The 244,968-nt window shown below is 40.4% G+C and overlaps 3 protein-coding genes across 5 annotated transcripts; 1 reads left to right on the top strand and 2 right to left on the bottom strand.

Annotated features, from left to right (window-relative positions):
- Nucleotides 1-25,070: 25,070 nt before the first annotated feature.
- LOC140464018 (lysosomal alpha-glucosidase-like) lies at nucleotides 25,071-88,237 on the bottom strand. 2 transcript variants are annotated; one of them, XM_072558622.1, is made up of 20 exons: nucleotides 87,797-88,237; nucleotides 85,416-86,078; nucleotides 83,045-83,190; nucleotides 78,705-78,870; nucleotides 64,084-64,180; nucleotides 62,084-62,203; nucleotides 59,951-60,069; nucleotides 56,565-56,696; nucleotides 54,968-55,078; nucleotides 47,840-47,953; nucleotides 45,847-45,931; nucleotides 44,919-45,036; nucleotides 43,643-43,776; nucleotides 40,450-40,601; nucleotides 37,761-37,909; nucleotides 34,362-34,503; nucleotides 33,772-33,870; nucleotides 28,654-28,818; nucleotides 27,678-27,830; nucleotides 25,071-27,131 (listed from the first exon to the last, which is right to left on the bottom strand). In XM_072558622.1, exons 2-20 carry the CDS (start codon nucleotides 86,031-86,033, stop codon nucleotides 27,069-27,071), a joined length of 2,883 nt encoding a protein of 960 aa, XP_072414723.1. In that variant the 5' UTR covers nucleotides 86,034-86,078; nucleotides 87,797-88,237; the 3' UTR covers nucleotides 25,071-27,068. The 2 variants fall into 2 exon arrangements, with proteins under 2 accessions (XP_072414723.1, XP_072414722.1); XM_072558621.1 differs by having other exon boundaries at nucleotides 87,791-88,236.
- Nucleotides 88,238-89,636: 1,399 nt separating this feature from the next.
- On the bottom strand, nucleotides 89,637-139,699 carry LOC140464019 (lysosomal alpha-glucosidase-like). The gene is made up of 20 exons (XM_072558623.1): nucleotides 139,238-139,699; nucleotides 131,515-132,171; nucleotides 130,194-130,339; nucleotides 127,303-127,468; nucleotides 122,361-122,457; nucleotides 121,754-121,873; nucleotides 121,461-121,579; nucleotides 119,297-119,428; nucleotides 115,899-116,009; nucleotides 115,029-115,142; nucleotides 114,269-114,353; nucleotides 113,963-114,080; nucleotides 112,496-112,629; nucleotides 104,805-104,956; nucleotides 103,318-103,466; nucleotides 98,843-98,984; nucleotides 98,361-98,459; nucleotides 91,488-91,652; nucleotides 90,683-90,835; nucleotides 89,637-90,483 (listed from the first exon to the last, which is right to left on the bottom strand). The coding sequence occupies exons 2-20, from the start codon at nucleotides 132,109-132,111 to the stop codon at nucleotides 90,421-90,423; spliced, it is 2,862 nt and encodes a 953-aa protein (XP_072414724.1). The 5' UTR covers nucleotides 132,112-132,171; nucleotides 139,238-139,699; the 3' UTR covers nucleotides 89,637-90,420.
- ccdc40 (coiled-coil domain 40 molecular ruler complex subunit) lies at nucleotides 139,642-235,005 on the top strand. 2 transcript variants are annotated; one of them, XM_072558613.1, is made up of 24 exons: nucleotides 139,642-139,878; nucleotides 143,079-143,142; nucleotides 145,159-145,269; nucleotides 152,241-152,318; nucleotides 153,632-153,730; nucleotides 158,624-158,701; nucleotides 160,886-160,987; nucleotides 164,323-164,458; nucleotides 175,394-175,500; nucleotides 180,417-180,500; nucleotides 181,044-181,263; nucleotides 189,948-190,105; nucleotides 199,983-200,105; nucleotides 200,723-200,844; nucleotides 201,922-202,165; nucleotides 205,156-205,338; nucleotides 207,136-207,381; nucleotides 211,617-211,830; nucleotides 215,720-215,889; nucleotides 217,089-217,180; nucleotides 219,537-219,657; nucleotides 226,646-226,834; nucleotides 228,286-228,444; nucleotides 234,417-235,005. In XM_072558613.1, exons 1-24 carry the CDS (start codon nucleotides 139,793-139,795, stop codon nucleotides 234,666-234,668), a joined length of 3,438 nt encoding a protein of 1,145 aa, XP_072414714.1. In that variant the 5' UTR covers nucleotides 139,642-139,792; the 3' UTR covers nucleotides 234,669-235,005. The 2 variants fall into 2 exon arrangements, with proteins under 2 accessions (XP_072414714.1, XP_072414715.1); XM_072558614.1 differs by lacking the exon at nucleotides 153,632-153,730.
- Nucleotides 235,006-244,968: the final 9,963 nt, after the last annotated feature.

Below are 244,968 nucleotides of genomic sequence, written 5' to 3'. Positions count from 1 at the left end.
TGAAAATACCTTTTAAAAATATTTTGCTTGGTTTCTAAGATACATTAGCAGAACCCATAATGCTATTTTTGAAAGAGGAAGTGAAAGAATCTAAAACTTTACTGGATGGAATTTCCCAGTCGATTGACAAAACTATTTTATTAAATAGCATGATCATAATCTTCGTGCAAAAGAGTTCTGCTGTAACTTAAACCCAGTGAGCCAATAGGACTTGTGAAGAAACATTTCACTGAGGCAATAGACTTGACAGCCAGTAATCTACTTTCCTAATCAGTTATCACAAGCCATTTTTCAACAAGGTTGTAATAAAACAAGGAACTGCAGCCGCTGGAGAATTGAAAGTTCAGAAATTGGTGGAGAAACATAGCAGCTTCTGTGGAGATAAAACAGTTAACAATTCAAGTCCAGTCACAAGAATTAGCTCTCTTTTCTCTCCACAGATACTGCCAGACCTGCTGAGATTCTCCTGAAATTTCTGTTTCTGTGTTTTTTTAACAAGATTATCTGGTTACTGAGTAAAACGTTCTTTAAATAACATTTAATTGGTGCTCTACAGAAACAATTTTACAGCAAGTATGTGGTTTTTGTGATGGAGGGAATATGGCATCAGAGGCTTAACTCAATATCCAGTAGGTCTGTGGATTTGAGAACAGTCTGCTTCAGTGTGAAGCAGTAGAAACACTGGTGACCTTTCTGTGAAGCACCTTAGAATATTAGTAATGCCATAGCTTCAAGGTGTCTTTTGCATGTTTCTAAGCAGTTGATGAACAAATTCAAGACGATACAGACAATGGGCAATAGACAATAGGTGCAGGAGTAGGCCATTCTGCCCTTCGAGCCTGCACCACCATTCAATATGATCATGGCTGATCATCCTTAATCAGTATCCTGTTCCTGCCTTATCTCCATAACCCTTGATTCCACTATCCTTGCGAGCTCTATCCAACTCTTTCTTAAATGAATCCAGAGACTGGGCCTCTACTGCCCTCTGGGGCAGAGCATACCACACAGCCATCACTCTCTGGGTGAAGATGTTTCTCCTCATCTCTGTCCTAAATGGTCTACCCCGTATTTTTAAGCTGTGTCCTCTGGTTCGGCACTCACCCATCAGTGGAAACATGTTTCCTGCCTCCAGAGTGTTCAATCCTTTAATAATCTTATATGTCTCAATCAGATCCCCTCTCAGTCTTCTAAACTCAAGGGTATACAAGCCCAGTCACTCCAGTCTTTCTGCGTAAAGTAGTCCCGCCATTCCAGGAATTCACCTCGTGAACCTACGCTGCACTCCCTTAATAGCCAGAATGTCTTTCCTCAAATTTGGAGACCAGAACTGCACACAATACCCCAGGTGTGGTCTCACCAGGGCCCTGTACAGCTGCAGAAGAACCTCTTTGCTTCTATACTCAAACCCTCTTGTTATGAAGGCCAGCATGCTATTAGCCTTCTTCACTACCTGCTGTACCTGCATGCTTACCTTCATTGACTGGTGTACAAGAACACCCAGATCTCTTTGTACTGCCCCTTTACATAAATTGATTCCATTTAGGTAGTAATCTGCCCTCCTGTTCTTGCCACCAAAGTGGATAACCATACGTTTATCCACATTAAACTGCATCTGCCATGCATCTGACCACTCACCTAACCTGTCCAGGTCACCCTGTAATCTCCTAACATCCTCCTCACATTTCACCCTGCCACCCAGCTTAGTATCATCCGCAAATTTGCTAATGTTATTACTAATACCATCTTCTATATCATTAATATATATTGTAAAAAGCTGCGGTCCCAACACTGATCTCTGCGGTACCCCACTGGTCACTGCCTGCCATTCCGAAATGGAGCCATTTATCACTACTCTTTGCTTCCTGTCAGCCAATCAACTTTCAATCCAAGTTAATACTTTGCCCCCAGTACCATGCGCTCTAATTTTGCTCACTAACCTCCTATGTGGGACTTTGAGGCTTTCTGAAAGTCCAGGTACACTACATCTACTGGATCTCCCTCATCCATCTTCAGAGTTACATCCTCAAAAACTTCCAGAAGATTAGTCAAGCATGATTTCCCCTTCATAAGTCCATGCTGACTCTGACCTATCCTGTTACTACTATCCAGATGTGTCATAATTTCGTCCTTTATAATAGACTCCAGCATCTTTCCCACCACTGAGGTCAGACTAACTGGTCTATAATTTCCTGCTTTCTCTCTCCCACCTTTCTTAAAAAGTGGTACAACATTAGCTACCCTCCAATCCACAGGAACTGATCCCAAATCTATCGAACTCTGGAAAATAATCACCAATGCATCCACGATTTCTCGATCCACCTCCTTCAGTACACTGGGATGTAGAGTAGAGTGATATGCTCTTCCTATGTAGTCATGAGTGGGATTCCTCAGGAAACCTTAAATCAAATCAAATCAACAAAACTTCCCTGAGGAGGTCACCCGTAAGCGAGCAAAGGGAACTGTGGGATCAAATGAGTAGAAGGGAGTTTCCATGTTACTGATAATTATGTCTGTAGGAAGTGTCTTTGGATGTGAATCATATCACATCGCATGGATCGGTTGGAGCAGCAGTTAGAGGCAATAAGGCATTTACAAAAGCTAGGAGGTGTGATGGATGGCAGTTATAGGAATGGAGAAAAGCTGCAGAATCAGTCAAGTCGATGAGTTAACTCCAGGAAAGGTAGGAGGGGTAGGCAGGTAGTGCAGGAGTCTTCTATAGCTATCCCCATTTCAAATAAGTATACTGTTTTGGAAAATGTAGGGGGTGATAGACCCTCAGGGGAATGTAGCACAAACAACCAAGTTTCTGATATCAAGACTGGCTCTAAAGTAATGAGGAATATGTCAGGTTCCAAATGATCGATTGTGTTAGCGGACTTTCTAGTCAGAGGCACAGACAAACATTTCTGCAGCCAGCAGTTAAACATCAGAATGGTGTGTTGCCTCCCTGGTGCCAGGATAAAGGATATCTGAAAGAGGGTGCAGAATGTTCTCATAGGGAAGAGGGACCAGCAGGAGATCATTTTACACACTGGAACTAATGACATGAGAAGGGAAAAAGATGAGATTCAGAAGGGAAAATATATAAAGTTAGATAGGAATTTAAAAAGGAGGTCCTCGAGGGTAGTAATATCTGGATTACTCCTGGTGCTATGAGCTAGTGAGGGTAGGAATAGGAGGATAGAGCAGATGAATGCATAGCTGAGGAACTGGTGTATGGGAGAAGGATTCACATTTTTGGATCATTGGAATCTCTTCTGGAGTAAAAGTGACCTGTACATGAAAAACAGATTGCGCCTGAATTGGAAAGAGACTAATATACTGGCAGGGAGATTTGCTAGAACTGTTCGGGAGGTTTTAAGCTCATAAATTTGAGCGGTGGTGGGGGGGGGGTAGAGTGGGGGTGCAGGGAAATAGTGAGGAAAGAGGTCAATCTGAGACTGGTACAGTTGGGAAAAGGTGTGAGTCAAACAAGCAGGGACAAGACAGACAACACGGTAGGACTGATAAATTAAACTGCCCAACAGGGAATACAGATGAACTCAGGGCATAGTTAAGAACATGGGACTGGGATATCATAGGAATTACAGAAACATGGCTCAGGGATGGATAGGACTAGCAGCTTAATGTTCCAGGATCCAAATGATATAGGAAGGATAGAAAGGAGTGTGTATGTGCATGTGTGTGTGTGTGTGTGTGTGTGTGGTGTGTGTGTGTCAGTGGGGGGAGGGGTGGGGGGGTGAGAAGGGGGCGGCGATATTCCCGGAGGATATTCCTGGAAATACATCCAGGAAGTTATTTGACTGGAACTGAGAAATGAGAAAGGGATGATTGCCTTGTTGGGATTGCATTTAGACCCCCTAATAGACAGCCAGAAATTGAGAAACAAATTTGCAACGATATTTCAGTAATCTGTAAGAATAATAGGGTGGTTTTTGACAGGGATTTTAACTTGCCAAACATACACTGAAACTGCCATAGTGTTAAGGGCTTTGATGGAGATGAATTTAAGTGTGTACAAGAAAAGTTGCTGATTTAGTTTGTGGATGTACTTACTAGTGAAGATACAAAACCTGACCTACTCTTCGTGAATAAGGCAGGGCAGGTTTTGAGGTGTCAGTGGGGGAGCACTTTGGGGACAGCGACCATATTCTACTAATTTTAAAATAGTGATGGAAAGTATAGACCGGATCTAAAGATGAAAGTTCTAAATTGGAGGAAGGCTAATTTTGACAGTATTAGGCGAGAACTTTCAAAAGCTGACTGGGGGTAGATGTTTGCAGGACAGCTGGAAAATGAGAACCTACAGAAATGAGATAACGAGAGTCCAGAGACAGGATGTTTCTGTTAGGGTGAAAGGAAAGGCTGGTAGGTATAGGGAAATTGAGGTTTTGGTTCAGAAAATGAAGGAAGCATATGTCATGTATAGACAGTAGAGATTGAGAGAATACTTAGAAGAATATAAAGGCAGTAGGAGTATACTAAGGAGGGAAATCAGGAGGGCAAAAAGGGGACATGAGATAGCTTTGGCAAATAGGGCTAATGAGAATCCAAAGGGATTTTACAAATACATTAATGATGCAAGGGTGACGAGGGAGAGAATAGGGCCCCGCGAAGATCAGCAAGGCAGCCCATGTGTGGAGCTGCAGGAGATGGGGGGGACACTAAACGGGGGAGAAGGGTATGGAAGATATATAATAGGGGGAAATAGATGGTTACATCTTGAAAAATGTCCATATAACAGAGGAGGAGGTGCAGGATATCTTGAACCGCATAAAAGTGGAGAAATCCCCAGGACTTGCTTAGGTGTGCCCTAGAGTTTTGTGGGAAACTAGGGAAGTGATTGCTGGGCCCCTTGCTAAGATATTTATATCATCAACAATCACAGGTGAGGCGCTGGAAGACTGGAGTTGGCTAACGTGGTGCCACTGGTTAAGAAGCGTGGTAAGGAAAAGCTAGGGAATTATAGACTAGCGAGCCTGACATGGTGGTGGGAAAATCGTTGGAGAATATTCTGAGGGACAGGATTTACATGTATTTGGAAAGGCAAGGACTAATTAGAGATACTCAGCATGGCTTTGTGCATGGGAAATCATGTCTCACAAGCTTGATTGCATTTTTTGAAGAAGTAACAAACAGGATTGATGAGGACAGAGTGGTAGATGTGATCTATATCGACTTCAATAAGGTGTACGACAAGGTTCCTCATGGGAGACTAGTTTGCAAGCTAAGATCTCATGGAATACAGGGAGAACAAGCCATTTGGATACAGAACTGGATTGAAGGTAGAAGACAGAGGTTGGTGGTGGAGGGTTGCTTTTCAGACTGGAGACCTGTGACCAATAGAGTCCTGAAAAACGTGTTGCTGGAAAAGTGCAGCAGGTTAGGCAGCATCAAAGGAGCAGGAGAATCGATGTTTCGGGCATAAGCCCTTCTTCAGGAATGAGGAGGGTGTGCCAAGCAGGCTAAGCTAAAAGGTAGGGAGGTGGGACTTGGGGAGGGGCGTTGGAAGTGCGATAAGTGGAAGGAGGTTAAGGTGAGGGTGATAGGCCAGAGAGGGGGTGGGGGTGGAGAGGTCGGGAAGAAGATTGCAGGTCAAGAAGGCAGTGCTGAGTCCGAGGGTTGGAACTGAGATAAGGTGGGGGAAGGGGAAATGAGAAAGATGGAGAAATCTGCATTCATCCCTTGTGGTTGGAGGGTTACTAGGCGGAAGATGAGGCACTCTCCCTCCAAGCGTCATGTTGCCATGGTCTGGCGATGGAGGAGGCCAAGGACCTGCATGTCCTTGCTGGAGTGGGAGGGGGAGTTAAAGTGTTCAACCACAGGGCGGTTGGGTTGGTTTGTGCGGGTGTCCCAGAGGTGTTCTCTGAAACGTTCCGCAAGTAGGCGGCCTGTCTCCCCAGTGTATAGGAGGCCACATCGGGTGCAGCGGATGCAGTAAATGGTGTGTGTGGAGGTACAGGTGAATTTGTGATGGATATGGAAGGATCCATTGGGGCCTTGGAGGGAAGTGAAGGGGGAGGTGTGGGCGCAAGTTTTGCATTTCTTGCGGTTGCAGGGGAAGGTGCCGGGAGTGGAGGTTGGGTTGGTGGGGGGTGTGGACCTGACGAGGGAGTCGTGGAGGGAGTAGTCTTTTTGGAATGCTGATAGGGGAGGGGAGGGAAATATATCCTTGGTGGTGGGGTCTGTTTGGAGGTGGTGGAAATGACGGAGGATGATACGATATATCTGGAGGTTGGTGAGGTGGTAGGTGAGGACCAGTGGGGTTCTGTCCTGGTGGCGATTGGAGGGGCGGGGTTCAAGGGCAGAGGAGCGGGAAGTGTAGGAGAAGCGGTGGAGATCAATAGAGTGCCACAAAGATCAGTGTTGGGTCCACTGCTTTTTGTCATTTATATAAATGATTTGGATGTGAACACAAGAGGTATACTTAGTAAGTTTGCAGATGACACCAAAATTGGAGGTGTAGTGAACAGCGAAGAAGGTTTCCTCGGACTACAATGGGATCTTGATCAGATGGGCCAATTGGTTGAGGAGTGGCAGATGAAGTTTAATTTAGATAAATGTGAGGTGCTGCATTTTGGAAAAGCAAATCAGAGCAGGACTTAGACACTTAATGATAAAGTCCTGGGGAGTGTTGCTGAACAAAGAGACCTGGAGTGCAGGTTCATAGTTCCTTGAAAGTAGAGTTGTTGGTAGATAGGATAGTGAAGGCAGTGTTTGGAATGCTTTCCTTTATTGGTCAGAGTATTGAGTACAGGATGGGGTAATCATGTTGCGGCTGTACAGAACATTGGGTAGGCCACTTTTGGAATATTGCATACAATTCTGGTCTCCTTCCTATTGGAAGGGTTCAGAAAAGATTTACAAGGATGGTGCCAGGATTGGAAGATTTGACCTGTAGGGAGAGGCTGAATAGGCTGGGTCTGTTTACCCTGGAGCATCTGAGGCTGAGGGGTATAGAGGTTTGCAAAATTATGAGGAGCATGGATAGGATAAATAGACAATGTCTTTTCCCTGGGTGGGGGAATCTGGCATAGAGGGCATAGGTTTAGGGTGAGAGGGGCAACATATATAAGGGACAGCTTTTTCAAACACAGGGTGGTGCATGTATGGAATGAGCTGCCAAAGGAAGTGGTGGAGGCTGGTAAAATTACAGTATTTAAAAGGCATCTGAATGGGTATATGAATAAGAAGGGTTTAGAGGGATATGGGCCAAGTGCTAGCAAATGTGACTAGAGTGGATTGGGATATCTGGTCGACATGGACGAGTTGGACTAAAGGGCCTGTTTCCGTGCTGTCCATCTCTCTGACTCTATGACTCTAAGCTCGCCTATGAGCAGCAGAGTTTTAAATCAGCTTACATGTATGGAGAGTGCAAGGTAGCTGGAAGGCATACCTGGTGGAAACTAAAGGATCACAGTTTTCAGAGGCAGAAGAGTGGAGGTGGACAAAGCTTTTGAAGAGCAGAGAGTATGAGGTTGGTAACATAACTGTCGGGGGAAACCACCCGAAGAAAATGTGCTGACGTTGGTTCTGTGCAGCATTCTTGACCTGCGGCACTAAGAGTCTTGAGTGTTTTTCAGACATTTGCTCGGAATTTGGAAGAGACCATTTTTTGGGTTCCACCCATGCAGGGAACCTATTCTGCACACAACTGGTGCAGGTTGCACCAAATATTGCGCCTCAAATATAATTGTCACTCAACTGACACTGCAGAAGAAGGGGCAAGAGGTAAAAGTAAGAATTTCAAGCTGCTGCTCACACAAAGATAAGTGGCCTTTGGTCAGGTTATGTGGAATCACAGATATTGGTGAGGGTGGCAAGAAAGAGAGAAACTTAGAAAATAGGAAGGGGGTCAACCATTTGTCCTTTGTGCCTCTTCTACCATTCAGTGCAATCATGGCTGATGATCTAACTCAGTATCCTGCCCATACCTCTCCCTCTTACCCTTTGATCCCTTTAGCCATAAGAACTATACTCTACTCTTTTTTTAAAAACATACAATGTTTTGGTGTCAATTGTTTTCTTAATAACTTCAGTGGTTTCAAATGAATGTGAGCACTGAAGACTGAAGGAGATGCTGAAAGCCTGAGTTGATGTAGATGGAATGGGTGAAGGCTCCAGTTTAGTCCAGAAAGACAAGTTGGACTGAACGTACAGTGTCTTTGCTATTTATTTTGGAAGCAGTTTCAGAAGATCCGAGAAACAAAATCAATCTTTCGACCTCACGACAGTCACAGTAACCAGACGTGTTATGATTGTTATAGAAAACTGGTTAATTTCAGAATGTTACCTTGTACTTCAATTTAGCAATAATGTTGAAATTTCCAGGATTTCAACATTTTTTTTCTGTTTCTCAGCTCACAGAAACAATAGATAACTTTTCTGATCAAGTGTCACTGGATTCGAAAGTTTAACTCTACTTTCTCCCCACAGATGCTGTCAGACGTGCAGCAATTTCTATTTGTATTTCAAATAACTTTTATTTATATTTTCGGAAAATAAACTCCAACATTCTCCTCAAAAGGTTCACTCCAGATGGTTCATCAATACCAGCTACACAATTGTGCTAGTTATCATAATACATTACAGATAACAAAGAGGATTTTAAAAATGCAAATGTGTTAATTTGCAAAACTCTATAAATTGATGCATTAAAATGGTTACTCAGCAACTGTCTCAAAATTCAAGATACAATCAATTTACATCCCAAGTTGCTTATCCTTCTCTTTAACCTTGTTATGGTTAAGGTTACCTGAAGCTTTCAATTTTAATCAAAAACAAACTTTTGACATTTTATTTGCATTACTTGAATCACCTTTCGTACAGAATATAGGAGGTATTATAATGAAAATAAGTCAATCGATGAGATTTCTTCATAGCACTGATGTTTACAAGAGTAGAGAATATTAAACAAAAAGATTCCTTTGGGCGAGTCATTGATGTGTGTGACAGAATGTAACTGAGATTATTGAATCCCTGACATTTTTCTGTTTTCAACTACATTTACCAGTATTTTCTCATTTAATGCTTCAATCATGAGTGCCCCAGTGCTAGCTAGTAATAAAATATAAAGAAAAACTGAAAGAGCTGCGGATGCTGTAAGTCAGAAAGAAAAACAGAAGTTGTTGGAAAAACTCAGCAAGTCTGGCAGCAGCTGTGAAGAGAACTTCTGAGGAAGGGTCACTGGACCCAAATCATTAACTCTGATTTCTCTTCACAGATGTTGCCAGAGCTGCTGAGCTTTTCCAGCAACTTCTGGTTTTGTGTGTACAAAAAAATTCTAAAGCTTTTACAGGTGCTGAAAACACAAAAGATGTCATCCGTCTCTCAAAAGTCAGCAAGCATTTTCCTGGCAATGCTCACACTTAATGCAGAAATATTTTAGACAACAATCCTTTGTTGTTATTTAAAATCATGGTTTAAAGATCAGTGCATATGTTATTATGGTAGAAATAAAACGATTGAAGACAACGCCAACTTGTCTGAAAAGGTAACAATCAAACCTGAGCACTAAAAGTAGATCCTTTTCTTGTCACAACATTAACAATTTAACATATAGGTTATACAAAAGCACTGATATATCATAAAAGCCTTCAGAAAGAAAAAGGGTGATTCTTTGATAACTGGGTCAAACCACCTGATTTTTCTAGCCTGCCCTTGAATACTAGACAGTTGGGATTTACAAATGAAATTCAAATGCTTAACCAGTTTCAAACCAATTACAATGATATTTATCATTTTTTTATTTCTCAGTGTGAACTTTGAATGCTTTCATCTTCACCAATTTCTTGAGAAAGTGCTTTGGACTAAGATGCACTCTGCCAACATAACAAAAAATGATGAATTTTCAAACAGAAATTGTTGATTTGAAGCATACTAGAACATTCAGGACGTGAAAGGATCTGCATAAATACATAAGTGAAAATTCTTCTTCTTCCCCCACCCAAGTGACTCAAACCTATGCTTAGGCATAACCAATTGGACTCAATCTGGATTAAAGGATACCTGTAATTTATAACAATTTTGCAAGATCCTTGTGCATTAAATCTAACATCTTCCTTTAATTTGGAATTGTTGTCAAAAGAACATACTGGAATGCAAGAAAATAGTGAATTCTAAACCCTGGTCTTATTCAAGGCTAACTAGAAATATTTAAAATCAAATACAATTCACAGCGTCTCAGTTGAACCACCCCACAATTAGATAAAGATGCAAATGCAAAAAAAACACCATGATATTTGATTAAAACAATGAATAATTTTACTGAATAAAATTGCATATACATTACTGTTTAAATGGGGCAGCATGGTGACTAGCTCTCTGCCACAGCACACAAAGGTTTGATTGGCTGTGTGGAGTTTGCACGTTCCTCCCTTGTCTGTCTGAGTTTCAGCCAGGTACTCCGCTTTTCTCTCACAGTCCAAAGATGTGCAGGTTAGGTGGACTGGCTATGCTAAACAGGCCAGGGATGTGCAGGCTAGGTGGGTTAGCTATTGTAAATGGGGGGTTACTAGGCTCAAAGGATTGGGGACAACTCATTCCAAGGCCCATTCACCGATCATTCCCTGTACTCACAGGTCAACACTAGCTTCCTGCTAAGTAATGCCTTAGATTTAAAACACAGGCACAGTACTTCAAATCCAGCATCCATGGGATGAAGGCTGTGCCAGATTTTGGCTTACTCAGTTCAGGATGGGGGGCAGTTCGGATCAAGGTTAAGGTTTGCTTGGAACATGGGATACAGTGGCACATGAAGTGGGTGACTAGTCGAAAGTTACATTCGAATTAGGAGTAGAAGGAGGCTGTTCAATCTGTCAAGCCTGCTCTGCCATTCAATAAAGTCATGGCTGACATACTTGTGGTTTCAAATTCCTCATTCCCATCTATCCCCAATATTCCTTTGCCTATTATGCCTTTGCCATAAAGATATTCAATGATCCCACCTTCACCCTCTTCTGAGGCAGAGAATTCCAAAGTCATCCAATTGTTAGAGAGAAAATTGCCTTTCATCTCCCTCTTGGCTACCATCTTCTTTGGTAAAGACAAATGCAAAGTATTCATTTCATACTTTGGCCATGCTCTTTGTTTCCATGAATAAATCTGCTTTGTGGCCCCCTATGAGCCCCACTACTCCCTTTATCACCATTTACTATTTATACATTAAGACAACTTTGGAGTTTTTTTCATGTGAGCTGCTGGTCTCTTTACTTCTCTTTGCTTTCTCATCATCCCTCTGAACATTTCTCATTCAGTCTGGTTCTCAATTGTATTTGCTATCTTGAATATTTGTCAGGAATGTGCACCCTATGGAAATATCTTTAAGAACTCATTTCACTTCATTTCATTTCATTCAGGTCAATATTGGTCAACCACATATTGGTCAACTAGAGATTTGAACCCCATCCCAAAATTGGAAGAGCTATTTAAACACACTGCTTTTTCTGAACCATTATTCTCAGGCTTGAAGCTAGAACATCTAAAATTCAATAAAAATAATAGGTTTATGCAAATATCCAGTCCGCTATCATACTCCCAGCCTTCACATTTATGACAGTTTTTACAATTAAACAACTTCTATCTGCACACTTAACTGCTTAAATAACCCAATGCGGCATTTATATTCTCCTATCAGCGAAAGCACTATTGTATCTTCTTAGAGAATGCATATTATTATAGGTTTTCCTTCATAAATAATAATAGTCCACAGCATTGAAATCAGTTATTAATTTTTGGAACTTTATTGACATGAGTGAACATATGCTCAGCAGCATTTGTGCCTCTCAGCTTGTTCTTGCAAACCCAGGTTGCTACTGAAGAGTGTCACAAAAATTGCATTGAACCAGCATAGAGTGTTTGTGGTTATGGTTTGTGACAGGAAGTGGGAGCAATTTGAGACTGTGCTTTCGTGCAAAACTAAAGTGAACCATCAGTTAAGCGCAGCATTAGCACTTCTGCCTGAAGCAGAGGATTGTGGTTCATGCTTTACTATAGATTTTAACACATTATCCAAAATAATGCTTCAGTGTTCACTGACTCTTCTATTGTTGGAAGCACTATCTTTCAGATATAATAGCAAACCAAAGCTCCATTTCCCTTAAGAATATGTAAAAATTCTCAAACATTTCATCATTCCTCAACTGTCACAGCCAAAGCAGATTAGTTGGTCATTCATCTCATTGACTGTGTGACCTTACTGTGTGTAGGTAGCCTGTATGCAAACCATTTACAACTGTGCTTCCCAAACATATCCCAACCGTAACTTCATTTCAGGACTTGAAAACTGGTGTGATCAATCCACACCTGTAGTACTATGCACAGAACTAGTCACTGTACTTATGGAAAAATGTTAATGTGTTGGAAGCAGTTAAAAGAAGGTTAATGTCTGGAATGAGCAGATTGCTAAATGAGGAGGGGTTGGACAAGCTTAGCCTGTCTTCTTTGGAGTTGAGAAGAGTCAGGGGTGACGTAATAAAACATAAGATCTAGAGTGGACTTGGCCAAACAAATGTGAAAAGAATATTTCTCTTCTGGAAGAATCTAGAACTGGTGGGGTGATATAGTTAAGAATAAGGGGGCACCATTTAAGGAAGATGAAGAAAAATAATTCTTGCAGAGGGCTGAAAATCTTTGGAATTCTCTTCCTCAAATGGTAGTGAATGCAGAATCTTTAAATATTTTTAAGGGAGAGATGGATAGATTCTTGATTCAAAAGTATGACAGATTATAGGGGGTATGCAGGAGTGTAGATTTGATGCTTAAATCAGATCAGCCACAATCTAATTGAATAATTGAGCAGGTTCAAAGGGTCAAGTGGCCTATCCTTCCTCATTCACATATTTGCATGGCTCCACAGCAAGTAGTGGGGAGGAGGAAGAGGACGAGGAGACTATTTGGAGCAGAGAAGAGGTGGGCTGGCAATTGCTGTCCTGAGTTCATAACCCCATAGTTTCAGTTTCTCTCCTCTTTGGGATCCCAACAACCACCGCCACCCCAACACACACACATACACACACTTTTGGAGCCCTAGCTTTCAGTGATTGCCTGGAATAAAAACAATGATTACACTTCAAATGTAACAATGCATGGCTATATTATGTTGTCATCAAGATCTGAATGGTACCAGATAATTGCAAACTTTTGAAAAGTGGCATTATATCTACAAACAAAGGAGTATGAATAGCGTCGTGAAAATAGGAATTGAAGTACATAAAATTGCAATTGTTTATTAGTCAAGTACCATGATATCAACTTCATGTAATAAACAATAGAAACATGGAAAATAGGAGTAGTGGGCTATTTGGCCCTTTGAGCTTGCTCTGCCATTTAACATGATGATGGCTCATCCAATTAACACATTGACCTGCTTCTCCCTTCTCTTCTTTCCTGTTGTTTCCTTTAGACTATGGCAGACTTAATTACATCTAATCTGAATGATAAGACAGATGGTTCTAAAGGTAAGAAATAGGAACTGGGTAACAGTTTACATATCCATCAATAAGTATCGATACTTCTCAAGATTTAGGTGGAAACTTGCTACAAAACGCCATGTACATATGTTTAATTAGATAAATTACTGATGATTTGTGTAGAAAATAATAATTTTAAAAAGTATTTTATCCTATTTAAGCAACTGGACAATGAAAGCATGAAAAGGACAAGAACTTGCTTCAGAAAATGAAAAATAATATTTTTCCTGTAGGATTATACCTCTAATCATTTCTCAAGGTTATGCTACTTGATATATTCTTGGCTGTCTCTCAAAAGGAGGTCAAATATTATTCAGAAAATGGCAGCATCACGATAACACATTAAGTAAACATTGTGTTGAAAATATTGCTGGAATTGCTTACACCTTAGCAGTATTTGCATATATCAAAACTGCATAAAACCAAAGGTAGTGGAAGAAAAACATAAAACTTGTATACAGCAAGGAATTTGCAAAGCATTGGATTTGGCTGTACATCTTGCTGACATTTCTATTGCTATGGTTTCACAGTGATTCTGTTGCTAGGAAACAGGACGAAAGCTCTTCCATTTTAAACTTCCTAAGGCAGCTCTACAGGATATTAATATGAGTAGGAGATATTAAATTTGTTCAGTAATTACTATAAAGATGTCAAATTATTACATAATGATTGAAGGAAGTGATTCACAGTTAATAGGAACAGAGGTGAATGCAAAATATCACAGGATATGCAAAATTCATAGATGTAACATATGTCGTAATTTCCAGCCACAAAAATGTATTTCATTACTTCTTAGTTCCTAAACTGGTTATTCTTTTTTAAAAAGAAGTAAATAATACATGTCTTAAATACAGCAGAAATGACAACTTGTAGTAACCAAGGTTTCTCAGTCACTTCTTGCTCTCAATGTGCACCTTCCATTTCCAGCTCTGCATCTCCTGTTGCCAGTTTCAAGCTGCTTTGAGAATTATCTCAATGACAAATCATTGTTTCCTAGCCATATTCACTTGTGTAAGTGAAATGATTTTACGAACCTCTCTTAACCTAATTCCAAAAATCTTTGCTAATTGCTATGCGATACATGAGTAATTCCCAATTACTTTCCCCTACTGTGTTGCCATATCAAATCCAGGATAATTTCAAAGCTCAAAAGAAATCACAAAATAATGAAACCTTCAGTCTGCATGATTATACATCAAACATCGCCATCATTAACGGATCAAAACATTAAAAGGTTAGACATTTAACTTAGACTTTTTTTTAGCGAAGATACAAGTAGAATTATAGGAGTTTTAAAAAGTTTCAATTCTTTTTAAAATGTGTTCACAAAAATTATGGTTTGAATACCTATTCAACAAGCAGAAGAAATGGCATGAATTATCAGATGCAGAAAGTTTCAATCTCAATTCATCACAGAGCCTGACCCACAACACACATTCTTACCAGGCATTGGTGTAAAGCATAACAGATATTTCGGACCAATTTTTAACAATTGCTATTTTACAGCAACAGGTCCACTCTTTCCACATGAAGATATGAAAGATACTACCGACTTGTGCTACGTTGGTCATGGTTAAAAAACAGGTACAGGAAGCAGGAACTATTTGTTAGTTATTAGACTTTGGGATGCAATGGTCTGCTCAAAGATATGTTCTGTGACATGATATTCCATGTTCCAACAACTCCAATTAAAGAAATTTCTAAACCTCTTTCCTTGCTCTGTTATAAATGTGTTCAATGATGCCACAGCCAGAAGAAATATTTTTTACACACCATCCCATTTAAACAATAAGATTTAAAACTTGTGTTAATTTTTTTTGTTGCAGTGGAAATAACTTCAGTATCTCATAAATACAGTTTCACATTCCTGACATCACTCTATTGAATCAATTACTGTCTGCTGCCTTAGCCTTTTTCCATGGTTAATACAAACATAATTTAGTTATTACTTTCTCCTTTTCCTTCTTCATTCTACTTGCATCATCTTTTCTCTTTTGGACTCAGCTGCGTTAGGGGGTGATTGCAAAGAATTGGTTAGACAACCTTTCTGTTAGCTCCATTCTTGCTATTTTGTATTGGCACTCAGTGCCAAATAGGTATACTGTCATTTGACATATATTCGTCAGCAGGACATTCAACTCTTCAGGATCAAAGGATATCTCCACTAAACAATTGCAAACAATTAGTCATAACAACTTTCCCTTTAGCATAAATCTACAGCCCTTTAAATGTCAGCATCTCTGATGATTTTAAAAATATTCTTTCATGAGATGTAGTCATTTTTGGCAAGGTCAGAATTTGTTGCCCATTCCTATGTGCCCTTGAACTGAATGGCTTGCTAGATTATTTTAAAAGACAGTTTAAAAAATATCAACCATTCTACTCTTCACTTTGACTTGACAACGTGAGGTTGGCAGACATTTTCCCTTAAGGAAACTAGTGAGTCAGATGGATTTTTATGGGTTAGGCCTTGGCTCCCATCACTGATATCAGCTTTATATTCTAGATTTATAAATCAATTTTTGTTTTTGAAAATATATACTACTCATAAAATTTGTGAAAAAATTGTAAGAGCATTTCAACTTGAATTTCTCAATTTGCAGTGATATTCAAGTTGCGCCCATACAGAATGTTCTACCCAATATGATGCAACGGAAGTACTATTTACAAAATACATTCCATATCATGTATAAAGCTTGAGAGCAAAAACAATTCTAATTAGAAATTGAAGAAAATACAATAAATGATCTCAATGCATTATGTTTAGCTTTGAGGTGCTTCAATACATTTCCCATACTCTTGATTTACAATGCGTATTCTTAGTAAAGCATAGTGCCTAAGAGGCTCTACAGTTTCCAGCTCCTCAGTAGACTGTGGCTGAAAAATATTAGCCAGTAAACTTACCTCATTGTGTTTCTGATGTGACTGTCCTAAGCTTTACTCAATCCCTCAATAGTAGTCTTCAATATTGGAATATACCAAGCTGTAACACTCAGTCAAGGATAACTTTTTACACTGGAAGAATAGTAAGTTTAAAGACAACTGAAGAGAGTCTTTCATTAAGCTGATAGTTCCTCCAGGCACAGTTGACTTTTGAGTCTGAATTCCCTAGGAATTGCCAATAGAGCACAAAGTCCTGTGTCACATACCAGTTCAGGATGAATTTCATCAATAAACATTGCCACTCTCTCCTGATCTTCTTTGGACATGCAAATTCTACAAAGAGGTGGAAAGCACTCTTCCCTAATAGAGCTACTTTGAGGGCAACTTGTAGAGAGGATGAGACTGTACATGTAGAAAGAAACTGTTGGGAAGAGTCTTTCTCACCATGAGCCAAGCTATACCTTGCTGCTTGATTGCAATTTCTAGTGATGAAGCATTCTGCCAAATGACTCATTTCTTCCTCCATGAGGACATTATATGCTGACCACTGCTTGACAAACATGCAGTCAAAAATGTTTCTCTGTGTAAATATCTCCACAAAAGACAGGTCAAACTATTTGGACCATTCTGTGGTAATGTGGCCAGATCTATCCTTTGCAACACCAAGGACAAGTAGAACTTCAACATGTAGTGACACTTGGTGTTTGTCGATATTTTTAGTCAACCTGGTCAGACATGTTATAACTGTCTCTGGAGCAGGCGGGACCTGAACCCAGATTGCACAAAGTTCAGCAATATTCTGACTCCTCTAATATGGAAATAGTCCATGTCTAAATTCAGCAACACCTGGGCTGAGAAGTGGCAAATAAATTTGTGCCACACAAGTGCCAGACAATGACTACAGAGAATCTAACTATTGCCCCTTGACATTCAATATATTACCAACACTGAATCCCCTGCCATTTATATTCTGGCAGCTACCGTTGACCAGCTACTGAACTAGACTAGCCATTTCAATACTGTGTCAAGATTAGAGTGGTGCTGGAAAAGTACAGCAGGTCAGGCAGCATCCGAGGAGCAGGAAAATCGACGTTTTGGGCAAAAGGAATGAGGAATACTTTGATCTCCAGCATCAACAGTACCCACTTCTGCCATATAAATACTGTGGCATAGCTACAGATAAAGCCAGAGGCTAGAATCTTGCAGTGAGTAATTCACACCCCAACTCCCTAAAGCCTGTCTATCGTACAAGACTCAAGTCAGGAGAGTGATGGAATACTCTCCACTTGCTTGGATGAGTGCAGCTCCAACACTCAAGTAGCTTGATGCCATCTCAGACAAAACAGTCCAGTTGATTGGCACTACATCCACAAACATCCACTCCTTCCAACATAGACACTCAGTACCAGCAATGTACCATCTGTAAAATGCATTGCAGAAATTCAAAGCTCCTGAGAGAGTACTTTTCAAGCTCATGCTCATTGCCATCTAGGTGTACAAGAGTAGAACCTGCATGTTCCCCTCTAAGCCACTCACCTTACTGACTCGGAAAAATATTGTCATTTCTTCAGTGTCAATGGATCAAATACCTGGAACTCTCTATCTAACAGCATTTTGGATCTACCGACACCAAATGGACTTCAGCAGTTCAAGAGGCAACTCATGACCACCAGGGGAACTGGGGATACGCAATAAATGCTGGTCCAGGTAGCAATGACCATACTCCATGGATGAATAAAAACTTTATGGGTCAGATGTAGGGACACTATCTCTGAACCACAAAGGTCCTTACTTGGTGTTTGTGCACTGACAGCCCGCATATAACTCGCTGCAGCTATACACAAAGGCACCCTGCAGTGATCATACATTTTATTCCCCCTTACCTAGAGATTTCTGCATCATGTTACTGCAAACACTGTCCATTTTTGACCTTCAGATCAAATGGAAGATTGCTCAGTTCATTGCCATGTACATGAATGAAGAATGAGCCAGGCCTCACTTTCTCACTGACCTGTGTCATGTGCAGCAACACCTGATGACCAAGCTCTTACCTGCAGTGAAAAGGGAGTGTTACTCAGTTTTTGTTTGACCGTGGATTTATGCTCCTCTAGTATATGCCTTTGTCCGTCTTAACCATATCCCCAGCATCTTCAGGCCATTTGACTTGGCTGTGATTGCCCCAAAAAAAATGGCTCCATTTTCTTGCTTCCATTTACCTTGGCTCCTGTGGTCAGTTTGAATTGGTTGCAGATACTGATTAGTCTGCACACTAATAGTCTGCATACGATGATGAAGTTGTTCATATGCAAAAAGGTTTTGACCTGAGTGCCTCCACTACCTGGCATAGTCATCCCTCAAATGTATGCATCTTTCCTAATGGACTTAGTAAAATGTTCTATACAGTGCACAATGAGGATACCAGAGAAAGGGCAGTCCTGCTGATTCCAGAGTTGATCTGAAAGCTCTGATTTTTTGTTTAATTGAAAATTGACAGTTGTATCCAATTGTAGATTCCTTCCCCAAAACCCTTTTCAAGAACACATCCAGCAGGTGGGTGTATAATATTATTCAAGGTCTTCTGGTCAGGTTCATGAGGTAGTTGTCCACCCCTCCTTATCCCACACATTGTCAACCACACCTCTGAGCAACACCAGCTTCTGAAGCTCTTCTTGCTGAAGTAGTACAAGTCTGGTCAGATCAGTTTCTCTAGAGCAGACTTGACTTGATTGGCAATGACCTTGACAGAATTTTGCAGATTTTCTTTCCAAGAGTACACTTAATTAATAAAATTTGTAAAACATAATCACATTTCAACTTGAACTTTACAGGATTTGCAATAATATTCAACTTGCCCAAATACAGCATGTGCAACTCTATACAACGGTAACAGTTTCAATATTTTACAAAATACATTCCAGGTCATGTAAACAGCCTCACGGAAAAACATTTCCATTTAGAAATTACAGAACATGCGATAGATATCAAACTTTTCTCTATATGACATGATCCAAACTGAGATCCCTCAATACATTTTATTGAGAGTCTTGAATTACAATGTATATTCTTTAAGGGTCACAGTTCAAAGCATATGAGTTTCTACCCCTCAATGTACTGTTGCATGCACATCTCAGACAGTGACCTTTCCCCACTGAGCCTCTGTAGTGGCTGCCCCAAGCTTCAATGTGTCCCTTGGAATGTAGAACTGGATGTTAGAATGTGCCAATCTGCAACACCTGATTGAGGACAACTCCTTGCAATGAAAGGTCAGCAAACTTTGGGCAAACTATTTTGAAATTAATTCAATTTAAATTCAACTAGCTGCCATGTGGGATTTGAAATCAGGCAACTGGAGCACCAGCCTAGGACTCTGGAGTACTAGCCCATTTACAGGTATTGCTGAAATGACAATGTTTTTCACATGATAAAAACTTATTCAAATTATGTGTGATAGATCCATTGTAAAATCCAGCATGGTCCATCCTCTGAGAGATTGATGTCTGATCAACACATTTTTACCAGTGTTGGAAAACCAAGGTAAGAATACCAACGAGTTATTAAATTAGATTCCCTACAGTGTGGAAAAAGGCCCAACAAGTCCACACCGACCCTCCGAAGAGCAACCCACCCAGACCCATTTCCCTTTGAATAATGCACCTAACACTGTGGGCAATATAACATGGCCAATTTACTTAGCCTGCACGTCTTTGTGAATGTGGGAGGAAACCGGAGCACCCGAAGGAAACCCACGCAGACACGGGGAGAATGTGCAAACCCCACACAGACAGTTGCCCGAGGCTGGAATTGAACATGGGACCCTGCTGCTGTGAGGCTAACCACTGCACCACCGTGCCGCCCCACGATTATGAAACACATGAAATCATTGGTATGCCAAATAGTAATTTATCGACGCTGCATCAAAACTTGAAATTATGCAGAATTGCATTTGAATGTTCAATCACAATAAAATCATAATATTGCAAACTTTCTCTTTTTTTATGTTCGTAAAATATAGATCTCCTTAAGCATTGCATTGAGTGACTCAGGACAGTTTAATTCAATGTAAACAAATTAGATGAGAAAACAATTTCACTTTATAAAATGGGGGGGAGTAGTGATACTTGCAGGCTCAAATGTAATGACTACAGAAAGTGATGCAATGTTTCGCCACCGTACTGCAAATAGTTTAATCTTCATTATCTAAACCGTAAATGTACAAATGTCATCTCTAAAGCTCTGTCTCTCCCCTCTTGAACTTAAGCCCATCTGAAATTTCTGCTAGACTGTTTTGAGTTATTTGAAATCCGAATTGTCCCATCTTTCCTTCCTGTCACACTTGCAAATTCCCACAGTCCTCTCTCATTCCAGTGAGAAACTCTCATTTTGATTCAAATCAAACCTACCACTTTTCAGGGAAATTATTACAGATTCTCTTCCATCCATCCTTGTCAGACTTGGACTTTTCACACTTTACCATATAATCTGCTAATCAGAAAACAATGGTTAAATTCATTGATCCCAAACTCTGCACAGAAGCAGTGCTTTAAAAGCAGTGCAGTTTGGAGATAAAGTTACTGCGTACTTAAATTAATTCCCTGGCTTGCATTCTGACAGTGCAGCTTTCTGCTGGGAGCATAGAATCAGGGATATTACTTACACTGCTCTCCACTCGAATATCATGTTAGCTTTATTAAATTACTATCTATCACAAAGCTATTTTTGCTGACACCACACTTTCCACTCCACTCTCCAAAAGCTCCTTCAAACAATGTCAAAGAAATTCCTACCTGATTGCTACTGTTTTGCCTCCATGTCACCTTGAACTGCATTCCGCAGTGCTCTCTTGCACTACTCATTTCTGGTTCCTTTCCCATCCTTCTAATGAAGCTATTTCTTTTCAGGCTACTTCTTTTCATGTCGGCGTCCATTTTCATCCTTGTTCCCTTCACTTTATGACTACATGCTGCCCATCAGCAATATTGTCCATTAGTACATTTGGGAATTTTAACCTGATGACACCTCTGTACCTTTCTGCTCCTGAGGTTAAATCTGGAGATGATGTCGCCTGCCCTGGATATTGGACGCCTCCTAGCAGAGCGCTTTAGGGAACATCTTCGGGACACCCGCACCAATCAATCACACCACCCTGTGGCCCAACATTTCAACTCCCCCTCCCACTCTGCCGAGGACATGGAGGTCCTGGGCCTACTTCACCGCCACTCCCTCACCACCAGACGCTTGGAGGAAGAATGCCTCATCTTCTGCCTCGGAACACTTCAACCCTAGGGCATCAATGTGGACTTCAACAGTTTCCTCAATTCCCCTTCCCCCACCTCACCCTAGTTCCAAACTTCCAGCTCAGCACTGTCCCTATGACTTGTCCTACCTGCCTATCTTCTTTTCCACCTGTCCACTCCACCCTCTCCTCTCTGACCTATCACCTTCATCCCCTCCCCCACTCACCTATTGTACTCTATGCTACTTTCTCCCCACCCCCACCCTCCTCTAGCTTATCTCTCCACGCTTCAGGCTCTCTGCCTTTATTCCTGATGAAGGGCTTTTGCCCAAAACGTCAATTTTACTGCTCCTCGGATGCTGCCTGAACTGCTGTGCTCTTCCAGCCCCACTAATCCAGAATCTGGTTTCCAGCATTTGCAGTCATTGTTTTTACCTACGTTTAAACTTCCTCTAGTTCAACACAAGTCAAAGCCCTTCTTCTCAATTTTAACGTTTTTGTGGCTCTTAGGTTCTGAGTCCATCGATTTCTCCTGCTCCTTGCTTTGGATGAATCCATTTATTAGCACATTTAGTTCCATGTCAAATTGTTTTCTGTCAAATGGGTCTCAGCCAAAACTCTGCTTTTCCATCTTAATATATTTTCACTATCATTGATGATGATCCATACTTCATGCTTGGTAATGTTTCTTCTTCATCTCAATTCACTTTAGACTTTCGTGTAAAGGCGTGCAAACAACTTCGCCTCGCTTGACTGGCTCTTAATACTCAGGGAAATGAATTTCAAAGTCACTATCCTTACTTGAGTATTGAGGGCACAGGTTAAGGTGTCAATTAGAGCTGACACATTTGGATCTCTGCTTTAGCATTAGTTGAAGACGATTAACATAAAAACTGGAAAATTCTTCAAAAACCCAGATCACATGGAAATGGTCTTTCTAAATCTCCCTGTGTTAATCATAAGATTTTTATTTTCTCTATTCTTATGAATGCTTATCAGCTTTTATACGTGATCTTATCAGTAAAAGAGGAAAGTGTCAGAACTTGTAGTTTGGATAGATTAACCATGATCTTTTAAGTGTATCACTGAATTGCAAATAGCCTGAGAGGGGAGCTAAAAGCTGACTTTGATATTGTTACTTCTGTGCAAGGCAGGTACAGTCAAAACTGAAAAGATCCCAAGTGAACCAGATAACCTGACTGTAAAGAGTTTGATTGACTCAACGTTCCAGAAGCTAATGCCTGCATATCAGAAGGATGAAAGGATACAAATCCAAACACTCCACTAACTCACTTGCAGGATGCAGGACAGAATTAATTTAAGAATGTGGTAACTTTACCTCCAGTCTGTAATCCTTCCAAGTCTGCTTCTATGCAGAGTTTGGGATCAATACGTGTGCAAAGTCCAAGGCTATGCAAACTTATTAAATGCTGTTAACTGATCTGGTTACTGCTGTTAATAACATCCTGCAGTGATAGCATTAGCTCTGATTCACAGCAATGCACTGAGTGCCTGAGCAAGCTTTACTGTTTATTTAGGGAGGAAAATAGTTGCTCAACCTCTACATAACACCCATTAGACTCAAAATGTAATCAATGGTTATGTACCCAACTTGCAATCCATAACCAAAAAAATACACTAGCATGACTTGTGCCCTGGTGTCCTCCTTGATGATGTGACAAGAACCATATCATTTACTCTGCCTCAGATGTAATGTAATCCTAGGCTATCAATTCTGCTTGAAATTTGCAAAATTGCTCCTTTGCAAAACAAAAAAAAATTCAAGAAAAACTTTTGGTTTCAAAATCTTGATTATTTCATAACAGACCTCTATTAAGGAAGGATTAACAGCAACAACTTGTATTTATGTATCAGTGTAAATGGAAGGTGGTTTGCAGGATGGTAAAAAATTTAAATTTGACACGAGCTTAACCAGGTACCGGGGTAATAGCTGGAAGGTGATGGTGTGAATTAGAACTTGAGCAGAAAAATTTTAGATTACCTAATGTTCACAAGAGTAAAATATGAAGTCTGGTCAGCACTTTATTCCTGATGAAGGGCTTTTGCCCGAAACGTTGATTTCGCTGCTCGTTGGATGCTGCCTGAACTGCTGTGCTCTTCCAGCACCACTAATCCAATGCTGTATTACAATAGTCAGGTTCAGAGGTGACAAAGGCGTAAGGTGAAATTAACAGTCTTAGTAATGATACAAAGTTTCCAACAGTCTGGTTCAGCCAACACCATCGTCAGGGAGAAGGCTGGAGCAACTGGATAGGGGATTGAATACAAGGCTACAACTTTCCTGATAATTAAGTCGATCTGAGCCGACAGTGGGAATCGGTTTAGCTCAGTTGGCTGGATTGCTGATTTACAGAACAGTGTGATGCCAACAGCATGGGTTTGAGGTTACCATGAAGGGCTCTCCTTCTCAACCTCTTCCATCATCTGAGGTCTGGTGGCCCTCGGTTAAATTACCGCCAGTTGCTCTTCCGTCTACTGGGAGATCGGCCTGGTCTGGTAAGACTATGGCGGCACAACAACATTGATCCGATAGTGAGGGAGTTTAAGGTGTGGTTGTGAGGTAGGGCTAGGTACTGTCAGCATAATTTGAAAACTAATACCATGCTTTTGAATGATGCTACAAAGAGACATGTAAATGAAAAATGACAGGGAACCAAGAACAGATCCTCAAAAGGAATACTAGTGAGAATGTTTTCAGAGCAGGAACCTAAGCCATTACTGATAACGTTCTGCCCACAACCAGAAAGAACATGGCCAGAGGAGTAGGGATCAAATTATCTAGATGATGATGCAGATGTTTTGGAAGAGGTTGGTGCAGTCAACAGTATCAAAGGCTGCAGAGAGGTCAGAGGGAGTTAGGAACAATAGACAGATGTAAATTAGGGCGAGCCAGTCAACCGGTTGGTAAGGAAAGATAGCAGAATTTCACAATGACTGATTTGTGAAGTTTTCTAAAAGAATGAATGGAGACAGCACGATATTTAAAATTTATTTTAAAATATATACAAAAAATTGAATTTGTGCAATTTTGAACACATCCACAGTTACATTTTTTTATTTTTATAGAATGTTAAGAACTCACGAATAAAACTCAAGCATTGTTAATTTTTAAATAGGCACTTATGGCAAAAAGGCAAAAGTGAGGATTGCAGATGCCGGAAATCAGGGTCTAGATTAGAGTGGTGCTGGAAAAGCACAGCAGGTCAGGTAGCATCTGAGGAGCAGGAAAATCGGCGTTTCAGGCAAAAGCCCTTCATCAGGAATCAGCCCTGATGAAGGACTTTTGCCCGAAACACTGATTTCCCACTCCTCGGATGCTGCCTGACCTGCTGTGCTTTTCCAGCACCACTCTAATCTATACTAATGGCAAAAAGTATAGATGATTTTGTTGGGCTGTTAAGAATTGAACAGCTTCCATATAAGTTCTTTAAATGTGAAATACTTCACGCCCAACAACATCATATGGGTTAAACAGTTTATTACTTACACATTAATACTAGTTTGCAATGCACCATGGAACTTCTTTCTGCTGACATGGATCAGAACCTCGATCAGGAAGCAGTTCTCTGCTATAAACAGATCACTATTCTTTTCAAACCAGGATGTTGATAAAGTGGTTTCAAAAATTAATACAAGTTTCCTATTTCCTCTGTAACCTGTAAAATGCAGTGAATGATGTTAAGTTGCAGATAGCATCCTGACCTGACAGAACTTGTCAAATTCTATCTTCCCTCCAAACGATTCCAAAATAAACACAAACATAATAGCCATAAATGTACTAACATATTCCTATGTGAATCAGTAAATGCATGCATTCAACTTCCAAAAAGGTAATAATTCAGTAGCAGTGCATAATGCAATAAAGATTCTTCTTTCACTCAGAACTGAAGCAATTGGTTAGATCTACTGTCAAATCGCGTCTTGAGCATACAGTCATTCAGCTTGTTGCATCTGTTGAATTTCTTAAATAACTACCAATTCGTCCTATGAAATATTTCTCTTTCAAGCAGGTATCCGATTCCTTCTTGAAACTTAATAGTGAAATTGCTTCCACTCTCCTCTCAGGCAATGCACTGCAGGTCATAATTGGCAAGTAAAATAATTTTGATTTCCTTTTGAGGATCTGTTCTTGGCTCCCTGTCATTTTTCATTTACATGTCTCTTTGTAGCATCATTCAAAAGCATGGTATTAGTTTTCAAATTATGCTGACAGTACCTAGCTCTACCTCACGACCACACCTTAAACCCCCTCACTATCGGATCAATGTTGTTGTGTCGCCATAGTCTTACCAGACCATAGGGGCCGATCTCCCAGTAGACGGAAGAGCAACTGGCGGTAATTTAACCGAGGGCCACCAGACCTCAGATGATGGAAGAGGTTGAGAAGGAGAGCCCTTCAAACCCATGCTGTTGGCATCACACTGTTCTGTAAACCAGCAATCCAGCCAACTGAGATAAACCGATTCCCTCTGTCAGCTCAGATCGACTTAATTATCAGGAAAGTTGTAGCCTTGTATTCAATCCCCTATCCAGTTGCTCCAGCCTTCTCCCTGGCGATGGTGTTGCTTTTGTTTAGCTAACCATGATGATACAGTGACTTTGTCTCATCAGCAATAATTTTTCAATGAATAACTTCCAAAATGAATTTTCACTTCTATAAACAAGCCATTCCTGTCTCCTAGAAATTTTCCAAATTACCTCAAATAACACTGAAGAGTGATTCTTGTTATGTAGTAAGATTATAGGTTATTACAGGATAATTAAATAACCTAAAAAAATCAAGTTAGCATACAACTACTTTGCATAGTTACAACTAAAGAAGCACATTTTAATAAATAACTTCACTAAAAATCTGACCAAAATCATCCGCAAGTAAAACTGCCACAAATCTCCCTGCTTTTTGAAAATTAGAATCAATTGAATATGATTGACCAAGTCAGTTCAAATCCTTTGCATAATTATGCACCTGCAGTATCACGGAGGTCCAAGAATTAAGAAAAGCTCAATAAATATAGCTGCTAGAAATGCTGTAACATTAAAAAATCTTTTGATTGTATAAGAGACAACAGTGAAAACAGCTGTGGTGCAAGATGGATCAATGAGTCTGTTGGAGACAGTTAGCAGATTAGGCCTTTCCACATTTTTGTAATACTTCAAAGCACCTTATGATTGTCACAGTTCTTCAAAGAGGAACACTAGCCTCCAAACCCCTTGCCCATCCCACAATTCCATCCATCCAAAATATTCAGAACAGGTTTAATCAGGATTTTGTTCTGCTATAAACAGATCACTATTTTCTCTTTATCATTAACAATTGCATTTCAAATGATATACAGCATTTTTTGTTAAATTAACAACTAGAATCCATATCCCTTCTTTCACCTCCTTTACCACAATTTTATGAGCATAATTATTCTGTTCTGAAGACGTTCTCAATAGCAGTTTTTCCATCTCTTTATTCAGGTCCATGTAATTGTAAATGGTTCTCCCAACAGAATAGACAGATTCCACAATGTCAGCACCTGAATGAACAAGGAAAATCAGATACCAGAAATGAATAGACTATAACAGCGGGTCAGTGTAATCTGGCCTACTATAGGTAATTTGAAAAAATCTTTGCTGTCGATAGTACCTGATAAACTATGAAAGTTCAATTCAACTCCCTTCAATAGTCAGTTAAGACAGCAAAGCAGACAAATCATATAGTCAATGTAGATCTCAAATTTGCCCTCTTTTAGCCAAGGTAACATCGTAGTTGGGACAATGTAGGGCTGCACCCAAAGTTAGAAAATTTAAACTGATCAGGAGTTTCCGTTAAGGTCATTATCCAGAGATCCCTGTGTACAATGAAGTAAAGCTCAACAGTGATTCTCCAAGGAGCATACAGTCTGCCAAAATTCTCTGTCTTAGGTAATGCATTAAGATGGGAATTTGAGCAGTATACTATGAAAGTTCACAACACATCAGCAGGGAGAACAGGCAAGTTAATAGTTGAAATCTGAAAGTACACTTGACTTGTGTTTATCAAGATGTTTCAAATGCCATTTAGATGGAGCCCACATCCTCACCTTTGTGTCTGTTCTGTAGGAGAAGTCCGTGATCCAGAATCCATTAATAGAAACTTTCCGTGGGGGAGATGGAATTCCAAAGACATAGATGCTGCTCAGTTTCAACCCGTCAATCTGGCTGTTCAAATGGATTATTTCACTGAACAGTATATTCTAAAGGGAGTGGGAAAGGAGAAGAGACGATGGAAAGAATCAGAGCTGATGTAGTTACCACATGCAAATTAGATGCCCTCATAACTTTGTCAACTTCTTTAGCGATGGCAGCATATAAGCAGTCGCAACCCACTGAAAAGGTTGCAAATACTGCAACACTCCTTCTTTAGAAAAATGTTGCACGACAATTACAACCATCTCTTACACTTTTGCATTAAAAAATCCAAAATGGATTTAAAATTTCCAGAGAATAGATGTTTAATTACATGTTAGGATCTGGGAAATCTGTATGGATTAGCTGTAACTTGGGAGTTTTACATTCATTTGAAGTAAACTTCCTTCTTAAGATTCCCTATGGAAGTTCCTATCACAAATGTTCCCCTTTTAGCTGAAGGGCTGGGCAATAGTAATTTTGAACTTTCTGGCTACTGTTGATATTTTATATTCATGAGGCAGTCTGCAGTGCTACTATTACGGTTTGTTCATTTACTTCTGATGAAAGGGCATCAGATCTGAAAAGTTTACTGTTCCTTTTTCCACAGATGCTGTCAGATCTGATATTTCCAGCATTTCCAATTTTATATTAGATTTCTAACATGCACAACATTTTGTTTGGTAATAGTTCAGGCTCCTTTTGTACTGGTTTACCCAGGTTCCATGTGCCTTACAGTAGTAACTCAATCTTTCTTCTCTAGGACTTTAAAATTTCATGTACAAACAAAGAATTAGAACCTTGCTGATTCAGAAGATGGATGAATTTCAGTCTTACAATCTACGCAAACAAATGGCTAATAATGAACTGATTGAAATCAGCCACACTTACATTTTTTGCCAAGAAGATAATTTCTGTATAATCACCATTTTCATAACTCAGCAGGCGATCACCATCATCCCAGAAGAGTTCTCCTCTAGCAATTCCCTGGTCAGAGAGTGCCACCATCAGACCAAAAGGGTTGCCACGAGAGACAGCAGTGGTTGTGTTGGGTTCCTTGATAGAATACAGATTGAAAAAAAGCACTCACTTGGATATAGCACACATATGAATTAAGAAAACACATTTATACTTAGTTGTCACTTCTGAACGTTCTGTTAAACTGTTAATGACAAGAATGAAGTTATGATAAAGTTGTTGTCAGGATCAAGGAAAAATCTCACCAAGGAAAGCATGGAAAATGTCTTTGCCTCTTCTTGGCTAGGTGGATGAGTTGAAGGAAAGTGAGCACTTTTTTCCTTTTTAGGTTTCCACATGAACCTCAATTATGAGCGACATGTTGGAAAGCTTTTAAAAGGGCTGTTACTCGCAGCAACTGGATCTTACCATTAATGCTGCTCTCATTGAATCCTAATGCACAATACAAATAAATACTTTGAGAGCAATGTGCTTACACAGCAGATTGCTTATGAATCCTGGTCAGAAGCAGTGCATTTAGAAAATAACAGTTCTGAGAAGAACATGCATTGGCTCTGTTACATTCCTGGATGACAAAGGAAATAAATTGAACAAAACAAAACCAAAATTCAAGTTTATGACAAATGACAGGCAAAAAGTGCAGTAGAAACACAGACAGTAAAGAGTCTGGGGAAAAATTGAAAAGAATATATAAAAGACCCTTTTCCTTTCAGTTGCCAAGGGCAAATGATGTCTGGTTAATCTGACTGAATTATTTAGTTAATTAACAGCAGTGTTAATACAGTGCACTAAATGTTGCACATGTAAACTGCATAAGGCATTTGATAAAATACTCCATAAAAAACGTGCCTGTGAAGCAGCTGTACCTAATGAGTTTTGAGAAGATTTGTACCTCAGGTTGAGATTCTACATGTAAGTTTGCTCGCTGAGCTGGAAGATTCGTTTTGTCACCATACTAGCTAACATCATTAGCGAGTCTCTGGTGAAGCACTGGTGTTAAGACCCCCTTTCTATTTGTGTGGTTATGTTTCCTTTGGGTTAATGATATCATCTCCTGTGATGATGTCATTTCCGGTTCTTTTTCTCAGAGGGTGGTAAATGGGGGCCAAGTCGATGTGTTTGCTAATAGAGTTCTAGTTGGAATGCCATGCTGCTAGGAATTCTCGTGCGTACCTCTGTTTGGCTTGTCCTAGGATGAATGTGTTGCCCCAGTCAAAGTGGTGTTCTTCCTCATCAGTATGTAAGGATACTAGTGAGTTTAGGTCATGTCGTTTTGTGGCTAGTTGAAGTTCATGTATCCTGGTGGCTAGTTTTCTGCCTGTTTGTCCAACGTAGTGTTTGCTACAGTTCTTGCAAGGTATTTTGTAAATGATGTTCATTTTGCTTGTTGTCTGTGTAGGGTCTTTCAAGATCATTAGCTGCTGTTTTAGTGTGGCGGGTTTGTGGGCTACCATGATGCCAGAGGTCTGAGTAGTCTGGCAGTCATTTCTGAGATGTCTTTGATGTAGGGGAGAGTAGCTAGAGTTTCTGGATGCGTTTTGTCTGCTTGTTTGGGTTTGTTGCTGAGAAATCAGCAGACTGTGTTCATTGGGTCTGAAAATGTGTTGCTGGAAAAGCGCAGCAGGTCAGGCAGCATCCAAGGAACACAGCATTTTCCAGCAACACATTTTCAGCTCTGATCTCCAGCATCTGCAGTCCTCACTTTCTCCTCCTGTGTTCATTGGGTACCCGTTCTTTTTGAATACACTGTATAGGTGATTTTCCTCTGCTCTTCGTAGTTCCTCTGTGGTGGCTCGTTGAAATAATGTCCTAATGCAACTTTGTTTATGGATGTTGCCTTAATTGCTTCTGTAATTAAGTATTTGGTCCATATGTTTTGTTTTCCTGTAGATGCTAGTTTGAAGTTCCCCTTCAGATGAGGAAGGACATCACTTTGACTGGGACAACACATCCATCTTAGGACAAACCAAACAGAAACACACATGAGAATTCCTAGAAGCATGGTAGTTCAATCAGAACTCTATCACCACAGGAGATGACATCACCAACCCAAGGAAACCTAAACACAAACAAAGAAGACGCAGAAAGTGTTTCACTGGAGGCTCACTTATAATGTTATCTAGTATGGTGAGAAAACATCTGAAAACGAACCTTCCAGCTCAGCGAGCAAACTTATATCCAGTTGCACCTAATATTAGAGGGATATTAGGAGTGAAATTGTTTTAAGGGACAGCAGTCACAGTAGTAGTGAACTGATGCTTCCCTGACTAAATAACATGCAATATGAGGTTCTCCAGTGAGTTATTTTAGGACTATTGCTTTTCTAACCTTATAAATGCATCACACTTGGGTTTAAGCAGCACAATTTTGAAAATTATGGATAATACAGATCTTGGTATCAAAATAATTAAGATTAATCATAATAGCAGACTTGAGAATATAGAATAGTGAAAAAGGCAGCCAATTTAATGCATTTAGGTAAAGATGGAGTTTGGAAGAAACAAAATGGAGTGGCATCATAATCTAATGATAACATTTTGAAAGGGAGGGTTTCAAGAGCAGAGAAAACACAAGTTTTATAAAGGTGGCAGAACAAGGCAAGGCAGTTAAGAAATCATATGGGATACTTATCTTTGTGAAAAGGGGCAGATGGAATAAAGTCAAAAAAAGCAGTACTAAGACTCACAGTTCTCTGTATAGGAGTGGACTGGAACAGTGTATAATTCTGGGCACTATTCTTCAGGTAGAATACCAAAAAGACTCATATTTCAAAATTAGAAAATATTGTGACAGAGCAAATTGGGAGAAACTGTTTCCTTTAGCCAGTAAATTAGCAGGAATAGGGGATAAATGCTGGCCTTTTATGTTGCCCAATTGTTCACTAAATGTGGGTAACACTGGTGGAGTCAGCATTTATTGTCCATTCCCAATTGCCCTGGAGAAAGGAAAAAAGGGAAATGGTAAAAAAAATACAAGTTGCAAATTTCAAATGATTAGGGAAAAACTAGATGAAAAATCAGTTCAAAGGTTTTCATTCAGTGAGTTTAAGTTCTGGAAAGCACTACCTGAAAAAAGGGTAGAAAACTCAGAATCCATTGGAATATTTAACACAACTGGACACATAAATGAAGAGGAGTAATTAGCAGGGCTTGAGAGAATAAGCTGGCTGTGGGACAAAATTTGTCAGCTCATTCAAGTGGCTAACACAGGTGTGACATGTCAAAGTTGTCTTGTGCAGTAGGATTCTATTATTGCCTAGCAGCCGCAACAAAAGCAGATATCAAATGTTCTGAACCTGTGAACTGGATATTCTCTCCTCTCTCCCAACACGGCTTTGTGCATGGGAAATCATGTCTCACAAAGTTGATTGAGTTTTTTGAAGAAGTAACAAAGAAGATTGAGGAGGGCAGAGGAGTAGATGTGATCTATATGAACTTCAGTAAGGCGTTCGACAAGGTTCCCCATAGGAGACAGATTAGCAAGGTTAGATCTCATGGAATACAGGGAGAACTAGCCATTTGGATAAGGACTGGCTGAAAGGTAGAAGACAGAGGGTGGTAGTAGAGGGTTGTTTTTAAGACTGGAGGCCTGTGACCAGTGGTGTGCCATAAGGATCGGTGCTGGGTCCTCTACTTTTTGTCATATACCTAAATGATTTGGATGCGAGCATAAGAGGTATAGTTAGTAAGTTTGAAGATGACACCAAAATTGGAGGTGTAGTGGACAGCAAAGAGGGTTACCTCAGATTACAACAGGATCTGGACCAGATGGGCCAATGGGCTGAGAAGTGGCAGATGGAGTTTAATTCAGATAAATGCAAGGTGCTGCATTTTGGGAAAGCAAATCTTAGCAGGACTTATACACTTAATGGTAAGGTCCTAGGGATGTTGCTGAACAAATAGACCTTGGAGTTCAGGTTCATAGCTCCTTGAAAGTGGAGTCGCAGGTAGATAGGATAGTGAAGAAGGTGTTTGGTATGCTTTTCTTTATTGGTCAGAGTATTGAATACAGGAGTCGGGAGGTCATGTTGAGGCTGTACAGGACATTGGTTAGGCCACTGTTGGAATATTGCATGCAATTCTGGTCTCCTTCCTATCGGAAAGATGTTGTGAAACTTGAAAGGGTTCAGAAAAGATTTACAAGGATGTTGCCAGGGTTGGAGGAGTTGAGTGGTTGAACAGGCTGGGCTGTTTTCCCTGGACCGTCGGAGGCTGAGGGGTGACCTTATAGAGGTTTACAAAATAATGAGGGGCATGGATAGGGTAAATAGACAAAATCCTTTCCCTGGGGTCGGGGAGTCCAGAACTAGAGGGCATAGGTTTAGGGTGAGAGGGGAAAGATATAAAAGAGACCTAAGGGGCAACATTTTCATGCAGAGGGTGGTACCTGTATGGAATGAACTGCCAGAGGATTTGGTGGAGGCTGGTACAATTGCAACATTAAAGAGGCATTTGGATGGGTATATGAAGGGTTTGGAGGGATACGGGCTGGGTGCTGGTAGGTGGGTTGGGATATCTGGTCAGCATGGACAGGTTGGACCGACGGGTTTGTTTCCATGCTGTACATCTCTATGACTCTATGACCCCTAATTTTAACCAGTTGAATTTTCAGCTGGCCACTATTACACAAAAGAACTTTTCATTTCTGATAACAGAAATAAATCGATAATTTGTATACATGCAATTCTTTCTCTATTGGTGCCAGTTTATTTAATTTGTTCCACAATGTAAATTTGATGGATTGTTACAGGAAGCCACATCATGCAGTAGATATGTATTGTTCTCAGATCAGATGGATATGACAGTGTCACAATATCTCATGACAAAACATGTCTCTGCCTTGTGGAGAAATTATAACAGTCGAATGTTTTTCAATATACACCTTCAATTCAAAATAACTCAAGGGTAAAATTCAACAGTCAGCAGGAAAGCAAAAGGAAAATTGAACAGGACGTCATTTGGGTAGCTAATCTGCTTTGCACTCCCCACATGTTAAATTTCACCTCCTTTGAAGTTACTTACATATACTCACCTGCATAGGCACAATGCAGCCTCCTCGTACATGAACATTTATTGTATCCAAGGGCGCCTCTAGTGTAACATACTGACCCTTACTACGAATTGAAGAACCCTACATGTCGAAAATATACAAGATTAGAGGGAGTGCTAAAATTATGACAAATTTACAGCTTTACACACATACACACTATACATTGGAAATAATTGTTGTGTTTAGTGATGAACGATACTATTTTTCACAGTGGCGTGGATATTTATCTGGACCGTTCATGGAATTGAAAACTCTCATCACAGATGCTCTTTTCAACTGTTCTATGCTTCACAAGACCAACACTGCATTAAAGCCTCTTTCTGCCTCTCCTCAGATTCCAGAAAAGCAAAACAATTTGCATAAAAGTTATATTGCCACAGTGATTGTTCAGCACACAAACTAAACTAGAGCAAGGTATAAAATGAGACCACTACACAATCCTATACAGTCTGAATTGAACTGAATCTTAGATAAAACAGTGGCACAAATAAAGTTGCACTGAGCACAGCTGTTGTACACAAATCCAAAACTACAGTCATTACAAGATCAAGTTGGAATAATGTAAAACTTACATTGTATAGATTGTACCATGTTGCTGCAGGAAAATAGCCAGCTACTTCCACGGTTTTAGGCTTCAATACTGGTGTGATAAGAAGTGCCTCACCCCACATGAACTGACGATCAATGCTTAATGTGTTTGGATCTTGTGGAAATCTAAAGCCCAAAAGAGGCAGCATTTATTTATCTGTTACAACTCCAATACAACTGACAGAAAAGACCTGATAAACTATATGCATGTTTTATTCTTTAATATACCAAGATGGATGTTTTAATATCTGACAGAAACAAATGTGATGGGGTAATACTATCACTGTTACGTTTACAAACATTTCGATGACTCTTTGGCAATTGTTTCCTCAAGTACATCAACAATCCATTGCTGAGTTCCTAAACTCAGTTTTCTTGCAAAGGGTGAGGTCAAAGACCAGATGCTTATCCATAAGAAAAAGGGGATGGAGAAGTGGGAAAAATATGAATAATTGCAATCTAATTCTTGGTTAGCTCACCCAAGTGGCTCACAGCAACACCATAGAAAACAAAAGTAGGCCATTCAGCCCATCAAGCCTACTCTGTTTTTCAAAATGATCATGGCTGATTTTCTATATCAGCTCTGCATGTCCACTCTGAAACCATATCCTTCAACAACTTTCATCTCTAAAAAGCTAACATTTATTCAGTGACTTGGCCTCCACAGCCTTCTGTGGCAGAGAATTCCACAGGCTCACCACCCACCGTGGAGAAAATTTCCACTATCTCACTCCAAACAGTCCGAGACCATGACCCTTGGCTTAGGGCAGGATGAGTGACAAATGCTGATTTTAATCAGTGAAATCTACATCTCGTTACAAATTATTGAAAGCAGGCCATCCACCTACCCTATTATTTACATGAGTAAAATATACTGAATTACAATGACAGTCTGTTTGCAGTTGAACCAAAGATTATAGGAACAGCAGGAACACCATTTAGCACCTGAAACCTGTTCCAACATTCAGTTAGAACATAACTGAGTGGAAGACTTCATGCCATTTGAGACACCTTCATACCTGAAAAAAAAATCTATCAATTGATCTTGAAAATTTTGGCTTTATCCTTTTAGAGAAGAACATTTTAGATATCTATTATTAGGTATATTCCTAAGTAACCCAGTTTTAATTTTAAGATTATGTCCTCCTGGTCTAGATTTCTTTACTGGAAAAATGTTTTCTTTATCTCGTCCACAAACTTCTTTCTCATTCTTAATATCTTAATTAGATCACTCTCCAATTTTTTATAAATAGCACAAGCCAAATTCTATGTGATATGTCCTCGAACATGTACCCTTTAAGATCAGGCTTCATTGTTTATATCTTCACCCATGCTGAGTATAGCTTTTGAGGACCTGTTGTCATCATGACTTACTGAGACAGCATGCTGAAAATCAACAACTGCTATTCCTGGAGTTGTACACAAGATTCCCCAATTTACTTGATTTTCAGACCCAAACTGATAGAAAGTGCAGACTGGATTTAATATTTTAGAATTACTATTTATTGCAAGTAATTAGACTCTAGCTACAGGCAAATAATTATACATCACTGGAATATACTACAAATTAAAACATTAATCCCCTGACAAACTCTCCTTCTCTGTGCTTGCTCACACTCTCTCTCTCTCTCTCTCTCTCTCACACATACACACACACACGAAAACTGGGAGGCAGTTGTAGTTCTAAGTCACAGTTGCTGAAATGATTGTTACGATGGTTAGAATGTTGTTTTTCAGTTACCCTTCTTTGGATGCTTCCACTGATTTGCAAAAGCTATGAGGTGGCTGGTGAACTTATAAAATACCTCTGATTTATGAATAGAGTCTCAACTTACAACAGCTACTGGAGGAAAGATGAATTGGCTTTCTTCAGTTTAAAATGGGTTTTGACTGCAGAAAGTAGAGAGATAGCTCCTGTCCTGGAGATCAAAAAATTGATGCCTAGCCCTAAGCTGTTCAGTCACCTGAGAACCAATCACATGGTTACTGGCAGACAAATGGCATGTATCATTGACAACTAATCACTTGTCCACAAACCAATCAACTTCTTGTTACCACCCAGCTACAATGTAGATGATCCCTTGGCTCCAACTTTTCTGGAACCAGTTCAGTTATTGCTTGTTCAAATGGCTGTTTACACAATGCTGGCTTTGAATGTTCAGGTTATTAGTGTTTCAGCAATCCTTAAAAACATCGATTTTATACCATTCTCTCATTTCAGCCCTCATTTTAAAAAACACAAAAAAAATTGACAGTCTTTACACAGTCCATGGTGATTGGTGTCTGATCAAGAGTCTGTACCAGTGAAACACAACCTCATCTTCTTTAAAACCTAATCCTTTGAGAAATGGCCAACAATCTATTCAGCTATCAGGTTATGCTCTTGCATTCATGTCATGATGCACATGCATGGATACCAAAACCTCTTGGATACTCATCTCTTCCACTGAGAATATACAACTCCAATTTGTCAGTCTCTGATCCAAAATGAATAAATACTCACTTCTTTGCATCAAATTCCATCTGCCATAATTTTGCCCACTCCCTTCATCTCTTTACCTTTAAAATCTAACATAATATTTATGAAGTACCTTATTGCAATTGTCATGAGGTCAGCCAGGTAGACCTCATAAAATATGAGTTTCCTGATTGGGGCTTTTAATCTGGAACAATCAGGGAGCCCTGGCTGACGGGTATAAATAAGACTGCCAGAGGTTCTGTTCACTCAAGAGCTGACTCTGAGGGAGCAGGATCAGTGTCAAGGACCCTCCACATGCAAATAAAGGGTGACTTAGTGATGGGGTACTGGCCTCTGCTGAGTTATTTCACATCCTAATTTAATACCATCTGCAAACTTGGATATGAAATTCTACTCTGTCAAAGTCAATGGCATATATAATGAAAAATTAGACTCTGAGAATAATTGCTTATCAGCGATCAAACCTATCATTTGTATCCTCAGAAACCTACCTCCCAATCAGTTATCAACACAAGGCACGAGGTCCCTAAAGATTCCTTGCCCCCTCACCTGTTGTTAATCTCTTGTGCAGATTGCAATGTGATTAGTCAGATGAAACCTGGGTGATCAGAACTGGACAAAAGTTATCTTGGTAATAATCTTGAGCCAATTAAGGGATAAGGATGTGAAAACTTAAATTTGACTTTGCTTCACAGGTAACCCAAACAGCAAAACAAACTAAAGTTATGATCACCTAAAGTTTAATAGCGCTAAACATTTTGAGTTTCAATTTAAATGTAACTCGATTTCCTGAAATAAAAATCTTAGGCACAAATAAAAAGAAAACAAAGCTAGTTTTGATCTTCCTCAGGTGAGATTACTATTTTCAAATCTCATTTCAAACAGCGCTAAAAAGGTAACATACTCAAAAGACAGTGGCCGAACCACCATTTCTCCGGCAGAGTGTGCTTTATGGAAAAGCGTATACAGGAAAGGCAGCAGCATGTATCTATTGAAGAGGGCTTTCCGCATTGCTGATTGTGCTGATTCACTGAAGACATATGGTTCCTGGGGCTGCAAAACAAAGTAAAGGTCTCCCATTATAAATGGTGATCAAATTAAATGATACATTTATAACTATGTCAAACATGGAAACATAGGAAATGAGCAACTTTGGGCCTTACATCTCAATATCCAGTCACCGATTGCCATGCAGTGGGGCATCCATGTGCAGCTTGTCTGAGAACAGACTTCAATGTACATGTTCCATAGTGCATCAGCAAAACTCAGGCAAATCCTTAAAGTCCGCCAGGAGAGCAAGTTAATTGAGATGTTTTCCTTATGTCAATATGCAATTCCTGCCTGCCTTATTGGACACATTCAATCCTGAGAAGCTAACACTGCCATGAATTATCTAGACAGTAGATTCTGATCAGGAAACCAAAGTGTTTCCTTCTTAGGACCTCAATTTGCTCCATATTTTTCTTTAGATGGCGTAGCAAGTTAAGAAACATCAATCCTAGCAACATGTCAAACAAGATACATTTTAAAGGCAGAATGCTTATGCAAAATTTAGATGCAAGCACCAACTCTTTTTGTCCCATGCATCCTGGGCTCCTGCTACAACATACATTCATGTAGTCCCAAAGTGTCTCACAGAAGTATTACAAAATAAAACCTGAGCAAGTTACACAAGGTGATATTAGGGCAGTTAACTCCAAGCTTAGCCAAGGATGTGGATTTTAAGGAGTACTTTAAAAAAGAGAAAAGAAAAGTTGAGAGGCAGGGAGGTTCAAGGAGGGAATTATGGGGCTTAATACCTTAAAGGATATCCAGCAATGATGCAACAATTAAAATCAGGGTTCACTGAAAGTCAGAATTAACTGAATCAAGGTAGCATGAAGGTGGGAGAAACATGATCAGAGATGGGTGACAATATGGAGGAAATGGAAAATCAGAATTTGAAAATCAAGACATTGCTTGGCTGAAAATCTACTTGAGAGAGCAGAAGGATTATGAGTGAAAGAAACTTGGCACATGTAAGGATGCAGATGACGCCAAGTTTATGGTGAACACAATTTTGGAAACAGCCAGAAATGTTTTCAAAAGTCTAGACCATCACTAACAAAGGCAATGAGCTGAGGTGTGGCGTATTTTTTTCATATTTTTTTAGTGGACATCTGGAACTTGCTTTTCTAAAAGAATCATGGCAAATTTAAAATTCAAATCAACAGATTTTTGTTAGAATATGAAGACTTAGGAAGCAAAATAATGTAATAAAAGTCTTAACTTCTACAAATCAGCCATAAGCAAACTGTATGTTCGAACAGGCTTCAGGTGCCAAATGTTATTGTCCTGGCAATAACATCTGGTGATGTGAGTGCCAGAACCCGGCAGTCTGAGGAATGGCAGAAAACCCATTCTAGGATTAAATGTGGCAAGTCTGTCAAGGGTCTGATCTCTCTCAGACAGTTGCTAGGGAGAGGGATGAAGTCAGTAGCTAGAGGAGGGACACTAGAGATACAATGGAGGTGGTTGGAGACAATCAAAAACAACAAGCCATCAAGGACAAGGAGACTCATCTTTACCTCAAAGAGAAAGAATCCAAATTTGTACAGCAAGCTTTGAAATAAGCAAACTCTCCAGTCATGATGTTGTATTGACTGAAGCAAGGAAATTTCCTGGATATGTACAGCACTTTATTAAGAATATTGCAATAACAAGAGCTTCTCAAACCTCAAACAGTGTTAGTTCGTCGTTCGCATAGACAACGTTTGAATTCCATGCCATGATTTTTGGCCACAGAAGGAGTGTGCATATTGAGGCCAAATGGTCGATTATCACCCTGTAAAATCATTTCCAATAAGTCTGATGGCCTGCACTAAGGATGGAAGAGTTTCCTGGTGAGATATCCTTCAAAAGATAGTGACAAACTGCTGAAGTACTTTGCCAATAAGCATGGACCATTCCAGTGGCAATCTATGTTCTAACCCGAAGAAGAAGAAGAAGAAGAAAAGAGACAATGTGCTCTTAACAGGTTAGAAATGGAATGGATGCATCTTCTTTTGGAAGAACATATAACTCGGTATCACTGACCAAAAGTAAAAAGGTTGTCCATGAAAACAGAAATGGAAGAATTCTTTCCACACAATCATTTGTCTACGGAATGCTCTTCACAAAAAGTAGCAGAAGCAGAGTATTTTGAATATTTTTCAAAGCAGAATTGGTAGATTATTGATATATAAGAGAAGAAAAGTTATCAGAGGTGAGCAGAAATATGGACTAATCAGATCAGCCATGATTTTACTAAATGGCAGAGCAGGCTCAAAGGGCTGACTAGCCCACTCCTGCTCCAATATTGGATGTTCGCTGTTGTTTACTGTTTTCATGCAAAATGATTAGAGGTTAACAAACATTAAAAATTGAAAGATAATAAATGGTAAGCTTTTGCATCTCAGGTAACAGTCTGAAATTCTTTTCAGATATTCTATTAACAAACAGTAATATAACAAATGAATCTTTCAAAGACATCTATGCATTCTATGCCTTGAAATAATTAACCAGAATTGGACTCTAAGCCAGCTTTAATGTTCATTGTACACTCAAGGACTAACCGGCTGATGCAGGGCATTGTGATTCCGCATAAATGGGTAGAATGATCCAAGTTGCATCCAACGCACACAGAGTTCTTCAGTGGTGGGCAAACCAAAACCACAGATATCCGCTCCAACAAGAGGAACCCCAAACATGTTAAACAGCATTATTGCTGGAAAGCACACAAAACAGTTTTATATTTTCACCTTTTCACAATTAATATCTGACATCCTAACTATATAACAGATTGCCAAAGCAGAACAATCTAAGAAAGCTTTGTTCTGTATTGCCATCATACTAACAACATGTAAACTTGTACGTAATCACATGGAGGTTTATATTTTTAGTTCTTGCAAGTGGAGATATGATAAGGCAGAGAAATTGAAGAAAAGAAGAAGTATCATTTGGCACTCCTGTCATGCTTTTTCATGTAGTTGACATACAGTAGATCAAGCAGTGGCTGTGAGCAGCTGCACACTTCAGTCAGACAGGAAGCTGCTTGATTCACAGATTCTAATTAAAACATCCACATGGAAATAAGCAAAAGAGATCAAAATTATGACTATAGAAAGACACATCCTATATTTGACTAAATACTTCCTTCATGGGATTCATTTAACCTGTGTTGAAAAGACTTGTTTCGATCTGTCAGTTGATTGAGAGATGCGCAGCTCACAGAAGTTTAAGTGTTACTATGTTTCATAATGTACAAATCAGAAAGACATATTTAAAATCTTACTGTTTAACATTGAAAAAGGAGAACTATTTCAAGGATGATGGAGGGATTTTTCAATAAGAAAGTTAAGTTCCTAGGAGTGATAACCAACAATCTGCCCTGGACCTCCCACATAGATGCGATGGTCAAGAAGGCACAACAATGCCTCTTCTTCCTCAGGCAGCTTAGGAAATTCTGCATGGCCATAAGGACCCTTACCAACCTTTACAGATGTACCATGGAAAGCATTGTATCCAGGTGCAAAACAGCCTGGTGCGGTAACTGCTCTGTCCAGGACAGTAAAAAATTACAGAAAGTTGTGTGCACAGCTCAGACCATTATAGAAGCTAACCTCCCATCATGTAATACATCTCACTACCACTGAAAGGCTGCCAATATCAAAGATCCCTCCCACCCTGATAATGGTCTCTTCCAACCTCTTCCACCAAGTGGAAGATTCAGAAGCTTGAACAAGCATCAACAATTTCACAAACAATTTCTTCCCTGTTGTCATCAGATTGCTGAATGGACCTCTCCAACTTTAACTAATGTTGATCTTGTTTTGTGCACTCCTGTGCAGCCCTAACGTTACATGCCTCGATGCATCTAAGCGCCCTATGATGTATTTGCTTTTGTTTGCTATGATCTGCCTGTATTGCTTGCAAAACAAAACTTTTCACTGTACTTAATATTTATGACTACAATAAATCAAATGTAACTCTATCACTTCTCTTTTACAGAAAAAAATTGATTGATGAATCATATAATACCATAATGGTATTAATTAGAATCTGAATGAGAAGTATTTCACTCATCTTTCAAGGTTGCTCTATCATTCAATATGATCACAGCTAATCTCCTTCTTCACTTCCTCACATTATGCCAATGTCCTTTGATTTTCTTAGAATCCAAAAATCTACTAGTCTTGAAAATGCTCAATACTTTGACATCCATAGATATAAAGGGGAGAAATTTTCAAAGATTCGCAATCCTTTGAGCACAATATTCTGGATCTAGAAATTATACAGGACTTTGGTAAGACTTCTTAATTCCAATTCCTTTGTCATAAAGGTTAACAAAAAACAATTGTTTAATTGCTGTATTTTAATTTTCATTACTCATTAGCAAGGTACCCAAGTTTCTTTCAGTACCAACATTTTCCAATCACAATTAAAAACTATTCTGTTTTTGAATGTGATCTAACAAAACAATAACATCATGCTTCTTCTCTAAAATGAATTGGCAAAGTTCCAACCCACTCACTTAGCTTGTCGTTATTCCCTTTCAGCTTCTTTGCCTCTCTGCACTCATCCCTATCAGTTACATAGATTGTTTATAGCAGAGATCCAAACACCTCTTGCAGACTTACAGCCTGTCGAACTAAAAATAATCAGTTCACCCTTATTGGTTCTCATCTGCTCAATCCATGTTCCTGAGTCTTTTTTTTGTGTAAAAACCAAAATAATTATTGAAAAATCAGATACACTCCATTCACATATTCCTCTTCATCAACCATGCTAGTTATCTATTCAAAAAAAATTCTCCAGATCTAAAAAACAATTTTTATTCCTTAAATTGTGACATCTCAGGACAATCATGTTGTAATTTTCTTAAGTTACCACTACACAGGGTCCTTGATCGTAGACTGGAGCTTGTCTTTTCTACTGATGCCAAACCAACTGGTCTACAAATCTCCATTTCCTCCCTCCCTCCATTTTTTTCTTAAAAGTAGTACTGTTGTTACTTTATAATTTGTGTGACCTTTCTAATGCTAAGTATTTCAGGAAAATTAAAACTAATGCTCCCACGATTTCTGCATTCACCTCTTAATGCCAGGGGGACAATTTCAGGTTTGTGGTATTAGTTGCCTTTAATTCCATTAATTTCTCAATAACTATTCCTTTACTGATACTGATTTATTTAAGCTTATTTTCACTAGACCCCTGCTTCCCCACTGTTCTGCAATGTTTCTTGTATCTATCTTTGTTTGTCACAAAACATTTGTTTAATGACTCTGCCATGTCATTATTCTACTTTATCTTGTCAAAAATGACAATATAATCTATATTTAAGATTCTGATCGAGTAACAAATATTAACCAGAATATTGAGGATAATTCCCATTCTTCTTTGAATTGGTAGCAAGGGATCTTTTATATCCATTAGAAAGTACAGATGGGATCATGCTTTATCCAGTCCAAAAGATGGCATCTCTGACAATGTGGCACTCCGTCAGTATTGCACTTGAGCCTTGATTTTTTTTATGTTCAACTTTGGAAGTAGAATTTAAATCCAAAACCTTTTGATGAAAAAGCAATTTGCTACCAAATGAATCTTGGCCAATGCTTGTAAAACAGCTATTAGGATGTGAAAATTTCATCTAACAGTTATTCATTTCGAAAAGGACAACTCCATAAATAACACCAAAGTTTTGAAAACATCTATGGAAAGTACGGACAATGTTTCAGGATGATGCCAAAAACTGGTTTGTTTCCATACCTGGGATAGTATAATACATGTCACTCCAAGTACTTTCAATGTCCCCAGTCCAGTGTCCAGCATAGCGACCATGACTTGGGAAAGTGGACCGTGATATCACAAATGGACGTTTTCCTATCACCTTGATCAGAGCACTTGACATAAGGAAGAAGCCAATGTTAAATAAACAGTGACTTAAAACATGCGTCAACTGACCACTGCCAATTTACACCCCATTTCTTTCAATGGATAGTTACTTGAAAATAAAATTGTTCTTGCACTTTCCTCTTCAATAATGCAGTAAAATCATTTTAAAAGTTTCACAAGCCAGTTCATTGACAGACTTTGAATATTGGTAGGCGACACGTAATACCCCAGGGGTTGTGACTGACACTGCTCTGCGTACTTGGGAATCAGAGTCAGCCCACTGAGTCTGCACCACTAAAAAAAACACCACCTGACTATTCTAATTTCATTTCCAGCATTTGGCCCAAAGCTTTATGCCTTGGCATCTAAATATTTCTTAAATGTTACAAGGTTTTCTGTCTCTATAGGCAATGAGTTCCAGTTTCCCACCACACTCTCGATAAAAACATATTTTCTGACATCCCCTCTAAACCTCAGCTCAGTTGGCTGGATACTTGGTTTGTATGCAGAATTATGCCAAAAGGTTCAATTCTTGTACTGGCTGAGCTCACCATGAAATCTTTGCTTTTTCACTCTTCCCCAAGACTTGATTCTCAGGTTAAACTCAGCACCAGTGGTCTCTCTTTCAGGAATGTACTCCCTATGGCCCTCTGGGACTAGGATGACTTTCACTTCATATCACCTTGCTTAAAAAAATCTATTTAGGCTCTTGTTTCTATTAGCCCAGATGTTTTTGTTTTTCCCCCTTGTAGGGCCTTAACTTCTATTTGGAGCATTGTACTTTAGTATGTATTCATGTGGCAAACTGGAAGCAGGCAGGAAATGTTCTAGAATTACTAGGCACCAGGATCAGAGGTGAAAGACATAATATTTAATGATTCATGGTGCTGTGTACACAGTGGGTCTCTTGAGGGGAGTAGGAGCAGGCCTTTTGCAGTGGATAATGTTAAAACATACATCTGGAAAGCTCAAAGAATAGCCATTTGTTCATGAAACTGCAGAACAAACCAGCCAGCATAATGGAACTCATTCCAAAGTACTTTTGAAAAACTAAAAAGTATTCTGCACAGCGTTCATAAAATTTTGCTGCACAGAGCACTGCACCCATACCTAATAAAATTAAAACATTGTTGTTTCAATTGTCACTTACTCATGGGAAGCAATGGCCTCAGTCAACCCATATAGGTTGTGGAGGTTATAATGTGATGATAAATGCTGTTGTCCAGACATACACACAGTCCGGGACCTCAGATATCCCCCAGTCACACCTGGAACAGACAAGCAGACATTTTTTGTAACAATTTGATACTGTTCTTTGCTGTATGAATCAGAGATGAAGCAAAATATTGCACAAATCACAAGCCACCATGTATACAAAAAACAAAAAAAAACTTTAAAACACTATAAAGAAATTGGGAGGTCATGTTGCAGCTGTACAGGACATTGGTTAGGCCTCTGTTGGAAAACTGCATGCAGTTCTGGTCTCCTTCCTATCGGAAAGATGTTGTGAAGCTTGAAAGAGTTCAGAAAAGATTTAGAAAGATGTTGTCAGGGTTGGAGGATTTGAGCTATAGGGAGAGGGAGAAAAGGCTGGGGCTGTTTTCCCTGGAGCATCAAAGGCTGAGAGGTGACCTCTTAGAGGTTTATAAAATCATGAGGGGCATGGATATGATAAATAGACAAAGCCTTTACCCTGGGGTGGGGGAGTTCAGAACTACAAGACATAGATTTAGGGTGGGAGGGGAAAGATATAAAAGGGACCTAAGGGGCACCTTTTTCACTCAGAGGGTGGTGAGTGTATGGAATGAGTTGCCAGAGGAAGTGGTGGAGGCTGGTACAATTGCAATATTTAAAAGGCATCTGGATGGGTATATGAATGGGAAGAGTTTAGAGGGATATGGGCCAAGTGCTGGCAAATGGAACTCGATTAGGTTGGGACATCTGGTCGGCATGGATGAGCTAGACTGAAGGGTCTGTTTCTGTGCTGTATATCTGTATGACTCTATAAATGACAAAAAGGTTTCGAATGAGGAGGCTGAAACACAAATCTTGCTTTTGGTATTAAAGTTATCTTTTACCTGGTACATAAGGAGGATATTCTAAACTGTTGTTTGGACAACCATTTATTGCTCCAGTAACAAAGTTGGATGGTTCATTCATATCCTGTGAAACAAACAACTTAATTTTTATTTAATACTAGCTTAAAAGAAAGCTTCATTGCTTCATTCAGCAAATCTTTGTCTTGAACATTTCATTTACTTTCCTTTCGAAGTTTAAACTTCACTACAATTTGTGCACTACACAAACTGCTTGTTCTGACAGTATTCAAAAAGTGCTGATTTTCTCAATTGAATATACAAATCAATCAGTTCAACAAACTATTATTCATTGTTTTTCACCATCCGTTCAGACTCAGCTGTGCTGAGATGAAAACAGCTGGAATGACCTTGTAGGAAGGACAGCATTCAAGGTAGAACTGTGGCAAAAGCTGTGTCATTTTACATACAAAACCATGACTTTTCTGAAAGAAAAAAAGATGTTCTGATTTGCAAAAAGGTACCATTCAACATCAATAACAAATTTCTTTGTGACTGTACAGGCAGTGGGACAGAGTCTGGTTAACTGACATACGGGACTGGTTGCATATCCACAGTTTTTCAGAAACACTCATCCATTTTTACTTTCCTGTATTTAAGCAGTTGGGCTCAATAATTTAAGTCATTTCCTAAATTAACTTTTTCCGTTAACCAGTAAGTTGCATTAAGTACTCTAATAAAACAGAAAATTGTTTTGCTGTCGAGAAGCTGATTACTGCCAAATTTAAAAAAAGACATTGTTGAAACCTTCCATCCAAGTGTTGTTCCATGGTCAGCAAACTAGTAAATAAGGCTGAACCACTTGCTCACCATGCAAACCTTATGCTGAAATAGGACACAAAGCCACTCTGCTGGATATCAGCTACCCCAATCAGAACATATCTCACTGAATATTTTACAAACTCAGAAAATCAAGAGTGCTATTTACCACAAACAGGATGCTACAATTGAGTTAAAAGATGTTCTGCCTACCACAAACATCAGTAAATATCAGCGCTAATGTGGTGCCAAGTATTAGGTCATATGCCCTAAACATTTGCGGATTGTATCACAAAGCAAATCCATTTGGATTTCTGCAACAAACGTTCTAACCATACCCAACCAGCTTGCACTTGCAAAACAAACAGGCCAACACCCTGTCCAAAGTCAACTTGCCTGGTTTAATATTTAAAACCTGGAGTTAACCGTGAATCAGCATTAATGGGTGCATGCTTCATGCAACTGCCTCTACCAAAGTCCATGGTCAAATGATCAGTATTCTCCTCTCGTGCAGTATCATTTTTCTTCCTAAATATTGAGATTCTTGTAAATCATCTTGATCAGTGGAAGATACAAAGCTTCAACAAAAACATTTTTTCAGAATTACTCAAATACAAAACTAATGCTAGAACTACTGAATTATCGAATATTTTGAAGAATGCAATGCTAAATGAAGAATGTATTTTGGATGAGGTTACAAGGCTTTGAATTACATACACACTACCTCTAGGTGGTGCAGAGAGGAATGGCAAGTCAATGAGCCATATCTAACACTTGAAAAATTTAGTTGAGGCAACTCTCAAATGTTTTATTTACACCTCCTTTGGGATGAAAATGATGAAATTCTTTCATTATGAGCTCCATTTCCACTTATCACAGTTGTTGATTTTTTAAACCTCATATCAGAAACCTCCAAATTCCAAATTAAGTTTGATCTGCTGAAGCACAATTTTGCAAAGCAAACACAAATGCTATACAAACAAAAATATTTCCAATTTTCAATTATTATTCAATTACTTGTTAAATGAACACCAAAATTCATTAGTGCCACTTGTGCATGGACAGGGGAAAGCAAAACCCTTGGATGCACTTGTAGCATACACTCCAGAATTATACAGTAGCTATCCAATATACATCAAGGTCATTTACCTTCCACTGCTTTACCAATTCAATTCACTGGAAGACAGAATTTTTGAATTTTCATTTGCATACTTACAATCCACAACCCATCAAAGGACACTTTATTATGAAACTCCTTAAGATTTTCATACCACCAGTCATGAGTCTCTGGGTTTGTAAAATCTGGGAAAGCAGTTGGGCCAGGCCAAACCTATACAAAACAGACCAGAACACAATTTAAATCTGCTTGGTGGGACTGGGTGGTAAAAGTTCAAATCCTGTCAGTTACAATGAGCAATGAGTTTGGAAAATCTTGTGTTCTGCATGTTGTGGTGACTGATTTCAATGCAGTGCTATTTATAATTTTATTAAGAAACAGCACAAGGATAGTCTGAAAATTTCTGAACAAAATGTTTTTTTTTATAATGTATTTTTATTAAGAAAAAATAGAGTTTTAAATATTACAACAAATACAAAACAATGCAATTCAAAAATAGTACAAAACTAAACCTAAATAATAAAAAAGATTCCCCACCCACCCTCCTATACGAATGTATAAACATATATAGTGAAGTATAAAATTAAACAAAAACCTAAACTAGCTATTTAACTAAATAAATAAATACTTAACAACAAACAAATAAATAGCAATAACTCAGCCCAGCCAAACAAAACACTCATACATTCACAGTTCCTTCTCCCTGGATATTGGACTCATAAAACACAATCGTTATGGCTATATAAAAGCCTTAGTTAATGTGGCAGATATATCTGCGTCCAGGTATTTCAAAAAGGGTTGCCATGTCTTGTAAAAATTCTCAGTTTTGTGGTGTACCATATTTGTGAGAAAATCCAGGAGAATATGCTCCATAACAATCTTCTACCAACCCAACAGGCTTGGGGTTTTTTCGGATATCCAACCTAGCAAGATATTCTTCTGTGCACAGAACATAAGAATATTGAAAAGTTTTTTCTTATGCACGTCTGCAGGAAATACAATTGGTAGGCCCAAAAGGAGAGAAATAGTGTTCTTCTCCATCCCTACACCTAAAATCCTCTCCATTGCACCCACCACAGCGCTCCAATATGTTTGAAGCCTGTCACAAGACCAAAGACAATGGGTAAGAATACCCGTTGCACTTGGGACATGCTGAAGATACCCCTGGTTTAAATTTTGACAAACGGTCTGGGGCTAAGTGGACCATGTGGAGAATCTTCAACTGTAAAGCATGAGTCCTATTGCAAATTGATATCTTCCTTGCATTCTCCCAAATATCCTCCCATGCTTCTGAAGAAACTTCAACACCCAGCTCTCTTTCCCACAGCTTGCAGAGTCGATCAGACTCATCTGAGATGGCACCCCCCAATTGGTGATATAGAGTACTGACAGAGAGTGTACTCTTAGCCCTTAGTACCCCTCTTTCTATGTCAGATTTGTAGGGATCAGTCAAAAATGTGGTCTTTTTTTGAATAAAATCCCTAACTTGAAAAAAGCGAAAGAGGTCTCTATTAGGTAACTCGTCCTTCCGTACTAACTGATCAAAGGACATCAATACATCTCCCTCAAATAAATCACCCATGCAAGATATACCCCTAGCTGCCCAACGTTTAAGTCCTGAATCTATCATACCCGGTTGAAAACCCGGCATACTCACTAAAGGTGTAAACAAAGATGTTTTGCCAATATTACCTTCCCTCTGCTGAATTGTCCCCCATGCTTTAACAGTATTGATGACTACTGGGTTATGGCAATATTCCCTAACTGTCCTCACCTTGTCCAAAAACAGCAAACTGGTAAGGGGGCACCTTGCCTGGGAAGCTTCGATATCTAGCCATATTGAAAGAGGGTCCCCACAAACCCAATCACTCACGTAGGTCAAAGGCGAGCTTAATTGGTCATTTTTAATGTCTGGAATGTCTACTCCCCCCAATCTGTGAGGCAACTGCAGTTTGGCTAATTTAATGAGGGGCCGTTTACGGTGCCAGATAAAGGAGCTGAACCAACCGTTCAATCTCCTGAGTGTTTGTTTATTTAAAATCAGGGGGAGCATCCGTATAGGGTATAGCAAATGAGGAAGAATATTCATCTTAATAAGCGCTATCCAACTCAACCATGAGACTGGAAGTGCCTCCCTTCTTTGGAGATCTTGTTTAATTTTTTCAAATAATTGAGTAAAATTGGCTTTGAACAGCCAATCCAGAACTGGTGTAATGAATATGCCCAAATACACAAAACCCCCTGTGACCACCTAAATGGGAATTTATAGTCACTCTCAAGAGCCAACTCTTTCGTAAGACCATTCATAGACATAGCCTCTGATTTAGCAAAATTAATCTTATACCCTGAAAAAGCGCCAAACGCGTGAATGCATTGTATCAGGCAAGGCACAGAAACTGCTGGATTTGTCAAGAAAATTAGAACATCGCCTGCATACAGCGAGATCTTATGTAATTTTGACCCCACTTCTAGAGCTGATATATTGAGATCCCCACGAATGGCCTCTGCCAACGATTCAATCACCAACATAAAAAGAAATGGTGAAAGGGGACAGCCCTGCCGGCTGCCCCTAGAAATATTAAAATTGCTTGATCGTACACCGTTGGTAATGATCGCCGCGAGAGGTACACTGTAGAGAACCTTGACCCATCTTATGAAAACTTCGCCCAGACCAAACCGGTCTAGAGTATAGAAAAGGTACAGCCACTCAACTCGGTCAAATGCTTGCTCTGCATCTAAGGAAATCACCAATCCCTGTATTGACTGCTGTTGGCATACAGGAAATATGTTAAGCAGCCTCCTAACATTATTGGAGGATCTGCGACCCTTTATGAAGCCCGTCTGATCCTCTTTAATAATAGAGGGTAACACAGTTTCCAACCTTAATGCGAGAGCCTTAGAGAGGATCTTAAAGTCCACATTTAAGAGCGAGATTGGCCTATACGAAGCACAGTCTCCCGGATCCTTCCCTTTTTTAAGGATAAGTGGAATATTGGCCTCTCTCAGAGATGGCGGGAGACAATCATGACTGTATGAATCATTAAACATATGCACCATCGGGCCTGACAATATACTTATAAATTCCTTATAGAATTCACTGGGAAGTCTGTCAAGACCGGGTGCCTTTCCACTCTGAAGCCGCTTCACAGCTTCCTGCACTTCTTGCTCTGATAATGGGGCATTGAGAAAGGACTGTTGTTCAGGAGTCACACTTGGGAACTTCAGATCTCTAAAAAAGGATTCCATTTTGGCCTGCCCCTCCTCACAATTCTCAGACTGATATAACTTAGAGTAGAATCTCTGGAATGCCACATTAATCTTTTTAGAATCACATGTTAGGTTCCCAGACCCTTTCCTAATCGCTGTAATGGTTTGTGGGGCACTTCTCTTTCTGGCAAGGTATGCTAAGTATTTTCCTGACTTGTCACCATGCTCGTATAACCTTTGCTTTGCAAAAGCCAGCTCCTTCTTTGCCGTCTGCGTAAGCATGGAATTTAGTGCAGACCGCAGTGACATAATCCTCTGTAGTTTGACCAACGAGGGTCTGTCAAAATAGGTCTTTTCGGCTGCCTTCAACCGTGCTTCAAGGAGATGTTGCTGCTCACCCTTCTGCCACTTCCTACTGGTGAAATATGAAATAACTAACCCCCTGGCATAAGCTTTGGCAGTTTCCCAAAGAACAGATGAGCTATCAACCGAGCCTATGTTGATGTCTAGAAATGCCTGAAATTCCCTAGAGAAATACTTCACAAACTTACTGTCCATGAGAATAAAGGGGTCCATTCGCCAGTACCTTGAATCCACTGTAACATCCTTAATCTTAACCATGAGGTACACCGGAGCATGATCAGAGATGGCAATATTACCAATCACACAGGATGCCACCAGATCCAGGGTTACCGCAGGGGTCAGTAAAAAATCAATCCTCGTGTGACATCTATGCGGATTGGAGAAAAACATGAAATCCATACCTGTAGGGTGGAGACACCTCCAGAAGTCCACCAACCCTAATTCCCCACACAAACCCAATAACTGTTTAGTTTGTGCAGAGGGTATCGAGGGACCATTAGGCAACCTGTCTACTGTGGGGTCCATGAGGCAGTTAAAATCTCCCCCTATAATGATGTGCCAAGACTTGAGACTTATCAGTTTAGAAAAAGCATTTACCAAGAATTTAACAGGATGAGCTGTGGGACAATAAACATTTAAAATACCATATTCTTCCCCATTTATCAAGGGCTTTAAGAATTACAAACCTCCCGTATGTGGCTTTAACACATTCCAACAATTTAAATGAGAGATTTTTCCTAACCAATATAGTCACTCCACTACTTCTGGTATTAAACGATGAAAAATAAACTCGGTCAAAGCCATTCTGCTGTAATTTCAGATGCTCCTTATCATCCAAATGCATCTCGTGTAACAAAGCAATATCCACCTTCTCTTTTCTAAGACTCAAGAGTACCTTCTTCCTCTTAATTGGTGAGTGACTTCCCTTGATTCCAGGTACACCATTTAATCAAATCATTAGCCATAATCTTCTGCAATTACATTTAAATTCTAGAGAGGAGGAACCCGAACCACAAATTGCTGAGCCTTAGTGTCGCATGGTCTACCAAATATAAAAACTACATAAACTAAAACCACTACATTTAACAAACATACAAAATTATTAAAAATAAAAACCAACAAAAACCAGAAAACAAACCAACATATAAAGCGCCAACAGCATTGAGTAGGGGAACTCACCCCCTGCCCGGAGGGGGCAACTACCCATCCCAAACTGCCCATAAATAGGCATCTAACCATCTCAATCACTTTCACTTCTCCCAGCTAGACCCGCATCGCAAGCACAAGCTAAAAAGAATAAACACCCCATAGAATATCAATATGAATAAAAAAAATTCTTTTATTAAAGAAAGGGGTAATAAATACCCCACCCATCCTTTGGTATGTCCTAATTTAGAAATTTAAAATGTACATCTTAACCACCGCCAGACATAGTTTGAACCAAATCATTATCAATAGAGGAAAACAAAAGGGGGAAAAACAAAGGTCCAACTGGATTTCGCCCATTTCTTTTACAGAATGATAAACGCATACCCAAGCAACAATATTTATACATACTACAATTCTTTAAATTAGGTTAGTTTGTCCACAAAGTCTCTTGCCTTTTCCGATGTGTCAAAGAGATGCATGGATCTATCTAAGGTGATCCGGAGCACTGCCGGATATCTCAGGGAGAACTGAATCCCAAGCTCCTTCAGTCTTCTCTTGACACCATCATACGATTTTCGTTTCTGGATCACTGCCGCTGAAAAGTCATGAAAAAAACATGGTCTTAGACCCCTCATAAATTAGGGCCTTTGGATCCTTCCCCTGGAGTCTGGAAGCCTCTGTTACTCTCTCCTCATCCCGGTGATAATGGAACCGCACCAGGGAAGGACGAGGGCATTGACCCAGACCCGACCTCCACGCTGTGACCCAGTGAGCCCTCTCTATCTTCAATCCTCTCATGCCAGTCTTCAAGTCAAGGAATTTCGGAAGCCAATCTTCAACAAATTCCGCAGGCCGCTCACCTTCCTTACCCTCAGGCAGACCGATGATCCGAATGTTTTTTCTCCTGCCCCTGTTTTCAAGATCATCCACTTGGTCACACAAATTACAAACCTGCGTCTTCAGGGTTTGGATCTCAATCTTGAATGAACTGGCATCAGCTTCCACCACTGTGACCCTGTGCTTCACCTCATCTGTCCTCTTCTCCAGGTCTCCCAGCTTCTGCACATGCTTCTGTAGCATAAGAGAGACTGGAGCCAGTTTCTCTTCAATCTGTTTCCCCAGCATCTCGTGAGATTTCGAGAGCTGGTTCACAAGGTCCTGGAGAGTAATTGGCTCCGAGGCTGCTGCAGGCTGAGCTGCAGGCCCAGCCTCAGATGCTCCTCCTCCCTTTTTAGGCATTTCTGGACAGCTGAAAATACAGGTAAGTCAATTTTTAAATGTTTCTTGGGGCTCCACAATCTTTCCAATGCCCCAAGAAATCCTGATGACCTGATGACAAATCCTGACTTTGGTAGAATAATGCTTCTGCCACTTGCAACTGGGTTGGGTGGGTTAAAGAACCATCCTGCTCCTGCTGCGATGCGAAGCTCTGCAGTGTGATCTACTCAGATCGCCACCATCTTAGATCCCCCACAAAATGGGCAGCACGGTGGCACAGTGGTTAGCACTGCTGCCTCACAGCGCCAGAGACCCGGGTTTATTTCCTGCCTCAGGCGACTGACTGTGTGGAGTTTGCACATTCTCCATGTGTCTGCGTGGGTTTCCTCTGGGTGCTCCGGTTTCCTCCCACAGTCCAAAAATGTACAGGTTTGGTGTACTGGCCATGCTAAATTGCCCTTAGTATTAGGTGCAGGGGTAAACGTAGGGGAATGAGTCTGGGTGGGTGTGCTTCAGCGCATCGGTGTGGACTTATTGGGCCGAAGGGCCTGTTTCTACACTAAGTAATCTAATCTAAATAAAAATGTTATATTAAAACGTTGTGTTCAACTGAGACTGTGGCTGAGGCATATATCTGTGACAGCACTAGGGAGGTTTACGGTGCATCAGACCTTTTGACATTGATGTTAGCAATACCCACTTTTCCTTTTCTTCCAAATGAAATTAAACTTTAGGCTTCTTATTCCTGACCCCTCATTCCAGATGGTCACAATGTCTCATTCTCTAACTTGGTTCCACTTGACATTTTTCTGCAACTCCGATACTTGTTCGGGCGTCCCCTTACGGTTTAAGTAGGATAAGGTTTTAAGGCATGCATCTCCAACTCATCTTTTGTGGTGGCTATTGCACAAAAGTATCTCACTGATTAACTAGTGAGATTAACATTCTAATCTAGCTTTGCAATAAACTGACTACACAATCACAACCATTGGCATCTAATGAAATTATACTTACCAGCATGTGCAAGAATTGCATTAGCAGAATTTGACAATAACAGTTCTGATGCATGAAAAGAAGAGTTTCTTGAAACTGATTCATTAACTGATGTGAGTTTGCCATTGATACCTACAGAACCCTTAAATCTTGAATATTTTGACCCTTAAAAGTTTAACCACTTTTTTGATTTCTTCACATAGCAATACTTTGGTAGAATAATGCTTCTGCCACTTGCAACTTAGAAAGTGAAAAAAATTGAATGCAAAATCAAAAGCTCCTTGTTGCTGCACTGACCTTTCCAATCAATGGTTGGCCAGTTTCATTTTTAATGAAAACACCTCTCTTCACACCGTCATCATATGGCTTGTATGACCCTGCTGCCTGGGTACTGCTGATTCCTGGATCCTACAGTGGAAAGCAAAAAGTGAGCGTTAAGTAGTCTTAAAGGAGACACCCACCGCAGATGTTCAATCCAAAAGAAGGTGACAATTAAATAACATTACAAGCTGAACATGTGTTGACACTGGACAAAATCAAGATGGCCTGCCATTTAGCTGTAAAATGTGTCAATATAACATCTCTTGGTTTACACAGCAAGGTTGCCATTTAGTAAACTTACTCACAATGAATTATACTCCAACAAAAGTTAATATAAACAAGAGCAAATATATTGCGCATTGAGGGAAAAAGGAGTCTAATAGTGTCACCACAAAATGCAACCTGCATTCTACTCTGAAAAATGCTGCAAAATACCCATTTGAAAAATTTACAATTTTCAAAATGATTTCCTACCTGTCATACTTTGTGTGCATAAATCTCACATCCTGCATTTACCAGATACTGACAGCTCGCAACACGAAGGTCAAGAAACCATAAGGCAGTTCTTGTCTTTACTGAAGAATCAACATCAGTTTACACTCCAAATACCCTATCCTCATTCATATCGTTAATAGAAGATATTCAAAATAGAAAACGTTAAACTAAATTTTCTCTTTGTAAAATTCAAAAATTCTAATGGAATTCTTCTGTACAAAATGCAGCAGTGCATGCACATTTCAGAACACTATCATAGCTTGGACAGAAACTCATCCTTTTGCCAAGGAGAAGGCAAAGCTGTTCAGGTCGATTCAGAACTATTCTCCTTTTTGCCTGTCTTTTGCTGGTTCTTGGAACTTCGTAATGCTAATAAATTTCATAAAACCTTTATATATCACATGCTTTGTCCACTATAGTCCATTTTCCACACTAGCTTTTTGTAAATATGGATAATTTACCCAATTCCACAAGAAATATACATTAACTAGAATGGAATGTCCTAATCCTTCCAATAAGTGCAGATAAACTTCATTAGATTAGATTAGATTCCCTATAGTGCGGAAACAGGCCCTTCGACCCAACCAGCCCACAATGACCCTCCGAAGAGTAACCCACCCAGACCCATTTCCAACTGACTAATGCACCTAGCACTATGGGCAATTTAGCATGGCCAATTCACCTGACCTGCACATCTTTGGACTGTGGGAGGAAACCCAAGCAGACACAGGGAGAATGAGCAAACTCCTCACAGACAGTCACCCGAGGTTGGAGTCGAACCTGGGACCCTGGTGCTGTGTGGCAGCAGTGCTAACCACTGAGCCACTGTGCCGCCCGAATCATGTAAATCAATCCACCCCCACCTCATAACCTCATTCCATAGGGAAATCCTTAATAACTACAGCTGAAGAACCAATTTTGGAAATTTGGGAAAGGAAAGACTAACCTTGAAATAAATTTAATACATATACTTACTCTAAAACACTGACCTTCAGCAAATATGAAAATTCTCATTCTTAATACTAAATAAAATCAATAGTTGAAATACTTGAATCTTGGATAATTTGTTTCTTCTCACCACAATCATGACGTACTTCAACCCCTTTTGGTGGAACTCATTTACCATCTGTGGGTAGTCCCCATAGTGCTCTAAGTTATAAGTAAAGTCCTTTCTTTTATCCATATAATCAATGTCATTCCACTGTACATCCTGCAGGAGAAAGGTAAATCATTAGCAAAAAAATGAACAGTTCTGTATCTGGTTGATAACCAGTAATGCAGAAGGGTGCATTGTAAGTATTTTTAAACTGCCTTCTGTTTACGATTATGCACTACCCATTCTTGCATATTTATAGTAACCAAGAGGACAGTCATCCAAGCATATATCTCTGCCACCTCATACTAACAACATTATTATGTATTGCACAGCAATTACGTACTTCTTCCTTGAAACTATCCCCCGTTCTGGTTGATGTTCTAATTAAAAAGATTAAATAATATTTTTAGGAAGAGCTTCTACCTCATGGAGGAGGTTTCAAGCTAATTGACAATGAACTAATTTTGGAAAACTCTGCTCACATGTGACATTTGTAACAAATTAACCATAACAGCTGAGACAGTCCACACATTCTAAATCAATAACCCACACATTATAGAAGTGCTTCCCAATGTTAATGGATCCTGAAAAACAAATGACCCCAGAATTCAGATCCATATACTTATCAAAAACTAATCAGTTCTTCTAGGGCTGTGAACTATAGTTGGCTGAAATCTAGCCATTAGTTTTTCAGATATATTGCTTTGAAACATGCTAACAAACTGGGACAAAACCTTACCTCAGTCAACTTTCAGTGACGGTGAGAAATAAATTTCTAAATTGTATGCAGCTTTCTGGAAAATGTGATATTTGCAGCTTCTAAACCATTTCTTCTACCTGAAGCAAAGATCATGGAGAATTTGCACATCATGACTTCAACAAGTTCACTACTTTTGTCATGACTAAAACTCCTGGGATGTGTACACTGCTCAGTCTTGATAAAAATTTGCCAAACTGAACTACTAAAAGCAATCCATTTACTTTGCAGAATTCCCTCTGGACAAATTCCGATCATAAATTGACACGCCCTGCTTAAATTATGCTGGAGATATTGTTGCTAAGGTGAGGTTTTATTTACTATGATTTAAAACGCCTATTTTAATTCAAGGTTAAATGGGGCATGTGATGTCCTTTGAGTCTTGCCTGATGATAAGTCAATGTGACCCTGGTTGCCATGGGAATTGGAGCCCAGATAAAACTCTAATGAAATTCTCAAATACCAGCTTTCACCTGATCATAACAATAGACACATCTGCCCTTGAATCGTAGAAACTTAGACTAAGGCAGTCAGACTTGCAAACGAGTAGAAGATACTGGAAAGCTACTAATGTGAAAGTAGAATATATTCTCCTTTAGAACCTCTGCAAGATCATTTGCAGAGATCAAGAAGTTGCCCAATGGTGCCTAATGTCCAATTGGATATATTCATAAGGATGAGCAAAGGAACTTTTAAAAGAACTATGGAAAATTTGCTCCAGTATAGCAGGGAGAGACAACCAGTTGAAATGCTGGGAAGGATTTGGCAGTTTAGAAACAAAACTACAGTTCTGCTGGGAATGTGATGAAATGTATAAACATGGTGTGAGGTTACACCATGTGGATGAAAAAGCGATATGGAATGCCTGTTCTGTAACTTGGAATATTACTAAGAAGTGTTTAATCAACGCTGATTATAGTTTATTTCAATAAAAGTCTAATATTAAAGCAATCCACAGCAAGCTTTCAAGCTGGTCACTGAGAATTCAAATCTGTTTTTTTAAAAAAATCAATCACTACAGGGAACGTAACTACTTGAAACCCAAATTGGCAAGAAACAGTCTTGTAAAACCGAACCACAGAGTACTAGAAGGCTTTGCAGAACTTGCCCAACCAGTACCATTGTAACCACCTGGTACGGTAGCTGGACTAGAATCAGAAAATTTCTCTCGTCACTCTTTTCAAGTCTTGCTGATCAACCAGACTGGTTGTTTGATCATCAACAGTGCCCTGAAACATTGAACTTAACTGACACAAGAACAGATTATTAAGTCTACCTCTGAGGATTGAGTAAACTCCAATCTTACATTGGTCATTTGTGTCATCCTGCAGAAACCCCACACCAAGATGATACACCCAACTTGGTCCACTGAGTACAAGAATAACCATTACTTTATCATTTGTTTGACAATGTCTGTTCGAATCCTTACTAAACAAATGGAAGTCATTAGTACCTTCTTACAAGTAGCCCTGTGAGGAGTAGTACTATTGATAAAATAAAAATGTTTATATCATCGTCATCTGGAGCTCTATCTACAGCATGAAAATACAGCTGATTGTATTATGAATGTACTATGGTGGTTCTGTTAGTCAGAGATGCAAAGCACCACTAAAACAACTCAAGTGGAACCCAAATCAATGAAATCAAGATGATATTAGCATATTCCCCATACAGTACAAGCAGTAAACACTAACTCTGCCCAATAGATTTTGAACAGATCTTGGAAGTCAAGGTACGAGACACTATGGGACACCTACAGCAGAATTACGTTTAACCACAATTTGCAACCTCATGGCCCTAATAATCAAGATGATCAACTCAGCTTCAATGAAACGTTGTGACTGTAGTGAGAGAATAAAGATAATAATAAATATTATTAAGTTCCAATCAATCTGAGACAACTTCAGTAATCACCAGTTCAGCTTCAACCGTATTACCATGTCTGATTTTGAGGCCCAAACTTCAGTAGGGATGTCAATGCCTTCAAGATAATGTAGAGATTTGTCATTATGGAAGCAGAGATTAAGGACTTTTATTTGAGAGAGGCAGTGAGACTTTTGTCCTTACAGAGAAATTTAATGGGACAATAAAGAGAAATGACCGAAATGATTATGTGTTGATCGAGTATAAACCATTCCCGACTGCAGGAAACAATTTCAATCAGAGGCATAAATTTAAGATAGTTGGAAAAATGTCTGGGAATAAGAAGACTTTTTTCTTTATTCAGCATGTTGCCAAAATCAGGAATGGATGCTGCCTGAAGAAAGTGGTGGAAGCTATAGTAATGACCTACAGATAGGGAACTGCATATATACAGTATTTGCAAAGGGGAAAGGGATAGAGAGAAATAGCTAGGGAGTGAGACTTTTTGGATAACTCTCCTGGAGTCTGTAAATTAAAAATGGGCCAAAGGGCTTTTTGTCTTATATAATTCCATAAAAATCTGAATTATTGAATATTTCAATACAACAGGAAATCTTATCAGACAATTTTGATGTTCTGTGCTTTAGATCCTCCAGCAGTTCTGTACTGTATCTTTCAGAAGAATGTTTCATTGGCAAAACTAGATTAGTTTCCACACAGAAATATCTCTTTACCTTTGTATACCTACCTGAGGCATATTGGCTTTGCTCATGTTTGCCACAACTTGTCGGGTGACGTTGGTGCTGAAGTAACCATACTGACATAGATGAAATCCCAGACTCCAGTATGGAGGCATTATAGGATAACCTGCAGGTCATAAAAATGTATATTAAGGTGCTCTTCCAAGTAGCACTAGCAAAGAAATGGCATTATATATCACTTTCCATGACATCTTGCAGTCAATTAAATACTTTAAGTGTTTAAGTTACCATTTTAATAATGAAAGTGTGGCAACCAATTTGTGCACAACAGCAATGTGATAAGACCTCAAGATCTTAAGGTATAGGAGCTGTTCAATCCACTGAGACTGCTTCACCATTTGACCATGGCTGAGACAAACTACTTTTATTCATGTTTATTGAGAGATAAATATTGGGCAAGACACACTGGAGTACTCAGCTGCCCTCCTTTGAGATATTGCCAAGGGATCTTTTACATCCAGCCCAGAACAGACAGAACCTCAGCTTAATACCTCATTCAAAATATGAATGCATCTGCATCAGAACTTTATTTCAATGAGCTAACACACACTGCAGCAAAGAGGAACTACGCAGAGCAGAGGAAAATCACCTATACCATGTATTCAAAAAGAAAGGGTATGCAATGAATACAGTACACCAACTTCTCAGTAACAAACTCAAGCAAGCAGACAAAACACGTCCAGAAACTCTAGCCACTCTCCCCTATATCAAAGACTCGGAAATGACTGCCAGACTACTCAGACCCCTTGGCATCATGGTAGCCCACAAACCCACCAACACACTAAAACAGCAGCTAATGAACTTGGAAGACCCTATATGGACAATAAACAAAACTAATGTCATTTACAAAATACCGTGCAAGAACTGTAACAAATACGACATTGGACAAACAGGCAGAAAACTAGCCACCAGGATACATGAACATCAACTAGCCAGCAGGAATAGAAAGCAGGAATCATGCACAGTGCTTCGCCTGAGGCCCACTGAAGATGTTACCTAGTAGGGTTATGGAATGTCTGGAAATGAACCTCCCAGCTCAGCAAGCAAACCTGCATCCAGAACCTCAACCTGAGGTACAAATCTTCTCAAAACTAGCTAAGACATATGAAATATGTAGAGCAAAGGGAAATGACATAAAAATAGAAGTTGACATTGATTTCTGTTCTAGGACATAAGTTAGATAAAGGAGAGCCAGTGGACATGATCTGTTTGGATTCCAGACGTCCTTTGACAAGTTGGTGCACAGGAGGCTGCAAGTGAGATAACAGCCATCGTGTTCAGGGCAAGGTACTGGCAATGACTAGAGGATTGGCTGACTGGCAGAAAGCAAAGTGTGGGATAAAGGGTTTTTTTTCAACATGGCAGCTGGTCACCGGTGGAGCTCAGCAGGGGTCCGTGTTGAAACTACTCAGAGGAGCTGAGTGTCTAAGATAAGTGAGGGAGAGAGTGACATGACATGAGTGCAGAATGTAGACAGGACAATAGGGTAGGTCAGGTTACGGCAGGGGTTGGATGGTCAGATGTCTAGTGTCCAAGATTGAGAGACTGGTCAAATATTTGGGGTTGGGACAAGTACATTTTCAGTGTGAGAGGTTAACATGGAGTTAGAGAAAGTTTTAGCTTTCCTAACTTTTCCTGGCTAACTACCAAGGTAAATAAGTCAAAACCCTCTATAGTCTCAGATTCAGGGACTTTTTCCAGAAGATTACAATACACAAAGCAAGTTCCTACTTCCCAGGGAATACTATACTTTCAATGCGCCTGAGGGTTCTTAATGCACATCCTTCTGTCTATGCCCTGAGACTGGATATGTGAAGATAGGAAAATCTGCGCTTTGGTTTTTATCAACTATGAGTTAATCCATTTCAAAAAACAGAATTTGCTTAATAATTTTCTAACAGCACAAAATGGGTGGATATGAGTAAGGCTATTTCCCTGAATTATTGATTTAACAAAAAAATCAAATCTTGTACTCAGCCAGGAACCATTTTTCAATCATGAAACAAAAACATGAACATTTGCGCAGAATAAATGAAAGATTAAAAGGCAAGAATGATTCTGCTGGGTATTAATTCTAGGTCTTTCTGAAGTGTAAATAGTAAGTGGTGGTTTAATCTTACCAATAACATCCATGTACTGCCTTATCACTGTTTTTGGATCTGGACCCAAGAACACATAAAAATCAAAGATTCCTCCAATTGTTCTCCAGGTCAGGGCAGGGGCTGGCTGAAGTAATACATCTGGATGAAACAAACATGCAATTTTCTTAACAGCATATACACAAACAACAGCATCACATGGATTGTGTAAATGGGTTGCCATGTTACCAATTCTATCAAACCGTGCAATTACATAACTGTACATGGGAAGGGTTTATGATTAACACACAATCCTGATCTAGCAGAGTTGAAAGAAATGGCAGTATCATCCTAAAATAAACACAGAAAAACAATTTTGAATATTTCTTGTAAAATCCTATACACAGACCAGGGTGAGGTTCCTGAATGATTCCAGATTGGATATCTCAAATCATTCAGCTCCTAGATAAGGAGGGATGAACTAGCTCCCCTTCTTTATTCACCCACCCTCTTGGTTGGTCACAATAATGTCGACTTAAAAAAGAATCCCTTCATTTGGAGAAGCGTCTCTTCCAGACCCAAATTAACATGTTTTAAAAGGAGCCAATTTAAACAGGCTTTCATGAATTAAAACAGTGAGTCTGTTGATTACTAAACATGAGAAGAATAAGCAATACAATACCAACACACACATTAGAAATAGAGGCGAAGCCAGAAAAAATCCTTTTCTTTAAAAAGAAGTGTATGGATCAGTGTGAATGTTTTGAAGAGTGGATTGTTGAACATTGGAGTGGAGATTAACAGCACTGGCATGGAAACTACTGGCTGAAAATGTCAAATGTTTTAGTTTTGAAAGTTGCTGTTGCTCTGATTCTTTTCAACAGTGACTGAATTCTAGCATTCATGGTGAGAGTGCCCTTTTGTTGTCCTGTTTTCTTTTGCCTCGCCTGCTAGCTGGCTGGCTGCAGGACCTCAAAGTGAGAGAAATACTTTTACTGGCAGTAAAGGGGTGACCAGCAGACGTTCTTCAGTGTGACTTGCATGGCACAAGAATGCTCAAACCCAGGCTAGTGTGCCTGGGTATCTTAGTCCACTGGTACACGAGAACCTTCTGTCCCACTAGCACATTCCAAATAGAGTTGAAACTAGCTTTTTAAATCCTGTCTTTCTGCATTTTTCAAATGGAATAGAAACAAAATGTACTTGCAGTTTGGAACATAATCCACAAGACATCGTCAGCCCTTGTTATCTTTCTGGTCACAAGAGATCACAATCTGTTTAGACTTGCCTCTTCCCACTTTGAAGAGCTGTTGGTTGAAGATCCCTTGGGGTAGCTCAGTGGTTAGCACTGTGGCCTCATAGCACCAGGGACTCTGATTCGAATCCATCCTCGGGCGACTGTCTGTGTGGACTTTGCAAGTTTTTCCCGTGTCTGTGTGGGCTTCCTCTGGGTGCTCCAAGTTCTTCCCACAGTCTAAAGATGTGCAGGTTAGGTGGATTGTCCATGCTGAACTTCTCAGTGTCCAGGGTGGCAATAGAAAATGCAGGGTTACAGGGACAGGGTAGAGAGGTGGTATTTGTGGGATGCTGTGCAGAGGGTCAGTGTGGACTCAAATGGACTGAGTGGCCTACTTCCACATTGTAGGGATTCTTTAAGTGAAACTTTGAGGATTTCTCTCTCAGACAGCTACTAACTTTACATTCACAGCTACTTTGTTTCAAATACATATTTTGAAATTACCAGTTAAAATGTATATATTATTTCAGGTCTCTGACTCATATTGTGACAATAGAAAAATGACAAATATTCTATATTTGTAAATTGGCCACTTACAGCCAAAGTTTTGGATAAAGCAGACAGGCAAAACAGCCAAGTGAGAGAGACCACAAACAAACCAAAATAAACATATAAAACATGGAGAAAATGCTTACTTGCATTGCAGGTCATCATCTGATCAATGTGATTTAACATTTAACAGCTCCAACAGATCTTGAACTTTACTCAGAATTCTATTACATATTCAAGCAAGTTAATTTCTTACCCTTGGCATTACTGTTGAACAGGAAAACACCATGAGCTTTTCCATCGTCTTCCATCACCAAGTAGAAAGGATGTGAGCCATATAAATTGGCATGTGGCTGTAACAAATAAGTCAGTACCAGTCAAAGTACATGAATTATATTATTGAGTTTGTAAATTATTCTTTACTTTTTATTTTAAAAACTGAGGGAAACTTCAAGGCATCCTTTTGCATGTATTCTCCCTGCTTCTTTGGAGTAGACTAGTTGGGCTTTGCTCAGAAAACAACTAGAGCATCACTCATATCTCTGGCAATTTTAGAATATTAGAAATGATAGTAAAAGTTTCTTTCAATACATAAGAAACAAACGACAGGCAAAAGTAGATATTGGGCTACTTCAAACTGATGCTGGAAGCCTAGTGATGGGAGATGAGGAAATAGCAGGAGAACTTAATAAGTACTTTGCGTCAGTCTTCACACTGGAAGACATGGATAATATCCCAACAATTAATGGGAGTCAGGGGGCGGAGTTGAGTATGGTTGCCATTACAAAAGAGAAAGTGCTAGAAAAGCTAAAAGGTCTTAAAATTGATAAATCTCCTGGCCCCAATGGGTTACATCCTAGAGTTCTGAGGGAGGTGGCTGAGGAAATAGCGGAGGCGTTGGTTGAGATCTTTCAAAAGTCACTGAAGTCAGGGAAAGTCTCGGATGATTGGAAGATCACTGTTGTAGCCCCCTTGTTCAAGAAAGGCTCAAGACAAAAGATGGAAAATTATAGGCCAATTAGCCTAACCTCGGTTGTTGGTAAAATTCTAGAATCCATCGTTAAGGATGAGGCTTCTAAATTCTCGGAAGAGCAGGGTCGGATTAGAACAAGTCAACATGGAGTTAGTAAGGGGAGGTTGTGCCTGACAAACCTGTTGGAATTCTTTGAAGAGGTGACAAGTAGGTTAGACCAGGGAAACCCAGTGGATGTGGTCTATCTAGACTTCCAAAAGGCCTTTGATAAGGTGCCACACGGGAGGCTGCTGAGCAAGGTGAGGGCCCATGGTGTTCGAGGTGAGCTACTGGTATGGATTGAGGATTGGCTGTCTGACAGAAGGCAGAGAGTTGGGATAAAAGGTTCTTTTTCGGAATGGCAGCCGGTGACAAGCGGTGTCCCACTTCAGTGTTGGGGCTGCAGCTGTTCACGTTATATATTAATGATCTGGATGAAGGGACTGAGGGCATTCTAGCGAAGTTTGCCAATGATACAAAGTTAGGTGGACAGGCAGGTAGTACTGAGGAAGTGGGGAGGCTGCAGAAGGATCTAGACAGTTTGGGTGTGTGGTCCAGGAAATGGCTGATGGAATTCAATGTGAGAAATGCGAGGTTTTGCACTTTGGAAAAAAGAATACAAGCATGGACTACTTTCTAAATGGTGAGAAAATTCGTAAAGCCAAAGTACAAAAGGATCTGGGAGTGCTAGTCGAGGATTCTCTAAAGGTAAACATGCAGGTTGAGTCCGTGATTAAGAAGCGAATGCAATGTTATCATTTATCTCAAGAGGGTTGGAATATAAAAGCACCATTGTGCTACTGAGACTTTATAAAGCTCTGGTTAGGCCCCATTTGGAATACTGTGTCCAATTTTGGTCCCCACACCTCAGGAAGGACATACTGGCACTGGAGCGTGTCCAGCGGAGATTCACACGGATGATCCCTGGAATGGTAGGTCTAACATATGAGGAACGGCTGAGGATCCTGGGATTGTATTCATTGGAGTTTAGAAGATTAAGGGGAGACTTAATAGAGACGTACAAGATAATACATGGCTTGGAAAGGGTGGACGCTAGGAAATTGTTTCCGTTAGTCGAGGAGACTAGGACGCGTGGACACAGCCTTAGAATTAGAGGGGGTAAATTCAGAACAGAAATGCGGAGACATTTCTTCAGCCAGAGAGTGGTGGGCCTGTGGAATTCATTGCCGCAGAGTGCAGTAGAGGCCGGGACGCTAAATGTCTTCAAGGCAGAGATTGATAAATTCTTGATGTCACAAAGAATTAAGGGCTACGGGGAGAATGCGGGTAAGTGGAGTTGAAATGCCCATCAGCCATGATTGAATGGCGGAGTGGACTCAATGGGCCAAATGGCCTTACTTCCACTCCTTTGACTCATGGTCTTATAGAAATTGATTTGCACCAGTCAATTCAGGGAAGAGGCCATCATCACTGAGATCATTTCATTCATCACCTGATGTTCACACATAAATTTCTAGTGGAGTGACATCAATGATCAGAAACATGAACACAATTTGATTTCATTCTGAAGTGGGAGATGACACGGGGCAGGGTGACACTAGGCACATGGACACACAAGATGGCCACTGAGCCATAAGTTGGCCACTTGACACATAAGATGGCTGCTGGACCACAATATGGAGAGAGACAGCAGATCAAACACAGACACTGTCCGGGGCCACCAGAATGCCAGCACAATGCACTCACAACCGAGTTAATTAATTTAAGGCAGACGGGGGAGAGAATACACGAGTTGCATATACTACACGCTGAAGTGTGTGGGTGCAGCCAACACCTTTGATAGAAATGTTAACAGGCTGGTACGGACTCAATACAGAGTGATAGTAGCTAGGGCTACAGTAATTGTCCTTCTCAGGAATAGTGATTAACACCCATTACTATAGCAATGGACTTCCTGTGCAGACATTGAAACTGACAATGTCTGTGCTGAATCTGACAACAACTGCACTGAAAATAACAAAGGCTGTCCTGGAATTGACAATGACTGCATCAAAACTATTAATGATTCTGCAAAGTTTACAATAAACTAACCATATTACAGAGATAATAACCTCATCACTGACCTATATCACAAAATGTATAAAAGTATCTTGACATGTGCTCTGGGTTGAGAGAGGACTCACAGCTTGACCACTGTGCTGTTGGTGTTTTTTCTCTCCCTGGAGCTCCAGTATTTCCTTGTACAATAAACTCTGACATTGAACCCCGACTCTGACTCCGAGGCGGGTGATTTTCCCCACAACAACTGGCGCTGCGAGCAGGGTTTGCATGTGACTTGGTCGAAGGCCATGATTGGGGGGGCTGGGGTAAGAACCAATTTGTACCTGCAAACAGGAAGAGTCAGACTGGGCTAAAGACAGTTGAAAAGGTATACCGATTGTAATGTCTAACTTGCTACAGTACTGAGTTAAAAAAAAATTAAATGCATGTCTGTGGAGAGTAAGTGTTAACTATATTAACTGTTGTAAGGACCTGTTGCTTGTGCTGAAACAGCCAGAGGACAAGGTAGCGCCTGTCTCAAAAACCCTTCCCTAAACCAGTTGTTAAAAGGGGTAGCTCTCCCACGTGAAGGTTGGGATTTGAAGTAGGAATTGAGGTGCCAAGTGCACTAGGAGTTGTGAAGCACAAGTGGCAAAGTCAGGTAACATTGGACTCTGTAGGGGCGGACAACGCAGAGTCCAGTTAGAATTTAAGGTAAAAGTTGGGTGCTGTTTGTACTTGTAATTTCCAATGTGGTGAGGAAGAGGAGCTGATCACTCTGTCCAAGAGCCAAACCTCAGTGCAGCGCACGTTACCAAAATGGGAAGCATGGACACTGAGTGTCTGTAATACCCTGTCAGTCCGTAGTAGAACAATAGAGCTTGAATAGTGGCTGTGGCTGGGAGGGTAAAGAATCCCACCGGTAGAGAGCACACCGGGCTAGAAGTAGGTTTCTGGGCCAATGGGGAGATGTTGGGTCAGTAGAGGTGGCTGGGAGGGTAGAGGAATTCCGGTAGACAGCACGCCCTTTTGAGCCAGCATTCCCAGCCAACCAGTAGGTACTGACTAGTAATGGTGGCTGGGTGGGTAGAGACGGCCCACCAGTAGAGCACATCTTGCTAGGAGGCCATTACGGCCATATGGACGGTACCAGGACAGTATTATTGGCCAGGGGATAGAGGAATCCCCACTGGTTAGGATCACTTTACTGTTGTGGATATCGGGGGGTACACAATATGCTAAATGGCAGATCAAAGTTTTAAGGGGGATACTGCAGGTTCCCTTATTGAGAAATATAAGGCAGACAGACAAGAGTTGTCAGAGCAAATGAAGAAAAGTGGTTGGGATCCATCCTAGACATTAACACAACAGACTAGATAGATAAACAGAAACTGAATAAAACGTTAGGGTTGGTGTTAGTTTACCAATTAGCAGGCCTATTTGAACAAGTGAGTGCCTCCACGAGTCGGTGGAGAAAGGACCAGGAACAAGTTAAAGAGCTGGAGGACAGAAAACAAGAGTTAGAGCAGAGAACAATGTAAAATACTGCAGCCACTGCAACGGAACAGGACATAAAAAGCAGTGTGTTAAGAAAAGCATGGGGCACCCCCAAACACCACCCGGAACACCACGGAAACGCAGGAGTCCCGAGGTCAGCAGAGATGACAACCAGCTGCCCCATTGGTGAGGGTAAGGGAGAGGGGAGAATATACGTGCCTGCAGTAATAGGAGGGAGGAAATGTGAAATGTCAGTAGGCACAGGAGCGGCTGCATCCATCACAAACTTACCCCTACCCCACGCAAGTAAAATGATTCACTTAAAATAATTCAATGGGGTAGGAGGGCATAAAACATCAACTTACCCAAGCGAAACTGCCCTTGTGGAAATAAACAATATATATATCCCCATGAAATTCAATGTACGCCAAAGTAGCGAGGGCATCATAATGGGCAATGATCTCGTGAGAGAATATAATGTTCTAATTGATTGTGCAAAAGGTAAATTGATTTGGCCCAGACAAGACGGTCGAAAGAGTGAGATGGGGAACCTTACAAGTCACCTTGAAACTATTAAAAGTGGCTACAGCCACCAGTAGGGACTGGAATCTTGAAAAAGGGGGAATTTGAAGCCACCTGCGCCTCCATCCTTGGAGCATGGGCAGAAACAAAGTTATTACAGGTCTCGTTAACATAAACCCGATAAGGGTTCCCAGACCGGAGCATAAGCCCCACCGACAATACCCAATAAAACCCGAAACAGAAAAAGCAGTTGTGGAGATAGTGCAAGGACAAGTGAGACAGGGAATCCCGAAAGCAACCAGAAGTACAACTTACTCCCCGATGTGGCCAGTAATAAGGTCTGACGGGAGCTACAGGTTCACCATTGATTACATAGGACTAAATAAGGTCACTCCCAAACTGCACCCCATTGCAGCAGTCCCCTCCACCATTCTAAATGGCTTGGCCCCGAACACAAGATTTTTACTGTTTTAGACATAGCCAGCAGATTCTGGTCTAACCTGTTACACCCTGAGTCCCAGAATAAATTCGCTTTTACTGTAAGGAACAGGCAGTACATGTGGACTCGCCTGTCATAAGGGTTCCACAACAGCCCCACTATTTTTCACAGGGTGATGAGCGACATTCTGAAGACAGTAGATTTACCAGAAGGTAAATCCCTTACTCCCAGACCCTCACGAATGGAGGCAGCACTGCCCTCTAATATGTAGATGATACCCTAATTGCCTCAGAGGCAGAGTCAGGACACCAGGAAGCTTTATGTCTGGTATTACAGGAATTGGCAACCGCAGGGTTAAAAGTAAGCCCCACAAAGGTACAAATCAGCAAAACACAAGTCTTATACCCGGGACACCTTATATCCCAGGGACTCAAAGAAATACCCAATGACTGCAAGAAGACAATCCAACAGATGCCATGACCTGCCATTCTCAGGGCAGTCAGGAAGGTCTTTGGGCTATTCAGCTACAGTCGGAACTTTATACCCGAGTTCGCAAAATTGGCTGAACCGATCCACACTAAACACACCCAGTTGAGATGTTGAACACAAGGAAACTGAGGGCCGACTTCAATATGAGAAGGGCAAAGTGGGAGGCAGTTCTTTTACCCCAAAGTCAGTCTGTGGTAATAAAGAAGAAGAAGAAGAAGAAGAAGAAGAAGAAGAAAGTTTACAATTCAGGAACAGGCTCTTCGGCCCTCCAAGCTTAAGCCAATCCAAATGTACTGTCTAAACCTGTTGGTCAATTCCTAAGCATTTCTATCCCTCTGCTCCCCACCTACTCATGCATCTGTCCAGACGCATCTTAAATGAATCTACCACCTCTGCTGGCAACGCGTTCCAACCGCCCACCACCTTCTGTGTGAAGTACTTGCTGCGTGTATCCCCCTTAAACTTCACCCTGGGAAAAAGCTTGTCTCTATCCAGCCTGTCTATACTCTTCATGATTTTGTAAACCTCAATCAGGTCCCCCCTCAATCTCCTTTTTTCTAGTGAAAATAAACCTAACCTACTCACCCTCTCTTCATAGCTAGCACCTTCCAAACCAGGCAACATCCTCATAAATCTTCTCTGCACCCTCTCCAAAGCATCCACATGCTTTTAGTAATGTGGCGACCAGAACTGTACACAGTATTCTAAATACTGCCGAACCAATGTCTTGTACAATTTTAACATGACCTGCCAGCTCTTATATTCAATACTTTGTCCAATGAAGGCAAGCATACTATTATGCCTTCTTGACCACTCTATCCACCTGTGCAGGGTACAATGGACCTGCACTCCAGATCTCTCTGCCCATCAACTTTTCCCAAGACTCTTCCATTCATTGTATAATTCGCCCTAGAATTAGTCTTGCATAAATGCATCACCTTACATTTGTCTAGATTGAAAGCCATCTGCCATTTTTCTGCCCAACTCTCCAGTCTATCTATATCCTCCTGTATTCTCTGACAGTCCCTTATGCTTTCTGCTCCTCCACCAATCTTTGTGTCATCTGCAAACTTGCTGATCATACCAACAGTGACCTCTTCTAGATCATTTATGTATATCACAAACAACAGTGGCCCCAATACTGACCCCTGTGGAACACCACTGGTCACCTTTCTCCATTTCGAGAAACTCCCGTCAACTACCACTCTCTGTCTCCTGTTGCTCAACCAGTTCTTTATCCACCTAGCTAGCACACCCTGCATTCCATGTGACTTCACTAACAGGGTAACAGTTAGGGATACGAGTGAAAACCCAGCTGAGGGAATTCTGAAAAAGGGGAACTGCACAACTGTGGGGTATAGATGGAGATGAAGACGGGGGAGAGTAAAGGATACCCCGCTAGACACAACTGAGGAGACCCTCTTCGTGGACAAGTCATGAAAATATGTAGCAGGGTTGCTCCAAACAGGATGGGTTCTGGTAAATGATAAATTGAAACAGTTATGTCCAGAAGGATGAATGGAAGTCAGTCTGCACAGGTAGCAGAATTGGTAGCACGCAACAAAGCACTGGAATTAGCAAAAGGAAAAATCGTGAACATATACACAGACAATCACTATGCCTTCGGTATAGTCCATGAGTACATGGTGGCAAGAGGTGGTTAAGGGTTCACCACCACGCGGGGGGGGGGGGGGGGGGAAGCCCCTATCAGAAACCAATTAAGAATTCAGGAACTGTTGCATGCCAGTGAACAGTCAAAAGAGGCTGCAGTAATAAAAATAAAAGCCCATCAAAAGGAGCCAGCAAAAGAGAGTCCAGGTTGGCTAAAATTCAAAGGAAACCAGGCAGCAGCCTGAGCAGCTCAGGAAGCCATAGAACAAGAAGCCATTGACAAGGCAGCAATAGCCACTATTGAATTACCAAAAGATGCTATCCAAATTCAGCAGCTACAGGAGGACACCTCACAGGAACAGAGACCAATGGAGACTGTAGGGAGTATTCACAGGGGAGGATGGTGTCTCGAGTCGAGCAGACAAGGTGGTAGCACCAGCATGTATACAGGGCACATTGCTTGAACCACACCACGGGCTGTCCCATACAGGGAGAGAGGCCATGATAGCAAGCCTAGGGAGAGAAGTGGATGGGAAGAGACATGGCCAAGTACTGCTGCAGATGCATGGTTTGTACACAACACAACCCAGGGAGACCCATAAAAGTTAAAACAGGACACCAGCGCAGAGCTAGGGGACCCCGGGAACACCTTCACATAGATTTTACATGGCCACTATCACCTTCCCGTGGGAAAACGTACTGCCTGGTCATCATAGATCAATTCACCCGGTGGGTAGAAGCATTCCTGACCAAAAGCTGCACTGTGACCACTGTAGCCAGAATATTAGTGGAGGAGGTAATCCCGAGGTGGGGTGGGGGAGGGGGGGGTACCCCTCCAGATCAACTCCAACCAAGGGACATATTTTACATGAAGATTGTCTGCCAATTACTCGGCATTAAACAAAAATTTCTCATTCCCTATCACCCGCAGAGCTCAGGGACGATAGAGAGAATGGATAGAACGCTTAAAAATACTTTAGCTAAGGCTATGCAAACCTCAGGCAGAACATGGGCTGAAGTGCTGCCAGCCATACCAATGAAATTAAGAGCAACTGGGCTAAAACCATGTGAATTAATGACTGAGCAAGCAATGCAACTGCCAGAGACAATAATCACAGGTGGCACCGATGTGGATCCACTAAAAGACAAAATTCATCATTAAAATTAAGCACCCAATTGAAAGGGATGCGGAAATCTGTAATTGACAAACAGGACAAAAAGGACAAGTCAGGGGAACTCAAAATCTTCCCTGAGGTACCAGCAGCAGGAAGCCGCGTCCTTGTGCAAGCACTGCCCGACAGACCAGGCTCTGCCACAAAATGGAATGGGCCATATGACATGGTAATAAGTGGGGACACCTGCGCCTGCATAGATATGAAAGGAAAAGGCACATGGAAGCACTGGACCCAACTAAGACCGTTTAAAGACTCTGGTGACTGAACTAATGTCATTGACCATTCCCCAGGTATAGACAGAAATGGCGGACAAAAGGGTCATCCCGGGAGGCAGTACCAAAAACACAACAGAACAAACCACAGAGAAGCACGACTGCACCTCCTGACAAAAACAAAGACTTTGACTGATAACTTTATTTAACTGCAAAATGTATATACCTGTATGTATTTCACTGTGTTTAAGTGTCACGACTGTCAGGAGCATGTCAAGATTTGAAGATGACCTCTTCTATAAAACCCACCTAAGTTTACATGGAAACCGAATTGCCTGCTACCCACCGGTGCGATCATTAGAATCCTATTTGTGGCCACCCCGGTGTGGACCCCTCATGACCAGTATATATACCTCGGGGGCGCCGTGTAAGGGGCAGATAGAGAAATACAAGCAGGGACTCCAGGGTAGGTGTGCGCAACTGGGCATGACCAATGGCCCATGGGGCTGGGTCCCCCAGCCTAGGGAGGGGAAGACCCATTTAAAACCCATTTAATTTCACAGGGCAGGAATGGGGATGCGTTTATGTCCTGGTTCCCAAAAATGACTCATGCATCCAGAGACAGTGCACTTGTTGGCACTGTACAGTCATCAGGGAACAGTTTACCTGCACCTGCAGTGAGCAGGCGTGCTTGAATGCGACTGCAGGCAGACAAATCATATGTGGGCAGTGCAACGGCACCCACGTCAGCTCCACCACATGGACATGCCCGTTTGATACTTATCAGCTGGGGGGGGGGGGGGGGTGGAGGAGGGGGGGGAGGTGCACCCGGGAGATCAGGGCCGACATGGATGGACAGACAGAAGGATAAGACAACGTATGTTATCGAGCAGCAGTTTTTCTATTTAAGTGCACTTATGCGACAGACACTCCAGACCTCCCAAACCTATTTGCAGTCGAGACAATTGCACCCGTCACTGTACCACGCCCCAGCGGGGGACATGTTTGGTGAAGGATACCAGCTCCATCAGTCAGGAGTTCTGTGCTGACTGGCAGATCCCCACCACTTTGAGATCATCATTAGGATATGGATTCTTGGGATCTCTATATTTGGGGGAAGGGAGCGGGCATAGCAAGGGGTCGTCAGTGCTAAAAACCGAAATTACCTTGTGTGTGGCCTGACTATCTTAGGCAATAATACCTCAAAAGCTCTGGAAGCAATTAATACAGAGTTGGCTGAACTCAGACTCTACGCACAGCAGACACGTGGTGGATTATCAATTCGCACAGCAAGGGGGAGTTTGTACAATATTGGTGACAAATTGTATCATCCACTCTATTGATGCCTCCTGTAACATTACAGAAGCCATCAAGCCACCTGAGACTAGCTTGATAATTTGCGACAGGGAGCCACAATTACAGACAGCTGGCTAAATTGGTTGATAGGTAAATCTTGGGGACCCTATTTGGCACACGGGATAGTTCTTCTCATTGTACTCATGCTGGTATTCTGTGTGGGCGTCGGGTGTTTAAAGCTCTGCTGTAAGGCGCTATCGATGAGAACTGTACCAGCAGCAAGTGTCACCATGGAAAAGCCCCCAATGAAATTAGCACTCCATGATATCCCTCAGGAGGAGCGCTCCTAGAGATGACCTACCTCTATATGTAAATTGGGTGATCTGCGGGAGTTCTCCGAAGTTGCCTCCTTGAGCACAAAGTGGGGAGTGAAGTTGGAGATGGCACGGGGCAGAGTGACACTAGGTACATGGACACACAAGATGACTGCTGAGCGATAAGCTGGCCACTTCACACACAAGATGGCCATCAGACCACAATATGGAGAGACAGAGCAGAGCAAACACAGACACTGTCTGGGGCAACCAGAATACCAGCACAATGCACTCACAACCTAGTTGATTAGTTTAAGGAGGGTGGGGGACAGAATATGGCTCACCGAAGTGTCTGGGTCTACACTTTGATAGAAATGCTAACAGTCTGATAGGGGCTCAATACTGAGTGATAATAGCCAGGGCTACAGTAATTGTCCTTCTCAGGAAGAGTTATTAGCGCTCATTACTATAGCAATGGACTTCTGCACAGACATTGAAACTGACAATGTCTGCACTGAAACTGACAACAACCACACTGAAATTAACACAGGCTGCGCTGGAACTGACAATGACTGCACCGAAATTATTCGCGATTCTGCAAAATTTACAATAAACAAACCATGTTTCAGAGATAATAACCTCATCACTGACCTATTATACCATAAAATGTATAAAAGTATCTTGACATGTGCTCTGGGTTGAGATCATCATTGGGATATGGATTCTTGGGATCTCTATATTTGGGGGAAGGGAGCGGGCATAGCAGGGGTATTTCCTTGTACAATAAACTCTGTCATTGAACCCCGCCTCTGACTCTGAGGCTGGTAATTTTCCCCACAACAATTCCAACCATTTATTTTCAGATTAAAATCAGTTAGGACACAGAGCTGTTATGCACTGGCAACTCCAGCATTCTCTTTAGTATAAGTTTTTTTTGCTAATACCAGTAAGAAATTTGACATGCCACTTCCAAATACTGATAATTGGGATTTGCGGTAAACCTTACTGAAACATTGGAAAGGAATGATTTCTACTTATTAAATGTAGTAGCTGAGATCCTAAGGAATTGTTTAAAAATAGCTTCAAGCAAAGAGCAGTATGTTTCTATTGTGGCATAGAGCAATGGTACTTTTTTTGTTTTTGTAATGGTGTAGACAGTGAACTCCTGCTCCAAGAATTATCAAACAGTTAGGCAACACATGTTCCACATGCTGAGCATGAATAAAAGGGAGATATAAAGAGGGTAGGTGGAAAAAAGACTGAAACAATTCCTCTTTTAGCAAGCAGATTCAGAGCACAATAATGCAAGACTAGGGAAAATCAATAAATTTATAATTATTCCAAATGAATTCCTGTTTCAAGGAGGCTCTTAAACATGGAGAGAGATGTTGGAAGTTGGAGAATGTGAGAGGAAATCAAGAGTGCAGGATCATGATGGTGAAAAGCTCTTTCATGACTAACAGAGACTAAGGTATGGGAGAAATGCATGGTATGCCACTATTACAAGAGCAGTAAGCTTAAAATTGCTGAGGCAGAATGTATCATGTCCGTACAGATATTTTGAAATAATTAATTTGAGGAGACATGAAGTCAATGGACACCATTAAAAGGTTAATAGATAATAAGGACTTGGAATGGAATAATGTGCAGACTCTTTAAATAGTTGGAAATTAAGCAGGGCGACACTTGAGGAGTGATGGAGTGGGGTGTGAATGGGAGATAGAGCAGAAAAATGGGAGAGGGAATACTGAAGTAGTTCAGCCTGATATGCAGCAAGGTATGAATCAGTGTTTCAACGTCTGTACTGATGGGAGAAATGAAGATTTACATTAGGTGAAGCCTGATCCAAGCCTGGTTGGTAAAGGAAGAGAATTGGGATTGGGGCTGGTACATCAAAAGTGATCAGCATTGCAGAAACAGCAAGGAGTTGCCATATCAGCAAAATCTGACAAAGAAAGGATATTCATCCAATGTTTTACAGGATGGAATTGGATTAAGTCCAAAGGAAGTCAGATCTATGACAAGTCCAACCTTCACCCTACAGGACTAACATTCCACAACTGAGTTAAGCTGTCATGCCTTAACTTCACTTGACTTGTCCTCACCTTGGTAAATATGACAACTAAATGACAAACTCCACTGATAAAATCTAACTCATACTGAACACTGTTCACCTAAATTACTGAATTTCTAAGTGAATCTAATTCACGACTCAATTGGTCTACATCCCATTGCCTTCTGATGGTGCATCGCTTACTGTTTTTTTTAAAATCCAATCTCAGAGTGTCTGAAGGAGGCTCACGGCACAGTGGTAGTATATCCCTACTTCTCGACCAGGAGGCCTAGTTCTAGTCACAGCTACTTCAGAGTTGTATAATTAAAAACACTTGAACAGGTAATTTAGAAAATATTTAGAGTACCTGAAAAAAGCTCCAGGATCTTGAAACAACAGTGAAAGAACTGCAAGTCAGCATTTTGTTGGGCTTGGAGTGGATCCTACAGATAGTGGTGTTCCCATGTATCTGCTGCCCTTGACTTAATAAGTGGTAGAGACTGGGCTATGGAAAGTGCTGCCAGAGCAACTGCATTGCATCTTATAGATGGTACACAAAGTGGCAATGGTGTGTTGGTTGTAAATATTCAAGATGATGGGGTGGGATGCTAATCAAGTAGGCTTTGTTCTGAATGGAGGCAAGCTTCAAATGTTGATGGAGCTGTTGATGGTAAGTGCAGAGTATTCTGCTACATTCCTGACTTGTGCTTTGCAGATGGCAGCCAAGTACTATGCATGAGCAGCTGGGGGGTGGGGGTGTTGGTCATGCCCCTGTGATCTGCTCTGTACCTGCTGTACTAATGTGACTGGTCCTGTCCAGTTCCAGATCAATGGTAACTCCCAGGATTTAGACAGTGGGGGGAATTCAGTGATGACAATGATATTGAATGTCGAGCAGCAATTGTTAGATTCTCCCTTGTTGGAGATGGTCATTGCCTGGCATAAATACTACTTCATATGACACAATCTTTAAACAAGGCACAAATATTTAATTTGATTTTAGCCAACTAAATGCCTTGACTAATCATATTCGTTGACCAAACTGCTATATTTTCTGAAGATATCTTGCTTGGAATCAATACTAATATTTGGCCTCAATTGCTTTAGTATCTGTGTGAATTATATACAACAGCTTAATTACTAAGAAAAGGAATACACTTGTATATTCAGAGCAACTGTACAAAGTACATACTTCTTGTTCACAATGGAATGTAACAACTGGGACTGAAAGGAAATAACAGATGAACACTTGATTCAATGTATGTAACTAGTTAAAAATGTGAGGTGATGCAAGATGACTCTTGTACCAAGTCAGTTGAGGGGGTAATATGGACCATCTCTTAAGGGATGTGGAAATCAGAATTAAGGTAAAAGATGAAAGCCCAGTCACCATTAGCCCACTTTTGTCATTACTGTGTTGTAATTCTTTTATGACACTTTAATTGAACATTATTGGTTAAAGAAAGGTATTGATTGTGTTGGGAAAATTTAAGGAATCAGATGCATTGTGGGATAAAGAAACTTCCATGCTGTCTTCACAGCTTTTGTCAAACATATAAAATATCTTGTTTAATATATTCTAGTTGACTCATGCACACTTGCTGTTCATACCTTGTTAAGAGGAACCAACCGTTAAGTATTGAGAATTTAGAACCTAGCTATTTTGACTTTAAAAACAGTTCTATACCCAGGAAACCTTTAAATGTACAGAACGCAGGGTAAAATTGCAAGGCTATAAAGAACAATCAAATTCTTAACCTAAATATCTTCAGTTATCACATACAGCCACTAGATATTTAGCGCTTAATTCCCAATTTGTTCAATAGCAAAAATGCAATGAACATGACTCCTCACGGCAGCGAAAATGTTCCTCTTTGTATGTGGATGAACTTGTACAAAACAATTATAAATGCTACACGGTGAAAATGCGAGACCAAGTGCATTAACAGACTACTTTGAGTCAGCCGTAGGCAGCGCACTGGCTATGTTTTCCCTTTTTCACATTGTTAATATGAAATAGTCTAGAATGTAATTTTCTGTGGCATATCGAACACCAGTAGAAAACAATGAAAGAAAGAACTCCAAGAATGTATTCAAGTCTACTCCTTTGTGATAGGATTTTTTATAACTTATAGCACTTTACAGAATTCTATGTTGGAAGACTGACATCTTGGAAGTGGTTTGCTGCCCACTTCTTGGGCCAGGATTGGCACACTGAAAGCCTCAATAATGAGAAAGAAAAGAAAACTAACTTACATGAGGTCCTTGATCTCTGTTCCAGTGTGTTAGTCGATTCCAGTTGAGATTGAGAATCAAATTTGTCATGTGCTCTCCCAGACCCGAGATGTACTTTGAGGCCAGGGAGGTGGTGATCTGCAGAAACTGATCAGCATAAAACAATGGCCCCACTGTTGTGTTCAGGCTGTTAAAAAATGCAGAATAAAATTAGTGAAAAATGGTAAATAAACAAAATACAGCTCATGAGTATGTTATCCAGAAATGTTTTTATACAAAGTTTCATGTGTCTGTGTTCCAATTATTACGCATATATATAAAACAATGAAAATAACTCAGTTTATACTGCTAAAGTGTTACATTTTTGCACATCTCTGTTTTTGATAATGTTGTAAATATAGATAGATGATCTCAGGTTAAACATGCACCTCAAGGACTCTAAGGACTTTTTAAAAAAAGTGTATATTATAGTCATAGAGATGTACAGCATGGAAACAGACTCTTGTCCAACCCGTCCATGCCAACCAGATATCCCAACCCAATCTAGTCCCACCTGCCAGCACCTGGCCCATATCCCTCCAAACCCTTCCTATTCATATACCCATCCAAATGCCTTTTAAATGGTGCAATTGTACTAGCCTCCACCACTTCCTCTGGCAGCTCATTCCATACACATACTACATGATCAGGTCCAGTGGGGGAGCACTTCGGGACAGCGACCATAATTCTATTAGTTTTAAAATAGTGATGGAAAAGGTTAGCCCAGATCTAAAAGTTGAAGTTCTAAATTGGAGGAAGACCAATTTTGAAGGTATTACACATACTACACTCTGCGTGAAAAACTTGCCCCTTAGGTCTCTTATATAGCTTTCTCCTCTCACCCTAAACCTATGCCCTCTAGTTCGGGTCTCACCCACCCCAGGGAAAAGACTTTGTCTATTTATTTATTCTTGCCCCTCATAGTTTTATAAACCTCTATAAAGGTCACCGCTCAACGTCCGCGCTCCAGGGAAAACCACCCCAGCCTATTCAGCTTCTCCCTATAGCTCAAATCCTCCAGCCCTGGCAACATCCTTGTAAATCTTTTCTGAACCCTCACAACATCTTTCCAATAGGAAGAAGACGCAATATTTCAACAGTGGCATAACCAATGTCCTGTACAGCCACAACATGACCTCCCAACTCCTGTACTCAATACTCTGACCAATAAAGGAAAGCATACCAAACGCCTTCTTCACTATCCTATCGACATGCGAATCCATTTTCAAGGAGCTATGAACCCGCTCTCCAAGGTCTCGTTGTTCAGCAACACTCCCTAGGACCTTATCATGACATGTATAAGTCCTACTAAGATTTGCTTTTCCAAAATACAGCACTTCACATTTATCTAGATTAAACTCCATCTGCCACTTCTCACCCATTGGTCCATCTGGTCAAGATCCTGTTGTAATCGGATGTAACCTTCTACGCTGTCCACTACACCTCCAATTTTGGTGTCATCAGCAAACTTACATCCGGGGATAGTCATCAGCAAACAGTGACGACTATCCCTAATCATCCTTGCCTTTCTAAATACATGTATGTCCTGTCCCTCAGGGTTCCCTCCAACAACTTGCCCACCACCAACGTCAGACTCACAGGTCAAAGTTCCCTGGCTTGTCCTTATCACCTTTCTTAAACAGTGGCACCACGTTAGCCAAACTCCAATCTTTTGACACCTCACCTGTGACTATTGATGATCCAAACATCTCAGTAAGAGGCCCTGCAATCACTTCCCTAGCTTCCCGCAGAGCTCTAGGGTACACCTGATCAGGTCCAGTGGGGGAGCAGTTCGGGACAGCGACCATAATTCTATTAGTTTTTAAATAGTGATGGAAAAGGTTAGCCCAGATCTAAAAGTTGAAGTTATAAATTGGAGGAAGGCCAATTTTGATGGTATTAGGCAAGAACTTTCAAAAATTGATTGGGCGCTGATGTTTGCATGTAAAGGGACGGTTGGAAAATGGGAAGCCTACAGAAATGAGATCACAAGAGTCCAGAGAAAGTATATTCCTGTTAGGGTGAAAGGAAAGGCTGGTAGGTATAGGAAATGTTGGATGACTAAAGAAATTGAGGGTTTGGTTAAGAAAAAGAAGGAAACATATGTCAGGCATAGACAGGATACACCAAGTGAATCCTTAGAAGAGTATAAAGACAGTAGGAGTATACTTAAGAGAGAAATTAGGAGGGCAAAAAGGGGACATGAGATAACTTTGGCATATAGAGTTAATGAGAATCTAAAGGGTTTTTACAAATACATTAATGACAAAAGGGTAACTAGGGAGAGAATAGGGCCTCTCACAGATCAGAACGATGGCCTTTGAGGGGAGCCACAGAGATGGGACAGATACTAATTGATTATTTTGCATCACTATTTACTGTGGAAAAGGACATGGAAGATATAGAATGTCTTGAAAAAAATTACAGAGGAAGAAGTGTTCGGTGTCTTGAAACACATAAAAGTGGGTAAATCCCCAGGACCTGATCAGGTTTGCCCTAGAACTCTGTGGGAAGCTAGGGAAGTGATTGCTGGGCCTCTTGCTGAGATATTTGTAGCATCAATAGTCACAGGCGAGGTGCTGATAGACTGCAGGTTGGCTAACGAGGTGCCACTGTTTTAGAAAGGTGATAAGAACAAGCCAGGTAACTATAGACCAGTGAGCCTGATGTCAGTGTTAGGCAAGTTGTTGGAGGTAATCCTGAGGGACAGGATGTGCATGTATTTGGAAAGGCAAGGACCAATTGGGGGTAGTCAACATGGCTTTGTGCGTGGGAAATCATGTTTCACAAACTTGATTGAGTTTTTTGAAGAAGTATCAAAGAGGATTGATGAGGGCAGAGCAGTAGTTATAATCTATATGGACTTCACTAAGGCGTTTGACATGGTTCCCCATGGGAGACTGGTTAGCAAGGTTAGATCTCATGGAATACAGGGAGAACTAGCTCAAGGGTAGAAGACAGAGGGTGGTGGTGAAGGGTTGTCTTTCAGACTGGACGCCTGTGACCAGTAATGTGCCACAAGGATCGGTGCTGGGTCTACTACTTTTTGTCATTTATATAAATGATTTGGATGTGAGCATAAGAGGTGTAGTTAGTACGTTTGCTGATGACACCAAAATTGGAGGTGTAGTGGACAGTGAAGAAGATCACCTTAGATTACAACGGGATCCTGATCAGATGGGCCAATGGGCTGAGAAGTGACAGATGGAGTTTAATCTAGATAAATGTAAGGTGCTGCATTTTGGGAAAGCAAATCTTAGCAGGACTTACACACTTAATGGTAAGATCCTAAGGAGTGTTGCTGAACAGAGACCTTGGAGTGCAGGTTCATAGTTCCTTGAAAGTAGAGTCGCAGGTAGATAGGATAGTGAAGATATGCTTTCCTTTATTGGTCAGAGTATTGAGTACAGGAGTTGGGAGGTCATGTTATGGCTGTACAGGACATTGGTTTCAGCCATTGTTGGAATATTGTGTGCAATTCTGGTCTCCTTCCCATCAGAAAGATGTTGTGAAACTTGAAAGGGTTCAGGAAAGATTTACAAGGATGTTGCCAGGGTTGGAGGAGTTGAGCTATAGGGAGAGGTTGAAGAGGCTGGGCTGTTTTCCCTGGAGCGTCGGAGACTGAGGTGTGACCTTATAGAGATTTATAAAATCATGAGGGGCATGGATAGGATAAATAGACAAAGTCTCTTCCTTGCAGGAGTCCAGAACGAGAGGGCATAGGTTTAGGATGAGAGGGGAAAGATATAAAAGAGACCTAAGGGGCAACTTTTTCACTCAGAGGGTGGTGTGTGTATGGAATGAGCTGCCAAAGAAAGTGGTGGTGGCTAGTACAATTGCAACATTTAAAAGGCATCTGGATGGGTATGTGAATAAGAAGGGTTTCGAAGGATATGGGACAGGTGCTGGCAGGTGGGGCTAGATTGGGTTGGGATATCTGGTCAGCAGGGATGAATTGGACCGAAGGGTCTGCTTCACGTCTCTATGATTCTACCAAGAAATCACCAATGACATTAACGTTAGTGGAACTCAACAAAATGCTAACTGCAATTCCAAAGGTGTAACGTAGCTCTGCTTCTAGTCAAATTGCTCCAATGCAGTTAGAACACTTGCATGTACAGTCCATATATTACTCATAGAATCGACTAAGCAATAGAAGGACTCATCAATAATGCTTGGAACACTTACCATTAACTGGCTCCCCCTAAGCTTCAGTTCTGCCAGGACCACATAGCTCCAAACCTTCTACACTTTTTGATTTAAATTTAAATTTCATAAATGAAGATTCTATAAAAATAAATACTAATGCTAATTACACTTACAGAACCAGACCATTTGATTTCCTTTGTACAATGATGCCAAAAGGTCTAGATGAAAATCTAACAGTATAGAGTTGAGTTGGAGCTTTCTCAGTGACGTTAGGAACATCAATAGGAACCTCGTACTGTTTATGTCTTGGATCCTTAAGCTGCAGGCCAAAAACATAAGGTTTACTTAAGAGAGAAAGTTAACTTCCAAATGTATTTTACTCTAAGCATAACTGATGTTATTATTGACCTTGTATTTCTTTGTTACCAATACATCAGGGTGTTTTAACCAATGATGTAAAATTTTACAATTCAGTCAGTCTTGGAAAATATGATAGCTGATGGATCAGATTTATTATTAATGTCAAAATTTAAAAGTACTGTAAGCTTTCTTTTCCAACGCTAATGATTAGGAGACATCCAACCATTTACAAGGAACAGCTTACATTTATAATCAAAAAAACCATTCAATTCAAAATAAATCATCCTTAATTATTTCACAGGAGCTTATAAAATCAAGTAGAACATGGATCCAGAAAACAAAATTCATCTCCATATATTTTTATTTAGAGATCAATTAGCCTCAGATGACCAGAGGCTTAGTCAAAAGGATAGGTTTTAAGAAGTGGGCCAAAGGAAGAAAGTGAGGTAAACGGGTAGACGGGCAAAGGGAGGCTATTCCAAAGTTGATATATTGGCATCGGAAACTACTACCATCAATAGTAGGGTAATTAAAATCATAGATTCACAAGAGCCCAGAATTAGAAGAGCATAGATTTCTCTCAGGTTGTAAAATTACATTACAGGAAGGGAAGGTCACATTGGATTCAAACACAAGAATGAGAATTTTAAATTCTAGTGGCGTAGTGGTTCAATGGTTAGCACTGCTGTCTCACAGGGCCAGGGACCCAGGCTTGATTCCACCTGCGGGCTACTGTCTGTGTTGAGTTTGCATATTCTCCCCTTGTCTGTGAGGGTCCTCTCTAGGTGCATCAGTTTCCTCCCACAGTCCAAAAGTGTGCAGGTTTGGTGGACTGGCAATGCTAAATTGGCCATAGTGTTCATGGATGTGTAGGTTGGGTGGATTAGCCATAGGAAACACAATGTTCTTGGGTAGGGGCTGGGTCTCAGCAGCAAGCTATCGGGGGGTGGGTGGATCTGGTGTGGACTTGATTGGCCAAATGGTCTGTCTCCATAACTGCAGGGACTGTATGAAAATCAAGACTTTATTTGGCCAAGAGCAGTGTTGGTCAATGAGTACAGGGTGATAAGAAATGTAACCTGGCACAATTTAAGAAGCTAACATTGGAGTTTTGGTTAACCTTAAGTTTAGAGGGTAGAAAATGGGAGACCAGACATTTACATGCACTCCTACATAAAGGTTGCAGAAAAGGAGTAAAGATAGGTGGTAATAGACAGTTTTAGTGATTGCACAAAAATAACGAGTTTTGAGAAGATTTGTAGCTCAGGTCGATAGGTGTGCTTGTTAAGTTAGAAGGTTTGTTTTCAGATGTTTCACCACCATACTAGGTAACATCTTCAGTGAGCCTCTGAATGAAGCATTGATGGTGTAACCCACTTTCTATTCCTATGTTTGGGTTTCCTTGGGTTGATAATGTCATTTCCTGTGGTGACGTCATTTCCTGTGTTTTTTCTAGGAATTCTCATGCATGTCTCTGTTTGGCTTGTCCTTAATGGATTTGTTGACACAGTTGAAGTGGTGTCCTTCCTCATATGTATGTAAGGATACGAGTGAGAGTGGGTCATGTTGTTTTGTAGCTAGTTTTCTGCCTGTTTGTCCAATGTAGTATAGAGATACTCACGAGAATTCTTAGAAGCATGGCATTCCAACCGGAACTCTATCAACAAACACATTGACTTGGATCCCATTTACCACCCACTGAGAAAAAGATTTATCCATTAACTCACATTCCTTGCCTTTGATGAATAACATGTTTGTAAAAGGACAAATACAGGTCCAAAGTAAGCAATAAGTTTACAATGTTTAAGAAACAAACAGTCACTGATAAAATGTGCTCCTTTTGAGTGTATGACACCTGGTCAATTTTAACCTTAGGCTCTTCAAGTACAGCATGGAAAGTTACTACCAGAAACATGGGTGATTCACAAGTTTGAAAACTCTTATAATTGGGGATGACACCCAATAAAGAGAAACGCTGAAATTTGTTCTGAGTTCAAACAAAATATAAACCCATTTTATTTATATTACTTTACTAGACTTTAGCTGTGAAGGTTAAATATGTTCAACAGTACTTCCAATTTAATTGAGAATTTAGAGATTATTAATGGCCGTATCAGCACTTATCACACTGTTTGGAGCTTCCATTATGATCCCAAAATTAGCTTTTCAATTACCATTACTTACAGTAAAATGAAGTCTGCCAGATGTCTCATACATTACATTCAACTGAAGTGTCATTATGTCATTTGGGAACAGTGTCATCTCACTGCGGCTCAGTGAGGCTGTGTAGCCAGTACTTGTTGGGGAAAGGTAATCCATGTGGTAAGAAGGATAGTTTGATGGCAAGAAACAGGGTGGAGAACCAGCTTTGGCTGATGAATTCCAACAGCAGCCACGACTCTGACATTTCGTCATGTTAATCGCTTCATTGAAAGCACAATCAAACCTACTATTCGGATCAATATCACACTGGGAGTCACTGTGATGACTGTAATTGAACGGCAGCTGGTTCAGTATTTCTGAAGTCTCTGTTCTGTTTTTATCATGTGGGTATTGCCACAATAAATCTAGTTTAGACATCCTCATTTTAATATGCCGAGAAATCACTTGAGACTCTAGAGTAAAATAACTATGGTATGTAATTACAACAACTAAAATGACACTAAGAAGGATTGCTCCATTTTTAATAACATTAGTTGCAGGCATTCTTGGCTTTGTCACAGTTGGAAATCCTGCTAGCACCTTTCCTTCATTTCCTGAAGCAAGAGCACATTTTTCTGCTTTGTAATGTTGTGGGAACATGATGACAAGGCAGTTGATCTTGAAGTTGTGGTTCACTTTGTCCACCTAAAGGACAGAGTAGAAATGTTTAAAATAAAAAGTTAGTGTTCAAAACAGGGAACAATGTCATCTCATACTACAACTTAATGTTGATAAACAAGATACTTCACAATGGAATGGAATGTTCACAGAATGAAGTTGATGATTTTGGTAGGTCATGATTTCTTTGGGAGCTTAAATCTAAAAGTAAATTAAGTAAAGGGAAAATATGTCTAGGGATGCTGAAACAAAGAGCAATGCAAGTTATTAAACCCAAATTTCTAGAAATCATTCCTAAGAAAACAAAATATGAAATTTATGGAGTATTGTTAACTTTATATAGAACTTAAGTGAAATTACACTTTGGAGAACAGACTTGAACATAGTGGTCCCGAATACTAAAGTGATTATTAAAGTATAGGAGAGTTGTTCAAAAGATTTCCAAGGATATTACCAAAATTAAGATGATGCAGTGATCAGGAAATATGCAAGCTGCAGCTTATTTCCCTACAGAATCTTCAAATTTAAGGATGTGAAAAATCACTATTACTTGTGGGCCTATCCAAAATAATAGGACATAAACAGAAGATAACCACTAACCAAATAAATTTCAGAAAAATACCAAAAACAGTAGAATGCATAACTCACTATCACCCAAAATGGATTAAAAGTAAGTTTACTATCTACATGAAGAGAAACATGGGGTAGCCTAAAAAAGTGAAATGAGTGAGAAGTAGAGTTCACAGATAAGCCAAATGGCCTCCTTTTGCGATGTGGATTTCAGGCAAGTGTGGTCAACATCCTTCAGATAAACTATATACTACATCATTTTGAACAGATCACTGACTTTGTATTAAAGTTTCTGGAATCCACAACTCAACTTTACTTTGGACATCTAATCACCACTTCCTCAATCAGTTTCAGTAACGTCAGCTTTGTTGCATACTTACTTCTGGATTAAGAAATCTGGCTTCAGTTTAGCCCTGACTTGAGCATATAATGCAGGTTGACACTTCAATGAAAAATTGAAGGAATGCTACATTGTTTTACATGGTATATTTTGTTTAGATTCTAAATTAGAGGTAACCTCTGCTTGCTTAAATACCATGTTAAAGATAACATACTGCTAGTGAAGTAGATTCCCTAGTGTTATCAATGTTTATTTGACAATAAACACTATAAGGGAAAACCTTAATCCATTGTTTACCAATTTTGTGTTTGTGTGGGATCTTGCAATACATAAAACTACTGCATTAGCCTCCGATTAGTCATATTGAAAATTAGGCTACGCCATTCTGACGAAGGAAACAAAAACTTAGATTTACGTAGCATTAGTCTGAAATATTGTTTTAATACATTTGTATTTATCTATATCATCCTTACATTGTGTTCGCTCTAGGCAGTGTAGCCACTGGAACTTTCTATTCCAAAATCAAGTCAAATAACATTCTTAAAGTCTACGCAAGGTTCACGCACAATAAAATGCCCATTTGGTGATCTATCACCATCAATGCCCCAGCACGACGTTACAAAATCAACTTTAAAAGACATATACTGAAAAGAATTGCAAAGTCAGCAAGTACGTTGCCCAATGTCACTGCCTCCGTTTATACAGAATGTCAAAGACAAACTTCTGCTAATGATACCGGAGTGCACCTTTGAACGCTGACAGTTCCAGTGCTGTAAATGTCATTGAAATTAAAATCTAACAACGTGAAACAACAAATTAAAGTGCTTACTCTCACACTAAATGTTGAGGTAGTTGTTGGTAAATAGGACTAAAAATAGTAGCGAAAGGCTGTGTGAGGTGTGCCGAATTGTGAAACAGGCTGGAGGGCCTGAAAGACTTCCTCCTGTTGTTCTCCGCAGTCCCGGTCCCACTGTATTTGACACCAGGTTACACCAACAGGTTTACGTGAAACCACAAACTTTCGAAGCGCTGCTCCTTCATCGGGTACTTGAGGCCGCGATGGAAAGTGGAAAAGGCTGGAAACACCGATCCGAGGAGTTGGATTCAGTCACACTCCAATCTTCTACCACATTGTAAGTGACGACCAGAACCAGCTCACAGTTCACTGCCGTGTGTCTACCTCAGATAACCTCCTGACCCGAGAAGCAGAAATGAACAAACCGCCGGTGAGCCGAGTCACATGACAGCTCCGGCTTCACCCACTGGGCCGGTCCACATCTACAACGGTCACGGGGAGGGGTGTCTGTTCCTTACCTTCTCACCCTTGACGACCCAACCTCCACACACAAACACCCCCTCTCCCAAAGCATGGTACAGTCCGACAACGCACTGGGACAGCGGCCGGGTTGTTGTAATCGTCTCTTAGCAACAGAGAACATGGCGGACGGAGAGAGGTAACTTCATCACTTCCCTCATCTATTCTTAATACTTCAATGTTCACATTTTTTTATAATGTCTGTTCTTCTTTATATTACTGGGACTTCACTGCTGACGAAATCGGAAACTTCTGAACCGTTAATCAATATTTTCATTAAAACATTTCCAGACCCATCAAAACGACTACTTCATTCGAAAAATAAACTGCGTTTGAGGTTTTAATTTGGAAAAAAAACGCGGGGATATATAAATGTGCTGTCCATAATGACAGATGATTAATCCGCAATACCAGTTTTATATTCAGACACTAATCAAAAACTATCCCAAAAATACTTTACACAATAATAGGCATTGCAGTCTCTCGGAGCCCAGAAGAGGAGATTGACCTGTTGGAAAGTGGGAGGAATCGTTGTTATGTGCAGTGAAGATGTGTAATTGGAGTGAAATTACCAAAGGTGCAGCTATCTGTTATGGTTCTGTTCGTCGAGCTGGGAATTTGTGTTGCAGACGTTTCATCCCCTGTCTAGGTAACATCCTGAAGCTTCACAAGGAGGCTCCCAAGCACTTAGGATGTCACCTAGACAGGGGACGAAACGTCTGCAACACAAATTCCCAGCTCGGTGAACAGAACCACAACAACAAGCACCCGAGCTACAAATCTTCTCACAAACTTTGTGCAGCTATCTGCAAACTGATGCCGAAAGGGATGAATGATGAATGAAGGAAGAGGCTAATATGGAAAAGGAGTACAATGGCTGAGCAGCCAGCCCCATAAAAGTAAAAAGGTGAATCTTCAATCACTGTGCCCTTGGAATTATTTGCAAAGGGGCATATTTAGACTGCAATGGGAAAAGGCAAAGTAACTCCAAAAGAAAGAATAAGGGCTGCCTGGGATTTCCCCATGCTGAAGACAATGAAATTCTGCTGCTAATGAATTTTTTGCTTTTGACAAACCTTTGTAAAGTTGATGTAGGAATTTAAGAGTGCCTATGACAGCTGTACTAACAGCTTTAACAGCATCGTATAACCATTCAAACTGGTTGAGATGCCATGGCAGGCTGATCAGACAGAAATCAAATAGCCAGTTACTTTTCAGTTGTATTTCACAGTTTGTACCAAAGGAAAACACACACACACAGTATCCCACCATATCCCACAATTCTGCAGAATTTTGCAATAAATTGTGTCTTATGATCCTGCTCCACAGCTACCTGATAAAGGAGCAGCACTCCGAAAGGTCAATTCTACAGAGGCATTTTTTATTAAAAATAGACCACAACCTTTCAGCCATCCTGGAACACTTCCATAGTAAAATACCAAGACTGTTTCAGTGCAGTTGCATAAAATGCATAATTTTTAAATTGTTGCAATCTGACCATCTCTCAATCAAACAGGTCTCTTGCATTAACCAACTCTTATGAAGCTAGGTGAGAGCTTCTGCTTTTCTATTAAAAATTTGCAATTTCCACATAAAAGGGCAATTTGGAAAACACAATGCTGTTTCAATATAAAATACTGATTAGTTCAAATGACATTTTGAGGACTAAGAAAAATAACTTCATTCTTCATTTCCTGGTTACCCGCAATCCACCATGGACCCCCTTTCTGCGACTATGAATTCTGTCAGGAATAAAGTTTGTACCATAAACAGAGTGTATTAACAGAGAGGTCCCAAAAACTACAACAATGCTTCCAAACTCCTCTGTGACAGAGTACAATGTTCTTCAATTTCCTCTGAAGCTTTGTTTAATGCCATGAATGCCACAAAGAGGGAGATATCTCAAGTATAGATTCCTTTCTCCCATTTGAACCCGCCCCATATTAAATTGCAATTGGCACCATGTCCAAACACAATAAATCTTTGTTTCCTTAATTAAAGTTCAAATGACAGGCAGTAATTTTGTCCAACTATGAAACACAATCCATAAATATTCCTTTTAACGATTGTCAGTCGTATCATTGGTTTATGATTGTCTGTTCTGTTGTGGTAGGTTTCTTGATAGGTGCAGGTTCTGCTTCACTTCAGACCCAAGTAATTGTGAACTGTTCTTTTAATAGAATAGACAGATTCTGCAAATTTAACACCTGAAAAAGGAAAAAGGAAAATCAAATATAGGAAATGCACATAACTACCAAATATATTTATCTATATTTGCTTGAATATATTAAATACTTTACATTATGAACTTGAAAAACTTCCTTCAGTTAAAACAATCAAATTTGAAATTATGACTTGTCTATCAACTGTCTTAAAATGCTATCTAGACAGAGCCTATGCTCTTACCTTTGTGTCTGTTCTGTAAGAGAAGTCAGACATCCAGAATCCATTAACAGAAACTTTCTGTGGGGCTGATGGAACTCCAAACACCATGACACTATCCAATTTAAGGCCGTCTATCTGGCTATTCAAATGGATTATTTCACTGAACAGCACATTCTAAGTGTGTGTGGAAATGGAAGAGGGCGTGGAAAGAAGACAACAATTAATAAACTGCCACACAAAGGTCAGTATACTTCAATCTCACACTGAGTGTATAAATAGAGAGTGTATTAAAATCTAGAAGTATGTAGACAAAAACACAGATTTTGGACAATTTTAACCTTCATTAAAAAGTCCCAAATTAGTTTAAATACATTGATCAAAAAGGAAATTTGCTGAATTCTGTTTAATTACAAGTTAGGATCAAGAAAATGTATAAAATGTATAATGTTGCTTTTGTTGTTTTGTATTTATTTAAACCTAGTTTCCTCTTTAGGATTTCCTAAAGAATTACTCATCGGTTGAGGAACTTAATTGCAAATCATGTAGGTTTTTTGCTATTGTTAATATTCTTTTATAATTATGAGGTGCAGCATTATATCAGTTCTATTTGCCACGTTATAGGTGGGTTACACTGAGATAACTAACTACCTTCGTTATGCAGTTAGAGTTTCACGTGTAAAGAAAGAATCAGAAATTCTTTGACTCTTTGACAAATTATCAGAAAGTCAGACTGTCATTTTGTTGTCATAGCTAGAGTGCAGATGTGTTTCAAGGCAGGATTCTATACAATCAATATTCTAAGTATTTAAAAATGAGCCACACTTACATTTTTTGCCAGAAAGATAATTTCTGTATAATCACCATTTTCATAACTCAGCAGACTATCACCATCATCCCAGAAGAGTTCTCCTCTAGCAATTCCTTGATCAGAAAGTGCCACAATCAGACCAAATGGGTTCCTACGAGAGGCAGCAGTAGTGGTGTTGGGTTCCTTGATTGAAAATAAATTCAAATATCATTACTTGGGTAACCATAATTATCCAAAACAAAGGAAATACATCAGTATTAGTTTTTGCTTATGAAAGTACTTTATACTGCACATTTAATGACAAGAATGAAGTAGTAATGAAGCAGCTGTCAGAACCACAGAACACCAGGGTCATGGATAGTAATGCAAACTAAAACATGGTCTGTTACGTTATCGCAGAGTTAGAGAGGCATGTTTGACAGCAGCATTTGATGAACAATTGAGTCTAAAATGAGGGTGCTGCTCACTTGGAATCATAATATGCGACATATAATTATATTCAACTCTGTTTTGGTGGCTGCCAAATTCTGGATCAGAAGAACTAAATTCCACACCTATAGTGTGAAAGCAGACCATTTAGCCCATCAAGTCAACACTGATCCTCCAAAGAGCATCCCATCAGATCAAACCCTCCTATCCCTGTAACGCTGCATTTCCCAAAGCTGATCCACCTAACCTGCACATCTTTGGACCGTTTGATTCTTTTGCAACTTGTCATAAGTGAATTGTCTAACACCGTATCAAATGCCTTTTGGAAGTCAGTGTACACCACATCAACAGCCTTTCATTCATCAATCCTCTTCAAAAAACTCCAGCAAGTTAGACATGACTTTTGCTTTAGCAAATCCTCGCTGTACCTTCCAAAACAATTCATGGGAATAATAATAATTACCTAAATATTGTTTCTGGAATTTTCCCAGCAAAGATAAACTGACTTATCTGTATATTGCTGGGAAAATTGTTACAACATTTTTTGAAAAGGGAATAAATGTTTTTAATTCTCCAACACTACTCCTGAATCCAGGGAAGGTCGAAAAATAATTGGTCAGCGACACTGCAATTTCCAATCAATGTACATGGATGCATCTCATCTGGCCCTTATTAACTTAGGTATTAGATAAACTGTTAGTACTCTAAATTGAAACCCTTCTGGTGACTGAGTTTCCTCCTCTGTCACGATGGCCTTGGTAGTATTTATTTTTTTAGCCAATGACAAATGACAGGTACTCATTTAACACCTCAGCCGTCTCTCATGTAAATGTGTAAATCCCATTTTTGGTATTGAAACAGCCCTACTCTTCCATTTACTGTGCTTTTACTATTGCTGTGATTATGGAAGATTTTTGATTGCCTTTCATATTAACTGCTAGTCTTCTCTCATAAACCCGCTTTGCTTCTTTATCTCCATTTTGGCCCCCAAGTGGTCATTTTTTCCTGACAACCTATTCACTGTTAAGAAGGTACCAATAAGAGATATTTAAATTTCATTTTATATTACCTGCCAATCTAGTTTTTGTATTGTACAAGGTAGCACACTTTTAAGTGGTTCCCAATAGAAAAAAAAATGTTGTATAATAAAACACAGTTTCTGCCTGACAAAGCCAAAGGAAAAGCTGAAATACTATAGCAATGTGCATTCCTAGCTGAAATAACTTGCAAAATACAAAGAAAACTTCAGTGAAGAAAGCAACTTGCTTGCAGAGAAATCTGTAAAGAAAGTTACAGAACAGGTGAAGTACAATATTGTACCAGTACAAGTACAATAGAAAGATCTTTTAAACAAAAAATTACTTGTACAATTAAAAGTGGGGCTTTGGATAGTGTTGCAAAACAGAGACCAAGGAGTTCAGGTACGTAGATAGGATGATTAAGGCAGCATTTAGCATGCTTGCCTTCATTGCTCATTTGAGTTTAGGAATTGGGGCTTTATATTAAGGTTATCAATGGCATTGATGAGGCCTCTTTGGGAGTCCTGTATCCAGTTCTGCTCACCCTGTTATAGGAAAGATATTAACCTGAGAGTTCAGAAAAGATTTACCAGGATATTGCTGAAGATGGAAGGTTTGAATTATAAAGGAGGGGCTGGGACTTTTTTCACTGGAGTGTATGAGGTTGAGAGGTGATATTATGGCGGTTCATAAATCATGAGGGATATAGATAAGGTAAATGGCAGGTTTCTTTTCTCTAGGATAGGGGATTTCAAAACAAGGGGACATATCTTTAGGGTGAGAGGAGAAAGATTTAAACATAAATTATGGAACCCATTCTTTTTTCAAACAGAGTGGTGTGTGTGTGGAATGAACTTCCAGAGGAAGAGATGAATGTGTGTACAGTCACAACGTTTGAGAGATATTTGGATAAGTACATGAATAGGAAATGTTTGGAGGGATATGGGCCAAGCACAAGCGTGGGATTAGTTTAATTTGGGATTGTGGTTGGCACTGACTGATTGGAGCGAAGGTTGGACGGTTTCCGTGCTGTATGACTCCATAACCTGTATTAGAGGAAATACAATCAGGAAAGAAATTTAAGCTTAAAAATAAAATCTTAGCATCTGAGGAGAGAACTATTTAAAAAAAAATTTGAAACGAATTGCAGATCACAAACAATGGAACCAACTTTTGCAGCAGGGAGGACCAGGGGCTTCGGGAAGGTAAGTCAATCCTTTAATAACTTATCTCGGGCATAGGTGGACTGCACGCTGAGTGGGAGCGGCCACCTTCTGGGGAAGGTGGGACCTGTACGTGAAGGATGGGTTGCATTTAAACTGGAGAGGCATCAATGTCCTGGATGGGAGATTTGCCAGAGCACTTTGGGAGGGTTTAAACTACTTTGTCAGGAGGATGGGAACCAGAGCTACAGATCAGAGGAGAGGATAGTTGTTGAATGGGCATAAATAGAATGCAGAGAGTCTGTCAGGAAAGATACACAGTTGATAGGGCAAAGGGATGGGTTCAAGTGTGTCTGTTTCAATGCAAGGAATGTCAGGAATAAGAGGAACTTCGAACATGGAGCATAACTTGGAACTATGATGTTGTGGCCAGAACTGAGACAGGGGCAGGAATGGTTGCTGGATGATCCAGGGTTTAGATCTTTTAAAAAGAACAAGCAGCGGGGTAAGGGGGTTGTAGCATTGTTAATTAAAGAGTGCATCACAGCTGCAAAAAAAAAAAGGAGATTGTTGAGAAGGGTTTGTCTACTGAGTCAGTATGGGTGGAAGTCTGTAACAGGAAAAGGAAGGATGAGTCACTTTATTGGGTGTTTTCTGTAGACCGCCCCCCCCCCCCCCCCCCCCCCCAAAATAGCAGAAGAGTGATTGAAGAACAGATTAGACAGCAGATCTAGCAAAGGTGCAGATGTGACAGAGTTGTTGTTATGGGTGACTTCAACTGCCCCGATAATGATTGGAACCTCCTTAATGCAGATGGTCTGGGTGGAGCCAATTTTATCAGGTGTATCCAGGAAGGATTCCTGACTCACTATGTAGATGGGTCAACTATTGGGTTGGCCATATTGGCTTTGGTGCTCGGCAACAAGCCAGACCAGGTGTCAGATCACTTGGTGAGACAGCATTTCGGTGACAGTGACCACAACTGCCTCATCTTTACCATAGCCATGGAGAGGGATAGGAACAGACAGTATGGGAAGGAATTTAATTAAGGGAGGGAAAATTATACTGCTATTAGACAGGAGTTGTGGAGTATAAATTGGGAACAATTGTTCTACAGGAAATGCACAACAGAAATGTGGATGCTGTTCAAGGAGCACTTGTTGCAAGTGTTGGATAACTTTGTCCCACTGAGACAGGCAAGGAATGGTAAGGTGATGGAGCCTTGGATGACAAGAGAAAAAGAGCTCTCGTCAAGAGGAAGAAGGAAGCTTACTTAAGATTGAGGAAGCAAGGATCTGGCACAACTTTAGAGGATTACAGGGTAGCTAGGAAAGAACTCAAATGGACTGAGGAGAGCTAGGAGGGGACAAAAAAAAAAAAGGCCTTGATTGGGAAGGATTAGGGAAAACCCAAAAAAGTGTTCTACATTTACATGAGGAATAAGAGAATGATAAGAGAGGGTAGGGCCGATCGGTGATAGTGGAGGGAATTTGTGCCTGGAGTCTCAAGAGGTAGGGGATAATTTTGGCTCAATTGGTTCGCGTGTTTAGCTATTAACCGAAAGGTTGGTGGTTCGAACCCACCCCGGGACACTCGTATGTTGCTTAGGGACGGCACGGTAGCACAGTGGTTAGCACTGCTGCCTAACAGTGCCAGAGACCCGGGTTCAATTCCCGCCTCAGGTGACTGTGTGGAGTTTGCACATCGTCCCTGTGTCTGCGTGGGTTTCCTCCGGGTGCTCCGGTTTCCTCCCACAGTCCAAAAATGTGCAGGTTAGGTGAATTGGCCATGCTAAATTGCCCATAGTGTTAGGTGAAGGGGTAAACGTAGGGGAATGGGTCTGGGTGGGTTGCACTTAGGCGAGTCGGTGTGGACTTGTTGGGCTGAAGGGCCTGTTTGAACACTAAGTAATCTAATATAATCTAAATGAGTTTTTTGCTCCAGTGTTCACTAGACTGTGACTATATTGATGGTGAAAAACTGTGACCCAGGTTAACAGCTTGAACAAATTAATATTAATCTCCGTGGACGTGCTGGAAATTCTGGGAAGCACCAAGATGTACAAGTTCCCCAGAGCCAGACCAGATATATCCAAGGTTACTACAGGAAGCGAGAAATGAGATTGCTGCACTTCTGGCGATGATTTTTGCATCCTCACACTCCATGTGAGTAGTACTGGATGATTGGAGAGAGGCGAATGTTGTTCCTCTGTTCAAGAAAGGGAATAGTGAAATCCCTGGGAATTACAGACCAGTCAGTCTTCGGTCTGTGGTAAGCAAGGTACTGGAAAGAATTCTGAGAGATGGGATTTATGACAACTTGGATAAACATAGTTTGATTAAAGATAGTCAGCATGGCTTTATGAGGAGCAGGTCATGCCTCACAAGCCTTGAGTGCTTTGAGGATATGATGAGACAAGTCGATGAAGGTTGATATATATAGATTTACAGGCTGGGGCTATTTTCCCTGGAGCTGAGGGGTGACCCAATAGAGCTTTACAAAATTATGAGGGGCATAGATAGGATAAATAGAAAAGTCTTTTCCCTGGGGTCAGGAAGTCCAGAACTAGAGGGCATAGGTTTAGGGTGAGAGGGGAAAGATATAAAAGAGACCCAACGGGCAACTTTTTCACGCAGAGGTTGGTACATGTATGGAATGAGCTGCCAGAAGATGTGGTGGAGGCTGGTACAATTGCAACATTTAAGAGGCATCTGGATGGGTATATGAATAGGAAGGGTTTGGAGGGATACGGGCCGGGTGCTGGCAGGTGGGACTAGATCGGGTTGGGATATCTGGTCGGCATGGAGGGGTTGGACCGAAGGGTTTGTTTCCATGCTGTACATCTCTATGACTCTGACTCCTGTAAGGCATTCGATAAGATTCCCCACCGTAGGCTCAGAAAGTTAGGAGGTATGGGATACAAGGAAATTTGGCTGTCTTGATACAGAATTGGCTGATTAAAAGAAGTCAGCAAGTGGTAGTGGTTGGAAAGTATTCCGCCTGAAGGTCAGTGACCAGTGGTGTCCCACAGGGGTCTGTCCTTGGGCCTCTGCTCTTTGTAGTTTTTATAAATGCCATGGATGAAGTGGAAGGGTGAGTTAGTAAGTTTGCCGATGACGCAAAGATCGGTGGTGTTGTAGGCTACCACAAGATATTGACAGGATGCAGAGCTGCGCTGAGCAGTGGCAGATGGTGTTCAACCTGGACAAATGCAAAGTGATTCATTTTGGAAGGTCAAATTTGAATGCTGAATACGGGGTTAAAGACAGGATTCTTGGCAGTGTGGAGGAACAGCAGGATCTTGGGGTCCATGTACATAGATCCCTCAAAGTTTCCATCAGGGTTGATAGGGTTGTTAAGGCATCGTAAGGTGTTTTAGCTCTCATTAATGGGGGTGGGGAAGTGAGTTTAAGAGCCGTGAGGTTTTTCTGCGGCTCTATACAACCCTGGTTAGAGTACTTGTGTAATATTGTGTTCAGTTCTGGTCACCTCATTATGGGAAGGATGTAGATGCTTTAGAGGGGGTGTAGAAGAGATTGACCAGGGTGCTGCCTGGATTGGAGGGCTTGTCTTACGAAGAGAGGTTGAGTGAGCTAGGGCTTTTCACACTGGAGAGAAGGAAGAGAGGTGACTTGACACAGGTGTACAAGATTAGGGGAGAGGCATAGATAGAGTTGATAGCCGGACACTTTTCCCCAGGTCAGAAATTGCTGTTATGAGGGATCAAACTTTTAAAAGGTGAGTGGAGGAAGGTATAGGGGAGATGCAGAGATAGGTTCTTTGCACAGAGTTTTGGGTGCGTGGAATGCACTGCCAGCAGTGGTAGTAGAGTCAGAGACATGAGGAATATTTAAGCAACTGCTGAACAAGCACATGGACAGCAGTAAATAGAAGATTGTGTAGGTTAGGTTGATCTTTGATTAAGATAACCATGGGCCGAAGGGTTGTATTATGCTGTACTGTTCTGTTTCTATATTCTAACTCGAGCCGTTCAATCACAGGCCTCATTAACGATGCAATTTAATCAGTGAGGCGAGACATGACCAGGAAACAAGACAAGACATGTTAAAACAAAAAAATGGCACTTCAAATGAAGCAAGACAAAAAAAGGTGAAAAAGGGAGCTTTTGAAAAAGGATTCCCTCTTCTGTTACACCAAAATTAAATATCAGCAGGCAAGAAACCTGGGAATGGAAATCAGGTTGATTGTTTAAGAAGCATCTGAGCTCTTATCACTCACTTTGTACCATTCATCTCCATTGAAGTCATATATACCCTTACCTGTGTAGGTAAAATGCAGCCTCCTCGTATATGGACATTAATAGTATCTAATGGCGCCTGCAGTATTATGTACTGACCTTTGCTATGGATAACAGAACCCTAAAAAAGGTTAAAATAAGATCACAGGAAGATATATTAAAATAAAAGGTAAATTGTACATGTACAACCAAATACTACATTTAACTAAATAACTAGTTTGATTTTAGCTGAATCAATGTGATTCACAGATTTGAATAAAGTAGATATTTTGTGTGGTGTTTCCCAACCTAGCCTTCAGGTAGTAAGTGCTGAGCACATAAACTAAACTAACAAAAAAAATGTGCAAGGCAATTGTACAAGCATTTTGGTCTAATTTGAATACTGTGTCAGATCAGAGAATGGCACAAATGTAGGTTCCAGTAAGCCCATGGATTTAGTACTATATACAATCCAAAATGGCATTGGATGCAACATCATAGTCAAGAATGCAACATAACACTTACATCATACAGATTGTACCATGTTGTTGGAGGAAAGTAGCCGGACACTTCCAATGCTTTAGGTTCCAATACTGGAGTGATGAGGAGTGTCTCACCCCACATGAACTGACGATCAATGCTTGGAGTGTTTGGATCTTGAGGAAATCTAAAGCAAAGGACAGCATATTGGTATATGGATTAACTCCAACACAAGAGATCTGACAAAACTACTTGGATTATTTTTCTTAAAGATGTCCTAAAGCAGACATCATAATTGCTCCTGACAAGAAACCACCCAATGATAACAACAGTGAAGGACATCCTTATAAACATTTGAGAAATCGCTGGGAAATGGGGTCTCAAAAATTTCAGTATTTCACTGGTGAAATATCAAACACAATTTTACTGCTCGGAGGTGAATTTGAACAACTGGTCCTCTTTAAATAAGGAACTGTCTACAAAAATAAGCCCACAGTTACTCCAAACATCTGGCTCAGATCACAATTAGATTCAAGATCATTTTGTCCTTTTGACATCTCACTTGGTATATGCATGTTGCATGTAGACTATATTGAATTATAATTTCGAATACAAGGTGCTTAAAATAGTATACACTTTCAGGGCCCAGCAAAAATAATTACTGTTTGCAACTGGGTCAATGATCATAGCAACATTCAGCACTTACAGCCTGCCATTCAACTTGATTAAGGTTAATTCACAGATCAACTCATTTTACGTGTCTTTATTTCAAATTATTTAATACATTTAGCCAAAAAAATATATATTTATCATGCTCAAAAGTTTCCTTGAACTCAGTTATCAGTCTTTTTGGGGAAGTTCCACATTCCTCCTATTCATTCCATGGAAAATGTGTTAACAGATTTCATTCCTAGAAAGTCTAATTTTAAAATAGGTCTTAAATAGTCTCAAATCCTCCACTGAAAAAAAAAGTTTCCTTTTATCTAATTGATCAAAACTCTATTATAAAACCGCTCTGTTAGACCATCCTTAAACTATTTCAAAGAAAGAAAGTACAAGCCAAGTTTCTGTAGTTTCTCCTTAACACTTCAGACCTGTTATTGTTCTGACAAATCCACACTGTACCCCTTCCAAAATCAATCTTTTTCCTGTGGTTTGCACCCCAATAGAAAACTTAATACTTCAAATCATGTTTGACCAATGCTTTGTGCAACAACAGCATGATTTAATGCTATTTGTAATTCTGTCCCCTTAGGGGAAAAAAGGCCAACAAACAAAAAAAAAGTTAGCTTTTGCAATAGTTTAAGTGAGCTACATGCATATCCAAATTCCTTTGTGGTTTCTTGTTGCCTACCATCAATATTTATCAATTCATTATTTACAAATCCAAAGCAAGCAAGTTAATGCTTTCACACATGGAACGGTGTGTCGTGCACCTTCCTTTTCTAGTTTATCACACTACTTACTGTTTCCTTATAATTTATCATCATCTACAGACTTGCATTTAAATGTCTATTCCTCTAAGCGAGATAACATTGCTGATAAAGGACTGAAGCTTCAACAATATCACTCAACACATCCTGAAACCTAATCCATATACCCACCTTTACTCAATATTCTGAGTACTGTTTCATGAAAATTCATCAACATCTCAATTTAAAATGAATATTTCTTGCATAAATTGCATTTTGAAGAGCTTTTCCAAAGTTCATTCATGTAATGTGTTCAGTGGTTAGGCCAACATTTATTGTCCCCATATAACTGCCATTGAAGGTATCGTTCGCTGCGGTCCATGTGGTGTAGGTACACCCAAAATGTTATTAGGAAGTTCCAAGATTTTGCCACAGTGTCAGCAAAGGTGATATAGTGCAAAGAGTCAGGGTGGTGTGTGCCATGGAGAGGAATTTGCAGATGGTTATTTCCTTGTTGCTGCCCTTTTCCTTACTATTAGTGATAGAGGTCACAGGTTTGGAAGAAACTGTGTGGGGAGTCTTGTAGACAATAGATACTACTGACATTGTGAATGTGGTTGAGGTAGTGAATGCTCAAACCGTTGGATAGGGTGCTCATTCAAGCAGTGTAGTGTTATTGATAGTGTTGAACTTCTTGGAATGTTGTCAGAGGACTACAGCAGCAGAGATGTGCTGGGATTGAACATAGAACATAGAACATAGAACAATACAGCACAGAACAGGCCCTTCGGCCCACGATGTTGTGCCGAACTTCTATCCTAGATTAAGCACCCATCCATGTACCTATCCAAATGCCGCTTAAAGGTCGCCAATGAATCTGACTCTACCACTCCCACGGGCAGCGCATTCCATGCCCCCACCACTCTCTGGGTGAAGAACCCACCCCTGACATCTCCCCTATACCATCCACCCTTCACCTTAAATTTATGTCCCCTTGTAACACTCTGTTGTACCCGGGGAAAAAGTTTCTGACTGTCTACTCTATCTATTCCTCTGATCATCTTATAAACCTCTATCAAGTCACCCCTCATCCTTCGCCGTTCCAACGAGAAAAGGCCGAGAACTCTCAACCTATCCTCGTATGACCTACTCTCCATTCCAGGCAACATCCTGGTAAATCTTCTCTGCACCCTCTCCAAAGCTTCCACATCTTTCCTAAAGTGAGGCGACCAGAACTGCACACAGTACTCCAAATGTGGCCTAACCAAAGTCCTGAAATGACCAATCTCCCATACTACAACCACTTTGTGCTTGGTATGACTGTAACCAGGAGATATTTCCCTTTGATTTCCATTGACTCCAGTTTTGCTGTGGTTTCTTGATGCCAATCTCATTCAAATGCTGCCTTTATGGCAAGGGAAGTCACCTGCTCTTCCCTTCAAGTTCAGCTTTTCTATCCCATGCTTCGTGTAACCAGGATCGGAGTCGGCCCGAAGATTCAAACTAAGTAGATTATTGTTGAGTAAATGTTGCTTGAGAAACTTCTTCACCCAGAGAGTGGTGGCTGTGTGGAATGCTCTGCCCCAGAGGGCAGTAGAGGCTCAGTCTCTGGATTCATTTAAGAGTTGGATAGAGCTCTCAAGGATAGTAGAATCAGGGGTTATGGACATAAGGCAGGAACAGGATACTTATTAAGGATGATCAGCCATGATCATATTGAATGGTGGTGCAGGCTCGAAGGGCAGAATGGCCTTCTCCTGCACCTATTGTCTAGATAATCTTTTGCTGATTGAGTGTAGACTTAAGGGGTACTAACTGTCAGGTTGGATTTATTCTGCTTTTTGCCAAGTAGATGCCAGTGGTGCAGCTGTACTAGAACAGCTTGGCTAGGAGCATGACAAGTTCTGGAGCACATGGCTTCAGTATTATTGCTGGAATGTTGTCAAGGCCCACTGCCTTCCTAGTATCTGGTGCCTTCAGTTTTTGATAAGACATGGGGTGAAGCAACTTGATTAAAGATTGGCATCTTTGGTGCTGAGGACCGCGGGAGCTGATGGTGGTGCTTAACAGCCAATCTAGTTATTCTCGGCATACAAAGTACATACAGTTATGCATTAACATAATTTTTTGAACACCTTTCTTTCAACACATCTGGCTTAACATGCTTTCAAATACTTCAACATTTTATCTTTTGTACTGATGTGCTTGACTCCTATCAGAAGGGATGGGAATATTTGAGAAGCTTCCTCTTCCAGTGAGTGGTTCACTTGTCACCAACCTTTCTGACTAGATGTGGTAGGGCTGCAGAGTCTCGATTTGATCCAGTGGTGTGGGATCATTTAGTTCTGTCTCATGCTTCCTTGCACTGCTTGACTTGCATGTTGTGTTGTAGCTTGAATATTCTGACATCTCAATTTTACATAGGTCTTTTGCTGTTTTTTTTGTATGCCCTCAGATACTTCATATTGAGCCAAGATTGATCCTCTAGTACAGTGATAATGATAGAATAGGGGCTATGCCACACCATAACGTTACAGATTGTGGTTGAATAAGTTCTACGTGCTTTTGTTTCACACGTATTTCCCAGTTTCACTCTTGAATGGTCTGCTTCCAAAATGCAGACAATACCTCTTTGCCCAAGATTCTCTAGACAGTTAGTTACTCTTTACTTATTCCTCCATTATCTTAAACTTTTAATTAAAATCACTGAATGTGCCGAAAAGAAATACAATGCTAGTTTATGTAATCTTTGAGTAATTTGTATTTTGGAGTCTGGACATCACCTTGGTAAATCATTGCTCCAAATATTCCATAGCTTTCCTTAAATGCAGTTTCCGACTTGCTTACAGTACTTTTGGTGTATTCTAAGCAAGTCCTTTATTCCAACTGTCTTCTACCTCCCATTCATTACTGACATGAATCATGATCACTTCTGGTTCCACGTGTTCTCGTTTTGGATTAAAATCATACTGAACTAAAATTAATCCATAGGCAAAACAAGATTTGAATTAGTGTCAATTCAGCTTTCTGTACAGCTATTAATTACCAATCTCACTCAGGAAGATTTCTTTTTTTAAAATACATAGAAATTGAAAAAAGGCAACTAACTCAAATGACAATGGCCGGACAACCATTTCTCCAGCTGAGTGAGCTTTGTGAAAAAGTGTGTAGAGGAAAGGCAACAACATGTATCGCAAGAAGAGAGCTTTTCGCATTGCTGATTGTGCGGACTCACTGAAGACGTATGGCTCCTGAGACTGGAAAACAAAATCAAATTCATTTTACAATTGGTATTCACATCCAGAGGTAAAACGTCCATTTACATGAGAAACCGTTTTATAGAGATTGTGAAATGAATGAGACTAATATTAGGTCTCAACCTTCGAAACTATTGAACGAATGAGGATGCAGAAGCAGATCACAGAAATGAGCTACAAGATCAGATCAAGGCATCACCAGCAGCTGACTTTGGACAAATCCTCAAACATACCTGAGTGTGAGGATGGCCTGGAACTAATTTTTGCTTACATTAATATTCAAGTCTCGAAGTCAATTTATATCCAATTTCAAATATTGACTATCTCTGACGAGATGCTGCCAGATCTACTTAGGTGGGAAAAAGTGAGCCTCGTTCCCAATGAGGGGCTTATGCCCGAAACGTCAATTCTTCTGCTCCTCGGATGCTGCCTGACATGCTGTGCTTTTCTGGCACCACAATTTCGACTCAGATCTACTTAGTGTTTTTAGCTTTATAAGTGCTTTTGCTTTCATTCTTTTGGAAGCCTTTTTTTGAAATAGCAGAGCACGCTTCCTGCACCCTAATCTTAAAACCTTAGATGCTAATTTTTTTTAATATAAAAGGGCAACATCCAAAAGATCTCAGACTGAGCTTCAGTAGAATTTTCACTCCTTTCCCTCATGGTGTCTTTCCCATTGTATACAGTAAGCCTTTCAAGAAAGTCAATCAATCAAATGCTTTGTTTTAATGAGGCATATAATCCCTGACCAGTGCAAGATTTGTTCTAATGGTGTTTGCTATGTGAATGGGTGCTCGTCTACTCCCTGTTTTCAATTGTATCCAGTCTCTATTTCTGATCTCAATCATGGTCTTATGCCTCCCACCTACTTCCCGAACACAGCCACGCACCAGTTTCTCAGACAAATGTTCCTCTTTCAAATCCAGATTCAGACTGGAACTGAAGCTCCAATATTGTGGAAGGGAGAGTCCAAATGGTTCCGAAATGCTGGACTTTTAGAAGTTATTCCTTAAAAAAAATTTCCTTTCAAAGTTGCTCTTCTCCCAAACCCTCCTTCAGAGAGTTCAGCTTCTTACCAAACATTGTTAAAAACTAAAAGAATGACACAGGGTAAACTTTGCTTTGGAATTAATATCCTTTTCCATTTAGAAATGGTATAGGTAACTCTGAAAGTTTTTTTCACAGGATCTATAACTGGATAGAATTCTAATGATTAATCTTTTAATTTCACACTGCATTCGAAAAAGGTATTCTACATACACACACCCTTTTAAAATAACTAAAATTGGTAATTCAATAAGTCAATGTCAGTTACTTAATGGTCTCTAAAGGACTAACCGGTTGTTTCCAGTCATTGTGATTCCGCATAAAGGGGTAGAATGATCCAAGTTGCGTCCAGCGCACACAGAGTTCTTCAGTGGTGGTCCAATGAAAACCACAGACATCTGCTCCAACAAGGGGGACTCCAAACATGTTAAACAGCATTATTGCTGTGAAATACACAAAATAATGCAGAGTTTTATCTTTGTTATTTTACAATTCAAAGCTACTAATTAATGATTATTCTACTGAAAATTTATTAAAAAGGTTTTAATTCTTTTGTTGCTTGCATACACCATACTCTCAAATTTACATTATGCTTAAACCAGAATTTATCTTTATATACAGCCAGAGAGAGTCATACTGTATGGAAGTTAGAGATATAAGCAAGAATGGCTATAATATCTTTATTGCTCACAATTTTTTTAATGTTACTGATATGTTTTGATATATCAAAGCATAATTAAAACTTACCATTAAATATCAGAAAGCAAAAATGTATTTGAGGAATGACTATGAGCTACCCTCAGACAATTCAGAACTTCTCATACATTCTCAAGCAAGCATGTTGCTGAATAGTCACAGGAAAAGTGAGCAGCAGGCCATTTAAACTTGCTTTATTGTTTAATGAGATTTTAGCTGATCCTCTTAACAGCACTTTCCCACAGTAACCGCATTCCTTAATGCTCTTTATGTTCACAAATCTATCAATCTCCATCTTGAAAATATCTGATACTTGAGTATTCTGAGTATCTGCGACTCCTCAGATACTGAAGCAGTTCATGCTCAAATGCAACAAGATCTGGACAATATCCAGGCTTGGGCTGACAAAGTGGCAAGTAACATTCGTGCCACACAAATGCCAGACAGACAATGACTATGATCAATAAGAGACACTAACTACCGCCCCTTGATATTCATCAGTATTACCATCACCGATTCCCCACTGTCAACATCCTTGGGGGTACCATTGACCAGAAGCTCGACTGGACTCACCACATAAACACAGTGGCTACAGGAACAGGTCAGAGACTAGGGTTACTGCAGTGAACAACTCACCTCCTGATACCCTAAAGTCTATTCACCGTCTACAAGACAAGTCAGGAGTGTGATGGAATACTGCCTGGATGGGTGCAGCTCTTCCAACACAAGAAGTTTGACACAATCCAGGACAAAGCAACCTGCTTGATTGTTTTTGGTGTGGTGCCATTCAGTCCTTCCATCACAGCTTTCAGTAGCAGCAGTGTGTACTATCTACAAGATGCACTGCAAAAATTCAAAGATCCTTAGACAGCACCTTCCAAATCCACGATCACTTCCACCTGGAAGGACAAGGACAGCAGGTACTTGGGAACACCACCACCTGCAAATTCCCTCCATGCCACTTACCACCCTGACTTGGAAATATACTGCCATTCCTTCACAGTCGTTGGGTCAAAACCCTGGAATTCCCTCCCTACCGGCATTGTGGGTCAACCCACACCAAGTGGACTGCAGCGATTCAAGAAGGCAGCTTACCACCATCTTCTCAAGGGCAAATAGGGATGGGCTATCAATGCTGACCAGCTGGTGACACCTAAGTCCCACAAATGAATAAAAACAGAATTCACAGCTTCACAGATAGAGAAGCATGATTCACAATGTTAAGTGAAAAGATTTTCTGAACTTCAGTCCATGATGATACAGACTTAATTCTGATAGTGACTACTACATCATGCCCCCAAAGTTTAGTCTCTCAGCTGATCTGAAGATTCAAATCCCCATATTATCTTTGCAACACTCACCTCTAACTGTACTAATGTCTCTGCTGGACACACACAACTTGGGTCACCTTGTAACCATATCTTTATTAGTGGTGATTAGCATTGAACCCATTTATTTCTAATCGTACTATTAATTCCTCAGATGCATTGTAAAGATTTAGTCATGTTTAAACTTTATTACTTTAATCCTCCTCCCTCCAGGTCACTTTATCCAAGGTAATAAGGTATTATTGACTAAGATCCACATAGGGTGGTGGGCGTTTGGAACGCATTGCCAGCAAAGGTGGTGGAGGCAGGCACGGTAGATTCATTTAAGATGCGTCTGGACAGATGCACGAGGAGGTGGGGAGCAGAGGGATACAGATGCTTAGGACTTGACCAACAGGTTTAGACAGTACATTTGGATCAGCTCAGACTAGGAGGGCCGAAGGGCCTGTTCCTGGGCTGTAAATTTTCTTTGTTCTTAGATCGGTTCTCTCAAAACCTGCATTTCTATTTTTTATCCAAATCACTGCTCTGCTTAGTAACCTGGAGTTTGTCTAATATCAGTTTGTACTAATTGACTGAAAGGAAAACTTACATTTAGTGCCTTTTATGAAAGCCTGGCGCCCAAAGTATTTCAGGACCAATTACTGTAAATACTTTTGACTGTCTAGTTACTCTTAAAAAATGAAGCATGGCAGTCAATTTATGTACAGCAAGTTCCCACAAACAACATGAAAAAAAACAGCAAACAAACTGTATGTAATGTTAGTTAAGGGACAGATATTAGCCAGGGCACTAGGAATGCTCTTCAAAAGAGTGCCAATGGATCTTTTACGTCCATCTGAAAAGGCAGGCTGGTTTAGTGTCGCATCTAAAGATTCTCACAAAACACTGGAAATACATCGAGGGAAGTTATTTGGATGGAACTGAGAAATAAGAAAGGGATGATCACCTTATTGGGATTGTATTATAGACACCCCCAATAGTCAGAGAAATTGAGAAACAAACTTGTAAGGAGATCCCAGCTATCTATAAGGTTGGGGATTTTAACTTTCCAAACATCGACTGGGACTGCCATAATGTTAAAGGTTTAGATGGAGAGGAATTTCTTGAGTGTGTACAAGACAATTTTCTGATTCAGTATGTGGATGTACCTACCAGAGAAGGTGCAAAACTTGACCTCCTCTTGGGAAATAAGGCAGGACAGGTGACTGAGGTGTCAGTGGTGGAGGACTTTGAGGCCAGCAACCATAATTCTATTAGTTTTTAAATAGTGATGGAAAAGGATAGACCAGATCTAAAAGTTGAAGTTCTAAATTGGAGAAAGGCCAATTTTGACAGTATTAGGCAAGAACTTTCAAAAGCTGATTAGAGGCAGATGTTCGCAGGGAAAGGGACGGCTGGAAAGTGGGAAGCCTTCAGAAGTGAGATAACAAGAATCCAGAGAAAGTATATTCCTGTCAGGGTGAAAGGGAAGGCTGGTAGGTATAGGGAATGCTGGATGACTAAGGAAATTGAGGGCTTGGTTAAGAAAAAGAAGGAAGCATATGTCCGGTATAGGCAGGATAGATCGAGTGAATCCTTAGAAGTGTATAAAGGAAGTAGGAGTATACTGGAGAGAAATCAGGAGGGCCAAACGAGGACATGAGATAGCTTTGGCAAATAGAACTAAAGGAGAATCCAAAGGGAATTTACAAATATATTAAGGCCAAAAGGGTAACTAGGGAGAGAATAGGGCCCCTCAAAGATCAGCAAGGTGGCCTTTGTGTGGAGCCACAGAAAATGGGGGAGATACGAAATGAATATTTTGCATCAGTATTTACTGTGGAAAAGGATATGGAAGATATAGACTGTAGGGAAATAGAACATAGAAAAATACAGCGCAGTACAAGCCCTTTGGCCCTCGATGTTTTGCCGATCCAAGCCCACCTAACCTACACTAGCCCACTATCCTCCATATGCCTATCCAATGCCCGTTTAAATGCCCATAAAGAGGGAGAGTCCACCACTGCTACTGGCAGGGCATTCCATGAACTCACGACTCACTGAGTAAAGAATCTACCCCTAATATCTGTCCTATACCTAACACCCCTTTAAAATTTAAAGTTATGCCCCTCGTAATAGCTGACTCCATACGTGGAAAAAGGTTCTCATGGTCAACCCTATCTAAACCCCTAATTATCTTGTACACCTCTATCAAGTCACCCCTAAACCTTCTTTTCTCCAATGAAAACAGCCCCAAGTGCCTCAGCCTTTCCTCACACGATCTTCCTACCATACCAGGCAACATCTTGGTAAGCCTCCTCTGCACCCGTTCCTCCACATCCTTCCTATAGCATGGCGACCAAAACTGCACACAATACTCCAGATGTGGCCGCACCAGAGTCTTATACAACTGCAACATGACCTCAGGACTCCGCAACTCAATTCCTCTACCAATAAAAGCCAGTACGCCATATGCCTTCTTCACAGTACTGTTTACCTGGGTGGCAACTTTCAGAGATCTGTGTACATGGACACCAAGATCCTTCTGCTCATCCACATTACCAAGTATCCAACCATTAGCCCAGTACCCCATCTTCTTGTTACTCTTACCAAAGTGAATCACTTCACACTTACCTACATTGAACTCCATTTGCCACTTTTCTGCCCAGCTCTGCAGCTTATCTAGATCCCGCTGTAACCTGCCACATCCTCACTGTCAACAACTCCACCCACTTTCATATCATCCGCAAACTTGCTCACCCAACCTTCTAGCCCCTCCTTCAGGTTATTTATAAAAATGACAAACAGCAATGGTCCCAAAACAGATCCTTGCAGAACACCGCTAGTAACTGCACTCCAAGATGAACCTTTACCATCAACTACTACCCTCTGTCTTCTTCCAGTCAGCCAATTCCTAATCCAAACCTCCAACTCACCCTCAATGCCATAACTCCGTATTTTTTGCAGTAGCCTACCATGGGGAACCTTATCAAATGCCTTACTAAAATCCATATACACCACATCTACCGCTTTACCCTCGTCCACTTCCTTGGTCACCTTCTCAAAGAACTCAATAAGGTTTGTGAGGCACGACCTGCCCTTCATAAACCATGCTGACTATCCTTGATCACATTATTCCTATCCAGATGTTCATAAATCCTATCCCTTACAATTCTCTCTAAGACTTTGCCCACAACAGAAGTGAGACTCACCGGCCTATAGTTACTAGGGTTATCCCTACTCCCCTTCTTGAACAAGGGAATCACATTTGCTATCCTCCAGTCTTCTGGCACTATTCCTGTAGCCAACGAGGACATAAAAATCAAGGCCAATAGCTCTGCAATCTCCTCCCTTGCTTCCCAGAGAATCCTAGGATAAATGCCATCAGGCCCAGGGGACTTATCTATTTTCACCCTTTCCAGAATTTCCAACACCTCTTCCCTACATACCTCAAAGCCATCCATTCTAATTAATTGTGACTCAGTATTCACATCGGCAACAATGTCCTGATCCTGAGTGAATACTGACGAAAAGTATTCATTCAGTGTCTCCCCAAACTCTTCAGCCTCCACACGCAACTTCCCACTACTATCCTTGACTGGACCTATTTCTACCCTAGTCATTCTTTTATTCCTGACATACCTATAGAAAGCCTTAGGGTTTTACCTAATCCTACCAACTAAGGACTTTGCATGTCCCCTCCTTGCTGCTCTTAGCTCTCTCTTCAGACCCTTCCTGGCTACCTTATCACCCCAATTGAACCTTCACGCCTCATCTTTACATCGGCTGCCCTCTTCCCTTTAACAAGGGATTCTAATTCCTTATTAAACCACGGCTCCCTCACACGACCCTTTCCTCCCTGCCTGACAGGTACATACTTATCAAGGACACTCTATAGTTGCTCCTTGAACAAGCGCCAATTATCAATTGCGCACTTCCCTTTTCCAAGCCACGCATCCTAAGTCATGCCTCACCGCATCATAATTTCCCTGCCCCCAGCTATAACTCTTGCCCTGCAGTGTACACTTATCCCTCTCCATCACTAGAGGGAAAGTCACCGAATTGTGGTCACTGTCCCCAAAGTGCTCACCTAATAGATGGTGACATCTTGCAAAATGTCCAGATTACAGAGGAGGAAGTGCTGGATGTTGTGAAATGGTTAAAAGTGGATCAGTCCCCAGGACCTGATCAGGTGTACCCGAGAACTTTGTGGGAAGTTAGAGAAGTATCATCAATAGTCACAGGTGAGGTGCTGGAAGACTGGAGGTTGGCTAACGTGGTGCCACTGTTAAGAAGGACGGTAAAGACAAGCCAGGGAACTATAGACCGGTGAGCCTGACCTCAGTGGTGGGCAAGTTGTTGGAGGGAATCCTGAGGGACAGGATGTACATGTATTTGGAAAGGACAGGACTGATTAGGGATAGTCAACATGGCTTTGTGCATGGGAAATCATGTCTCACAAACTTGATTGAGCTTTTTGAAGAAGTAACAAAGATGATTGATGAGGGCAGAGCAGTAGATGCCATCTATACAGACTTCAGTAAGGCATTCGACAAGGTTCCCCATGGGAGACTGATTAGCAAGGTTAGATCTCCTAGAATACAGGGAGAACTAGCCATTTGGATACAGAAATGGCTCAAAAGGTAGAAGACAGAGGGTGGTGGTGGAGGGTTGTTTTTCAGACCAGAGGCCTGTGACCAGTGGAGTGCCACTAGGATCGGTGCTGGGCCCTCTACTTTTTATCATTTCCGTAAATGATTTGGATGTGAGCACAAGAGGTACAGTTAGTAGGTTTGCAGATGACACCAAAATTGGAGGTGTAGTGGACAGCGAAGAGGGTTATCTCAGATTACAACAGGATCTGGACCAGATGGGCCAATGGGCTGAGAAGTGGCAGATGGAGTTTAATTCAGATAAATGCGAGGTGCTGCATTTTAGGAAAGCAAATCTTAGCAGGACTTATACACTTAATAGTAAGGTCCTAGGGAGTGTTGCTGAACAAAGAGACCTTGGAGTGCAGGTTCATAGATCCTTGAAAGTGGAGTCACAGGTAGATAGAATAGTGAAGGAGGCGTTTGGTATGCTTTCTTTTATTGGTCAGAGTATTGAGTACAGGAGTTGGGAGGTCATGTTGCGGCTGTACAGGACATTGGTTAGACCACTGTTGGAATATTGCATGCAATTCTGGTCTCCTTCCTAGCGAAAAGATGTTGGAAACTTGAAAGGGTTCAGAAAAGATTTACAAGGGTTGGAGGATCTGAGCTACAGGGAGAGGCTGAACAGGCTGGGGCTGTTTTCCTTGGAGCGTCGGTGGTTGAGGGTGACCTTATAGAAGTTTACAAAATTATGAGGGGCATGGATAGGATAAATAGACAAAGTCTTTTCTCTGGGATTGGGGAGTCCAGAACTAGAGGGCACAGGTTTAGGGTGAGAGGGGAAAGATATAAGAGAGACCTAAGGGGCAGCTTTTTCATTCAGAGGGTGGTACGTGTATGGAATGAGCTGCCAGAGGATGTGGAGGAGGCTAGTACAATTGCAACATTAAAGAGGTACTTGGATGGGAATAGGAAGGGTTTGGAGGGATATGGGCCGGATGCTGGCAGGTGGGACTAGATTGGGTTGTGATATCTGGTTGGCATGGACGGGTTGGACCGAAGGGTCTGTTTCCATGCTGAACATCTCTGACTCTAAATGACCTTCAGGTCTCCCTCAATACTACACTGGAATGTCATTCTTAACTTTCAAGTTCAACTCAAGGAAAATATAGGAACCCATAACTTTCTGACTATTAAAAGTCACACCTTACACTGGCAACATAACCATTGGAATCTAAAACTAAACAGATTAGCAGTTACATATTTTCAAAGCCATAAAAAGCTCCAATTAAGATCCTCAGAAACTTTGAGTAGGTCAAGTAATATCCACAGAGAAAGAACAAATAAATGGCAAAATCAGAGTCTAGTCTAATTTCCAAACCTGGGATAGTATAATACATATCTTTCCAGCCACTTGCAATGTCTCCAGTCCAGTGGCCAGCATAACGACCATGACTGGGAAACGTGGACCTTGAAATCACAAATGGACGTTTTCCAATCACCTTGATCAAAGCACTCCATGCAAAAGAGACAATGTTAAAACAAATGCTGTTTAAAATGCACAACCATTCATTACTGATAACTGCCAATTACAGATCTATTTTCAAATTAAGCAATTATTTCTGACTTTAATGATGCATCAGCTTTACTTTAAAACAAGTAACTTAAACCATTTCAATAATGATCTTAAGATTAATAGCAACATGCATCCATTGTTTCTGTTGGCATCTCTCCACTATCCTTATGAAAAAAATATAGCCAATAGCCCAAATGATATCATGGCTTCTGTACAACTTGTGGGCCCACCTTAACCTCACTTTCAGAGTATTATCACTGTACAGATGGAACCATCTAGGACAAACATCACAATATCACAGATACTGTCGTGCCTAGAATTTAGAGAAAGCTGAAGCACTCGAGGATTATCCCAAAATTCCTGGGCACTCTCAAGTCATACTTCACAGGAAGATTTGACATTTCCAATAGGTACCAATGCAGCAAATTGGCCAGCAACAGGTGTTGTGACCAAAACACATCCAGAGGCAACATTTTAACTCTGGCTTTTATACAATTGCCAGAATGCTGCCAATTTCAAATCAGAGGCACCTCGCAATGTCTGAATGTGTCTCATCAGGAGCTGAATCATTGATATGAAGGCCTCGGTTTACTGGGCTGCGTTAAGCCAGCTGATTTGAAAGAGTAATTTTCCAGTGCTACAATTGTCATCAGTACCTTGGCTTAGATGGGGACTATGCAGCAAAATTCTTGTGTTAGCGAGTTTTGAGAAGATTTGTAGCTCCGGTTGAGGTTTTAGATGTAGGTTTGCTCACTGACCTGGAAGGTTCAGTTCCAGACATTTCGTTACTCTACTAGGTAACATCTTCGGTGGGCCTCAGGTGAAGCAATGCTGAAAATTCCTGCTTTCTATTTATATGTTTCAAACCCAAACACAAAATAGAAAGCAGGAATTTTCAGCATTGCTTTGCCTGAGGCCCACCGAAGATGTTACCTAGCAGGGTAATGAAACATCTGGAAATGAACCTTCCAGGTCAGTGATCAAACCTACATCCAAATTCTTTTGTGTAATCACTATTCAGTGAATAAGGCTGAAAGTATACACTTAGTAAAGGCAGGATCAAGCTTCAGTGGATTGGCTTGACAATATTCATTAAAAACTCAGACAAAGAAAATCCAGTTCTTCAATATTTTGGACAGAAACTGAGTTCAAAAGTTTTGCTTTTGCAAACTTTTAAGATACTCAATAGTGTTAAAAAAAACCCTAATTACACAGATGACTATGCATGTGTCCAGTCCAAATGAATGCATTGCTTTTTCAATTGTCACTCACTTATGAGAAGCAATGGCCTCAGTCAACCCATAAAGGTTGTGTAGGTTATAATGGGATGACAAATATTGTTTTCCAGACATACACACTGTGCGAGACCTCAGATTTCCTCCAGTCACACCTGCAAACAAAAAAATCATCATGTTTACAGTGAGCTATTTAAAATCTCTCCCACAAAAATTAAACTCTAGAAAAATGGACAAATCAGATAAATTAGCATGTGCAGAAAGGCAAACAAAAAGTAAAGGAATGGTATAGACAGGCTTGGGAGAAGGAAAGCATTTGTTATGCACATTAATTATCTTTTACCTGGTACGTAAGGAGGATTTTCTAAATTGTTATTCGGACAGCCATTAATTGCTCCAGAAACAAAATTGGATGGTTCATTCATATCCTGTGAAACAAACAGCTCATTTTTATTTTTTCCAGCACTGACAACCAAGGAACATTGTTCATCTCATGGCCAAACAGGTGAATTTTCCTTGTACCTTTTAAACCATCTCTACTGACTGCTGCTAACAACAGGACAGATTTATGGTTTTATTAAAGGCTTATAATTTGAAATATATAATAGTGGAAATACATACTCAATTCAATTTTTCACTATCCCATCAGGCTCGGCTATGCACAGCAGAACATACCAGAGGGAAAAAAAGTTATATCAAGGGTAACATTGTTACAAGTGGTGAAAAAAAAAAGTGTCATTTTCTTCAGAAAACCTTCTTAAGGATTTCAATGTTATGATTCAATCAGGCAGCACCCAATTACCTGTTACAGTTGGGTATTTTCAGTACTGCCAAATAGTTAGATTTTACTGCAAATATGAAGTTTAGCCTGAATTCTGTACATTAAAAGGCATTTCCATTAATCAATAAATTTGAATTAATGAAGACACCAAAACCAGAAAATGACAAATTATTTGAATTACTTCATTTTGAACAGTGTAACTCGATTATTTCTCACAACAAAATGTATTCTTAAAGTAGCTGTCTGGTGCACATTATAGTTACTTCATTCAATTTTAACAATCTTTTCATCTTTATTTTTTGAATTCGATTTACATACTTACAATCCACATGCCATCAAATGACACTTTATCATGAAATTCTTTGATGTTCTCGTACCACCAGGAATGAGTGTCTGGGTTTGTAAAATCTGGAAAGGCAGTTGGACCAGGCCAAACCTAAATAAAACAAACAAGAATACATTTAAGCATTAAGAACCAAAAGATGTAAATCAGGGAGAAACAAATTGCTGGAGAAGCTCAGCAGGTCGGGCAGCATCTGTGGAATGTTTCGGGTGGAGTGACCTTTCCTCAGGACCGAAAGGCGGGCCACTTGGCCCGAAATGTTAACTCTGATTTTGCTCCACAGATGCTGCCAGACCTGCTGAGCTTTTCCAGCAATTTCTGTTTGTCTCATACACTTAAACATGCCTTTGGATTTCAACTTGCCAACCACCCAGTTTTCAAACTAGCCTGATGCGAAAATAACTTGTCAATGGTGGATTAGTAATCGAGAGGTCCAAGCTTAATGCTCTTCAAATCCAGTCACAGCAACTGGCAATTTAAATTCAATTAGTTCATAAATATCAATTTTTACAAAAGCATATCTCTCAAAATCAGAGATGCTTTATGACAGTGGCTTGTATAAGATTAGTTTAAAGTGATGGTATCTGGAAGGTACACATTTAAAACTAACTCACCAACAATAACAAACCACTGACAGTATAATAATTTATTAATGACAATAACTATTTGAAAGACCTTCACTTATTTACAGGTACAGGATTAGCAGATTTTGAAATGAAATGTTCTCAAAGAATACACATTTCAGTAAAAGGTGCTGTTCTGTTTTATGTACTTGATTGGTTGTAGTTGATGTTTAATTACGTTACAGAAGATTCAGATACAAAATCCAGACTTCATTGCTGCACTGACCTTTCCTATTAATGGTTGGCCAGTTTCATTTTTAATGAAAACGCCTCTCTTTGCACCATCATCATATGGCTTATATGTTCCTTTTGTCTGTGTACTGCTGATACCTGGATCCTACAGAAGCAAAAAAGCCATCAGTATTGACAATTCTTAAATACAATAGTGTTGGAGAGACACAACGTACAACTGAACTTGAAAACAAAGTGACAAAAGGATTTCACATGGTATAATAACAGCTCACTTGAAACTCACTTTGGGAAGAGCAAGATAGGTTGTCATGTGAACATTGCTGGTTCACATTAAAAAAAAACACCTAGTTGATGGAACACACAGCAGCCAGCGTTCATTGAATTGTACCCAATATAAAGTTGGTATATTCAAGACCAGAAATATTTATGAAGGACAAATAAATGCTAATTCTTATGCAGTGTTTTATCCCAGTTACATGCTGGTGTTTTCATTTTTCAGAATAAGTGTTAAATAGAATAATCAGTTAGGGGCACTACCACTGCAACAAAATTATGAAATTTATTTTTCCCAACCAACAAGATCAACGCATCTTGCCCTCACAAACATATTAAAGAAGCCCTACTGTTTAAATCTGCTCAAGTTCATGAGGGACTGAAGGATTTCTTGCTATACGCTCATATTGTGTATTTTAGATAAATTAAAAAATCCAAATTAGAGAAATCCTACCTCAGTTCACTGGGATGACATGTTGGAAACCAAACGTACTCCTATTGCTGAAGTGATCACAAAGTTTAAAAATTTTTTGAAATATATACACAATATTATCCAATTCTGGATGTAGGTTTGCTCACTGAGTTGGAAGGTTTGGTTTCAGACATATTGTCACCATACTAGGTAACATCAGTAAGCCTCTACATGAAGCACTGGTGGTATGGCCCGCTTTGTATTAAATGTTTAGGTTTCCTTGCGTTGGTGATGTCATTTCTTGTGGTAATGTCATTTCCTATTCTTTTTCTCAGGGGGTGGTAAATGGGACCCAAGTCAATGTGTTTGTTGATAGAGTTCCAGTTGAGAATTCCTAGAAGCATGGCATTTCATGCTTGTCTATGTTTGGTTTGTCCTAGGATGATGTGTAGTCCCAGTCAAAGTGGTATCTTTCCTCATCCGTATGTAAAGATACTAGTGAGAATGGATCATGTTTTTGTGGCTAGTTGATGTTCACATATCCTGGTGGCTAGTTTTCTGCCTGTTTGTCCAATGTAGTGTTTGTTAACAGTTCTTGCAGGTTTTTTATAGATGACATTGGTTTTGCTTGTTGTCAGTGTAGGGTCTTTCAAGTTAATTCACTGCTGTTTTAGTGTGTTGGTGGGTTTGTGGGCTACCATGATGCCAAGAGGTCTGAGCAGTCTGGCAGTCATTTCCGAGATGGGAGAATAGTTTCTGGATGTGTTATGTCTGCTTGTTTGGGTTTGTTGCTGAGAAGTTAGCAGACTGCGTTCATTGGATACCCATTCTTTTTGAATACACTGTAAAGGTGATTTTCCTCCTCTTTCCTCCTCTGTGCTGCAGTGTGTTGGGGCTTGTTGAAATAATGTTCTAGTGCAGCTTTGTTTATGGGTGTTGGGATGATTGTCCAATGCAGCGTTTGTTACAGGCAGAATACTAGCCACCAAGATACATGAACATCAACTAGCCACAAAAAGACAAGATCCATTCTCACTAGTATCTTTACATACTGATGAGGAAAGACACCACTTTGACTGGGACAAACCAAACAGAGATACGCACAAGAACGCCTAGAAGCATGGCACTCCAACCAGAGCTCTCTCAACAAACAGTTGACTTGGATCCCATTTACCACCCCGAGAGAGAAAAAGGAAACAAACAGGAAGTGACATCACTACAGGATGTGACATCAACCACCAAAGGAAACCTAAACACAAATAAAAAGTGGTATATACCACTAGTGCTTCATCCGGAGGCTCACTAATGATGTTACCGCATTTGGTGATGAAACGTCTGAAACCAAACCTTCCAGCTCAGCGAGCAAACCTATATCCAGAACCTCAACCTGAGCTACAAGTCTTCTCAAAACTCATTATTCAATTTACCTGATTTTCAGACCAGGTTGATTCAAAGCACAGACCTGGTTTCTGTACTTAAACAAGAATTATTATTTATTACAAGTAGTCATAAACTATTAGCACATAACTCTACAAATTAAAATTGCAGTTTCCTTACACAAACAGGACAAAAAGATTAAGAGCAAAGTTCAGTGGCTGTTGTTTTAATTCTTACGTTGGTCAGACCTACTTTTTCCTTTAAAAAAATCATCTTTCTCCCCATGATTCCAATGGTTTTCCAAGAGACACAAACGTGATTGGTTCTATTGTTAAAAGTCTGACTTATCAATTAGAAGTCAGAGCTTACAACAACTAAAGGGATAAATGAACTGGTTTACTACAGGTTTAAAATAGGTTTTGACTGCAGAGAACAAACAGATAGAACTCTTGTGGAGATGAAAACACATCTCCCTATTTTGTTCCTAGCCCCAAACTGTTCAGTTACCTAAGCAACAATGACAGTTTCTGGCTGGCAAAAGGCTTTTGCAATCAGTAGCCAGTCACTATTTCATAGACTTCTTGTTGTCATCCAACTGCACGCGTACACAAAATCTTTCAGCTCCAATTCATCTACAGTTTCAATTACTGTTTATTCAAACAGTTGAATGTACAAAACCTGTTATGAGCGTCAGATTAACTTTTCAAGACATGTATCAATCCATTAAAAAAAAGGTCACAGGTGTTAAAACAGTTCTCTCATTTCACCACAAAAATTTAAATATATAAAATACATTGTTTTATTGTAGCTGTGAAGACATTCTGTTTGTAAAGATGCAGACTTCCATTCCAACTGGGACTAAATGTTTTGCCAAGGAAGGTAAAACGGTTTAGGTCTGCTCAGAAATGTAACATTACTTCTTACCGGTCATTTGGTTTGCATACTTGGTGTTAACACGTTCCATGAATGCTATCGAGTCATTTACTAAAATCCATTTTAAAACTAAATTTACTGCAGATATGCATTACAATTTCCCCTCCCTTTCCCACCGTTACAGGAAACATATCTTAGAGTCTGGATTGGAATGTGCAAAACCCTGTACTTCCTTCTTCATAAAAGAAATATAACTAAATCAGTTCACCATTGCCTCATTACCTCATACATTGGAGAAATCTGTATTTCATACAGCTAAAGAACAATTTGGATGTGGGACATGAAAAAAAAATAGAACAGGAGTCATGGAAGAAATGTATCTATATTAAAATGTTGGCAAACTGTGTCAAACCTGAACATTTCCATTTGTTATATATGAATCAAATTAATGGTTGAATTAATTTTGAATTGTACATATTTTGCATGCATCTGCTTACCACAATCATTACATATTTCAATCCCTTTTTGTGAAATTCTTTCACCATCTGTGGGTAGTCTGCGAAGTACTGCAGGTTGTAAGTGAAGTCCTTTTTCTGGTCCATGTAATCCAGATCATTCCACTGCACATCCTGCAGATGGGTATATCATTATAAAAGTATGATACTTCTGTATCATGCTGGTAGTCAATATCTAAATATAGTGATCTCCAGTTTTGGATTGCTTCAATGTCAGAGTAGTAAACGGTGATGAACATTGTTTGCTGATGATTGCACATTCCCACTTCTGACTCTATGGAGGAAACTTGTCCCACCTTATTCCCAAGCACTAAGTTTAGCAGTGCTCACCTTGACTGGACTAGGCACTTACTATAGGAAATTCTCCTGAACACAAATCAGGAAACACTTACCCCTCGCTGCACTTTTCACAATCACTATCCCAGTCTATGTATAGATAATTAAAAAGCCCTATTACAAGGACTTTGATGTTTGCATCTCTGCATTTTCTTTGAAACCTGGTTCTTCAACATCCTCCCCCATAGTAACTTTTGTATAGATAATGTAACTGCACCCTTTTTATTCCTTAACTCTGCCCAGATTGATTTCATCCTTGAAAGACATTTTCTCCAGCACTGCAGGGGATTAAGACTAGTTAGGGGTTTGTTTTTAACTGGTGCAGACTCGATGGGCCAAAAGGCCTTTTTTTTTGTGCTGTCGACCTCTTTGACTCTCCTCGACCAAAAACAAAATTAAAACTCAACACCAGATTATAGTACAGCAGGTTTATTTGGAAGCACTACTCCATCAGGTAACTACCTGAAGGAGCAGCATTCAGAAAGCGAGTGCTTCCACAAACAAAAAACCTGTTGGACTATAACCTGGTGTTGTGTGATTTTTAAAACTTTGTCTACTCCAGTCAAACACCAGCACCTTTATATCATGGTAACCAAAAACTGCACACCTCATTTTATTGCTTTTAACTCTTCCAAACATCTTGTAGCCAGGAATATTTAACACCCAACATCTGCCCTTCTTTGAGCCAGATCTCCATTATTGGCACATCATAATTCCCAATAGGGGATCTGCCTGTAATTACCCAATCTATACACCATCTAGGTATTTTCGAATCAGATTGTTCAGAGATGTTCTTATGCACCTTTACAGCAGATAACACTCAAACCCAATCCTCCTGATCCAAAGGTATGGACACTGCCACAAAAACTCTCTCAAATGTACATACACACAGTAGCTCATTTAAATTTGAGAACTTATGTTCTTACTTCACCCATTAACTTATTGATTTCCTATTCTTATTTTCTATGCTAGAGATATGTCTCTCTCTCTCTCCCCTCGTATTTTGAGCATCCAGGTATTACACTAATATTTTGTCCAGATACCTATATTCCAATTGTGTTACTTTAAACCCTTCCCAACAGCAACAGCAAAATATAAACCTGTTGAAATATCAAGTTTTTGTATGTTGATGCAATGCACTTGTTGCTGTATGGAAGCAGAGTGATTTTCTATTAAAACCAAAGCAGTAGGCTTCCCAGAGTTTGAAGGAAGGAGATTTAACTTGAAGACTTAAAGAACAAGAAACTGCAGAAGCAGAGTTTGCTGGAACAAGTTGGATCTGGAAAACTTGGGCTGGGTGGAACAATCTTTGAAGGTCACTGGTAGTTTTAGCTCAGTGTAACAGGAAGAAATGAGCCTGCTGGAAAGTTGGAAATAACGGGATGTATTCCTTGTAATACTGCACACCTTTCAAAAATGCAGTCCATAGTGAAAGAGTTGTAATACTAAGCTAGTGAGAAAACAGTTTCTGGTTTTCAATGTCCATTTAGTAATTTTGCTTTAATGTTGCTTTTAAATTTGTTTGCAACAATAAGATTAAAAAAAACAAACTTTTATCTTCTGTAATTCCAGTTGATTGCTGCAAAAAGGCATATATTTTTGGTTTTGGAGGGGCATGTAATGGACTAAATATTTCTAATAGCAATCTCTATTAATGAACTTTCTAAAGCAAATTAAAGTATCATCTGATTTATTGCTGAAGCTCAGTGCTTCCATCACGTATCAACTCTATGGCTTATACTTTATGCAGTTGTTCCTTTTGTAAAACCAGATTTTCTTTACAAAGAATTAACTTTTACCTGAAGCTTACCTGAGGCATATTGGCTCGAGACATATTCACAACAACCTGCCGAGTAATGTTAGTACTCCAGTAACCCCACCGACATAGATGGAATCCCAGACTCCAATATGGAGGCATTATTGGATAACCTACAGGAGTTATTTTGAGGAAACAAAAAGGATAAACAATGGCATCGTATATAATCACCTTTCCTGAAACAGAACGATATGCATGCACCATAACAGAATAAATTTTCTGTGGTTTGTGCGAATTCAATCTGTTAATTTAGTATAAATAGCAAGTAGTGGCAGTTTTAATCTTACCAATAACATCCATGTACTGCCTTATCACTGTTTTTGGATCTGGACCCAAGAACATATAAAAATCAAGGATTCCGCCAATGGTTCTCCAGGTCAGAGCAGGGGTTGGCTGAAGTAATACATCTGGATTAAAAAAAAGAAAAAGCTTGTTGCCTTAACAACACAAACTTAAACAGCAGTATTACATGGTTAATATAAATAGAATTAACATGGCAATCCATGGAATAATGCAAACAAGTAACTGTACACAGAGTTTGGTGATTTACACACCATGGCATATGATCAAGAGTTAACAACCTCAACATTAATCCAATTTCTCTCCCCAGAAATACTACCTGAACACCTGAGTATTTCCCTGGATCTTTCAAAAAAATGGCCAGAAAAAACAAAATATTAGCCCAACTGAGAAAATAGACTATTCAGTACTTATTACAGCTATTTTGATAAGGTAGACAGGTAGAGAGAGCAAAACTTGAAAAGCCAAGTACAATCCAAAGTACAACATATCAGACAAAAGTGCTCACTTGCAGTTCACTATCTGATAAGTGGTTAAATATTTAACAGGTCTAGACAGAATTGTCCTACATATTAAAGAAAATTAATTTCTTACCCTTGGCATTACTGTTGAACAGGAAAACACCATGAGCTTTTCCATCCTCTTCCATCACCAAGTAGAAAGGATGTGAGCCATATAAATTGGCATTTGGCTACAATAAATAACCCAGTGTTAGTCAAAGTATCATATCTAAATGTTTCAAAGCTTTGAGTATTGTTGGAGCTGCAATCACTGGGTAAGTGGGGAGTAATTTAATTACTTTTTTGTATGGCTGGTCTACTTAAGTTTCTGGTCAATGGTAACCCTCAGGATGTCAATGGTAAAGTATTTTCTTTATTCATTCATGTGGTCCAAGCTGGGACAGCATTTACTGCCCATTAATCATCATCAAGGAGGTCACCATGAGCTACCACCTTGAATCACTGCAATCCATTTCCTGCAGGAATTCTCAAAGTTGTTAGGAAGACCATAAGGCATAGGAGCAGAAATAGGTCATTAGGCCTATCAAGTCTTCTCTGCCATTTGATGAGATCATGGCTGATCTGATAATCAACTCCAATTTCCTGCCTTTCCCCCTTAATTCATGATTTCTGCAAATGATTAGAAATCTGTCCATCTCAGCCTTGAATATATTTCATGACTCAGCCTTAATATTCTCTGCAATCAAGAATTCCACAGATTCACTACCCTGAAAACAAAAATCTTCCACATTTCAGTTTGAAATGAGTGACTTCTTATCCTGAAATTATGCTCATTAGTCCTTGACACCTCCACAACAAGAAACTAGTTCATGTTATCAAAGCCCCAAAGATCTTATTTTTCAATAAGGTCTGTTCTCATTCTTCTAAACTCCATATGATCTAGTGGTATCAATTGCTGGACTATGAATCTGAAGACGTGCCATAGCAGATGGCGAAATCCAAATTCAATAATTGTCTGGAAATAAGAGTCGAATGAGGACCATGAAACAATTCCTAATTATAAGGAAAAATCCATCTGGTTTACTAATGTATGTTAGGGAAAGAAATCTGCCATCCTTACCTGGTCTGACATGTGATTCCAGACTGACAAATTAGTGATACTTAACTGCCCTCTGAGCAATTAGGGATGGGCAATAAATGCTGGCTTAGCTTGTGTCACCCACATCTCATGAATGAGTAGAAAACAATACATGTAAGGCCAGCATATTCAGCCTCTCTTCATAAGAAAATGCTTCCATACCGAACAACTGTCAAAATCTTCTCTCGACTGTCACCAATCTTGGATAAGGCTGCTAAAACTGTTCAATGTTCCAGGTGTGGTCTGACTCATGTCTGAGTAAGACCTTCTTGTTATGCCGTTTGACAAAGGCCAACAGTACATTAACTTTCCCTATACCGGCTAAAAAAAAAAAGGGGAGTTCCAGGAATTGACAGTGTGACACTGAGGGATTAGTGAAATATTTCCAAGTCAGGGTGTCAAAGGCTTGCCAGAAACCTGCAGGTATTGGAGTTGCCATTTATCTGCTGCTTTTGTTCTTAGAGATGATAGCATTGGACTTGGAAGGTGCTGTTGAAAGAGAATTGATGCATGTCTTGCATCTGGTACATTGAATACATTACTGCTTTGTTGATGGAAGGACTGAATATTTGTGGATGCAGTGCTAAGAGAATCCAACCATCTTCTCTCGGAGATAGAAATTGCCTAGGACAGTGAATCTTGCTTGCTAATTACAAGCCAAAGTCTTGTTGCACACAGAGTGCTTCGGTATGTCATGAAGTTGAAGGCGTGTGCTGTATCTTTAAAGGAGAGTGAATGTTGTTCTGAACAGAGATTACAAACACTTGTGATATGACTAGATGGCAGTCCCAGAGTGAGCTGGAAAACTGAAAATATGTAACATTTAGTTGTGAAAGGGTTGCTGTTTTGACAACAATTCACATTTAACCAGTTTAAGTTATATTCCAGGATACTAAAACACAATTGAGTTAGAATTTATTGTTTTGCCAACATCGAACCAATGCTACGATCCGATGTTGGGGGTACAAAGATACAGACATTTTGAAAATTGGAGAAAAAGCAACTGCCAATAAGACAAATGCCTGGAGATCTGAACATCTTGCTCTCCAAGAATTTAGGAAACACTCTCTATAACAAAAGGTACCTTTTCATATGAAACATACTCAGAAAAGAAAGACGACAACCTGGAGAGATCTTCAGCCAGACGAAGAGGAGTAGCTGTGCGGTTTTGAAATTAAGTTGATGTAATTTTATTAAGTGGCTTATTGGAACAGCATATTTTATAGATTTGGAAGCAGATAATAAGCAGTTGGGTGGGGGCTTAGATATATGTGAATATTTGTTTAACGTTCACTTTCAGAAATTAAAAAAAAATTGACGTCATTTTCTTTTAATAGTAGAGTTTGGGAGTTCTCTGTCACTTATATTTTGAGATGAGGAGAGCTTTCTGGGTTTTTGGGTTTAAATAACAGAAAGGTTCCACCTCCATGTTGTAACAAGTATGAGTGTTCTAAATAGGACTAGATATTGTTCCGTGAACATTCTAACTTTGATATTTTCTTACGGAAGGCCATTAATGAAGCTGTAACGATTGGTCTCCAATAACCACAGTTATCTTCTTTTGTGTTCAATTCAATCCGTGGAAATTTGTTCCCTGTATTGCTACTGATTGATGCCATATTGGATCAAATAATGGCTAATGTAAAGTACAATCAAGCACTAAAGACCAAATAGCTAACTCCTTAATTTTTAAAAGTTTTGGTGTCCAACAGAACACAGCTTAAAATAGAGGATAATTGGAAATATGAACTTGGTTTGAAATTCTTCTAATAAACTCCTTACTATCAAACATGAAAAAACCATCAATAAATGTTTGGAATTTACATGGAGAATGATAGTGATGTCGACGCGGGAGGGTATACACCAATGGGGAGAATGAATTTTTGTTCTCAAACCTGTCTGTCTATAGTAAAGTCCAGTCGGTGCAACCAAAGCTTGAGGAAATTACAGAGCAAAGTGTCCAGGTGTTCCATATTATAAAAAGGATTGCATCCCTTACTTTTACTGTTTATGTTTTTTCTCTCCCTCATTTCCAGGGCAGCATGTGGGACTTTAAGACTGCAAGTTTCCTCTTGCCTTTATTTCTGTTTTGAGATTGTGCATAAGCTACAATTATTAACCTCCAACATCAATCCTTTCCTCCACCCAATCCAAACCCAAACTAGTCTTTTCAATAAGGCCCCCACAATTTTGTTCCACTCATGCTCTTGACAGGCCAGTGGTAGGCTTTCCCCATGATTATGGGCATCACAAGTGGATCTTCTCACCCATTGGGTGCCACTGAACAAAAGAACTACCAAGGAGGCAATGGTTTCTTCCAGTGCAACATCTAGCCAGGCTCAGATCCCAAGCTAGATGAGAGTGATGGTGGGAAGGGGATGGTGTTTGGATGTAGTGGGTTCAACAGCAAAAGGAAGTGTGGGGCCCTCTGTGCCACCATTTGGGCTTTGTTAGTCACGTTCCCTGCATGACAAACCCTTCAAAAAAAAAAAAGGGGCCACAGGAGGCAGCCTAGAGAGGGCATTCATCACCCACTGAATGGCCACAGCAGATGGCAGGGAAACAAAGCCTTCTGACCATTGATTCTATCACGTTGAGATAGAAATGGCAGGGAACCCCCAGCACACTGCCACCGGATTATATGCAATTGCACCAAATCACACACAGGAGTCAGCACAGAACTCCAACCATGGGCTCTAGCAAACCACCCACTCCCTCTAGCAAACTGAAGTGACCCTTACTAATTCAGCAACATTGGTCATCTTGTTTCAGTGACAGGGTGGCGAATGGCCATAGTGGGATTTTAAAGTCACTTATTTGTGGTAATGGGAAACTCGGGAGGCCACAGAACACAAGACTGACAAAGTATAGGAGCTGGCATGGAAAGAAATGGGTCAGAACTCATGCAGGTCAAAATTGTGGGGTTCACGGAACAAAATCCCTACAGTGTGGATGCAGAGCCATTGACCCTCCAAAAAGCATCCCACCCAGATTTTTATCCCTGTAAGCCTGCATTTCCCATGCTAATCCAGCTAACTTGTACATCTTTGTACTGTGGGAGGAAAGCAGAACACCTGTAGGAAACCCACGCAGACAGGGGAGGAATGTCTATGTGGAGTTGCACAGTTGTCCGAGGCTGGAACTGAACCTCAGTCCCTGGTGCTATGAGGCAGCAGTGCTAATCACTTAGCCACTGTGCCATGACGAGAACATTTGAAAAGTTCAACCAAATAATATTGGAAGTTTTGATAGTCACAGTAATGGGGTATCATCAAACTGGAAATACATGGTCTTGATGAAGTATATGCGATTGAAAATCAAGATGTAGTTGAATAAGAAACAAAATTTGTAGGACAGAAAATGGCAGATTAAAGTGCTGGGTTATAAATAGGAAAGTCGGTACCTACCTACTCGACAATGTTTTCACTATCTCAGTCATTAGACCCGGAACATAATTTTCCCCAATTTATTCAGTTGCAAGTGAAATATGATCATAAGACTTCACTGCATTGTGAATATTATTTCTTCACACAACAACAAATGCTACAAAACAGGAGACAGAAGGGCACCATTTTGAGATTCCTAAAACATCAACACAAATTTGGGTAAGCTTCAAGTGGTCCCCAAATACCACTGGCCGTAGGCACTGCACTGACTTAGTTCCATGTGTTCTCTTACCTCTGTGGAATGCTCCAGAATACACCCAAATTAATGATGTCCTAATACACCGGTGTAGTACAAAAGAGTGAGCCCAAAACAGAATTTTTGCCAAAGAAAGCACAAGGAAAAACATGCCATGGTACCCACAGGTTCCATTTGTTACACACGTGATATCAGGACTCTGCTTTCTAGTGATACTTTGACAAAAGGTTTTCCTCTCACTTCTCAGTCCAGAAGTGGTCTAACATTGCAACAACAGAGGGGCTAACTAACTTACATGAGGTCCTTGATCTCTGTTCCAGTGAGTTAATCGAGTCCAATTAAGATCGAGGATCAGGTTTGTCATGTGCTCTCCCAGACCAGAGATGTACTTTGAGGCCAGGGAGGTAGAGATCTGCAGAAACTGATCAGCATAAAACAACGGCCCCACTGTTGTGTTCAGGCTAAACAAAAAAAAAAAGAATATATTAAGTGAACAGCTGAGAAATGAAACAAGTGAAAAAAATACACATTTCAGATTGTTGCATAGATTTGCTTTCCTGAAAGCTTTCAAAATTATTTGTTCATTCCCACCCCTGGGTGTCCTGGAGAAGGAAGTGGTGAGCTGCTTCTTTGAATCACTGCAGTCCACTTAGTGTAGGTATACAATTAGGGAGAGAGTTCCAAGTTTTTGACCCTGTAACACCAAAAGGAACAGCAATATTTCCAACTCAGGACCATAGTGTTTTCCTATCTGCTGGCCTTGTCCTTCAACATGGTAGTGATTGAAAGTTTCAAAGATGCTGTCTCAAGCCATGGTACGTTTCTGCATTGCACTGCATCTTGGAGATGGTACACAATGCTGCAACTGAGCATTGGTGCTAGAGGAAGTGAATTTTCTTATGGATATGTACGTCAATCAAGCAGTCTGTTTTGTCTCGAGTAATGTCAAGCTTCTGGAGCATGGAGCTGCACACACCCAGGCAAGTGGGGTATTCCATCATGCTCTTGTAGATGGCGGACAGGCTTTGAAAAGTCAGGATGTGAGATACTCTCTACAAGATTCCAAGCCTCTGACCAGCTCTTGTAGCCAGTGTTAACGATGCAAATTCAGCTCAGTTTCTGGTCAATAGTAACCCTCCATGATGTTGATAGTATGGGATTCGTTAGATTCTCTTTTGCTGGAGATGTGACAATACAAACAGCCAAGTGTACTCAATGCAGTGAAGATGTTCTTTAAAATTTTGTAACACAATGAAGGTGTTGCTGGTTAGGCAACATTTCTTGCCCATTCCTAATTGCCCAGAGGGTAGTTGAGAGTCAAACACATTGCTGTGGGTCTGGAGTCACATGTAGGCCAGACCAGGTAAGGACGGCACACTTCCTGCTGTAAAGGATGTCAGTGAACCAGATGGGTTTTTCTGACAATTGGCAATGGATTTATAGTAGTCATAGATTCTTAATTCCAGATATTTATTGAATTCAAATGTCACCATCTGCCAGGGTGGGATTCAAACCAAGCACATTACCAGGGTGTCTGGATTAACAGTCGAGGTGATGATATCACTAGGCCATCGCCTTTCCACTATAGGTTTTAATAAGATTATGCTGTAGTGCTCAAGAATAACACTTCAAAACTCACTGAAATAACTCAGGTAAAGCCCAATTCAGCTACAAAACTGGCAACAACTTGACATTTTTAAAAAAAAATGACCAGACATTTCCACATTTTCAGTCAAGGAGATCTTGTGTTTCAGTAGATAGCACCCTACTCCTCAAGGTTTTGGATTGTCTCTGTTATGGACTAGGCTAGACCACTCAAAACATTCTTAAGCAGGCAACACAGACAATAACTTTGCAATTTGTCTTGATAAGTATACAGTGAAAATTACCTGAAGTTAGCTAAGTTGACTACCATATTTTAAAACAGAAATGTTTATTAACAAAAATACAAAGAACAGAATAAAGAACCCCTACAGAAGTCAAGTCTATCCAAACTAGACTTTATTATGCTGTTCTGAATATACACAACAATCTCAATAAGCAAAGCCCTTAAACACAGTAAAAATGAAACAAAGGCTTACAAGTTGAAGTTAAAAGGGCAGAAGGAGAGAGAATCTAGCAACCTGTTGCCACACAGCTCCACAGCTGAACTCCCTGACTAGTTCTGAACTGAACTGCTCAGCTAGAGAGCTGACCACATCCCCTTGACCTACATAGGTTACTTCTAAAAACATAAAAGCTTTAGGCTAAAAGTCTCATCTGTTTACGTATAAACAAAAAGGCCTTGCATCTCTGTACAAAACCCAGCCATAATCGGAGCCCGGCCTGGTTACAACCCCTCTGAGAAAAGACCAAGGACACAGTATCCTTGAGAAAGGAACAGCTTTTAGAGAAAAGGACCAGCTTTGTGACATGTACCCTTGACTGGGACTTTGAACAGTGAAGAAACGTTCATGCTTCAAACCAATTGATTGCAAAATCCTCCAACGCTTCCTCATCTATTCCCCAAAGTGAGAATTTAGGAAGCAAGCAAAAATCATCACAGGAAAGCAAGGAATTAACAAGATACAGTTATGCTTACATACCAACAAGCCATTCAGTGCTTAGATTGGATGTTGTCAAGAGCATTCAGCCAGAAACAAGCAACTTGTGCACATTCCACCATGCGGTGAGTTCTTGACTGAATGAGACTTGACATCATAAACCCAGCTTTTTCCTTGATCCATTAATACCTTTGGGCTAATACCTTATTTATTTAAGCTATTAATCCGCTGATTTCCACAATTACCTGCACTACATTTCCTCCAGGTGATCCTGCAATGTCTCTATTGCATTGTCCCAATTTCTCTTTTCTGTTGCATTTGATTATACAACTTTACTGATTTTTCCTTACTACAGAAGAATAGAATGTCTGTATTTGGTTGAAATCTATCACCACTCTTATTCTTCCCCCAATTCTGATATAAAGACAAACTTGAAGTATTAACGTAGTGTCTCTCTCCACAAATGCTACCTGGCCGACCTATTGAGTATATCCAGTTTTTAAATTTTTAATTCAGCTTGCTTGGGTCAGTATTGAAAGTTTATTCCTCGCACTTATGCCATTTACATTTACTTCACTTTTAGAAGTATACATTCACCAGGTTAAAGATAACATCAAAGCAAACAGCAAGACTAAAGACTTACAGAACAAGGTTATTTGATTTCCTTTGTACAATGATGCCAAAAGGTCTGGATGAAAACCTAACTGTGTAGAGTTCAGTTGAAGGTTTTTCAATGTCATTAGGAACATCAATAGGAACCTCATAACGTTTGTTTCTTGGATCCTTAATCTGTTGAGACAAACTCAAGTTTTAAGGGGGAAGAAACTGATATCTGTGTAATGTGATGAAATTTAACAGGCAAGTTCATTAACTATATCTTTTTGCACTATTAAGCCAGGATACCTTGCTGTCTAGGTTTTAACTCTGGCCTTCCTCAAACAGAGCTACAAAAAAAAATGTTCACAGAAACATGGGTAACCCACAAGAAACGTTGTGACCTAAAATTTAAATCAACTTTACTGCGTCAACACACTTCATTTTTGTTCAGATAAAATAGTACATAAATTTTCATAGTTATAAGATAATAACTACTATACTGTTATAAGAATATAATAACTAGCAGCAGAATTAGGCAATTCAGCTCCTTGAGCCTACTGTACCATTCATTACGATTATAGCTGATCACATCTTGGCCGAAAAATGTGTTGCTGGAAAAGCACAGCAGGTCAGGCAGCATCCAAGGAGCAGGAGAATCGACATTTTGGGCATAAGCCTTTCTTCAGGAATGAGGAGGAAGATGATGCGTTCTTCCTCCAAGCATCGCGTTGCCATGGTCTGGCGAAGACCTTGGCGGAGTGGGAGGCCCTGTGGCTGAACACTAACTCCCCTGCCCACTCCGCCAAGGACATGCAGGTTCTTGGCCTCCTCCATCACCAGACCATGGCAGACACCAGCGCCTCATCTTCCGCCTAGGAACCCTCCAACCACAAGGGATGAATGTAGATTTCTCCAGCTTCCTCATTTCCCCTCTCCCCCACCTTATCTCAGTACCAACCCTCGGACTCAGCACTGCCTTCTTGACCTGCAATCTTCTTCCCGACCTCTCCACCCCCACCCCCTCTCCGGCCTATCACCCTCACCTTAACCTCCTTCCACCTATCACATTTCCAATGCCCTTCCCTACCTTTTATCTTAGCCTGCTTGGCACACCCTTCTCATTTCTGAAGGGCTTATGCCCGAAACGTCGATTCTCCTGCTCCTTGGATGCTGCCTGACCTGCTGCACTTTTCCAGCAACACATTTTTCAGCTCTGATCTCCAGCATCTGCAGTCCTCACTTTCTCCTAGTTGATCACATCTTGGCCTCAACTCCACTTTCCTGACCACTGTCCAAAACAATTATCACATTGAACTTAAGGCGACTAGATTATCAATGCAGTTAGATTTTTAATCGCTATTACTTACAGTAAAATGAAGTCTGCCTGCTGTCTCATAGATTACATTCAGCTCAAGTGCCATTATGTCATTCGGGAACAAGGTCTTCTCACTGCGGCTCAGTGTGGCCTTGTAGCCAGTACTGGTTGGAGAAAGATAATCCATGTTGTAAGAAGGATAGTTTGATGGCAAGAAACAGTGTGGGGTACCTGTACTGGCATTTGGATTCCAACAACAGCCACGTGCCTGGCATTTCTTCATGTCAATCACTTCATTGAAAGCACAATCTAACCTATTGATGTAATCAACATCACACTGACAGTGGCTGGAATGACTCTTATTGAATGATATTTTGTTCATCGTTTCGGAGGCTGCTGACCTATTTTCATAATTTGGAGATTGCCACAATAGATCTAGTGTAGTTCTGCTCATGGTAATAGATCTAGAAGTTACTAAAACATCTGGTACAGAGTAATTATAGCAGGCAATTACACTAATTAGAACAATAGCAAGCAGAATGACCCCAATTTTAAAAGTAGCAATTGCATGTACTCTTCGTTTAACCACAGATTTAAGTCCAATGAGTCCTGATCCTTCATTTCCTGAAGAAAGAGCCTGTTTTTCCATGTCACAATGTGGTGGTAACGTGATAAAAAGACAGTTGATCTTGAAGCTTTGTTCTAGTACCTAAATGAGAGAGAAAAAAAAGTTCAAAACCTGCAATGGTTTTGTGCTACAATAAAACAGACTTTGATCGAAACATATTATAATAGAATACTTCCAAAATACAGGAAAATATTAAACATGCTTGCAGAGTCAATGGATAAGGCCAATATAATTCAAGATGACAAAACATTAGGTTATTGATTTTTGCATAAAGGAGCCATTTTAATCATTCAACCCAGACTGCAAGTCTCTGATATTATGCCTGGCTAAGTAGTTAGCGTTGTTAATAAACTTCAGACATCTGACTCAACACAACTGTTGATGTATGTTGTATGTAGTGCACTAATCATAGCAACAAGTCAATATTAAAGCTAGTGGCAAGAGGCAGTTTGCAGCAAAAAGCAGATAAAGGCTGAAAAGGTAATAGCAACATGGCAGATGTGCTACGTTGTAATTTCAGCTGTCAACTCAGACACACGGATGGTTGGGAGAACAAAGACAAAAGTGCTACAAACAAAACTAAGTGCTACAAGCTTGTACTGAAGCACAACACATACTCTTTCTCTTGAAAAGAAAAAGACGACAGCTTACAAAATCAATGTAAGAAATCCTGGGGAAAAAAAAAAGTACAGGAACAAAATACCAAGAGAACTTTTTCCAGACTAAAGAGGCCTTGCTGTTACTCTTTAGCCCGTTCTGCTATTTCCTTTTTCTGAAATGATTTGAAATGTTTTTTGCCTTACTTTTAGCAAGGAAAAATGATTTTCTTTTCCTTAAAATAAACAAGCTTGTCATCTTTAAAAAGGGCAGCAAAAATAAGAAATTTGGCAAAGAAAAATACCACAAACAGCACATTAAATATAGATTTTTTTGACTTGGATTGGCAATGCATTGACGTTTGTCAGGACATCAGTTATTCAAGGAATCAATCCTTACTTAGAGATTGACAAATAACCACAAATTTCTCACATTATAAAATCAAAATAAAATGATCAAAATAAAGTTTGATTCAATTTCAGGATTAAATTCTGGTGAAATATTTGACCAATTCATAGATAGGTCTTGACTTAAAAAGGAAGAGAATGTCATTTCACTGAAGCTGAAATGCTTATGAAATTGGTGATGATTTCAACACACATCAAATCCTTCAGAAAAGCATTTCTAGACAAACCTCAAGAATATACTACTGATGCTCTAGTCAGTGGAGGATGCACTTTCAAATAAATTGTAATGGATTAGATTCCTTACAGAATGGAAATAGGCCCTTTGGCCCAACAAGTCTGCACCGACCCTCCAAGGAGTAACCCACCCAGACCCATTCCCCTACCCAATATTTACTCCTGACTATGGGCAATTTAGCATGGCCAGTTCACCTAACCTGCATATCTTTGGACTGTGGGAGGAAAGCCACACAGACATGGGGAGAATGTGCAAACTCCACACAGACAGTCGCCCTAGGCAGGAAGTGAACCTGGGTCCTTGGTGCTGTGAGGCAACAGTGCTAACCAATGAGCCACCATGCAGGCCAGCTGTAGTTACAAGTGCTTTACTCTGACACAACTATTACAACAGTCACCATATTCAATGGAATGTCTAAATCTTTTAAAGGCGTGGCTTGTTTCAACTACAAAAACAACTTGTTTCTTCAGATCCCCCAGATTATTAATCTACCAGAACATATTCCAATAACATATGGACCATATCAAAGAATCACACAGGCCACCTAGATGTACAGGTGATAAAGATGTATGGAAGGTGTTTAACCAAAAAAAACGACTGACAAAAGGTGTCTGTTTGTTCCTACACATTGAAGTTTACACAAGATAGTTCCTTTGAGTTCTTCCCTGCCAAAAACACACCATATACATATGGAGGACAATAGACAATAGGTGCAGGAGTAGGCCATTCTGCCCTTCGAGCCTGCACCACCATTCAATATGATCATGGCTGATCATCCTTAATAAGTATCCTGTTCCTGCCTTATCTCCATAACCCTTGATTCCACAATCCTTGAGTGCTCTAACTCTTTCTTAAATGAATCCAGAGACTGGGCCTCCACTGCCCTCTGGGGCAGAGCATTCCACACAGCCACCACTCTCTGGGTGAAGAAGTTTCTCCTCATCTCTGTCCGAAATGGTCTACCCTGTATTTCTAAGCTGTGTCCTCTGGTTCGGTACTCACGCATCAGCGGAAACATGTTTCCTGCTTCCAGAGTGTCCAATCCTTTAATAATCTTATATGTCTCTATCTGATCCCTTCTCCATCTTCTAAACTCAAGGGTATACAAGCCCAGTCGCTCCAGTCTTTCAACACAAGGTAGTCCCGCCATTCCAGGAATTGACCTCGTGAACCTACGCTGCACTCCCTCAATAACCAGAATGTCTTTCCTCAAATTTGAAGACCAGAACTGCACACAGTACTCCAGGTGTGGTCTCACCAGGGCCCTGTACAGCTGCAGAAGAACTTCTGCTTCTATACTCAATCCCTCTTGTTATGAAGGCCAACATGCTATTAGCCTTCTTCACTAACTGCTGTGCCTGCATGCTTACCTTCATTGACTGGTGTACAAGAACATCCAGATTTCTCTGTACTGTCCCTTTACCTAAACTGATTCCATTTAGGTAGTAATCTGCCTTCCTGTTCTTGCCACCAAAGTGGATAACCATACATTTATCCACATTAAACTGCATCTGCCATGCATCTGACCACTCACCTAACCTGTCCAGATCACCCTGTAATCTCCTAACATCCTCATCACATTTCACCCTGCACCCAGCTTAGTATCATCAGCAAATTTGCTAATGTTACTACTAATACCATCTTCTATATCATTTACATATATTGTAAAAATCTGCGGTCCCAGTACTGATCCCTGCGGAACCCCACTGGTCACTGCCTGCCATTCCGAAATGGAGCCGTTTACCACTACTCTGTTTCCTGTCAGCCAACCAACTTTCAATCCAAGTTAGTACTTTGCCCCCAATACCATGCGCCCTAAATTTGCTCACTAACCTCCTATGTGGGACTTTATCAAAAGCTTTCTCTAAGTCCAGGTACACCACATCTACTGGATCTCCCTCGTCCATCTTCAGAGTTACATCCTCAAAATTCCAGAAGATTAGTCAAGCATGATTTCCCCTTCATAAATCCATGCTGACTCTGACCTATCCTGTTACTACTATCCAGATGTGTTGTAATTTCATCCTTTATAATAGACTCCAGCATCTTTCCCACTACTGAGGTCAGACTAACTGGTCTATAAATTTCCTGCTTTCTCTCTCCCACCTTTCTTAAAAAGTGGTATAACATTAGCCACCCTCCAATCCGCAGGACTTGATCCCGAATCTATCGAACTCTGGAAAATAATCACCAACGCATCCACGATTTCTCGAGCCACCTCCTTCAGTACCCTGGGATGTAGACCATCAGGCCCCGGGGACTTATCAACCTTCAGACCTAACAGTCTCTCCAACACCAATTCCTGGCAAATATAAATATAAGTTCAGATCCTTCAGCCACTGTTACCTCATGGAGATTGCTTGTGTCTTCCCCAGTAAACACAAATCTGAAGTACCAATTCAATTCTTCTGCCATTTCTTTGTTCCCCGTAATATATTCCCCTGTTTCTGTCTTCAAGGGCCCAACTTTAGTCTTAACCATTTTTTTTGCCTTTCACATACCTTAAAAAATAACTTTTACTATCCTCCTTTATATTATTGCCCAGTTTACCTTCGTACCTCATTTTTTCTCTGCATATTTCCTTCTTACTAATCGTCTGTTGTTCTTTAAAAGCTTCCCAGTCCTCCATTTTCCCACTTATCTTTGCTATGTTATACTTTTTCCTCTTTTAACTTTATATGTTTCTTAACTTCCCTCGTCAGCCACGGCCACCCATGCCTTCTCCTAGGATCTTTCTTCCTTTTTGGAATGAACTGATCCTGCAACTTCTGCATTATACACAGAAATATCTGCCATTGTTCTTCTATTGTCATCTCTGATAAGGTATTGCACCACTGAACTTTGGCCAGCTCCTCCCTCATAGCTCCATAGTTCCCTTTATTCAACTGAAAAATTGTCACTTCCGATTGTACCCTCTCCCTCTCAAATTGCAGATTGAAGCTTATTGTATTATGGTCACACTTTCAATTTCTCAAAAATGCTCCATCATACAATAACTATTTCCATAATGAGACTTCCCTTGAGAAGATTTGCAGCTTACATTGAGTTTCTGGGTGTAGGTTTGCTCACTGAGCAGGAAGGTTTGTTTTGTTACCATACTAGGTAACATCATCAGTGAGCCCCCGAAAAAGCACTGGTGGTATGACTCGCTTTCTATTTGTGTGTTTCTGTTTCCTTAGGTTGATGATGCCATTTCCCATGGTGACATCATTTCCCATTCTTTTTCTGATGGGCTGGTAAATGGGATCCAAGTTAACGTGCTTGTTGAGAGTGTTCTGGTTGGAATGCCATGGTTCAAGGAATTTTCATGCATGTCTCTGTTTGGCTGGTCCTAGGATGGATCTGTTGTCCCAGCCAAAGTGGTGTCCTTCCTCATCTGTATGTAAGAATACTCCTGAGAATGGGTCATGTCTTTTTGTGGTTGGTTTATGTTAATTTATCCTGGTGACAAGTTTCCGGCCTGTTTGTCCAATGTAGTGTTAGTTACTGGTCTTGCAAGGTATTTTGTAAGTGACATTTTGTATAGGGTCTTTCAAGTTCATTAGCTGCTGTTTTAGCGTGTTGGTAGCTTTGTGGGCCACCATGATGCCAAGAGGTCCGAAGTCTGGCAGTCATTTCCAAGATGTCTTTGATGTAGGGGAGAGTAGCTAGAGTTTCTGGATTCATTTTGTCTGCTTGTTTGGGTTTGTTGCTGAGAAATCAGCAGAATGTATTCATTGGGTACCCATTCTTTTTGAATGTATCGTATAGGTAATTTTCCTCTGCTATTTGTAGTTCCTCTGTGGTGCAGTGTATGGTGGCTCGTTGAAATAATGTTCTAATGCAGCTTCATTTGTGGGTATTGGGATGATTGTCCAATGTAGTGTTTGTTACAGACCCAAACAGGCAGAAAACTAGCCACCAGGATACATGACCCACTCGCACTAATACCTTTGCATACAGATGAGGAAGGACACCAATTAGACGAGGAGAACACATCCATCCTTGGACAAGCCAAACAGAGACATGTGCAAGAATTCCTTGAAGCATGGCACTCCAACCAGAACTCTCTCAACAAACACATTGGCTTGGACCCCAGTTACCACCCCCGAGAAAAGAACAGGAAATAACCACCACAGGAAGTGACATCACTGACAGAGAACCAAAACAAAGTGGGCCATACCACCAGTGCATTTGGAGACTCACTGATGATGTTACTAATATGGTGACGAAACATCTGAAAATGAACTTTGCAGCTCAGCAAGCAAACCTGCATCCATAATACATGCTCTTTAAGATTTTAGTAGATTAAAAGCAGATGCATTTCAGAAGGGCCTCAGAGCATATAATAGTTACTGAATTTGGTTCCAAGGTCATTAAAACAGCTAAATCAAATTGCTCCAACACTGAAGGAGAAACTGTTGCTCTAGTTTTTGGCATACAACGGTTTTGTAGATACCCAATCAGCAAGAATATCATTCATACTGACTACAAACTGCCATAAGTGATCTGTCAAAAACATAAGTGTTGGATGTCAGTCATCTCAGAGCTGAAAATGTGTTGCTGGAAAAGCACAGGTCAGGCAGCATCCAAGGAACAGGAGAATGGACGTTTCGGGCATAAGCCCTTCTTCAGGAATGATTCCTGAAGGGCTTATGCCCGGAACGTCCATTCTCCTGTTCCTTGGATGCTGCCTGACCTGCGCTTTTCCAGCAACACATTTTCAGCTCTGATCTCCAGCATCTGCAGTCCTCACTTTCTCCTGTCAGTCATCTCAGCTCCAGGTCATCTCTGTAGGAGTTCCTCAGGGAAGTGTTTGAGCTGCTTCAAAGACCTTCCCTTTGGAGGTCAGAAGTGGGAATGTTCACTGATGATTGCACAACATTTCAGTACTATTCATCACTCCTCAGATATTGAAGCAGTCCATATCCAAATGCAGCATGATCCAGTCAATGCACAGGTTTGGGCTGAAAAATGGCAAGTAACACTTGGGCCACACAAATATCAGGCAAGACCATCACCCCTTGACAGTCAATGGTATAATGGAATCCCCCACTTACTATCATGGGATTTACCATTAACCAGAAACTCGACTGTACTAATCATATAAATACACTGGCTACAGCTAGTAGTTTGCAGCAAGCACCTCACCTACTGACTTCCCAAAGACTGTCTACCATCCTTTCCTGGTCTGGCTTATATGAGACTTGAGACACACAATGTGATTTACTCTCAAGTGCCATCTCAGCAATTAACAATAAGCAATAAATGCTGGCCCAGCCAGTGAAACCACATCCTATCAATGGGCTAGAAGCAGGCAGGTGAGATTAGTTTAGTTTGGGATTACAATCAGCATAGACTAGTTGGGCCAAAGGAAATGTTTCCATGCTGTATGGCTTTATGACTATGTATTAGGTACAAAGCATTAACTGAACAGAGACAATACTTATCTGCAACCTAATCTGCAATTTGATTCCTAGCATCAAAATAAAAGGTGACACGTTGTATCACAGCACAGATTTTCCAGACCTTTGAGAGATTTCCATGAAATGACAACATGCAACACCCCAGGATAAAGGTACGCAATTCGCCTCAGTTGCAGTCGCTGTACAATGGAGTTAGTGTAGTGTTTACATATTCATGGCTGACAGTCATAGACTGGAACATCATTAAGTAGAGAATCCAGACATGCAAGCCAACATCAGAAGTCTAATTTAACAAACTATTGTGGCTATTTTAACATAGGTAACATAAAAGCAACAAAGCTGATCGCTGTTTGTAACTCAAATACGCAGGTATCATTTCCCTTGTCTGCAGCGAATGCCTTTTTAGGATAACTTCTGTTGACGCCAGAAAATACCTCTGGCAGATGCAATATACCAAAATCCCTTTAACATTAAAACATGAAACAAGAAATGAAAGCGCTTACTCTTCTGGAACTAAATGTTGAGACAGACTCTGGTTAGTAAGCAGGGTCAAAAGCTGCGGTGAAATGTGATGACAGGGATTTTTAGGTGCCGAGTTGTGAAACAGGCTGGAGGGGCCTGAAAGACTTCCTCCTGTTGTTCTCCGCAGTCCCGGTCCCACTGTATTTGACACCAGGTTACACCAACAGGTTTACGTGAAACCACAAACTTTCGAAGCGCTGCTCCTTCATCGGGTACTTGAGGCCGCGATGGAAAGTGGAAAAGGCTGGAAACACCGATCCGAGGAGTTGGATTCAGTCACACTCCAATCTTCTACCACATTGTAAGTGACGACCAGAACCAGCTCACAGTTCACTGCCGTGTGTCTACCTCAGATAACCTCCTGACCCGAGAAGCAGAAATGAACAAACCGCCGGTGAGCCGAGTCACATGACAGCTCCGGCTTCACCCACTGGGCCGGTCCACATCTACAACGGTCACGGGGAGGGGTGTCTGTTCCTTACCTTCTCACCCTTGACGACCCAACCTCCACACACAAACACCCCCTCTCCCAAAGCATGGTACAGTCCGACAACGCACTGGGACAGCGGCCGGGTTGTTGTAATCGTCTCTTAGCAACAGAGAACATGGCGGACGGAGAGAGGTAACTTCATCACTTCCCTCATCTATTCTTAATACTTCAATGTTCACATTTTTTATAATGTCTGTTTTTTTTCGAAATATTTCAGTAGATGTTTGTATAATAAAGAAAACCATGCTTCTTAAAGGAATGTTGAACAATAAAGAACAGCTGAAATGGAATTATTTAGAGTTAACATTGTGGTTAATCCCTAAGTTAGATTTGATGGAAAAATGAATAAATTTGGATTGACACCTGCGTTTGTAAAATTTCCTGGTTGTAGAATTCCGATAGTGCGGAAGCAGCCGATTCGCCCCATCGAGCCCACACCGACCCACTGAAGAGTATCCTTCCCAGACATAACCCCCCACCGTTTTCCTATAACCCTGCGTTTCCCATGGCTTATCCACCTAGCCTGCACACCTGTGGATACCATGGCCAATTTAGCATGATCAATCCACCTAACCTGCTCATCTTTGGAATGTGGGAGGAAACCAAAGCACCTGGAGGAAACCCACACAGAACACAGAGAGAATGTGCAAACGCCAGACAGGTGGGATTGAACCCAGTCCTTGGCACCGTGAGGCAGCAGTGCTAACCACTGGACTACTGCACCTTTATTGACAATTGGTTATTCACCACAGAAATAGCATCATTTTGATTTAAGGATATAAAAAATATGAGCCTTCCATAAAAGATGGTTGGCCGAAATGTTAATTTTCCTATAAGGTAACATATTAAAAATATATCCCAATATGATTTTGTAGAATTGATAAAAACAATATTTATTAAAATGCAAGAAGACCTCATTATACAGATTCACTTGTTGGACAATGGAAAGCATTGTGGTAGTTAGTATGTCATTGGAATGAAATTAATAGAATGGAATCATCAGCGAATGAGTAAACTAGGTTAGATGATGAATCAAGAAAGGGATTACTGTGAAAATAGAACAAAATGACATGAATGGCAGGGATAATGGAAAATAATAGCAGACGATGACATATCCCTCCCAGATTGTCTCAACGCCTTCTATGCTCACTTGGAGCAGAATTTCAGCAGAGAGATAACAAATATTCCAACAAGTCCTGATGCACCTATCCCAATGGTCACTGCATCAGAGGCCAGATCAGTTTTCCTTTGTGTAAATCTAAGGAAAAGAATGGGACCAGACGGAATACCAAGCCGTGCACTCAGAGCATGCACAGATCAACTGGCAGAGGTCTTCTTGGACATCTTCAACTTCTCCCTGCAGCAGGCCACTGTCCCTGACTGTTTCAAGAGGGCCAACATCATCCCTGTGCCTAAGAAGGCTCATGCAACATATCTCAATGACTACCGCCCAGTGGTTCTAACTTTGGTGGTCATGAAGTGCTTTGAAAGAGTAGTCATGATATTAATCAACTCTAGCCTCCCCACTACTTTTGACCTACTCCAATATGCCTTTTGGACCAACAGATCCATGTCAGATGCCACATCACTTGCCCTTCACTCCTGCCTAGGACATCTTGACACCAAGAACAGCTATGTAAGAATCCTACTCATTGACTACAGTTCATTACTATCCCCTCGAGACTTTTTACTAAAGTTAGTATTCTTGGACTAAGCCCTTCTCTCTGCAACTGCATTCTCAGTTTCCTGATCCACAGGCCACAATCGGTGAAAACTGGGGGCAATATTTCATCCTCACTAACACTCAACACTGGAGCCATGAGGGGTGCATTCTGTACTCATTGTTTACCCATGACTGCGTCACCAAATACCAGATAATGCCATTTACAAGTTCGCAGATGACCACTATAGTCGGTCGAATCTCAGATGGCGACGAAACAGACTACAGACGGGAGGTGGAAGACCCTGAAAAATAGTGCACTGAGAACAACCCAGCTCTCAATGCTAGCAAAACCAAGGAACTCATTATTGACTTTTGGTGGGATGTTATTCATGCCCCCCTTTACATTAACAGCACAGAGGTGGAATGAGTGGAGAGTGTCAAGCTGTTGGGAGTGATCATCCACAACAAGCCTTCTGGGACTCTTCATGTGGATGCACTGGTTGCAAATACCCAACAACGTCTCTTCTTCCTCAGGCAGCTGAGGAAATTTGGCATGGTGGTGCATACCCTAGGTAGGTGCACTATCAAGAGCATCCTGTCTGGACCTATCACTACCTGGTATGACAACTGTACCATTTAAGATCGAAGAGAGTTACAGACAGTGGTGAACATCACAAAGGCCAACCTCCCATCTATAGAATCCATCTATCAGGTCCGCTGTTAAGGAAAGGCCGCCAGCATTCTCAAAGATCCATCCCACCCTGGCAATGAAAGCTTGTGAAACCAGGTAGTGATACATCCAGACGGAATGTTCTTGATGGTGCATCTATACAAGTTGGCAAGGGTATTCGCCGTCATGCCAAATTTCCTCTGCTGCCTGAGGAAGAAGAGACATTGTTGGGCCTTTGCAACCAGTGCATCCACATGAAAAGTTCCAGAAAGCTTGTTGTGGATGACCACTCCCAAGAGCTTGACACACTCCACTCATTCCACCTCTGTGCTGTTAATGGGTAAGGGGTCATGAATAACATCCTGCCAGAAGTAAATAATCAGTTCCTTGGTTTTACCGACATTGAGAGCTAGGTTGTTCTCAATGCACCATTTTTCGAGGTCTTCCACCTCCTGTCTGCAGTCTGTCATCTTGGAGAAGGTACAGAAGCCTTAACACATGCACCAGCCAGTTTCGAAACAGTTTCTACCCTACTGTTGCTAGAATACTTAATGGACTCACAAACTTTTAACATTCGCCTGTACCTGTGTATTTGTTTTTGCTGCTGTTTATCTATTATTTACTTATCTATGCCACTTAGCTATGTAATCTGTCTGTATTGCTCGCAAGACAAAGCTTCAAAGTTTGGAGAAGATTTGTAGCTCGGGTGCTCGTTGTTGTGGTTCTGTCCAGCTCGGCGAACAGAACCACAACAACAGACAAAGCTTTTCACTGTGCCTCAGTACATGTGACAATAAATTCAATTCAATTCAATTCAATGAACCAAAGCCTGGTCTTCAGCACCTCGAGTGATCTGAGAGGAATCATCATAGGAAATATAAGTTTATGTTTAAAGTGGTCTCTTAAAATGTAGTTCTAAACCAGTAAATTATTTGCATTATTCAATATTGAACATTTGTTTAATATGATTATTAAGTTCCTTTGTTTCATTTTTCATAGCCCCCCATCTGAGACCTTTCAAACCTTGCATGAGGATGAAGATGCACCAGAGAGTGCGCAGATGGTAAATACAATTTTTGGCTGTTTGATTTTTATTATAAATATGGTAGCAGTTGTGCCTTGCATTGTATCATAGACTAAGCACTTCAGAAGACAAGTTTTGTTGTAAAATTTCTCCAAACATTTGAGACTTACTATTTGTCATTGAAGAATATTTCATCCAGGTAAGTTGCAGCTTTGTTGACTATCACCTCAACACTTAACAGCCATGAAGTGCAGTGGGTCATGAGCAGATGAGAATTGTACTCAGTCACCACCTACAATGCCATGGCCCAAGATGTTCCTCACTCTACCACACCATCAAGTGAGGCAGTTGATTCTGGTTCAATGAAAGATTTATGAAATCATGCCAAGGGCAGCAAAAGGCATACATAAAAATCAGGTGCCAACTTATTGAAGCTACAGCACAGGAGTACATGCATGCTAAACAGCGAAAGCATAATGTCATAGATGGAGTTCAGTGATCCCACAACCAGAGGATGAGATCAAGCTCTGCAGTTCTGTCACATCCTATCATAAATAATGGTAAACAATTCAACAATTAATTGGAAGAGGAATCTTCAAGAACTTTTCCATTGACAATGATGAGGAAGTCCAGCCAGTTGGATCCCAAACGTTACATGCAAGTTCTCAGAGAACATGATATATTTCACTTAATTTCAAGAATCATTTGAATACATTAGACACAGCAATGTCCATCCACCAATAAGAGAGAATCGAACTATCACCCTTGATATTCTATGACATTACCATCACCGAATCTCCCATCATTAGCATTCTGGTAATTACCTTTTACCAGAAACTGAACTGGATTAGGCATGCAAATATTGTGGCTAGAAGATCAGATCAGAAAAGAAATTTTGCAGCAAGCAAGTCACCTCCTGTCTGCTCAAAATCTGTCCACCATCAATAAGGCATAAATCAGGATATGATGGAATATTTTTCATTTGCTGAATGAGTACAGCTCCCAGCAGCACTCAAGAACCTTGACACCATCCAAGATGAAGCATTCTGATGAAGAATCACTGAACTTGAAACATTAACTCTGCTTTCTCCCCATGGATGTTGTCAGACCTGCTGGGTTTAACTGGAAATTTCAGTTTTTGTTTCTGATCTCCAGCATCTAAGTTCCTTGTTCTATTGAAACAATTTGCTTGACTGGCACCTTACCACCACCTTCAGCATTTACTCATTTCACCACTGATGCACAGTGGAAGCAGTGTGTACCATTCACAAAATACACTGAGTAGGTCACCTTCTAAGCACATGATCTCTATCTTCTAAAAGAACAAGGCCAACAGATACATGGGGAGTCTACCACTGCATTTTCTTCTCTAACTGACTTGGAACTACAGTATATCATCATTCCTTCACTTTTTGCTGGGTCACAGTCCAGGACCTTCTTTTTTTAAGAGCACTATGACTACCTTTACAATCCTAGGATTGCAGCAATTCGAGATGGCAACTCACCACCACCTTCTGGAGGACAATTAGGGACTGGACAATTAATATTGGCCCAGCAAGCATCCCATGAGTACAATTTTAAAACCAGAGCCATAACCAAATTGATTTCTGTGCTTGGGTTACCTGATAACACAGGCCATTCCCTTCCTCAGGCTGCTTGATGTTGTTGTGGTAGTCCAAATCCATTTGGCTGTCTAATGTGCTAAGGTTCTACGTACAGACTTATTGACAAGTACTTGTCAACAAAGCCAGGCATTTAAAATGTGGGCTCTTGCCTCATGGTTTTCCACTTTGTACTTTTGTAATGTCTTTCTGGTCTCCCTTCTCCTTAATATGTACCTCCTGGATCTTGCCTAGAATTCTCATCATGAACACGTTCCCTGCTACTGTTAGCTGTTTAGTTATTTTTTCATCTCTGTGACATCTTTGGGATGTTTTCTTATATTAAGAGTGCATCAAAGTGCATGTTTGAAAAAGAGAGCCTTAAGGTAAATATTAAAATAAAGACACATATTGTGTGTGGCATCTAATAATTGTTGCATTTCTTGCAAATCAGATAGAAACTACTGAAGATGTTGCTGAGGGAAGAGACAAGACACCCACTTCAGAACCTCCTGTATCACCAGATATTTTTGGGGATGTTCCAGAATATACACAAGCAAATACGGTAATTGTCTTTCTTCAAATCATTTTCAATGTTTAATTTTTATTTTATTAAATTATAATTTCTATACTGATTTCTCATATATCAGGAGATATACCATTGAACAAAGTGGTTGAAGTTTGCTTCCCTTTTTGGAATTTAACCATAGGCAATGTGGAAAGAAAACTGGTCAAATATGTTTTATTTTCTTTTATTTACTTAGTCATGAGATTGTTGGCATTTCAAACCATTATAGCACTTCTTGCCCCTCCCTAATTGACCATGTTAAAAAGGTGTGGATATACCAACAGTGATTTGAGGGAGGGAGTTCCAGATTTTGACCTAGCAACAGTGAAGACATCCTGCCAAGTATAGAATAGAAAAATAGAATAAAATCCCTATCGCGTGGAAATGGGCCCTTTGGTCCAACAAGTCCACACCAACCCTCTGAAGAGTATCCCACCCAGACCCATTCCTCTACCGTATGTTTACCCTTGACGAATGCATCTAACCTACACATCCTGAATAGTTCACTTAACCTGCACATCTTTGGACTGTGGAAGGAAACTGGAGCACCTGAAGGAAACCCACGCAGTCACTGGGAGAATGTGCAAACTCCACACAGACAGTCACCTGAGGCTGGAATCGAACCAGGGTCCCTGGAGCTGTGAGGCAGCAGTGCTAACCACTGAGCCACTGTGCCGCCCTTAAGTTCATTTGTGTTTGTGGTGTACAAGTAAATGAATACAAAAATTCCATGAATGTTATGTCATCAATAATAGCAGAGCCAGGACATCTGCCAAACTAGACTGAAATGTTTGCAACCATCATGGACTTTTTAAAAAATTAATTCTTGGGTTGTGGGCATCACTGGCCAGGCCGACATTTAATGCCCATTCCTAATTGCCCCAGACGACTGTTAAGTTTCAACCACATTGCTGTGGGTCTGGAGTCACATATCAACCAGACCAAGTAAGGATGGCGGATTTCCTTCCCTGAAAGACACCACTTGAGTTTTTTGGACAATTGACAGTGATTTCATGGTTGTCATTAAAGTCTTAATTACAGACTTTTATTGGATTCAGTTTCCACCATCTGCTATTGTGGTAATTCAAACCTGTGGCCCAGAACATTACCTGGGTTTCTGGATTTATAGTCCATTGATAATACCACTAGGCCATCGCCTTCCCTCTAAATCACATGCCAAGTGATTGATTCGTCTTAGTGTCCTCTAAGACCCCAGCATCACAGATGTCAGCCTGAAGTCAACTTGATTTATTTACCATAATATCAAGATGCAACTAAGTAATTGTTGCTTGGGTGTGGCTTCAGATCATTTCCCACGTTGTCAATTATATACCAGTATACTAACCAAAGTGGAACAGTTTTGCTTGGGTGTGGCTTCCCAGGCTCCTTTATTCTACATTCAGTCAAATGCAGCCTTGGTTAATTACTCTCACTTCATGTTGAATTTAGTTCTTTTCTTCATATTGGGACCAGATAATAAGACTCACATCAAATCATCCTTGCAGGACCACATCTGACCTTATCTCCATCACAAGGTCAGAAATGGAGATGTTCACTGATGTATTTAGTATTGGTTAGTGCATTGAGGATAGGAGTTAGAAGGTCATGTTGTAGCTGTCCAGGATATTGGTTAAGCCACTTGTGGAATACTGCATTCAATTCTGATCTCCCTGCTATAGAAAAGATATGAAACTTGAAAGGGTGCAAAAAAGATTTAATGGATGTTGCCACAGTTGGAGAGAGCTACAGGAAGAGGCTGAATGGGTTGGTCTATTTTCCCTGGACCATCAAAGGCTGAGAGGTGCCCTTATTGAGATTTATAAAATCATGATGGGCATGGATAGGGTGAATAGGTAGCGGATCCAAAACTGGCGGGCATTGGTATAAGGTGAGGGAGGAAAAATTTATAAGGGACCTAAGAGGCAACTTTTCCATGCAGAGGGTGATGTGTGTTTGGAATAAGCTGTCAGAGGAGGTGGTGAAGGATGGTACAAATACAATGTTTAAAATAAGTCTGGATGGGCATATGAATAGGAAAGGCATGGTGGAGTATGGGCCAAATGCTGGTAAATGGGACTCGATTAATTTAGGATATTTGGTTGGCATGGATGAGTTGGACTGAAGGGTCTGTTTCTGTGCTGTTCATCTCTGTGACTTCATGATTCTATGACTGTAGTTGGCAACTCATTAGATAATGGAGCAGACTACACCCACATGCAGCAAGATCTGGACAATATTCAGGCTTAGATTGATGAACAACAAAGGAATACAAGTGCTACAAAACATTTGTTAGCAGAACACATTTCTTATAGATCACGAGTGTTACAGGTAGCAGTCAATGGCACTGAGAACTTCAATAGATCTGCACATACAAATTTCCAACTCAAAGTTTCACATACATTAAAAAAAATTGATATTAAAGTTTTAACTGTTAGTGTATCTCTTGTGAAAACAACTTATAATTGATTACATTTTAAGCTAATCAGCAAAAAAGTGCTGAAGACATTACTGACCAAAGAAATTGGACATCACCTTCAGAACCTCCTTCATTCCTCAATATTGTTGGATATGTGTCAGTAAATGTACAGACTAGCATGGTAAATATATGTGTGTATGTTTAATATTTAATTTTACTATGGGTTATCCTTGAAAGATCAAGAAATTGAAGTCAAATTATTTATTTGATCAAGAACTTGGCTGTTTGACAGGAGATGATGAGGGAGAAGGGAATTGTCTTTGGCAAATTCACTGAAACGCTGTGCAGTGGGGCTTAAACTGTGGATTGTATTGTAAATAATTTAAATAATGGAATTGAAAGCCATGTATAAAAATGGTAAGACATCATCATTCCAAACATTTATTGCTATCCAGTCATTTTCATCTTGTGAAATCTTTTGGGATCTTTTACTTTGTTTGAGGTGCTATGAAAATACAATTTGTTGCATAAAAGAGGATCTCACTTAGAACAAAAAGGACAACATCTCAAACACAATCATCTATATTTTTGCACAAATCAGGAAGAAGCTGATCTGGCTGATCAAGGAAATCAGATACCTACTTCCCATATTTCCAGAACTGCTTTCATATGTTGTGGTGATACAGAAACAAATAATAGGTTTAATGCTTTTAATACTTTGTTATTCTACAAATTAGCACTTTAAAGCAGTGCTGATGGAAGCAGATTTGGAAATATTGCTGCACAGAAAAGATAGTAGATATTTGAATCATTCTTCCTCAAATTGCCAAAGATTATTTTTAAGTCTGGGATTTATATATTTTGTTAAAAAGGTATTAAGGGATATAAGCAAAGTCTACGGGTCATAATTCAGCCATGACCCCTCCAGACAAGCACAGCACAGGCTGGAGGGTGTGAATGGCTGACGACTGATCTTATGTTTCTCATTGATAAAATTTAAAATAAAGAAATATCTCCATCATCCTCTTTGGCCTGTTCCATTTAGTAAATGGAAATGTGAGTATGATTATGATCCATGCATATCATGGTCTAAGGTAGCTGATCACAACTGGGCATTGGTATTCATTTGGTGGGATTGTTTTCACAAATTACAAATCCCTAACCATTTTCACATCTTCATAACCAAAACAAAATTCCCATATCCAAATTCATCAGTATCTGAATTGTTATCTTCATTTGTAAGTACTTTATTGTAGTGTTGTAATATGTAAATAACTAGAAATCAAGAAAAAGCGATTTTTAGGTACTTTTAAGTAGAATCATCGAATCTCGACAGTGTGGAAACAGGCCATTTAGCCAACAAGTCTACACCGACCCTCTAAAGAGTAACCCACCCAGACCCATTCCCCTACTACATTTATCTCATCCTACACATTTGAAAACTATGCGCAACTTAACATGGTGAATTCACCTAACCTGTACATCTTTGGACTATGGGAGGAAACCAGAGCACCCAGACGAAACCCATGCAGACACAGGGAGAATGTGCAAACTTCACACAGACAGTTGCTCAAGGCTGGAATTGAACCTGGGTACCTGGCGCGGTGAGGCAACAGTTCTAACCACATAGCCACCCAGCTGCCCTTACAAAATGGTATTAGTTCAGTAGATGATAGTAAGGAATAGCCCCAAATAAAATTCAAAGGACAATAAATAATGTCATAATTAATCCATTAAAACACAGTAAGGATAGTAGAGCAGGCAGTGTATTGCAACTGCAGATGTAGGGGTTCTCCAGTAAGTATCCGTAGCTTGAGAACCTTTGGCTTAGTCAATGAGCTGGAGGCTGTAATGCAAACACTATGGAACATTAGGAAGGTGGAGAATTACTTGAACACTTTGTTCCAGGAGGCAGTCACTCCACTTGGGGAGAAGATCTTTTGGCCAGTTGTCAGGATCAGGTAAGTAAGACAGAGAAGCAGACTCAGACGGCCGGAATGCAGACGTTTCAGCTCTTGCAGGTTTGAAGTCCTTTCAGCTTCTATGCAAGAGAGCCAGGCCTACAGATTTGATGATAGAGCTAAGCAATGGATGTAGGTTTGCTCACTGAGCTGGAAGGTTCGTTTTCAGACGTTTCGTCACCATGCTAGGTAACATTTTCAGTGAGCCTCCAGATGAACACTGCTGATGACTTCTGCTTTCTATTTATATGTTTGGGTTTCTTTGGAGTTGTGATGTCATTTCCTGTGATGATGTAATTTCCTGTTCATTTTCTCAGGGGGTGGTAAGTGGGGTCCAAGTCAATGTGTTCGTTGATATAGTTCCGGTTGGAATGCCATGCTTCTAAGCATTCCGACCAGAACTCTATCACCAAACACATTGGTTTGGGCCCCATTTACCACCCCCTGAGAAAAAGAACAGGAAATGACATCACCACAGGAAATGACTTCACAACCCCAAAGAAACCCAAACATATAAATAGAAAGTAGGAATCATCAGCAGTGCTTCATCTGGATGCTCACTGAAGATGTTACCTCGTATGGTCATGAAACATCTAAAAACGAACCTTCCAGCTCAGCGAGCAAACCTACATCTAGAGCCTCAACCTGAGCTAAAAATCGTCTCAAAGCTCACTAAAAGCTAAGCAGTCCCATACCAACAGGCCATATCTAAACTCTGCAGTCCTGCCATATCCAGTTGAAAATGGTGGTAGGCTGTTAAGCAACTAATGGAAGAGGAGGCTCAACAAATATCCCATCCTCAATGATGAAAAAGCCCAGCAAAAGACATGGCTGAAGCATTGCCAAACATCTTCAGTCAGAGTTGCTAAGTGGATGATCCATCTTAGTCTCCATAAATGGTTCCCACCATCACAGATGTCAGTTTTCAGCCAATTTAATGCATTCTATTTGATGCAAAGAAACAGATGGAGGCAACATTGCTGTTTCGCAACAACCTGCTTACTGATGCACAGTTTGGGTTCTGCCAGGGTCACTCATCTCCTGACCTCATTACAGCATTGGTTCATACATGGACAAAAGAGCTGAATTCCACAGGTGAGTTGATTGACTGGCCTTGACATCAAGGCCACATTTGACAGGCTTTTGATAGACAGGGAATTATGGGATGCTGATGGGAAAGTGTAGCAGAGACCACAACCAGATCAGCCATGATCTTATTGGATGGTGTAGACATCAGCCAAACCGTAGAATCCTAGAGTCCCTACAGTGTCGAAGTAGGCCATTCAGCCCATTGGGTCCATACCAACCCACTGAAGAACATCCTCCCCAGAACCACCATGCCCCCGATCCATCCCTGTAACCCTGCATTGCCCATAGCTAATCCATATCGTCTGCACATCCCTGGACCCTATGGGTGATTTAGCACGGCCAATGCATTTAACCTGCACATCTTTATATCTTCTCCTATTCCTATGTTTCTATTATTCCTGTTGCTACTATGCATCTTTTCAACCTGATTTAGTTCTACATTTCAGCACGTATCCTCTACCTTGATGATTCTAACCTCTTTTGCATCTTTGCTTCCTTGGCTCATAATTAGAGTCAGAGCCTTAGCTCTTTTGATTCCAATCCTGAAATTGTTTCCTTAAACCCTGATATCTTGCAATGTCTTTTGATTTCTTCAGTTGCATACTTAAAAACTACCTTTTGAATTTTGTCCTTAGTCACCATAGTTCATACTGCTTGATATCCAGTTAATTTTTAACCGTGTGATGTTTTGTTCAAGTTGCTACAAAAGTGGATTTTTTTTGGAAAAATGAGGCCCAAAGCAAAGCAGAATTTAACATTGAATTTTGCTGCAGTTATTTCTGTCACAACACTATGAGAAGCAATGCTTGCATGTACTCAGATGCTTAAATCGAGAGCTGCTTTTAAAGTCAGCCCTCCTTCCTGTCTCTGAGTTATGCATTTTTCCAAGCTGATATCTTAAACTGTCTTCTTTATAATTATAATGGACTTTACTTAAGTGCTGCTAAAATTTCTATAGGTTGTGTCAGAGGCAACTGTGTTTGCCAGACTGCATTACCATTACTGTAATTCCTGCTACCCATCAATGGAAAGATATTAGGAACAGTCAAGTATGCATCTAGTCAGGAGCTACCAAAACTGTTGAGGCAATTACACATTCAGCGCAGAAGGAATTCTGCTCCATTATTATGCATCCCTGTGGTCTGCTGTTATGTGTGTGCTTGGCTTCTTGAGGACAAGCAATGGTACCTGTCTCATTTCATCATGACCGTAGGAAATTAAGCAACAACCACATATGATAATTACCAATACCTTATAAGGGAAGTATTATATTGGATTGTGGATTCACAGCTTGTTTTTCGTGTTATTTAAAATCTTTGCCATTACTTCCCCCCTCCCCACCCCCAAGATATCTCCTTCACAAGCAAGCTTTTTTGTGATTCTTTTGATTCTTCTGTTTCTGAGTTTTCAGATGGAGGCATGCATTACTGTGTAAATTTTTATTTGTTTGGGCAACCTTGGAACAATCATCTGATGATTATTTTCCTGTTCTTGCAAATCAGGGAGAAGCTGATATGGCTGAGCAAGGAGGTTTGACTCTCACTTCAGAAATTACTATATCACCAGAAGTGGATGAAGATGTAAGAATGTCTTAATTTTTTGAATGTTTAATATTTTATTGTTATGTGGGTTATAATTCAGGAAATATTATGCAATGTAAATGGAAGCAGAAAAGTATAAAGAAATACTGAGAGCCTAAGTAAATAGGTAAACCCGTGGCAAATGAATTTCGATGTAAGCAACCTGACATCATCTACTTTGAACCTGAAAATAAATATACTTAGTAAATGGTGAAAACTGCAAATAATGGAGAAGTAAAGAGATTTGTGGGGTTAAGTATAAAGATTCTTAAATTCCCATGAACAGCTAAGGAAAATAATCAAAAGCCAAATAGATGCTTCTGTGCTAGAAAACTACGATTGGACACCCATCTAGAGTAGGTCAACCAGATTCCTGTTATTCCAATGAATATGTACCTCCCACAGATAACAAAGTAAATACAGATACTGTTATAATAAAATCCCCTATCTATTGCAAAGGACCGTATGATCCTTCAGACTGTCAACAGAGAAAAGAAAGTCAGGCCTGGCCAACCTCGTGAATATGTGGGTCCATTGTAGCAGATCTGTGTATTTCAGGGAGTGTGTGAATTGTATTCAATTGTGGGCAAACCTTTGATATATATATTGCCCATGAAGGATGCGTGCTGTAGTTCGACCAAAGTAATACCTGGATTCCAAAACTTAAGCAAAGAAATTTGTGTATCCTGACATTCATCAAAATTTCCCGAATGTTAGGGGAAATAAATAGAATGGAACTATGGCCACTGGGAGTTCTGGAACTAAAGGTCAAAATTTCAAGTTAGATCTTTCAGGAACTAAATTAAGAAAAATTGATGAACTTAAGGGCTGGTAGAAATTTAAAACTCTCTTTCTCAATGTCAAATTGATGTCATATCAGTTGTTAATTGTAAATGTAGGATTTATATTTTTTGTTAAAATGGGGCAAAAAAATTGGTTACTTGGCGTAACTCAAAGTTTTTTGTTTAGATTGCAATTCAACTATGATCTCACTGAATGGTGGTGAAACAGGTCTGAGAGGCTATATGACCTCCCCCTTAACTCAATGCTCCTTATCGCTAAGGATTAAAACTTTTAAAAACGTATTTCTACCATCCTCTCTGGTTTAACTGGAAATATTGGGTGTAGTAGTAAATCAAGGATAGCATTATCTGGTGGTTGAAAGGCTTGATTGACACCACATCCACTAGCATTTACTCCCTCCACCAATGACGCTTAGCAGCAGCATTGTGTACTGTCCACAAGATGCACTCCAGGAATTTACCAAAGATCCTCAGACAATACATTCTAAACTCATGACCACTTCTCTTTAGAAAGACAAGGGCAGATACAGGAGAACACCACCACCTCAAGTTTCCCTCCAAGTGCTCACCAACCTGACTGGGGAATATATCACTGCTCCTTCAGTGCCGGTAGGTCAAAGTCCCAGAAATTCCCTCCCTAAGAGAATTGTGGGCCAACTTAAAGCATGTGGATTGCAGTGGTTCAAGAAGTCAGCTTATCACCACCTTCTCAAGGGCATTTAGGGATAGAGAATGGCATTCCAACCAGAACTATATCAACGAACATATTGACTTGGACCCCATTTACCACCCCCTGAGGAAAAGAACAGGAAATGACATCACAACCCCAAAGAAACCCAAACATATAAATAGAAAGTAGGAATCATGAGCAGTGCTTCATCTGGACGCTCACTGAAGATGTTACCTCGTATGGTGATAAAACATCTAAAAATGAACCTTCCAGCTCAGCGAGCAAACCTACATCCAGAGCCTCAACCTGAGCTAAAAATCTTCTCAAAGCTCACTAAAAGCTAAGCAGTCCCATACCAACAGGCCATATCTAAACTCTGCAGTCCTGCCATATCCAGTTGAAAATGGTAGTAGGCTGCTAAACAACTATTAGAAGAGGAGTCTCAACAAATATCCCATCCTCAATGATGAAAAAGCCCAGCAAAAGACATGGCTGAAGCATTCCCAAAATTCTTCAGTCAGAGTTGCCAAGTGGATGATCCATCTTAGCCTCCTTAAATGGTCCTCACCATCACAGATGTCAGTTTTCAGCCAATTTAATGCATTCTACTTGATACAAAGAAACAGATGGAGGCACTGGATACTGCAAAGTCGATGGGTTTTGGCAATATTATGGCAATGGTACTGAAGATTTGTGCTCCAGAACCTGCCACACCAATAGCAAAGTTGTTCGAGTCCAGCTACAACGCTAGCATCTACCACTCAACGTGTAAGATTGTCTAGGCATGTTCCATCCCCGAAATGTAGGACAAATTTAAACCTGCCTATTAAGTTAACTCTCAGTCATCAGTAGAATGATAGAAGGTGTCATCAACATTGCTGTTTCGCAACAACCTGCTTACTGATGCACAATTTGGGTTCTACCAGGGTCATTCATCTCCTGACCTCATTACAGCATTGGTTCATACATGGACAAAAGAGCTGAATTCCAGAGGTGAGTTGATTGACTGGCCTTGACATCAAGGCCACATTTGACAGAGTGTGGCATCAAGGACCCCTGGCAAAACTTGAATTAAGGAGAAATCAGGAAAACTCACCACTGACTGGAGGCAAATCTAGTACATAGGAAGGTGATTGTGGTTGTTTGATGCCAGCCATGTCAACTGCAGGTCATCTCTGCAGGAGTTCCTCAGCAAAGTGTCCTCATGCCAACTATCTTTAGCTGCTTTATCAGTGACCTCCCCTCCATCATAATGTCAGAAGTAAGAATGTGCAATCGTTAGTGAACAATATTCAACACTAAACGTAACTCCTCAGATACTGAAGCAGTCCATGTTCAAATGCAACAATATCAGGACGATATTCATGTTTTGGCTGAAAAGCGGCACGTAACGTTGACACCCCATCAAATGCCAAGCAATAGCTACCTGCAATTAGAGATAATCAAACCACTACCTTTTAACATTCAATGGTATTACCATCATTGAATCCCCAGTATTAATATTCCACAGGTCACCATTGACCAGAAATTCAACTGGATGCGCCATATAAATACAATGGCTGCATGAGCAGATTAGAGGTTATGAATACTACAGCGAGTAACTCATCTACTGACACTCCATATCCTGTTCACCATCTACAAGGCACAAGTCAGCAGTGTGATGGAATACTCTCCACTTGACTGGATGAGTGCACCTCAAACAATACTGAAGAACCATTCAGGACAAAGCAACACAATAGATTAACAATCACTCCCTCTACCACCAATGCGCCATAGCAGCATTGTGGAATCTGCAAGATGCACTGCAAAAATTTACCAAAGATCCCCATACAACACTTTCTAAACCCATGACTACTTCCCTCTAGAAGAACAAGGGCAGCAGATATATGGGAATGTCTCACCTGTAATTCCCCCCCCACCCAGCTACTCACTATCCTGACTTGGAAATATATTGCCAATCCTTCACTGTATCTGGGACACAGTATCTGTTCCTGGAATTCCCTCCCTAACAGTAGGATCTATCTATGACACACTGACAGCAGTGATTCAAGAAGGTAGCTCTCCACCATCTACTGAAGAAAATGAGGGATGGGAAATAAGTGCTGGCCAACCAGCGACATCCACTTCCACATATGATTTTTTAAGAACTGGTCGAGGGAAACAACAAAGCATTAGAGCAAGGCAGTGTTTGGGTTATGATTATCTGAATGTGACAGGTAGGGTCAGAAAATGCAAATGTAAAAGCGCATTTGCAGACAAGAACAGAAATTGCAAATATGGTTTAAAAACCAAATTTAAGGTCCTGTATTTAACTACACGCAGCATTTGTAAATAAAAGAATGAAGATAAATGTGTATAATCTGACAAGCATTTCAGAGATGTAGTTGAAAGGTAACTGATATTGTGACATGAATCATTGAATTCCTACCTTATAGAAGCAGGCCATTCGACATATCGAGTCCACACTGACCTTCCAAACAGCATCACTCCCAGACGCACACATCCTACCCTATTCCTGTAACCCTGCATTTCCTATGGCTAACCCACCCAGCCTGGCATGTTTAGTACTGAGAGATGAACCTAACCCTGAACAACAAAGATAGAGAATTAGCTTGGTAGAGATAAGAAATAGAAAAGGCAGGAGGTCCATAATCTCCTGTTTTGCTCTTCTTATTTGGAAAAAAAGATATAATTGCTTTACAGACAGTTTAGAGAAGGTTCACTTGACTCATTTCTGGGATAAAAGGATTACCTTATGAAGAAAGATTGAACAAGTCTGGTCCTTAGTCATTGGAATTTCAAAACATTACAGGCAATTTTATCTAAACATATAATAGGGGTGGCACGATGGCACAGTGATTTTTACTGCTACCTCACAGCGCCAGAGACCCGGATTCAATTCCCAGCTTGGGCAACTATCTACGTGGAGTTTGCACATTCTCCCCGTGTCTGCGTGGGTTTTCTCCAGGTGCTCCAGTTTCCTCCCACAGTCCAAAGATGTGCAGGTTAGGTGAATTGGCCATGCTAAATTGCCCGTAGTTTTAGCTGAAGGGGTAAATGTAGTGGAATGGGTATGGGTGGGTTTCTCTTCGGAGGGTCGGTGTGGACTTGTTGTTTCCACACTGTAAGTAATTTAATCTAATCTAATCTAATCTTAATTCGGAGAGGGCACTGGATAGGGTAGATATGAGAAGGATATTTCCATTCTTGGGGGAGAATATAACCGGGACACATAATTTAAAAGATCTTCTTTTGAAGACACAAATGATTTTTTTTCTTCTAGTATGTTAGTATATAGAATTATTTTTCTCACAAGATAGTGGAGGCTGGGTCTTCAAATTTATTCACGGTTGAGTTATATATATTTTTGATAGACAGGGAATTATGGCATGCAGACGGGAAAGCGTAGCAGAGACCACAACCAGATCAGCCATTATCTTATTGGATGGTGTAGACATCAGCCAAACCATAGAATCCTAGAGTTCCTACAGTGTCGAAGTAGGCCATTCAGCCCATTGGGTCCATACCAACCCACTGAAGAACATCCTACCCAGAACCACCATGCCCCCGATCCATCCCTGTAACCCTGCATTGCCCATAGCTAATCCACATCATCTGCACATCCCTGGACCCTATGGGTGATTTAGCACAGCCAATACATTTAACCTGCACATCTTTTATCTTCTCCTATTCCTATGTTTCTATTATTCCTATTGCTACTATGTATCTTTTCAACCTGATTTAGTTCTACATTTCAGCACGTATCCTCTTCCTTTTATAATTCTAAACTCTTTTGCGTCTTTGCTTCCTTGGCTCATAATTAGAGTCAGAGCCTTAGCCCTTTTGATTCCAATCCTGAAATAGTTTCCTTAAACCCTGATATCTTGCAATGTCTTTTGATTTCTTCAGTTGCATGCTTAAAAACTACCTTTTGAATTTTGTCTTTAGTCACCATAGTTCATACTGCTTGATATCCAGTTAATTTTTAACCATGTGATGTTTTATTTTGTTTTGCCTTGTTCAAGTTGCTACAAAAGTGGATTTTTTTTTGGAAAAAGGAGGCCCAAAGCAAAGCAGAATTTAACATTGAATTTTGCTGCAGTTATTTCTGCCACAACACTATGAGAAGCAATGCTTGCATGTACTCAGATGCTTAAATCGAGAGCTGCTTTTAAAGTCAGCCCTCCTTCCTGTCTCTGAGTTATGCATTTTTCCAAGCTGATATCTTAAACTGTCTTCTTTATAATTATAATGGACTTTACTTAAGTGCTGCTAAAATTTCGAGAGGTTGTGTCAGAGGCAACCGTGTTTGCCAGACTGCATTACCATTACTGTAATTCCTGCTACCCATCAATGGAAAGATATTAGGAACAGTCAAGTATGCATATAGTCAGGAGCTACCAAAACTGTTGAGGCAATTACACATTCAGCGCAGAAGGAACTCTGCTCCATTATTATGCATCCCTGTGGTCTGCTGTTATGTGTGTGCTTGGCTCTTGAGGACAAGCAATGGTGCCTGTCTCATTTCATCATGACCGTAGGAAATTAAGCAACAACCACATATGATAATTACCAATACCTTATAAGGGAAGTATTATGTGTGGATTATGGATTCACAGCTTGTTTTTCATGTTATTTAAAATCTTTACCATTACTTACCCCCCTCCCCACCCCCAAGATATCTCCTTCACAAGCAAGCTTTTTTGTGATTCTTTTGATTCTTCTGTTTCTGAGCTTTCAGATGGAGGCATGCATTACTGTGTAAATTTTTATTTGTTTGGGCAACCTTGGAACAATCATCTGATGATTATTTTCCTGTTCTTGCAAATCAGGGAGAAGCTGATATGGCTGAGCAAGGAGGTTTGACTCTCACTTCAGAAATTACTATATCACCAGAAGTGGATGAAGATGTAAGAATGTCTTAATTTTTTGAATGTTTAATATTTTATTGTTATGTGGGTTATAATTCAGGAAATTTTATGCAATGTAAATGGAAGCAGAAAAGTATAAAGAAATACTGAGAGCCTGAGTGAATAGGTAAACCCGTGGCAAATGAATTTCGATGTAAGCAACCTGACATCATCCACTTTGAACCTGAAAATAAATATACTTACTAAATGGTGAAAACTGCAAAACTGGAGAAGTAAAGAGATTTGTGGGGTTAAGTATAAAGATTCTTAAATTCCCATGAACAGCTAAGGAAAATAATCAAAAGCCAAATAGATGGTTCTGTGCTAGAAAACTAGAGTCAGTCAACCAGATTCCTGTTATTCCAATGAATATGTACCTCCCACAGATAACAAAGTAAATACAGATACTGTTATAATAAAATCCCCTATCTATTGCAAAGGACCGTATGATCCTTCAGACTGTCAACAGAGAAAAGAAAGTCAAGCCTGGCCAACCTCGTGAATATGTGGGTCCATTGTAGCAGATCTGTGTATAGCAGGGAGTGTGTGAATTGTATTCAATTGTGGGCAAACCTTTGATATATATATTGCCCATGAAGGATGCGTGCTATAGTGCGACCAAAGTAATACCTGGATTCCAAAACTTAAGCAAAGAAATTTGTGTATCCTGACATTTATCAAAATTTCCCGAATGTTAGGGGAAATAAATAGAATGGAACTATGGCCACTGGGAGTTCTGGAATTAAAGGTCAAAATTTCAAGTTAGATCTTTCAGGAACTAAATTAAGAAAAATTGATGCACTTAAGGGCTGGTAGAAATTTAAAACTCTCTTTCTCAATGTCAAATTGATGTCATATCAGTTGTTAATTGTAAATATAGGATTTATATGTTTGTTAAAATGGGGCAAAAAAATTGAGTTATTTGGCGTAACTCAAATTTTTGAGTTAGATTGCAATTCAACTATGAACTCACTGAATGGTGGTGAAACAGGTCTGAGAGGCTATATGACCTCCCCCTTAACTCAATGCTCCTTATCTCTAAGGATTAAAATGTTTAAAAAACGTATTTCTACCATCCTCTCTGGTCTAACTGGAAATATTGGGTGTAGTAGTAAATCAAGGATAGCATTATCTGGTGGTTGAAAGGCTTGATTGGCACCATATCCACTAGCATTTACTCCCTCCACCAATGACGCTTAGCAGCAGCATTGTGTACTGTCTACAAGATACACTCCAGGAATTTACCAAAGATCCTCAGACAACACATTCGAAACTCATGACCACTTCTCTTTAGAAAGACAAGGGCAGATACAGGAGAACACCACCACCTCAAGTTTCCCTCCAAGTGCTCACTATCCTGACTGGGGAATATATCACTGCTCCTTCAGTGCCGGTAGGTCAAAGTCCCAGAAATTCCCTCCCTAAGAGAATTGTGGGCCAACCTAAAGCATGTGGATTGCAGTGGTTCAAAAGTCAGCTTATCACCACCTTCGCAAGGGCATTTCGGGACAGGGAATGAATGCTGGCCAACCAGCGATGCCCACATCCCACGAGTGATTTCAATAAAAGACAGCTAATTCTAATTGGACAGAGATATAATTCATCTTTGTTCCATTGGTTTGGCATTATTTACAGAAGCTACAGAACTATACCAATTTTCTGTCACTCTGTTTTAAAAAAGACTGTTCCAATCCCAAACTTACCATTTTCATAGTTGTTTCCCGAATATACAAGTGCTTTGTGGTACTGCCCTGTGTACCTTTTCAAAATGTCTTCATCATACAGTTCAATACATGTCCTCTGCTTTTATGACTGCAGCCTCCTTTGTATTCCCTTTACCTTGGCTGATAATTAGAGATGGAACTTCAGTGTTTTTGATTCCAAACCTGAAATTGTCTTGCAACATTCTGTGTCTTATTGTTTCACTTCTTTCATTTGAATCCTTAAAACCTTCCTGTTGAATTTTGCCTTGGTCATTATACCTAATGCTGTTTGATCTCCAGTTTTTTTATGAACCTTGTGAAATCTTTCCTGATGTTTTATTTTGTTCAAGGTGTTATGAAAGTGGAACTTAGTAGAAAATGGAATACTCATTACAAATAAAAACAATACAGGTTTAAGGTATTACTTATCTGGGCAACTCTAGCACAATTTGCCAGTTTTTTTTATTTTCATGGAAATCAGGCAGAAGCTGATGTTGCGGAGCAAGGAGATAGGGCACCCACTTCAGAACCTTCGAAATCACTTGAAGTAGTTGAAGATACATGGGAATCAGATACAAATATGGTAAATGTATTTTTCAGCAACTTTACATTTTTTATGTAAATTATAATTTGAAACATTTAATATTAGAATATTTTTGTCTTCCTATCTTCAAGGCCCACTTGATTACCAAGGGTTATTGAGACTGGTAAATACCAGCAAAGCCGTTCTGAAGCTATAATGCAGTACTAGGTGAACTGTGATTGAATTCATTGCTATTGGTGTAGAAAGGCAACTAGTTGAACACAATTCCCACTTTTGATCATTATCCCCAGTACGTTCTACTGAAAAATGTATGTGCTTAAATTTTAGCTGAGCGTGGAATCATGTTCAATCTTGAGTACTTGCTTCCTTACCTTCTGTCACAGTCTTATTCCAGCCTAGGAATCATTTTGTAAGCTGATGCCTTATTTGTCCAGAATGGTCACTTGAACAAAGGGTAAATTGTTGCTGTTATCTTTAGAACTTTGTCCCAAAAGTATACAGTTCCTTCAGTCAAAATGTAGGAAAAATTAGTGGAACTTATTGTTTCATGTGTTTAGGTAAGCACAGTCCAGACCTTAAGGTGTTTCTTCAAAGAGTACTTAATTATAATCCATACATGATTCTCTTGCTGCAGAGATCTCTGCCCTAAGTTACTGTAGTTTCAACCTTCCAGCAGAATCTTCCTCACATGACTCTGATGTCATTGTTACATTACAGTATAACTGGGAGTGGCATTTGCAAATTCCTTAAATCTTATCTTTATACTTATTGTATTAGACAACTGTAAGAGTTTTCTATTCCTTCTATAACTTTAAATTGTAAATTAAATTTTTCTTTGTGTCAATGGAACAGTTACCATGGCCTGTATGGGGATTTATAGGGATATTGAATATGTACATTGCAGTTTAGAATGTGAATATACAACAGCCTTGTACTATTGAATGGTATTTTGATTTTTTTCTGGAAGTTTCTCAGACTTGATCTTCTTCTGCTAATGTAAATTTATTTGAAGTGTGATAGACATGTGTAAATGGGGTTTCTGCCAAAGTTAAAATAGTGAAGCACCCCTGAAGCTTCTTGGACTTTATCCTTTTTTTGTGGGATGTGGGCATCATTGGCCAATTCAGCAATTTTTAAAAATCTTTCTATGGACAATTGATTGTAATTGACTTTCCTCCCTAATTGCATTGTGGGTCTACCAGAAGGACATGGTCTGCCAGTGGTTAAGAAGTCAGCTCATCACCACCTTCTCAAGGGCAACTAGCGATGGGCAATAAATATTGGCTAGGAGAAAGTGAGGACTGCTCGAGATCAGAGCTGAAAATGTGTTGCTGGAAAAGCGCAGCAGGTCAGGCAGCATCCAAGGAACAGGAGAATCGACGTTTCGGGCATGAACTCGAATTCAGGATTCCTGAAGAAGGGCTCATGCCTGAAACGTCGATTCTCCTGTTCCTTGGATGCTGCCTGACCTGCTGTGCTTTTCCAGCAACACATTTTCAGCAATAAATATTGGCTAGCCAGTGATGCCATTGTTTGACCCCCCATCCCACCTCAAATCCTGCTCTGACAAAGAATTGATCTGCCGTTTCTCACGTCGTCCCCCTGCGACCTCCTGCTGATTCCAGGACCCCACCCCTGCACCACAACAACCTCCAACTCCCCCACCACAGCACATGCCTGCTGCATTACCCTCATCCACCTGGCTGTCTTAAACCTCACAAATCTGCCACTGTATCCCCTTGCCTGCCTGCAATGCTAACCTCTCATACACTTGCAAATTTACTCCAACTTCCTACTTACCTTAGACACTTACCTTATTTAATATGTCAAAGTGCTTTCAGGATTTTTGCATCTTAGAATACAGTAGCTAGCGTCAAAAAGAGGCACAGTTTCAATACCAATTCACTCAGCTGTATAGGCTTCTGACCTAGATTAAACTACTTCAGCAGGGAATGTGTCTAACCTTCACAATTGCACAATGAATTCCTCCAAAGGTAACTGTGTATTTTTTTTCGTCTAATCAGAGTCAGAAATCAGATTAACGACCCTAATTGGAAGATCTGGGACTGTGTCCCAGACTAGAAAGCTTTGGCTTTGGAATCTCATTTTCAGAAAGGTCAAGCGCAGCACGAAGTTAATGTTGATTACTTTCTGACATGAGAGGAAGCTGTGGTACAAAATAGCACGCAGAAACCAAAGAGTTTCACAGTTGAAACAAGCCATCAATTGTGGGTTATCAACTAGCATGGTATCAAAGTAAAGCAACAAAAATCTGTTGTATATATGCAACTCAAGAAGCAGATCTTGAAGATCCAGCTTTAGAAGTGCAAAGTCCCACTTCACCAGAATTGGTTGAACATATAGATTGATAAATATATTTATATTTAATGGTGTAGACATTTTTATTCTGGAGACAGTTGTTGTAATTGAAATCTATAAGTTTAATATTCCAAAGAAAAAGCTGCAGTGCCTGCTCTTGATAACTGCATAGTGCCCATGGATGGAATCTTGTTGTGGTAACAAGAATGCATCTGCTGGCTCAAGAGCCAGGGAGAGATCCCACCCTGCCTTTTATGGTATGTCCTGCCAAACCATGTGCTAATCATGCTTTGGCGAGACTACTTTGGGCCTCCAACTGAAATCCTGAAAACTGAAGTCCTGATCAGTAAGAGCTGTTGGAGAATCAGAGGTCAGCAGCTCTTGCAGTCTGCAGCATGATGGAGCAGGTTGTGGCTGCTGCAGAAAGTGCATCTCTTCCCCTGAGTCCCAGGATCATAGAGAACTCAGGACAAGGGAAAGTCATGCAGCAGGAGAACATTTATTCTATTACGTCCACTAGAATAAATTGCCCACAAAATAGACAAAGGAGTCTCCTTCTAATTCCTTGAGTAATTTTTAAAATCTTCTTGAAATCCCATGAAAGCTTGAAACTTGTTAGTCAGGAATCCTAATCTCAGTGTTAGCAAACTCTTTAGAATACAGAAAAGTGCCAAAAATGTCGGTTGCTGAAAAAATAGATTGTGGATTTGCATTCATACTTCAGAATTGGCTGAACATGTACCAGAGGAAGCACTAAGTAATGTTTATTATGATTTTATGTGTGGTTTTACAATAATTCTGTAATATTAAATGTTAGGGAAGTGTTTTTGAAAAAAAAATCAACAATTATTTTTAAATGATTTCCCCAGGGTATGCATTACTGTTAAAGTAGTGGATAAAGGCTAAAATGACACTAAAATTATTGCTAAAATAATTTTTGACCTATGAATAGGACAGACAAAAAAATGTAACCTGTTAAAGCATTATTCTTCCTTACTAATTATATAATTATTACAATGAGGCTGATTTTATGTTTAATCTTGTAATGTTCACAGATAATGTCAGATGACGCTGTATTACCAGAATCTCCAGCTGAACCTGGTGACTCGCAAAAACTGAAATCTGAGAAGAGCCATCCATCCACACAAAACAGTACACAAGAAATTTCTAGAACAGAGCAACTGAATTTTGGTAAATCCCTAAAAATTAACATAAATAATCAAAGAATTGTTATAACGTAGAAGAAGGTCACCTCTGTCCATCATCTCTATGCTGACAGTAAAATGAGCCACCCAGTCGAATTCCATTTTCCAGTACTTGGCCCTTATCTTTGGAGGTTGTGGATCTCCATGTGCATATCCAGGGACTTTTTAAATGAGATGAGCGTTTCTATACTGTTCTTTTTTTCCACCTGCTTTCAGACACCTGCCACACTCTGAATGAAAAAAAACTCTTCCTCATCTCCCTGTACTCCTTCAACCAATATTTCTAAGTCTCTAACACCTAGTCATTGATCTGTCCACTAAGAGAAATAAGTCCTTCCCATCTACTCTATCCATGCTCCTCACAACCGAGTAACCTTAATTAGGTCTCTCTGCAGTGTGCTTTCTTCCAAGGAAACAACAACGCCCATTCAGTATTTCCTCACAGCTGCAATTTTCCAGGCCAGTCCACATCCTTATAAATATCCTCTTAGATGCAATTATATCTTTTCTGTAATGAGGTAACTAGAACTGCAAGCAATACTCAAGTTATGGTCTAATGAGTATTTTATGTAGTTCCAGCAAAGTCTTATTGCTTTTACATTCTATATCTTGGCTAATTAAGGAAGGCATTCCATTCTTAACCCACTTAGAAACTTATTCAGTTACCTTCAGAGATCTGTGGACATGCAGTCCAAGGTCCCTCACTTCTCACTGCACCTCTCAGTACTTTCCTTTTATTTTATATTTCTTTACTTTGTAAAAACCCCCAAAATGCATCACCTCATATTTCTCCAAGTTAACCTTAATCCTTTCTTTCCTGCCATTGAGCCACTTTTATATCTAACTTGCTGTGACCCCTCAATCTTATGGGCAATTTTTAAAAACCAGTTTGCCATACAGAACTTTATCAAAAACATTGCCAAAATCCAAGCAGTGTCCTCTTAAATGATGGTTTATCCTTTCTATGAGAATTGATTCCAATAATCTATTCATTCCCAAGGTTTGGCTGGCCCATAATTATTTGGTTTATCTGTCACTCTATTTTTAAACAAAGATACAACGTTAGTTGTCCTCCAGTCTTGTAGGACCACACTTGCATTTGGTAAGGATTGGAAATTAATGATTAAAGCATCTAAAATGTTCTCCTTGGCTTCTTTTAACAGCCATGTAGTACATTTCATGTGGCCCTGATGTTCTCTCCACTTTCAAGGATGATAATCCTTTTAATGCTTCTTATCTCACTACGTTTATCACATTTAATATTTCACACTCCTATATAACTACTTGCCTTCAGTATCTACCTGTTTTGTGAAGAGAGACAAAGTATTTATTCAGAATGATAATTCCATCTTCTACCTCTACACATAGGTTACCTTTTCCTTCTCTTAAGGGCCCTACATTTTCCTTAGTTATTGTCTTAATCTGAATTTATTGAAAAACGCATGTTTGAATTCTCCTTGATTTTACTACTAGTATGCTTTCATGTTTTCAATTTGCTTTCCTTATTTCCTTTTTGATTTCCTTCTTGTGTTTTAAATTGTCCTCTAGCAATAGTGAATTCTCAGTGTCTGATAAGCATTTCTTAGTTGCTTTATCTACCCTATATGTTGTTTGACATAAAGGGGGCTCCAGATTTGGTGTCCATACCCTTTGGTCATTTTATCCTTAAGAACTACAGGTATGTGTAACTGCTTCTTGAAAGCATTCAATATTTTGTCCTTAACGACTTCTTGTGGCAGAGAATTCCACAGGTTCAGCACTCGCTAGGTGAAGAACTTTCTCTTCATATCCGACCTAAATAACCTACTCCATATTCTTAAACTATGTTTCCTCAACCTGGACTTACCAACCATCAGGAACATCTTACATTTATCCTGTCCAGTCCTGTTCAAAGTTTATGGGTTTCTATGAGATCCCCCTTCATTCTTTTAAACTCCAGTGAATATAGTAATAATTAATCCAGTCTCTTTTAGCACATCAGTCCTGCCATTATTCAGTGTGATAAACCTTCGTTCCATTTCCTTCATAATTAGAAAATGCTTCTTCGGATAAGGAGGCCAAAACTGTACACAGTACTTGGGTGTGATCTCACCAAAGCTCTATAATTCGAGACATCCCTGCTCCTGTACTCAAATTCTCTCGCAATGAAGGCCAAATTACAATTTGCCTGCTTCACCATCTTCTTCACCCCATACTTACTTTCAACATCAGGGCACCCAGATCCCATTGTTCCCTTTCCCAATCTATCACCATTCAGATAATAATATGCCTTCCTTTTTTTACCTACCGAAGTGGATAACCTCACATTTATTCACATTATATTCTATCTGCCATGCATTAGCTCAATCACTCAACTTGTCCAAATCACACTGAAGCATCTCTGCATCCTTCTCACTGCTCATTTACCCACCCAGTTTAATGTCATCTGCAGATTTGGAGATATGATATCTAGTTCCCTCATCTAAATCATTAATATATGTTGCAAGTAACCATCCTGACTTTGAAAACTTCAGTAAAAAATCCTCTTGACCTTGTCTTCTCTAAGGACAACAACACCAGGCTTTCCAAATTATTCATGCAACTGAATCCCTTATCCCTGGAACCATTCTTGTCAATCTAATAGAATTCTATGTTATGGACTAGGCCAGACCACTCAAAACATTCTTAAGCAGGCGCTCAGACCATAACTTTGTAATTTGTTTCGGTAAGTTTACAGTGAAAATTATGCAGAGTGAGGTAGCTAGGTTGACGACTGGGTTTTAAAAATAGATAAAAATGTATTCATGAGATTACACAATGAAACACAAAGAACAGAGTAGGAAACCCCTACAGAACTGAGTCTATCCAAACTAGACTTAATTATGCTGTTCTGAATATAACAACAGTCCCAATAAGCAAACCCACTTGAAACACTGTTAAAAAATGGAACAGCCGCTCACAGGTCGAAGTTAGAAGGGCAGAAAGAGAGAAAATTTGTTTCCACACAGTTCCTGTTGAACTCCCAACCTATTCTGGACAGAACTAAACTACTCAGCTAGAGAGCTGACCACTCCCCTTTCATTATACAGGTCATTTCTAAAACATGACCACGTTGGCCTGAAGTCTCATCTGTTTACATATAAACAAAAAGGCCCCTCAATACCCTTTAATCTCTGGACAAAAGCAGTCTAATTGGCACTGAGAGCAGTTTATTACCCCTCTAAACAAAAACCAAGGACATTGTATCCTTGAGAAAAAGAACAGCTTTTAGAAAAAAGAAAAGCTTTGTGATACCTCACCCCTTAAAAAAAAGAGCCATCAGTACCAAAAGATGGCTTCATTTTTAAAACCCTTCAAAGACCCGGTTAGTAGCTGAAATACACATATACTCTATACTAATTACACACATGCAAACATGCACAACCACATGCAAATTTAGGCCGTGGTACTCCTGCCACCGAATGCCCACGTATCTCATTTGCGTCTCGATAGTGCATCGGCAACCACATTTTCGCGACCTGCCACATGCACAATTGTCAAATTGAATGGCCGCCACACAAGGTCCATCTAAACAGTCTGACACTTTTGTTCTTAAATCTTTTCCACAAATGTCAATGGGTTATGATCAGTGTATACGATTGTCTCAGATGCATTGCTGGTGATATAAACTCTGAAACTTACAATGCCAACATCAAGCTTAAAGTCTCTTTCTCCACCATTGAATATTTCTGTTGAAGAGTGTTCAACTTTCTGGAAAAATACCTGACGGGTCTTTCTATTCCCTTGTCATCCTCCTGCAGGAGCACCGCACTGGCATCAATAGCCACCTTGAAAGACTTTGCGTAATCAGGTGTGGCTAACACTGGGGCAGTGGTTAACAGTTTTTAGGTAATCAAATGCCTTTTGACAGTCCGTTGTCCACTGAAACTTCCTGACCTTTTTTAACAATTCGGTGAGTGGAGCAGTTACACTGCTAAGGTTCGACACAAACTTTGAGTAACATCCACTCAATCCCAGGAAGTGCATTACTGTTTTTTTCATTGACGTTGTGGGAAATTCCCCAATTACTTGTGTTTTCACATCCCTTGGAGCCATTTGTCCATGTACGATAACATGGTCCAGGAAAGTTACTTGGGCTTTGGCAAATTCAATTTTAGCTAGGTTTACCACCAAGCCTACCTTCCAAAGTCAATCGAACAAGTCCAATAAATGCTGTAAATGTTCCTTCCATGAGTGACTAAAAATCACCAGGTCATCAATATACACCACACAGTTGGGTAATCCGACAAGTTTTCATTAGTCATGCTCTGAAATGTGGCTGGAGCATTTTGCATACCAAATGGCATGACTTTGAACTGATATAGTTCATTTGGCATTATGAAAGCCGAAATTACTTTTGCTCTTTCTGACAGAGATACTTGCCAGGAGCCTCTGAACAAGTCCAACTTAGAAATGTAAGTTGCTTATACTACTTTTTCAACACAGTCCTCCAACCATGGAATTCAATATGCATCAGTTTTTGTAACAGCATTGACTTTGCGATAGTCCACACATAACCATTGGGTGCTATCTGGCTTTGGCACCATGACTATGGGTGAGCTCCAGTCATTGTAACTCACTTTGATTATGCCATCTTGGAGCATGCACTCTATCTCCTACTGTATTTGTGCCAACTTTAGAGGAATATGCCTATAAGGATGTTGCTTAATCAGAACGGCATCTCCTATATCTACATCATGCACAATTAGGTTAGTACTTCCCAGTTTATTTCAGTATATCTCCCCTTGTGATAGTAATAACTCTTTCAGGTCATTTTGATTTCCTCAATAATTTATCCCAATTTTTAACGGCTTCCTCATTGTCCAATTTGATTTGAGGAATGTCCAATTCAGAATCTTCTGAACTTGATTCGTCCTTCTGAGCAGTAATCATACAATCATAGAGATGTACAGCATGGAAACAGACCCTTCAGTCCAATCCATCCATGCCAAACAGATATCCCAACCTAATTAGTCCCACCTGCCAGCACCTGGCCCATATCCCTCCAAAGCTTTCCTAATCATATACCTGTCCAAATGGGTTTTAAATGTTGCAATTGTACCATCCTTCACCACTTCCTCTGGTAGCTCATTCCATACACGTACCATCCTCTGCGTCAAAAAGTTGCCCCTTAGACCTCTTTTGCATCTTTCCCCTCTCACCCTAAAACTATGCCCTCTAGTTCTGGACTCCTCCTCCCCAGGGAAAGGACTTTGTCTATTTATCCTATCCATGCCCCTCATAATTTTGTAAATCTCTACAAGGTCACCCCTCAGTCTCTGACCTCCAGGGAAAACAGCCCCAGCCCTTTCCCTATAGCTCAAATCCTCCAACCCTGGCAACATCCTTGTAAAGTTTTTCTGAACCCTTTCGAGTTTCACAACATCTTTCCAATCGGAGACCAGAATTGCACGCAATATTCCAACTGTGGCCTAACCAATGTCCTGTACAGCCACAACCTGACCTCCCAACTCCTGTACTCAATACTCTGACCAATAAAGGATAGCATACCAAACGCCTTCTTCACTATCCTATCTACCTGCGACTCCACTTTCAAGGAGCTATGAACCTGCACACCAGGGTCTCTTTGTTCAGCAACATTCCCTAGGACCTTACCATTAAGTGTATAAGTCCTGCTAAGATTTGCTTTCCCAAAATGCAGCACCTCATATTTATCTAAATTAAACTCCATCTGCCACTTCTCAGCCCATTGGCCCATCTGATCCAGATCCTGTTGTAATCTGAGGTAACCTTCTTCAATGTCCACTACACCTCCAATTTTGGTGTCATCTGCAAACTTACTAACTATGCCTCTTATGCTCACATCCAAATCATTTATATAAATGACAAAAGGTAGAGGACCCAGCACCGATCCTTGTGGCACTCCACTGGTCACAGGCCTCTAGTCTGGGAGACAACCCTCCACTACCACCCTCTGTCTTCTACCTTTGAGCCAGTTCTGTATCCAAATGGCTAGTTCTCCCTGTGTTCCGTGAGATCTAACCTTGCTGACCAGTCTCCCATGGGGAACCTTGTCGAACGCTTTACTGAAGTCCACATAGATCACATCTACCGTTCTGCCCTCATCAATCTTCTTTGTTACTTCTTCATGCACATGGACAGCAGTGAATTGACGGGTGCATAAGTTAAGTTATTTTATTTTAGATTAGGAATAACCCTCAGCACAACATTGAGGGCCAAAGGGCCTGTTCTGTACTGTAGTTTTCTATGTTTTATCTATGTTCTAGTTCTGATTGCACAAAGTACAAATGGAATTCCCTTATCCCAATCATCTGGATAATTGTGACCATAAACCCTCAACATGGTCTTTAGTGTTTGATGCCATCTCTAGTGTTCCCTGCGATTCTAGATGGTACGCAGTAGATTTGAATTGCTTTGTTCAAAGCTATCCATAACCTCCTTGAATAGTTTGGATGTGAAGTTGGATCCTTGATCTGGCTGGATCTCTATTAGTAGTCCGTATCCCATAAAAAAATCTAAGTAATTCTTCTACAACCCTTTTAGCTGCAATGTTATATACTGGGATTGCCTTTGGAAATCTAGTCGACACATCATTATTGTTAATAAATACTTATTCCCACTTTTTGTTTGAGGTAGGGGATCTACGCAATCAATCAAGACTCCCGTGAAAGGTTCCTCAAATGCTGGAATAGGTATTACACATGGTTTTCCAATTAGTTGACATGTATGACACATCGGGCAAAATTCTAATACATCCTTGTGTAGTCCAGGCCAGCAGAAATGTATTTGTACTTTAGCCTCTGTTTTCCTCACCCTTAAATGACCTCCAAATGGTAGCTCATGTGCCACTTTCAACACCTCCTTTCTGTACCCTATTGGCAAAACAATTTGATGAATCGCTGCCCATTTCTCATCTGCTTGAATGTGTGCTTGTCTCCATTTCCTCACTAAGACATCATTTGTTAAGTAATAACACACAGGGATGCATTCAGTTTCCTTCTCTGTAAATGACTTTTGCTATAACTGATTTAAGTTCTCATCTTTCTGCTGTAATTCAATCAGCTTAGCAGAGCTAAAGATACTTGCAATTTGCAAGTTTATCTATTGACTCCTGCTCCATGCCACTTATCTGATCAAAAAGGTCTTGGATAATGCTATGTCAGCTTCCTTTTCTGTGCCTTTTGATCTCTCCTGCTTCAACTTGTGCCTCTGTGATCTTGTGACCACACAATCTGGGAAAGTTCCTAAATAAACATCCTTCATTTCTTCAGTTGCCTGCGTCTCCACTGGCTTTTTGGCTAGAGTTGGCAGCATGCCTACCAGTCAGTGATATCATCTGTAAGGACAAATTATATTCCTGGTGCTGAGAGTTTGTCCAGTACTCCTACCACAAATTCTCCACTCTTCTCTGGACTCTCTAGCCTCACTTTACATAATTGAGCACTTTTTGTCTCACCATGAATTCCTGTTGTTATGACACAGGGTAAATCTTCTGCTTAATTTAAAACCAACAACACAGAAAAGATTTATCCTGTGCAGTAATCTGTAAAGATTTGAGTAACCAAGAAATTAACAACTTTATTTCATGACAGAGAATAATTAACTAACCACTATTTATAATTTCTTTCTCTGACCCCGAGGTTTTACTTTCCCTTCTATTATACTAGTCCGGTAAAACTCCCAATTAATTTTTATAAAAGAACACTTCTTATCTCAAAACAAGGCAGCTGTAGGTACTTGTTTTCGGATCTTCCTGTGTCTTCTTTTATCCTTGTTGGGAATTTCTGCATTAAAGGTTACTGATCAAAAAGGTACTTATAAGAGAGATTCTTTTTCAAGTAGTCTGTTACATGCTATGACTTGGCAGTTTTCCTCTCAACTGTTCAATTTTCCCCCAGTCTTATACCCCAGAGCATCGGATTGTGTCATTGGCTTTTAAGATTGTCAATATTCTCAGTACAAACTGGATTGGAGTTTGATATTTTTCAGGATATAATTTAAACTGAGTGGCCAAACTTGAACTTGTTTTTGTCTCCAGGCAACGGGGGAATTGAGTTGATTCACCGAGTGTTACATTGTTACCTTATTGAGAACACTTAGTGCTGTATCCGGTAGTTCTGCTGCTTTTAGCTCTCTTAAAGGTACACCCACATCTTCATAACATTGTTACCAGTACCTTTTCTGGCAATAGTCCCTCAGGAATACATATCTCCTCATCCTTCAGCATTACAGACTGTGTCCCTTAATATTGTAATCGCTTTACCTGCTATTCCTGGTCTATGTGAATAAACTTTACCCTCGCATGTATTTTTAAGTAGATCTGGCACTTCCTCTGATCCTCTTGTACACTCTGAGGCAGTTGTCTAACTTTCCTTGTGCTTTTTGTTAGTAGTCCAACAAAACTTCCAGGCTTGTCTGGTTTTCCTACATCTGGCTTTCTTGTAGCCCACCAACACTGATTTTGTGTGGCCCACTTTATTACAATGGAAACCCCAGAGTTTTTTTTAACTTCTTTGTCCCCTCAAGAGTCAACACTGATTTTGTGTGGCCCACTTTATTACAATGGAAACCCCAGAGATTTTTTAAACTTCTTTGTCCCCCTCAAGAGTTTCTTTTTTACCCTGTGGTAAGTTATCTTTCTAATCTTCACTGAGATCTACCTTTCCCTTTCCACATGAGGATTTCTCTTTGCCCCAATTTCTATCCCTCATGGACTGAAATTGATTCTGGAAGCCGAACTGTGTTTTATGGAACAGCTCATAATCATCAGCCACTTCAGCTGCTAACCTTGCTATTTTAACTTTCTGCTCTTCCACATGAGTTCGCACTACTTCAGGCAGTGAATTTTTGAATGCCTCCAAAATAATTACCTCCATAAGGTTTGCTCGATTTTTAAAGCTCTGATCCATTATCGAAATTACTCTGTTTGATCCTTTCAAACTTAATATAGGTTTGACCTGGGTCCCTCCTTAGATTCCTAAAACATTGTCTATAGGTGTCTGGTACAATCTCACATGCACTTAACATGGCTTTTTTCACCTCCTCATACTCACCAGATACCCTCTCTGTAGTGATGCGAATACCTCACTAACCCTACCTACAAGTTTCATTTGGATTAACAAAACCCACATCGCCACAGGCCACTGCATTTGTTTAGCTACCTTTTCAAATGAGATGAAAAAGGCTTCCGCATCCTTCTCAGCAAATTTAGGCAATGCTTGAACATACTTAAACAGTTTCTCACTGAACCTCTGATGACCAGGGACTTGCTCGTTTTCACTCTCTTCCTCACTAAGCCTACCTTCAGCCTTTTAAGCTGACTTTCCTTTTTAAGTGTCAGTTTTTGAAGTTCAAAAGCTCTCTTTCTCTGTTCTGCTGCTCTTTCTTCTGCTTTTAATCGTAACTCAAACTTTTTCATTTCTGCTGCGCTTTTCTTATCATTTGCCTCTCACTCAAGCTGCTTCATTTGCAATTAAATTTTTGCTATCTCTATAGATTCTCATGGTTTCTCCAGCAAGTTTAAATGCTGAGCTACTGCTGTAATTATCTCTCCTTTCCTCACAGAAGCAGGCAGTTCCAATTCCAGCTTCTCTGCTAATTCCTGCAGCTTGCTTGGTGTAATTCACTTTTTGCATAACTTCCAAAGTAACCGCACCTACTTCCAGAAAACACTTAGTGACTGAAAGCGTCATTACTATCCCAAGCTTTGTCTACCCAACCAAGCCAACACCCGAAATAAAGACACTAGCACCTACCACTCGCTGATTAAGATCCTGCAAAGAGCCCCCAGTCTATTGTGGACTAGGCCAGACCACTCAAAATATTCTTAAGCAGGCACCCCAGACCGTAACTTTGTAATTTGTTTTGGTCAATGTACAGTGAAAATTACACGGAGTGAGGTAGCTAGGTTGACTACCAGGTTTTAAAAACAGACAAAAATTTATTCACAAGCTTACACAATGAAACACAAAGAACAGAATAAAGAACCCCAACAGAACTCAGACTATCCAAACTAGATTTAATTATGCTGTTCTGAATATAAACAACAGTCCCAATAAGCAAACCCTTTTAAAACACAGTTATACAATGGAAAAGATGCTTACAGGTTGAAGTTAGAAAGGCAGAAAGAGAGAGAGTTTTTTGTTTCCACACAGCTCCCTGTTGCACTCCCAACCAGTTCTGGACAGAACTAAATACTCAGCTAGAGAGCTGACCACTCCCCTTTCATTGTACAGGTCACTTCTAAAACATGACCACTTTGGCCTGAAGTCTCATCTGTTTACATTTAAAGAAAAAGGCCTCTCAATACCCTTTAATTCTCTTTACCAAACCAGTCTGATCGGCACCAAGAGCAGTTTCTTACCCCTCTGAATAAAACTAAGGATATAGTAACCTTGAGAAAAGAAACAGCTTTTAGAAAATAGAAACCAGCTTTGTGACATCTCTCCCCGAAAATTTTACATTGAATGATTGCCATCAAAATATTTTACCTCTATTGCAAAGATTATTTGGTAATATATAGTTAGAAAACTGCTATTTTAGTTTTTGAAAATATCTTTTGTGGGATGTGAGCACTTCTAGGTAATTTCTGATGGGATTTAAGAGGGTCTGGAGTCTCAAGTATGCCAGACCAGGCAAGCATGGAAAACTTCCTTCCTTTTGGATGAATTCCAGATATTGCAGATACACATGCAACTGTCAATATTTAGAGAGGAGAATGGAGCAACATAACATTGGATATAATAATTTTTGGATTGTAACACTGCACTTTCTCAACACATTACCAAACCAAATCCAGCAACCATATTATGAAAGGATTAGAATTTAACTTAACCTTGTATCAATATGTTAGCATTATTTTCTATATTCCAGTGCCTTCTTTCTTTCAGGAGAAACAAAAATAACTTTTCATTTTCTGTAGGCCTGCAAATGCAATGTCCTAAAACACCTCCACTTGATCTTGAGTCAGAAGAAGAATCAGATACAGATGAAGAACTGAGAGAATTGGTTGTGCTTGACCCAGATCATGTAAGAAATGTTTCAGTATTTGATTCTTAACCATATCAAAGTTTTAAGTCATTATTTCAAAAATCCATACATACTTTGAACTTTTAATTAACTATATTTTAGAGGTAAAATTAGATTAGATTAGATTCCCTACAGTGCGGAAACAGGCCCTTCGGCCCAACCAGTCCACACCAACCTCCGAAAAGTAACCCACCCAGACCCATTACCCTCTGACTAATGCACCTAACACAATGGGCAATTTAGCATGGCCAATTCACCTGAGCTGCACATCTTTGTAACTGTGGGAGGAAACCGCAGCACCCATATAGACACGGGGAGAACATGCAAACTCCACACAGACAGTCGCCCGAGGCTGGAGTTGAACCTAGTATCCTGGTGCTGTGAGGCAGCAGTGCGAACCACTGAGATACTGTGCCAAAATAAAGCAATTCTGACCATTATCATGACCATTATCGAGGCAGAGGTGAGTGTAATGGCCATCACTAAGGAGAAGATGCTAGGGATGCTGAAAAATCTGAAGGCGATAAATCACCCAGACCAAATGGACTGCACTACTGAGGTCTGAAAGTGAGAGCTGAGGAGATTGTAGAGCATTGATGGTGATCTTTCATGAATCATTGGCATCAGCAAGGGTCCCAGAGGACTGGAAAATGATTAATATAACACCCCTGTTTAAGGGAAAGAGACAGAAGACAGGAAACTACAGGCTGGTTAGGCTGATCTTGGGTCCTTTTTAAAATTTTAGAGTCCATTATTATGGATGAGATTGCGAGTATTTGGAAGTGTACGGTAAAGTAGGGTGGAGCCAACACAGCTTTATCAACGGTGGATCCTGCCTGCCAGTTATGAAGATGTAGGTATACTGTACCTTTAAGAGAGTTAAATGTTAGCAGAACTACCTGACAGCACCAACTGTTCTGAATAAGGTAACAATGTAACACCTGGTTGAAAGCTAGACTAGCTGGGTTGCCTGAAATGACAAAACAGATTTGAATTAGGCCAATCACTTTAAATTATACCTCGCAAAATACCGAACTCCAATCAAGTTTGAATTTAGTATATTGACAAACTTAAAAGCCAATGATACAATATGATACTTTGGGAGTATAAGACCGGGGAAAATTGAACGGTTGGGGGGAGAACTACCAAACCAATGACATTGGCTAACTGCCTGGAGAATAGCTCTCTTAAAGGTAACTTTATTGATCAGGAACCTGTGAAGCAGAAATCCCTAAGAAGAAGAAAAGAAGATTTGACATCTGATGGTATTTTGAAAAGTTGAATTTTCATAAACCTTAATCGGGGGTTTTATCGGATTAGTATTATAGAAGGGAAAGTAAAAGATAGTTTAGAGGAAGGAGTTGTAAATAGTTGTTCGTTTATTATTCCCTGTTATACTTTAAGAAATAAATTTGTTAATTTGTACTTTAAATAGTTCTTAACCTCTCAAACTTTCACAGATTACTGCACAGGGTAAATCTTTTCTGTGCTGTTGGTTTAAATTGAACAGGAGGGTTTACCCCGTGTCGTAACACTGACAAATTTGTTAAACTTCTTTAAGGAGGTAACAAGCAAGTTTAACCAAGAAAAGCCAGTGAATGTGATCTATTTGGATTTCTACAAGACCTTTGACAAGGTGCTGCACAGAAGGCAGCTAAGTAGGAGTCCATAGTGTTCGGGGAAATATACTGGCATGGATAGAGGATTGGCTGACTGGCAGAAGGCAGAGAGTAAGAAGAAAGGGATTTTTTTCAACAAGGCAGGTGGTGACTAAAGGAACGAACTGAGGGCATTATTGCCAAGTTCGCAGATGACACAAAGATATATGGAGGGACGGGTAATGTTGAAGAAGTGGGGAGGCTGCAAAAGAACTTGGACATTCTAGGCGATTGGGCAAAGAGGTGGCAGGTGGAATACAGTGTGGCAATGTGTGAGGTTATATGTTTTGGTAGGAAGAAGAGAGGCATGGACTCTTCTAAAAGGCTTTAGACAGTTGAAGCACACAGGCATTTCGGAGTTCTAGTTTAGGATTCTCATAAGGTTAACTTGAAGGTTTATTTAGTTAGGAAGGTAAATGCAATGTTGGCATTCATTTCAAGAAGTCTAGAAAACAAGAGTAGAGATGTACTACTGAGGGTGTATAAGGCTCTGGTCAGACCGCATTTGGAATATTGAGAATTTTAGGCATCATATGTAAGGAAAGATGTGCTGGCATTGAAAGAATGATTCTGAGGAAGAAGAGTTTGTCATATGAAGTGCAGTTGAGGACTCTGGATGTGTACTCAGTCAAGTTTGGAGGGATAGGGCTGATCTGATTTAAACTTACAGGATACTAAGAGTCTGGATGTGGAGAAAATGTTTCCACTAGTAGGAAAGACTAGGACCTGGGGCACAGCCTCAGGGTGAAGGAATGACCCATTAGAGCTGAGGTGAGGGGACATTTCTTCAGCCAGAGGGTGGTGACTCTGTAGAATTCATTGTTGCAAAGGGCTATGGAGGTCAAGTTGCTGAGTGTATTTAAGAGATAGATAGGTTCCTAATTAGTAAGGGGAATAAGAACATATGAAATAGGAGCAGGAGTAGGCCATCTAGCCCCTTGAGCCTGCTGTGCAATTCAATAAGATTGTGGCTGATCTTTTTGTGGACTCAGCTTCACTTATCTGCCTGCTCATCAAAACACTTAATTTCTTTAGTTAAAAAATCTATTTTTTACTGAAAACATTCAAAGGGGTCGTCTCAACTGCTTCACTGGGCAGGAAATTCCACAGATTCACAGTCCGTTGGATGAAAAAGTTTCTCCTCAACTCAAGTCTTAAATTTGCTCCCCTTCTTTTGAGACTATGCCACCTATTTCTAGTTTCACCTGCCAGTGGAAACAACCCTCTGTTTCTATCTTATCTATTCCCCTCATAATTTTATATATATGTAAGTTAGCTTGCTGAGTTGCAAGGTTTGTTTTCAGACATTTCATCACCATGATGAAGTAACATCATCATCGAGAGTCTTCGGTGAACTGATGGAATGTCCCGCCACTCTATTTATAGGTCTTGGTTTCTTAAGGTGGTGATGTCATTTCCAGTTCTTTTTTTTTAAGGGAAGTTAGAGGGGATCTAAGTCGATGCGTTTGTTGATGGAGTTCTGGTTAGAATGTCATGCCTCTAAGAATTCTCGTGCGTGTCTTTGTTTTGCCTGTCCTTGGATGTGTGTGTTGTCCCAGTCAAAGTGGTGTCCTTCTTTGTCTGTATGTCTGGAAACTACTGATAGTAAGTCATGTCTTTTCATGGCTAAAATCTCTCCTGTCAAATCCAGAATCAGTCTAGTGAACCTCCTCTGCACGCCTTGCAGTGCCAGTATATCCTTTCTCAAGTAAGGCGACCAAAACTGTACACAATACTCCAGTTGTGGTCTCACCAGCACCCTATTATAACTGTAGCATACGCTCCCTGTTTTTAAACACCATCCCTCTAGCAATGAAGGACTATATTCCATTTGCCTTCTTAATTACCTGCTGCACCTGCAAACCAACGTTTTGTGATTCATGCACAAGGACACCCAGGTCCCTCTGCATGTTGTAATTTTTCACCATTTAAATAATAGTCCATTTTGCTGTTATTCCTACCAAAATAGATGACCTCACATTTACACTAACATTGTACTCCATCCTCCAGACCCTTGCTCACTCACTTAACCTATCTATATGCCTCTGTCACTTTGTGTCCTCTGCACGCTTTGCTCTACCATTCATCTTAGTGTCATCTGCGAACTTTGATGCACTACTTTTGATCCCCAACACCAAGTCATCTTTCTAAATGGTAAGCAATTGTGATCCCAACACTGATCCCTGAGGCATACCACTAGCCACTATATGCTAACCAGAAAAATACCCATTTTTCCCCACTCTTTGCTTTCTGTTAGTTAACCAATCATCTATCCATGCTAATACATTACCCGCACCTGTACGTTATGCAGGAGCCTTTTGTGCAGCACTTTGTTGAATGCCTAAGGTCAGGGGTTACAGGGAGATGGCAGAAGAATGGTGTTGAGAAACACGTCAACCATGATCGAATAATGAAGCAGATGCAGTGGGCTGAATGGCTTCATTCTGCTCCAATATCTTATGGTCTTATGACTTTTATAAACAACATAGCAGTGCCCTAATACAAACAACTGTGCCATTCAGTAAAATATAAGCTAATAAACACTTGGGAATAATTCTGAGGCATTACATTAAGAAAGGACTTGCCACACTAAACAAATATGTGTGGTTTGTAATAATTATCTAAATTTTAAAATAAGGTTAGAACTTTGTCATCCTCTATCATCTTACATTGTAATTTTTGTGATTGAAGATTTTTACTAGTTTTCTGTCAGTGACAGTATTACATGCCTCTCCGCATCAGGGGTGCATACTGATGAAGGTTATTGATTGTGACATCCTTATTGCAGGCTTGATACTAATTTCTAGCAAAGACTTTCCATATAATTGATTCATGAATGAAATTGATTGCAAAATTTATGATTGCTTTCCCCTTACAAGTTGCACTTTATTCACCATCTTGCATCATTTTCTGAAGTGGACTGAGATGAAATCACAAGATACTCCCCCAGCAATATCATGTATCATTAGGTGGAGACTATGGGATGGACTTCTCATTTTAAAAATAGACTTTGCGATGTCACATGAGGGGAAAGGGTAATTATATAAAGTTTCTGCCTGTCTGTAACCAGCAGTTACATAGCATAAAGCATTTAATCAGGGATAATTCTTGTGTGTAAATAATATCCATCATATACAATCAGATGTGAACAAAATGCTTCATTCTTTGCTTTTGTTGTCAGTTGGAAACGCAAATGCATATTCACCAAAATAACAAAAGAACAAAATAACAAAAATATTGTCTGTTTTAAAAATATAGCCTTTAATGAAGCGCTTCCAGGAAGCTTTGAACAACCATCTTTCAAAGCAATTGGACAAATTAGTCTTGGAGGTCAGGGAATTGGTAAGTGCAATAACAGAGCTTTTAATGCATTCCAGATAATCCAATAATATAAAATAATCATGTGACATTCAGTAATTTTTACATTACAACACTCCAGCAATAATAGTTATGTATGTCAATTAATGGGAACCCATTCTGTAGAAAATAGTTTGTCAGATACAGACCTTGACTATAGGTCTTTTGACTTGGCTGATAACTGCTATCGAAACACTTCACAATTTCCATTGAAAGGCAGTATCAAAAGCATGTTATTGAAAATTGACAAAAATTCCTTAAAATAATTTTGTGTTGCATTTAAAATAGGTCCATCTCTTATTGAACACTGTACAATGGTGTAAATCTAATTTCAACAGAATTCTGTATCTTTTAATTAATCATGAGTGTTCATCATTGTGAATACTACAAAGGTTGTTGCAGGGGGGTGGGGTGGAGGTGTAATTCCATAAACCAATAAATTGGAATGTTGTGCTCCACATAGTTTTCTTTACAAATTAAAAATAAATTGATGTGTGTAATTTCTGACTTCTTTAAAAAAATTCCAAGACATGGAGAATGAAGACTCAAACAACTGAGCGAGAAAACACAGGAGTGCTCCTTTATGGAACACAACAGTCTCTTGCCCAAATCCAAATGGAACTTGAAAAACTACATGATCGTTGCTCATCAGCTTCAGAAAAAAGAAGAAAGGCAGAAGAAGATTTGGCAAATGTGAGGAATGTTTACCAAATGTCGCAAGCTACAACAAATAGTGAGCGCTTAAAAGGTGAGCTTTTGAGTTCAGTTAATTGCTTGCTTCAGTTCTGAATTTGGAACAAGTTTTATTCTCAAAATTCTGAAGCCAGTAAAGTATAAGTTAACATCCCTTTTGGATGCTTAAATGAGTGAGTGTTTGCTAGACGTTTAGACACTTGCACAAAGTTAGACTTGTTCTAGCAGGTTCTTTCCTGCACAGAATTAAGCGCGACAACCTCAATCAAAAATATATTTAGGGAACGATTTGTACACACAGACCCAGTGGGATGAACGTTATAGAGATACATAAATGCAAAAGCAGCAGAACTGAGAGGTCAGAGGTGGCTGTAAGGCTAGAAAAGGTGAGAAAGCAAGACAATGAAAGCATTTAAACAAAATGATAAGAATTTTCAACTTGAAGATCAGGAGCCAATTTGGTTAGCAAGAACAAGGAAGGATGTGTGACCATGTTTTACAAAATGGGTTGAAAAATCTTGGTTGAGCTGAAACTTACTGACTCTGGAGGAAAGAAAACTAAAGAGAGGATACCATAATGGTCATGCTGAAAGGTAACAAAGTCAAAGATGACAATTTTAGCAACAGGTGGGTTTAGGGAGGAGTAGATACTGGTATTATTTAGATGGTCTTTATTAGGAAGAGGATATAGGATAGAAGCTCAACTTAGTCCCTGCCACAAAGGACAAACATTAACTCATCAAAATCTGAATTTTGGACAAGCAGTCTGACATAAAAATATTGAGAATTTCAAGAGAGGTAGTGTGGAAGTAAGCTAGATAGTCTCAGCAAATTTATGCAAGACAACCCACAGTTTGGAAATGATGTTACTTTGAGTAGTATTTACTTAAGGAAAGAAGAGGATCAAGGACCAAGACAACAATGTTAAGTTTCTCTAAACTTGTATTGTAAAGTCAGTGTTGTTAGTAGAAAAGAAGATTGTGGAAAGTAAACAATATGATCTTACAATAAGTCTCCAGGATGTGGACTGAAGCACAATTGTTCTTTCAAAGAGCGAGCGAGGACAAATAAAAACAGCCAAATAACCTCCTTCTGTATTTAAGTTTCTGTTATTCCACTACACAGTTGGCTGTACAGGAGGTTTATTATGCAAAGTGTTGCCAACTGCATGGGTTCAATTCCCACATCGTCTGAAGACACCATGAAGGCTTCTTCATTGCAACTCTTCCTTTTGTCTGAGGTGCGGTAACCCTCAGAATAAAACTACCATCAATTGCCTCTCTGTAATGAGATAGCAGTCCTGTGATTTTCTGGGACGATGGTAACTTTACCTTTGCCTTTACTCCACAATCGACATTTATTAATTGAAACTTAATTTTAAATAGTTGAACACTGATTGTGTTTGTGATGAGTTCACCAGACAAATTCAGCAGACAGGAAGATTAAAAAAAACTTATGATTTGGAGGTACCAGTGTTGGACTGGGGTGTACAAAATTAAAAATCACACAATACCAGTTATACTCCAACAGATTTATTTGGAAGCACTAGCTTTCGAGCACTGTTCCTTCACCAGGTGGTTGTGGAGTGTAAGATCGTAAGACACAGAACTTACAGCAAAAGTTTACAGTATGATGTAACTGAAATTATACATTGAAAAAGATCTGGATTGTTCGTTAAGTCTCTCATCTTTTAGAATTACACTAGCTTTCAGAGTGCCACTCCTTCATCAGGTGGTTGTGGAGGACACAGTTGTAAGACTCCCTGAGGTAACAGTGGCTGAAGGACCTGAACTTAAGGGAATTTCTATTTGCCAGGATTTGGTGTTGGAGAGACTGTTAGGTCTGAAGGTTGATAAGTCTCCGGGACCTGATGGCCTGCATCCCAGGGTACTGAAGGAGGTGGCTCAGGAAATCGTGGATGCGCTGGTGATTATTTTCCAGAGTTCAATAGAATCGGGGTCGGTTCCTGAGGATTGGAGGGCAGCTAATGTTGTGCCACTTTTTAAGAAGGGTGTGCGGGAGAAAGCAGGAAATTATAGACCAGTTAGTCTGACCTCAGTGGTGGGAAAGATGCTGGAGTCTATTATAAAGGATGAAATTACGGCACATCTGGATAATAGTAACAGGATAGGACAGAGTCAGCATGGATTTATGAAGGGGAAATCATGCTTGACTAATCTTCTTGAATTTTTTGAGGATGTAACTCGGAAGATGGACGAGGGAGATCCAGTGGATGTAGTGTACCTGGACTTTCAGAAAGCTTTTGATAAAGTCCCACACAAGAGGTTAGTGAGTAAAATTAGGGCGCACGGGATTGGGGGCAAAGTACTAGATTAGATAGAGAATTGGTTGGCTAATAGGAAACAAAGGGTAGTGATTAACGGCTCCATTTCGGAATGGCAGGCAGTGACCAGTGGGGTACCGCAGGGATCCGTGCTGGGACCGCAGCTTTTTACAATATATGTAAATGATATAGAAGATGGTATCAGCAATAACATTAGCAAATTTGCTGATGACACAAAGCTAGGTGGTAGGGTGAAATGTGATGAGGATGTTAGGGGATTACAGGGTGACCTGGACAAGTTAGGTGAGTGGGCAGATGCATGGCAGATGCAGTTTAATGTGGATAAATGTCTGGTTATCCACTTTGGTGGCAAGAACAGGAAGGCAGATTACTACCTCAATGGTATCAAATTAGGTAAAGGGGCTGTTCAGAGAGATCTGGGTGTTCTTGTCCACCAGTCAATGAAGGCAAGCATGCAGGTACAGCAGGTCGTGAAGAAGGCTAATAGCATGCTGGCCTTCATAACAAGAGGGATTGAGTATAGAAGCAAAGAGGTGCTTCTGCAGCTGTACAGGGCCCTGGTGAGACCACACCTGGAGTACTGTGTACAGTTCTGGACTCCAAATTTGAGGAAAGACATTCTGGCTATTGAGGGAGTGCAGCGTAGGTTCACGAGGTCAATTCCTGGAATGGCAGGATTGCCTTACACGGAAAGACTGAAGCGACTGGGCTTGTATACCCTTTAGTTTAGAAGACTGAGAGGGGATCTGATTGAAACGTATAGGATTATGAAAGGACTGGACACTCTGGCAGGAGGGAACATATTTCCGTTGATGGGGGAATGCCGAACCAGAGGACACAACTTAAAAATACGGGGTAGACCATTTAGGACAGAGATGAGGAGAAACTACTTCACCCAGAGAGTGGTGGCTGTGTGGAATGCTCTGCCCCAGAGGGCAGTGGAGGCCCAGTCTCTGGATTCATTTAAGAAAGAATTGGATAGAGCTCTTAAAGATAGTGGAGTCAAGGGGTATGGAGATAAGGCTGGAACAGGATACTAATTAGGAATGATCAGCCATGATCATATTGAATGGCGGTGCAGGCTCGAAGGGCAGAATGGCCTACTCCTGCATCTATTGTCTATTGTCTATTGTCTATTGTCTAAGACACAGAATTTATAGCAAAAGTTTACAGTGTGATGTAACTGAGATTATACATTGAAAAATGCCTTGATTGTTTGTTGAGTCTTTCATCTGTTCGAATACCATGATAGTTTCACTTTTTTCATGTGTAAATCACAAAATGTTTTTTTTAAAGTTGCATTCTCAGGTTAACTGTAACAATTGGTGTTAGTTAGACAATATGTTGAAGGTGTTTGCCCCCTGTGTTGTCTGTCTGTGTCGTAATGTTTAGACTGATTCTAATCTAAAAAGTGAGATAACAGAGTCTTACATGAATTCATGCAGTTTTTGAGCAAAGTACAATGTAACTCTGCAAGTACAAAACTTCACCCCACAAACGTATGTGCATATGTGTGTGTGTGCCTGGGTTGGGAAGTTTTGAGCGTGAGAGAGAGTGTATATGTGTGTGTATGTGAGTGTAGAATGTCTTAAGTCTTTGAGAGGATGCATGTGTGAGGGTGTGTGCATGTGTGTCTGTAGGAGGGTGTGTGTGTGTTTGGGGTGGGGGGTTGTGAGTGTCTGTCAGAGAGAGTATATGTGTGTGTGAGTGTAGAGTGTCTAAGTCTGTGAGGGGATGCATGTGTGAGTGTGGGAGTGTGTGTGTCTGTAAGAGTGTGTGTGAGTGTCTGTGTATACATGTGTATAGGAGTGCCTATGTGTGTGTGTGTGTGTGTGTGTGTAGGAGTGTCTGTGTGTGTGTATAGTGCAATGGTGGTCACCTGTAGTGTGACATTAACCCAAGGTCCCGGTTGAGGCCCTCCCTATGGGGATGGAACTTAGCTATCAGCCTCTGTTCGGCCACTTTTCGCTGCTGCCTGTCTCGAAGTCCGCCTTGGAGGATGGTCACCCGAAGGTCCGAGGTCGAATGTCCTGGACCACTGAAGTGTTCCGCAACTGGGAGGGGACACTCCTGTCTGTTGATTGTTGTGTGGTGCCCATTCATCCATCCAATTAAACCTGTTGGACTATAACCTGATTTTTAACTTTGTACTCCCCAGTCCAACACCGGCATCTCCAAATCTTTTAGAATGACCATGTTGGTTTCAGTTCTTTCATATGTAAATTCCAGAATTTTTTTTAAAGTTACATTCTCATGTGAACTTTAACAATAGGTGCCATGTTGGCCCGGATAACGCATTGAAGGTGTGAGGTGCCCTGTGTGAGGCTGTCTGTAGTTAAATACTATAGCTGGTTATAAAAGTTAAATACTATAGCCAGAGTCACACAGTAGTTCAAACTGGAACTTCAATAACTTTATTCATCCATTGTTCCTTAATCTTACCAGGTAAAAACAATGATTGCAGTATTGAAGTTCCAGTCAAGAATACAAGAGAATATTATTTTAGATCTCAACAACTGGGTTCAAATTAATCTCTTAATTAATATGAAGACTCTATGGGCATTCTTAATAAAGAAATCAGGAAAGCAAAGATTGGATATGAAATAGCTTTGACAGATAAGGTTAATGATAAGCCAAAGAGATTCTACAAGTACTTTGAGAGTAAGAGGGTAATTAGAGAGAGGGGTGGATCCCTTAAAGATCAAGGAGGTCATCTTTGTCATAGTCATAGATTAGTCCTAGACATCTACAACATGGAGACAGGCCCTTTGGCCCAACTTGCCCATGCTGTCCAGTTTAAACTAATCCCATTTGCCTGCATTTGGTCTATATCTCTCCATAACTATCCCATCCATGTACTTGTCTAAATGCTTCATAAATGACAAAATTGTACTCACCTCTACCATTACCTCTGGCAACCTGTTCCAGACACTTATCACACTCTGTGTGAAAATAATTGCCCCTCTGGACTTTTTCTGGTCTCTCCCCTCTCACCTTAAATCTATGCTGTCTATTTTTTGACTTGCCTACCATGGGGAAATGCTGTCAGTTATCTACCTTATCTATGCCTCTCATGATTTTATAAAGTTAAAGATCACACAACACCAGGATATAGTCCAACAGGTTTATTTAGAAGCGCTAGCTTTCAGAATGCTGAACCTTCATCAGGTGTTCGAAGGAGCAGTGCTCTGAAAGGTTGAGCTTCCAAATCATGATTTTATATACCTCTATAAGGTCACCCCTCAGTCTCCTATGCTCCAGGGAAAAGGTTGCAGATTTACAAGGATGTTGCCAGGGTTGGAAGATCTGAGCTACAGGGAGAGGCTGAACAGGCTGGGACTGTTTTCCCTGGAGCGTCGGAGGCTGAGGGGGTGACCTTATAGAGGTTTACAGAATTATGAGGGGCATGGATAGGATAAATAGACAAAGTCTTTTCCCTGGGGTCGGGGAGTCCAGAACTAGAGGGCATAGGTTTAGGGTTAGAGGGGAAGATATAAAAGAGACCTAAGGGGCAACGTTTTCACGCAGAGGGTGGTACATGTATGGAATGAGCTGCCAGAGGATGTGGTGGAGGCTGGTACAATTGCAACATTTAAGAGGCATTTGGATGGGTATATGAATAGGAAGGGTTTGGAGGGATATGGGCCGGGCGCTGGCAGGTGGGACTAGATGGGGTTGGGATATCTGGTTGGCATGGACGAGTTGGACCGAAGGGTCTGTTTCCATGCTGTACATCTCTATGACTCTATCCAAGAGAAAAGCAGTCTACAATAGAGCAGAAAGTCTCAGTATGAATGGTGTACTGCTTGTCATTTGGCTCACCACTTATGAGGCAAGGATCCTGTTTCTGACCTCTGAATCAGACTGGTATAGGAGGCAGCCCTTGACCAATAATGCTGGGATTGCCTGGGTGAAGGTTATTCCCCTGCAAGAACATAATTCCTCTGAACTCTCATCATCACACTCTTGGAAACCTTCCACTTGTCAGAAGTACTTTTACCTTCAAATAGTTTACTCCAATCAACTTTTGAAAGTTCTCATCTGATACCATTAAAATTTGCCTCACTGCAATTGAAAGCTTTAATTTTTACAGAAGGTTTATCATTTTACATAACCATTTTGAAACGAATAGAATTATGATCAGTAAAGTACAATGCCATCAAGGGGATCTTTTCTTTCTTATTTCTAATTTCTACCCATATATTTTCACTGGATGATTTTTCAGAAATATCCTTTCTAATTTTTTTTTGCCCAAAATCATCTCCCCAGATTTATTTTCTGAGTAGTGTATGTTCACTTTGATGTATTGCTTCATTTTTATATATTTAAAGAAGCTCTTATTGTTAGTTTTTATATTCCTCACAAGTTTGTCCTCAATTTTATTTTCCTATATTTATCATCTTTCTCACCCTCCTTTGCTGGTTTTGAATTTATCCCAGTCTTCCAGACAGTCACCGACTGACTTCCTTATATGCATTTTCTTTCAATTCTCTTTAACTTCCTTGGTTAGCCATGGTTGATTTATCCAACTCTTTCAATCTTTGCTCTTTACTGGGATTTTGCTGAGAGTCATGAATTACCTCAAATGTCTTCCACTGCTTGTTCAGTGTTATTCCTACTAATCTATCCTCCCAGTTCACTTTAGCTTACTTTATCCTCATTTCATTGTAATTCCCTTTCATTAAATACAGTTGTTTTTGATCCAAATTTTCACTGTCAAACTGAACATAAAATTTTATAATGTTTTGATCACTACTTGCCGGGGTAGTGGCTGGGTGGTTTTCTTAGTATTAAACCTGCCTCATTACCCATTACCAGATCTAAGATGGCCTGCTTCCTATTTGTCTTCATGACATATTGCTCTAGGAAATGGTCCCGAATTCTATAAATTTGTTGTCATCTCTTGCAACTATCCTCATTCCATTTCTAGTTAAAAGTGAAACCCCACCACCTTTTTCCATCCCTCCTGTCTCTCCAAAAGGTCAAATATCCCTGAATATTAATTTCCCATTTTTAATGTTCCTGTAAGACAAAAACAGAAATCACTGGAAAAGCTCAGCAGGTCTGGCAGCATATGTGGAGAGAAATCAGAGTTAACTTATTGGGTTGAGTAACCCTTCCTCAGAACTGTTCTGAGGAAGGGTCACTTGACCCAAACATGAACTCTGATTCTTGTCTTTGATTACAGCATCTGCAGTTCTTTTAGTTTTTATTTAACCTCCTTTTAATTTGTTTCTGTAATAGCTGTGGAATCATATTCTTTTACTTTGATTTGGACTGTAAGTTCATCTATTTTATTCTGAATGCTTTGTGCATTAAGACACAAAGCCTTTTCATTTCTATTATTGAATTTCCCTACATTTTCATAGTTCCTTGATACAATATGATACTCACATTTTGTCCCTTTGTTTTATTTTCTGGTAACAGTCATACCCATCTATCTTACAATCCTGCCTTCTCCTTTAACTTTGATTTTATACTTTTTCATGTAACCGAACCCGCACCCCCACTATTTAATTTAAATCCCTATTAACAGCCCGGGTTATGCAATTCGTCAGGAGTCTGATCCTAGCACAATACAGGTGGACTCCATCCCATCGGAACAGCACCCTCCTTCCCCGGGACTGGTGCCAATATCCCATGAAATTGAACCTGTTTCTTTCACACCAATCTTTGAGCCATGCACTTACCTTTACCTCTAATTTTATTGACCATATATCAATTAGCTCGTGGCTCAGGTGGTAATTCAGAGATTATTATGTTTTTGGTTCTATTTTATAATTTAATCCCTACATGTTCATATTCCCTCAGCAGAACTGTACTGTGTACTTTGATCTTGCTTATCTAGCTGCAAACGGCATTACAAAGGCTGCCTGGGGTCTGCACCAGGAAGGCCAGTCAATTCCTGAATATCTGGTCAGTGGCGAGTTCTGTGAAAGGCACGTGGTTAAATGGTATGGAAATTGGGTATGATATATGTCATAGTGGTGGCAATGCAATTAATGCAGTGGGTGTGGGAAGATTCAATGAGAAAACTTGCTTGACCTCATGGTGAGAATACCTCCAACAAACTCAAGGCAATGTGCATTTAGTCAAAAAATGTAACGTTCGGTTAAATATTATTTAGGGTGCACTTCTTTAAATATGTAGAAATCAATACAATACTTGAGTGAGAGAATGCTAATGCCCAATATAGTATTTATTTATTTCCCCAGAATTTAAGTGTCTTCACTTGGGTACTTCACTACAATTTTGAAATGTGTTCTTATTTCTAATGTTAATAGATATCCAAAACACATAAGTTTGATGTGCCATCGAAATGATCTCCATAAACAAAAGATATAAGTCATGGAAAGAACTGTGCACGTTTTCCATTTTGACATAGATTAATATTGAATGATGCTACATCATATTAAAATGTAATCTCATCCTAGTATCACAACTACAAACAGAAGTTGAAAACATTGCACTGCGGCATTTCTACATGGAGAACTTGAAAACTGATGTGTGTTCTGATATTATGATAATGAAGCGTGCAACAGAAAAGTTAGAGTCTGAAAAATTGCAGGCAGCAAAGCTGAAACAGAAGCAGGTATGGTGGACCATAAATTTGTCTTCTTAGATACCTGACACAAATTCATTTCAATTGTGTTATGCTTGAGACTAACAGGATAGAAGAATGCAGAGAATAATTTTTGGTCAGATTACTGATGTGATTCTACCTCCTTCCCATTCCACACGAAATGGTTTCGCAGTCTTTAGGAGGAAGGCCCTACAACAGGCAGAAAGACAATTAAAGTACTTGAGACAGTTAGGAGTGAATATGGACTGGGGTTCATTCTTTTCCATCAGCCCAGGTTTTCCATGTTCTGGTTGTAACCTGGCAGATTGGAGAAGGCATGTGCTCGATGGGAAGAGCTACCATAATGAAACGAGAAAATTGTGAAGGCTTTGATCTGGCAGGAGGGAACATATTTCCGTTGATGGGGGAGTGCCGAACCAGAGGACACAACTTAAAAATACGGGGTAGACCATTTAGGACAGAGATGAGGAGAAACTACTTCACACAGAGAGTGGTGGCTGTGTGGAATGCTCTGCCCCAGAGGGCAGTGGAGGCCCAGTCTCTGGATTCTTTTAAGAAAGAATTGGATAGAGCTCTTAAAGATAGTGGAGTCAAGGGGTATGGAGATAAGGCTGGAACAGGATACTAATTAGGAATGATCAGCCATGATCATATTGAATGGCGGTGCAGGCTCGAAGGGCAGAATGGCCTACTCCTGCGTCTATTGTCTATTGTCTAACTCCATCCATAGCCAGACTGATGTTTAAAGTACTCCTGTCAGGGAATGCTTTCACTGCTTAACAAGTCATCGCCTATTAGACTAGATTACTTACAGTGTGGAAACCGGCCATTCGGCCCAACAAATCCACACCGAACTGCCAAAGCACAACCCACCCAGACCCATTCCCCTACATTTACCCCTTCACCTAACACTACAGGCAATTTAGCATGGCCAATTCACCTAACCTGCACATTTTTGGACAGTGGAGGAAACCGGAGCACCCGGAGGAAACCCACGCAGACACGGGAGAACGTGCAAACTCCACATAGACAGTCACCTGAGGTGAGAATTGAACCCGGGTCTCTGGCGCTGTGAGGCAGCAGTGCTAAACACTGTTTCACCGTGCCACCATATTACTTGGAAAGCACTTTACCTACCTTCAATTGTACATTCCAGCTGACATGTACTTATTGAATTGTTTTTCTGTTACTCTGGCAATTTCCAATTTAATGAAGTTGACTGATTAGGGAACTGTATTTTCTCTTTGAGAAACATTTAGCTAACTAGTCTGTCATTTCCTGCTTTCAGGAGTAGGTCATTTGTCTCCCACCCTTCTTCACTATTAAATAACATGATAGCTGATCCAATTTCTTGGACACACCACCCCATATCCTTTGACTCTCTTATCAAGATCTTGCCTACTTTTGCCTCATAAATATTCAATGATCTTGCCTTCACTGCTCTCTGTAGAAGAGAATTCTACAGACCTATAAACCTTGGAGAGAAAAATAATTCTCCTCCTCTCCACTACTCATTTGGAATATCACGGACAGTTTTAGTCCCCTCGCTTGAGGAGGGATGTAGTTGCATTGGAAGCAGTTCACTCAATTAATTCCAGAAATGTGAGTTTATCTTATGAAAAGAGGTTGTGCAGTTTCGGTCTATACTTGGTAAAGTTCAGAAGAATGAGAGGAGATCTAATTAAACTATACAGGATATTGAAGAGGATTGACAAAGTAAAAGTAGAGCGAATGTTTCCTTTTGAAGCAACTTAGAACAAGAAGTCATCCAGTTTTAGGTTAAAGAGTAGCAATTTAAAAACAGAGACAAGGAGGAATTACATCCCTCAGAGTGATCAATCTTTGGAATTCAGTACACTAGAGTGCTGTGGTTGCCAAGAGACTGAATAACTTTAAGGACGAGATAGATATTTGGATTTTAAATGAGGTTTGTGCTGAGTGGACAGGAAAGTAATATTGAAGTCAACATGAGATCAGCCATGATGGCATTGATGGGCAGAGCAAGGAGGAGGAGTTGGATTCCCTACTCCTGCTCTTGGTCCTTTTGTTCTTTGTATTATTATGTCCATTTTAAATAAGTAATCCTTTATTTTAAACTGTGTCCCCTAGTTCTAGTCTTACCGAGCATCTTCCCCCTTTATTCCTCCAGGCTCTTAGTCATTTCAATAAGTTCACCTCTCATTCATCCAAATTCCAATTAATGCAGGCCCAATATGCAAACTTTCCTCACTAGATTGCCTCTTCCTTCCTAGGAATCAGTGAGTGAGTGTGAACTGCTTTTGATGGAGTTATGTCCTTTCTTAAAAAGTGACCAAAATTGGACAAGGTTCTCTGACCAACTAATGATAAACATGTCTACTTTGAAATTTAATTCCCATGGCAACATATGACAACATTCCATTTGCCTTCCCAATAATTCGCCTTGTCTGCAAAACATGTGATTTAAGTACCACGACACCCAGATCCCTCTGTGCTTCCAATGCTCCATGTTCTGTCCAAATAATTATTTTTCCTGCCAAAGTGGAGAGATCACATTTTCTTTTCTACCAAATTCAGCTAATTGCCTATCAATGTTAATATGTTACCCCTACACCATGAGCTCACATTTTGTGTGATAAACATTGCTGTGGGTCCTTGTCAAAATTTTAAGTACTTGTCAAATGTTTTGGACCAAACCAGAACCTCTGAAAAGATTTTAAGAAAGGAGCCTAAATGCTAACATTTTATTATTTTAAAGCAAATATGAAGTGCCTTGATCCAGATGTAAAGCAACTGATCAAACTACTCTTCTCTAAGCAAACATAATTTACTCGAACACTCTAGTTAAAATAGAAAAGAAAGAAGAATTTAGAATAACTCTATTGGAAAACTTTATAGAACATTAGATTAGGTAACCATTACTGATGAACTTTTCCAATTTTGCAACATCCCTAAAATAACTACACAGAGGCCGGTATCTCGTCACCAAGTCACCATTTATTTACTTGTGCACAGTACAGTAGCTGTGGCCAGCCAACTCAGAGTCAGTCGCCTGAATGGAAGAAATCCTAATCTCCTGGTTATATTGGTCAGCCAAGGCTTTCCTGATTGGAACCAGGTTGACCTTGAGGATAGTTGATTAGGATTGTTAACCTACATCCCTTCCCCGCTCAGTCTGGGGATGTTGGCCTGGTCTTTCACTTGTAGCTTTTCCTGTGAAATTTTCACCCCAAGTCCAGATCCTCTGATTCAGACTCTAACACAGACAGCATATACCAGACAGTTGCCCACCGCTTGCATCTGGAGCATCCCAGGAGAGTTTCCTCCTCTTCTTTTGGTGGTAATGGTATAGGGGCTGCATCCATCTTGGACTCTGAGGTTTCCTTGACACTAGACACAGGAGGGGAAACTACTGTTTTAGACAGACCTTCTTGCTGGTCTGAGGGGCTAGATATGTTTTGCTCCAGTTTGTGAGATAACAACTTTCCGGTGATTCACATGTTTGTTCGTGACTGTACCACTGACCCAAATTTTGTAAGTGATGGGACTTGACCTCACATCAACCTCGCCTTATACCCTTACAGGGCCATTTATTGGTTCCGGCATCAAACTTCATCCCCTGAATTAAGTTGTCTGTCTAACTTAAAGGAGGCATGTGGCCGACATTGGCGTTCCTGCTACCGTTCCATCCTCTTCCCAGGTTTGGGAATAATCTGGTGCAAAGTCTTCTCCTCATCAGCAACTCTGCAGGAGCAATCCCTCTTGTTCATGTGCAGTGTACTTTAATCAAACAGGAACCAGTGTAGTTTGGAATCAATTGACACTGTTTCTTTAAGACTGCCTTCAACGTTTGGACTGCTGTTTCCCCTTGGCCATTGGACAATGGATGGGATGGAGCTGTCCCTATGTGCCGAATTCCATTTGACTTTAGGAAATATATGAATTCCTTGCTCGTAAATGCCATCCCATTGTCTGTGACCAATACTCCGAGAATCCGTGTACTGCCAACGATGTTCGCAGCTTCTCAGTCGTCATCCCAGCGTTTGCCAAACAAACTTCATCCATGTCCAACCACTCTGAATGAGCGTCCACAATGACCAGGAATATTAAGCCCATGAAAGGAACAACATAGTTGGCATGCAACTGAGTCCAGGGTTTTCCCAGTTATTCCCATGAAGATGGGGTGCTGCTAGAGGCAATTTTTGCCCTTGGTGTACTCTAGGCACTGGCCCATCAACGCAGCTATATCAGCGTGCAACCCCAGCTACCAGATATAGCTTCTTGCTAGCATCTTCACCTTGGAAACCCCTGGATGACCCTAGTGGAGTTCAACCAGGATCTAGCGGTGACCTTTACTCAGGACAATCACCCTTGATCCACATAGTAATATGTTGTCCTTTGTGGTGATCTAGTCTCACCGGTCCAGAAAGGTTTCAATCCAGATTGTGATGTCCCCTCTTTTTCCCTCATTACCACGAGTTGTTTTAGTTTTACTAGGATAGGATGTTTTTGTGTCTACAGTCAGATACTGCCAGCAGTGACGGAAGAGTGTCCAGGAAGTTCAATACCAAAACGGCCTCTTCCAGGGAGGCATCACTGGTGGAGTATCTGCTCATGGGAGGCAGTTCAAGGCACCCACATAGCCACTTGGCTTCCTGGATGGTGTTTTAACTTGTATTTGTATGCACTGAGAATAAGGGCCCATTGCTGAATTCTGCTGGAAATTATGGGCAGCACCACCTTTTCTTCTTTCAGTTAGCCCAAACAAGGGTTTGTGATCTGTTATTATGACAAATTCCCACTTGGAACTTCCTCACACCAAAGACGACCGCCAAACCTTCCTTCTCTATCTAGGTTGATTTGCATTCAGCATCACGCAAAGTCCAGGAAGCATATGTTATCAGGCGTTCCTCTCCATTGGGCCACTGGTGAACTAACACCACCCCAATACCATATTGGAGTAATCACATGTCAGCACTGCCTCCCGCTTTAGATCATAGTAGGCAACACCTTAGGTGATGGTAGCTGGTTTTTCACTTCCCTAAAGGCTACTTCTTGGCTATGCAAGCATTTCCAAGGCTGACTCTTTTTCAATAGCAGGTGTAAGGATGCCAAGTCGGAGGCCAGGTTACATATGAATTTTCTGTAATACTTCACGAACCCAAACCCAAGGAAAGACCTAAGCTGTGGTACAGAAGTGGGAGCCAGGGCTCCTTTGATCACGCTCACTTTATCCTGCAACCGGTATAACCACCATTTGTCAACTCTGATACCCAAGTTGGTCACTTGAGATGCCTGGAACACACAATTTTCCCATCTCAGGCATATGCTCATTTGGGAGAAACATTTAAGCACAATGTCCAAATTCTCCAAGTGCTCTTGATTGGTCTTCCCTGTTTTTAATACTTCATCCAGATAAAAGGCAACCTGGGTAGCTCTTGCAAAATGTTCTCTATGGTCCACTGGAAAAAGACGGAGGCTGACAATACCCCATAGGGCAGTCTTGCATATTTATATAAACCTTTGTGGGACTTCTCATCCAATCGCAATTGCAGCTAGTCGTGCGTCATGTCCAGCTTTGTATAGGATAGTTGCCCGGCCAACTTTGCGTACAAGTCCTCTGTGCAAGAAATCAGTTATTTATCCAGCTGTGAGAAGCAGTTTACCATTTGCTTAAAATCCCCACAAATGTGAACTGAGCTATCATGTTTCATAATCAGTGTAACTAGTGCTGCACATTGTGCAAATTGCACTGGTTTGATGATTCCTTGACTCTCCAGCCTCCTGATTTTTACCTCTACTTTTGCCCACAAGGCAAATGGCACTGGGTGGGCCTTGCAAAATCTCGGAATTGGTTCCTTGTCAACATTAAAACTGGCTTTGATAGTCTGAAGCTCTTTCTGAAGTACTCCTAGATATTTCACTAGGACTTTATTGAGCCAGCCATTTTCTAATTTAAAAATAGTGAGCTAATTTAGATGAATCTTTCTCAACCAATGCGACCCCAATAGAGATGGGCCCAAGACTTTTACTACCATCAGTGGTAACTGTACCAACTGTTTTGCATAGGAGACCAGAACTGAAGTCATACACTTAATCTGCAACGGTTTCCGAGTGTACATTCTCAGTCTGGCTGAAGTCTTGTGCAGACTTAAGGGTTGGAGTCCTGAGTGAAACTTGTTAATTCTGCAACCACAGATACAGCTGCACCAATATCAGTCCTTGTGACCATTTAACCAAACATTAATTTTAATTGGTTCCAATTTGGATTTCATTAGCAATTTAATTTTTCCAGCTCACATGTAGGGGAACTTCCCAGCGTATGCACTTTTCTGGGTACCGGCCTACGAGTTTTCTTCCTCAAGACAGGCCTTGTAGGACTTCTTTGCTGTCTTGAGTCTACATATCAACAGCAACAACAATGGTTTGCTGGCCCACATTCTGAAGAACTTTAAAGCCACTTGGCTGAGGCTCAGCTTTGTTGTGGGGTTCTGCTGTGTGCTAGCCTAGGGTCCCTATAGTCAGGATATGCCCTACATGAGGCTCTGTGATTGCCTACACTAAAGTGTGTTGTCCAAGCCCAATTGGAGAGGTGAGACATGGTGGGTTTAGTGAGCCATGAGAACAAATTTTACCATATACATCTTTAGACATCCCACTTGCATTGGGATATCCTGTAGCTCCCATGCTCCACTTGCCACGTTTTCGCATGACGATACCATTTTGAACGCCAGTTGAGCTTCAGCCAGTCAGTGCTTCTGCATGGTTACATCATTAATCCTACATGCCAACGGTCTCTCAGCCTCTCACTCAGTGTTAATCCAAAATCACATGCCTCTGCTTGTCATTTCAGCTTCATCAGAAATCCTGATCCAGATTCCTCCAGTTCTCCAGCAACTGAATAAAACCAATAGCGTCTCTGAGTTAAAGGAGATTTGGAGTCGTAATATTCCTTGACCCACTCTGTTGACCCGCTCTGTCAAGCTTTCCAAATAAAGACAAGATACCAGAAATGCTTACTGCAACTTCAAGAAGACTGTTGCAAGCAAATGTTCTTCAGGCACATCCTGTTTTTTCTCGGTGCCACTGAAACAACTGCACAGAGACTGGTATCCTGTCGCCAAGTCACCTTTTATTTATTTGCGTACAGTACACTAGCTGAAGCCAGCCAGCTTGGAGTCAGTCAACTGAACTGAGGAGATTCTAATCTCCTGGTTATTTTTTCCCCTTTTTTGTTATTTTTTGAGGAAACTCTAATCTCCAGGTTATCTTGGTCATCCAGGGCTTTCCTGATTGGCCCAGGTTATCAACCCCAATTTACGACCTGGTAGCCAATGAGATCAACCTGGTTCCAATCACTACAATCTCATAAATACACCCTTGGCAAATAAGCAAATTCAGAAAAATAGATGAAGTACATATTGGAAACATTGCTGATAACTTCTAACCTATATGAAACTAATACAGAAGATCAGAGTCTACTAATACATTCAGATTACAAAACCAAATGTGGGATCGTGAATTATAAGCTACACAGTCTCAAAGGTTATATTGCAACAAAACTTAAATGCACAAACTGTTAAGGAGGTTAACTCTAATACAAAGAATATATCTAGCAAAATATAAATGGTTATATTCTAAAACATGATAAACGAAAACAAAACTAGTGCAGAGCACTGATGTTCTTTTCTCCCTACCACAGAACCTCCCTCATAACCTTCATTTTGTTAATAACATTGAATTTTTCCTGATCAGGATTTAACAGGCTAGACCGATGTAAACTCGCCTTATTCAACTTTGAAAGTTGCAAATTCTCACAATCTGGCTGTCTGAGGTGGAAGTTAGCTAATCAAGGCCTCACAACATTAACTCATTTATGTGTTTTCTTCTGTTGAAAACAGACTTATGCATTTCTTTGTCAAGTGAGGCTAACCAGAGTCACACAATATTAAACACTGAAATCTACATTGGTTACAGTTAAGCAGAATAATATATTAGATTAATAAGTTAATATACTTTGATTGCATGATTATAACTAAGCTAATCTTAAAATATCAATTTGCTCACTTGTCCTGAAAAAGCATAAACACAAATTAAGAGGAGGAGTAAGCTATTTAGTCTCTCATGTCTGCTCTGCCTTTCATAAGGTTATGGCTGGTCTAATTGTGGCCCAAATCCACTTTCCTAGCTACCTCTGATTTCCTCTGATTTCCTTCAAGACTCATGTATTTGTCAAGATACTTCTCCCTTGAAAATATTTAATCATCCTGTCACAACTGCCTCTGGAGATAAGAATTCCAGACTGTCCATCCTGTAAGAGAAAGAAAACAAATTCATCTCAGCCTTAAATTTAAACCACTTATTTTAAACCGTGTCCCCTAGTTATGGTAAACATGCTTTCAGTCTGTATCGTGTCTGGTCCCCTTAAAATCTTGTACATTTCAACACCACTTCATTATTCTAAGGTCTCATGGATACAGGACCACCTGTTTCATCATTTTTCATAAAATACATGCCTTATTCCTGAAATTAATCTGATTGAACCCTATCCAGAATCTACACAAATTTAGAAATTAAAAACAATGTACTACTATCTCACCCACCACTTCAGGGCCCTAAACTGAAGTCCGTCAAGACCTGGAACTTATCAGACTTTGGTTCCAGTCATTTTCACGGTGATTGTAATTGTTTTAATACCTTATTTCCCTTTCACCTCTTATTCAAAGTTTCTGGGTTAGGTATCTATATTCTGTATGGTTAAGACAATTGCAAAACATCAATTCATTTTGGAAGCAGGTCACTGGATCCGAAACATTAACTCTGCTCTCTCTCCATTCTCCAACATTTTCTATATTGAGCCAGTCAAGCCATTCACAATTTCCTTATTTTCCATTATTAATTCCTCATGCTTGCTCTGTGTAGGACCAATTTTCACTTTACTGTAAGCAGGATGCAAAGTTTTGTTTTTCCTTAGTATTATCTGTTTGCTGGCCATCAAGGATAAAATTTCACTTTTTTTGGGTATGGGAAGAACAGCAGTGTTGAATGGGCTCCACAAAAATGCTGCCATTCTTATTTTCCACCCCCTCACCTCACTGTGGATTTGTCATCTTCTGACCAGGAGATCCATGCTAAAGGCACAATTTTTCTCCAAAAGAAATGCTGTAGAACTTTGATTATAAATATAGATACAGAAATTTAGATTTGAAATATAAAAATAAAGACCATACATGTAATTTTAAATTTGGAACTGAATAACATCTGTATGTCCTATTTCTATTCTTATCAAGCTTCCAAATCTTACATTACATGAAGACTGTGCTTGTTCTTGATTGCATAAGACCATTGTTTTGGAAGTATCCTGTTGACAAGAAAACATTGTAGGTGTCAAATCTACATTGGTTTAATGGTCACATTCAGATTTCGAAGTTAGACAGTTGTTAGGACATGTTCTGCTCCACAGACAGGTAATACTACTAAAGGGGTTGCATAGTAGCATGTTTCAGAAAATACAGTAATTCAAGATTCTAGCTGCCTGATCAGGATGTGAAAGATGAAAGACCCTGTGGTAGTATTTGAAAAAGTACTGCATTGTTTTCTTGCTGTTATAACTAACATTTATCACTCAAGTCTCACCACTAAATAAGCACAGATACTATGGTTGTTAATGATTGTGGAACCTTACTATGCACAAATAAGCTACCACATTTGTCTATAACATACATTGATGACACAAAATAAATACTTAAATGGCAATTAAGATATCTTCAGAATATCCTGAAGAAGTCAATGGTACTAAATAAATGCCAGATTTTTTTTTTTGAAAATCGAATGTAGTGGTTCTTTTATAATGAAATTTTATTCTATTTTACAAATAAGGCACTAATAATTCTCTTTTGGGCTTTAGGACATGTTTGTAAACCGTTTAGTATCGCAAATGGATACACTGCGAGAGCAGATTGCAATGTATGAGGCCCAGTATATTGCACAAGTAGAAGAAACAAAAGCAGCACGGAGAACAGTAGCAGAGGTGAGATAACAGTCCTTATCACAACTGTAGTCATTACACAATTTGAGTGTGCAAACCACTGCTATAGGAAAGGAAGTGTTAGCAGCTTCTGACAGCTTGGTAATGAGAAATGGACAACTATGGAACCTGTGCTTTATAAAAATGTTAAGGTTCCTGATCTACAATTTACCTTTTTTTAGTCAAGATAACAATTCCTTGATGACAGCATTTGCCTTATTTGAGAAAATGTAGTTCAAACCCTTACATTGCTTAAATAGAACCATTACAGATAATTTACCCATTTTTAGTAGTCATATTAAGGACTGATTATATTGCAGCTACAGACCCATATAATACAATACAGCATGAACAAATTGGGTTATGCTGGTCTCCTGAGTTCATTTCTCTCATTTAATATTGGTAGCACATGTAACCCTGAATGCAATTACAGAATTCCTGTCACTGTCGAATGCCTTGTGAATTATAATGCCAAGAAGATAACTCAAAAATGTTTTCATTATCACTTCCAGCTTTCTTCTCCTTTTACAGAATCACACAGCATGGGAGAGACCCTTTGGTCCAGCTAGTCCACGCCAATCATGTTCCCAAACTAAACTATCTCTCAAATTATTTCTCAGGCAACCATGGAGATTGAGGCAATTGGCTATGAGAAGAAACAACTAATAGAACAGTGGACCAGTAGTCTAATTGGGATGCAGCGACGTGATGAGGCATATGCTGCAATGCAGGAAGCTGTCAGGTACAGTTCAGAATCTAAATAAAATGATATTAGTTCAGCAGAATAACTATGGTAAAAAACTTTTATTCAGTGTTTCAAAAAAAAATTTTGTTGCTCGTGTTTGGCTCTCTGCTTCTCATCCACATTGCATTTCAATTTTTTTATTGCTCTTTACTATAATTATCTGATGAAAACAATAAAATTAGTTATAAATTCTTTTAGAGCTGTTTCTTGACAGAACCTCAGCTAACATGAACTGCTTAGATTTTCTCTAACTGTCAAGTACTTCTTAATGTGGAAGTGTTCATTCACTTTTAATTTTTGACCCATATATCTAAAAGTTTATAAATTAAATTTGCGCTTGGACATGAATGCATAAACATGCCGACTTGTTGGCAATGATGTAGCAGATACTATCCTTGTGCTTTTTCAGTATTAGACCACACATTTTGGCTATTTATGGATATGTTGCTGCTTCTAAACAACCAACTAAACAAAGATAGTCAAGAGGCAGGCAGTCTTTACTTATGAGTGCATAGATCTTTCTCTATTTGATTAATATCATAGTATTTGTTTCGCAAAATTGGATTAGTGTACCTCTCTGTGTGTACAGTAATTTGAAAATAATACTTAAGGTAGCAGTTTGCCAATCTGTATACTTGTTTCTGTCATAAATGTTAAGTTTACTAACTTATCATCAAAAGCTTTTCACAAAACTACTTCTTGATATTTTCTGCATTTTATTTTAGAATTAATATTACAGTTGGGTATTGCATTTATTGTTGATGTTAAGCTAGTTCCAGTTTTCAATCTTTGAAACCCAACGGTACTTTTCAGTGTTTCTCCTCTTTTTTTTTCCTTAAGACATCTGCATCTAAACTGTAAGCTTTATCAGCTCTTGCGGCACAGTAGTAGTGTCCCAGTCCCTAGGGCAGAATGCCTGGGTTCAATCCTCACTTGCCACTGACGTGAGTCTAAAACATGTTCAAACAGGTTGATTTTAAAAATGGTTTAAACCATAAGCCTTATTTAAGAGTTGACTATTTCCTTTTCTGTCAATGTATGATAGATTTTAATGATTCTCTGTCTTTCATACAGACAATCAAGGCACCAGTTGGATACATTGAAGACTGAAATGTATGCCTATAATACCTTAATTATGAAACAGGAAGAGAAGAATGAGTTTCTAACAGTTAATCTGAACAGATTGACGAATGATGTTAATATGACCCAGAAAATGATAGCGCAGAACTTAGCGAAGCAGGAAGCATTAAAACATGAATATAGCACCTACACCCGGACACTACATGAAACAGAACGTTTGCTCAACAAAGCTTCATTAGTAAGAGCATTGTTATCATGAATACTATTAATATAGACTAACAAAATCGAACATTGAAACTCTTCTTATTTTTTGACCTCAAAACAGTTAAAGGAATATAGAGGTAAAAACAATGACTGCAGATGCTGGAAACCAGATTCTGGATTAGTGGTGCTGGAAGAGCACAGCAGTTCAGGCAGCATCCAAGGAGCTTTGAAATTGACGTTTCGGGCAAAAGCCCTTCACCAGGAATAAAGGCAGTGAGCCTGAAGCGTGGAGAGATAAGCTAGAGGAGGGTGGGGGTGGGGAGAAAGTAGCATAGAGTTCTAAAGAAGGAGGCCATCTGGTGTGTTCTGTGGTGGAACTGGTCCTCCTTAGAGACTGCAATTTTCCTTCCCACGTGGTTAAAGATGCCCTCCAACGCATCTTGTCTACATCCCACACCTCCGCCCTCAGACCCCACCCCTCCAACCGTAACAAGGACAGAACGCCCCTGGTGCTCCCCTTCCACCCTACCAACCTTCGCACAAAACCAAATCATCCGCCGACATTTCCGCCACCTCCAAACAGACCACACCACCAGGAATATATTTCCCTCCCCACCCCTTTCCGCCTTCCGCAAAGACCGTTCCCTCCGTGACTACCTGGTCAGGTCCACGCCCCCCTACAACCCACCCTCCCATCCTGGTACTTTCCCCTGCCACCACAGGAACTGCAAAACCTGCGCCCACACCTCCTCCCTCACCTCTATCCAAGGCCCTAAAGGAGCCTTCCACATCCATCAAAGTTTTACTTGCACATCCACTAATATCATTTATTGTATCCGTTGCTCCCGATGCGGTCTCCTCTACATTGGGGAGACTGGGCGCCTCCTAGCAGAGCGCTTTAGGGAACATCTCCGGGACACCCGCACCAATCAACCACACCGCCCCGTGGCCCAACATTTCAACTCCCCCTCCCACTCTGCCGAGGACATGGAGGTCCTGGGCCTCTTTCACCACCGCTCCCTCACCACCAGACGCCTGGAGGAAGAACGCCTCATCTTCCGCCTCGGAACACTTCAACCCCAGGGCATCAATGTGGACTTCAACAGTTCCCTCATTTCCCCTTCCCCCACCTCACCCTAGTTCTAAACTTCCAGCTCAGCACTGTCCCCATGACTTGTCCAGACTTGTCCTACCTGCCTATCTCCTTTTACACCTATCCACTCCACCCTCTCCTCCCTGACTTATCACCTGCATCCCCTCCCCCACTCACCCATTGTACTCTATGCTACTTTCTCCCCACCCCCCACCCTCCTCTAGCTTATCTCTCCACACTTCAGGCTCACTGCCTTTATTCCTGATGAAGGGCTTTTGCGCGAAACGACAATTTCAAAGCTCCTTGGATGCTGCCTGAACTGCTGTGCTCTTCCAGCACCACTAATCCAGTTAAGGGAATATGCCAAATGTTCATGAAACCTTTGCATACAGAGATAGAAGGCAGTTAGCCAGCATGCTTTCATCCATCTTCTTTAGCTGTAACACAGCAGTGTCACTTCTTTACTAATATGGTCCAAACAATGCCCAATGTGGACAGAAATAGCAGCCAAATTGAAGAAACAAAATTAGATGTCAGCCTTGGTAGTTATTATTTAAAGCATATAGAGTTATTTGTAGCAAAGATTTGTTTTTGAAAAGAATGACAAAATCAATTATAATGTTTTTAATGCAACTTTATAAATTATATTTTTTTAATGAATTTTCAATTAAAATTAAAAATGAACTCCATACTTAATGCAAATTTAGAAATAGATATCACCATGTTGCTAAGTCCATTTGAGCCTCATTAGCTTGCCCCTTCACATTGGTAGGATGTAGTTCAGAAGTAATTTTGTGGAAAAATGTGAAATTGTCATTTTAAAAGAAAGAAGAAAAAAGAAGCATATCATCTAATGATAAGAGGTTGCACAATTACAAAATGCAGAGACATCTGGGTCTCCTCGTGCATGAATCGCAGAAGGTTAGTGGGCAGATATAGAAAATAATCAAGACAGCTAATAGAAGATATATTTTAATTGGAGGTTTTGATTCAGTTATACAGATGTTGGTAAAATTGCATCCGGAGTACTTTGTACAGGACTGGTCACCATATTTACTGAAGGATGTTAATACATTGGAAAGAGTTCAGAGAAGGTTTACTGAACTAATACCTGGAATGAGCAGATTGGCTTACGAGGAAAGGCTAGGCCTTTTATCTTCTGGAGTTTGGAAGAGTCACAAGTGATTTAATTGAAATGTATAAGATCCTTGGCAGAATGGATGTCAAAAACATATTTCCTCTTGCTGGAAATTGAGAACTGGGACATTGTTTACAAATAAGGTGCTGCCCATTTAAGACAGAATGATTGATAAAACATTTTTTCTCTCTCAGAGCATTGAGATTCTTTGAAATTTCCTTCCTTAAAAGACAGTGGATGCAGAATCTTTAAATATTTTTAAGGCAGAGGTAGATAGATTCTTGATTACCAAGGGGATGAAAGATTATCGAGGGTATGCAGGAATGTTCAGTTGAGGTTAAAATCAGATCAACCATGGCCTTATTGAATGGCAGAGCAGGTTGAAAGGCTGAGTGGCAAACTTGTGTTCCTTTTTCATATATTTGTAATCGGTTGAGTTTCCCAATCAACTATGCTACTGTGGAGAAGTGCACAGCAAAGGCCACTAGCTCCTGAAGAAGGAGACAGAGGCAGATTACCATTGTCTCTTCTTTATAAGAGAAAAGCAGCTTACCAACAAGCAGTATAATCAGAAAGCTGATCGAGGTTTGCTCACCTAACTTCCGATAAATGGAAGAGACAACAGAGACAAAAGAGACAACAAAATACAAAGAGATAAATCCGCTCCCCAGAATATCCAACAGTCACTAACTCCATGAAAAAATTAAATGTAAAACATTATTTGAGTGAACCATGATTGTTCTTTTGACTTTCCAGTAGAATGAATTTAAAACTCACTGTGATTCTTTCCTAGGACAAGAACATTCGCCAAAGTGAGATCAAAGTACTACAGCTACAAATAGAAAAGGAATATGCCATGAAGGTTAAACTGGAAGATGAAATTATGGCAAAATTGGAAAGTGAATTGACAATGAATCAAGCAACAAATTACTTGAAACGCTTGGGTGACAAGCTTCGAATACGGAAACGACAGCTGGTATGTAAAAATCTGTATATGAAATACTTATACGGCTGCCTATAATTTGTCCGAATATGGCATTCCTAGTTCGTGTTCACACACACACACACACACACACACATTCCTAGTTCGTGTTCACACACACACACACACACACACTACTGAACTGTCAGATCATTTAAATTATTATTTCTGAATCTGGACATACCTCCTGGCCTAGAAGCAGGGGTGTTACCACTACAAGACCACCACATTCCTCTCCACCCTTTTTTGATGTTTTTTTAAGGGGCTGACATGATAATTATTTTCTAGTTAAGTTGTTCATGGATTTTATTACAAAACTCCAGAGTATGTGGGACACAAAGCCAGGTTTCCTGGCTCAGAGTTAGGGACTGTGCCATTGTGCCACAAGAGCCCCTCCCTGTTTATGATGCTTAGACAAATAAGAGCTATTACCTGCTTCTTTTAACTTTAAAATTAACCTTAGTGTTAACAAACTTAACAACGTATGTAACATTCTAGCATTATTATGAAAACAGATTATTTTGAATTTGTATCACATTGCTTTTTATGGGATCTAACTGTGGCTACTTCATTTCTCTACATTACACCAGTGATTACACTTCAAATATGTTTTAATGATTATAAAGCTTCTGTTCATTCCTAGTGTATGGTGAATAAATGTGATGTATCTAATGCTTATCTGCTCTAAATTTTTATGTTCATCCCTTTTTCTGTAAATTAGTAAACCTAATGGCGTCATACTTTGTCATGAAAATGTTACTTGGCACTAAACCTATAATAGTTACAAATTTTATCACTATACCTTTGTCCAAATATTTTTTAAAAATGCATTATTATATCTAAGATTTAAGTTTAATTTGTGTATGATTTTTAAATCCAAATGTGGGGAAAAGAGTGATGGCAGCTGTCCGTGGAAGGGATTCTCAAAAAGTAAAATACTTGTACAGACATCTAAGCTCGTCATTAAAAATATAGACAGCTCTTAACTTACCATATCCCACAAAAATATTTTTTAAATGCTTTTCCCCATGAATGTGTTCAATGTGACTTCTGATCTTTCATGACAAGGTGCACAGTTGTAGCAGGAGTGCCTTGTTTATATTAATATGCTGTTGTCTTTCATTTACAAAGCCTTTGGTTCAGATTAATTATCAAACTGTGAAAATAAACTTACAACGTATGAACAGTTTGTATGCAAAAGATTTGCTTGTACATGTAAAGACCAAATCTTTAGACATAAAGCTTATTTCATCTTCTTCCTGAATTTTGCATATAGTTATACACTAATGGAAACCAGCAAAATAGTTTATAACAGTCACTACACAATCATTGCTGACAGTAAGGGGCTTCTGATTAAACTAAAGGAAAAATTATTTTCTATTGAAAGATTTATGAATAACTGAGTTGATTCTTCCAGCAAGTATTTTGCAGTACATTTGTATGATTTTTGGTTTCTTTAAGTGATAACACTACAAAAATAGAAAACAAAACATTGTTTTGGGGAACTATGTGGAACAGAGGGTTGAACCAGTATTTCAACCTCTAACTTAGTACATAGGATGCATGACTGATGTTAACAGATCTTTACAACTAACAGGTACATGTGGATTCTATATGATCTTAACTTTATTTGCAAAGATGAATTTTCGAAGGAAGGATTACAGTTAACTTGTAGCACAAACTTTCTCCTCTTTTAACTTCAATATGGCTCCATAATTCTTATTTACCAGGCATATTTATAACTATTTAGTTTCTTAGTGAATTTTTACTAATAATGTTCCTTCTTCATAGGAAATCGATTATGCAAAAACAGAAAATGAATATGCTCAAATAAATCTGGAAATGAATGACAGGAAAGCAGAACTGACCACACTGCAGAAAATTCTACAAGAACAGTACAATGAATTAACTGAGAAAAACAATGTTATCTCATTGAGTGAGAAAGAAATTGCTAAACGACTACTTGCCATTCAAAATAAACAGTCAGTGCTAAACATGCACAACAAGAGGATTGCACAACTGATAGCAGAGATGGGTGTAAGTTCAAGAAGCAAGTACTGTGAACATTGAGATAAAATAGAAATTTATTTTTAATTTTCCCAGTAAACATACCTAGATATTTAGGTTTTTGAAAATGAAATATTACAGCTTTAAAATAAACTTATACAGTGGAGGAACATTAGAATGTCAGGTTCTGGATGGATGTATTAGGATAGTCCATAAGGCTTTTCTCGCCCAAAATTATCCTGAGATCTTCCTGTTCCCCACCTAGTCAATTTTTGTGTTTTATTCAAAAAGGTTTGTTTGCTTTGAAAATTCAACATGTACTTTAAAAAAATTTTAGAATGTGGAAGGAAACTGCATGTCTATTCCTCAAACACACTTGCTTTTACTCTCCTCATATATGTCATTGAGTCATAGAGCATGGAAACAGACCCTTCGGTGTGACTCATCCATACTGATCAGATATCCTGAATTAATCAAGTCCAATTTGCCAACATTTGGCCCATATCCCTCTCAATCCTTCCTATTCATATACCCACCCAGATGCCTTTTAAATGTTGTAAATGTACCAGCCTCCACCACTTCCTCTGCAGCTCATTCCCTCTGTGTGAACAGGTTGCCCCTCAGGTCTCTTTTAAATATTTCCCTCTCACATTAATCCTCTGCCTTCTAGTTTTGGACTCTGCTACCCTGGGGAAAAGACCTTGGCTATTCACCATTTCTATGCCCCTTATGATTTTATAAACCCCTCAGCCTCCAATGCTCCACAAAAATTAGCCCCAGCCTATTCAGTCTCTCCCTATAGCTCAAACCCTGGCAACATTTCTGTAAACCTTTTCTAAACCCTGTCAAGTTTGACAATATCCTTCCTATAACAAGGAGGGAGACCAGAACTAACCAAAGTATTCCAAAAGTGGCCTTGCCAATGTCCTGTACAGACAACTTGACATCCCAACTCCCATACTCAATGCACTGACCAATAAAGGTAAGCATACCTATTCTCTGCTTGTTTATGTGTCTGTCTCAATGCCTCTTAAACTTTGATATCATATTTGCTTTTATCTCCTCCCCTGTCAGCACATTCCAGGCACCTACTACCTTACATGTAAAAGATTTTTCTTGCACCTCTCCTTTGAATTTTTCCCTCTCACCTTAAACCTGTGCCCCCTCATATTTGACATTTCCACCCTGCGAAAGAGACCCTGACAATCCACCCTATCCATGCCCCTCTTAATTTTATATACTTAAATCTCACCTGACAGCTAATACACTCCAACCAGGCAACACCCTGGTAAACCTCTTCTACACCTTCTCCAAAGCCTCCACATCTTTCCTACAGTGTGGTGACCAAAACTGCGCTGTGGCCTAACCAAAGTCTTATACAGTTGCAACATAACTTGCTAACTTTTATACTCAGTGCCTCAATTGATGAATGCAAGCAAGGTATATGCCTTCTTTACCACCTTATCCACTTATGGAGTATTTTCAGAGAGCTACGGACTTGGATCTCAAGATCCCTCTGTATATCAATGCTCCTAAAGGTCCAGCCATTTAGAGTTTACTTTCCTCTTGCTTTTACCCTCCCAAAAAGCATCACCTCACACTTGTCCAGATTAAGCTCCATTTGCCATTTCTCTGGCCATCTTTCCAAGTAATCTAAATCATGCTGCATCCTTTGATACCCTTCCTTATTATCCACAACTCCACCAATTTTCATGTCATCTGCAAACTTACTAATCCAACCACCAACATTTTCATCCAAATTATTTACATATACTACAAATAACAGAGGTCCCAATACTGACCTAGTAGGAGAGACTGGGACCCAAGGACACACTTCAAAGTTAAGTGATGACCCTTTAGAACTGAGATGAGGAGGTATTTCTTCAACCACAGAGTGGTTAATTTTGTGGAACTCAGCAGAGGACCTTAGCGACCAAGTCATTGAGTGTATGAAAGACAGAGAGAGAGAGATATTGGTAAGGGGGTCAAGGGGAAGAAGAAAGGAGAATAGGGTTGGTAAATACATCAGCCATAATTGAATGGCAGAGCAAAGCTGGTGGGTAGATCAGCCCAATTCTGCTCTTATGTCTTAGGGTTTTATGCTCCCTTTTTCTTTTTAACTAAACATACAACATCTCTTTTCATCCAAGATTTCCATCCTTATCTTTCATCCTCACAGGAATATGCTGGCCTTGAACTCTAGTCACCTGGTATTTAAAAGACATGTCAGATGCAGATTTGCCTTTAAACAGCTGTCCCCAATCCAATTTTTCCAGTTTCTGCCTGATGTTGTAATTTTTCTCCAATTTAGTGCTTCAACCTGAGGTCCAGTCTTATCCAGTGGCCTCAAAATGCAGTCAGTAGACCCAGCATTTGTTCACAATAATATCAGAAGTTTGTTGACTGCGTCATTTATCAGAACCAACCTTTGAGTGACACATGTGTCTGTCTATTTCTGATGCACTGTACCACACGCTGAAGTGCTGAGTCAGGAAGTCAATACCACTCATTATGCAGCCACTTCACAAGAAGAGACAGTCTTAAACATTCCAGGACTGAATTCTGGCAAAAGTTCTCATCTCTGGTAGACAATAAGATCATGTTTTCATTTCTAATCTGATCAACATTCAACTGCATGTTAACCAGATGTTACACTTTACGTAGACCAGGCATTGTTTATAGCATTCCAAGTTGTTCCCTTATCCGATGATTTTATCATCAAGGCTACATTCATGCTTCTATTAATGACTCCCTGGACTGTTTGTTTGCATCTACTCACCCTTAGTATGTGACAAATACTTCCATCTGACTCTGTATTTAATCCTTACAGCCTCAATTCTTTTAGCTTTCCTCAGCCTTGCCCCTTGAGCTGTTCCAAGATTGCTAGATCAGTGATATTGCCCATTCCCCTTTATGCTCCGCCACCCCAGGTATCGAGCCTAGGGCTATAAAGTTACCAGGTTATACCACCTGTACAAGTTGGCCATACAATATGCATTCTTGCCACATGTATTTTGGCCTCACATTCTCCAAAGCCTACAATCCTTGCCATCTTTTGTGTGTCCTTATGTTGCAGTGACCTGAGTAAATTAAGTCAGCAATGAATACCAAATGGGCAATACCCAAAACAGGGGAGGTGAATCCAATCTATAGGTGAGGTCATGAGGAATTTGCAAAGGAATACAGATGGGTTAAATTAGTGGGCAACATTTAGCAGATGGAATTTAATTAGGAAAGTTTAGCACTTTGATGCAAGAATCAAAAGGCAGATGATTATTTAAATGGAGACAGACTGCAAAAGAAAAGTACAACACAGAGAGATCTTGGTGTCCTTGTTCAGGAAACAAAATATTTGCATGTAATTAAGAAGGAAATTGAAATTTTGGCCTTTATTAATGGGGGTTTGGAGTTTAAAACTAAGGAACTCTTGTTCCAACTGTGCAGGGTGGTGGTTCTGAAGGGATTTGATAGAGTAGATGCTGAGATGTTTCCACTAGTGTGGGGATCTCAAACAAGGGGATATAGTTACAGAATAAGGACACACTCATCTAAAAATGAGATATGAAGGAAACTATAAGATATGCAAAGGAAATTCCACGTAATAAGTTTAATTTTGTTGATTGTTTAAAATTTTAGTTGAATCCTCACTTTGGACATGAGAAATTTGTTACCAAGAAAGCATCTTGAGAAAACTCAGATTGAGCTCCATAATGATAGTGCCAAATTTGTACCAGAATTTAAATATTATGGAAAATATTGAATTGCAATGATGTAGATTTAAGATAATGAAAAGGATAAGCGGCGGCACGGTGGCACTGCTGCCTCACAGCACCAGAGACCCGGGTTCAACTCCCGCCTCAGCAACTGTCTGTGTGGAGTTTGCACATTCTCCCCATGTCTGCGTGGGTTTCCTCCGGGTGCTCCGGTTTCCAAAAAATGTGCAGGTTAGGCGAATTGGCCATGCTAAATTGCCCGTAGTGTTAGGTGAAGGGATAAATGTAGGGGAATGCGTCTGGGTGGGTTGCTCTTCGGAGGGTCAGTGTGAACTTTTTGGGCCGAAGGACCTGTTTCCACACTGTAAGTAATCTAATCTAATAAGTCATAATGAGTTTGAATTTTGATGTCATGGTTTACTGTGCTAAATGTTGCATGCAAGGGAAGATATCTTCGTCCAAGCTAGTTTAAAGATGGGATAATTTCAAATTAGTGTTGTTTAGGAGGGACTTAATGTTCAAATTGACAGAATATCCACCTTTACTCTTTAGGGACGTGAAATGAGCCCTCTGGAACTCAAAATCAAAACTTTGACAAAAAGCATTGAAGAACACAACAAAGAAATTTCAACACAGCAACAGTACTGGCTGAAACAACAGCATGAGCTAGTTAGACTGACCCAAGAAAGGGAAAAACAGACAGCTGATGTGGAACTGCAGAAGAAACAGGTCACTATACTCCAACAGAAGAAAATCCGCACTGAAAGTAAGTTGACACCACTGAAGCCAAGTGCCAACTCGAAGACACCTCCTCTTACTGCCCCCTCAACCAGGACCTCACCCTCCATCACCAAACCATCATCTCCTAGACCACACACAATCTCATCACCTCAGGGGATCTCCCACCCACAGCTTCCAACCTCATAGTTCGGCAACCTTGCACCACCCGATTCTACCTCCTACCCAAAATCCACAAGCCTGACTGCCCTGTACGACCTATCGTCTCAGCCTGCTCCTGCTCCACTGAACTCATCTCCACCTACCTCGATACTGTCCTATCCCCCTGGTCCATGAACTCCCCACATGCGTTTGAGACACCACCCATGCCCTCCACCTCCTCCAAGACTTGCGTTTCCCTAGCCCCCAACGCCTCATCTTCACCATGAACATCCAGTCCCTCTACACTTCGATGTGCCATGACCAGGGCCTCCAAGCCCTCCATTTCTCCCCTCCCAACATCCCCACCTGTACCCTTCTATTGACATTCTTATTTGTTTGGATGGACTGGTCCTCACCCTCAACAGTTTGTCCAATTCTCCCACTTCCTCCAGATGAAAGGGATAGCCATGGGCACCCGCATGGGCCCCAGCTATACCTGTCTCTTTGTGGGTTATGTAGAACAATCCATCTTCCGGAGTTACACTGCATCACTCCCCACCTCTACCTCCGCTACATTGATGACTACATTGGTGCGCCACCTCATGCTCCCACGAGGAGGTCGAACAGTTCATCAATTTCACAAGCACATTCCACCTCGACCTCAAATTCACCTGGACCGTCTCTGACACCTCCCTACCCTTCCTAGACGTCTCCATTTCCATCCACGAGGACCAACTCTACACTACCATTTTTTTACAAACCCACCGACTCCCATAGCTACCTGGATTACACCTCCTTCCACCCCACCTCCTGCAAAAATGTTATCCCATATTCCCAATTACTCTGCCTCAGCTGCATTTGCTCCCAGGAGGATCAGTTCCACCACAGAACACACCAGATGGCCTCCTTCTTTAAAGACCAAACGTTCCCCTCCCACATGGTTGAAGATGCCCTCCAATGCATATCATCCACATCCCATACCTCCGCCCTTGAACCCCACCCTCCAACCGCAACAAGGACAGAACCTTCCGGTCCTCACTTTGCACCCCCACACCCTTTAACAAGCCACCCTCTCCTCCTGGCACCTCCCTCTGACACCGCAGGAATTGCAAAACCTGCACCCACACTTCCCTCCCTCACCTCCATCCAAGGCCCAAAAGGAGCTTTCCACATTCATCAAAGTTTCACCTGCACTTCCACACATGTCAGTTACTGTATCTGTTGTTCCCGATGCGGTCTCCTCTACATTGGGGAGACTAGACGCCTTCTCACAGAGCGCTTTAGAGAATATCACCAGGACACCCGCACCAATCAACCATGGTCGAACATTTCAACTCCCTCTCCCACTCTGCCAAGGACATACAGGTCCTGGGCCTCCTCCATCGCCACTCCCTCACCACCTGACGCCTGGAGGAAGAATGCCTTATCTTCCACCTCAGGACTCTTCACCCCAGAGCATCAATGTGGACTTCACCAGTTTCCTCATTTCCCCTCCCCCAACCCTTACCCCAGTTCCAACCTTCCGGCTTAGCACCACCCTCATGACCTGTTCATCTGTCAATCTTCCTTCCCACCTATCTGCTCCATCCTCCTCTCCGACCTATCACCTTTACCCCCACCCCCATCCACCAATGCACTCTTAGCTACCTTTTCCCCAGCCCTGCACCCCCTCCCATTTATCACTCCACCCCTGAGGCTCTCAGCTTCATTCCTGATGAAGGGCTCCGGCCCGAAACGTCGATTTTCCTGCTCCTCGGATGCTGCTTGACCTGCTGTGCATTTCCAGCAACACACTCTTGACTCTGATCTCCAGCATTTGCAGACCTCACTTTCTCCTAAATTGACACCAATCTGAGTCTAGTGATCAATATGAACATTAATGTTGTACACTCAAATAATCTTTATACCTATTAAGCTTAAAACATATGTAATTTACTAACAGGATGTAACAATGTGGAAAATAGAAGCAGATAGACCACAGGAGAACACTCGTGCACACTCTTCCAATACACCTTCATTCCCTCAAAGATCAAAATTTGTTTTTTTTTGCGCTTAATATATTCAATGATGGGGCATCCACAACCTTCAACTTACAACTATTGAAAGAAGAAATATCTTCTAATGTCAGTCTGAAATGATTGGTTTCCTTATCCTGAGATTGACCCGAGCTTTAGATTCCCTCATTTTGGGGACCAACCTCAAGGTGTTTTTACCTGTCAGGCACCTTCAGAATGTTGTATGTTTCAATTTCTAAAGTTCAGTGAATATAGACCTAATTAACTTAATTCATTATCACAGGACAATTCACTCTTCTGTAGAACCAATATCATGAACACCTGCAAGAATATCTTTTTCTTAGAAATTGAATTAAACCTGTGCACACTACTCTAGTTATGAATTCACCAATGTCACATGCATTTCTAGAAAGACTATTGGCTGAATTATATGTTTGTGAACTAAGTGTCAATTTTGTTGCTTTTCATGGAGGGTTTCTTTCTGCAATCCCTAGCAAATTCTCTCACTTCATTAACTACCAATCTCACTCATGTGGCAGCCTTATTTTCTGGTTCTAGCCCCATTCTACCACTCACCAGACTTAAGACAACTTGTCATTGTAAGGATATCGCAGTATCTTCATGCCAGTGCCATTTTAAAAGGCCATTGTGCATCCAGACAAGCACTGTAGTCCAGAACTGCCAAGCACAGTTCCTGATATTTGCCCCAGATCTGACAGAGAAGGGAAATTTGATGCCTCGCTTTGTGGGCAATGACATGGAGGTCCTGGGTAGATGGGGTGGTGCAGAGATAGTCCATCCTCTTCACCCAGGATCAGCACAGGAGGCCATGAGGTCAGACCAGAAGTGGGTAAAAGCAAGTCAGCAAGTGTTGCAGGCAATGTTGAGAGTGCTAGAGCATGAGCCCAGGATGGTACAGTAGCAGAGACACTATGAGTCATTGGAACTTAGACTGGGAGCTGTGTGTTGTACAATGTTTTACATTGCTGTGCATTCCTCCAAATAACTAAGATTACAGTGAGTAGGTGACAATCTTGGACAAGTCTAACATTGTCTGATATCAAAGCCTCTTTTGCTGATCCTGGGTGAAGAGGATGTACTGTGTCTGCACCACAACATCCACCAGGTCCCTCCTTGCAAAGCAAGGCATCATCTTTCCCTTCTCTGCCACGTATGGAACAAATATCAGGAACTGTGCTTGGCAGTACTACAAATAGTACTTGTCTGCTTACACAATGGCTTTTTATAGATGGCATCGGCACAAAGATGCTGGTTAATTCTGGGATATCCTGGCAGTGATGAGCATGAATTCATGGGCGCAAAACAGATCCACTGGGCCTTCTGGAGGTGGGTGGGGGCCTACAAACAGTTCTTTATAAAATCTGGGCTGAAGTTTCAAAGAACGGTGGTAGGCCTTCTAACCAGCATTTGACCCACTTCTGAACCACCTTCTCACATGGCAACACCTATTCCCACCTCGCCAGAACAAAAATTGCATGTGATAGGACCCTTCATATGGGGGCAGGTCAGCAAATTTTCCAACTCAAGCTACCTGCCTTGGCAGTAAAAATCCAGCCCCTTCAAAATGTTATGTCACACTTGCATAAAAATCGTAGATACCATTTTTTACTAAACCCCAACCCACCACCGCCGTGACCACCTATCTGCCTATTTAGTTTCACCTTGCTGTACTCACCAGCTTGTCCTCTACTTCAACAATGTTATTTGACACAACTAATCCAATATATTTTCTTCCTGTAGACATGATACAACAAGGGTTGAATGCAAAGAAAGACATTGAACGTCACATGCGTGCTCTGTCTAATGACATGGTGAAACTCAATGGGTTGTTAACAAAGAATGCCTCCATGAAGGATTCACTTGAGCACTCAAATATATTGATGGAAAATGAATTTGTAACCGCATTGAAGGTCAGTGTGCGTATACTACATAACTGGTTAAAAAATAGTTTACAAATATGCAACACCCTTCCATCATAGAAGTAAGTGCATCATCATTGTTTGATTTGTCATTATGCTTGTCTATAGTCAGATGACATCCAGAGTATTGCACTCAATTTTGGTCCTCTTGTATGGAATGTATTATAGCAGCTATGGAAAGTGTTCACAGGAGTGCCACCGAAATGATTTCTGGCTTAAAAAAATTATTTACCATATAGACTCGGAGAGCTGGAAATATTTACTTCACAGGAGCATACTTAAAAGCGTCCTGATATATGTGTATAAAATAAGGAAAGGGTTGAATTGCATATCAAATGATAGATATTTCAAGTTTGACAAATTGAGCAAGATTAAGGAACATCCATTGAAAATATACATGACTCGGGATGGATCAGATGTTAAATGTTCATTTCTGAGAAAACTGAGCATCTTAAAAATGTGTGATGCCTGCAAATTCTGCACATCTTCAAAAGGTGCATTGGATTGGTTCAGGGATTACCTCAACTGATTTTGATCCACCACTCGGAATCAGAGGAGACATTCCAAAGTGTTTTCAAGATTTTTTTTATTTGCTCATGAAATTATGTAGTTGCATGTGAGTGTAGTAACTGCCATAATGCTCTAGGCATCTTGAGTTAGAGGCAGGCTTGGTGATCCAACAGGTTTTTTCTTTACTATATTTTTATATTTTCTAATGATGCCTAAAAGTTATTGTCGATGATTTGCACAACTGCTTTTGTTTTTCGTTTTCCCCTGCAAAGTATAATGTTAGTTATATGTGAGCAAGGTGACGACATGAGACTGGTTTTGTTTTTGATTGCATTTTGGTTTTCCATGAGGTACAGCATTTTACTTCAAAGGTTTTTTTTCCAAAGTTCTGGATGAATATTTTGATATTTAAAAAGCAAAGCTATTTTGAATTTAATTTAGCAACATTTGTAAATTTAGACAGGTTGTGGCAAAGAATAATAATGCTTTGCTTAAATGCGAAGCACGTATGTTATTTAGCAATCTAATTAGGTGGCTAAAGGCTTCATTAGAAAAAGTGCTTTATCCACTTGTATGTGACACCTTGGAAATCACAAGATGAGTAATGGCCTACAACATTGAATAAAATGTTGAATTAAAATTTGCTGTATACATCTAAGTATTTTCATTTACCTTTTCAGGATGCTGAGCGAGAAGCTATTGAAAAACAGCAAAAGCTGGATCAGCTGAAGGAAGAGAAAGAACGGCTGGTTAACAGTCTTGTGGAAGCAGAGTAAGTATACCAGTATATTGCTCTGATTTTAATTTCTATTTGAAGTGAACCTAAATGCTTCAGTAATATTAATCTGGAATGGTTTTAAATAATAATATACATTTATAAAGTTCCTTTATGTTGAAAAATATTCTGAAACATTCTAAATTAGAAGATTAAGACATGATCTGATGAAAGTTTTCAGGATATTAATAGAAGAAAAGAGAATAAACTATTTCCGTTGGTTGAAGGTTCTAGACCTAGGAGACATAGTCTGAGAATGAGGGCCAGGCCATTCAGAAGAGGTGTTATCAAGAACTTATACACACAAAGGGTGGTAGAGGTTTGGCACTCTTCCAAAAATGGCATTTGATGTTAGTTGTTAGTTTTAAATCTGAGATATATTAATTTTTGTTAAACAAAGGCATTAAGGATATGGGCAAAAGGCAGGTATATGGAGTTGAGCCAGAGATCAACCATGATCTTATTAGATAGTGGATCAGGCTCGAGGGACTGAATGACCTATTCCTGTTCCTAAGTTCCTATTTTTTCTATATAAAAGACAAAAATTTACACCAAACTCAAGGAAATATACTTGTATGTGTGATTGAAAGCTTGTTCAAAAAAGTAAGCCTTAAGGAAGGTTCATAGGATTAATGAGCTGAGAGATTTAGAGAGGGAATTCCAGAGCTAAGATGACAAAGAGAAGAGAAATGAAGGGAATAGGGTATGCACAAGATCCAGAGTTTGAAGACCACGTTCTTTGAGGGTTATAGAACTGACGGGAATTACAGACGTAAGAATAGGACAAAACATGTAGGATTTGAGTACAAAGATGAAAATGTACAATTTGAATTGTTAATTTACTGGAAGTCAATGTATGTTAAGCAAGCACAGGCATAATTTGTGCGCCAAATTCAGAGGGGTTTAGATTAGAGGCAATAGCATTTTGAAACAGCTCAATATTTGGATTTGAATCATGGCTGACCCAGGTACATTCTTACATGACCATTTAAGTTGATTTTGGATGACTGGAAAACAGACTGCTGACGAGGTTTGTTTCAAATTCTTTCTATAGACAGGATTTCCCCTTTAGTGAGATAATGTATCATGTGAATACAGTCCAATGACAGACAAGGGAGGGGATATCATTCGCTCTATAGGATTGCAAAAAGAATGCACAAACATTTTGAAATTGTCAAAGCTGTCAAGCAACTCAGTATAAACATTTGTTTTTATAAGATATTATTTGATGGAATTTAATTTTTTTTTAATCATGAGTCTTTTTTCCATACTGATATCATCAATAGACACGTAGGTGCAATTATCCATTGTGGATACTAGGTGAGTTGGCGTGGAGAGGGTTAGGCAAAGATACTTGTGGGGGAATGGGAGGACATAGGAGGCACGGGTTGGCAGGGTATTGGTACAGGACACAATTTAGCAAAGGAGATATGAGAGGCCATGGAGTTGGCATCGATGGGCCAAGGAGAATGTGTACTGATGGGGCTAGTGATGTTTATGGATTCATTTTCTTCTATTAAATTTGAGAATAGTGTCAGTGCACAGATGCAGTCTTTGCATCTACGCTACATCTGCAGTCAGCAGCTTCAGCTTTCATTCCAGGTGGCCCACCTCCCAAGGAATATAAATTTGACCATCCAGGGTACTTTTTCCCAGTTGAGGTTTGCAGAACTAGGAAATGTCCTGCCTCCACACTAGCAACCCATGTACTAAAATAGAGAGCTAGGAGAGGGCATTTATAATATCCGTTTTCATGTGACCTAGGAAGGGAAGGCAGGTGGTCTGTTATTTAATTCAGTTCAGTTTAAAAACAAACTACTGAAATTCTTGGTTTAATACCTACAAATTAGGTAAACAATAGATTCAATTTCATAACTCATTTGGAATGTATAATTTGCTTGTAGGTTCTAATGACCATCACAGCACTTTCACATTTCTCGCTTCCAACCATTCACATTTTTCTCTTCATTCCAATTGAATAGCAATTACCTTATCTTCATGTTGCTACAATGATGGTGCTATTGACAGTAATGACCCCTGTCCAACTCTTAGGACAATTAATCAGACAAAAAAAGTAATCTAATTTAAAATAAACTCATAAAATTAGGTTACTGAGAATTGAAGGGCCAAATGGCCTACTTCTGTTCCTACTTTCTTTATTTGTCTGCTCTCAGTGGCTATCTGGGATTAGGACTGTGTAATTGATACTTTCACTTTTAAATAGTGATCTTGACAGTGAAGCTTTTTTTAAATTAAAAAAACTCTTGGAAATCTATCTGCTTTTCGTATTATGCCTTCCATACTTCCACATTTTCTCTCCCAATATATTTTCATTATGTATTTACATTTACAGACGCCAGATTATGCTGTGGGAGAAGAAGATTCAACTAGCAAAAGAGGCACGGTCAGCTGTTGACTCAGATGTAGGACAGAATGAGATACGAGCCATGAAAGCTGAGATACACAGGATGCAAGTGAGTTCATCTACAAAGATGTTGCAAACCAACAAACTAAAAATAAGCTTTACACCTTGATACAGTTCGAATTCAGGTTTGAAGAACTTCAGTTATCTAGAGAAATTGGCAAAATTGGGACTGTTTTCCTTTAGAACTGAGGCTAAGAGGTGGTTTGATAGAGGTATTCAAAGTCATGAAGATTCTAGACACAGTAATTCTAGACACAGTAGATAGGGTGAGATAGTTCCCATTGCTGAAATGATAAAAATTAGAGGACAATGATTGAAAGTGTATCGCAAAAGAACCAAAGGTGACATAAAGAAAGACTTTTTAATGCAGTAGGTCATTGGTAACACACTGCCTGAGAAAGTGGTTGTGACTTTTGAGGGAAAATTATTAGCTGAAGTTGAAACGTTTGCAGGACTAAGGAAAAAGGGTATGGGGGTGGAAAATGTGGTACTTAGTGATTTGCTATTGCAGACAGTCAGTGCAGCCACAGTTGACTGAATGGCCTTCTGTAATATAACCATTCTGATTCTAATGAAATCGACTCAAATACGATATTATTGAAATGACACACCACTGTACAGGTGAACATGGATCAGCTTTTATATTTTTATACAAAGTAAAAATAAAGAAAACCAATCATTTCCTGATCTTTAACTTTAGAGAGAAGGAGAAACCACATAACACCGAATTAACCAATAAATCTCTGTGAGTTAGAGCAATTAACCAAGAAACTTCTGTCAGTTAGAGCAAATTGACTGTAACTTTGTGACATGAAGAATGCAGGTCTTATTTCATGTAAATTGTTCAGCAGATTGATTAATATTACATTTAAATTGTATAGCTGTGCTGTAATCAAAATTCTATATCCACAACTTTACACAAGCAGTGTTAAGGAAGATCACAAACATATTACAATTGGCACTGTGGTGATTGGTTAACTTCATAGACTATGTGTTCCCTGATTGGGATTGTTAACCTAGTCTAATTAGGATACCCTGGCTGACAGTTATGAACAGGAGTGTCCCAGGTGTCATTGGAGAGGGAACATGTGGCATCCACTGATGCTCTCAATGGCTTTAGGGAGAGGTGGGCACCGTGGAGGGGGGGAGAGATGAAGTGCTTTATTCCTCCCTCCAACACTATTTTGATTTAGTTCCCTCCTTCTCTGCCTACCTTTTTTCATATAAGCATTGCCCTTATCAGGCTTTGTTTATTAATGTTTCACTAGCCACATGTGTGCTTTCCTGGTGGTGAAAAATATAGAATAAAGTTTCAGCACAATGGTGTCTTTTTATCATGTCACTATACATAAACACACAGCCATGAGTGATTTGGGGAAAATGTAAGCGCTACTGCTGGGCCCCCTTTGGGTGCAGTGGTAATGTGGGGGACGTTTTAAAAGAAAAGAAAATAAACAAGAATGTCAAGAGTTCTGTTCATTCTAAGTGCCAGCTCTGAGCTAGCTGGGTCAGTGCCATGTATTATGCATTGTAAATAAAGGTGACTTGGTGACAGGATACTGATGTTTGTGGAGTTATCTCGGTGCAATGAGAGTGGGATAAATGATGTGATCATGCGAAAGCACTTACTAACTGAAGCCTAATTACAACTGGCTTTGTCATTAGAAAATGTGGCAAGTGGAGCTTATGACTTATAAGTATTCGGACAGAGTGGACACCCTCAGCAGGCCAGTTGAGCCTGGGGAGCACTACTTGAGAGAAGGCAATTGCAAAAGCTCACTCAGGACATATCCAGAACAGAAGGACTCTAGGTCAGCCCACAGCAAAAGTTTTCTTGAAGATTCCAGCCAGTAGTTCCTGCCGGTATATAGACTCGAGACAGCAGAAGAGTCCCACTGGACTGAATGAAGTAAGAGAACTTGTAGGCTGACATCTATAAGAGTGCAAGGAGAAAGTGAGGACTGCAGATGCTGGAGATCAAAGTTGAAAATATGTTGCTGGAAAAGCGCAGCAGGTCAGGCAGCATCCAAGGAGCAGGAGAATCGATGTTTCGGGCATGAGCCCTTCTTCAAGAATGAGGAAATTGTGCCCAGTATCCTAGCCTGCTGGGCACACTTTCTCATTCCTGAAGAAGGGCTCATGCCCGAAACGTCGATTCTCCTGCTCCTTGGTTGCTGCCTGACCTGCTGCACTTTTCCAGCAACACATTTTCATCTATAAGAGTGCACACACTGGAAGTTCCACCTATGGCTGGTTTGGAAAAGTTGAATTGTTTAGCAACATCCAAATCAGACCCAGTCAAATAAACATCTGGTTAATGGTCACCCTTCTAATTGAGGTTGATACTGTGCTTGCAGTATCAGTTATTGCCGAACCAGTCTTGACAAAAATTCACACTAAACTCGAACTCTTAAGTTTGCTCTAAGATCCTAGCCAGGTGAAGAACCTATACCTTGGAACACCAACATATTAAGGGTACAGGTTCGGTTCCAATCTCTTATGAGAAGCAGCTGGTTCAGTTCCCACTGATTGTAGTAAAAAGCTTGGGCCCATGCATAACGGGGTGAAATTGGTTGAGTAATCTTTAACTTGATTGGCTCAAAATTCTTTGATTAGAAAATGGCTGCCTGAATGAAGTCCTAACTAAATACCCGGAAGTTTTTCAGGAAGGTCTAGACTATGAAAGGTGCCAAGGCCACCTTACATGTTGACCAGGAAGCAATTCCATGATTCGTCAAGGCCTGTCCAGTGCCATTTACCTTACTTGAGAAAGTAGAGGCAGAAATCAGGATGCTGAAAAGCAAAGGAATCATGAAACCAGTACATGATGTAGACAGGGTAGCATCAGTCTTACCGACTTTGTGGAGATTTCACAAAGACAACTGCATTTCGCTTCTGGATAAATACCCAATTCCTCACAAAGAGGGCTGATATACAAAACTGGCAGGGGCGACTGTCCTTCACAAAGCTGGACATGAGCCATGCGTACCTATAAGTGCGAATAGATGAGGATTCCCAGAAGTATGGTACAATTAATACCCATAAGGGTTTGTACCAATATATCAGACTGCCTGTTGGGGTATCGTCAGCCTGTGCTATTTTCCAGTAGAGGATGGAGAACATTTTATAAGGTCTACCCAGGTAGACATTTATCTGGATGATGTGCTAATAACTGGAAAGATCAATTAAGAGCATTTAGAGAACTTTGACATGGTGCCTAAACGTTTCTCCAAAGCGGGGTATGTCTCAGGAGGAAAAAATATATATTTCAGGTACTTGGACTACAGAGTCGAGAAGAGTGGGTTACACCTGTTGGAATCTAAAGTGAAAGCGATCAAAGGTCCCCCTTCTTCCATGTCTGAACCGGAGCTTAGGTCTTTTGTTGAGTTGCTGAATTATAATGGAAAATTAAAACTTAACCTGGCCTCCATCCTGGCACCCTTACATCTGCTATAGAGAAAGGGCCAGTCTTGGAAATGGTCTCACAGCCAAAATGTAGCCTTTAGGCAAATGGAGAAGCAACTATTGTCATCTAAGGTGGTGGCACACTATGATTCCAAGCAAAATGTGGCAAATGGCACGTAATGCCTCCCTGTACATTAGTGTTGGTTCACCAATGGCCCTGCAGAGAGGAATGCCTGATAGCATATGCTTCCTGGACTACGGCTAATGCCAAACGAAGATATGTCAGGTAGAGAAGAAAAGTTTCACAGTCTTCTTTGATGTGCGAAAGTTCCACCAATACCTTTATAGATGTAAATTTGTAATAGTAACAGACCACAAACCGCTGCTAGAGCTACTTAAAGAGGACAAAGCCATGTTGTCCATTGTTTCAGGTCGAATTCAGTAGTAGCCTCTTTTTCTCAATGCGTACAGTTACAAGTTAGAACACCATCGGGTGACCAAGTGGCAAATATGGATGCCTTGAGCTGCCTCCTGCTGGTAGATATAGTAGAAGAGTACTTTCTGTTTTTAAACTTTCTGGACACCCTTCCAGTCACCACTTACCACATTGTATTGTGGACACAAAAAGAAACAGCTGGTGGTGATAGGAAAAGAAAAAGGCAACCACAACCAGAACTCAAACCCTTCTGGACCTGGTGAGACAGTTCACCACCGAGGATGGCATATTATTACACGATTCTGGATTAATGGTGCTGGAAGAGCACAGCAGTTCAGGCAGCATCTGAGTTCAGTGCTGCCTGAACTGCTGTACTCTTCCAGCACCATTAATCCAGAATCTGGTTTCCAGCTTCTGCAGTCATTGCTTTTACCTATATTATTACAGGAAGCAAGAGTGATTATCCCGAGCAAAGGTCACCACCAGATACTGGCTGAACTCTACCAGAGTCATCCAGGGGTTTCCAAAATGAAAATGTTGGCAAAACATTATGTCTGGTGGCCAGGATTGGATGCTGATGTAGCCGCATCGGTGGGGCAGTGCCCAGAGTGCCAAGAAGTACATTAATTATTGCCAGCAGCTCCCCCACATTCATGGAAACGGCTTGATTATATGTCATCCATGCCAGTCCTTCCATGGTCTATATGTTTTAGCCATTGTGGATGCCCACTCAAAGTGATTGGACATGCATGGAGTTCATTTGTCAAACACAAGGGTGATAATTGAAAAGTTGCAAACATCTTTTGCAACACATGAACTCCTAGAGATGTTGATCAAAGACAAAGGGCCAACATTTACCAGCAGAGAAATCGAGTATTTCCTGAAGTCATTGGCATTCATCATACAAGGCCAGCTCCATACCATCTATTGTTCAATGGTCTGGCAGAAAGAGCAGTCCAAATTTTGAAGGCAAGCTTAAAAAAACAGCTTACAGCTTAACTCAATACCAAACTCTTCTGGTTCCTATTTGACTATTAGATCACCAATCACACAACTACAGGAACAACTCCAGCAGAGAGAAAACTCCACACCATGTTAAATTTAATCTTCCCAGATTTAGTGGAGAGGGTGAAACAGCATCAGGAATGCCGATAATGGATCCTGTAAGCAGTTTACTTCAGGAGAGGAACTTTGGTGTTGAAGTCACAAGAATACCTGGCCCTGTATGGGTAAGCAGCATGGTCGACATGAGGTCAGGTCCTGTGACATACAAAGGTCGGGTACGAGAGGCAGTCGTGAACAAGCCTGCAAACCACATGAAAGCTGCAAACTTGCAAACAAGGCAAAGCAAAACATAGACAAAGACCCTCAGAACATCTGGCAACCTGTCAGAACCCATGGGTGCTATCTCTCTGCTATGTATTGAAGAAAGCTCTGTGGACAAGATGGACACAACAGATCTCACAGCCTCTGTGCTGTTACGGCCTGAAGAAGGTGAATTTTGGCCAATATACTCCAGGCACAAGAGGCACGCTATCTACGCCGCCAGTATCCAGTGCATTATGTCGGAGGAACTAGACCAGGTACCCCAGGCAAAGCTGCAGGAAAACAAATGGGTCTACATCCTAGGACTTCAAGGGGAAGGATATTGTGATTGGAATGAGGTCAGTCAGGTTGACCTCATAAGATAGAAAGTTAAAAATCACACAACACCAGGTTATATTCCAACAGGTTTATTTGAAAGTACTAGCTTTTGGAGTGCTATTCCGTCATCAGGTGGTTGTGGAGTATAAGATATCTTATAGTCCACAAATACCTGATGAAGGAGCAGTACTCTGAAAGCTAGTACGTCCAAATAAATCTGTTGGACTATAACCTACTGTTGTGTGATTTTTAACATTGTATACCCCAGTCCAACACCAGCATCTTCAAATCATAAAATATGAGTTTCCTGACTGGGGTTGTTAACCTGGTCCAAGCAGGGAGTCCTGGCTGACAGATATATCTGGGGTTCTGTTTGCTCTGGGAGCCTGGTCTGAAATAACCGGGTCAGTGTCATGTACTATGCACGTGCAAATAAAAGATGACTTGGTGACAGGATACCTGTTTTAATGGAGTTATTTAAGGTACCCCAACACTAATATTTTGTATATCACAATTAAGTATTCCATTTTTACTTTTATTCTCTATTAACTATGTGTAGAAATATTATTATGAGGACTGCAGATCAGAGTCAAAAAGTGTTGAGCTGGAATACCACAGCCAATCAGGCAAATTCCAAAGAGAGTCACTGTTTTGAACATACGCTCTTCATCAGGATTGTGTGTGGGGTGGGGGGGTGTTGTGTCCAAGGGGGCTGAGAGATAAATGGGAGGGGGTGAGGATGGAGGCAGGGTAGCTGGAATGTGATATGTGGATGAAGGTGGGAGGTGATAGTGATAGGTTGGAGTGGAAGGTGTAGCGGATAGGTGGGAAGGAAGATGGACAGGTAGAACAGTTCAAGAGGGCAGTGCCGAGTTGGAGGGTTGGATTTGGGATAAGGTGGGGGGAGGAGAAATGAGGAAACTGATGACATGAATTCCATGTGATTGGAGGATCCCAACCTGGAAGATGAAGTGTTCTTCTTCCAGTCGTCAGATGGCTAGGATATGGCAGTGGAAGAGGCAATGTCCTTGGCAGAGTGGGAGGGGGAGTTGAAGTGATCAAACACAGGGCGGTGGGGTTGTTTAGTGTGTGTGTCCCAGAGATGTTTTCTGAAGCATTCCACAACATTTCCCACCCCCTCCCATTTATCTCTCAATCCACCACATTCCTGATGAAGAGCTTATGCTCAAAACGTCGACTTTCCTGCTCCTTGGATACTGCCTGACTGGTAGTGCTGTTTCAGCGCCACACTTTTTGTATATAGAAATATTCAGAAGTATAGATTATTTCAAAATATATGACAGTAATTGTGGCACACACGTTGATTATTCTTTCAAGTGGTACTGTAGTAGTTTTATTTCTAATGTATTTGTGGTTATTAAATTCATGTCAATTGTCATGGAAATTAGCTCGTTTCATTTCACATAATCCTCAGTCATCTGACAATAGACGTGTATTTGTCTTGGATGAATTCAAATTAAGTTACTTGAGGTGAAAGTTCTATTACTTTGCTGTGAAATCACTGTGTAAAATCTATATTCTTGATCCAAAGATACGTCATAATCAACTTATGAGGCAGCAAGAGCAAATGATTCGTGAAATGGAGGCTGTTGTCTTGCGCAGGGATACAATTGTGACACGTGCAGAAGCACAAGTCAAATTGGGCAAGAAGCAAATAACCAAACAAGATTGTCATAAAACGATAGAAGACCTATGCAAGAAAATTGCAGATGTTCAAAAGGTGAGATAAATGAGACTGAATATTACTAAAAGTCTTTGCAATTAAATAAATATGCACTATCCATTTTCACCCAGCTGAAGTTTTGGCAATCCATTGACCAATCAGCTTGATTTTTTTTCTATTTTATTCACTCATGGGATGTGGGCATTGCTGATTGGCCCAGTTTGGCCTTGAGAAGGTGGTGGTAGTGAGGTGCCTTCCAGAACAACTACACTCCACAATGCAATAGGGAGGCGGTTCCAGGATTTTGACACAGTGTTAGTGAAGGAGCAGCAATATATTTTCATGGCAGCATGGTGTGTAGCTTGAAGGTGGTGGTGTTCCCATATATCTGCTGTTCTTTCCTTCCAAATGGACATGGGTTTGGAAGGTGCTATTGAAGGATCTTTGGTGAATTTCTGCAGTGCAACTTGTAGATAAAACGCACTGCTGCTACTGAGCACTGGTGATGGAGGGAGTGGGTACTTGTGCATATGGTGCCAATCAAGCAGGCTGTTTTGTCCTGGATGGTGTCAAACTTCTTAAGTTTTATTGAAGCGACGCCTATCCAGGCAAGTGGGAGTATTCCATCATATTCCTGACTTTTGCTTTGTAGATGATGGACAGGCTTTGAGGCATGAAGAGGTAAGTTACTCAAAGTAGTATTCCTAGCCCCTGACCTGCTCTTTTAGGTACTGTGTTTATGTGGTGAGTTTATGTGGTTATGTCTGGCCAATGGTAAACTTCAGGATGTTGGTAGTGGGGGAATTCAGTGATGGCAACACCATTGAATGTCAAGAAGTGGTGATTAGTTTGTCTCTTACTGGAGATGGTCATTTGCTGGCATTTGTATGGCAGAAATGTTACCTGCCACTAATCTGCCCAAGATGTCTAGATGTTGTTGGACTGCTTTAATATTTGAGGAGTTGCAAACAGAGCTGAACATTGTACAATCATCAGTAAAGATACCCATTTCTGATCTTATGATGGATGAAAGGTCACGGATGAAGCAGTTGAAGATGGTTGTGCTAAGACACTCTACTGAGGGACTTCTGCAGAAATGTCCTGGAGTTGTGATGACTGACATCCAACAACCACAACCATCTTCCTATGTACCAGTTATGATTCCAACCAGTAGAGAGTTTGCCCCTAATATCCATTGTTTCCAATTTTGCTAGGGCTCCTTGATGCCATACTTGGTCAAATGTGGCCTTGATGTCAAGGGCTGCCACTCTCACTGCACCTCTGATATTCAGCTGTTTTGTCCACGTTTGAATCAATGCTATAATGAGGTCAGGAGCTGAATGGCCCTGGCAAAATGCAAACTGGGCATCGCTGAGCAGGTTATTGTGGAGCTTGTGAACAGCTACAGACCATTCAAAGTCACTTCTTTGATTTAGCTAACCATGTCTATCTTCTCAATGTTAATTGATGTTATTGGTCTCACTCCAGTCACACCTTTGTTTTCTTAGAACATAGAAGAATCTGACAGAACTATTGAAGAGCTGAGGGAATCACAGAGAAGTCTGTGTCAGCAACTGGAAGAAAAGCAGTCTCAGATTCATAATCAGCAATCTATGGTTGATCAACTTAATGCAACCATAGAATCTCAACAGGAAAGAAAACAAGCGGTAAGATTGGCTTGATGAGACAGGATATTCATGCTTGAAGAATTTGTAAAAGCAAATATTTAAATAATTTATTTTGAAACTATTTTAATTTATCTTACATGATAACTGGATACAATTAATTAAGCTAATCAAATAGCTTAACTTTAATGTTATTAGTGCTTGGCCGAGAACAATTGCAACCTATTTTGAATATGTAGGTACATTTTTCAAACCTAATTCCATTAATGTGAGACACCCATTCCCTGCATTGGTGCCTGTTTTGCACAGAGTGCATGTGAAACATCACAGCAGAATCAAAATTAGGTATCGAATAAGATTCTATATAGAGGAATTAAGCAATAAAGTAAACATTTGCACAATGAGAAGAAAGAAGATATTTCCAGCAAAATGAATAAAGGAAAGGAAATTCTAATATGTTTCATATTGTCACACTTCAAGAGATTTTCTGAATTTTACATAATGCATGAAAGTGTTACTTAACTCATTAACATTAAGAGCTTAAGTTGGCCGTCAAATGTTTCTCATCAGATAAAGATTCACACATATTTTCATTATATATTCTTCCTGCCAAAGTGTATAACCTTACATTTTTCTACATTATATTCCAACAGCCAAGATTTCGATAACTCGCTTAACTTGAGTATATTGCTCTACATGCTCTTTGTATCATCTTTTCCACTTGTCTTCTCATCTATTTTTGAGCCATCTGCAAGTATATTCATTTTCCTCATTCAAGTGTGTTCTAAATAATGCCGGTCTCAGCAGTGTTCCCTGTGGTACTGCACTAGTTACAGGTTCTTATCCTGAAAGTACCCCCATTATCTCAACACTCCATCATCTATTAGTTAGCCAATCTTCTATCCGTGCTAATATACCACCTTGACCACCTGGGTTCGTGGCTTATTCAGAAGCCTATGGGGTACCTGACAAAATGTGTTTTGATCCAAATATATTACATCCAGTGTTTCTCCTTTATGTATTTTGCTTATTACCCCTTCAAAGAATTCTAATAAATCTGACAGTCATGATTGCTTCTTCATGAAATCTTTTTTAAAATCCTCAGTTATCTCCCACCTTCCTCCTCCACTGTTCTGAATTCATTAACTCTTAATATACTTTCGAAAATTGCTGGATGCCTTTCAGTAATTTGGCCAACTGCCATAGTTGAGTTTCAACAGTGTCAAAGTAGAGACAAGGAAATATCACACATCATCCTGTTTTGCCAATGTCCAGATATTCACACTTCCAATAGCATTGTTGGATAAGAATCAAGAGCTGAAATACTGATCCATTTTGTCCTCTTTGTCCTTCATCACTGAAGCCCATTTTACTGCTTCAGTCAGTATTGATATCAGCTCACTAATCATGGTCATAGCTCAAAACCGAAGTCACAAATACAGATGTAATTCCAGGGATTGTAAGTGGGACACAAGTCTTCGACTGGCAGATGTTTTTATGTGTCCAATTTATACAAAAAAAACTCAACATGGAAACATCTCCCAGTCTGAACTTGTGATCAACCTACAGTTCCACAGCAGGTAAAAACAGCAGTAATTACATGATTGTTGCTTGTCAGTGCAAATGTCATCACACAGCAGTAACTCAGATGTCATCACATAAAAAAATTACAAGAAATAGGTTGGATGCAATATTTAATGTAAGTTAAATAAAATGCTGTTGTATGGATGAAGGGATACTGACATTTTTATTTGTACGAACATACAGAACTGAAAATAGAATTGGAGGTCCAATTTCTTGGAAATGTTTGATTACATTAAGAAAAAATTACTAAAGAATTTATTGATTAATAATATCCAACAGAGCATGTAGAGTCATAGCGTCATAGAAAACTACAGCACGCAACCAAATCCTTTGGTCCAACTCGTCCATGCCGAACAGATATCCTAACCTAATTTACTCCCATTTGTCAGCACTTGGCCCATATCCCTCGCAACCCTTCCTACTCATATACTCACCCAGATGGTTTTCTAATGCTGCAATTATGCCAGCCTCCATCACTTCTTCTAACAGCACATTTCATAAACACACCACCCTCTGCATGAAAACGTTGCCCCGAGGTTTCTTTTGTATCTTTCCCCTCTCACCCTATAACTATGTCCTCTAGTTCTGGACTGCTCCACCCCAGGGAAGTCCATTGTCTATTTTTCTGTAAGGTCATCCCTTAGCCCCCATCAGTCCAGGGAAAACAACCCCAGGTTATTCAGCCTCTCTCTACAGCTCAAATCCTCCAACCCTGGCAACATCCTTGTAAATCTTTTCTGAACCCTTTCAAGTTACACAACATACTTCTGATCAGCAGTAGACCAGAATTGCATGTAATATTCCAAAAGTGACCGAACCAAATATCCTGTACAGCCGCAATATGACCTCCCACCTCCTGTACTCAATGCTCTGACCAATAGAGGAAAGCATACCAAACGCCTTCTTTACTATCCTTGTTCTCTACTTTGTTCCTTCCTGCCCTGAATGTTTGACTCACTTCCTTTCCCAAATGTACCAGTCGCAGATGATCTCTTTCCTCACTACTTCCCTGCATTCCACCCCCTTGCACCAACCCCCCCACGCCACCTACTAGTTTAAATCCTCCCGAGCAGCTCGAGCAAATCTCCCTGCTAGTATATTTGTCCCCTTCCAATACAGGTGCAATCAATCTTCTTGTACAGATCACTTCTACCCCAGAAGAGATTCCAATGATCCAAAAATGTGAACCCTTCTCCTCTGCACCATCTCCTCAGCCATGCGTTCATCTGCTCTATCCTCTCTTTCCTACCCTCATTAGCTTATAGCACTGGGAATAATCCAGATATTACTACCCCTTGAGGACCTACCTTTTTAAACTCCTGCCTAACTTTCTATTTTCTCACTTCAGAATCTCCCCCCCCCCCCCCCCCAGCGGCATCACAATTGACTGCTTGGAACCCGACATACCCCTCATTACTTTAGAGCCTGTCTTGATATCAGAAACTTGGCTATTCATGCTATATTCCCTTGAGAGTCCATCAACCCCGATATTATCCAAGACAACATACTTGTTTGAAATGGGGACAAACATAGAACACTCCTGCACTACCTGCCTACCTTTCCTACCCATCTATCTGACTGTATCAGCGGCTTTTCTCCCCTCCTATAACTGCCATCCATCACACTCCCTAGATGTTGTAATTTCCTCAATGTCCCTCCAACGATCCATTCAATCTAGTAGGATTCGCATTCAAAAACACTTCTTGCAGACGTAATCCTCAGTAACATGTAAACTCTCTTGAAACTCTCACATCCGACAAGAAGAGCATATCACTCTACTAAAGGCCACCATTACTGCTTCACAATCTACAAACCCAGAAAATAGCACCATCATTTTGCTCTAAAAAGAAGTGCTCCAGGCTAATTTAGTATTTATGGTTTATATTTTTAAAATTTAATCAAGAGACAGATTTAAATAAAATATATAATCCAAAAAGAACCAACTCTACTCATTACTGTAGACTCACAGCAAGGTTACACGTTAAAAACTATTAGATTGCAATAAATGGTGTAAAATATGATATTTAATGATAACTATGATAATGTTATCATTAAATATCTTCTCTAGACAGCAATGCATTTTCTGTGCACTGCTAATCAACCATATTTATTCATGTCTTCTTTACTAAACAACCATATTTGTTCTTTATTTCATTGTGTATGAATGCAATATTTATGTAACCATTTCTTCTCTTCCATGCCTCTTCCCAAACTAATAATTTCTACCTGGATGGTACTGCCATAAACACCCACATACTTTCCCTAGTTTACCTGTGCTTGTATTTGAGCTTGGACCTAGTATACCAGTGTACGATTAGCTCATTGTTAAATCTTAACTCCGCTTGGATAAACTTCAACCCTTTTTTTTAATTCAATGTGGCTTGATGCAGTTACCATGATGCATTGAAAAGAGGGTATTCATTAACATGTTTTAATTTATGTTTTAATTTAATTTATGACAAAAGAAAATGACTATATTGTCTCCATTATGTACCCTGTTTCACTTAAATAATTTGACGTCAGTGAAAAGCTGTGGTTGACAGAATGCATCATTACTGCACACTTCATAGGTAGGGTGATGAAGAAATTTGATAATGTGATAGTACATGATAAGTGAAGCAGTGACTCTGGTCAGAAGTCTGCATCACAGATACTCTAAGTTCACTCCTATGTAATATATAAATCAAGCAGAGGAATACATTCCCTGTTGTATTTCATACTTTTCAAAGAAGCATCATAGTAGCATCAATTATGACACATCTGGATAGTAGTAATGGGATAGGTCAGAGTCAGCATGGATTTATGAAGGGGAAATCATGCTTGACTAATCTTCTGGAATTTTTTGAGGATGTAACTCTGAAGATGGATGAGGGAGATCCAGTAGATGTAGTGTACCTGGACTTTCAGAAAGCTTTTGATAAAGTCCCACATAGGAGGTTAGTGAGCAAAATTAGGGCGCATGGTATTGGGGGCAAAGTACTAACTTGGATTGAAAGTTGGTTGGCTGATAGGAAACAAAAAGTAGTGATAAACGGCTCCATTTCGGAATGGCAGGCAGTGACCAATGGGGTTCCGCAGGGATCAGTACTGGGACCGCAGATTTTTACAATATATGTTAATGATATAGAAGATGGTATTAGTAGTAACATTAGCAAATTTGCTGATGATACTAAGCTGAGTGGCAGGGTGAAATGTGAGGAAGATGTTAGGAGATTACAGGGTGACCTGGACAAGTTAGGTGAGTGGTCAGATGCATGGCAGATGCAGTTTAATGTGGATAAATGTATGGTTATCCACATTGGTGGCAAAAACAGGAAGGCAGATTGCTACCTAAATGGAATCCGTTTAGATAAAGGGGTAGTACAGAGAGATCTGGGTGTTCTTGTACACCAGTCAATGAAGGTAAGCATGCAGGTACAGCAGTTAGTGAAGAAGGCGAATAGCATGCTGGCCTTCATAACAAGAGGGATTGAGTATAGAAGCAAAGAGGTTCTTCTGCAGCTGTACAGGGCCCTGGTGAGACCACACCTGGAGTAATGGTGTGCAGTTCTGGTCTCCAAATTTGAGGAAAGATATTCTGGTTATTGAGGGAGTGCAGCGTAGGTTCACGAGGTCAATTCCTGGAATGGTGGGATTACCTTACACTGAAAGACTGGAGCGACTGGGCTTGTATACCCTTGAGTTTAGAAGACTGAGAGAGGATCTGATTGAGACATATAAGATTATTAAAGGATTGGACACTCTGGAGGCAGGAAACATGTTTCCGCTGATGGGTGAGTGCCGAACAGAGGACACAGCTTAAAAATATGGGGTAGACCATTTAAGACAGAGATGAGGAGAAACTTCTTCACCCAGAGAATGGTGGCTGTGTGGAATGCTCTGCCCCAGTGGGCAGTGGAGGCCCAGTCTCTGGATTCATTTAAGAAAGAGTTGGATAGAGCTCTCAAGGATAGTGGAATCAAGGGTATGGAGATAAGGCAGGAACAGAATACTGATTAAGGATGATCAGCCATGATCATATTGAATGGTGGTGCAGGCTCGAAGGGCAGAATGGCCTACTCCTGCACCTATTGTCTATTGTCTATTGGTGAATATGAGGCTTCGGAGGGAAAAGCCTCTTTGTGGTATTTTGCTTTTGTAATTTGACAATAATGCCACATAATTCAGCCATTCATATGTATACAATTATTTTTTGATTAGATTAGATTACCCATACTTTTTGCCCTTTCTTCACCTCTTTTCCTCTTCAGGAAATATTGTGTGAAGGAATCAAAAAAATGACAAATCATCTTGATATACAGTATAGTAATACCAAAGAAGTACATGAACAGACCACTGAAAATGCATTTTTGCCTGGGGATAATGAAACAGTGACTTAAATGAGACCATTAAGTATAATTAAAACATATTTACTATTTTTCGTTATTCAGAATCTGACGAAAATAGTGACGTTACAGACGCGACTCAAACATCTCGAGGCAGCGAAAGAAGGAAAGTACATATTACAGTGCAAATCTGAACAGTTACTGAGGAATGAAATACAGAAACAAGAGAATCGAATCCACACCATCAACACTATTGTTGCTCGTATCCAGGAGGAATGGCCTCAATACCAGGGAATACTTCGTAAAGTGACACTTGCACTAGCAGCACGGGGAACAGCTTCGGTGGAATTACCATGAAAAAAAGTACACAGAACTTGCAGCAAACTAGCTAATCAGGAAGACCAATGTGGCAGGGGAAATGTACATTCATAAAGATAGTAATGAGTGGAATTTACTGGAACAAGAAGTGGCTTGCACTCAGAATATCTAACAGGATATTGGAAACAGCTTTTATGTGAATCTTTAGATTTGTGCTGTAAGAATGATATTTGAAATAAAATTTGACTTACTAGTGTAATTTTGGTGATTAGATCATCTTACCTTAATACAGAGAATACCTGGAAGAAATCAAATGAAAATGGAACTGATATGGTGACATTTGGAAGCAAACTTATCAAGATAATAAAATGGCACATGATGGAATCTGTGACTTACTAATGAGTTATGTGTGGGATAATAATTTTGGTTTTCTATCAACAAATGCAAAGATGATTGTCCAACTGAGAGAGCAGAAAATCAACTATCAGCAGTTTCACATATAGGTTTCTTTTTGCAAAACAGAAGGACCATGAAAAGGAATGGTGTTTGGCACACCTGCCTTTGTTGGTCTGAGCATTGAGTATAGGAGTTGGGAGGTCATGTTGCAGCTGTCCAGGACATTGTTAAGGTGGCTTTTAGAATAGTGCATACACTCTGCTTGTCCTTCTATAGGAAGGATGTTGTTAAATTTAAGGGGTACAGAAAAGATTTATGAGCATGTTGCCAGAATTGGAGAGTTTGAATTATAGGGAGAGGTTGGGGCTTTTTTCCCTGGACCATGAGAGGCTGAGAGGTGACCTTATAGTTGTTTATAAAATCGTGAGGGGCATGGCTAGGATGAATAGCCAAGGTCTTTTTCCTTGGGTGGAGGATGGTGAGAGGGGAAAGATTTCGAAAGGACTTGAGGGGTAACCTTTTCCCACAGAGGGTGGTGTGTGTATGGAATAAGCTGCTGGAGGAAATGGTAGAGTAGAGTACAATTACAAAATTTAAAAGGCATCTGGGTGGGTACATGAATAGGAATGGTTTAAAAGGATATAGGCCAAATGCTGGCAAATGGGACTACATCAGATTGGGATGTCGAGTCGACTCAGATGAGTTGGACCGAAGAGTCTGTTTCCATGCTGTATGATTCTATGATGCTAAATATATGAATATTTTTTGGTTTTGAAGAGTTAAGAAAATGGTGCAATCTAGGTTTTTCTTCTTGGGAGAAATGATTTTGCTTCCGAGAATAGTTAACATTATTAGAGGGCAACATGAGGCCAAATAAGATAAGATGTGGACAAAAAAATCAATTAACTTGTGCTGCATTGATCAGTTGGGTAAAGATCTGACATTCTTAGCTTTCAATCATTTTCTCTAGAAACATATGCCTAAGAGAAGAACTTCATTTGAAATCAATTAAAATAGTCAAGGCTTGAATTTTTCTTTACTCTCTGGAAAAGGGCAGGAGGAAGTGTTTCAAGTTGCCCATTGTAAAAAACTGAAAGAATTGCGGATTCTGGAAATCAGAAACAAAAACAGAAATTGCTGGAAAAAATCAGCAGGCCTTGTAGCATCTGTGGAGAGAAATCAGTTAAAATTTTGGGTCCAGTGATCCTTCTTCAGAACTGATAGCAGCTAGGAAATATTTGTGTTTTTTTGTGCAGAAGCTACCCTTTTTATGTCCTTCTTTATACCTCCATGAATAACTTCATTTCTTACCTGTAATCAGTCAGAGAATTTACACTATACTAGGAGGCCATTTGACCTTTCATTCCTGTAAGTGCTCTGCATTTAACTCTACTCACCTAGGCTTGCCCTTTGAAACAGTTCTTTGTCAATATTTGTCCCCATCCTTTATTCTGGATTTTGCTATCCTTCACTACCTCTGGTCATAGATTTCATGTCTTAACAACTTTCTATTTAAATATTTCCTAATCTCTCATTATACTTATGGTGATGATCTCAAATTGATGTCCTCTAGTTGTCAACTCACTAACCAGTTGAATATATATTCACCACAAAGTGGATACCAAAGGGAAAGGATAAGGCCATTGATATTTATGAGGAACAAAGGACATTTTAGAAGGGCAAGATAGTGGGACAGTGCATATACTTCTAACTGAGAGGAATTGAAACAAATTGAAAGATACTTTTGCATGACTGCTCAGGAAAGGGCTTTGCACTGAAGGGATGTGCTCATTCTGCAAAATAAAGCCAAGAAGCATTTACAGCTCCAAACAACAGCATCCCAAACATGTCCCACATTTATTAATTTGAGACAAGAAGAGCACCTAACAATCACCAGCAGCAATGATGCTGGAGAAGTTATTACACATTAAGCTAAGCAGGAGCATTTATTGTCCATGTGAATGGAAGCTAAGGGCATGAGGATGAAATTATTATGTATTTTGTAGTTTCTAAGGTTGTCAGGCTGTATTATAGGAAATAATGAAGACCAGCAAGACTCACCAGATTGAGCTAATTGCCACATGCATGGCAAGCTGTGGAAAGGTCAAGCCATCTTACACATGGCAGCATTTGGAATGGAAAAACCAGTCATGGGACAGGGAAGAGGCAGATCACCACTGGCTGTATAGTTGGCTTTGTTGCAAGACATAATCAGTCTGATAAGGTCCAACAAGTCATGATAACCAAGAGAAAACATAGCTCTTATCCCTGATATTTCTTCATAGTCTGGGGAAGCAATCATCTAGTGGTATGATGCTATTATTCCAGAGACTCGGCTAATGTTCTGGGGACCAGAGTTCAAATCCCACCATGGTAGACAGTAGAATTTGAATTCAATAGCAATTTCTGGATTTAAGCATTTACTGATGACCATGAAAGCATTGTCAATTGTCGGAAAGACTCATCTGTTCACTCAAGTCCTTCAGGGAAGGAAATCTGCCACCCTCACCTGTACTATCCTATATGTGACAATAGAACACAGCAATGTCAACTGCCCTGTAAAATGGTCTAGCAAACCATTCAGTTGTATCAATTGCCATGAAGTCCCAGGAAATAAAATAAACTGGATCGATCTAAGCACCAGAAATGACAATGGCAAAAACAGCCCTTTCAGCCTTCAAAGTCTTCCTTGCTGGGAGCTCATGCCAAAGTTGGGAGAGCTGTCTCATAGTCAAGTTAAGAAACAGCCTGACGTAGACTTACTCACTGAATCATACCTTACAGACCATGTCCCAGACACCACCATCACCATTCCTGGATATGTCCTGTCCTGCTCATTGGACAGATCCATCACAGGTGTTGGCACAGCCAGGAAGGAGTTGCTCTGGGAGTCTTCAACATTGACTTAGAATACCATGGCACCAAGTCCCACAACGTTAGGTTAAACACTAGCAGTGGAACTTCCTGCTAACTACTATGTACCGACCTCCCTCGGCTAATGAATCTTCCATGTTGCACACACTTGAGGGGAGGGTGGCAAGGAAGCAAAGTAAACTTTATAAATGGCTGAGCAGCAACACTATTGATTGAACTGGTTGGGTCTTAAAGAATGTAGCTGCTGGAATGGGTCTGCAGCAGATGGTGAGGAAACCAACAAGGGAAAAATACACTTGATTGCATCCTTACTGGTCTGCTGGGTGCAGATGCATGTATCCATGACAGTATCGGTAAGAGGGACCACCACACAGTCTTTGTGAGGATGAAGTCCCACCTTCACAGTATCTTCAATCATGTTGTGTGGTACTATCGCCATGCTAAATGGTCAGACTTCACACAGGTCTAGCAAGGCCAGTGGATTCACCATGGGAAATGCAGGATTGCAGGGATAGATTAGCAGAGTGGGTCTAGGTGGGATGCTGTTTAGTTGGTCAATATGGATTCAGTGGGCTGAATGACCTACTTCCATCAGTAGGGATTCTATGAACTCAAATCTGGGCATTCATGAGGTGCTGTGGGCCATCAACAGCAGCAGAATTGTACACCAACATAAACTGTGACCTCATGGCCTGGCATACCATTACCATTAAGCCAGGGTATCAATCTTGCTTCAAAGGAGAATACTGTAGGGTATGCCAGGAGCAGCACCAGTCAAACCTAAAAATGAGGCATCAATCTGGTGAAGCTACCAAATGGGGCTACGTGCATGCCAAACAGCATAAGCAGCAAGTGATAGGCAGAGCTAAGCAATCATTTATCAATGGATCAGATTTTAGCACTCCAATCTTGCCGCATCTAGTCATCAATGGTATAGACAATTAAACGACTCTTTCAGGGAGGAGGAAGCTCAACCAATATCATCCATCCTCAATGATGGAAGAGCACAGCACATCAATGCAAAAGATAAGGTAGAAGCATTCTCAGCAATCTTCAGCTAGACGTGTTGAGCGAATGATTCATCTTGACCTCTTCCAGTGGTCTGCAGCATCACAGAAGACAGTCTTCAGACAATTTGATTTACTCCATGAGGTATCAAGGCACTAGATACTGCAAAGACTATGGGCCCTGGCAACATTCCAGTAATAATACTGAAGACGTTTATAGAGTCATAGAGTCATAGAGATGTACAGCATGGAAACAGACCCTTCGGTCCAACCTGTCCATGCCGACCAGATATCTCAACCCAATCTAGTCCCACCTACCAGCACCCGGCCCATATCCCTCTAAAACCCTTCCTATTCATGTACCCATCCAAATACCTCTTAAACGTTGCAATTGTACCAGACTCAACCACTTCCTCTGGCAGCTCATTCCATACACGTACCACCCTCTGCGTGGATTTGCTCCAGAACCTGCCGCAAAACCCAGCCAAGCTGTTCCAATATAGCTACAACATTGGCATCTACCCAACAATGTGTAAAATTGGCCAGATAAATTGGACAAAAAAGCAGAACAAATCCAACCCACCCAATTGTCACCCCAATTGTCTACTCTCGATCTTGGAATATGTCATCAACAATGCTATGAAGTAGTACTTGCTGAACAATATCCTGCACACTGATGCTCAGCTTGCATTCAACAAGTACAGCCAGCTCTTGACCTCATATGGCATTATACTGGATTAGTGGTGCTGGAAGAGCACAGCAGTTCAGGCAGCATCCAACGAGCAGCGAAATCAACGTTTCGGGCAAAAGCCCTTCAACAGGAATAAAGGCAGTGAGCCTGAAGCATGGAGAGATAAGCTAGAGGAGGGTGGGGGTGGGGAGAGAGTAGCATAGAGTACAATGGGTGAGTGGGGGAGGAGATGAAGGTGATAGGTCAAGGAGGAGAGGGTGGAGTGGATAGGTGGAAAAGAAGATAGGCAGGTCGGACAAGTCAAGGAGACAGTAACTGAGCTGGAAGTTTGAAACTAGGATGGGGTGGGGGAAGGGGAAATGAGGAAGCTGTTGAAGTCCACATTGATGCCCTGGAGTTGAAGTGTTCCGAGGTGGAAGATGAGGCGTTCTTCCTCCAGGCGTCGGGTGGTGAGGGAGCGGCGGTGAAGGAGGCCCAGGACCTCCATGTCCTCGGCAGAGTGGGAGGGGGAGTTGAAATGTTGGGCCACGGGGCGGTTTGGTTGATTGGTGCGGGTGTCTCGGAGATGTTCCCTAAAGCGCTCTGCTAGGAGGCGCCCAGTCTCCCCAATGTAGAGGAGACCACATCGGGAGCAACGGATACAATAAATGATATTGGTGGATGTGCAGGTGAAACTTTGATGGATGTGGAAGGCTCCTTTAGGGCCTTGGATAGAGGTGAGGGAGGAGGTGTGGGAGCAGGTTTTACAGTTCCTGCGGTGGCAGGGGAAAGTGCCAGAATGGGAGGGTGGGTCGTAGGGGGGTGTGGACCTGACCAGGTAGTCACGGAGGGAACGGTCTTTGCGGAAGGCGGAAAGGGGTGGGGAGGGAAATATATCCCTGGTGGTGAGGTCTTTTTGGAGGTGGCGGAAATGTCGGTGGATGATTTGGTTGATGCGAAGGTTTGTAGGGTGGAAGGTGAGCACCAGGGGCGTTCTGTCCTTGTTACGGTTGGAGGGGTGGGGTCTGAGGGCGGAGGTGCGGGATGTGGACGAGATGCGTTGGAGGGCATCTTTAACCACGTGGGAAGGGAAATTGCGGTCTCTAAAGAAGGAGGCCATCTGGTGTGTCCTATGGTGGAACTTGTCCTCCTGGGAGCAGATACGGCGGAGGCGGAGAAATTGGGAATACGGGATGGCATTTTTGCAAGAGATAGGGTGGGAAGAGGTGTAATCCAGGTAGCTATGGGAGTCAGTGGGTTTGTAAAAAATGTGAGTGTCAAGTCGGTCGTCACTAATGGAGATGGAGAGGTCCAGGAAGGGGAGCGAGGTGTCAGAGATAGTCCAGGTAAATTTAAGGTCAGGGTGGAATGTGTTGGTGAAGTTGATGAATTGCTCAACCTCCTCACGGGAGCACGAGGTGGCGCCAATGCAGTCATCAATGTAGCGGAGGAAGAGGTGGGGAGTGGTGCCGGTGTAATTACAGAAGATCAACTGTTCTACATAGCCAACAAAGAGACAGGCATAGCTGGGGCCCATACGTGTGCCCATGGCTACACCTTTGGTCTGGAGGAAGTGGGAGGATTCAAAGGAGAAATTGTTAAGGGTGAGGACCAGTTCGGCCAAACGAATGAGAGTGTCAGTGGAAGGGTACTGTTGGGGACGTCTGGAGAGGTAAAAACGGGGGGCTTGGAGGCCCTGGTCATGGCGAATGGAGGTGTAGAGGGATTGGATATCCATGGTGAAGATAAGGCGTTGGGGGCCAGGGAAACGGAAGTCTTGGAGGAGGTGGAGGGCGTGGGTGGTGTCTCGAACGTATGTGGGGAGTTCCTGGACTAGGGGGGATAGGACAGTGTCAAGGTAGGTAGAGATGAGTTCAGTGGGGCAGGAGCATGCTGAGACAATGGGTCGGCCAGGGTGGTCAGGCTTGTGGATCTTGGGAAGGAGGTAGAACCGGGCAGTGCGGGGTTCCCGGACTATGAGGTTGGAAGCTGTGGGTGGGAGATCTCCTGAGGTGATGAGGTTCTGTATGGTCTGGGAGATGATGGTTTGTTGATGGGGGGTGGGGTCATGGTCGAGGGAGCAGTAGGAAGAGGTGTCCTTGAGTTGGCGTTTGGCTTCAGCGGTGTAGAGGTCAGTGCGCCAGACTACCACTGCGCCCCCTTTATCCGCTGGCTTGATGGTGAGGTTGGGATTGGAGCAGAGGGATTGGAGGGCTGCGCGTTGTGAGGGTGAGAGGTTGGAGTGGTTTTTACCTCATATGGCATTAGTTCAAACACAGACAAAAATGCTGAATTCCAGAAGTGATGACAGAGTGACAGCCTGTTGAAGAAAACTCTTGGGACTCAGACCTTGAGAACTGATTAGTTTATTACATGATATATCATGGGGAATTCACCATTCTAACTGAGGCTCGTTGCTATTCCGAAGTACATCAGGATACTACAGGATTATATAGAGAAAGCAGATAGGAGATGATCGTTAATTACACAGTTTGGAGTTTGGTATGCTTACAAGTTGGTACTAAATTAGAGGTTAGTCATTAAGGTAAAAACTAAAGCACCATTTGTTCTAGTTACACAGATTGCTCACACTCAGCAGAGATGTCCATAATTAGCTGAATGACCGTGAAGTGGCAATAACTTGTGAAGGAAGTGGGACTAATTGACAAGTCTATGTCAGCTTGACTGGTTCTCCAGCCTGCACTGATCATTCATCAAAGGGAGGAAACACTATCTTGACACCTTAGGAAGACAAGGCCTACCTGTCACATTACCTCATAGTAAGGAATACACAGCCAGCAAAGTTCTGGGGACACAAAATGGTTTCTCAGCCGGATTAGGAAAATGGCTTCCCCAACACAGCCCTTGTTAGCTTTTCCCCAACACAGCCCTTGACATCAAGGCTGCATTTGATCATGTGTAGCATCAAGAAACCCTGAAAATCTGGAATCAATAAGAATCAGTGGCAAATTCTCTGCAGGTTGGAGTCATGTCTGGCAAATAGGAAGATGGTTGTGGTGGTTGGCGGTAAATCATCTCAGCTCCAGACATCTCTGTAGGAGTTCCTCAGCGTAATGTCCTTGGTGCAAACATCTTCAGTGGCTTCATCAATGATCTTATCTCCATCATAAGGTCAGAGTGGGATGTTCACTGATGAATACAGAATTCATGACTCCTCAGATACTGCAGCAGTCCATATTCAAACACAAGATCTGGACAATATCTGGACAAATAGCAGGCAACATTTGTGTCACACAAATGCCAACCCTGACCATCTCCAATAAGAGGCAATCTAACCACCGGCCCTTGCCATTTAATGGTGTTACCATTCTGGATACTCCAATATCAACATTTTGTGGGTTACCATTAACCACAACCTCAACAAAGACAGGTCAGAGGCTCAGAATACTGCAGTGAACAACTCACTTCCTGTTTCCCCAAAGCTGTCCATCATCCAGAAGGCACATGACAAGAGTATGATGGAATATTCCCCAATTGCCTGGATGGGTGCAGCTCCAACAACACTCATTGATACCATCCTTGACAAAGATGCCTGCTTGATTGGCACAAGACCCACTCACACACACTCCCTCCACCACCAATGCTCAGTAGTAGCAGTATGTACTAAGTACAAGATGCACTGCAGATATTCACCAAAAATCCTTAGACAGCACCTTACAAACCCACAACCAGTTCCACCCAGAAGGACAAGGGCAGAAGATACATGGGAATAATACCACTTCTTGCAAGTTCTCTCCAAGCCACTCACTATCCTGTTTTGGAAATATATTGCCATCCTTCACTGTTGCTGGATCAAAACCCAGGAATTTCCTCCCTAATGGCATTGTGGGTCTACGTATAGCATGTAGACTTTAGCAGTTAAGAAGCCAGCTTATCAATATTTCTCAAGAATAACTAAGAATGATCAATAAATATTGTTGAGCCAGTGATCCCCACACCTCAAGAGTGAGTTTAAAAATTAGTTCATCAATGCTCAATGTTCAATTCATTTAACTTAGCAACCTTTTAGATTTACTAAGTTTAGAAAGAAGAAGGAGGAAGGAAAGAGGGGATGAACATCAACAGAGCCAGAGATGCTCTGAAAGCTGCAGCAGTGGATGAAGAAGCAGCACAAGAAGAGGCAAAGCAAAGTCTTCAAAACTTTCGAGCACAATGCTGAGATAGTGTACATGTTTCAACTACCTGTGCATGAGTGAAAGACATATTTGCTTGTTCTCAATACTGCCCTGACTTCTTCAGCATCCTCCTCATCAACACTGGCTCTCTCAGCACCTCTTTCACACTCTGCCCATTCTTCACCTGAAGAGGCAGGTGGTTCGTTCATCTCACCTACTTTTAAATTCTCACATTGTTATTAAGCTAGGTTGTGCACTGCACAACAAATTAGCACTATTTATAAATCTTGACAGTAACTACTGGAGTGTTTTTCATGATCAGTTCAGATAACTGAGCATCTAATCATTAATGGCTGCAATAGAAACACGTGTTGCATTGTAATGCTATTCAGCATCAGTCTGAGGTATTTGAATTGGGATCATTAGCCATGGGTGCATCATTTGTCACCCATGAGCCGGACCTGGAGATGATGCAGAGGAGTAAACGTTTGAGGGACCAGGGAGTTTTGCTAAATGTAAACGTTATGGCAGTTTCCTGGATAGTAGATGCAAGCCTGCAGAAATTGTTGCTTGTCGTCCCAAGCTAGACATTGAAGGTGCTTTTGCCAGTCTAGGGAGGCTGTCACACATATCTAACACCTCCTGCAAACAGACCTGCGTCCATGGAGCTTGAAAGGGAAGCACTATGCCTGTAGCACTGAAGATCACAACAGAAATGTGCTTCCTGGCCACCAGATCCTTTGAAACCTTCACAGAGGACATGTGTGACAGCCCACAACTGCATTTATAAGTTCACCACCTTTTACAGGAAATAATATAGTTTGTCCAGCTCACTATAGACCAGAAAGCTAAGATGTCTGAGCTATTGGAGTAAGGCTCACTCCTGAGTTCCCTCAACTCAAGGGGTCATCAACTGCATGCTTGTGGTGCTCAGAACTCAATGGCATCATTCAGCCAGATTCTCAAACACGAAGGGATTTCACTCCTTCAATGTCCAGCTTGTTTGGGACGACAGGCAACAATTTCTGCAGACTTGCACCTACTATCCGGGAAACTGCCATAATGTTTACATTTGGCAAAACTCCCTGGTCCCTCAAAAGTTTATTCCCTTGGCATCATCTCCAGGTCTGGCTCTGGATGACAAATGATGCACCCATGGATAATGATCCCAATTCAAATACCTCAGGCTGATGCTGAATAGCATTACAATGCAAACACGTGCTTCTACGGCAGCCATTAATGATTAGATGTTCAGT

Source organism: Chiloscyllium punctatum, chromosome 39, assembly GCF_047496795.1.
Source record: "Chiloscyllium punctatum isolate Juve2018m chromosome 39, sChiPun1.3, whole genome shotgun sequence".
Taxonomy (NCBI): domain Eukaryota; kingdom Metazoa; phylum Chordata; class Chondrichthyes; order Orectolobiformes; family Hemiscylliidae; genus Chiloscyllium; species Chiloscyllium punctatum.
The sequence above is the reverse complement of the archived record's forward strand: the minus strand, read 5'-3'. Positions and strand labels throughout refer to the sequence as shown.

Excerpts from the sequence above, each read along its gene's own strand:
- LOC140464018 (XM_072558622.1), bottom strand. The coding sequence starts at position 86,033 with ATGTTCCCACAACATTACAAAGCAGAAAAATGTGCTCTTGCTTCAGGA. Across the intron at positions 64,181-78,704 it reads ACAGAGATCAAGGACCTCAT|CCACATGCCAATTTATATGG; the intron begins GTAAGTTAGTTT and ends TATTTGTTACAG. Across the intron at positions 55,079-56,564 it reads TGAAGTACGTCATGATTGTG|GATCCAGGAATCAGCAGTAC; the intron begins GTGAGAAGAAAC and ends TTTCCACTGTAG.
- ccdc40 (XM_072558613.1), top strand. The coding sequence starts at position 139,793 with ATGGTACAGTCCGACAACGCACTGGGACAGCGGCCGGGTTGTTGTAAT. Across the intron at positions 145,270-152,240 it reads AATATACACAAGCAAATACG|GGAGAAGCTGATATGGCTGA; the intron begins GTAATTGTCTTT and ends CTTGCAAATCAG. Across the intron at positions 160,988-164,322 it reads GGGAATCAGATACAAATATG|ATAATGTCAGATGACGCTGT; the intron begins GTAAATGTATTT and ends TAATGTTCACAG.
- LOC140464019 (XM_072558623.1), bottom strand. The coding sequence starts at position 132,111 with ATGGAAAAACAGGCTCTTTCTTCAGGAAATGAAGGATCAGGACTCATT. Across the intron at positions 116,010-119,296 it reads TGAAATATGTAATGATTGTG|GATCCAGGTATCAGCAGTAC; the intron begins GTAAGCAGATGC and ends TTGCTTCTGTAG. Across the intron at positions 114,081-114,268 it reads AAATCCTCCTTACGTACCAG|GTGTGACTGGAGGAAATCTG; the intron begins GTAAAAGATAAT and ends TTTTGTTTGCAG.